The 255,626-nt window shown below is 43.4% G+C and overlaps 2 protein-coding genes across 9 annotated transcripts; both read left to right on the top strand.

The window, feature by feature from the left end:
* Positions 1-31,687: 31,687 nt before the first annotated feature.
* On the top strand, positions 31,688-134,161 carry LOC147443326 (uncharacterized). 4 transcript variants are annotated; one of them, XM_086529216.1, is made up of 19 exons: positions 31,688-31,806; positions 31,882-32,038; positions 75,917-75,988; positions 102,784-102,880; positions 103,519-103,627; positions 103,717-103,755; positions 103,858-103,941; positions 104,194-104,255; positions 104,374-104,476; positions 104,560-104,712; positions 129,715-129,783; positions 129,871-129,927; positions 130,049-130,330; positions 130,593-130,745; positions 130,827-130,922; positions 132,865-132,975; positions 133,058-133,137; positions 133,230-133,445; positions 133,756-134,161. In XM_086529216.1, the coding sequence occupies exons 2-19, from the start codon at positions 32,035-32,037 to the stop codon at positions 133,805-133,807; spliced, it is 1,839 nt and encodes a 612-aa protein (XP_086385342.1). In that variant the 5' UTR covers positions 31,688-31,806; positions 31,882-32,034; the 3' UTR covers positions 133,808-134,161. The 4 variants fall into 4 exon arrangements, with proteins under 4 accessions (XP_086385342.1, XP_086385344.1, XP_086385341.1 ...); XM_086529218.1 differs by having other exon boundaries at positions 31,694-31,806; positions 31,890-32,038; positions 130,169-130,330; XM_086529215.1 differs by having other exon boundaries at positions 31,694-31,806; positions 31,890-32,038.
* Positions 134,162-167,390: 33,229 nt separating this feature from the next.
* LOC147443325 (uncharacterized) lies at positions 167,391-203,417 on the top strand. 5 transcript variants are annotated; one of them, XR_015190254.1, is made up of 9 exons: positions 167,391-167,942; positions 168,225-168,305; positions 168,987-169,088; positions 169,169-169,243; positions 169,358-169,419; positions 170,529-170,691; positions 170,859-170,992; positions 202,693-202,808; positions 202,966-203,081. XR_015190254.1 is itself a non-coding variant. In XM_086529213.1 (9 exons), exons 1-8 carry the CDS (start codon positions 167,460-167,462, stop codon positions 202,789-202,791), a joined length of 1,131 nt encoding a protein of 376 aa, XP_086385339.1. In that variant the 5' UTR covers positions 167,391-167,459; the 3' UTR covers positions 202,792-202,808; positions 202,966-203,417. The 5 variants fall into 5 exon arrangements, 4 of the variants coding, with proteins under 4 accessions (XP_086385339.1, XP_086385338.1, XP_086385340.1 ...); XM_086529213.1 differs by having other exon boundaries at positions 202,761-202,808; positions 202,966-203,417; XM_086529212.1 differs by having other exon boundaries at positions 202,700-202,808; positions 202,966-203,417.
* Positions 203,418-255,626: the final 52,209 nt, after the last annotated feature.

Genomic DNA, 255,626 nt, shown 5'->3' with positions numbered 1-255,626 from the left:
GGGATAAAACCAGAAGATATGGACGAAGATGAATGGAGCGAAATGGATGAATTGGCACTTTCTACCATTATGTTGACTTTGGCAGAAAGCGTGTACTTCAATGTAGCAGACGAGACGTCGGCTTATCAAGCATGGATAAAGCTGAGTGATCTTTATGAGAAGCAGAGTGCAGCTTCACAGGTATACTGGCTTAAGAAGCTTGTTGACTTGAAGATGAAAGAAGGGACCCCTATGTCCAATCATCTGAATGAATTCAACACCATCTACAGTCAGTTGTCAGCTCAAGGTGTCAAGTTTGATGAACCTGTTAGAGCTATGTTCCTGTTGATCACATTGCCGAAAAGTTGGGACACTTTTCGCACAGCTTTGAGTAATTCTGCACCTCCAGATGGTTTGAACATAGCAGGTGTAGAAGGAAGTTTGCTTACTGAAGAAACCAATAGAAAGACAATGGACAAAGGCAAAGGAACAGCCTTAGTTGTCAGGGGAAGGACCAAAGAAAAGTACAAAGGTGGAAAGAGGAATCAGTCTCGTAGCAAGTCCCACAGTGCTAAAGGCAAGAGTGACATAGAATGCTACCATTGTGGCAAGAAAGGTCACATGAAAAGAGACTGCAGAGAATGGAAAGCAGAAAAAGGCAAAGAGAAAGCTGAAGACCATGGTGAGAAGAACAAGTCCTCAGTGAAGATTCAAGAAATAAATGTGACAAACACTGTTGCAGAGGATGACAGTCTAGTGTCAGGGGACATCTACTTCTTGAAGAATACAATGGACTCAGCTCTTCTTACAACATCTGATGGAAATGCACTGAGTGACTGGATTATAGACTCAGGGGCATCACTTCATGTGTCTCCAAACAAGGAGTGGTTTACCTCTTATGTGACCACCAAAGATCATGTTCGGCTAGGCAATGGGCAGACATGTGAGATCTTAGGTGTTGGAGATGTTCAATTGAAGTTTCAGAATGGCTCTTCTTTCACACTGAAGAATGTGAGACATGTTCCCGCAATTACAAAGAGCTTGATCAGCACAGGTTTACTTGATGATGCTGGCTACGTCACCACTTTTGGACAGAACATGTGGAAGATATCCAAGGGTTCTATGACAGTAGCACATGGAGTAAAGTCTGGAGGACTTTACATGATTTATGTATCAAATGTCTCTAAAAATGTAATCAATGTAACCGAGCAGCCGAACGTTTCTTTGTGGCATAGCCGGTTAGGACATATGTCCAAGAAGGGAATGGAAATCTTGTCTCGTTCTGGTTATTTGCCTGGCTTTTCATTTAGTGATTTTGAATTCTGTGAACATTGTCTGTATGGTAAGCAAACACAGCAGCCACATAAGCATAGAAGCAGTAGAAGAGATAGATAATTGGCACTTGTTCATAGTGATTTGTGTGGACCTATGCCTAACCTATCTCTAGGGGGAGCTTCTTACTTTATGACATTTATAGATGATTACTCGAGGAAAGTATGGGTTTACTTTCTCAAGCACAAGGATGAAGCGTTTAGTGTTTTCAAAACGTTTGTGACACTTGTGGAGAATCAGAGTGGCAAGAAGCTTAAATGCTTACGCACTGACAATGGTGGAGAGTATGTTTCAAAGGCCTTTCAGGACTTTTGTGAGTCAAAAGGTATAAAACGTGAACTTACTGCTCCTTACAATCCTCCTCAAAATGGTGTTGCTGAGAGGATGAATAGGACCATACAAGAGAAGGTCAGAAGTATGTTGTCTAATGCACAACTGCCAAATGGGTTTTGGGCGGAAGCTGTATCAACAGCTGTTCATCTTATAAATAGATCTCCTAGCAAGGTTTTGCAGAAGGATTCAGTGCCAGAGATGGTATGGTCAAGCAAAATGCCCTCATACAAGCATCTCAAAGTCTTTGGCTGTGAGGCATATACTCATGTTCCAAAGGAATTTAGGAACAAACTTGAGCCAAAGAGTAGAAAGTGCATCTTTCCAGGTTATGGTAATTCTAGTGAGATGGGGTACATACTTTGCGATCCCGAATCCAGAAAGGTTGTTCGCAGCAATGATGTTCACTTTAATGAATCCAAATATCATTCTAAACCAGAGAGGGTTGAGGAGATTAGAAGAGTTGTCTTCCAAGAAGATGGACCTGCACGTGCAAGACAAAATGTCAGGGCTCAAGAGGAGCAAGGACAGGATAGATTGGAACCACAGGTTGTGGCTGAGCCTGAGCCACCTATTGTGCGTAGATCTGGACGTGTCACGCGACCTCCTGATAGGTTTGTTCCATCTATGAATTATGTCATGTTGACTGATTGCAATGAGCCTTCATGTTACAAGGAAGCAGTGCAAATGAAGGACTCCGAGAATTGGCAATTGGCCATGCAGTCAGAGATGACAGCTCTGCATAAAAACCAGACATGGAAGCTAGTTAAATTACCACAAGGCAAAAAGGCTCTACCTTGTAAATGGGTTTACAGGTATAAGATCACCGCTCATGAAATTCAACCAAAGTACAAAGCAAGGCTTGTTGCCAAGGGCTTTAAGCAAGAACAAGGCATTGACTTTGATGAAGTCTTCTCTCCAGTGGTCAAGATGACTACATTGAGATGCTTTCTTGCATTGGTTGCCATATTAGATTTGGTGTTGCACCAAATGGATGTCAAGACAACGTTCTTGCATGGTGATTTAGATGTGGAAATTTACATGCAGCAGCCAGAAGGGTTTGTTGAGAAAGGCAAGGAAGATTGGGTATGCCAGTTGTTAAAGAGTCTTTATGGCTTAAAACAATCACTGAGGGCATGGTACCATAAATTCCACAAGTTTATGCTTTCTCAAGGCTACAAACGTAGTGAGTTTGATCACTGTCTATATACAAAGAAGGCTAAGGATGGTAGTTGGCTGATCCTTATTTTGTATGTGGATGACATGTTGATTGTTGGCAAGCACTTGGAAGAAATTTCAGCTTTGAAGTCAAAGATGGAAAAATCGTTTGACATGAAAGACATGGGTGAGGGAAGTCATATACTTGGTATGCGCATTGAGAGAGACAGATCAAAGAAGTTGATTTGGTTATCTCAAACAGAGTATATTGACAAGGTTTTGCAACGTTTCAATATGGAGAAGGGAAAGGCATTGAGTGTTCCATTGCCACCATATGTGAAACTTAGCAAACAAGATTGTCCTGTGTCTGAGGAAGAACAGGCTGAAATGGATAAGATTCCATATGCGTCTGCAGTGGGTAGTTTAATGTATGCAATGATTGCTACTCGCCCAGACATTGCATTTGCAGTGGGAGTAGTAAGTCGATACATGTCAAACCCAGGCAAGAAACATTGGGAGGCAGTGAAAGGAATATTGAGATACCTGAAAGCTACAAAGAGTATGCGTATATGCTATGGGAGTCAGGAGATAAGTGTAAAGGGTTTTACATACTCAGATTATGCAGGTGACTTAGACAACCGAAGGTCTACGTCAGGGTATGTCTTTACATTGGCTGGTGGAGCAGTATCATGGCGTTCTAGATTACAAGATTGTGTTACTCAGTCTACTACAGAGGCTGAATATGTTGCAGCATCAGAGGCATGCAAAGAATCAATTTGGCTTAATCGACTAGTAACAGATTTGGGAATCAAAGAAGAGATGCCTGTGTTATATTGTGATAGTCAAAGTGCTATACAATTAGCTCGCAATCCAGTTTATCACTCAAAGACAAAGCATGTGGATGTGAAGTATCATTTCATCAGGGAAATGCTCGAGGATAAGCAAATTCAGCTTGTCAAAGTTCACACCACAGAAAATCCTGCTGATCTACTTACAAAAGGACTTCCCTCAGAGAGCTTTGCGCATTTTCGCAAGCAGTTAGGTGTAGGGTAGTACATCACTTCTCTACATCTCTTGTATATTAGCTTGTATAGTAGCTTCTCTCACACTTAAAGTACCACATTGGACTTTAAGTGGGAGGTTGTTGGGGTATAAAGCCCAATGTGGTCGCCCAGGTAAGTGGGCGGGCCGCCACGTATGTACACATATTCTTTTGTAAAAACCTAATAAGAACTCACTATGCTCTACACATTACAGTAGAGCGAGTTCACCATATCGTCGTGCTCTTCTTCTCACACTCTCTCTCGCATCGCACTTCCGCTCGTACTCCTTCATGTGTAACAAAGAAGTCACTTATACACTTTGGGTAACGTCTTGGTTTTGCTAGGAAAAAAGGCTCGGGTCCGTTCTTTGGGTGGGTTGGGAATGAAACAAATGAAAATGTGTGTGTGTGTGTGTGTGTGTGTGTATGTGTGTGTGTGTGTTTGTGTGGCCCTCCCCCATCCCTAAGGGTAGGTCCACAAGGTGGGGGAGGCCCACCAAGTGGACCTACCCCCAACCAATAATTTTAATAAGTAGCTCAAGGTCAATCCTTATTCCAGAAAATTGACTTGACTGTATAAATTTGAGTATGTACTGTTTGATTCTTTCCATGGGAAATCCAATAGCACAGAACATTTGTGTTAACCTTGTCAAATCTAGGTAAGCGATGTCTGTATGTGATGCATTATAAAGAATAGGCATAACTTGGGAGACACATACTTTTGCAGCAGTATTCTTGGGACAATTACTACAGGCATGATTAAATGATATGTTTTGACATGGGATTTTATCCTTCTTCCAATATGTTTGCGTAATGTAGTCTCCAATAAATGGTCTCACCATTTTGATTTGAGTATTCAAGTAAGTGGTTTCAAAATGGTTATAAGTGGGCTTGATACTTATGATATCAAGTGGGTATATTGTAAATGGGTCCATTCTGGACAGTGGTTTGTTATGAGAAAGACATTGACAGATAAACTTGTTATTGACAAAGAGTAGATCATCCATATATCTCCACGAATATAGGAAATCTTTCATCATTTTGGTTTCACCTAGTCTAGACAACTTCTTTATGAACTCAAGTTCAAACCATGCTAAGTAGAGATTACACCATAATGGAGAACAGGAGTACCCCATTGGTATGCCTTTGTTTTGTATGAATATGTTTTGTCCTAATTTTGTAAAACAGTTATCTAGTATGAACTCGTTAAGCGAGAATAAAAATTCAAAGGTCATGTTTACCTTCTTAGTTTGTTTGGTAAGGATAAAGGTTTTTCTATGTTTCGTCAATCCTTTGTATCCCATAGTTTCCATCAAATGAAACAATTTACTTAGTATTTCCAATAATCCATTACATCCATTGTGGGGTATTGCTTCATAGCAGGCTTTTATATCAAAGGTAAAAGCTAAGTATATAAATGGAGGTAAGTTTATCAGAAATTGATATTGATTACAAATAATCCAATAGCTGCTCGTTTGTATTTGGGAAAAGGTTAGTAATTTTTTGTGAAGTGTTTCTGTGTATTCAAACAGTCCCTTACTAATGGCTTTCAGACTTTCTGTGATAACATGCGTAACTCCTGAGAATACGCAGTTGTGGGCATTGGTGATCCATCGGAATTCTTGTTTGTGTATTTTATAATTTCCCATCAAATATGGAAGTGATACACTATGTGGTACTTGAAGCCCCATGGATTGTGAGAACCTCAAGACTCTATCGGTAATGTCATCCTCTGCTATGGTCATATGAGAAAATTCTACAGAGTTTAATCGATCCAAGGCCGCCAGTCTTGCTAGTTTTTTGCAGATAAAAACTGGTGTTTGTGCACTTTTGTCGAGACCACAGATAAAAATAAAGTTGTGTAAGTACGAGATTTCATCCATAAGATTTGTGATTTTGAACCAAGGGACCTGGTTAGGCCTATGATGGGGAAACAGTTCAGAGAAACGCCTCCTTACTTGGTCATGTATGTACTTATGATGCGTTGTATTACAATTGCACCCTATCATAAGGCATATTTTATCCCATCCATTTTGTAATTCTTTTGCTATTTTGAAGGGATCCACTGGGACTTCTGGGATATGATTAAGGCCTTTGGACAAGAGGTCTCTAAGCCTATGGTGTCTTATGATAGCTATATCGGTCGTAAGTACATGGTACCCGTATTTTTTGCTATTATAGAGAAAATCCTTAAACCGTTTATGAGACATACATCCACAGTCATTATTGAGGTCAAAGGGTTCTGCAAAAGTATCCCATGGTTTATATAGATTTTTCCCAAGATTCCTAGTATATTTCCACCCAAAACATATCCTATGATGTGACAAATCCTTTTTTATATCAAAATGATTCAGCAATTCTTGAAAAAACTCCTTAGGTTGGATGAAATCCATAAACTGGTTGGAGAACAATAAATGTATGAATCTACCATGTGATTTATGTTGTTTATGCATACTAATCATTTTGTTATTCTTATGTGTGAGAAATCGAACCTGATCCTCACTGGTGTTGAATTCGAGTGTCTTCTGGGCATCAGTGATGTCTTCCATTCCGCGGAATTGTCGAGGCCTCTTAGAAGTAGTAGAGGAACCACTTCCTAGAGTAAGCAAAGGTTTCTTTAGTAGCTCCTTCCCTTTGATGGGTTTCAAAAGTGACTCGATTGTGGTTGCCAGGGGTGTATTGTGTAGCTTGGGAAGTAAGGGAGAGTTGGGTGAATAGTGGATAAGACCTCTAGTTGCTCCCAGCATGTGTTCGTGGAATGAGTAATATATGATGAGGGCTTGTCTGATTTCTGTAGGAAAAGATGACAACCATGCAATGAATGCATAAATCGGCGCTGCTCTCGAAGAAAACGCAAGAACTTGTGTAGGTTCTGAAAGACAAACCAAATTAGGTGATCTACCCAAAGAATAGACGCATTACAATTGGAGTTGGGATCTTGTCTCTTGCACTGGCATTTCAAGAAAGGTCGATAAGTATTCCAGCAGTTTCTAAGAAACTTCTTAGAATCCTTTTGCCTGTCCACAAATGATAAACCTTTGGTTCGGGTAATTAGTGCTGAGTTAGAACACTTCTTTGGATCTACCTCTGAAAGCTTGATTTGATTGAGTTCAAATAAATAATCTGCAGAAAGCAGATGCTTTGATTGCAGTGCTGCCGTCTTGCAATAGTCCACAATATCTGAGCCTAAACTGCATAACACTGCTAATGAAGCAATACTGAAGGGAGCACAATGGTTAATTAACTCAAAATCCCAGAGTTTGTTCTCCAATCCGATTGCATCTAACTCGACTTGTCGAGAGGGTAACAAGGGTACTACCGAAGAAAATAATGTGGAGATGGTTTTGTCTTTGGGTGTGAATGAAGGTTCTGCTAAGGCCACTAAAGCTACCTTTTCTTCTGGATCAAGAAGATCAAAATCTAAGAGGGGGTTGTCTATGTGAGAGGAGGTTTTTATTTGGAGAGGGATTGCAGAGACATTGTTGATAAAATAAAGTTTATTAACAATAGTAGGTAAAGAGTTAAAATAGAACCCCAGGTCTGTTGAATCCTGAAAGTCAATAAAGGGTAAGGAGATGATGAAGTTATCAAAAGCTAATTCGAGACTGTCAGGGTTATTTCTAGCTGTAGACAATAGTGCAATCCAATCATTGACTAAAGCAATCCTAAGTGCTGATAAAGAACGGTCAATTAGAGCCTATTTTTCAATATCTAGCTATTTCTTGTGGAAATCGGGTCCCTTGAAGCAAGATAAGACACATTGGGTACCTAAGGGAGGTATGGGTATGCCTTTTTCCGTAGCATAGCCAAGTTTTGTAAGTGTAGCAATCCATCCTTCCTGCAGTCAATTTCATTGATGAGAATGTGTTTAAAAATGCTTCTATCTGCTATATGATGGCTACCCGACCAAAGGTAGTCCATGAAATAATGTGTGTGTTTATGTTAGTATTCCTGTCTTGACGAATCATATAGCTGACAGAATTGATAGTACAATTGAAGTACAAATTGATATCCCAAAAATGTCTAGCTAACAGTGTTGACAGTACAATTGAAGTACAAATTGATATTCCAAAATTGTATTTATTTCATAAAAACTACACTTCTGCATACTGCAGTTAGGAGGATCGGAAGTCTCTCCCTGGTTGAGTGAAGGTGGAAGCCTATACCTATCATCATCCAAACAATTGTATACATCAGTACATATCAATTAGAATGGGTAGACAGGTATCCAAACGGTCCCCACCGCTTGTTATCGTTGTCACACCGCCCCTAAGAGTAAACCCCTCTCTCTCCATATGTCTGTGTAACAAAGAAGTCACTTATACACTTTGGGTAACGTCTTGGTTTTCCTAGGAAAAAAGGCTCGGGTCCGTTCTTTGGGTGGGTTGGGAATGAAATTTTGTAGCTCCATGCGAGCTTTTTGCATTTTTTCTCTAATAAGGGCTATTTTCGTGGGATCCCGACTCACGCTCATCCTAGTAGTCTTTTTTAATGGGGTGTTCACCTGAGAAGTACATAAAACAGTTCATGAATGAGCTAAAAACCCACAAATTGTACGTTTCTATCCTTATGTTATACAGGAGACTCATTCGAGAGCAGTCATGTGTTTTCTTGCTATGTAAAGATGTTACCTTGTTCTATTGGCCATGCATTGCTGGTTAAGTAAGAAAACCCAGCTATTTATCCTCTGTGTTTCTCGTCTCCATACGACTCTTACTAAGTCATTAAGAGATTGAATACGTTGAGTTTATCTTCGGAGCAAGTTTTTTTGAAAAAATTCCTCATGTAGTTACTCCACCTATATATGGTTTGTTTGATTATTTATACCTACTTAGGTGTTCTGTTTCCAAAACAGCCCGTGTGTTGTGTGTGTGTGATACTTTGCATGCGCTGAAAAAATCCGGCAGCATTTCCCCTTAAAAATGAACATATTTTCAAAAATACCTTATCTCTTGCGAGACCCTCAACAGGAGGTTTCTTTTAAAATACAAACCAAAAAACCTTGTTATGGTATTCTCCTTGTGTAAATTCAATCAACCTTTCCTATGTACGGCCCTCAACGGGAAGGTATTCAGACCTGCTATTGTCCAACCAGCCTTCTTAATAAGTAACAATCATGAAGAATGTATAATGTATGTGTGCTACTGTATATGTGTGTGTGTGTGTGTTTTGAAAAAAACCAACAGTATTACACTTCTGTAATGCAACATACTAACGCATTCTTCAAATGTTAGAATCCTAGTATCATTCCAGCAAACCAGACCACCCTGAGTCAATCCCAAGCCTTACTAGTGTACAGTCATAATCTGTGAGTGCGGAAGTATGTGGGAGTCGAGCGTTCATTGCCTGATTATTTAGACACCTGATATAACAATAGTCACCACATCAAGCTAGGATAGATCCCTTCCAGCCCTTGGTATGCACTTCATAATACAACAACCAATCAGTATGCTAGAACGAATCCTTATTGTAACCCATGTGTTATCCATGTAGAATTTGTAGTGTCTGATTTAGAGAGTATGACCTGTTTTTTCCTAAAAAAATGACAGCCTGGCAGCAAAACTATATTGCATGTGATACCCTTCACGGGAGGGTTTTTTTAAAACCAAACTTCATAACTGTTAGAAAAAACCTTCAAGATGTGACTGTCATACAAACTCCTCAAGCTGTAGGGACTATCCTACACTTGCCATATTAGTTTGCCAGATTGGTTTTCGTATGCATTAATGCCCCTTCTTGAATATCAGTATGACCATCGCAAGACATTGAAGATAAACCACAGTACATAGTTAATGCCAAAACAATGGAGAAAGTAATAACATGGGTGTATGCTTCTGATTCCATAGTACTAAGACTTCATTATGAGAATAGGCTACGATAGCATGAATAGAACAAACATTGAGTGTTTCTGATGCTCATGCGACCAAAAAAACCACAGATAAAGAAGTTGCTCTCAGCAGGCGCTGTCTACCTGAGAGGAGTTCGAGGTCCCAGCCATTGTTGCTGCGTTTTGTGTTGGTGCGTTTTGTGAAGATGGAGTGTACTACTGTTTAAGTGGGTCGAGGCCAACACAGATCTGATGCCCAATATAGCAGGTGTGTGCTTCTGAAGCGTCGATAGCAAGGCCCAAAATGCGGGGATGGGGGTGCTTACGCTTCTTGCTGCAGGTTATTCAGTTTGGGTTTTTTTGTGCCCTAGTGCGATTTCATAATCTCTCCTATGCGCTATTGTGTGTATTTTTTCTGGCTAAGAAAGCTATTGCGCAGAACCTTTGTGACCCAGAGCTACGCTTTCTATGCATGTGTTGTTTGAGATAACTATTGCGCAGAATATTTGAGAACTAGAGCTTCTGTGAAAACGTTTTCTGTTGCATGTATTACCAGTTGAAGTGATACGCACGGTCTTAAATAGTATCCGTGTTTGCTGATTCGTTTACCACTGCCATATGGCATGCCTTAATTTCTATCCATGGTGGGTATGTGGGTCACATTAGCTAATGCCCATATGCCCTGAGTTAAACAAGTGTTAGGGGCTCACAACCCTAACAGGTATTAAGTGCAAGAAACATGCAGTATAAAGGAAAACGACTACAGGAGATTGCACATTACACCATGAAAACAGAAAACTGTGTGAACAGAAGAGACCATGGCTAAGCAAGAGAATGTATTGCGCTACCCTGTATTCATCATCAACATCCATTACATTCTCAAAAACAGCAGTACGACTGCAGGAAGACTGCAAACTGCAAATTTCCTATTGGTTACATCTGAAAACTGCTACACACCATATGATCTTTTGGGTATTCAAAACTACCTAGGCATTAGGCACTTGTGTAAACATTCCCTTAAGGTTTTTATGCTAAGACCTTAGTTAAAAGTCCAAAAAGATAAGTGCCCTGACACATCAGGCCCTAACACCTGGCACACTTAGTGGGCAATGTTTCTCAAACATTTTGAGAACCCATCCCTTGATCAAAAATTTCAACATCAACATGATCTTTAACTTTAGCCTGCTTTAAACTTTCCCCTTCAGTTGCAGCTTCCTTACCATCTTCACCAAATCCTGCATCCACTTTAGCTTCAGTTGTTTCCTTTGTAACCTCAGTAGTCTCCTTATTGAGTATATCTTCAACAATACTCTGGATCTTCACATTTTTGTTGTCCACCTGCAACACCTGCTTCTTCATCTGCAACTGCAATTGGAACTGTGATTTCATCTTCAGTAGACTGCATCTGAACTTCAGTTTCATTTTTATCCAACATTACATAATCACTCTGAGTATGCAATAGTTCAGGATGATGATGTTTCTGTTGCTCCAATTGCTTCTTCAATTCCTCATATTGTTGTTTTAGTTCAGCATACTGCTTTTGCAATAAAAGATTCTCCTCCTTTGCTTCTTCCTTTACATCAATACTTACTTCCATCTCAATTGTAACCTCATCCATTTTTTGTTCTTCAATGTTCTTACCCAACACTTCCTCAATAGTGATTAAGAATGCCTCCCCAACATGCAAATGTTGTGCCTCACTCTCATGTCCTATGATTGTGACTGTATCTTTAATTAACTGCTCTTGAACTTCTTAATCTTCATTATCCATCAGTATCAGTTCACATTCAGCACCCTCTGGTTTAAGTTGGTCATGAACCTGTTGTTTCCCCTTATACTTCAACTGTATAAAATGATCTTTCAGTTCAGTGAACTTCGTCTGCAAAGACAGATTTTCTTCCTTAGCGTCTTCTTCAGCAAAGGCCTGGTATGGCTTACTAAACACATTAGCAAGTTCAGGTTCAAGTTCAAGTTCAGGGTCAGGTTCAGGTTTCTCTTCAAAAGGATTGAAGAAAGATTCAAGGTAGGATGAAAACTTTGCAACCATTAGACACTGCCTCTTGAGCATATCCAATATCTCTGCATGTAGATGAAACAGTGGGAGACGTGATTTAAATTTCGTATACCAAAATAACTGATTATCCTGAAAATTTTGATTCAAAAGATATTAAAAGTGATCTGCTCTTCATCAAACTAATCTACTTCTTCATCAAACTGATCTGATTCAAGGCTTAAAAATAACAGGTTGAAATCTTCTTCACACATAAAAAACACCACCAAGATGGCTTGCTCACATCCCCTCTCAAAAACATAAAGAAATCCACTTGTAGATGCAAATCTCTCCAATCAGTGATATCTCCCTAAAATTTAAAACTTTTCACTTGTGCTCCTTGGAAAACTTCTCTTATGTCATCAAACATGAAGACATAAAAGCAATGAGATATAAGAATATCAACATCATCTCCTCCATCACCAACTTCACATAGAAATGTAGAACCATCTTTAGGAAAACCCACTTCACCATCATCAAGAACTTGCAAATTACTTGCATCATCACCCAAAACCACCTCCTCAACATCATAAACACCATTGGCAACAGGAATTTGGTATAAATCATCAAGAAACTGAACTTCACTGAATTAAGATGGACTTCTAATATCCATGACTGAATTTGTAAAAGCACCATCATCATAAAGATCATTGATGACAACATCATCATTCAAAACACCTTTCATAACATCAAGGTTTGAAGAAGACTCCATATTGTTGATTTCAATAAGTTGAAGATTCAAATTCTCAATTTGATTATTCTTGTCCAAAATAACTTTCTTAAGAGCATCATGAACTTCATAATAGTAAAATATATGCAAGTCAAATTCAACTCGAACCTGAGAAATCTCCACCATCAATGATGCCTTCTCTTCTTGAAGTTGACTAATTTTGGAAACCGCTTCATTTGCCACAACCATATTTGAATACCTCCTATTATCCAACTCCAAAGAAAGCTTATGGATTATCTCAACTTGAGAAGTAACAAGACTTTATAGTTCAACAAATTGAGGTACATAACTTCTTTGAAAATCAATAATCTCAGGATCAGGGACATGTATTATAGAACTCTGTAAGTTAGGGATCTTCGGTATTAAAACTTGTGATTCAGGGACCTGAAATTCAAAATCGTTGTCTTCACAACCTGAATAAATCAAATCCAATCCTGGAAATTGGCTTGTAGTCTTCAAGGGTCCAAAAAACACTTCTCCATCAACACAAACACCCTCTTGACTGTCATTTGCGGGATAATCCTCAGCAAGATGCATCAAAGACTGATTCATAACATCATCCTCATCATCAACACACATTATGTATTTATCTATCTTCACCTCTTCCACTTCATTACATCCGAATTTCATCCTCTTCAGGATTGATGTCCAAGGTTGGTATATGGGTTTGTATGGGATATTGGTGGCTTCTCTTGCTTACCTCCACTTGTATTCCCTTCTTTTCAATCACCAACTCTTCTTTTGGGTAACTCTTGTTCTCTTCTTGCAAAGATACAAGTCTCTTTGATGTGAGGTTTGGGGATAGCTGGCAGTCCTCTTGGCTCCTTTCGCTCATGAGTTGCTCCTGGCTTCCTCATTCTTCCTTCATCATCTTTTGGACTTCATCTCCCTTGCATTGAACAACATCTCCTTCTTGAATCAACTTCTTCTGTTTAGTGATCTAATTATCTACAACTTTGATCCCATATTCAAGAACATCAAAATCAGGTTGAAAAACTTCAGGTGTTGAAAAATCAAATTCAAGCTTTGAAACTTCAAATTTTGAAACTGCATGTGCCTGAAAAACTGTTGGTAACTGAAAACTGACAACTTGAAGTTGTTTTATGTTAGAACCACTAATAGGTTGATAAAGAGAAAATTGGACATCATCATCACTAAGGTAATCATCAAATTCCTCTTCATACTTCTCTAAAAGACCTTCAACCGCTTCTTGTAACCTTGATATCCAAATTACGTTTGAACATGACTTTCTCTTCTTACCAACTTGATTATTATGCCAGTTGTGTGCATCATCAAGAAAATCATAAAACCACTCTAGATCCTCTTGAGCATCACAATGTCCTGATGACATGATGCATCCTGAAAACTTTGCATAATTTGATACAACTCCCTGCACAACTTTGGCATGCAATACTTGACACAAACATTCTCTTTCTGACAAGGCTTACACATGTAAGGACATCGCTTTGCACAGTGCCCATCTTTTTGACAAATAGCACACTTTTTCTTCTTCTTCTTTGCCGCTATAAAGCAAAGATCAAAGAAATATAGAGCAATAATAATTGCATACTGAAATAACCTTCAAAAGGCTGCATAAAATTGTGTACTTGTTAACCATCGGCATCCACTTCTAGTAGTCATGGGCCGGGCTTGTAGGGCCAATAGGAAAAGGGTAAGAGTGATCGCCGATGAGAGGTGCACTCTAACTGGAACATTCAAGGGTTAGTTGGCTAAGCATGGGCGCCCAAGTGTGAATGGGCGAGCTCATATAAAAGTCACATAAACCTAGAAATCACTCATTCTCTCATTTGTGCAATGAAAAGTACTCTTGCTCCATCTCCATATTCTTCTTCATCTCCTTGTGTGTGTGTGTGTGTGTGTGTGTGTGTGTGTGTGTGTGTGTGTGTGTGTGTGTGTGTGTGCATGAGAGAGAGAGAGTGTTTGTGATCGAGCATTGCGGCGACGGTGGCGAGGCGGTTGAGCGCGGCACAGCGGTAGCTCCTTCTTCTTCGCGGCAAGGAATCCTCCACGAAGGCGAGCGTAGGGTGGTGAGTGACACACTCTTGCTCTCTTGAGCTTGCTAGATTAGTCTGGTTGTGTGCTTACAGCCATTTGTGGCTCACACACAGTGTACGGCAAGTCCCTTGCTTTGACACGTGAAAGAGATGCGCACATTTTTGGCACCATTGCCAGGGAAATGCACTGCACTAAGCTCGAATAGCACTCTATGCTGCTTTGTGGTGCAATATGAAATGTAGGAAAGGTAGAGAAAGAAGGTGTGTGGTTTATTGAAAAGGATTTGTGAACTTTGTTTTTGCTGCAGTGTATTGTTTTCTGTTAATAAGGTGTTAGATTTTTTTGTTGTAAGGTACTGTTTTCTGTTGATAAGGTGTTAGCTCTAAGGTATTAGATCTATAATGTTAGATCTGTAAGGTACAGTAAGTAGATTTGTTAGTTAATTAGTTGTTGTAGTATTGTGTTAGTGTGTAACAGTAGCTCTATTAGTTGCAAGCAGGTAGGTTAGGTGTGCATATGCTCGCCCGCGCGGCGCGGCTGCAGGGACCTTATCCAAAAATAAATAAAAAAATTTAAAAGGACGGATCGAGATCCGGAACAATTTTTGAAGCCCAAGCCCAAGACCAACCGTTGTCCCATAAAGCACACAAAAATCCCCTGAGCGATACTCTTGTTTTGAGCTATCACACACTCTAATCCAAAAATCGATCATAAAAAGACATTTAAAAAATCAAAAACGAGTGAAAACGGGGTGCAAAACGCCCAAAAAATCAAGCGGTTAACCTTCGAGGATATTCACTGACGCTTGTAGGGTGCCAAAAGCACATGCATCTGCGCTCTGGTCGTGTGCTAGAGGCCGAGCAACTAGCGAGCATTTTGATTTACGCAAATTCTCAATACCCACCTACCTTAGGTTCCGGGCCCTCAACGGGAACCCAAGGTAGTACCACTCAGGACCCGCATATTGCATCTAGTGACTCTTTCTCTGATTGTGACATCATAGAGGGTTACCCAATGCCTAATCCTAATAGCTCAAGCCAAGACATGCATGCCATGGGCCCACGGTCCGGGCCAAGCGTGCTTAGCCGCTTAAAGGAAACCTTTAGTAGAGCCACTCGCTCCGAACATGGAGCTAACGATGTAAATGAGGGGGGTGGGGAAGTAAATTTTCCATTCATGACCAACGTAGATCCCATGCTCTTGGAGAGTGTGCACATGAATACTCCATTCACTACACCCCTTGACTCTTGAGAGCTATTCCCCTTCGAGGTTATATATCCTGATGGTAGAAGCCTTGTCGAAGTGCAAGAGGTTGAGCGATATATCATTGCAGCTAGGGAAAAGGAAATCCAGAGCGTACACAAGGTGGAACAACGAAGAGACTTAAAAGCAAAAGCCCCTATGTCAATATCCTTGCTAGGAGAGCAATCGAGTGCTCCTGGATTAGCAACCATTAAGAGTCAACCCATAGAAACCCACATTTCATCTAGTTCAAAGGACACCCATACCACCTCAATCCTAGATGGAGCATTCCTAAATGAGAATTGGGAGTATGAACTACAAACAAAAACTCTAACGACCTATACACAGGTCACACCTATCACGTGGTTTGGTTAGATGTCCTACAATCCACAACGGGTGCCACTACTGTAGAGGATCAACAACAAAGAGTTTATGAGGTCATCCATAGGGTTATTGAGCTAGAGAGACAGAACAAGGGGATCCACATGCCTTCAACGGGTCTCATGAGATTCTTGGATACAGGGAAGGCTAAACAACCAACCTTATTAAAAATGGAGACTCCCTCGGTAAGTTCGATGGATCCTCCATATGTTGTTTCGCGAGGGGTCTTAGTGCAATCTGAGACCACAAATGATAGCTTTACCTTTCCAATTCTAGCTCATCTTTCCCTTGATGACACCACGGCTACCATGCCTACCCCAATGATGGGCATGCCAAGAAACATGCCATGGACCTCATTTGTTAGTAAAGCACCACTACATGGTAGCTCAATGCCTGCAACAGTACCTACAAGTGTGTACCAATCGTATACACCTATGGGTCCTCGTACTCATGTAGTTTCTACCCTCCCATTGTTTCAACAACCTATGCTCCACAACCACGACACCCAAGCTCTTATTTCAATGGGAACGGACGGGCTAGCATTAGCAAGTCACATTCGACGTCTGCTATGCCTAGGGCCACACATATGAACTTTGGGCCACCACATGGAACAACACCGTACCAAACGTGGAGCCCAAGGGCTTCCTATGCGCCAAGCCCAATGCCAATACCTACTCCATATGTAGTCTCTAGAGCACCTTCACCCACGGTGCCTACTCACTTAGGTGACTTGGCAACATTTGCTCAAGCTATCGGTCGATCTATTGTTGAGAATATGTGTAACACGCCTTATAGAGAGCCTAGAAGTAAAGCAGTACAAATAGCCAAGCTCACACAAAAAATTAGTGGAGACAGGGATGTGAGAAAGCATATCAAAGTGTCTGAACAAATATGTGATTCTCTAGGAGAACACAATGACTTGCATAAGAGTAATGCTTTAAGCTTAACCTTAAGTGGGAAGGCTGGGGATTGGTATAAAACCCTAAGGGTGGAAGAAAAAACGATTTACCCTACTCTTAGGAGACTATTCTTGAAAGAATACATACGAGAGGGAGTGCTTTGGGGTGTAGCCTCTCAGCTCCAGAAAGCCCAACAAGAGGAAGGAGAGTCGATGAGAGAATTTATTAGTCGCTTGAGGCATCTGAATTCTTGTTGTAATCCAAATGAGTGCTTCAATAATAATCAATTGCTTGATAAATTCATTAGGGGATTACGACATGAGGATATCTACAATGGCCTAGTCATTAGAGATATCACCACTTGGGAAGCAGTCACCATCGATGCGATCCAATTGGAGGATAATTTAATGATTCAAGGGGAAAGAGTGTCTGTTGAGCCTAAATCTACTAGCTCGCAAGCATCGGGGACATCAGCTAATGACCCTAAAGTGTATGGCTAAGGAGACAAAGATATCTGAGATGACTTTAGCAGATCTCACCAAGGCCCTACTTTTGGAGTAAAATTCAATGGGAATTGCAATGCTTGTGGGACGTATGGTCATCAAGCTAAGGATTGCATAGTATTTAAGTGAGTGATGGCCAATAGACCAACCTTAGCATGGACAGACACACGTTGAGTGCCTGCATTGATGCCGGCCCCACCTCTTGAACAAATGTCACAACATAGGGTCCCTAGGGCCCTAAATGTTGTTCAAACAACACCCTTACCACCTCTAGTGCTAGGACTGCAACCACCACATCCGAGAATCACGTTTGTGAATCAAATGGGTTGTGAGTCATGTATGGCTTGTTTGGAAGGCTGTGAGGAAGATATAGACCCTAATATTGCCTATGGGATTGATGTGCTTAAAGAAAGTCCACAATACTACATGGAGGACTATTGGGGACAAGTCAAACATGTCTATCAAGTAGTTGCTCTTGCTACAAGAGGCCAAAATATCAATTACACTGCCAAGGGACCACCTCTTCAATGCTATGAGTGTGGAGGCCCACATCGTGTGGCCGAGTGTCCTACTAGGCTACAAAAGAACACCACACTAATGCAAACCAATCAAGAAAGCACGTCTACAATGCCGATACTCATGTGTAATCGATGTGGCACAAATCATTTGATTGCCCAATGTCCAAATAATCCAAATGTGTCAAAGATCACGCCATCAAACTTGATTGAGGTTACCGAGGAGCCATCACAAAGTACATATGTGGTACCAATAAGCGTACTCACACGATTGATGCTCCAAAAACAAAATTATATTCTTGAGGAAAGAGACATGGCATCAATTGCCCAATCTCAAAAGAAGAATAAAACACGAAGGAAGAGATTGCAAAAAGCAGCGAAGTCAAACCCCAGTTCAAAGACCAACATAGGGACTGTTGACGACCACTTATATATGAACAACACTGAAGAGGATTCTGATTCAGGTGAAACCATGGAGACCAAAACGACCACTAAGAAAGAAACCAACAAGGAAGATCGTCATGAGCCACAATTGCCAGGATCCAAGAAAAAGATAGGAACTTATCCAAATCCTACGAAGGAGATCAAGCGAGTCAAGCAATTAAAGAGTTTGGTAGAAGAGACCCAAAGGGATCTGGAGCCAGCACCTAGGTAGATCCAGATTACAGACACAATGTTCCCTACGCAACAACAACCTCACCAAGTCCATAGACACTTAGCCATACCTAGTGTCATCCAAGAAGAAAGTGACTTAAAGTCATGGAAAAGTGGGCGTACTCACTTCTTGTTGGAAAGAATGTTTACAGAGGGACTACCTGACCCTATCGAAGAAATGGCGATCCCATCTTCCCCACGTCAAGGGACTGAAGCCCAAAAGACGTCGTTAAACATTGCCAAATTGATGGATTTCATGGCTTCAGAAGTCAGAACCACCATCATGTCCAAACTATATGGAGACCCCGAGCTATTCTTAGTTCTTTGAGCTTTCCTCAATGGAGAATTGAAGGTCGGGCTACCACAATTTGCACAGATGGATGGAACTAGGGAGATGCCAATAGAGGAGGAACACTTAGATCCACAACCCAACCTAGATGAGAACCTTGTTGTAGAAAGACCTGTTAACAAGTTGGGACAATACTTTGAGGTGATGAATGCAATGCAACCATACCAATCACTACCAAGGGATTAATTGTGAAGGGAATCCTTGATGGTGGCGCTGGGGTTAGCATTGTTACTAAAAATTGTTAGGAAACTATGGGAAGACCTCACCTTGGGACCACAATCATAGTAGTAAAGATGGCCAATGGGTCGATTGTTAAACCTATTGGGATGCTAGAAGATCTCAAGATCAAGATCTTTGGACATAAAATTAGAAATACCTTCATTGTTATGGATTTCTCCAAGCACACTATGGTATCTGAAATGATCTTAGGAGGTCCTTTCATGAGGAAAGCAAAAATGGTGCATGACTAGTCTAAAAACCATGTCTACTTGCATTTCCAAGATTCTGTCATTCAAGTGGATCTTATAACTAGTCGAGCACATCCTTTAGGAAACATGTTTATAATTGATCATAGATCTGACACCACAGTTCACTCGGCCCCATTGCAGTATTGTTACACATGTAAAGTGGACACTGATGTTGGGGAAGATTCTTCTTATATGGATGTACTACCTGGGATAACTTAGTCGGACAATGTGGATTGGGTCCACTTAGCAGCAACCATAGACACTTGGGGAAACAGGGGGACTACCTGGTTAACACCTGAGGGGGATGAAATGCCACCACTCGTACCCTTAAATATGCTAGAAGCATTGCATATAGCTTCTGATGACCTACAAGATGAAGGTTTGACTGGCATTGGAACCAGTAGCGTCTCACAAGACTATTGCCCACACGATTTGGGGTTAGAATCATCAATTGAAATTGACTTTGAGGACAAAGAATCTGAGTTGAATCTTAGTGCAAATGTGGGGGAAAACCATTCAGAGCCCAGTGGTACCCTAGATGACAATCTATCCAAGGGAGCATAAGACACAAGTAGCACTTCATCTAGTGACTCTTCACTAGAGATCGCCCGTAATAAAAAATTAGACAAGAAGAGTAAGAGATATAAGAGGCGACAATATCGAGCAAATGTGCATGCTAGAATAAATGAAAAGAAATCTACCGCAGAATGGCTTAATTATATAGGGGCATGTGATGCTCATCGGAAGTTGGTAGATAATTGGGGTGAATACCTTCCAAGCGTTATGTGGTGTAGTCCACAACCCATTGACATCGCACAGCTAGAGGCTACAGAGAAGCCAAAGTTGAGCCGTACCATAAGGAGACGACAAAATCGAGAGTTAGCTCAACAACAAAAGGAGTCGGAAGTGAAATCACAGTCCACAGAACAATAGGACCCCACAGACTTACACCATGCACTTGAACATTTTAAAGCCTACACCACATAGGAACGTAAGGTTGTGTATACAAAGGCTCAAAGAAAACCTATCGATGGAAGCAATGGAGTTTATGAAGGTCCAGTGATAGTTAAAGAAATAGAGTTAGCAGACCCAGGAGCAGAGTCCAAACCTGTTTTCATTGCCCAAGATCTGACAGAGACTGAGGAGTGTGTACTAAAAGAACTTCTTTAGGGATATATTTGCTTGGACATATCATGATATGAAAGGTGTTCCACCTTCCGTGGTGCAACACACAATCCCCATGAATAGCATGGCTAAACGAGTTCAGCAACGACCCTACCCAATGAATCCTAAATATGCAAAGATCGTTCAAGAAGAGATTGAAAATCTTGTGAAATGCGGATTCACATACCCTATTGAGCACTCAGAATGGGTTTCTTTGATAGTGATTGTGCCAAAAAAAAATGGTAAACTCAGAGTGTGCATGGATCTCAAGAAGGTCAATGTCGCCACTAGGAGGGACCATTACCCCTTGCCATATTCAGAACATGTGCTTGAAAGAGTTGCAAGGAAGGAAGCTGATAGCTTTTTAGATGGGTACTCTGGCTACAATCAAATCACAATTGTGCTAGAGGACCAAGCTAAAACAACCTTTATAATCGAATTTGAAGTGTTCGCATTTCGTGTTATGGCTTTTGGCTTAACCAATGCCCCTGCTACCTTTCAAAGATTAATAAACACTGCTTTTAGAGAATATTTGAGGGAGTTTTGCAAAGCTTTCTTATATGACCTCTGTGTTTATTCTTCTTGGAAAGAACATTTATCATGCTTACAAAAAGTGTTTGAGAAGTGCAGATTATATTGCATCTCCTTAAACCCTTTCAAATGCCAATTTTGGGTTAAACATGGAGTCATTTTAGGGCATATAGTGTCCAAAAATGAGATTTCCATAGATGAGAGCAAAATTAAAGCCATTGCTGAATTGCCACCACCTGCAAACTATAAAGGAGTTCAAAGGTTCATCAGCCATGTTGGTTATTACCAACGGTTTTTTTTAAACTTTGTCGAGAGAGCACGTCCATTGTACAAACTTCTCATTGAGTTTCATTGGACAGCGGAGTGTGACCATGCTTATGAGTCATTGAAAAAGACCTTGACTAGCGCTCCTATTCTACGAGTGCTCGATTGGAATGTAATTTTCCATGTGCATATTGATGCATCAAACTTTGCTATTGGGTGTGTTCTAGCTCAACCAAGAGAACATAAACTGGACTACCCATTAGCTTTGCAAGTCGTCAATTGAATGATGCTGAGAGAAACTACACCACTACAGAGCTAGAAGGTTTAGCTATGATTTATGCAGTAAAGAAATTCCACTACTACCTTCTTGCCAACAAGTTTGTTTTCTATGTGGATCATCAAGCCTGGTTGTATCTAGTGAATAAACCTTGTTCCACGGAAAGAATTACACGATGGTTGTTGATTCTTCTTGAGTTTGATTTTACCGTTGTGATGAGACCTGGTAAAAGACATGTCATGGCGGATCATTTGTCTCGCATACCCAATGGTGAAGCTCCTACTGGAGTTGATGATGAATTCTCCGTGATACTTCTCTATTCCTAGTTGAGACCATACCTGAATGGAGTGAGAAGATTGTGAACTTTTTAGTTAACGGTTTTCCACCCAAAGAGCTTCACAAGGACATAGCTTGAAAACTGTTAAAAGAATGTGAACCTTATTCTCTCATTGCAGGACCTCTCTACAAGCTAGGGAAGGATGGTATTCTTAGATGTTGTGCCCGTGAGGATGAGTATTTATACATACTGCAAGAAGCCCACATGGGTATAGCCGGAGGACATTTCTCATCGGGGGAACTAACAGCTAGAAAGGTGTTGCAATCAGGCTATTGGTGGCCTACCTTATTCAAGGATGCATCACTTTTTACAAAAGGATGTGATGAATGCAAATGTTACAAGATTACACAATGAAAGGATGAGATGCCCTTACATCCTGTCAAAGTGACTCAACCATTTGAAAAATGGGGTGTAGGCCCAATTAGTTCGGCAGCTCGTAGCACTCAATCTCGATATATTATCGTTGCCACTGACTATGTAACAAAGTGGGCGGAAGCCAGGGCGACACGTAAGGCTGATGCAAGGTCAACTTACAAGTTTCTCTTTGAGAATATTATTACAAGATTTGGTTGTCCTTTGAGATTGTGAGTGACAATGGTACTCATTTTATAAATGCAGTGATAAAGGAACTCACTACCAATTTCATGATAGCTCACCATAAGTCCACACCTTATTATCCACAAGCAAATGGCCAAGCTGAGAGTACCGAGAAGACCTTAATTTCTATCTTGACCAAAACGGTGGAAGCTCATCGCACAGATTGGGATTTGAAGCTGACTTCAGCTCTATGGACTTATCGCACTTCTTACAAAGTCTCTATTAATTGTACACCATTCAAAATGGTATATGGCCAAGAAGCAGTTATGCCATGGGAGTTTGTAATTCCTAGTCGGCGTGGAGCTTCACAAGAAGGTTGGGATGGTAACCCTTTAGTTGAGCGCTTATATATCCTTGAGAGATTAGATGAAGAAAGACAATTGGCTATGCAAAATGCACTTGTGGAGAAAGATAGAAGGAAGAAATGGTTTGACCGTCATCTAAAGAATAAAGATACCAATGTTGGTGATAAAGTCCTTATGTATGGAGTGTGTAACGAAATTAAATATGCAGAAAAAGGACCATATAGAGTATGTAAAATCACCCCACAAAGAACCATTCGTGTGGAGACTCTTGATGGAGTTGAAACCATCGAATTCCTCAATGGTAAAAAATTTAAAAGATCTTATGATCCTTTAAGCCAAGAAGAGTTACGTGCCATCCATCAAAAAAAGGCAGCCAAGGCACAAACAGAATTGAAGAAGATACAAGCTCAAGCTGAGCCTAAGGAGCGATAACAACACATAAGACACCAACGAGAGACCAACTTTGGAGTTACACATGTATTCCACGTTGAAACAGAGGATGATTGGTTGGACTCTGACACACCTCTACGATACCCTATTGAACTAAATAGCGCATATGGGAAAGTGCTATATAATGCCTTGTTAGACACGGGTGCTAAATATAATCTGTTGTCATATGGAGTGTGGTATCAGTTGGGAAAGCCACCTCTATCTGAGAGTATTATCCAAGTCAAGGGTGTCAACAAGAAAAAAACTACGGTTTTTGGAATTTGGCTCACTTCTGTCAATTATGACAATGGGGTTGTAGCTCAAGACTTTTTGGTCATTCCCGTAGGAACTATGGAGGGTAATATAAACCTAGGATGCACGTGGATGATAGCCACCAAATGCACTATTGATTGGGGGACTGGGGATGTCACAACGCAGAAACCAAATCTTAGTCCTGCCACTCAAGCCATAGTCCCTGAGATATTGCCTCTTAAGGAAATAAAACCCAAAACATTGCATGTCCAAGAGATTGAACCATATGTCTCCATAGCCCAACTCTCCAGAGCTTCAACTGTTGTAGTTGAAATAAAGCTTGAGACACACAAGACCCATCCTAATATAACAAAGAAAATATACAAGTGGGTCCCTAAAGCTTCTTTAGCGACCATAGCTAGTGCTAAAAGATAGGAGCCTGGTAAGAGACGTCCCACTCACCCCAAGAGATGTAAAGAAATGTTGCGTTGGATTCCTAAAAAACTATTGGAAGCCCAAGGCTACTATGAAGGAAATGATCAAATCTGGGTGCCAAAACGTAAATTGTGCTCTTACTTGTCACCTGGCCCATGTGAGCCCAATCCCGTAGCTCCAAAACAAATTGAAGATCGCAGAAAGGAAAAAATCACGGAATGCTACACACCCGCTCCAGAGCTAGTTTGGGTATCGAAGAAAGAACGATTTGTTCCACCTAGCTCAGAAGCAGGAAAGTCAAATGAAGCTTCTTGCTCTTCATGTAGTTCCTATACGAAAATAAAAGCTTCGACACAACCTCCACCTACCATTATACGAAAATAAAAGCTTCGACACAACCTCCACCTACCATTATACATATCCATACAAACAAGGAAGAATTTGCACCTGCCGTTGTAAGTTCACCACTTACAACAACGTTGCAAATAAAATCATGGGAGAGTACCTTACCACCCTTGCCACTAGATGAAACGCATAGGGCGATTGAAAACTATTGGTTAAAGCCTTCACCCATAAGAACTTGGAACAATTGGTTTCAAAAGGTGATGACATCATTCCAAAAGGTATGATCTACCCAAGGAAGGGGGGAGTGTTTGCTGGCATCCATCATTCACTTGCTTCCCTCTCAACCTTCCTCCCTGACCTCTCAATCTCCCAATCTTAGGGAATGTATATATAAAGCCTTATACTCACAAAAACAAGATAAAAGTAAAAGAGTAAGAGCCACCAAACAATAATTTGGAAACTTACAAGTTCTATACATAACACAAAATCATAAAAACACATGATGCACAAGGACACGATCTTTTGACACAACCCTTGTAATATTTACACTCTAACCATCATCTATCTGTGTGTACAGACATGTCTAGTACGCTAGAGTCATCCACTCTTGCCTTGGGTGAGAGGTACCCTCGTTACTTTTCACAAGTGTTTCACATGGTCTTTTCGGTGCTTGCCTGTGAATGGGACTTCGTAGGTATGCTAGCATGTGAGAGAAATTTTGATGAGTTAGAACGGCTGCTATGTCTCTTGACCACGACTGATCCATACTTAGTAGAGAGCGTTTCTCCCATTATACAAGCCTACCCTTTTGACCAAGATGACTATAGACGTCTAGTGACCTTCTTAGTAAACATTGGTGCCTCTAATGATGAAGACAATTTACATGATTACATGGATGGCACATATGGTCTCACGGATGATGACTTTGTTTTTCTTGATGACGAAGATAGGGGTTTAGCCTTAGGGTTCCCCCCCAATCTCTATAATATCCTATTCCCTTGACTCTCTAGGGGGAGTGCAAATAATTAGGCTAGGGTTCCTTATGTTGTTTAATTGTTGGTACCTCTTCCCACTGATGTGCCTCTGGAAGGTGGATGTTTGGTGGTGACTATTGTGTTATTTGTGACTACATAAGGATGCCTTCGAAGGAAAATGACAATGGATGTTTACATGTTACAACAGTTTTTCTCCATTATATCAGGTGTACTACTTCCTTTTATCTATGCTTTTCACAGTTACATGTTTGCATCTTGTCATTTGAGTTTCTAACAATGCATAAAATTTATGAAGTTGTGACATTGCCAATTTAGATGCTATAATTTTTTCAAACTTCTAGTACCTTGTTCTTCTCTTTGAGTTTGGTCTATTAGTTGGCTTTAACTAGGTATCAGGACCTTAGGCTAAACTAGGCCACTTAATTGCTGACTTTAATTCTTAAATACTCTATTAATTATAGTAACTTTAGTAATGTTTTAAGCTATGAAGATATAGTTCTCTCTAAGCTTATTCCACCTAAGTGTGACTTGTGTTGTGGAAGTCCATGTGTTAAGCTGGTATTTGAGACCTCGAGTCCCCCAGCTACTTGTAGCAACTATGACAAAAAAAAAAAAGCAAATAGCACAAACTTCCTTGTATTTATGTTGATCACACTTAAGTGGTATAAGTGACAAGATCACTAGTCTTTAGACCCCGACGAGCATTCCTAGGGTTAACTACTCTTTATTTGATATTTTTTAATTAACGTTGGTCAATGTAGTACTTACTTTAGCCCTAGCTCTTGTGTACTACTCTTAGAGTCAACTTAATAGACCTTAACTCAATTGCATTTTATTCAGGTACTACGCTTGTTCTCGTTGGCAATGTTACAATTCATGAATTTTTTTGCATTTCCTAAAATATCATGTATGCATCTCACTTATTGCACGCCTGTACATGCTGTCTTTGAGCTTTCACAATGTTGTTTTTCTTCTACTACAGGTACTCCTAGCGTGGATCCCGATGCTACACTGCTACATTCCGAGGGTGGAATCTACATCAGGAAGGGGGGTATGTTAACCACCGGCGTCCACTTCTAGTAGTCATGGGCCGGGCTTGTCGGGCCAATAGGAAAAGGGTAAGAGTGATCTCCAATGAGAGGTGCACTCTAACTGGAACATTTAAGGGTTAGTTGGCTAAGCATGGGCGCCCAAGTGTGAATGGGCGAGCTCATATAAAAGTCACCTAAACCTAAAAATCACTCATTCTCTCATTTGTGCAATTGAAGAGTGCTCTTGCTCCATCTCCATCTTCTTCTTCATCTCCTTGTGTGTGTGTGTGTGTGTGTGTGTGTGTGTGTGAGAGAGAGAGAGTGATCGAGCATTGCGACGTTGGCACGACGGCAGCGAGGCGGTTGAGCGCGGCACGGCGGTAGCTCCTTCTTCTTCGCAGCGAGGAATCCTCCACGAAGGTGAGCGTAGGGTGGTGAGTGACACACCCTTGCTCTCTTGAGCTTGCTAGATTAGTTTGGTTGTGTGCTTGCAGCCATTTGTGGCTCGCACATAGTGTATGGCAAGTCCCTTGCTTTGACATGTGAGAGAGACGCGCATAGTACTGCATAAACTGCATACTTTCAAGAAACAAAAACTGCCTGCAACAACAAACTGCAATTGCCTGAACTAAACTGCAATTGACTGCACAAAAACTGCACAAAGATTGCACAGAAGCTGTCAAGAACCTGCAAACGCCTGCAACTTGTCAGCAATTGTAATTTTGATTTTCCCTGTAAGATTCGAGAAGAACTCCTCCAAGAACTTTGATGTATTATTCCTCAGACTCTTCCTGCGGGGTTACCCAATTCAAGAATTCTTGCAGGTGGTCTATGTGAACCAACATATTAGCACACTGCTGCATTCCTGAGTGCCGTATGGTTCAGGCTGAATTTGAACCAATTGCAGGATTGCCAAAGTGTTATTGGGGGAAGAGAAAGGGACGGCGGCGGCTAAAGCACAAGAGAGAAACTTCGCAGCATAATCGACTCACCATTTGCTTTGAGATTACTGGAATTTTCTCCCATGTCCATTAGGACACGCACAACAGGATCGCCAAAGTGTTAGGGGCTCACAACCCTAACATGTATTAAGTGCAAGAAACATACAGTATAAAGGAAAACGACTACAAGAGACTGCACATTACACCATGAAAACTGCAAACTGTGTGAACACAAGAGACCATGGCTAAGCAAGAGAAAGTATTGCACTATCGTGTATTCATCATCAGTGTCCATTACATTCTCAAAAACAACAGTACGAGTGCAAACTACAAACTACCTGCTGGTTACATCCAAAAACTGCTACATGCCATATGACCTTTCAGGTATTCAAAACTACCTAGGCATTAGGCACTTTGTGTAAACATGCCCTTAAGGTTTTAAAGCTAAGACCTTAGTTAAAAGTCCAAAAAGATAAGTGCCCTGACACATCAGGCCCTAACAATAAGCTGCCTAAAATTATGGTGAAGAGTCACCGAGAAACCGTGTGAAGTCCTAGGCAAAGAAGTCTCACCTACGATGAATGTTGAAGCTTGTCAATCCACGAGGAACTGCTACAAAGGGATACGTCTGCACCAGAAGGGGGAGGTGGGAAGGGATGGAGGTGGGGGGGGGGGGGGGGGGGGGGGGGGGGGGGGGGGGGGGGGGGGGGGGGGGGGGGGGGGGGGGGGGGGGGGGGGGGGGGGGGGGGGGGGGGGGGGGGGGGGGGGGGGGGGGGAGGGAAGAGGGGATGGGGGGGGGTTGTGGAGGTGGGTGGAGGCCTTGTCCTGCTGAAGAGGGTCAAAATGGTTCCTTGTGGGAACCCATTGCTGCTGACCTGGAGCATGGCGACCACCCAAAGGGCCAAGCTGACGTGGTGGGCCTTGTCGACGCCGACCGAACCTCCTGCTAGACCTCCTCTACCTAGGCCCTAGGCTCGGAGGGAGAGTCTACCCGAGTACGCTATGACTCATTCTACTGATGATGGCTAGCCTTAGGAGGCTGGGGTTGAGTCTGAGGTGAAGGTCAAGGCCTCCTCCATGGACAGGCCTTCGCAAGATGGCCCATCTATCAAAAAATGAAGCACTGATTCGGGAGTGCCGAATACTCCATGCTCTGGCGGAGCCAACCACCACTCACCCGAGGTAGTAGAATGACCTTCATGTGGGTGTCCCGAACCAAAACACGTACTGTGGGTATGCCACCTGCCTTGGGAGGTGTCTCCAGGTAGGTCCCAATCTCTGAGCCAATCCTAGACAGGAGCGGAAGGTACTCCCTCCTCAGTCCGAGGAAGCAGACTGAGATGGGAAGGTCTCCCTCCTCTACAAGAACATCAGTAGTTGGGTCAAAACCATTGCGCCACTGTAAAAAATAAGCTCGAACTGCTCGGATGGCCAGGGGGCTCATCGCAATGACCTTGGACGCCATCTTGGGGATCTCAAACTCTATCTAGTAGTAGCCACGTTCGAGAAGCTGAGCGTTGAGGATCTTGCCCACCTATGCTAAAAGGCGGCCTGGAGGAGATCACGCACCTCCCAGTTGCTAGGTCGGGTGCCGACGATCTTGCAGATGACAGAAGTTGCATGGAGGTGCTCCACCTCTGCTGCGAGGGGCAAGAGAGAAAATCGGATGGTGGGTTCTCTAGAGTCGGGCAAGGGGGCTTCTTGAGAATCCCTTTGGGATGGAGCATGAGCCTCCATCTGTGTCTGCTACTGCGAAGAAGTTGGGGGTAGGCGTTCTCCCACTGGCGTGGACGACCTCCAAGGCAGCTTAGTGAAACACCAACTGACGAAGAGGATGTAGGGCAGGAGGGTGCAAGATGGCAATGGGGATGAGGGATGAGAGTAGGAAGTGTGTGCAAGGGTGGGATGGGAGGGGGCAGCGTGCGGGAGGGTGAGACGGGAGGGGGCTGCGTGCGCAAGGGTGCGAGTGGCAAGTAGGTCACGAGGAGGGAGGAGCGGGTTGGAGCAGGAGAGCAAGACACGAGGGGGGGGGGGGGTGTGCTGGCGATGGCAGGTGACCGGTACCCAATCATGATTTTTTTTTTACTGCATCCAATTTAGAAAAACTTGCCTAGGATCCATGTCCTAGTAAAATATTCAAAATCTAGCATAAACATGACAAAAAGAACTATGTTTGACTAGCAAAGGTCGGCCATGCCAAACATCTTTGCACCTTTATCCATTTTAGCAACATGCCTTGCCTTTGCATTCAAAACTTACTTTGGAAACCTTTTAGAGGCTTTCTTATGGCCCTTGCTCGGTCATCTGCTACATAGAGAGTCTCTTGGCATGTAGAAGAGCGGTATGGGTCTCATGTTGCCAACACAAGAGCTTTCAGTGCTTGTATTACATCTATTACATGTTACTTCGTCTATTGATTTAGCCTAGCATAAATGCCCCTCTATAGTAGTAACATTGGACAAGCCCATTGCCATTTACAGAGCAAGACATGCACAACCACAAGGACCTCATCAATGGATGAGATCCATCATTGCTCTCCATCTTCTAAATATTGCACGGGGAGTCAGCACCAGGACTCAATGGTCTCACCTCTCGAGGAAATCCTTCATGTGGATGCTACGTTGAGGAAACTATTCCTGTGACTTCCTATCGCACCCTACATCTTATGGATTTAGCTAGAATTGTGCATTATTTAAAGAGATTTCTCTCTCTCTCTCTCTCTCTCTCTCTCCATTCTTCTCTCGCTCTCGTCATCTCTTCTTCGTCTCCTCTCTCTCTCGCTCATCCTCTCTCCTCCTCTCTCTCTCCTCACTCTCTCTCTCTCTCTCTCTCTCTCTCTCTCTCTCCTCTCTCTCTCGCTCAATCGACGCATCTCGACTAACAAGATGGATATTCGAGGCTTAAAGAATCCCCCCCCCCCACCCCCACCCCCCCCCCCCCCCCCCCCCCCCCCTACCCCACCCACCCCAACCCCCACCACCATTGTAATAGTCTGTGAGGCGGCCACGTGTCATACGTCACATCAATGGCTTTGCATGGCCTCAATATTGAGGCACTCCCTTCATTTCATCATAGCCTACATCATCCTCTCATTGAGCTTAGCTGCATAGATCTAGATTGGCTCGTTTGGATAAACATTGTGAGGTGAGGTACACAGTGAATATGGATCAAGCCCTCATAGCCACTTGACACAAGAATGGCACACTATTGAAGATGTTATCTACAAATATGGGTGTATGGGTTTATCATACACTTCACATACATGGACACACTTCTAACATGGTATCAGAGGTGCTATTAGCCAAATGCATACCTTGTCTGATTTGAGATTGTAGAAAGGTAGATCCATGAGAAGATCGCCTATGCTAGTGTCATCAAGAGGTGGAGTTAAAAGGAGCACTATATACATTGCTACGCCATCTATTATGAGCCTCAAGGGAGGTACCATTGCGATCATGTGCTTCAAGGATTAGAGGTGTCTTAAGCTCTTTTTAGGCAACATAGAGAGTCTCTTGGTAGGTAGAGGAGCAATGTGGGTCTCATGTTGCCAACACAAGAGCTTTTAGTGCCTGTATTACACATGTTACATGATTTATTGATTTAGCATATTGTAAATGCCCCTCTAATAGTAGTAACATTGGACAGGCCCATTGCCACTTACAGAGCAAGACATCCACAACCACAAGGACCTCATCAATGGATGAGAGCCATCATTGCTCTCCATCATCTGAATAATGCATGGCGACTCAATGGTCTCTCCTATGGAGGCAATCCTTCATATAGATGCTACGTTGAGGAGACTATTCCTAGACTTATTACTTGTCGCACCCTACATCTTAAGGATTTAGATTGGGTTCACAACAGGCGACAGAAGGCAAAGCAGGCACACCTCGAACCAATAAACTTGTACCATGTCACCTGCCCTGTTCACATCGTGTGGAGGAAGTGTTCAAAAAGGTTGTCAGCTCGCGGAAGACATTGCAAGTATTTCTTCCAACCCCCACCCCTCGCCCCAAAACACTTCCACCCTCCACGTCTGTTGAGGAGGCTTCGCTGGCAATTTTTTTTCTTTTTTTATTATTTTAATAACCTGCAAACCTTTAAAAGAAGACCTTTTTAGTGTTGATTATGCCGACCTCCAGTGTTCACAACGGGTGGCGGATGAAAATAGTCAAACTCGGTACTTCCACTCCTATGTGAACTGATGGGCGGTGGAAGAGTGCATTCAAAGCTCTTCCGACTTGGGGTGTGATTGCCGCCGCATTAGTGTGAACCCAGCCTTAGTTAGAATCGTGCATTACTTAAAGAGACTTCAATCCCTCTCTCTCTCTCTCTCTCAATAGACGCATCTCCCCCCCATATTGATAGTCTGTGAAACGGCCACGTGTCATTACTGACTTCCCGAACCTCTCGAGTCTCCACTGCTCAGGTGCGTTGCGTCCGTGTGTGTGTGTGTGTGTGAGAGAGAGAGAGGCAGAAGGTTGAATTATCTTTTTTTCTGGAGGGCTACAGGTCTGGCCATATGGTGCATCTCAGACCACAATTCGTATTCACAAACGAAGAAAAATTTCAATAGCTATCTTCCATTGTAAATCAGAGTGCGTTTTGCCCAGCTGCAGTGTTTCGACATGTACTTTGTTTGAGGTCTTCATTATCTATGGGTGCGCTCTTTCACACTACTCTTTTGGTTCTCTAAACATGTAGTCACAAAGGGCAATTAGCTTGACTCTTGTTAGCCTTTATGGCATGTTGGATTCAAGTTGAAGCGTTCTTACCGAGAAGATGTTAGTCCAAAACTCAATGTCCACCTCTTAGCATCTCTGACCCTTACTATTACTGATTGTAAGGCCCCCATATGAACAGATGCAAGAGTTTGGAGGATATTGGTGAATGTTTGATGGGGTCTCGTTGGGTTTGGTTAATCCACGGCTTATCTAGACTAGACTTAGTGCCGTGTAGGATTTGGGTAGTTTTGCTATGTAGAGCAAGACCCAAACTTAACTCATGGGACATTTTTAGGGCTCTAGATGAGTTCGGATTGTAAATAGGACCTTATGTTAGCTCTAAGAGTAGGCCAAACAAAATATCATTCAAGAGCTTGAGTCGTAGGGAGAATCGTGATGACTCGCATAAGATGAAGCATGTGCTTCTTCCATAATCTTCTATCTAAGTGGTATCGCCACATAGTTAGCTTGATGGTGATATGCATAGCCATTACGAATAGAATAGGGAGGGGCCGTCTTTGTTATATAACTTGACCCAAGTGGCAAAGAAATTAAGATGAAGACAATACATCTCTGGAAGAGATTCTAGTCATTGATGATAACTAAGGTGACATTCACTTTGGGGCATTTGGAGAGAGCTTTTGCTGCCACATTCTTGCTACTAGATGCAAGTAAGATCTGGAAGTGAAACATATAGAGGAAGTTTACCCATCCCATCTACTTCTTAGACAATTGCTTTTGGGTAAGGAAGACCTTGATCTTTGATGATTAGTCTTGATGACAAAATTAGCCCCAAGGAGGTAATATTTCCAAATAGAGAATACACATACCACATCAGTAAGCTCCTTATAGAAGTGTGCAATTTTGCATCTTTGAGGTGTCGATTTTGAAGCATCGCAGTGAACTCCAAAAGATTACTGTAGTTTGGGAACTATCAAAATAGGTCCATGACTCAAAAGGTACTTGGGTGTGTTAAAAGGCTTCCTTTTCATACTTACGATTAAACTGAGACTCAAGAGACAAGAACACTTGTTGAATTGATTTGATTGAATGAATAAAAACTGAGTACAATAGGCTCCTTATATATAGGAGACGAAGAATCACATTGAAAAGACACGTCTCATGGTGGAGAGACATGACTGTAGACGTAAAGAGACATCCTTTGGACAAAGAGCTGCAACCATTGGTTGAAGGGGTGTGACCAATCGTTGAAGGTTGTGGCTTTGGTGAAGAGGCATGTCTCTAGAGCAGCGTAGGGGTCCTCCTTGGCATGTCACTTCTTGTATCTGCAAGTAGGACTAGGTGTAATAATGTAACATAGTCACAATCGTGACATTCCCTCCCATTTATAATGAGAGTCTCGGGTAAAGAAATGACTTTTGGTGTTGATAGAATTCTGGGCAAGGATTGAATCTCTGAAAATCTTCACTCTTTGAGTTATTTGGAGCCTTTGCCTTGAACTTTTGCTTCTTACGAAGATTTTTTTTTTTGATTGCTAAATCCCATGTCATTGCATCATTCAAAGACTTTTTAGAGGAATGTGTTAGCACCACTAATCCTCACACACAAGATGCTTTTGCTGAACTAATGCACCAGTGACATTAAACTATATGTTGGAATCTTGATCGCATATTTCCATCTCATCAACACTAGAAGTGTTCTTTGATGACATAATAGTCTTTTCAAAAACTAAAAAGGATCATCCAAAGCACTTTGACACAGACTTCAGTGAGTTACAATGTTTGTAATGATAATAATAATAAAATGCTCCTTATTGGACCCTTCTTGTAACGTATATAATCAATTGACACAAGACTTCAACCATTGATAAGTTCTACTCGCTATCATGATGACATCTCCTTTAGATACCCAAAGATTGGAACCTCATAAGACCAAAACTTGGTGGCTCAAACAAATTCCCAATTGTAGACTTACCCTTGTTCATTCTCGCATGAGATGTAGACGTGGAACATCTTGGTGGTGCCCTTCCTGCTGGCTCAAGTGCAATGAGCAAATGGTGCTTACAATTGAGCAGAAAGGAAAGTCTAGTAAGGATGAAGTTCTTAAGTAGATTAAGATCATATTAGTAATTGTGGAGAGGAGGTATGCCAATAAACTAGTGGTTTCCACGTGAAGGGGTCGATTGAAACAAAAATATAACTATAAGGGTCAGACCTATCAAGGGGAATACAACAAAGCTTAACCAAGTTGATTGCAACAAGAGATTGATCTTCAAAATCCTTCATGTGATGTAAGACTTTTGACTCAAAATCTTCCAAATAAGTGCGAAACATTTGGTGAAGAGGAAATCTTCTCAAGGCATTCTTCGGAAGGGGTAACTTTAAAGCTACTAATATTGGAGAGGATTTTGGATTGAGATTGTAATCATCTAACAATAATGAATCCCAAAACTCTTCAGAATCATCTTCAGAAATTGTCACTTCAAGACTAGCAATGGCATATCATCGTTCAACAAAGAGTCAAAGAAAGCATAATCGTCTTTATAGTGGTATCGTACGGTCTTGTACATTTTATACATGTACGACGATGTGCGGTACTAAATGAACTAAAAAAAGTTATGATGTACGATGACGTTACATACGTTCAAAATAAAAAAAACAAATAATTTTTAAGTCTAAGGCCTATGCCCTTAGGTTTAAACTTTATACTAAGAAACTTGACATTTGTACAAATTACAATTTACAATACTACAATGTAAAGAGTCAAGACTCGAGACTCGAGAATGAGCATTACAAAAACCAAAATGATAAGTAGGGAGTCAAGATGATACAAAAAAGTGGGGGACAAAGGAGTTACAAAGTACTCGAAAAGTGGCACACCATAATGGAGAGACTAAATAGTAAAGACTAAAGTATTAGGTCTAAGAGCTTCTAGTCACTAGTGCTCTCATCATCTTCTCTTCCGAGCTACGCTCATCAACATCATCCTCTTCCTCACAAGAGTCGAAGGATGACGGCTCATAATCTCCATCACTAATGAGATTGCCTTCATCATCATACTCTGGCTCTCTAGGCTCTCTTTGCTCCATAGTGATGGCTGCCACACGAGCCGCTTCCGGAGCCTCGCCGCACGTAGATCCTAGGAGCCTCCATGGGTGTTGTTCATGTAAGGTGCAACAGAAGTGAATGTTGAACTTTGCTCAAGATTAGTGCTCCGAACTGTGCTCAAGGGTTCCTTACGGAAGGGAGAGCCTTCCGTTCCTTTAGTGAGAGAGTGCAAATGATCACAAATAAAGTGGGTAAACACTGTGCATGAAGGTGCTGAGACTGAGAGATAGAGAGAGAAGAATACGACACCAGAATGTTGTCAAACCCTCCTGCGAAGGCCCCACTCTCTATGGCAAGAGCGGTCTACTACTGATTGCACAAATCTCTACAATGCAATGGACTTGCCGGCGATGTCGATGACGACGACGAGACGGCTTGAAAACTGAAAACGCTACGGGCTGAAATCTACAAATCTCATATTTGCTGAATTTTGACTCTATGTCGATGATGACGGCGATGACGGCGATGTGACGACGACGCTTTGAAAACACAGATGCTGAAATCTGCGAATAGCGGGCTGAATCTGAAAACATTGGCTGATCTGACCGTGCGGCGAGGATCTGCTGCAGGAAGGTGAGATCTGCGAGGTTTGGGGGCTGTTCTGCGGTATCTATAGGCTGAAAATTGAAAACGCTGAAGCTAGGGCTGAATTTGTCGCGGAGAATCTGTAAAACCCTAGGCTGATCTATTGTCCTGCTGCAAAACGCTAGGTTCTGCTGTCGCTAGGCTGATCTGCAATGTTGAAAAACGCTGGGGCTGATCTGCATTGGATGAAAAACGCTGGCTGGTCCTTGTGGCTGAAAACTCTAGGTTGCCTGCCGGGGAGTCGCCGGGGAGTCTTGTTGAGAAGGTGCTCTGTTGGACGCTTGGTCCCAACTCCCTCTTTTGCTAGATACTGCTAGCGCTAGCTTTTCTTATATACATCCTGAGTCAAATTGCTCTACCTAGTTTCCCAACAAAGTCACTTATTAATAATAAATGCTACCTGCGGGGCCTCTACTGCAACTCTCTGTAATCGTCCCCCACCCTGAAGCTCGAAGAACAGGGTTGGGATAGTCTCTGAGCAAGCCCTGACTGAAATGAGAACCTCCAGTCGTGTGAAGGCTCCCATCCACCGGGGTGCTACTGGCTCGAGAGGCGTGAGCCAATCAGCTGGAACTGACTCTGAGATGTCCTGACACATGCTCTGAACCCCTCTCATGCCCTGTAGTTGGACAACCTGCACCTCCTCTGACAAACCTGTGAACTCTAGCCAGTCACCTAGAGAGCGCTCTGGACCTGCTGCCATGGGACCCCAAGAAACATGAGGCCTACTCCCAAGCAAGTGGCCTCGCTGAGTGCTAACCAAGGGGTTCCAGACGAGGGGCTGCCGTAGGCGCTCCTCTGTGCACGTCGGCTGTCTCTGCTCTAGGCCACGCCGTAATAGCTCCCAAGAGCGAAGCAAACTCACAGCGAATCGGTCCTCCAGTCTCCTGCTCAAACCAACTCGGTGCAACTCTGTAAAGATCCATCTGGTCGAAGGTTGCCAAGGGCCTCCTGACTGAGGCACCCTGGCACGAAGCCTCTGCAACAAGAACTCCTTCCAGGGCTCCTCGCCTGGAAGAAGTTCTCTGACGACGAACTTCCCAAGAAGGGCTCTGCTCTGCTATGCTGGATCAATGATCCCAAGCCCTCCCTGAGAACAAGGAAGTGTGATGACCGACCAAGCCACCTTGGCTCGGGCAATCTGAGTGTCGCGACCTGACCAAAGGAAGTTCCTGATCAGCCTCTCTACCTGGCTGATGCAAGCACTCGAGAAGATCCAGCAAGAAGTGATGTACCACATAGTCGCCAACAACACCTGGTTGGCAACTACTACTCTACCAGCTAGCGAAAGTCGTGCTGAGCTCCAATGTAACAGCTTTCTCCTGATGGACAGGAGAAGAGGAGCAATCTGCTGCTCGGGGGACAAATCCAAACCAACCTGACAACCCAAGTACCGAACTGCAGTCCATGAAGGAATCCACCTGAAACCCTCTCCTGGCATCCAATCTGGCACAGGAGCACTACCAACCGAGAAAGCCATTGTCTTTCTCCAGTTGATCAGTGCGCCCGATGCACAGCAGAAGGTCTCCAAAGCTTGTCCACATCTGTGTAAATTGGCCTCCTGGCCCTCTAAGTACAAGGCTGAGTCGTCGGCAAACTCAGCGTCCGGAAGCTCATCTCCCCGTATAGGGAGTGCTAAGCCCCTCAAACCAACCTGCTGTGACACCAAAAATCTGCTCATCGCCTCCGCATAGAACAGAAAGAGAAAGGGGGCAAGAGGACAACCCTGTCTGACCGATCGTGTGAGCATGAAGCGCTCACCTCTACCCCCTGCCAAAAGCACTTGACTGTGAGCCTGTCTGTACAAAGCTGACACCCCACTGATCCAAGCCTCTGAGAAGCCCATCCTGCATAGCGTGCCCTCTAGAAAGTCCCAGTCAACTCTGTCGTATGCCTCCTCAAAATCGAGAAGAAGAATCACAAGGTCCTCCCCACGGAGCCGTGCAAGGGCAGAAGCCTCCCAAAAAGTGAAGATGTTGTCAAGGATACTGCGTTCCTTGACAAAACCTGTCTGAGTCCCATGTATAAGGCTCTCCAAAAGTGGCTGAATCCTCAAACTCAGAGCCTTGGCAAGAATTTTGTAGGCTGAGTTGAGAATGGTGATGGGGCGCCACTGTCGAATCTCATCCAAGGAGCCACCCTCCTTTGGAATGAGGTAAATCAGGCCCTCACTCATGCTATCCGGCATCACTCCTGTGTGTAGAATGTACTGAAAGGCACTACAAAGATCTGGGCCAAGCAAGTCCCAGTACTCCAAGAAGAAGCTGGGAGTCAGCCCATCCTCACCTGGACAGCTACCGCGAGGGAGGGCCCTAAGAGCCTTGTGCAGCTCCTCAAGCTGAAGAGGTAACTCAAGCCTCTGCCGCATCTCCTCAGTCACAAGACAAGGCATCTGTGCCCAAACCTGCTCCTTGCATGCATCCTGTCTCTCTGACTCGGGCTCAGCCGACAGTAGCTCACGGTAAAAGTCAGTAGCAACTGCACGCATATCCTCTGGCTCACAAACAACTGACCCATCGGGTCTCCCCAACTGATTGACCTTGGCATGCGAGTGCCGAGGTCCCACTGTCTCAAAAAAAACACCGGTCACTCTGTCACCCACCTGAGTCCACTGAGATGCCTGTCGGTGAAAGGCAAACTCATGGCGCCTCTCCTCTGTGCAAGCAAGCTCCTGTCGAGCCTGCTGTAACTGCTCCTCCAACCATGGACTGTCTGGATGCTGCTCCTGCATCCTCTGTAGTGAAGCAATGCCTCGTCTGAGACGCTGCTCCTCCTCTCTCGCTGCAGCCCGTCGAGCCAGAGACTCCTGGAGAAAGAAGTGGCTAAGCTGAGCTAGGCCTGAGGCCACTCTGTTTGCAGGTGGAGCCTGGCTGTCCATGCCCTCTGTCCATAGAGCCTCGACCCTCTCTCTGAGTGCTGAGTCCAACAAGACCCGCTCTGGGATGCGAAGCATCGTGCTCCCACTCCTCTGCCTGTCTGCCACTGTGAGGATCACTGGTGCATGGTCCGAGAAGGATGTCCCTGCCAGAATGCCCACTGATCCCCCCAAGTCACTGAAGTGGTCACTAGTGTAGAAGCGATCTATGCGCGATAGATTCACTCCTCCCACTCTGCGGTCCGATCTAGAGAAGGTAAGACTCTCTGGAGGCCTCACAAAGCCAGAATGCTGCCATGTATCCGAGACCCTCAACGTCATACAAAACCTCTCCCAAGCTGCTAACTTGACTCCATGCACAGTAGCATGGCTGCCTCCGATCCTGTCAGAAGGGTCCTCCAACATGTTGAAGTCCCCTCCTACACACCACTGGTCAACCTGAGGCAAAGACTCAACAATCTGTGACCAAAACTCTGCACGAGCACTCGCCACATTGGGCGCATAGATGTTCAGGAAACCCACAAGGCTACCCTGAACCTGCATAGTAATCCACTGAACCCTGCCTAGTACAATAATCCCTCTGCCCACAATGGCCTGCTGTAATGAGTCCGCAATAGTCATACATACCCCACCCTGGATGCCTCCAGGTCCAAAAGCAGCTGACCAAAATGTATCATAGCGTCCACGCAAAATCTGACCACATCGCCGAATGCGGCTCTCAGACAAATGGTGCTCCTGAAGCATAAGGAGATCAATCTCTCCTCCCACAAGGCAACGCTGAAGCTCCTGACGCAATCGGCCCCGCTGTCGCTGAAACTGGGGCCCTCCTAGTCCCTGCACGTTCCACGAGACGATCCTCATGGGGAGCGAGAGAGAACAGATGCTGCCGCAGCAGCAAGACGAGCTATCTTCGAAGCCAGCTTGGATGGGGAGTAATCCGCATCCGAGCGTCCTCTAGATAGGCGAGACTGCAGTGAGTGCCTGGTCCAAGCCCAAGCAGAGCGAGCCGTGCGTAAAGCAACCTCCTCCGTCTAGGAGTCCTCATGAATGAATACATAGCAAGGCAAACACTACGTATCAGCAAAAAAGTACACCACAATGTGTCTACATCCTGCTGAGTCTGGGGGTGTCACCGCAAACTTGGCCAGTGGCCACAAAGTCTGCAGCAAATCTGCAACGTCAAGTTCTCCCATGTGGTGAGAGAACTCAAGAACCTGTGTATGTAACCATCCCACCACTGAGTCGAGGGACCACTCTGTCTCAGTCCTGCCACAGAGGGGGAAGGAGAAACCAACTGCCGAGTCCAAGGCCTCTGTCCCCCTAGCGGCGAGGAACAAAGCGTGGACTCTGAAGCAGGCTGCCTCGTGGTCTGCTGCGGAATCGCCAAGAAAACGAGTAAACCCGTAATCGAAGAAATCCCAGCGGCGTCGGAGGTCAATGCTCGTCAAACCACGAGGGATAGCTGCAAGAGAAGATGTCTGAATCTGCAGAGGGGGCCGCATGAAGGGCTGACCCTCTCTCGCTAGGCGACTTGTGGCAAAGGCGCTGCCAAGAGATCTCCTAGCCGCCGGCGAGGGTCCAGTCTCCTGAGCCGACTGTGGTACTGAAGCAGGAGGAGGGGAGCAGGGGCTGGGGGGGGCGGGGGAGAGGAGAAGCGGGGTGGGGCGGCAGACATGGGGGGGGGGAGGTGGGGAGTGAGCAGTAGCAGAGGGTGGGGGAGGGCATGAGGAGGAGGAGGGGAGATCGGAAGGCGGAGCGGATGGCGAGGGTGAAGCGGAGGTGGAGGCTGGCGTAGGAGGCTCCTCCTGCTCAAGAGGACCAAAGCGGTTCCCCGTGGGAACCCACTGCTGCCCAGTAGGCACCTGGGGGCCACTCTGAGTGCCAGGCTGTCGCTGTGGCCCCTGGCGTCGACGGCCACGGGCCTGCTGCCACCCCTCCTCCGCTGGAGCCCCAGGCTCGGAGGGTGGCGCTGAATCTGTGCTCTGTGTCGCTGGCTGTGGTTGCGGCCCAGCCTTGGCAGGCTGGGGCTGAGGCTGGGGTGCGGGTCGTGGTCTCCTCCGTGGACAGGCCTTTGCTAGGTGGCCCATCTGTCTGCAAATGAAGCACTGGTTCGGGAGACCCGAGTACTCCACACTCTGTCTAAACCAACCCCCACTCACCCGAGGCAGAAGGATGACCTTCGGGAGCGTGTGGGTATCTCTGACCAAAACTCGAACTGAAGGGATGCCAGCCGCCTTGGCAGCTACTGATGCTGCCGTACGAGGTGTCTCCAGGACAGTTCCGATGGCGGAGCCAATCTTGGAGAGAAGTGGAAGGTACTCCCTTCGTAAACCCGGAAAGCAGACTGAGATGGGGATGTCCGCCTCCTCTACTAGCACATCCGAAGACGGGTCAAAACCATGTCGCCACTGTCGAAAGTCGGCGCGAGATGCTCGGATGGCCAATGGACTCATAGCTATGACCTTGGAGGCCATCTCGGAAGTCTCGAACTCAATTTGGTAGTACCCCCGTCCGAGAATCTGGACATCCAAGATCTTGCCCACCTCTGCGAGGAGGCGGGCCTGGAGAAGGTCTCGCAGCTCTCCTCTGCTGGGACGAGTGCCGAGAACCTTGCAGATGACAGAAGTCACCTGCAAGCGTTCTACCTCTGCGGCAAGACTCGCTTGCTCTGTCGGCAAAAGAGCAAGTCGAATGGTGGGCTCAGCGGGGTCGGGCGAGGGGGCTTCAGGCGAGTCCCTCTGTGGCGGAGCTGGAGCCTCCATCTGTGTCTACTGCTGAGTCGAAGAAGCGGGCGGTGAAGAAAATCTGCAAGCGAGAACGCCAAGCACTTGTCCGAAGAAGAAGTGCTACAGAGCCAGGTGTAGAAGACCTTCGGAAGCGAGGAGGATAGGGGGGGGATGCGGGGACGGTTAAAGCTGTAAGCGAAAGATAATGGCTGCGCGGCGGGGGGGGGGGCACGGGGGAGGAAAAAAGGCCAAGGAATGGGGGATAGCGGGCGGAATTAGGGGCAGCTAGGGGGGCGAGGGCAGCGGGCAGCACAGGGGAAAGGTGGCGGGCAGGGCTAGGCTAGGGAGGCAGCGCGAGGGCAATGGGGCAGCGCGAAGGTGCGGGGGCTAGAGGCAGCACGGGAGCAGGAGGCAGCGCGAGGGTGAGAGGGAGGGGGGGTGAGGGGCAGAGATGGCGCAACAGCAGGGGGAGGGGGGGGGGGGGGGGGGTGCAGCAGCAGCGAGCCTACTCGAGATATCTTTCATTCATTCGGATCTTAGACCATGATTTATCGGCAATGTAGCTAGCAATCGCATCCAGATCCAATCGGGACCTCATCGATGTCCGATTGACTAACCCCTATTGCAACCATGTCTATTCGAGATCAATCAGACCAAAGTGCTGCAGTCATTTCGTCTATCAGTCCTTGCACTTAAAAGAAGTCAAGAACAAATCAGTATCATAATCAGGAATTCCATTTCATAAAGTCATACAGCAGAATATTGTCAGCTTTCAGTATCCCTGAAGCTCAAAGAGACATCAGTGACTCTAGTATCTAAATCAAGGCATTTGTTGACAAAGGAGCGGAGTGACTCCCCTCTTGTGCATCCCACTGCACCAGATCTCCGGCCAAGCTGAATTCTGGGTTCCGTTTGGAGTAGACTATGCTAAACCAAAAGCATCGAGGTAAAGTTTCACAGAGAAGATCCTTCTCAAACACGGTTTGCAAGCGAAAGAAAACCCCAAGACCCTCAAGAACCTCAAGACCTCAAGAACCTCAAGACCTCAAGAACCTCAAGAACCAAGACCCCCAAGAACCCAAGTTCCTCGTGAACTTAAGAACCCAAGACCACAAGAACCCACAAGAACCCACGACTTCAGAATGATCATCACTCGAAGCGGCATGGATACTTCGTTTGGAGGTGATGAGCATGAGAGAGGCGAAGAAGAATTTTCCCCACCAGGAGGTTTTTCTGACCCTTCCCCATCTACGACAAGGATTGCACTAACTCCTATGGAGGCTTTCAACAAGAGGATGATGGACAAGAAGTTAGAAGACAAAGCAAGAGATGCCGAACGAAAAGCAGAATTAGAGCGTGACCACGAAGAAAAGATGGCAGCCATCGAGCGCCAGTACCAAGAAAGAATGGCAGCCATAGCGCGTGAGAGCGAGCAAGCACGCTTGGAAGCCAAAGCAAGAGAAGCAGAATTTGATCGTGAGAACAAAGCCCTCAAAGAACAAAGCGACCGACACAACAAAGAGTTCTGGCGACTCTTTTCTCAAGTTCATGCACATATGCAAGAGACTTGGGGAAAGGAGACTCTCACTCTCTTCTTCTCCAAAGCATGACACATAGGATTTGCATGATTGTGAGAAGCATGATGATTTGAATGACAAGCATGATGGTTTGGATGACAAAGATAAGCATGATGATTTGACTGATATTGCTAAGCATGATGATTTGGATGCCAATGACAAGCATGATGATTTGCATGATCAAGATGTGATTTCTCACGAGCATGATGATTTGCATGATCAAGATGTGATTTCTCACAAGCATGATGAGTTGCATGAAAAAGATGTGATTGTTCACAAGGATGATGTGTTAGTGGATGCTTTTTCTAGCGAAGCTAACCTCGTTGTAGATTCAGTCAATCACGAAGAACTGATCTTGGCTTTCGAGTCGAGGTCCAAAGAACCCCCACAGGACGATTCGATCATTCAAGATGAATCGATCTTGGCTCTCGCGCTTAGGTCCAAAGAACCCTCACAGGAAGTATTATGTGTTCGCATGATTGATACGCACGTATTGTTCGAATGTTTCATTCGTGATCGTTGCCTGTATTTTAGTCAGCATCGTTATGTGATCCCTTTTCCTAGGCATGACATATTGTATGTTGAGCACGTTTCTCTCATGGATGAGCACGAATATATACGGATTGTTCATGAAAAGCTGAAAAGTTTGTATGTAAGGGAGTCACATTCCATGTCTCTTCCTTGGCATGACAGTTTCCGAAAGAGCACATGATTGTATGAGCACCAAGCATGGGCATTTCCATTGTGATTTGCCACAGTTGATTGATTTCGATCAAACAGAAAAGATTCGACCTCATTGTTTGCACGTGTTTGATGAACGGTTTGTCACTCCGTCTCTTTGTTCATCCACAGTCTTTAGAGAAGACAAGATTTTTTTCCTTCACTTTACATGGAATAGGTATGTTCATGGGAGATGGTTTCAGGAATTTTCAGCCATGGAGATTCTTGAAGACGAAAGAAGCAGGTCTCTAGACGAAGTTGAAGCATCGAAGGAGCCACAGAAGACTTTGTGTCGCTTTCGGCGCAGCCCAAAGAAGCAAGCGTTGCAGACCTTTATGAAGTTCAAGTACCCCATGACCCACACATCAGAGTGGGCCGGCGAAGAGTCCCTTCCAAGATTACGGATGCTGTTGGCGATCTCCCTCGACGCCATACAGTTCGGTACCAATACCTCACTTTGAAAAGGAGGGGATGTCACGTGACACATCCCAACCCTATGTGTCCGTGGACAAGCTGTCGAGTGTATCATTAATCCTAGGAATCGGAAATCTGTTCTTGATGGTGATTTTGTTGAGAGCTCTATAATCGATGCACATTCTCCAAGATCCATCTTTCTTCAAAACCAGCAACACTGGAGAGCAATACGGTGAAGTACTAGGCCGGACAAGACCCTTTTCCAAGAGATCTTTCACTTGGTGCATAATCTCTTCATTCAGTGCTCGGCTCACACGATAAGGTGGCTGGTTCGGTGGCGTGCTTCCAGGTATCAAATCAATGGTATGATCTTCAGGACCTCTAAAAAGCAATCGGCATGAGTGTGGAGAAAAATCTTGGCGTTCTTTTGTTCAGGTCAAAACATATTCAACCTTTATCCATCGTTCAGTTCTCTCCCAAAAGAATGAGTAAAGAAACTGAAGTTCATCAAGTACAATCTCTGAGCCCTTCATTTGTCAAAGTCGCTTTCTCAGCACAGCAGTCAACCACGGCGTAGTTCTTGTGGTACCAAGGGATTCCGAGTAGAACGTCACTCGCGTGCCTTGAACACCCCTGTCATTGCAAACGAAGTTTACCAATGCTGGCTGTAATGGCAACATCCCGTATTCGGGTGCCAGTCGAACTACCTCTGCTTGTGGCCTCAGCCTGTCGGGCGTAATTCCAAATCGAGCCGCCAATTCCAAGTGAAAAGAAGTTTGGCCTTGGCTCCTTCAAAAGAGCTTCCTGATCCTTCACTTTGCCCCAAAAACGGCAAAGCTTGTACTTTCATTCATTTGATTCGGTTCAGGTTCCACGCCATGTGGTACCAGTTCTGCTTTTTATCTGCCTTTTCTGCCACGTATCTCAGCTGCTTTAGAACTTTTTGGCCTTTCTTCATCTTGTTCATTCGGTGCCTTGTTAGGGCATTTCGCGGAGATATGTCCATGTTCCCCGCATCCAAAGCACTTCCCCTCCCTGATGAAGCGAGCTCTCTCCTCAGGAGTAAGCTTGGGTTGTGCATCCTTTTTTTCCTGGGTTGCTCTTTCTCTTTCTACTTTCATTCGCTGAAGTCTGTTCGGCTCGTTGTGTCATGACCTCATCGGTGGGGTAGGTCAGACTGCCAGAGTGAATGGCAAAGCCCCGTTTCGCATGACTGATCAACTCCTGAATAGAAGCCGACTTACGTTCCAAGTAGTGATCTCGGATCTCTGTAGGTAGACCCAAGGTAAACCGCTCAATCTGTTCTCTGCACAAGATCTTCTTGAATAAAGAGGCGGGTAGAAAAGAGCTCCAGAATCTCTCGCAATAAGTATCCACTGTATCCCTCATGGTCATCCGAAGATGGTTCCAAGCAGCTCGTATATCGCGTTCATACTCTTGCGTCAGCCAAGAAGAAATAAAAAGCTTCTTAAATTTCAGCCATTTAACTGGCGCGGTCTTGTTTAAAAGAAGCGTGGACCACCAAGTTCGAGCATTCCCCGTAAAGTAAGAGGTAGCTCTCCGAATCTTGGAGTGCAAAGAGTAGCGTCCTCCCGCGAAAGCAATGTCAAACTGGTGTATAAAAGACAAAGCCTTTGAAGCATCTGAGTATCCTGAAAAAGTATCAAATTTGATCGAGTGTCCACCTTCCTTAAAACTCTCGGACTTTCTTGCTTTTATCTTCCAGAAAGTCATACTGGTTGGCTTTATAAAAATTCTTCTTGTTCGCATAAAAGTTTCCGTCATCGGAGTCTGAACTGTCTGTAGACGAGTCCTCAGTAGAACTATCAGTCACTGGGCGAGACTTAGACTTCTTTGCCTTTTTCTTGCCCTTTCCGAAGCGTTGTTTCTTGCTTCGCTTTTTGCCTTTTCTTTCTTCTTCTCTCGAATCTGAAGAGCTAGAAGAACTGTCAAAAGAAGAAGAAGAAGAAGAAGAACTGGGTACTCCTTCAAATCGAACACGCTTCTTCTGTTTCTTTGCTTTGTCAAATGTCGACTGACGACCCAAATAACCCGGGAAGTCAGTGCCTTTCTTCTGCTTTTTGCCGTGCTTTCTGGCTTTCTTTTGCGCGTCAAAAAGCTGAGCAATCCGTGCATCAACCACCTCTTCTAATTCCTTCTCTGAATATTTCTTGTGAGCAGAAAGTTTCTTGAGAGCGGGTTTCGGGGGTGGTGTTGTGGTTTTCTGCCACTGCTCGTGCACTTCCTGAAAAGAAGTCTTACTCATATATTTTGCCAATTTTGGGTCCTTCACATTAGAAACTAGTAGGAAAAACTCTTGCATGCATTGATCTCTCTGCGCTTCACGCTCTAATCGTCTTTCTTCGCGCTCGCGTTCCAATTCTGCTTTCTTGCTTTGTGCTCGCTGCTTTTCTTTCTTCGGCCGCCAATCGTGCTTGCTCGTGCTCACGCTCTATGGCTGCCATTCTTTCTTTGTGTTCACGTTCAAATTCTACCTTTCTTTCTTCACGCTCGCGTGCCAAGGCAGCGCATTGCGCTTCTTGTTGTAACTTCATATCCATCATCGACCAAAGCCTCCATAGGATTTGGTGCAATCCTTGGCGTAGATGGGGAAGGGGGAGGGTCGGAAAAACCTCCCGGTGGGGAAAATTCTTCTTCGCCACTTCCATGCTCACCACCTCCATGCGAAGTATCCATTCCGCTTCAGGTGATGACCATACACTGAAGTCTTGGGTTCTTAAGTTCATGAGGAACTTGGATTCTTGTGGTTCTTGGGTTCTTGAGTTCTTGAGTTCTTGAGGTTCTTCTTTCGTTTGCAATCTATGTTAGAGAAGGATCTTCTCTTACCCGAGCTCTTCTCTTTCCCGCGGACGCACCCCTTGGCGGCCTTGCGCTCACAGCAAGGTTGCTTTTTCCGACCTCAGTCGATTGGCCGGCCGCTAAGTGCACGGTTTGCTCTCAATGAGTGAAAAGAGAAACAAGGGAAGGTTAGACAAGCCCTTCTTTCTCGGGTTTCCTATCACTCTTCAAAAACACGATTAGGAATCGACACGCCCAGTGGACTTGGGTAACGTGCGACCGCAATAAGCAAAAAAATTCTTGTGCTTCTTTCCTTGAGTGATACAGGACACTGCCAAAGCTTTGATACTAATGTAAGGTGCAGCGGACATGAATGTTGAACTTTGCTCAAGATGAGTGCTCCGAATTGTGCTCAAGGGTTCCTTTGCCTTGCAAATGATCACAAATAAAGTGGGTAAACACTGTGCATGAAGGTACTGAGACTAAGAGATAGAGAGAGAAGAATATGACACCAGAATGTTGTCAAACCCTGTAACAGACTTGGACACTCCAAGTCAAGAATCAATCACGACAGCACCAAATAACTGTTGGGTTAAAGGCCCAAATGCCCCCTTTATGTATAGTTTTAAAGGTTATTAACCTTTGGCCAAATTCACATTGAACTTGGCCACTAACTTTACATTGGTCCCATACTTATAATAAAGGGAAGTGAGGAGCCCAAATCAACTTACTCATTCTTCCCCTTTCAAAAATCGTGCGCTATCTCTCTCCCTCTCTCTTCGTTCTCTAGCGCTACCCCTTTGTAGGCCTTTGCCTCCTCTGCAAGTCACAACTCCTGCACTTCTTCGCTTGCTCTATCACTTGCGCACATCGCCGCGTGCTCATCAATTGGTATCAGAGCCAAATTAGGGTTTGCTCCCAAACCTGCAAACGCTGATTTTCAGCCAAGGACGTCAACTTTCACGCAAGATTTTGCAATTTCATCGTCAAAGGACTTGTCCCCGGACACTAGAGAGCTCCCGGCAAGTCAAATTGACCTAAAACAGGTTGAAATTAGGTCAAAATCAGCAAATTACAGGTTATGACAGCAAAATACAGGTTTTGCAAATTATGTATTAAGGTGTGGGAACATCTTTGCTAGGTCTCCGCGAAAACATTGAAATTGCCGAAAAACAGGTCCCAAAACAGATGTTTTTAGCAAATTTTAGATTTATGCAGGTTTTTGCAAGTGTATTCTTAACGCGACTACATTGGGGAAAGTGCAAATTGATGCAATCTACGCACATTTGACAAGTTTTGGCTATGTATGACCATTTGTGGCTCATTTTTGTGCAATTTGATGCTACAAATTGGGGCTTTTGCTCATACATGCTTCTAAAGGCTGTGCATTAGCCTCATGTATGTTCTGTGAGGTTAAAAACAACTAAAATTGTTGTTTTTGAGCATAAATTCACTCGTTGAAATTTCCTGCGCATAAATTTCAGAAATTGTTTTTTGTGTCTAAATCGACCTATTTTGCCCGAAATTGCTCCTGTGACCATTTGGAGCTGGAGTGCACACCTCTGTGAGGCTATACTTCGATTTTTGTGCATTTTGCCCAAAAATTCAGCGTTTTAGCCCTCTTATTCGTGCAACTATGGCCTCATCTTCTTCGGATGTGAAGAATCTCTTCGAGATTAGGAGGTTCGATGGAACAGGTTTTGACCTTTGGAAAGATAGGATCTAGGGAATCCTATTTCTTAAGGATTGTGAAGGGGCACTTGAACAGGTAAAGCCACAGAATATGACGGATGAAGCATGGGTTAGCCTGAACAGGAAGGCTGTTACATACATTAAAATGGCCATGATCGATGAGACGATCATTGATGTGATAGGTCTCACAAGTGCTTTTGATGTGTGGGAGAAGTTAAAGGAAATGTATCAGGATACAACGCCAGTCAACCAAGTGCATTTGATGCGAAAACTTGTTGGCATGCAACTAGATGAGTTCAAGAGTGCTGCAGAGCACTTGTCGTTCTTCGCAGGTACTTTGTCACAGTTACAGGATTCAGGCTTGCCTCCTTTCGATGATAAGCTGAAAGCTATCTTCTTGCTTATGACCTTACCTGAGTCACGGGAAACATTGGTGGTTTCATTGTCGAATAACCCCAATTTAACCTTTGATGGTGTTAGGGGTTCTATCTTGAATGAGGAAATCAAGAGGAAAGCAAGTGGAGAGTGTCACAAACGGGAGCGCATAACAATATAAAATATACTCAGATAAATAGAATTTATCTCTTATTATTGAAGCCAAATGATATAGAGAGAAATAGATAGAGAGAGAGTGAGAGTGAGAAGATCGACACAGTACTGGGGACCAGAAGATGGGCTGGTTCCCACCCCCCCCCTTAAAGAGAATTCTTTATTAGGGAGAATCTTTTTACAAGCACAAGAACCGGAGAAAACCCCTCCGTTCTAAATCTCTGACTCGATGGTTGTTCCTTCCCGTAAGGGAAATCCGAGAGACAAGCTCTCAATCCTTTTTCCGTCTGTACTCGGAGTTGAGACTCCGCAGACAATTTCCGAATTCCGTTTCCGGAATTCCCAAGCGTAGGCCGAAGCCTTCTCGCTTCTCCTTCGCGATGAAGTACCTGCAAACACACACGCAAACACACGACAACAATTCGTATGGCGAATCCACAATAGGTACCTCTCGCTCTTGCGCGAAAAAAACGACTTCCGTGCTTCGTAGTGTCGCGATCTCTCGCGTCTTCTGGCGGCAGAGTCTTCTCTTGCTGGCGCTGGCAACCTCGCTTCAGTGAGGGCATGTGGTGCTTTTATAGCTCCTTCACCACGACACGAATAGCTGCTCGCGGAGAGATCGCGGTCGTTTTTTTTTTTTTTTTTGGTTCTACCCGAAATAGGGAGAGAGAATTCCCTAGCTGGTTTTGTTGCTTTATCTTCTAAGTGGTTCCCCACTTATTAAGTGGACGGCCGGCATATTTTTTAAAATTGGTATGAACCTGCCCAAAAACTCAATAAAACCTTATAAGTTAAAATCAATGCTTTCACAACACTTCCCAGGCGTCCCTGGATGCAACCACATGCACGAATGCAATGCAAACATAGATTCCTCGCGGGAAAGCGTTTGCTCTTCCAGGAAAACTCGTTAAAATATTCCGCTTTTTAAGAAAAGCTTCTCAGAACCCATCTTTATTCTTGTGCTTGCGTCTTTACGCGTATTCCTCTTTTTGGTTCGGATTTCCTCTCGACTATAGATATCCCCTTTTCGATGCACCCGTCATCCACCTTGTGACGCATCAGGAATACCCATCACCTAGTCCTTTCCTACCGAACTTACGGTACAATCTCCTTCACGATGCTCTATGTCACCCATCCTACGACGCATCAGAGATGTCCGTTCCCGGATGGTCGGATACTTCTTCCCGATGCTCCCTGTCACCCATCCGATGTGACGCATCAGAAGTACCCGTTCCTGGTGGCCTTACAGATATTCTCGTTCACAGTGCTATCGTCATTACTTTGAATGACGCACTAGGAATACTCTGTACTCGGATGTCTCCAGTGAGAAAAACCCTCTCACTTAAAATTCCAATAATTCATTTAGAATTATTTTTCCTTGTTGTTCCATGCGAGAAAACCTTCTCACTTATAAATCCAATAATTCATTTAGAATTATTTTTCTGTCAGATAAAGCCAATTTAGCAACATCCCTCTCACTTATAAACAGTTGTCCTCAAGTGTAGAGGTCCAACTGAGCTGCCGGGGAGAAACCGGAAAGATTCCAAATCTTGCTCAATGGTGAGTTGAGCTAGTCCTTTCTCAAAAGAGAACTTTAGAATTAAACTAAAAAAAAAAAATCAAAAATCCAATAATTCAATACTTAGCTTACCGGTTCATGTCCTTCCTCTAGTACCTCGAGGATATCCTTCACCAATCATCAAACTTACGAGCCGTGAAAGAACTCGTCATTCGCGTCTTTCCAACAGATCGAACGTTTCTTCATTCGAGTGTCTGTTAACTCAATTCCACCTTCTCAATCCAAGAAGAATAATCCTCTTAGAAATCAATCTAGGTATCTGTCCTTGCGCATAATCGTGCGTTGTTAGTCTAGAGGGTATTAAACGTCTTGTGTCCTCCCACATAGGGAATACTCAAGTCATAGAGCATTAAGCTCGATGTCTTTCTTCCACAATTTGCGATCACCTTAAAGAAGGTTCTTGTTCCAGGGCGTCGCTCAACGTAGGCGGACGGTTCCAGGCCGAAGATTCCTTGTGCACGACAGCACTTCCTTCCAATCGTTTCCTCCTTGCGAGCATCAATGACGCCTTGCAAAATCTCAGGCAGATAGGATTCTAGCCATATCATTTTGTGAACATAAGTTCAAACTCGGCCCACTTAAGGGCGAACACGCTTGAGATCTCAATGATGTTCTCCCATATGTGGTTAAGGTAATTCTTACCATGTTTAAAACGGTTGGCGAATTTGACTCTTACGAACATAATAGTTCGAATTTATTCAAGCAGCATGTAAATGCTACTTGACCTGCTCATGGAGAAACATATACCGCAACCAAAAGTTGCTACTGTAATGGTAAAAGCACATAGCGTACTCAATAATCAACGACCATCAGAAAACCTCTTCTCAGTAGAGAATCCTTCTACCGAACACATCTTAAATAGAGATTCTCGTGTCGGAATATCCTTGCGCATAAAAAGGCGCTTAAGAGAGTATAACAAACTCTCGTCCAATTCCTTGGCATAGGTCTGCATCTTCGTGTGTTATCCATGTACCCAAAGGTGTACATAATTCTTAAGCTGTGTTAGAGTTTTGGTGAACCTGGGAAATTACCTTCCCTTCGTAAGATCCTTAGAGCGAAGACGCTCAACTTGACGATCCCTTGGCTCGATCTTAGAGCAAAACCCGCTCATTAAATAACTAGGATTTCAATCCTTGGATTCCTCAAGCACAGGCCGTACTCGTCGCTTGTTCCTTCTCTCATAAAGAGAGTGTTCATTCACTTGTGCGAAAAGCACTACCATGTCCTCCCTGACCGAGTAGGGGTGTGGGCTTAAAGAGTATTTAAGCTTAATGAAATCTTTTCTTTGCTTGGAATCTCGGAATGGTTCCTTCCTTTCTGCCGTCCTACTCAGGGCATGGCATCCCTGCAACTCTTTTCCGACTCTATTTCCAGAGTCCTGTTCCTGCAGAACAACTCCGCTTTCTCGGACACGAAGTCCTTTCCTTGGGAATTTCAACTTCCGGATCACATCTCGAGAGTCTACCTCTCTTCAATCCATGGATCTGCTTCCCAAACTTGGGTACGAAACCCTTAGGCTGATCTAGCTCTAGTTCCTCAGAGCGCTTTCTCCTGCAAAGGCTCATGCCTTCCTCTGCTCCTACTCCCTCACGAAGAGGAGGTACACCTGCAATCAAATACTCAGAGATCATAACATGAAAATCGTTACCTTCAAAGTCTCAACGCTCGAAACGCAACTCGGTTCTCGAAAAAGCAATTCCCCGGAAGATATCTCTACATAGAAAATCCTCTCTTCCAATCCTACACACAAAAGAGGTGTGTTCTCGGGTTCCTTCTCGTAAATCAGCCCCGTCTACGACGTCTATGGGCTGAAAACAGAGAAAAACAGCAGCTTGTCGCGATGAAAACACGCTCCGTAGGCACTTCTTCGCGAGGAAACTCGCGCACTAGGTCTTGACGACATCTGGTACACTTGGGGCAGCCATGGGCATCACCGGCAACGTCTTCTTTACGGCTGAAGTCTGCAGCATCATCTCCTCCTTGCAAAGATTGGTCTTCCCTTACCAGGTAGGGAGTGTTGGTTTGTAAGGTACTTAAGCTTGATAAAAGTTGTTCTTTGCTTGAAAGCTCAGAATGATTCCTTCATAATTTCCTATCCACACTAGCAGGCAATTTGTTGGAGAACTACCGGATACCAGATCAATCATGGGCCTTCCGGATGGTTGATCAAACCAATTCATCTCAGAAAACAATGTTTCAAATTGATCCTACTCTCATAAATACGCAAGAGTGATTGTCCTGGTCAGACACATGCATATCTCGTGCATAAAAGCAATACGCATTTTATGAGGTCCTGAAAGATTTAACTTTGATCCAAGACCTACCCTCTCACTTAAAGTTTGAGGGTCAAAAACTCGGGAGTTAGATTGAATTCCCTTACTCCAAACTTTCTCTGGATAGCAATGTATCCTTCGAGGAGAGGTAACAAAAATTCATTGTTTCTCTGTTCAATGGTTCTCGTCCCACTGTGGGGATTAGATTCTATGTACACTGAGGTGTACACTTTTAGCTTGTATTGCTGACTCCACCATCTGCTGCAAAGTATCTTGCAGATGCGTTTACAAAATTCGGACAAAAGTCCTTCGTTAAATTTCTTCATCTTTCCTTCCTCAAAGAGGATCAAGATTGGAGCTACCTTGGCAAGAGTGAACAACTACTTGCTTTGACTCACTCGTGTTCCTATTGGGCAAACCCATCCCAATCTTCTTGGATGCCTTCCTAAAAGTGTAGAGGAAAAAAAATAAAAATAAAAAAATTTGTCGAAAAATTCAACCTTGAATTGAATCCAAGTCTTGTTGTAAGTTCCTTGCAGTGCTTTGGTATGCCACCAAGTACTTGCAATCCCCTTGAGGTGTTTGGTCACATGCCTCATCTTCAACGCTTCTCAGAAATTGCCGTTTGCAAAGGCAACTTCAAACTCTCGAATGACAGCGGTAGCTTTCGGGGCATATTCTCTTCCGTCAAAAGTATCAAACTTGATCGGAGGGTTCTGAGGTCTAAGGACCTTCTTCATATCCTTCTCGAGATGACGGGATTTCTAGACTATGGTTCTGGATTGATGCTCATGGATATCTTCTGAATTCTGAAGGATCTCGAGGATTCCGCTCCTTGGATTCTCTAGGTTCTTGAGCATCATGCTCTTGTTGCCTTCTCAGAGAATCCCAAGTCTTGTGTCGACTTCTTGCAGAGAGAAAAAAATTCCAACTCTACGAGCTTTTTCCTGCAAGACTTAGGTTTCCGCCTGCTTACTTCTCTCTTGGCTTGTCATGGCTTCTTCTCGTATCTTCCCAGAGTCGTCCTCCTTTACAGAGAAAGAGAGGAGACCATGCTCTGATACCACTGTCACAAACGGGAGCGCATAACAATATAAAATATACTCAGATAAATAGAATTTATCTCTTATTATTGAAGCCAAATGATATATATATATATATATAGAGAGAGAGAGAGAGAGAGAGAGAGAGAGAGAGAGAGAGAGAAGATCGACACAGTACTGGGGACCAGAAGATGGGCTGGTCCCCCCCCCCTTAAAGAGAATTCTTTATTAGGGAGAATCTTTTTACAAGCACAAGAACCGGAGAAAACCACTCCGTTCTAAATCTCTGACTCGATGGTCATTCCTTCCCGTAAGGGAAATCCGAGAGACAAGCTCTCAATCCTTTTTCTGTCTGTACTCGGAGTTGAGACTCCGCAGACAATTTCGGAATTCCGTTTCCGGAATTCCCAAGCATAGGCCGAAGCCTTCTCACTTCTCCTTCGCGATGAAGTACCTGCAAACACACACGCAAACACGCGACAACAATTCGTATGGCGAATCCACAATAGGTACCTGTCGCTCTTGCGCGAGAAAAACGACTTCCGTGCTTCGTAGTGTCGCGATCTCTCGCGTCTTCTGGCGGCAGAGTCTTCTCTTGCTGGCGCTGGCAACCTTCCTTCAGTGAGGGCATGTGGTGCTTTTATAGCTCCTTCACCACGACACGAATAGCTGCTCGCGGAGAGATCGCGGCCGTTTTTTTTTTTTTTTTTTTGTTCTACCCGAAATAGGGAGAGAGAATTCGCTGGTTGGTTTTGTTGCTTTATCTTCTAAGTGGCTGCCCACTTATTAAGTGGACGGCCGGCATATTTTTTAAAATTGGTATGAACCTGCCCAAAAACTCAATAAAGCCTTATAAGTTAAAATCAATGCTTTCACAGCACTTCCCAGGCGTCCCTGGATGCAACCACATGCACGAATGCAATGCAAACATAGATTCCTCGCGGGAAAGCGTTTGCTCTTCCCGGAAAACTCGTTAAAATATTCTGCTTTTTAAGAAAAGCTTCTCAGAACCCATCTTTATTCTTGTGCTTGCGTCTTTACGCGTATTCCTCTTTTTGGTTCGGATTTCCTCTCGACTATAGATATCCCCTTATCGATGCACCCGTCACCCACCTTGTGACGCATCAGGAATACCCATCACCTAGTCCTTTCCTACCGAACTTACGGTACAATCTCCTTCACGATGCTCTATGTCACCCATCCTATGACGCATCAGAGATGTCCGTTCCCGGATGGTCGGATACTTCTTCCCGATGCTCCCTGTCACCCATCCGATGTGACGCATCAGAAGTACCCGTTCCTGGTGGCCTTACAGATATTCTCGTTCACAGTGCTATCGTCATTACTTTGAATGACGCACTAGGAATACTCTGTACTCGGATGTCTCCAGCGAGAAAAACCCTCTCACTTAAAATTCCAATAATTCATTTAGAATTATTTTTCCTTGTTGTTCCATGCGAGAAAACCCTCTCACTTATAAATCCAATAATTCATTTAGAATTATTTTTCTGTCAGATAAAGCCAATTTAGCAACAAAGAGGGAGGCAGCTCTGCCAACATGGTTAGAGGCAGGACAAAGAAGAAGAATGTCTATGCACAAAGGAGTAAGAGTAAGAGTAAGGAAAGGGGAAATGCCAGCAAAGGCAAGGGTGATGTAACTTGCTATCAGTGTGGCAGAAAAGGTCACAAGAAACCCGATTGCAGGTACTACAAAGCCGAGTTAGAACGGAAAAAGAATGGCGGAGACAAAAAGAAAGAGAAGAAGGAAGTCAAGACAGATGCACAGAATAGCTCAAAGGACAAAGAGAAGGCCAATGTGGCTTCTAGTGTTGTGATTGAGGAGCTGTCAGATGTAGAGGACATCTTGTGTGCCACTTTGTCAGATAATGATGCTTATGACTTTGATGCCTCTCTTAATGTTCATTCACAGGACATGCAGATCACCAAGAGTGATCTTATTGATGCTTTGTTGACCGTCAATGACACATTATCCCAGACTTGGATAGCTGATTTCGGTGCTTCATTTTATGTGACTCCTATCAAGGAGTGTTTCTCTACTTTTGATGCAGGCAAGCGTGGCCATGTATACCTTGGAAACAATCATGCATGTTCCATTGAGGGTATTGGCACAGTGCATCTCTCCGTAGATGGCACAAATGAGCTTGTCTTGCATGATGTTAGATATGTGCAGGGAATCAAGAAGAGTCTGCTTTCTGTTGGTTAGATAGTTATGCATGGTTACAGCGTCTTGTTTGAGAGAGGATCATGGAAAATGACTAAAGGCTCAAGGCTGATTGTAAAGGGCACAAAGAAAGGGACACTTTACTGCATGCATGGAAAGGCCGTGTTGGGCAAGTTTATTGCATTGGTTGAAATTAACTCTCACATGGAGTTGTGGCACAAGAGGCTTGGCCATATGAGCCAAAAGGGCCTCTCTAAACTTTGTACTTTGAACAAGCTTGATGCTAAAGGCACAAAGCTTGACTTTTGTAATGAATGTCAATATGGCAAGAAAGTAAAGCGTTCTTATTACTTTGGTGTCTCTTGTAAATCTTGTGTGCTTGATCTTGTACATTCTGATGTATGTAGCATGCCTACTAAGTCTATGGGAGGTGCATGCTAGATCATTCTAGGAAAATTTGGGTTTATTTGCTTAAATCTAAGGATAAAGCCTTTGCTGCGTTTAGGAAATTTCATGCATTTGTGACCTCCCAAATAGGTAGAAAGCTAAATTGCTTGCGTACGAACAATGGGGGGAGTTCACCAGTGCTGAATTTAACAAATTTTGTGAAAATTTGGGCATTAAGAGAGAGCTTATTGTGCCATACAGCCCCTCTTCTAATGGTGTGGCTGAAAGATTCAATAGGACTCTTTGTGAGAGGGTGAGATGCATGCTATCCACCTCTAATCTCTCTTATGGATTTTGGGGAGAAGCTTTGAAAACTGCAGTCCATATATGCAATTGATCCCCTCACATGTCTTTGAAAGGTGACATCCCTGAAGAGGTTTGGTCTGGCAAGCCTGCTTCATATGATCACTTACGCATTTTTGGTTGCGAGGCTTTTGTGCATGTTAGACCTGAGTTGAGGAGGAAACTAGATGCCAAATCCATTAAAGGCCTTTTTATGGGATATGGTGAAGAAGGCGAAATGGGTTACAGGATTTGGTTACCTCAGCTCAAAAGGGTTATACGCAATCGGGATATCGTTTTTAATGAGGCAAGGGTGCTTCAAAACAATTGTGCCTCAAAGCATGACCATGAAAGGGTCAAATTTCTTCATGACCAGCCACCTGTTAGGCCTATTTTTGACCCTCAGGATGCACCACATATGGCTGAAAATATAGATGATCCAGTGGTGTTTGAGCAAGATGATGTTGGGCGGCAAATTGAGGCTCCTGAAGGACATTTGCAACGACGAAACAATGCTGAAAATGGTGTTGTGTTGGGTTAAAGGTCCAAATGGCCCCTTTTGTGTATAGTTTAAAGGTTATTAACCTTTGGCCAAGTTCACATTGAACTTGTCACTAACTTTAAAATTGGTCCTATACTTTTAATAAAGGGAAGGTGAGTCATTTTACTCACTTAATTCTTCCCCTTTCAAAATCTAGCGCTATCTGTCTTCGTTCTGCTAGCGCTCAACTCTCTGCTTGCACTCGCCCCTCCCCAAGGTACACACCCTCCACTTCTTCGCGTGCTCTATCACTTGCACACACTTCTCCGCGCTCATCAACTGGTATCAGAGCCTAATTAGGGTTTGCTCCCAAACCTGCAAACGCTGATTTTCAGCCAAGGAGGTCAACTTTCACACGAGATTTTGCAATTTCGTTGCCAAAGGACTCATCCCCGGACAGTAGAGAGCTGTCGGCAAGTCAAATTGACCTAAAACAGGCTGAAATTAGGTCAAAATCAGCAAATTACAGGTTATGACAGCAAAATACAAGTTTTGCAAATCATGTATTAAGGTGTGGGAACATCTTGGCTAGGTCCCTGCTACCCGAAAATACCGAAATCGCCGAAAAACAGGCCCCAAAACAAAAGTATTTAGCAAATTTCAAATTTACGCAGGTTTTTGCAAGTGTTTTTATGATGTGACTACATTGATGAAAGTGCAAATTGATGCAATCTACGCACATTTGACAAGTTTTGGCTATGTATGTCCATTTGTGGCTCAATTTTGTGCAATTTGATGTTACAAATTGGGGCTTTTGCTCATACATGCTTCTAAAGGCTATGTATTAGCCTTATGTATGTTCTGTGAGGTTAAAACCAACTAAAATTGTGGTTTTTGAGCACAAATTCGCTCGTTGAAATTTCCTGCGCATAGATTTCAGAAATTGTTTTTTGTGCCTAAATCGACCTACTTTGCCCCAAATTGCTCCTGTGACCATTTGGAGCTGTAGTGCACACCTCTGTGAGGCTATACTCCGGTTTCTGTGCATTTTGCCCAAAAATTCAGCGTATTAGCCCTCTTATTCATGCAACTATGGCCTCATCTTCTTCGGATGTGAAGAATCTTGAAGATCTCTTCGAGATTCGGAGGTTCGATGGATCAAGTTTCGATCTTTGGAAAGACCGGATCCAAAGAACCCTATTTCTTAAGGATTGTGAAGGGGCACTTGAACAGATAAAGTCACAGAATATGACGGATGAAGCATGGGTTAGCCTGAAAAGGAAGGCTGTTACATACATTAAAATGGCCATAACCGATGAGACAGTCATTGATGTGAAAGGTCTCACAAGTGCTTTTGATGTGTGGGAGAAGTTAAAGACAATGTATGAGAATACAACGGCTGTCAACCAAGTGCATTTGATGCGAAAACTTGTTGGCATGCAACTAGATGAGTCCAAGAGCGCTGCAGAGCACTTGTCGTTGTTCGCAGGTACTTTGTCGCAATTACAGGATTCAGGCTTGCCTCCTTTCGATGGCTGAAAGCTATCTTCTTGCTTATGACCTTACCTGAGTCATGGAAACATTGGTGGTTTCATTGTCCAATAACCCCAATTTAACCTTTGATGGTGTTAGGGGTTCTATCTTGAATGAGGAAATTAGGAGGAAAGCAAGTGGAGAAGGAGGCAGCTCTACCAACATGGTTAGAGGCAGGACAGAGAAGAAGAATGCTTATGCACAAAGGAGTAAGAGTAAGAGTAAGGAAAGGGGAAATGCCAGCAAAGGCAAGGGTGATGTGACTTGCTATCAGTGTGGCAAGAAAGGTCATAAGAAACCCGATTGCAGGTACTACAAAACCGAGTTAGAACGGAAAAAGAATGGCGGAGACAAAAAGAAAGAGAAGAAGGAAGTCAAGACAGATGCACAGAATAGCTCAAAGGACAAAGAGAAGGCCAATGTGGCTTTTAGTGTTGTGATTGAGGAGCTGTCAGATGTAGAGGACATCTTGTGTGCCACTTTGTCAGATGATGATGCTTATGACTTTGATGCCTCTCTTAATGTTCATTCACAGGACATGCAGATCACCAAGAGTGATCTTATTGATGCTTTGTTGACTGTCAATGATGAATTATCCCAGACTTGGATTGTTGATTCCGGTGCTTCAATTCATGTGACTCCTATCAAGGAGTGTTTCTCTACTTTTGATGCAGGCAAGCATGGCCCTATATACCTTGGAAACAATCATGCATGTTCCATTGAGGGTATTGGCACAGTGCATCTCTCCATAGATGGCACAAATGAGCTTGTCTTGCATGATGTTAGATATGTGCCGGGAATCAAGAAGAGTCTGCTTTCTGTTGGTCAGATGGATATGCATGGTTACAGCATCTTGTTTGAGAGAGAATCATGGAAAATGACTAAAGGCTCAAGGCTGATTGTAAAGGGCACAAAGAAAGGGACACTTTACTGCATGCATAGAAAGGCCGTGTTGGACAAGTTTATTGCATTGGTTGAAGTTAACTCTCACATGGAGTTGTGGCACAAGAGGCTTGACCATATGAGCCAAAAGGGCCTTTCTAAGCTTTGTACTTTGAACAAGCTTGATGCTAAAGGCACAAAGCTTTACTTTTGTAATGAATGTCAATATGGCAAGCAATTAAAGCGTTTTTATTACTCTGGTGTCTGTCATAAATCTTGTGTGCTTGATCTTGTACATTCTGATATATGTAGCATGCCTACTAAGTCTATGGGAGGTGGATGCTATTTTGTCTCCTTTGTTGATGATCATTCTAGGAAAATTTGGGTTTATTTGCTTAAATCTAAGGATGAAGCCTTTGTTGCGTTTAAGAGATTTCATGCATTTGTGACACCCAAATAGGTGGAAAGCTAAAATGCTTGCGTACGGACAAATAGGGGGAGTTCACAAGTACTCAATTTAACAAATTTTGTGAAAATTTGGGCATTAAGAGGGAGCTTACTGTGCCATACAGCCCCTCTTCTAATGGTGTGGCTGAAAGATTCAATAGGACACTTTGTGAGAGGGTGAGATGCATGCTGTCCACAGCTAATCTCTCTCATGGATTTTGGGGAGAAGCTTTAAAAACAACAGTGCATATATGCAATCGATCCCCTCACATGTCTTTGACAGGTGACATCCTTGAAGAGATTTGGTCTGGCAAGCCTGCTTCATATGATCACTTACGCATTTTTGGTTGCGAGGCTTTTGTGCATGTTAGACCTAAGTTGAGGAGTAAACTAGATGCCAAGTCCATTAAAGGCCTTTTCATGGGATATGGTGAAGAATGCGAAATGGGTTACAGGATTTGGTTACCTCAACTCAAAAGGCTTCTTCAAAACAATTGTGCCTCAAAGCATGACCATAAAAGGGTCAAATTTCAGCATGACCAGCCACCTGTTAGGCCTATTTTTGACCCTCAGGATGCACCACATATGGCTGAAAATGTAGATGATCCAGTGGTGTTTGAGCCAGATGATGTTGGGCAGCAAATTGAGACTCCTGAAGGGCATTTGCAGCCACGAAACAATGCTGAAAATGGTGCTGAAAATGATGTACAGCAGCCCATTGTTGATGATTTTATCATGCCACCTGATGTAAACCCATTGCCGGATAATGTGGATCATTGGGTGAGACGGTCTACTCGTCAAAGACGGCCTGTGAGCAGATATGATCCCTCTTTGCATTACATTATGTTGACAGATGAGGGAGAGCCTCTTACGTATAAAGAGGCAAAGACATGTGAGCACAGCGACAAGTGGGAGCTTGCTATGCAGGAACAGATTAAAGCTTTGCATGCTAATCATACTTGGGATTTGGTGGAATTGCCCAAAGGAAGGAAGGCTATTTCTAACAAATGGGTGTATAAAATCAAGACAGTTGATGCAAAACCCAAGCATAAGGCAAGGCTAGTTTTTGTTAGGTGCAGCGGAATGATTGTTTGCGCTTTGCTCAAGATGAGTGCTCCGAACTATGCTCAAGGTTCCTTTTGTTCTTATGGAAGGTAGAGCCTTCCATTCTTAATGAGAGATGCTATGAACACAAACAAAGTGAATGGACACTGTGCGTGCAAGTGTATGAGACTGAGAGATAGAGAGAGAAGAGAGATACGACACCAGAGACGTAAAACCCTCCTCCGAAGGCCCCACTCTCGTCGGCGAGAGTGGCTACTTATTGATTGCACAAAGTGGTACAATGCGGATGCAATGGACTGATGCAACTTGGGACTATGCCGATGAGGACGACGGTGATGACGACGACGACTTTAGGGCTGAAATCTGTGGTCTTCTATCTGCTGAATTTTGGGACTGTTTCGGTGGCTGAAAATGACTATTTTGGCTACGTTTTCGAGGGCTGAAAATGGGGGTCTTCTGCAATGCTTCAAGGGCTGAATCTGCTACTATGGGGAATGCTGAAAACGCTGCTGCAATTCTTGAGTGCGTAGCTCTCTTTGAACTTCACGCTCGGTCTCCAAAGCCAATCTTTGAGCCGCCTCGTCCGCCTTTCTTTGTTGTTTTCGATCTTTGCGTGCGTCGCGCTCGCATTCTAAAGCAAGGCGATTGTCTTCTTGTTGTGCGGCAAGTCTTGCGTTTCTTTCGTCGCGCTCACGGTCCTGAGCAAGGGGATTTGCTTCTTGTCTATCCATCATGGCCATCATCTGCTTGACCATTGCCTCGATAGGGTTTGGTACACTTGGTGGCGTAGATGGCGAAGGGGGATGGTTGAAAAAATCTCCTGGTGGGAAAAGTCTTCGTCGCCTCCCTCATGCTCATCACTTGTATGCGAAGTATCCATTCCGCTTCGGGTGACGACCATGCACTATGATTTTTGGTTCTTAAGTCCACGAGGAACTTGGGTTCTTGAGGGTCTTGGGTTCTTGAGGATCTTGAGGTTCTTGAGGTTTTCTTTTGCTTGCAAATCGCGTTTGAGAAGGATCTTCTCTTCACCCGAGTTCTACTCTTTTCCGCGGGCGCACCCCTTGGCGGCCTTGCGTTCACACCAAGGTTGCTTTTTCCCACCTCACGTCGATTGGCCGGCCGCTAAGTGCACGGTCCGCTCTCAATGAGTGAAAAGAGACACAAGGGGAGGTTGGACAAGCCCTTCTTTCTTGGGATTCGTGTCACTCTTCAACAAAACACGATTAGGAATCGACACGCCCAAGCGAACTTGGGTTCGTGCGACCTCAACAAGCAAAAAAATTCTTGTGGTTCTTTCCTTGAGTGATACAGAACGCTGCCAAAGCTCTGATACCAATGTTAGGTGCAGCGGAATGATTGTTTGCGCTTTGCTCAAGATGAGTGCTCCGAACTGTGCTCAAGGTTCCTTTGTTCTTATGGAAGGTAGAGCCTTCCGTTCTTAATGAGAGATGCTATGAACACAAACAAAGTGAATGGACACTGTGCGTGCAAGTGTATGAGACTGAGAGATAGAGAGAGAAGAGAGATACGACACCAAAGACGTTGTAAAACCCTCCTCCGAAGGCCCCACTCTCGTCGGCGAGAGTGGTCTACTTATTGATTGCACAAAGTGGTACAATGCGGATGCAATGGACCGATGCAACTTGGGACTATGCCGATGACGACGACCTTAGGGCTGAAATCTGTGGTCTTCTATCTGCTGAATTTTGGGACTGTTTCGGTGGCTGAAAATGACTGTTTTGGCTGCGTTTTCGAGGGCTGAAAATGGGGGTCTTCTGCAATGCTTCAAGGGCTGAATCTGCTAATGTGGGGAATGCTGAAAATGCTGCTGCAGGTGCTCCATTTATGGCTGAAAATGAAAACGCTGCTGTATTTGAAAAACGCTAGGCTGTCTGGGAAGTTCCGGCGATGGCAAACTGGAAAACGCTAGGGGATCTGGTAATTCTGAGGGCGATCTGCAAAGCTGAAAACGCCCAATCTTGAGGGAGGTGCTGAAGGTTGATGGTGGACGGTGATGAAGACCAAAAACGCTAGGGGTGCTTAGGGGTTCCTGCTGAGAAGGTGCCTGTTGAGCGGGAAGCTCCTGCTGCCTCTTCTACGAGAAAGTGCTAACTTGGGTTCGCTTATATATTAACTTAGCAAAATTGCCCTACCTACTTTTATTGGAAAGTCACTTAAAAATAATAAGTGAAAAATGTCAAAAATAGGGAAAATAGGCTAAATACATTGGAAAATTCCCCTGACTAAATTTGATGGATTCTGAAGGGAATACTGATGATCATGCTGTGTGCAACCAGAGGATATGCATCTACACTAAGTGACTGGGCATGCACGGTCTACGAATAGACTCACAAAAGTGCCAGATCACTGCTAATCTAGACTTGACTCGACTGACTGAACCCTGATCATGCTGTAGCTTGTCCACGGACACATAGGGTTGGATGTGTCACGTGACATAGTTGCAAAGGGATATGTTCAAACCAAGGGCATAGACTTTCAGGAAGTGTTGTCTCCTGTTGTGAAGATGACCACTTTACGTGTATTGTTTGCCATAGTGGCTGCTCTTGATTTGGAAATGGACCAAATGGATGTACATACCGCTTTCTTGCATGGTGATGTGGAAGAAGAGCTTTACATGAAGGAACCCGAGGGTTTTGTTATTCCTGGCAAGGAACATTTGGTATGTATGCTCAATAGAAGCTTGTATGGGCTGAAACAATTATGTAGACAATGGTACAAGAAGTTTGATCGCTTCATGCTTAAACATGGTTACAAAAGAAGCCATGCAAACCATTGTTTGTATATCAAACGTGATGAGGATGGCAGCCCTATCATTCTTGTGCTCTATGTGGATGATATGTTGATAGCTGCAAAGAAAAGAAGCATTGTTGATGCTCTTAAAGGGCAGCTGAAATCTGCATTTTCAATGAAAGACCTTGGGGAAGCTGAACATATACTTGGAGTGCGTGTTAGAAGGCAAAGAGACCAGCGCCTATTGTATTTGTCGCAAGAAAAGTACATTGAAAAGGTGCTGGACAGATTTAACATGGCTGAAGCAAAGCCTCTTGGCATGCCATTACAGCCATATGTCAAGATCTCCATGGATGATTGTCCCAAGTCAAAGGAAGAAGCCAATGACATGCAAAGTGTGCCTTACCCTTCAGCTTGTGGTTCACTTATGTATGCTATGGTTGCTACTAGGCCTGACATAGCCCATGTAGTGGGAGGTGTGAGCCGGTTTATGGCTAATCCAGGCAGGTTGCGTTGGGATGCAGTGAAGTCCATTATGAGGTACTTGAAAGGGACTAAAAACAAATGCCTCTGCTATGGTAAAGGACCATTGGAGTTGAAGGGATTTTGTGACTCTGACATGGCTGGTGATGTGGATACACGGAAATCCACAAGTGGCTATGTGTTTACTCTTGCAGGAGGTGTTGTTTCATGGTGTTCTAGATTGCAAAAGATTGTTGCATTGTCTACGACAGAGGCTGAATATATTTCAGCCACTGAGGCTTTCAAAGAAGCCATTTGGTTGTCACGCCTATGCAGTGAGTTTGGTTTACCTACCAAGGCACCTATGCTTGGTTGTGATAGCCAGAGTGCCATATGTCTGGCAAAGAATGCCATGTTTCATCCACGCACAAAGCATACTGATGTGCGGTACCACTTCATTCGAGAAGTGCTTGAGGATGGCCTTATTACATTGGTTAAGGTCCATACATCACAAAATCCAGCAGATGCTCTCACTAAGTGCTTATCCAAAGCACAACATTAGCTATGGATACAGATGGTGGGAGTCACATAGCTTAAAGGCACCATTTATGCCTTTAATTGGGTTAAAGTCCCAAATGGCCCCTTTTGTGTATAGTTTAAAGGTTATTAACCTTTTGTGTATAGTTTAAAGGTTATTAACCTTTGGCCAAGTTCACATTGAACTACTTGGCCACTAACTTTAAAATTGGTCTTATACTTTTAATAATGAGAAGGTGAGTTATTTTACTCACTTAATTCTTCCTCTTCCAAAATCTAGCGTTATCTCTCTCTCTCCCTCTTCGTTCTGCTAGCGCTTACCTTTCTACTTGCACTCGGCCCTCTCCAAGGTACACACCCTGCACTTCTTCGCGTGCTCTATCACTTGCACACACCGCTTCGCGCTCATCATGCTGAAAATGATGTACTGCAGCCCATTGTTGATGATTTTATCATGCCACCTGATGTAAACCCATTGCCGGATAATGTGGATCATTGGGTGAGGCGGCCTACTCGTCAAAGACGGCATGTGAGCAGATATGATCCCTCTTTGCATTTCATTATGTTGACTGATGAGGGAGAGCCTCTTACATATAAAGAGGCAAAGACATGTGAGCACAACGACAAGTGGGAGCTTGCTATGCAGGAAGAGATTAAAGCTTTGCATGCTAATCATACTTGGAATTTGGTGGAATTGCCGAAAGGAAGGAAGGCTATTTCTAACAAATGGGTGTATAAAATCAAGACAGTTGATGCAAAACCCAAGTATAAGGCAAGGCTAGTTGCAAAGGGATATGTTCAAACCAAGGGCATAGACTTTCAGGAAGTGTTCTCTCCTGTTGTGAAGATGACCACTTTGCTTGTATTGTTTGCCATAGTGGCTGCTCTTGATTTGGAAATGGACCAAATGGATGTACATACGGCTTTCTTGCATGGTGATGTGGAAGAAGAGCTTTACATGAAGCAACCCGAGGGTTTTGTAATCCTTGGCAAGGAACATTTGGAATGTATGCTCAATAGAAGCTTGTATGGGTTGAAACAATCATGTAGACAATGGTACAAGAAGTTTGATCGCTTCATGCTTAAACATGGTCACAAAAGAAGCCATGCAGACCATTGTTTGTATACCAAACGTGATGAGGATGGCAGCCCTATCATTCTTGTGCTCTATGTAGATGATATGTTGTTAGCTGCAAAGAAAAGAAGCATTGTTGATGCTCTTAAAGGGCAGCTGAAGTCTGCATTTTCAATGAAAGACCTTGGGGTAGCTGAACATATACTTGGAGTGCGTGTTACAAGGCAAAGAGACAAGCACCTATTGTATTTGTCGCAAGAAAAGTACATTGAAAAGGTGCTAGACAGATTTAACATGGCTGAAGCAAAGCCTCTTGCTGTGCCATTACAGCCATGTGTCAAAATCTCCAAGGATGATTGTCCTAAGTCAAAGGAAGAAGCCAATGACATGCAAAGTGTGCCTTACGCTTCAGCTTGTGGTTCATTTATGTATGCTATGGTTGCTACTAGGCCTGACATAGCCCATGCAGTGGGAGTTGTGAGCCGGTTTATGGCTAATCCAGGCAGGCTGCATTGGGATGCAGTGAAGTCCATTATGAGGTACTTGAAAGGGACTAAAAACAAATGCCTCTGCTATGGTAAAGGACCATTGGAGTTGAAGGGATTTTGTGACTCTGACATGGCTGGTGATATGAATAAACGGAAATCCACAAGTGGCTATGTGTTTACTCCTGCAGGAGGTGTTGTTTCATGGTGTTCTAGATTGCAAAAGATCGTTGCATTGTCGACTACAGAAGCTGAATATTTCAGCCACTGAGGCTTTCAAAGAAGCCATTTGGTTGGCACGCCTATGCAGTAAGTTTGGTTTGCCTACCAAGTCACCTATGCTTGGTTGTGATAGCCAGAGTGCCATATGTCTGGCAAAGAATGCCATGTTTCATGCACGCACAAAGCATATCGATGTGCGGTATCACTTCATTTGAGAAGTGCTTGAGGATGCCCTCATTACATTGGTTAAGGTCCATACATCACAAAATCCAGCAGATGCTCTCACTAAGTGCTTATTCAAAGCACAACATCATCTATGCATACAGATGGTGGGAGTCACGTAGCTTAAAGGCGCCATTTATGTCTTTAAGTGGGAGGTTGTTGGGTTAAAGGCCCAAATGCCCCCTTTATGTATAGTTTTAAAGGTTATTAACCTTTGGCCAAGTTCACATTGAACTTGGCCACTAACTTTAAATTGGTCCCATACTTATAATAAAGGGAAGTGAGGAGCCCAAATCAACTTACTCATTCTTCTCCTTCCAGAAATCGTGTGCTACCTCTCTCCCTCTCTCTTCGTTCTCCAGCGCTACTCCTCTGCAGGCTTGTGCCTCCTCTGCAAGTCACAACTCCTGCACTTCTTCGCGTGCTCTATCACTTGCTTACACCGCCGCGTGCTCATCAATAACCACTTCAAAAACATTTAACAGATGACAATAGATTTGCACTGGCTTGGCGGAGTTCCATGCCTAGAGATATTGGCCCCAAAGACTGGCGCCCCTTTCGGTATTTCTTTATGTATTAAATCAATGTCAAAGTACAAGAGAGCGGTTAGGGTTTCACTCTCAGACTCTGCGTCCAAATGCTCTGCAGAGTGAGGCTTGATCCCTAAAACCACTTATTTAAAGATTACAAGGGATGCCCAAAAGCAGAGCCCCAAAAGCTTTCAAAACAAAAGCAAAAAAATTCTCTCTCTCTCTCTCAGAGAGTAAAAATAAAGCAAGTCAATTTTTCTCTCTCTCTCTCTCCTTCCCCATGCATGGAGAAAAGCATCAATTGCGTCGCTAGGAGGCTGATTTTCAGCGCCGTAAAATCCGCCGCAATTTTCGGAAATCCGTACTGCTTGCCACGTGGCATTTCAGCCGCCAAAATTAGGGTTTTCACCACTTTTAGGGTTTAAGCCAGCAGTTAGGGGTAGGGTTTTTGGCAGAAATTAGGGTTTCTGCTCTCGATAGCCACGTCATCACTTTGTGACATACCCCCCTCTTGAAAGCATTGTAATCGCCCTTGATTACTTCTGCAAAACCGACAGAAGCCATAAACCGTCTTTGCAGACACTGACTGTTAGTACCTATGTACTAGGAACACACATCTAGGACATGTACCAAATCGACAGTCACATCACAAGACATCACAGGACATCACATGACATTCAACATTTATTCGGATCTTAGACCATGATTTATCGGCAATGTAGCTAGCAATCGCATCTAGATCCAATCGGGACCTCATCGATGTCCGATTGATTAACCCCTATTGGAACCGTGTCTATTCGAGATCAATTAGACCAAAATGCTGCAGTCATTTCGTCTATCAGTTCCTGCACTTAAGAGAAGTAAAAAACAATCAGTATCATAATCAGGAATTCCATTTAATAAAGTCATACATCAGAATACTGTCAACTTTCAGTATCCCTAAAGCTCAAAGAGACATCAGTGACTCTAGTATCTAAATCAAGGCATCTGTTGACAAAGGAGCGGAGTGACTCCCCTCTTGTGCATCCCACTGTACCAGATCTTCGGCCAAGCTGAATTCTTGGTTCCGTTTGGAGTAGACTATGCTAAAGCAAAAGCATCGAGGTAAAGTTTCACAATCTGAGTATCTGCTAGGTCCTCCTCCTCCATCCACTTTGCATCCAATGAAGGATAGTTCTTGAACTTAACCAAGAACCGCCTTCTGACTTTACCTTTATTCTTCGTATCCTTATGTGCCAAAATCTGTTCAGGAACAAGGATATCCTCGTTTTCTTCCACTTTGGGTTGCTCATCAGGCTCCCCATCATCAGGCACATCACCCTTAAAAGGTTTCAAGGGACTCACATGAGATGCATTGTGAATCCTCCAAGTATCTGGCAGTTTCAATCGGAAGGAGACATCATTTATCTTTTCAGTGATGTGGAAAGGTCCGTAGTATCGCATACTAAGCTTTGGAAAAAGCCTCTCCTTTCCCTTTTTCTTTCTTAGGCGTGCCTTCTCAAAACGTAAGAGCACCCAATCATCCTCCTTCTGTAACAAACTTGGACACTCCAAGTCAAGAATCAATCACCACAGCACCAAATAACCACTTCAAAACAATTCACAAATCACAATAGATTTGCACTGGCCCGGCGGAGTTCCGTGCCTAGAAATATTGGCCCCAAAGACTGGCGCCCCTTTCGGTATTTCTTTATGTATTAAATCAATGTCAAAGTACAAGAGAGCGGTTAGGGTTCCACTCTCAGACCCTGCGTCCAGATGCTGTGCAGAGTGAGCCCTAAACCACATATTTAAAGATTACAAGGGATGCCCAAAAGCATAGCCCCAAAACCTTTCAAAAACAAAAGCAAAACTTTCCTCTCTCTCTCTCTCTCTCTCAGAGAGTAAAATAAAGCAATCCATTTCTCTCTCTCTCCTGGCCCATGCGTAGAGAAAAGCAGCCAGCATGCGTCGCTCAAAGTGCTTTTTTTCAGCCCGCAAAATCAGGAAAAATCCGTACTGTTGCCACGTGGCATTTGCCGCCTGTTTTAGGGTTTCCAGCCACATTAGGGTTTCAGCCAGCAGTTAGGGTTAGGGTTGCCAAAAATTACGGTTTCTACAAATTAGGTTTTTGGCAGAAATTAGGGTTTGTAGAAATTAGGGTTTCTTGCAGAAATTAGGGTTTCTGCTCTCGGTAGCCACGTCATCACTTTGTGACACCTTCAATTTCAAGTCGCGACGATGGTGATCCAATGCCTTTTTCTGTCGTTCTTGAGACTTCTGCAAAGTCTCGCGAACCTTGCAAAAGCCGTATCGAAGTCTCGCGTATATTCATCTGCTTCAAAGATCTTATCTTTCGTGCTTAGGAAGGGTGGAACCTTTGCAGCACCTTCAACAATCTCAAATGGCGCCTTCCCCGTTGAAGAGTGTGTTGTGTTATTGTAGGCAAATTCCACCAAAGGTAGGTACTTTTGGCATTGAGTCGTCTGATCTGAGATATAAGTCTTCAATAAATCTAGAACCACTGAATTTGCAATCTCAGATTGCCCATCAGTCTGCGGGGGTGGAACGATGACGAGAATAGCAACCGCGTGCCAATGTTCTCCCAAATTGCCTTCCAAAACAAACTCGTAAATTTGGGGTCTCTGTCGGAGACAATCGTCTCAGGCATGCCATGTAATCTGAAGATCTGGGCCACAAACAGTCTCGCTAAGTGACCCGGCTTGACTGTTTTCTTCACTGGAATGAAATGAGCCTGTTTGCTAAATCTGTCAGTAACAGTCCAGATACCATCGTGACCGCTCTGTGTTCTCGAGAGATCAAAAATGAAATCCATTCCAATACTTTCCCAGGGACGGGTGGGTATGGGTAAAGGCTGTAACAATCCTTGTGCCTTATGCCTGTCAAACCTGATCTTCTGGCATACTAAGCAACTGCGCACAAACTCTTCCACATCCTTTTTGAGTCTCGGCCAAAAGAAGTATCTCTCTACCCCTTTCATGGTGGTAGCAATGCCGCGGTGACTCGTAAAAGGTGGACAATTGTATTCAGTCATAACCTTTTCCCTCAATGGCTGTGTGACGCACAACATGGTTTTTCTCATCAAGTAGCCTTCCCGAATGGAGTATCCTGCTACTGTCTCCCCATCCCGTATCCGTGTGAAAATATCTGCAAAATCTGTATCTGTGGCATACTGGTCGACCATATCCTCGAAGCTCCTATGATGTATCGCGGAAATAGCCAGAACCAACGGTTTTCGAAACAACTGCCACCACATTCTTCTGTCCCTGCACATGGACAATTTGGAAGTGAAACTGTGACAAGATGTTCGCCCACCGCATTTGCTTTTCCGATAGTTGCTTCTGTGACAAAAAGTAGCGCAAACTCTGATTGTCTGTAAAGATAGTAAAATCAGCTCCGAGTAGGTAATGCCGCCACTGAGTAAGAGCATGGATAACCGCCAAAAGCTCTTTCTCATAAATCTGTGTTGTCATCTCCGGCCTCGAGAATAATCGGCTCTCGTAAGCAATGACATGGCCTTCTTGCATGAAGATCGCACCCAGACTACGACCACAAGCATCACAATATACTTCAAATGACTTCTGCAAGTCCGGCAAAGTCAAAACTGGTCCCGTAGTCAATTTCTCTTTCAATGTGTGGAAGGCAGTGACCTCTGTGGATCCCCACGAGAAAGGGACTCCTTTCTGTGTCAAGATATGCAAAGGGGAAGCAACTTGTGCAAACTTTTGAATGAACCGCCAACACTGTCCCAAGAAGCTTCTAACTTCATGGACATTCTTCAAATCGGGCCAATCTCATATAGTCTCTATCTTTGCCGGATCCATTTGCACTCCTGCTGTTGAGACAATGTGTCCCAAAAAGTGTATCTCTGGTAGGAAAAATTCACTTTTCTTTGCATTAATCACTAACTTGTGATCTCGTAATGCCTGAAACACCTAAAGCAGATGATCTCTGTGTTCTGCCTCATTCTTGGAGAAAACAATGATTTCGTCAAAGAAAGTGCCAACAAATAGCCTGTACTCTCGAAAAATCATGTCCATCATCCGGTTAAATGTCGCAGGAGCATTGGTTAAGCCAAAAGGCATCACCAAATGTCACGTGACACATCCAACCCTATGTGTCCGTGGACAAGCTACAGCATGATCAGGGTTCAGTCAGTCAAGTCAAGTCTAGAATAGGAAGTGATTTGGCACTTTTGTGAGTCTATTCGAAGACCGTGCATGCCCAGTCACTTAGTGTAGATGCATATCCTCTGGTTGCACACAGCATGATCATAAGAATTCCCATCAGAATCCATCAGGGGAATTTTCTAGTGCATTTAGCCTATTTTACCTATTTTTGACATATTTCACTTACTATTTTTAAGTGACTTTTGTTGGAAAGTAGGTAGGGCAAATTGAGTAAGTTTGTATATAAGCAAACCTAGACTAGCACTAAATGGCAGAAGAGGTAATAGGAGCCAAGCTCAACAGGCAACTTCTCAAGCAAGACCTTGGCGGTTCTCCCCTCCAAGCAAGACTCAGCATCTAGCGTTTTCTTCATCAAGCACCATCGCCAAGCAAGTCCCAGTCCTTGGCGTTTTTGCATCAGGATATCATCGCCACACACCCCCAGACCTAGCTTTTCCAATTTGCAGCCCTAGCGTTTTCTGCAAATTCTCAAGCCTAGCGTTTTCAACAAATAAGATCGCCATTTTCAGCAAACAAAAGCAGGTAATTCATCCCTAAAGAAGTGCAGTTTTCATCCCTAAGACTTGCAGATTTTCAGCGACAAAGATCATCAGAAAGCAGCCCCAAAATCACCATTGTGGACTTGCCGCAGATATCAGCCCATAGCGTTTTTGGACAGCAGATAAAAGATTGCAGATTTCAGCCCTTAGGTCGGTGTGGTCATCCCCATCGTCGTCGTCGACATAGCCTAGACTTGCATCAGTCCCCTGCATTCAGTTTGTACCAGTTTGTGCAATCATAAGTAGACCACTCTCGCCGAGGAGAGTGGGGCCTTCGGAGGAGGGTTTTACAACGTCTCTAGTGTCGTATCCTCTTCTCTCTCTATCTCTCAATCTCATACACTTACACGCACAGTGTCCATTCACTTTGTTTGTGATCATTGCACTCTCTCATTAAGAACCAGCGCTTTGTACCCAGCAGACCAGCGTTTGAAGCATTGGAAACTCAGCGTTTTTCATAGCCTTGACATCAGCGTTTTCATAGCCAGCATGTCAGTAGTTTCACAGCCAGCATACCAACGTTTTTACATGCAGTAGAGACAGCATCTTTGCAGCAGTAAATTCAGCGTGTAGACTCAGCACATTCAGCGTTTTACATAGCGGAGTTCAGCAGAAGAAGAACAGTCCCCCGAAGATAGTATTTTCAGCCATCGTCGTGGCCGTTCTCGTCGTCCCCATCGTCTAGAGTCTTAGATCCACATTGCATCGTAGCTTCGCAACTTGCATCAGCATCTTGTACCGGATTTGTGCAATCAATAGCATAGTCTCTCTCGCCATCGAGAGAGGGGCCCTTGGAGGAGGGTTTTTGGTGACGTATTCTTCTCTCTCTATCTCTCAGTCTCATGCACCTTTATTCACAATGTTCATCACTTTGTTTGTCCATTGCACTCTCTCACTAAAAGAACGGAAGGCTCCTTCTTCCGTAAGTAAAGGGAACTTTGAGCACAGTTCAGAGCACTTATCTTGAGCGAAAGTTCAACTTTCACTTCCGCTGCACCTTACATTCCATAAGGTCGTAGCCGATTGCAGCATGATCCACAAATTCTTGAATAGTTGAAACAAGCCTCGACAAGCAATGTTCCTGTGGCAGTGATGGTAGTCCCAAGACCTGGCTATACACTGGACCTCCAAGGTTTTTAGCTGAAAAAGAGACACCTACTGAGAGATGTCGAGAAATTTTAAGTTATAATCTGCTAGGGTTTTCATGGCAAGCATTTCAGGACACCCGACTCTGCTAGAAGTTGCACTCCGAAGGAAGATGTCAGAAACCATATAACTTTGGGCAAAAATTTTCTTGAAAGCTTGCGAAGTCCTTGGAGTGTGCATCAACATCTGCATGACACTGCTTTTGAGAAAAACAGTGACTGGAAACAAATCTTGGATCCTTCTCTTGCAAGTGATTTTTTTGGCTTATGCTCTGTAAGACATGAGCGGTGAAGACGGGAGCGCGCCTGATGCGCGATGAAGTAACGGTGGGAGTGGCTAATAAGTCCGGGGTCTCTGGTTTGCTTTGTCTGCTCTTTTGTAGGACAGGTATGCTTTCAAAAAAGCACACGCCTGATGCTCTGATTCCACTGTCACAAGACGGGCACCATGTGCCAATAGAAAAAGAACAGACTGAAAAGACTTTTAGCACTTCAATAACAGTTGAACTGAAAGAGAGAGACGACATGCGACAGGGAGTGGTGGAATTCCACCCCAGAGAGTATTGGCCTCAAACCTTGGCGCCCCTTTCAATATTTCTTTATATTGCATCATCAAAGTACAAGCCGATACTCCATCCTCTGCACCTTCGTCCAGAAGCATGCCAGAGAATGAGCCCATGGCCTCATATTTAAAGGCCCTAGGCCCAAAAGCAGGTTACATGAAAAACCTCAAACTCAAAAGCATTTGGTACAAAAGCATCTTGTCCAAAAGCTGCCAGTGCAAATTACAGAAATCCGTACAATGCCACGACAACACGTGCTAGCACAAATCACGGAATTCTGTACAGTCTGCCACGTCAGCAGTCAGTGTGAAACATAGAATTCCATACAGTCTACCACGTCGGCAAGCCAGCGCGAAATTTGAAGTTCCATACAGTTTGCCACGTCATCTTCTTCCATTGCTTCTGCTTCTTGGGATTTAGGCGCCTCGGCTAGTGATCTGCACAGTGGCTCCGTTCTTCAGTGGCTTGACACGTCAGCAGTTTGTGACATATGGACCATGCCGCGGTCGGCTACAAATTGATGAAAGGCAAGCTAGAGTTTACAACCAATCTTCATTCAGGTGAGTGGTCCTTAGAGCGTAACACTTAGTTCGGAATCTACTTAAATAATGAAAACATTACCGTCGGAGTGCTTCTGTGACCCATGGGGATTCTTGCTGCCTTGGCAGCCATTGATGCGGCACCTAAAGCCAATCAGCATATCTGTAGCACCTTGGCTGCCATGTCTAGACTCTCAAACTCTAGCTGATAATATCCGCGGCTCAGAATTTGCACACCAATGATCTTGCCCACCTCCAGAAGGAGGTGAGCCTGCTCAAAGTCTCAAACTTCCCCTCTGCTGGAGTGTATGCCGGCAATCTTGCAAATGACTGAGGTCGCCTAGAGATCAGTTGCCAAACTCTCTTCTTCCTCCGGCGAAAGCAAAGTTGAATGGCGGACTCAGTGGGGTGGGTTGAGGGGGCTTCGTCGGAGTCCCTCTGCCATGGCGAGGCTGAATCCTTCATTCGTGTTGTGACTCGTATGTTTGTGTGTAAGGATGCATGTGTGCCTAACAGCGTGTGAATGCAAGCAATAAAGATAGTGGTGAGTGTGTGAGACAGGAATGAGGACGGCAGAGGGCGGTGCTGGCAGTGCGAGCGGCAAAGAACGGCCAAGATGGCTCTGTGTCATCGTGGAGCAATTTATGGAAGTCTGAGCGCAGCGGGGGCGTGTGCAATTGCAGGCTGGAGGATCACGGAGGGTGTGGCAGCACATCACTTCCTGAGGAAGTGCTTCAGTTTAAAAGGAAAAAAGGAATTTGGTCCCAATATGCCAGATCTGCTTCATTATACCCTCTCCATATGTATGAATTGATCACAGGCTCTTTTGAGGAACTATGTGTGGCTTTGAATTACCCTTAAACCTGTTTTCTTTGAAAGCTAGTTGATCATCATCTAGTTGATCATGGACCACTGAGCTGATCCTTGCAGGGTACTTTTTTATCATTATCCAGCTTCATCTCATGAACAACCATGGTATCCTTCTGCACAGCCTTCTAATAAGATAAAGACTTGGTTACAGTATCCTCAAAAAGGTGAGAGCACGTACACCAGGCTGATAAAACATTGGCAGTTTGTACAGGATAAAGGAATTGCATCCCATTGTGTTTGTTTAAAAGCAGTGTATGCAGTTAAGGCTCTTGGTTTTCTAGCAAATTAACCTTGACTCTCTCTACTACTTTTCGTAACAGAATTAGGTAAGCCATTGAAGTGTATACAATAGTGCATGACCACGTTCTTAAAGGTTTTGTTGGTTGAAGGTGTTTATATTGGAGGTAGAGTCCTTAAGCTAATGTTAATGAGTGTGCACTGTTTTATTTTCTTGGTAAGGCAGGTATGCGAGTTATGGATCATGGCACCATGGATAATGCCGCTCTAATCAGTCGCATAGTGCAGCTTGAGCGTGGTGTGTTCTTCTATCTTCAATCAGGGCTCTATTTACTATCTCATGAATATAGCTTTTTGAAATGAGAGAGAAGGTCTGCAGTTTCTGTAGCTTAGATAACAGCACTGCAAATAAGAAGGTAATTGACGAGGAAGACTTTTTTACGGTTTAAAATAAGCAGATTGATTGCAAGCTCAAAATGTTGCACGATGACATTTGTATCATGAAGGTTTACTTAGATTTTTGTGAAAAGAAACTTTCCAAAGTAAGGATTTTCTGTTAGCAATTGTGCACAGTCTCAACAAATGAGGCTGAGAACCCTAATTCCATTTACACACTGCCTTATATACTTATGGTAAACATATGCAATGTCCGGGCGTCCAAGGCCTTTAGGGCTCCACAACTTACTGAATCTGCAACCTAGGTACACTAACTGACCTATTCTTTATAGCTTGGAACTCCCATTGAGCCCGTAACACATTACAAATATTACAATGGCTTGAAATAAATAGGGAATTTACTATACATGGCCATTTTGGAAAATTGTGAAAAATGTGTAACTCCAATCTTTACTGCTTTTCTGTAATCATCTTCAATGTGCATTTGTAAGGCTTGGGCCTTTAGCAGCTTTTGTTAACTGACGTCGGCTTAGTTAACAGTTGATTCTACCAGATTTGCAGAAACAATTTGAGGTTTACTTTGATGCGTGTAGAAGGACATGTCATATCTTATGAGAGTAAAATGTTCTCTCAACTAGAGCAGGTTGCACAGATCTATGAGAAAGAGTTGTTAGCAAGTTATACATGCCCTTACTCAGTGGCGACATTTCCTACTTGGGGCAGATTGTTACGGGCTTGGATACTCCAAGTAAGAAATCAATAGCAACACACGAATAGAACCTACGAAATCACTGAACTTTACGAGAGAGAGAGAGAGAGAGAGAGAGAGAGAGAGAGAGAGAGAGAGAGAGAGAGAGAGAAATGAAATGAAATGTTATATTAACGTCTTCAAAAAGCCAAAGTGACCTATGAGACCAGAAAGTTACAATGTGGTGGATCTGATACAAAGTCAGAGTAACAAGATGACAAAATGACAGAATGACAAAATAAAATACTATGGAATCCTAAACTGCTAGGTGTGAACTAAGCAGCTAAGCAGCTAGCTGGGATAGCTAGATCACAAGAGATTTAGCATCGATCGCTGGCGGATCTCATCAATCTCCTCCATGGTCAGGAGTCTGACCGGGCGTCGTGCATGTCGAGCCAAAGTGATCCGAATCCTCTGATGCAGCCTCCGTCGATGCTGTGTAGTCCTCCGCAGTCGTGGGCGTTTGATTCTCCCCAGCTCAATCGCTCGGTCGATCAGTGTGCCTCTGGCGTGAGGCAATGCGCTCTGCTGTGGTAGTAACTCCTTTGGGTGTCCAGTGGCAGCTCTAAAGAAGTCTATGATCTGTCTCTGAGACTGGCTAGCCTCTCCTCTCATCAGGCTCTCTCTGTGTCTGCGCAACTCGAGCAAAAACAAACCCAAGCATCTCTGATCCTCGCACCGCATGACTCTAGAGAATGGTCCAAAGCCGTCTCTGAACAAGCAATGGAAGCGGCCTCGTATCTCGTAGTAGAAGGGGCAGTGGCATGTGTAGTGCAACTCTATCTCAGGCTCGATGTCACATAGGGGGCATGTCCTGGCCTCTGCTGGTACTCCATTGTACCTCCCAGTCTCGATCCGTAGTTGGTGTGAAGATGTGCGTATCTGGCCAATAGCACATACCCCATGGGACAAGTGGGTGTCCATGTATCTGGGCCTCGTAAGCTCCATAAGCTGGAGGAGATGCTCTCTGTAGAAAGCCATCTTCGTGCCCAGCTTCTGTGTTGGTTGTATCCGTGTCCTCTTGGTGTCTAGCTGAGTCAAGTTCTGGCGGATGAGCCTGTTGATCTCGGATTGTGTAAGAGTCAGAGAGGGCGCATCTAGTGAGTACTGGAATGGAGGCAATCTATCTATGCTGAACCCATGCGCCTGAAACCATGATGTCATCTCCCCATACCATCATGCTGGTTATCTCCCTGCATGGATAACTGTTGAGAGGACTCAAGTGCAAGGCGGGCATATTTGTCTCTGGAAGTTACCACATGCGGTGTATGAAGGAGACAGACCTGGTGAGCGCCTCAACCACTAGTGGGGGGGGAGAGAGAGAGAGAGAGAGAGAGAGACACGGCACGGCGGAGGTCCGTGCCCAGAAGCACTGGCCCAATAGACCGGCGCCCTTTTTGGTATTTCTTTATTATTTAACAAGTCGCAACAATACAACTCCTGAGGGTCCTCTACTCTCAGACTCTGCGTCCAGTTGCTCTTTGGACTTAGGCCCTAGGGGCTCTTTAATTAACAGTACAAGGGTTTCCCAATAGCAGAGCCCCAAAAGCAATTTTCTCAAAAGCACTAAACCCAAAAAGCATCTACTCCCAAAAGATAGCGTTGAAATCAGCTAGCGTAAGTTGCGAAAATCTGTAGAGCCTGCCACGTGGCACCAACAATGCAAAACGCGGAAAATCCGTATTGTCTTGCCACGTCATCGTCCATACGGACTGCCATGTCAACGCATTTTACGGAAATCCTCTTCAGAGTTCAAGCTTTTGATCTTTAGGGTTTTAGGCCCCTCGGCTGTTGCCGTTACAGTCTACAGAAGTGATAGCCAAAGCTGACACAATAGGGACATACTCCCCTCTAAGCTCTACATAGAGGATGTGGGTTTTGCCCCTATGCTGCATGGTGATCTTTTTGTTGAAGGCATCCAGCACTCCATCTTTTTCCCAACAACGCATTACCCTTCCAGTGGCATGATGTAAAATTCCTCTGTGTCCACATACGATCGGATATGCAGACGCAGCTTTTCAATGATCGGAGTAACATACTCTGAGTGGCCAAGACATGCCAGACCTGCCTCTGCTGTGTATCCCATCTCTTCAGCTTTGATGCCCAATTTGACAGCCAACTCTTATGAGATAAAGTTTGCCACAACACCTGGATCAAAGAAAATAAGTGTTGTCTGATCCCTAACTTTACCCCAGGCTCTGCATAACTTCCTGGCATTCGAGTTCGGCCTATCACCCACCAGGTCTGGTACTAAACGTGTCGTGGGTTTGGGCTTCTTCCTTTCTTGTCCTCTTTCTCCTCTAAGTCAGCTGGTCTCTTTTCCTATGGACAATCTGTAGCAAAATGACCAGTCTCCTCACAAATAAAACATTTGTTCTCAACCATTGAAGCCTTCTTCTCTTCGAACGACTTGCACACAAAAGGCTTTCTTTTCTGTTTTTTTGTCTGCTCAGCAGACGTCTCGGCTAAGTCTTTAGCTTTCTTTGCCTTTTCTGACCCCTCGGACGCTTCAGGAATCGCTTTCTCAAAGGGCTTCTTTGCTGAATTTTTGTTGGGCTGGCCCCTTTTCACGTTGCCATGGAACCCACTGTCTTCTCCCTTCAATAAGGCGTGACCAGTGTTGGCAACTTCCATAAGCTGAGTAAGGGTCGCCACTCTGTTCTGTGTACAATAGTTTCTAAGCCCTTTAGGCAGCCCACAACAATACTTCTCAATATGCTCTGTCAATGGCACAAACCTGTAGGAAGTTACTTAGAGCAACGCTTTATGGAACTTCCGATTGTACTCCTCTAAGCTTTTGCAAGAAGCCGCATTGAGTTGATGCCAATCCGTCATGACATCGGCTCATTTGACAGCCATGCAGATGCAAACATTTTCTTGAAGAAACTCATGTGGCGGGTGCCTGTCCTTGCATCAACAGTGTCCTCCACCATGAACATGCATTTTCTTTCAAGAAGGTGGCAGCTTTCCTAATCTTGGAGGCCCTTGTAAAATTTTCCCCTGCATAAGCCGTATAAAACTGTTGGAGGAAAGTAAGAGCCTTCGTCTTATCCTCAAATCCACTGAAGGTATCAAACTTCACAGTTTCAACACCTTCCTTGTATGGTTTTAGCTTTTCCAACACTCCTAATTATCATAGGGAATTGAGTGCAACATGGGCACGTTTGGAACTCCCATTGAGCCCGTAACACATTACAAATATTACAACGGCTTAAAATAAATCGGGAAATTACAATACATGGCGATTTTGGGAAAATGTAAAAAACGTGTAACTCCAATCTTTACTGCTTCTCCGTATTCATCTTCAATGTGCATTCATAAGGCTTGGGTCTTTAGCAGCTTCTATTAACTGACGTCGGCTCAGTTAACATTCCCCCTTTCGATTTTAGTGCCCGTCCTCTGGCATTGTTGAGAAGTGTCCGTGGAGGCTGGTGCCATGGATGCTTAGAGTCAGTCTTCTCGAGTCTCCTACAAGAAAACACTAGAAGCTTCCAGAAGTTTCTAGAGTCTTCTAGAAGAATGGTGTGGAAGATTCTAGAAGATGGCTTGCATCATCACTTATATCATTTCGTACATCATCGCTTATGTCATCGCCTACATCATTGTCTATGTCATTGTTTGCATCACCACTAGAAGGCTCTAGAAGAATCTAGAAGGATCCAAAAGATTCTAGAAGATTCTAACCTCCTCAAGAACAACCTAGAAAGTTTCTCAAGTAACCTCCTTAAGCACTAGTCTAAATAGGGGTCTTGGTCTACAAGCCCTTCAATCTTGCCAACACCAGTTGTGAAACTCATGTGAGGTACATCCTCTCCTAGTTCTTGTCTTATTATCAAGTCTTGTTTTTCTAATTAGTCTTCTTAACACAAGTTGTGAGGCTCGTGTGAGGTAAGCCCTCTTCTAGCTCTTGTCTTGTGTTCGAGTCTTGTCCTTGCAATCAGAGGCCTTATCTTGTACTCAGTCTTGTATCAAGTTTCCTTAATCAAGTATCAAGTCTTGTATCAAGTTTTCTTTATCAAGTATCAAGTCTTGTAATCAATTAGATTAAGTCTATAATCAAGTCTCAAGTTCTTGTGAACTATTATGAGCGCGTCTCAAGCTAGAAGAGAACGAGAGAAGAGGTGCTCACAATAGCCTCACAACTTGTGTTAAGAAGACTAATTAGAAAAACAAGACTTGATAACTAGACAAGAACTAGGAGAGGACGTACCTTGCATGAGTTTCACAACTGGTGTTGGCAAGACTGAAGGGTTTGTAGCCCAAGACCCCTATTTATAGTAGTGCTTGAGGAGGTTACTTGAGGAGGTTAGAATCTTCTAGAATTTTTGGATCCTTCTAGATTCTTCTAGTGCCTTCTAGTGATGATGCAGATGATGACATAGGTGATGATGCAGGCGATGACAGAAGCAATGATGTACACAATGACATAAGTGATGATGCAAGCCATCCTCTAGAACCTTCTAGCACTTTCCTCAATCTTCTAGAATCTTCCACACTATTCTTCTAGAAGACTCTAGAAACTTCTGGAAGCTTCTAGTGATTTCTTGTAGGAGACTCGAGAAGATTGACTCTCAAGCATCCATGACAGCTGGACGGTTGTTGATTGATTGCCGATGGGCTGATTGTCTTCATTTATCGTTGAATTTATTGACGAGGCTCATTCCACTATAGCATCTTCGTTGGTCCCGAATTTGTCTCTGATGTGAGTGATGATGTCGCATTTGTTAGGGTCTAATACCTAAATGACTATCACAAACTGTTGTCAAGTCACTAAAGAAATGTGTCACAAATTGCTGACGTGTCAAAGCCCTGAAAAATGGAGCCACTGTGTAGATCACCGGCCGAGGGGCCTAAACCTTACGAAGAACAAGCAACAGCAGAAGAAGAAGTCCTACCAACTTATGTGACCCCGTCCGATGGGGCCCCATTTACATAAAGGAATTAAAAAGCAGGACCCACGCGCACACACCAAGAATTATGCAAAAGCTAATGACGTGGTAGCTGTACGGACGCTCCAGATTTTTCTCTGACATGATGATGTGGCACTGTACAAATTTCCTCGTTTTGCGCTGACTGCTGACATGGCAGTTGTACGGAATTTCTTTGATTTACGTTGGCAACTTTTTGGCATTGCTTTTGGACCAAAAGCTTTTGAGTTTGAAGGCTTTTCATGTAAACTGCTTTTCAAATTTCCGCGTTTTGCGCTGACTGCTGACATGGTAGTTGTACGGAATTCCATGATTTACGCTGGTAGCTTTTTGGCATTGCTTTTGGACCAAAAGCTTTTGAGGTCGAAGGCTTTTCATGTAAACTGCTTTTCATAGGCCAAGGGCCTTTAAATATGTGCTAAGGGCGCATTCTTTGGCATGCTTCCTGGAGAAGGTCCAGAATTTGGAGTTACAATATAAAGAAATACCGAAAGGGGCGCCAAGGTTTGGGACCAATACTCTTTGGGGTGGAATTCCGCCACTCCGCATCGCGTGTCGTCTCTCTCTTTCAGTTCAGGTGTTATTGAAGTGCTAAAAGTCTGTTCAATCTGTTCTTTTCTATTGGCACGTGGTGCTCGTCTTGGTATCAGAGCATCAGACGTGTGCTTTTCTAAAAGCATACTGGTCCTACCAACGAGCAGACAAAGAAAACTAGAAACTAATGGAATTTTGTTTGAAGTATCTTCGGGTCCTGTCCCCGGACTTATTAGCCACTCCCACCCTTCATACATCGCGCATCCGGCGCACTCCCATCTTCACCGCTCATGTCTTACGGGGCATAAGCCAAAAAGATCACTTGCAAGAGAAGGATCCAAGATTTGTTTCGAGTCACTGTTTTTCTCAAAAGCAGTGCCATGCAGATGTTGGTGTCTATAGCTACCAAGCCGCACACTTCCAAGGACTTGGCAAGCTTTCAAGAAAATTTTTGCCCGAAGTTATATGGTTTCTGACATCTTCCTTCGGAGTGCAACTTCTAGCAGAATGGGGTATCTTGAAATGCTTGCCATGGAAACCCTAGCAGATTATAACTTGAAATTTCTTGACATCTCTCAGTAGATGTCTCTTCACGAGCAGATAACCTTGGAGGTCCAGTGCGATTGCTATCTTGGGACTACCATCGCCGCCAAAGAAAACACTGTCTGTCCAAGAGTTGATGGACCATGTTGTGCTCAGTTACGACCTTATAGAATGAACCTAATTCTAATTTTTGGTGCAGGTTTCAGGATGGAAAGTCAGTTGACTTTTCGAGCTCGACTAATGTCGAGATTGCTTTTTAAGTTTGAAATCAGTTTGAGAACTTGTTTGGTGATCTTGTTGGAGTTTGTTTGAAATGGATGGTATCTGTTTTGAACCTGTTTTGGTGCCGATTTGAAATGTTTGACTCTGGTTTTAATAGTGGTTTCATTGATTGGTGATTTTACTCCCGGATGGAGAAGTGAGAAATATTGTTTTGGTATTGTTTGAACCTCGGAACGACGCAGGCCGATGCCTAGGGAGCTTGAAAACCTCGGAACGACTCAGGCCAATGTCTGGGGAGCGTTCCGTTGTATGCTAGAAAACCTCCGAACAACGCAGGTCGATGCCTGGGGAGCGTTTGGTTGTATGCTTGTGAAATAATTGTTGTTGTGACTCTCGGCCCGGACGTGGATGGTTATGCGGGAGGAGTATTAAGAAGTCTGAGCAGTGGTTACTCTCAGCGCAGGCTGCAGTCTGGGGAGCGTTTGGTTGTAAAAGACCTCTATATCTCTCGGCCCGGACCTTTTTAGGTTATGCGGGAGGAGTGCTCATCGGCGGCTTTATGTTTCTATGTCTTGTAACATGTATATGTGAGCATTTGTGTTGCATTGTTATGTGCCAACCAGTGAATATTCCTAATTGGATGAGATTGCGTGGGTATGTAATTTTAGTGCATCAAGACACCCGTAAAAGACAAGTGCGGTCTAGGTGTGATGGCTTATTTTACTACGCCAGAATATCAAGAGTTCTGATCTGGACGAAAGGAGAAGCCAACTCCTTAACAAAAAAAATAGCAAACTGATTGTCCCTTGGAATGTCCCTGAAAAGTTTTTGAGCTAACTTGAGTTGTTTTGCAAATATGTTGTAATCGCGGACGATTACTCTCTTTCAAGAAGGGGGGATGTCACAAACTGCTGATGTGTCAAAGCCCTATAGAATGGAGCCACTGTGCAGATCACTGGCCGAGGGGCCTAAACCCTAAGAAGAACAAGCAACAGCAGAAAGTCCTACCAACTTATGGGACCCCGTCCGATGGGGCTCCAGTGACATAAAGGAATTAAAAAGCAGGACCCACGCACACACACCAAGAATTACGCAAAAGCTAATGACGTGGTAGTTGTACGGACGCTTTGAATTTTTCTCTAACATGATGACGTGGCACTGTATGGATTTTCGCGTTTTGTGTTGACTGTTGACGTGGCAGTTGTACAGAATGCGTGATTTACGCTAGCAGCTTTTTGGCATTGCTTTTGGACCAAAAGATTTTGAGTTTGAAGCCTTTTCATGTAAATTGTTATTTATAGGCAAAGGGCCTTTAAATATGTGCTAAGGGCTCATTCTCTGGCATGCTTGCTAGAGAAGGTGCAGAATCTGGAGTACCGGCTTATATTGTGGTGATGCAATATAAAGAAATATTAAAAGGGGCGCCAAGGTTTGGGGCCAATACTCTCGGGGTGGAATTCTGTCACTTCGTGTCGCGTGTTGTCTCTCTCTTTCAATTTAGTTGTTATTGAAGTGCTAAAAGTCTGCTCAATCTGTTCTTTTCTATTGGCACATGGTGCCCGTCTTGTGACAAAATGTCACAAACTGCTGACATGTCAAGTCACTAAAGAACGGAGCCAACCTTCAGATCCTGGCCGAGGGGCCTAAACCCTAAGTGAAGAAGTAGAAGCAGCATAAGAAGTTTTACCAACTTGCAAAGTCTTACTGAGAGGCCTATTTTTAAATAGAAGTTCCCGCCAATTTATGGGACTCCGTCCGATGGGGCCCAAGTGACCCAAAGACATTAAAATAAAGCAAGCCCACACACACACACTCAATTGCGTGGCGAGTTGATGACATGGTAGCAATACGGAGTCCCGGATTTTTCGTTGACAGAGCTGTACGGATTTTCGGATTCTACGTTGGCATGCTAACATGGTAGATCTATACGGATTTCCACGTTTTATGCTGACTGCTGATGTGGCAGAGCAGTACGGATTTCTGCTTTTGTGTTGGCAGCTTTTGGGCATCTGCCTTTGGACTAGATGCATTTGAGTTTATAGCTTTTCATAGGCCAAGTGAAACCGGCCCGTGGGGCGGTAGGTAAAAGCTTGGGGAGGTAGGCGTTGGCTTTCACCCGAAATTCTTTACTTTAGACACACACGCAGAGCACTTTGCAAAGGTAACCTGCAACAGGGATTAACACTTAAGTACACACACGGCTCAGAAGCTATAGTGCTCCGAGCAGACGCCGACAACCTGTAGGCCCCAAAATTGGCGCCCCTTTCGGTATTTCTTTATTCTTTGGGAGGGTAAATTACAAAGAAGAGTCCTGGGAATCCTTTACCTGTATCCCGCTAGACACTACCTGATTTGGCCAAATTTCGGCAACATAACAGCCCCAAAACTTGCGTGAAATCAATTCCCCTGCTGGATCTCACTTGCATTGCGTAAACCCTCTGATTCCTGCCCAAAAACAGTAAATTCAGCTCGCTGTATTTACTGGTTTTTGCCCTATTTTCAGCCCCAAACAATCTACTAGCTATCCTCTGCCAGTGGGGCACGATTCCCAAGGGTTCTGGCGTCCGTATGGCTGAAAAACAGTCAATTTTCTGCGCATACACAGCGCTGAATTTGCACTTGTACGGTGAGGTTATGACCCTCACTGGTGCCTGCTTTGGAGTAGCAGCTAGCTACCCCTGTTCCTGCTCAAGGAGGCTCTTCCCTCATCACAAAAGCATGAACCCACACAGCTGTACATCAGTCAAATGAAGAGCCCTCTTGTGGGGCATCACATAACTGCACGTAGGGGGGAGAGAGAGCAATGTGTAGCGTGCAGGGCACACTTCTAGCACCACACTGTACATGAGAGGGAAAGAAAGCACTCCATAGCTCTTAACCTGTGACAAAAACCAAAATGAGGCTCCTGTCAGCTTAAAATTCAGCGCCAACTCTTCTGTATGAGGCAAGTGCACAAAAATGTGCCACTTGGCGCATTCACAAGCTTTTGCCCGTTTCGGGGTTGCCGCCTAAAAATCTCCCGACTGGTCGCCCAGTTGACTTCACGACAGAGTTGTGAAGTGTTCTCCTAGTCATACCGGAGGTAATGACGCGAACACATTTCGCGGCCCAAAATAGCAGTTCCCTAAATTTTAGAAAATAATTCCGTTGGGGTCCCAGTGGTCATTTGACCATCTATCCTCATTGAGACCGCATCCAAAAGTGTAATGTGGCCCAACTTTTGGATACTTTCTATTGGTAGTTCCACCTTGACTTTATGCCTTTATTGAGTTCACTTCCTAGTATCCACCAACTTGCTAAGTGCGACAGGGGGACCTACATGATCTTGCTCTAAGTCTAGACATCCTCTTACTATACGAATTCCACTGCCGACCACTACCCATCTGCGGGTGAAACTACCGTTCACTTTGGCCATACAATGTCCAACCGTTTGCTACTTCAAAAAGAGGGTCTCAAAAATAAAACAAAACCCATTGGAAAGAAACCAACAACTAAAGTTAGCAGTTGCCACGTCCACGTGACATCAAGGGCCTTTAAATATGAGCCAAGGGCTCATTCTCTGGCATGCTCTACGTGAGGTGCGGAGGATGGAGTATCAGCGATGTATTGAGTTCAAGCAATACAAAGAAATATCAAAAGGGGCGCCAAGGTTTGGGACGAGTGCTCTCTGGGGTGGAACTCCGCCACACCCGTCTCATGTGTCATGCATCTCTTTCAATTTAGTTGTTATTGAAGTGCTAAAAGTCTGCTCAGTGTGTTCTTTTCCGTTGGTACGTGGCCCCCGTCTCGTGACAGTGGTATCAAAGCTTTAGGCGTGTGCTTTTTTGAAAGCATATCGGTCCCACCAAAGAGTAGACAAAGCAAGGTGGTGCTTTCAAAGTGTGCTGGAATTTTATTTGAAGTATCTTTGCATCCTGACCCCGGACTTATTAGCCACTCCCACCCTTACTTTGTCGCGCATCGGGCGCGCTCCCGTCTTCATCGCTCTATCTTACAGGGCATAAGCCATAAAGATCGCTTGCAAGAGAAGGATCCAAGGTTTGTTTTGAGCTGTGCTATTTTTGAGAGGCAGTGCCATGCAGGTGGATGTCTATAGCTACCAAGCCGCACGCTCCACGGACTTGGCAAGCTTTCAAAAAATTTTGCCCGGATCCTCATCTAGTTGCCGCATCCTCGTCTAGTTGCCCAGTCATATACCCTTGATCTTGTGGAGCTTTCAAATCAAAAAATTTGGCCGCATCCTCGTCTAGTTGCCCAGTCATATATCCTTGACCTTGTGGAGCATTCAAATCAACAAGAGGTACAGACAGCGGTGGCCGTGAACTCTCGCCAACCTCGAACACTAGAGGAATAGCATGTTTGTCCTGTGAAGAGGAACTCTCTTCCCTTGCGTCGTTTGTCCTATCAGCCATGTGTAATTCTAAGTTCCTGTGCTCTGTGTCTTCGCCGCAAACCAACCAAGGCTCACTCTTTAAGGAAAAAGTGATTTTGTCCCGGCAACGGAACCATGAAATCGGTCCGTAGGGTGGTAGACTTTAGCTTTCACCCGATTCTTTACTTGACAAACTTTACTTGAACTTCAGGAACTTCACAAATAAACCTGTGATTGGAATTAACACTTCAAACAAACCACGGCTTGGCAGCTAGAGTGCTACCAAGCAGAAAACAACACCCTGTAGGCCCCAAAGACTGGCGCTCCTCTTGGTATTTCTTTTTTCTTATAAAACTTGGGAGAAAACTTGTAAGTTCCTACGAGATTTCCCGCTTTTACCAGGCTGAAAATGGCCTACTCTAGCCCAATTTTGGCAGCATAACCGCAATAGGAGGCTTCACAGACAACATCCCCATGCCAAAGGTGACTTTCCGAGCGCATATGGACACTTTCCCAAACCTGGCGAGAATCTGCAGCACGTTGAATTCTCTGTTTTCTGTCCTGAAAATGCACCCGATCATCTGTACAGTGATCCCAGCGCCTCCTTGAAGCTCCTGGGGGTATAAAGGATCAATTAGGGCCAAAACCCTAAACTTGCAAAAATACACAGCAGGCTGTAATGCACTGTTTCGGGCTCCGTTTTGCGTGCCGGTCGCATCCGTAGCAACTCCTCGTACTCCCGTACTTGTCGGGCTACTTGCCCTTTGAATCGGACGAGATTTCTCACGTGAAATCTCTTCGAATTCACCTGTACCTGCGGGGGATTAGCAATTAGCTAATCCATTACCTGGACGAGAGGCTCTTGCCTCGGCATACGCGCATGAACCGACACAACTGTACATACAGATGAAAAAAACCCTCGAGCGGGGCATCACGTTTTTGTATTCAAAGGGCGAGAGAGATGCACAAGAGCGGAATTATCGTGCTACATAGAGCAAGGGAGAAGGCAAGCTTTCCATCAAAGTTGTGATCACCTACACCCACCACTCACACACACAGAGTAGTCACTTATGAGCCAAAATTCAAACCCCCCTCTCAAAATGGACGCCCCTCTTCTTGCAGACTTGGCAAGTGCATCTAGAGCCTCCATGTGTCCAATTTGCCTCTTTTGAGTTAATTTCCTAGTACCCACCAACTTATAAGTGTGGCGAGGGGCCTTAATTTGAACTGAGCCTAGACACCCTTTTACTGCTCGGATTCCAGTGCCGACTAGCCCGACCATCTCGTGGCGACCTGCCTTTCCCAACTGCGGCTGAAACTCTCGATGGTCGACCGTTTCACACTGGCCACAGAATGTCCGGCCATTTGTGACTTCAAAAAGAGGGTCCCAAAAATCAAATAAAATCAAGGGAAAGAAACCAACAACTAAGGTTAGTGGTTGCCACAGCCTCGTGATATACCCCCCTCTTGAAATCGCAAATGTCCTCGATTGCATGCCATAGATGATTTAGTGTGATTAGCACCCTTTTATCGTCACATGTATCCGCATGAAAGGTCATGAAACATAGATACAAATGACTTAATGAGACCTTCATATTTTTGTCATTTCATCTACGATAGAAGTGAGCATAATTACTTTAGCGTTTGTAGAGCAGTGTCCACTTCTATTGCTTTGAATCCGTATGTACATTTGATGTGCTAGCTCCATCATTACCCCTCCTTTGAGCACGTTGAGTTGGGGCATATGTAGGCTGTAACCCAAAGGCCTCGAGGTAAAGCTGCAATACATTTGGTGACTTCAAAAGTTCACACTCTTCCGTCCACTTTGTATCCATAGGTGGATAGTTCTTGAACTTTCACCAAATATAGTCTTGCAACTTTTCTTTCTTTTGGCGTGTGCTCCAGAAGACTCGACTAAATCTTAAGCTTTCTCTTCTCTTTCAGACTCCTCGGAAGCTTCAGGAGCCGCTTTTACAAAGGACCTCTTTGTTGGTCTTTTTCTTTTGCTGACCCCCTTTCACATTGCTCGAAAACCCACTGTTCTCTCCCTTCAACAAGGCAAGACCAGTGTTGGCAACTTCCATAAGCTAAGTAAGGGTAGCCACTCTGTTCTTTGTATAGTAATCTCGAAGCCCTTTAGGCAGCCCACAACAATACTTCTCAATCTACTCTGTCAGTGGCACGAAGCTGTAGAGATTACTGAGAGCAACGCTTTACAAAACCTCCGATTGTACTCTTGTAGGCTCTTGCAAGTAGCCGCAATGAGTTGGTGCCAATCCGTCATGACATCGGCTTCAAATTCATTTGACAGCCATGCAGATGCAAACATTTGCTTGAAGTATACCGCCTGTCCTTGCATCAACAGTGTCGTGCACCATGTAAGCGCATTGCCTTTCAAGAAAGTGGCAGCTTTCCTGACCTTAGAGGCCTCTGTAAAATTCCCCCTGCATAAGCTGTATCAAACTGCTAGAGCCTTTGCCTTATCCTCAAAGCCGTTGAAAGTATCAAACTTTACAGTTGTACCACCTTCTTTGTATACTTTTGGCTTTTCCAGTGCTCCCAAATCATCATAGGGAATTGTCTGCAACATGGGCACTGTACTATAGAACATCGGCACCCCTTGACCATTGACATTTTGCGTCATTAGTGCCATATGTGGCTGCTGGACGGAAAAACCAGTCATGCCAAAATTGCCCTGTGGCAACCCAAACTAGCCCTGGTTGCATTGAAACCCTTGCTGGCATGCCAATGTTACCATTCATGGGGTTTGGCATCATGCCTTGCATACCCCCAAACACTATTCCTGGCATATATTGCTGGTTTCCAGGTGCATAACCAGCCATGCTCTGAAATAGTGATCCACCCCCGAAATACCCACGATGTACTGTGGGTGGTGGAAAAACCTGTTGCATAGCCTAGAAACTGGTTCCCTGTCCATTTAATGTAACATGCGGACTATGAAAGGTGGTTGGCTGAACTGGTAAAGCGTGTCAAATAGGCGTCCTAACCACCTGTTCATGGACAGAAAGAACTTGTCTTGGAGTCCCACGTGACTCCGCAACATGTGAGTGCTCCCCACCCTGCTGGGACGCACAAGGACTTGGGCTTGAGCCATGCTTTATTTACATCTAAGGGGTCCAAGAGCATCAAAAATTCTCTCTCAAAGACTTTGGGGTGGCTTGCATCATTCCGCCAAAACACGTCACAACGTCTTTTTTTTTCCGAGAAAAAGATCCTTCTATTAGTTAATAAAACTACCCATAGGGCTACAACCACCTCTTCGAGAGAGGGCTACAACAACCATGATGGGGAGACTCTCCCAATGAAAAAAAAACACCATATGTACAATGAGGCTAATCAAGAAAATGGGAGGAGGGAAAATCCACACAGGTGGACGGTAGTGCCATCTAAGTACACCCTGGACCATGGTGAAAAAAGGCCCAGGACGCCAGAGTCGAAGGAAAGCCTCTCTGCGCTCCGGCATGCGGTCGGAGCTGCCCTAGAGTCTCTCGAGCTGTCCTTTGAGAGTGTGGATCATCTCTAGCCAAAGATCGCGAACAGTCTTTGCTGGTGGTACAAGGCGAGCCTCAAAGATGCAGAAGCAGCGGGCCCGCCAGATGAACGAGAGTGTCAGGCCATTGATGAGCTCCGAGTACTCCTCTCTCTCACTGCACCACTCCTGTGGAGTAAGCTCTGTGGTAGGCAGGAGTGTAGGCCGCCCCCCCTGCATCACTATCATCCTGAAGTGTCGGGCCTGTAAGAGTGGACCAAGCCGCTACCCCCCAGGTGTACTGCCAAGTCGTGGAGAGAGCAAGCATCAGCCGAAGAACACGAAGCCACACCTGCTGTGCCAAAGGACAGTCCCAAAGACAATGACGCTGACTCTCCACAAGGTGGTCACAAGCTGTACATGCAGCCGAGAGACCACTATGGACAAGCCAGCTCCCAACTGCTGTGGCTGTGTGTGACCAGCCATTGAAACAAAGTGACTCGCCTTGGCTGTCTGGAGTCCCACAACCTCTCCCAAAAAGCTGCCAAGAACTCAGTTGTGAGACCCTCCTCCTGCCAATGAGGTGCTGCAGCAGGGCGAGCCTCTCTTTCTGCTACCAGTATGTGACGTCCCAGTCAAACAGTGTACTGAAAGAAAGGGACACCTGGGTGGTCTGCAGAAGAGAAAGGGTCCCTCCAAAGCCACTCTCCAGGGTCCTGCTGTACTCGTGCCAGTGGACAGCACTCCCAAGCCCACAGCCTCCAATGTCAAGTCTCAAGAGCTGTTGGGTCAGGATCGATGACACAAGTCCTCCCACAGATGCCCACCACTTAGAACAGCACTCTGCCACCTACGGGGCCGCTACTGCAACTCGTTGTAAAGGTCCCCCACCCTGTAAGTCGAAAAACAGGGAGGGAACAGTCTCTGAGCAAGCCCGAACTGAGATGAGAACCTCCAATCGCGTGAAGGCTCCCATCCATCTGGGCACTGCTGGCTCGGGAGGTGTGAGCCACTCAGCTGGTATTGCCTCTGAGATGGCTTGGCACATGCTTTGCACCCCTCTCATGCCCTGTAGCTGAAAGCCATGCAGCTCCTCTGACAAGCCTGAAAACTGTAACCAATCACCTAAAGAGCGTGCTGGACCCGCTGCCATGGGACCTCAGGAAACATGAGGCAGACTACCAACCAAGTGGCCTCTCAGAGTGCTAACCATGGGGTTCCAAACAAGGGGTTGTCGTAGGCGCTCCTCCGTGCAAGTAGGCTCCCACTGCTCCAGGCCTCGCCGCAAATGCTCCCAAGATCGAAGCAAACTCACAGCGAAGTGGTCCTCTAGTTTCTTGCTCAAACCAACTTTGCGCATCTCTGTGAAGATCCATCTGGTCGAAGGTCGCCAGGGGCCTTCTGCCTGAGGCACCCTAGCACAAAGCCGTTGTAGCAAGAACTCCTTCCAGGGCTCCTCACCTGGAAGAAGTCCTCTGACGATGAACTTCCCAAGAAGGGCTCTGCTCTGTTGTGCTGGGTCTATGATCCCAAGCCCTCCCTATGAACAAGGAAGAGTGATGACCTGCCAAGCCACATTGGCCCGGGCTATCTGAGTGTCACGCCATGACCAAAGGAAGTTCCCGATCAGCCGCTCTACCTGGCTGATACAAGAACTCGAGAAGATCCAACAAGAAGTGATGTACCACATCGTCGTCAACAACACCTGGTTGGCCACTACAACTCTGCCAGCCAAAGAAAGACGTGCGGAGCTCCAATGTAACAGCTTCCTCCTAATAGATAGGACAATCTGCCGCTCGGGAGACGAGTCCAGACCAACCTAACAGCCCAAGTACCGAACTGTAGTCCCTGGGGGAATCCACCTGAAACCCTCGCCTGGCATCCAATCGGGCACAAGAGCACTACCAACCGAGAAAGCCACTATCTTTCTCCAGTTGATCAGTGCGCCAGATGCACAACAGAAAGTCTCTAGAGCCTGCTCACACCTGTGAAGGTTGGCCTCTTGGCCATCCAACTACAAGGCTGAGTCGTCAGCAAACTCAGTGTCCAGTAGCTCATCTCCCCGAATAGGGAGTACTAAGCCCTGTAAACCAACCTGCTGCTACGCCAAAAACCTGCTCATCACCTCAGCATAGAACAGAAAGAGGAAGGGGGCAAGAGGGCAGCCCTGTCTGACACGTGTGAGCATGAAACGATCACCTCTACCTCCTGAGAAAATTACCTGACTGACACCCCTCTGATCCAAGCATCTGAGAATCCCATCCTGCATAGAGTGCCCTCCAGAAAGTCCCAGTCAACTTTGTCGTAGGCCTTCTCAAAATCGAGAAGAAGAATCACCAGATCGTCACCACGGAGCCATGCTAGGGCAAAAGCCTCCCAAAAAGTAAAGATGTTGTCAAGGATACTGCGCTCCTTGACAAAACCTGTCTGAGTCCCATGTATAAGGCTCTCTAGAAGTGGCTGGATTCTCAAACTCAGAGCCTTGGCCACGATTTTGTAGGCTGAGTTGAGAATGGTGATGGGGCAGCACTGTCGAATCTCATCCAAGGAGCCACCCTCCTTGGGAATGAGGTAGATCTGACCCTCACTCATGCTGTCAGGCATCTCTCCTGTGTGCAAGATGTACTGGAAAGCACTACAGAGATCTGGGCCAAGCAAGTCCTAGTACTCCAAGAAAAAACTGGGAGTCTAGCCATGCTCACTTGGACAGCTAGTGCACTAAGAGCCGTGTGCAACTTCTCAAGCTGAAGTGGCAGCTCGAGCCTCTGATGCATCTCCTCAGTCACAAGGCAAGGCATCTGTGCCCACACCTGCTCCCTGCATGCATCCTGACGCTCTGACTAAGGCTCTGCAGACAATAACTCACGGTAAAAGTCAATAGCAATTGCACGCATGTCCTCTGGCTTTGAAGCAACTGACCCGTCAGGCCTCCTCAATTGATTGACCTTGGCATGCGTTGCCGAGGTCCCACTATCTCGAAGAAAGCACCAGTCACTCTGTCACCCACCTGCGTCCACTGAGATGCTTGTCGATGGAAAGCAAACTCATGGCGCCACTCCTCTGTGCTAGCAAGCTCCTGGCGAGCCTGCTGTAACTGCTCCTCCAACCAAGGACTGTCTGGATGCTACTCCTGCATCCTCTGCAAGGAAGCAACGGCCGGTTTGAGACGCTGCTCCTCCTCTCCCTGCAGCCAGGCGAGCCAAAGACTCCTGGAGAAAGAAACGACTAAGCTAAGCTAGTCCTGAGGCCACTCTGTCAGCAGGAGAATCTTGCGTGTCCAAGCTCTCTGTCCAAAGAGCCTCCACTCGCTCTCTGAGTGCAGAGTCCAGCAAGACCCTCTCAAGGATGCGAAGCAACGTGCTCCCCCTCCTCTGCCTATCTGCCACTATGAGGATCACTGGTGCATGGTCCGAGAAGGAAGTCCCTGCCAGAATGCCAACTGTCCCTATCACAGGACGGGAGCCACGTGCCAATAGAAAAGAACAGTCTGAACAACTTTAAGCACTTCAAATAAAAACTGAACTGAGAGAGAGAGAGAGAGGCAACACGCGACACGGAGTGGCGGAATTCCACCCCAGAGAGTATTGGCCCCAAACCTTGGCGCCCCTTTCGGTATTTCTTTATATTGCATCATCAAAGTACAAGCCGGTACTCGAGACTCTGCACCTTCTCCAGGAAGCATGCCAGAGAATGAGCCTAACCTCTTAATTAAAGGCCCTAGGCCCCAAAAGCAGTTTACAGTAAAAAGCCTTCAAACTCAAAAGCATCTGGTCCAAAAGCTGCCATCGTAAATCACGGAAATCCGTACTGCTTGCCACGTCATCAGCCAGTGCAAAACGCGGAAATCTCCTTGCTGTCCTTAGGGTTAGGGTTAGGGTTAGGGTTAGGGTTTTTGTAGTTTTAGGGTTTTTGGCATCAGAATTAGGGTATGCAGGTTTTAGGGTTAGGGTTTCCAAAATTAGGGTTTCAGCAGTTAGGCTTTCTGGCAAAAATTAGGGTTAGGGTTTCTGCTCTCGAGTAACTACGTCATCACTTTGTGACACTTCTTTTGTTACTTGTTCTTCTTAGGGTTTAGGCCCCTCGACCGGTAGCTCTATTCTTCAGAAGGTCGACACGTCAGCAGTTTGTTACATCTCCCCTTCTTGAAAGAGAGTAATCTTCCTCGATTACAGCATATCTGCAAAACAACTCAAGTTAGCTCAAAAATTTCCGAGAGACAATCAGTTTTCTCTTTTTAATAAGGAGTTAGCTTCTCCTTTCTGCTCTTTTGATTAAGGAGTTAGCTTTTCCTTTCGGCTGTTTTGATCAAGGAGTTAGCTTCTCCTTTCTACTCTTTTGATCAAGGAGTTAGCTTCTCCTTTCGGCTGTTTTGATCAAGGAGTTAGCTTCTTCTTTCTGCTCTTTTGATCAAGGAGTTAGCTTCTCCTTTCATCCAGATTGGAATACTTGATATTTCAGCGTAGTAAAATTAGCCATCACACCCTGACTGTACTAATCTTCCACGGGTGTCTTGATGCACTAAAATTACATACCCAGGCAATCTCATCCAATTAGGAATATTCAGTAATTGGCACATCACAATGCAACACAAATGCTTACATATGCATGTTACAAGACATAACAAACAGCGCCGGTCTGCGGTATGAAGCTACTCAACGACTACCTCATCACTCCCCCCGCAAATAACCTAAAAAGGTCCGGGCTATGAGCTCAAAGGATTGTACAACCAAACGCTCAGAGGACTGTACAACCAAACGCTCCCCAGACCGTAGTCTGCGTCGCTCAGAGGTTCAAGCATACAACCAAACGCTCCCCAGGCATCGACCTGCGTCGTTCAGAGGTTTTCTAGCATACATGAAACGCTCCCCAGGCATCGGCCTGCGTCGTTTCGAGGTTTTCAAACATACAACGAAACGCTCCCCGCTCCCCAGGCATCGGTCTGCGTCGTTCCGAGGTTCAAACAATACCAAAACAGTATTTCTCACTTCTCCACCCTGGAGTAAAATCACCAATCATTGAAACCAGTATCAAACCAGAGTCAAACAATTCAAATCGGCACCAAAACAGGTTCAAAACGGATGCTATCCATTTCAAACAAATTCCAAACAAGATCAAGCAGAACTCAAACTTAAAAAGCAATCTCGACATCAGTCGAGCTCGAAAAGTCGACTGACTTTCCATCTTGAAACCTGCACCAAAACTTAGGGTTAGGTTCCTTCCATGAGGTCGTAGCCGAGCACAGCATGGTCCATCAGCTCTTCGATAGACAGTGTTTCTTTGGCGGCGATGGTAGTCCCAAGAGATAGCAATCACACCGAACCTCCAAGGTCATCTGCTCGTGACATCTACTGAGAGATGAGAAATTTCAAGTTATAATCTGCTAGGGTTTCCATGGCAAGCATTTTAGGATTCCCCACTCTGCCAGAAGTTGCACTATGAAGGAAGAAGTCAAAAACCATATAACTTCAGGTAAATTTTTTCTTGAAAGCTTGCCAAGTCCTTGGAAGTGTGCGGCTTGGTAGCTATAGACATCAACATCTACATGGCACTGTCTTTGAGAAAAACAGCAGCTCGAAACAAATCTTGGATCCTTCTCTTGCAAGTGATCTTAATGGCTTATGCCCTATAAGACATGAGCGGTAAAGACGGGAGCGTGCCCGATGCACGATGAAGTAAGGGTGGGAGTGGCTAATAATTCCGGGTTGGAGGGCCAAGATACCTCAAATAAAATTCCAAAAGCTCTGTCTGCTCTTTTGTAGGACCGGTATGCTTTTAGAAAAGCACACGTCTGATGCTCTGATACCGCTGTCACAAGACGGGAGTCACGTGCCAATAGAAAAGAACAGATTGAACAACTTTAAGCACTTCAAATAACAACTGAACTGAGAGAGAGAGAGAGAGAGAGAGAGAGAGAGAGAGAGAGAGAGAGAGAGAGAGAGAGAGAAAGAGACAACACGCGACACAGAGTGGCGAAATTCCACCCCAGAGAGTATTGGCCCCAAACCTTGGCGCCCCTTTCGGTATTTCTTTATATTACATCATCAAAGTACAAGCCTGTACTCGAGACTCTGCACCTTCTCCAGGAAGCATGCCAGAGAATGAGCCCTAACCTCATATTTAAAGGCCCTAGGCCCCAAAAGCAGTTTACGGTAAAAAGCCTTCAAACTCAAAAGCATATGGTCCAAAAGCTGTCAGCGTAAATCACGGAACTCCGTACAGCTTGCCACATCATCAGCCAGGGCAAAACGCGGAAATCTCCCTGCTACCCTTAGGGTTAGGGTTAGGGTTTTTGCAATTTTAGGGTTTCTAGGAGCAGAATTAGGGTTTGTAGGTTTTAGGGTTAGAGTTTCCAGAATTAGGGTTTCAGCAGTTAGGGTTTCTGGCAGAAATTGTTGTTAGGGTTTCTGCTCTCGGGCAACCACGTCATCACTTTGTGACACTTCTTCTGTTACTTGTTCTTCTTAGGGTTTAGGCCCCTCGGCCGGTAGCTCCGTTCTTCAGTAGGTCGACACGTCAGTAGTTTGTTACAGTCCCACCCAAGTCACAGAAATGGTCACTAGTGTAGAAGCAATCTATCCGTAATAGATTCACTCCTCCCACTCTGCGGTCCGAGCGAGAGAAGGCCAGGCTGTCTGGGGGCCTCACAAAACTAGAGTGCTGCCACGTATCCGAAACCCTCAGAGTCATACAAAACCTCTCCCAAGCTGCCAGCTCCACTCCATGCACAGTAGCGTGGCTACCACTGATCCTGTCAGAAGGGTCCTCCAACATGTTGAAGTCACCCCCTATGCACCACTGCTCTGCCTGCGGCAGAGACAACAATCTATGACCAAAACTCTACTGGTGCACTCGCCACATTGGGCGCATATATGTTCAGGAAGCCCACAAGGAAACCCTGAACCTGCATAGTGATCCACTGAGCCTTGCTTGGCACAATAATCCCTCTGTCCACAATGGCCTACTGCAAGGAATCCGCAATAGTCATACATACCCCACCCTGGATGCCTCCAGGTCCAAAAGCAGCTGATCAAAAAGTATCATATCGTCCACGCAAGAGCTGACCACATCGTCTAATGCGGCTCTCACACAGATAATGCTCTTGTAGCATAAGGAGATCAATCTTTTCCTCTCCACAAGGCAACGCTGAAGCTCCTGACGCAGTCGGCCCCTGTGACGCTGGAACTGGGGCCCACCTAATCCCTGCTCGTTTCATGAGACGATCCTCATGGGGAGCGAGAGAGAACAGATGCTGCCGCAACAACTAAACGTGCTATCTTCGAGGCTGGCTTGGATGGGGAGTAATCCACATCCGAGCGTCATCTAGATAGGCGTGACTGCAAAGAGTGCCTTGCCCAAGCCCAAGTAGACCGAGCCGTGCGCAGAGCTACCTCTGTCCAGGAATCCCCATGAATGTGTACATAGCATGGCGGGCACTGCGTCTCAGTAAAGAAGTGAACCACAATGTGTCTACATCCTGCTGCATCTGGAGGTGTCACAGTAAACTTGGCCAATGGCCAAAGAGTCTAAAGCATGTCTGTAACTCCTGGGTCTCCCATGTAATGAGACAACTCTAGGGCCTATGTCTGAAGCCACTCCAAAACTGAGTGGAGAGTCCACTCAGTCTGGTCCTTGCCGCAAAGGGGAAAGGAGAAGCCAACCGCTGAGTCCAAGGCCTCTGTCCCCCTAGGTGCAAGAAACAGAACATGAACCCTGAAGTAAACTGCCTCAAGGTCTGGTGAGGAGTCGCCGAGAAAGCGCGTAAAGTTGTGGCAAAGAAGTCCCATTGACGGCTAATGTCAAAGCTCGTCAGACCACGAGAGACTGCTGCAAAGGGAGACGTATGTATTTGAAGAGGGGGTCGCAAGAAAGGTTGTCCCTCCCTTGCCAAGCAACTCGTGGCAAAGGCGCTGCTAAGAGATCTCCTAGCAGCCGAGGATGGCCCTGCCCCCTTGGTCGATTGTGGGACTGGAGCGGAAGGGGGGGTGAGGGAACAGGGGGGATTGGCAAGGGTATGGGGACGAGGGGAGGCTGAAGAGGAGGGGGGGAACTTGGGGGGGTGGGCTGTCGAGGGGGAAGCTGAGGTGGAGGTTAGGGTAGGATCCTCGTCCTTCTAAAGAGGACCGAATCGGTTCCCCGTGGGAACCTACTGCTGCTGGGCAGGCGCCTGAGGACCACTCTGAGTGCCAGGCTGTCGTTGTGGCCCCTGCTGTCGCCCGACCACAAACCTGCTGCCAACCCTCCTCCGCTGGAGCCTCAAGCTCGGAGGGTTGCTCTGCCTGTGTGCTGTGTGTCTCTACCTGCTGCTGCTGGCCAGCCCTTGAAGGCTGGGGCTGGGCCTGTGGTGTAGGTCAGGGCCTCCTCCGTGGATAGGCCTTCGCAAGATGGCCCATCTGTCGACAAATGAAGCACTGATTCGGGAGGCTCGAATATTGCACGCTCTGTTTAAACCAACCCCCACTCACCCGAGGGAGAAGGATGACCTTCGGGAGAGTGTGGGTGTCCCTGACCAGAACGCGAACTGAGGGAAAGCCGGCCGCCTTGGCAGCTACTAAGGCTGCCGTGCGAGGTGTCTCCAGGACAGTCCCAATCACTGAGCCTATCCTGGACAAAAGTGGTAGGTACTCCCCCCGCAAACCAGGAAAGCAGACAGAGATGGGAAGGTCTGCCTCCTCTACCAAAACATCTGAAGCAGGGTCAAAACCATGTCTCCACTATCGAAAGTGGGCTCGAACTACTCGGATGGTCAGAGGGCTCATGGCGATGACCTTGGACGCCATCTCGGAGGTCTCAAACTCGATATGATAGTAGCCTCTTCCAAGGAACTGAACGTCCAAGATCTTGCCCACCTCTGCAAGAAGGCGGGCCTGGAGAAGGTCACGCAGTTCTCCTCTGCTAGGTCTGGTGTCGAGAATCTTGCAGATGACGGAGGTCGCCTGGAGGCGCTCCACCTTTGCTGCGAGGCTTGCTTGCTCTATCGGTGAAAGATCAAGTCGGATGGTGGGCTCTGCAGTGTCGGGCGAGGGGGCTTTTGAGGAGTCCCTCTGGGGCGGAGCATGAGCCTTCATTTGTGTCTGCTGCCGTGAAGAAGGGCGAAGTGGCGATGACGAGATGTGGCCCTCGATTGGACGAGCACGCCGAAAACCGAAATTGTTGACGGCTTCAGCTGAGCAAGACCCAGGGGGAGGGGGGGGATGGGCTGAGGCTGAGGCGAGCGGGCGGGCGGAGGCGTCACGGGCTGAGGCTAAGGCGAGCAGACGGACGGGCTGGGGCTGAGGCGAGCGGGCGGGCGGCTGAGGCTGCTGCTGCGTGCTGGGTCCGAGTACAGGCAGCAGGCAGGCAGCTGGGCAGCGCGCGCTGGAGCGAGGGGGGGGGAGCAATGGCGCGAGAGATGGGGTGCTGTGCGTGCGTGGGGGGGGGGGGGGGGGGGGGGTCCACAACGTCTTATTTTCATTGAGTTCATTCAAGTAGATTGAGTAAACAAAAAGACTGGATTTCATTAATTTTGAAACAGGATAAGCCGATACAAGTGGGACAGACTCGCCCTTTGTTTTTACATCAAGAATAATACCTTTGCCCTTCTCGTTCTTCAACGTGGCCTTCCAAGCCCAATAGTCGAGCATGACGTCATTCTTGTGATACCAAGGGATTCCCAAAAGGACGTCACACCCCTCCAGAGGCACGATGTAGAAGTCCGCGTGCCCTATGTGCCCCTGACAATGCAGCCAAAGTTTTCCTATGACAGGTGTAATGGTAATATCCCACCCCGGTGCCACTAGGACTGTCTGCATGGGTGGTCCCATTTCCTTTGGTGTGATTCCAAGTCGAGCCACCAGTTCAATTGAGATGAAGTTGGCCTTGGCTCCTCCGTCGAAGAAGATAAGGACTTTCTGATTGCATACTTTGCCCCACGCTCTGCAGAGCTCCGTACTCTTGTCTATCTGCTCCGGGTTAGTCGCCGCAAAGTCAAGAAACAGTCGTACCTTTGTCTTTCCTTTCGTTGCGCGCTCCTCTCCCACTTTGGAACTCTCAGGTTTGTCCTGTGCTTGATCGTTTGATGCTTTGTTAGGACACTTTGCAGGAACGTGCCCCTGCTCTCCACAACCGTGCACTTGCCTTCTTTGTAGTACTCGGCACATTGCTCAGCCGACAGATTGGCTTCTTCTTCTGTTGTTTCCCCTTCTTCCTTTTACTGTTGAATGGATTTTTGCCCCTTTGAGTGGATAATGGCCTGTCCGATGGGTACATAATTGTGCAAGCATTCATATCAAAGCCCTGCTTGGCATGACCCATAAGTCTCTTGATAGAGTTCGACTTCTTCTGCATACAATATCGCCATATTTCCTTGGGTAAACCACAGCAAAACCACTTGTTTGGTTGAAGGTAATTTTCTTAAAGGAAGAGGCTGGTAGAAAAGTATCCCAAAACCTCTAGGTATCTTCCTTGGTCATCCTCAGCTGATTCCAAGCTGTGATAACATCCTCTTTATGTTCTTCTATGAGCCATGCAGAAGTGAAGACGCGCTTGAATTTTGACCAGTTTGTAGGCACTTCCTTGCGCAAAAGCAGGGTCGACCACCAAGTCTGGGCTTTCCCTTTCATATAAGATGATGCTCTTCGTACTTTAGAATGTTCAGAAAAATGGCCTCAGGAAAAGACAATGTCAAACTGTTGTATAAAAGCAAGAGCTTTGTGGCTGTCTGTATAGCCCGAAAATGTGTCAAACTTGAGTGCTTGCCCACCCTCTTTAAAATCCTTTGTCTTCCCACCTTTCTTCTCGAGATGGTCAAACTGGTTCAGACGGTACTTGTGTCTTCGATTCTTTCCAAACATTGATTCATCCAAATCAAAACTTTCTGAGGACGAGGTATCCTCGTCAGAATAGTCAGAATGTTTTCCATGCTTCCAAGATCTCTTATGGAATCTGCTCTTTTTGGTTTGTTTGTTGTTCTTGCTCTTTTGAGTCTTTCTCCGCTTTTGGTGCTTCCCGTCCTCCTTTCTAGAGTTGGAGGAAGAGGAATTCTCTAAGCTATCAGAAGGTAAAGATGAACTAGGGTCATCCACAAAGCGTAGATGCTTCTTGGATTTGCTGGCTGCCTTGAAAGTAGATTTCCGACCCAAATAGCTTGGATAGTCCTCTGCACGACTCTTCTTTTGAGAATGGCTCGAAGCCTTCATTACTTTATTGACCTGTTACTCTACAGCAGTGTCAAATTCATCCTGCAAGTACAGTTTTTGCTTGTCTGCACTTGGTCCCGCTTTACTTTTACAAGGGTTTAGGCCCCTCAGCCGAGTTTTGTAAGTTGGTAGGGTTAGGTTTTTAGGCCTAACCCTCTTTATGCCAGAACCTGCAAGTTGGTAAATAACTTCTTCTACAAAGGGTCTAGGCCCCTTGGCCGGGTTCTGCCCGTTAGGCCATGCCACATCATCAATTAGTGACAGATGATACTTTCTGTTTTTGTAATACTATCACAATAAATATCATCGTCAATGATTCAATTGTCCCTTATTCTTTTGGTTCCATTTCTTGCTCTTTTCTCTTCTCTTTTCTATTTTAGCTAGGGGTGCAGTTAGGACGATGCTTTCTAATTGACATTAATATTTACCTTTGGTGATTCCAAAGGCCTGTTTCTGAATGCAACTTTTTGTGGTTGACTAACCAACTCAGGTGTGCTGTTGACTAAAAGAAAAACTCTTTTCTGGAATTTAAAAGCTCTTTTCACAAACAAAATTATTGTTAGATATTTAGAATGTATTAGGCCCTTACTCATCAAAGTTATCGTGTGTGTTTGTAACAAAATGCCTCGGTACCCTTTATTTCGTTTCTTCTTCTGCATAATTTGGTCTTTTTTTCTTTAATGCAGAGCGGGATGAGCTTCGCCGCAATACAGAACAGGCTTTTACGTTGCAGGGTGGTATTTTCAGTGGTCTGGATCTTGTTACTCGCATACATGGCCGAAGGTGGTTTTATCGTTCCAAACTACTCTGTTTGCATGGTCTCTATGACATAAAGGCCTGAGAACAAGGAGAGTATTACAGGCTCTGACCTGTTTGGTGGCATGAGAGTGGCTTTTACTGTCAATTGCTTTTAGTTCATGGGAAGCTTGAACTTTGTGTGTGTAAATCTGGAATCTGGTAGAAAAAGTCTCTTTGAGACGTATCTAATAGTATGGCTTGAGGGCTAGGTCATAGTGCATGCAGGGATAAAAAGAATGGTTTATTATCAAGCATGGTGAGGGGCTACTATTGAACAAAGAAACATTTCCAACTCATATTTGAGAGGAGACAAGCAGGACAATAGAACTTTTTGCTGTTGACTGTGTTGTAGATCAATTATATAAGAAAAATTTTGATTGCTGCCTCTCATCAATTCGTCGTTGCCAAGTGACAACATCCTGCATGGCTTGTTTGCAATGCAATGTCATAATTCGCGAAAATATTCGCGTTTGTGGCGCTGAGGCTGCATCATAGGACCTGATAGGATGGTTCAAGGCTCAAGACACTTGCCCCTGTTGTCCATAAAGCATGGGACTTTAATATCTATCTAAATATTCATTAAGTCTGTCAAAATTTTCGAAATGGATATTTTGTTACGTCAGGTCAAATGAATTGGGGCAAGAACTAGAGGCTTGTGAAAGGAAACTGCAGGCATGCCAGAAGGAGAATGTCAAGTTGCAAGAAGAATTGTCGGAGGTTTATTCTATTAAGGTAATTTCATCCGATTCCTGGTCAATGTTGGTACTTATTTTGTGACCATGCAAAAAGTAACGTACCATTCTAATGTTATTCATCTTTAGAGCAAGTTTGCAGAGCAATTGAAAAGAGAGGTTGAAAAGGTAAGATATTCTAGTTCTTGTTTTTTATTTCAGAGGCCTGACAATTTCCTGGTTTTGAATTGTTTGAACTTCTGCCAAGGGTGAATTATGTCCATTTGACAGAGTTCTGGTCTAGAGAAAGAGGTGCAGTATTTCCAAAACAAAGCTGCGGCTACTCTTTCAGATAGAGATCGCTCAATACTAGAGGTCAGCTAACAATCTGGTCATAAGGATGATTTAAGTTAGTAGAATAATCCAGTTAACACTAGTAAAGGTGACATAAACATGTGTATAACAATGTAAACTTTCAACTCATGGGGCAGATTCGTTTTAGAAACACATGCTGCAAACTGCATCAAGTGTAGTCTTCATTTATGCACATGAATTTCAAAACACAACATTTTTCTGTTCCGGTGATTTTAAATAGCTCTCTCCTTCCTGAATCACCTAGTAGTGCAGGTTGAAAGATTGAAAAAAAAAAGAGATGGGCTGATAGAAAAAGTAACAGACTTACAAGACAGGTAAACGGTTTGTTCAATTTGCACCTGCTTTCGACAGATTCTTTTTTAGCCCATAAAGGAGGTGTCTTATAACTTTGTGTCATAACATGTTTTAAATTATGCCCACTGCCATCGCTAGATTGGACCATGTGACTTCAGAGTATGCTGAAGAAAAAGGTCTATGTGAGGTTCTTTATGGTAAGCTGGAGAGACTTAAGGAGGAAAATGATCTTCATAAAAAGGTACAAATGTTGTAAAGCTTTTCTATCATAATTTGTTATTAAATTCTACTCATCCTGGAGTGGACCTATATCGTGTCTTGTAGGTTACTGGAAAGTTCTGGAAAGTTCAAGAACAAGCAACAAAAATCTTTGGTGTGGAAGAGATTCAGGACAGGGCTGCCCTTCTACTGCAAGGGTCAGAAGACATGTGGCATTATGGAGAACCAGACTTAAATTCCCTGAATGAAGCCAAACAGGTCATAAAAAGTGATGTAGTACATTAACGGTCTACTTTTGTACTTTCATTCTCGCCAGTTGACAAAAATGCTGCGGTATAATGTTGAACCCTGAACTCTCACTGCTGCTGCTCCTGCTCCGCTACCTCCTCTGCCCCTGCACCCTTTCCCCACTCGCCATTGCTCGCAGGCCCCCCCCCCCCTCCCTCGCTACTTGCTCAGGCCACAGTGGGCTTGCAGTAAGTAGAGCTCTACCATCCTCTTTCCTTTGCAGTAGCAAACACATATGGAGGCCTCTGCTTCACCTCAGAGGGACTCAGACGAATCCCCCTCGCCCGACATCGTAGAGCCTACCATCTGCCTCCCAGAAGGTGAAAATGGTAGGCTCTACGATGTCGGGAGGCAACTGCTCTTGCTCATCTCCGAGGAGAGGATCTCATGGTGCTCCTTGATTTTGAGGAGTATGACAAAGTGGACTAGGGCTTCTTGGAGAGCACTATGCATCAGATGGGCTTTTCAGTTACTCGGATTAGAGGGGTATCAGCTCTTTCTAGGTGTGTGCATAGCCAGGTGCTGCTGGCAGGGGGGAGGGGCGAACGTTTCATTCTCACACGGTCAGTATGACAGGGAAGCCCTTTTGCCCCCTTCTTGTTCCTATTCTATGTCGAGGCAATGATTAGATTCCTTACTTCACAGAGGTTGGCTTGCATGGATTGCAGGTACCTATTTGGGGAGATGAGCTTTGGATGCGGAGTTTGCCGATGACTCGAGCATGTTTCTGGCCAGGAGGCCAATTTGCATAACTGTGAGCAGTCTCTTGAGGTGTTTGGTGCATTGGGCGCATTGATTAAATGGTGAAAGACAGTGGAATTCTGGATTGGTCGCGCTCCCACGCCCAATTGGTCACTTGGAGAGGACTTTGGGTGGATCCCGCCCGGGACACCATTTCAATACTTGGGTTGTCAGGTAGATTTGGATCTGTCACCACAGCAGCAGATTGCTCCTTTCCTCTTGTCCATCATGAGGAAGCTGCTACGTTGAAGCTCGACACGGTTTTCACTTGTAAGCAGGACTGTAGTGACCAACCAGGTGCTTCTGGCTCCTATATGGTACATCACGTCTTGCGGGATTTTCTAGAGTTCTTGCATCAGCCTGTCACAAACTGGTGACGTGGCTGGTCCCCGGACAAACTCACACACCCTGCTGACGTGGCTGGCCCCAGATATTGCGTTGACAGGCTGACGTGGCACTGTATGGACAGCCGGAAATTACGCTGACATGCTGACGTGGCAATGTACGGATGTTCGTGAATTCCACTAATAGCTGTACGGATTTTTCTTAAATTGCGCTGGCTGTTTTTAGTAGCTTTTGGAAGACCCATTGCTTTTGGGGAACTTTGCTTTTAATTTTAAAAGATTTTGGGGCTCTGCTTTTGGGCATCCCTTGTAGCGATAAATAGGTGGGTTGAGCCTCATTACTCAGAGCATCTAGACGCAGAGTCTGAGAGTGAGCGCCTGCCGACTCTCTTGTACTTTAAACACAGATTAATATAAAAAGAAATACCACAAGGGGGCGCCAGTCTTTGGGGCCAATACCTTTGGGCACAGAACTACGCCGGGCCGTGTCGTCTTTGTGAACTGTTTTGAAGTGAATCTCTGTTGTGTCGAGGTAGAATCTTGACTTGGGGTGTCCAAGTTTGTTATAGTGGCATCAAAGCAGAGAAAGATTCTTCTTCTACGGAGGATCCGATCCTTTTTGCAGCACACACAGCTTTTGTGAAAGAATCATCGTGCCCCGACCCCGGACTCATTAGCCATTTCCACCCTTCATACATCGCGCATCGGGCGCACTCCTGTCTTCATCGCTTTGTCTTACAAGGCATAAAGCCATAAAGAATCCCAGATTACACATGGGTTCTCGTGAAGAATCTTACAGAGATGACACCTCTCAGTGGGAAGGCAAAGAAAAGTTGAAAATCCAGTGCGGGAACTAAAGAAAAGAATGAAGATTTGGGCGGAAAAAAAATTCGACAGACAAATTTGCCAGAACGGAGTACAAGCAGGGACCCGAGATTGGCGAGATACCTGAAGAATTACCCGATTGATAAGATTTACTCGAGATGGCATGTAGCCATTGCTTCTCCCTCAGGTAGGGAAGGAAGCCGAAAGGACAGACGAGTGCAGAAAAGCGGAACCTGTACACGTAGAAACAGATGGACCAGAACTCAAAGGACAACCAGAAGATAAACTTGAGAGTTACAGAGCAGCAGCCGAGTGCGGAAGAAAAGTAAAGATGAAAGGAGAACTGGTACCACATTGAGTGGGGCCCGAACCGAATCAAATGAACGAAAGTACAAAACTTTGCCACCCTTGGGGCAAATTGAAAGATCGGGAAGCCCTCATTTTCTTTGATGGAGGAGCCAAGGCCAACTTCTTGAATTGGCGGCTCGATTTGGAATTACGCCTGACATGCTAAGGCCACAGGCGGAGGCAGTTCTAGCAGTACCCGGATGGGATGTTGCCACTACCCAGATCATTGGCAAACTTTGTTTGCAATGTCAGGGGTATTTAGGGCACGAGGACTTCTACGTAATGCCCTTAGGAAGGTTGTGACGTTGTCCTCAAAATCCTTGGTACCACAAGAACAACGTCGTGGTTGACTATCAAACTGAGAAAGCGACTTCGACAAATGAAGGGCAAAGAGATTGTACTTGATGAAATTCAGTTTCTTTACTTGATTTTTCTTGAGAGAACTGAATGATGATTGAAGGTCAAATATGTTTGACCTCGAAACGAAACAACAAGATTTTTCTGCAATAGAGACTGACTGGCGGCCACCTTACAGCGTTAGCGAAGGCCAAGATAAAGAAACAATGAACCAGAGCAGATTTCCACATTACGAGGATCGATGATATACTCGACAGACTTCAGAATTCTACTTACCGAATTGATATGAAGAAGTGATTATCATCGGATCTACATTGCTCCTAGAGACGTCTACAAGACAGCTTTCAAGACGACTTTTTGGATTTTCAGAGAATACCGATCATTTGTGGGTTTTCCAGACACTGAGGAAGCATAAATTGCTAATACATGTGAAAAATAGTGAGTTTTTCTTGCCTGAGATACATTTCTTGGGACACATCGTCTCAACAGAAAGAGTACAGATAGATCTAGACAAAAATGACACTATCCGCGATTGGCCTGACTTGAAGAATGTTCATGAAGTTAGAAGCTTCTTGGGCTTGTGTCCTTACTACCGGTGGTTCATTCGAAAGCTTGCAGAGGTAGCTTTCCCTTTGCACATTTTGACACAGAAAGGAGTCCCTTTCTTGTGAGGATCCATAGAGGTGACTGCCTTTCAAACACTTAAACAAAAACTGTTTATTGGACCAGTGTTGACTTTCCTGGACTTGCAAAAGTCATTTGAAGTATATTGTGATGTGTGTGGTCGTAGTCTGGGAGCGGTCATAATGCAAGAAGGCCATGTGATTGCCTATGAAAACCGATTGTTTTCAAGGCTAGAATTGACAGCACAGATTTATGAGAAAGAGCTTTTGGCAGTGATCCATGCTTTTGCTCAGTGGCGACATTACCTACTCGGAGTCAATTCACGGTCTTCAGTGATCATCAGAGTTTACGCTACTTCTTGTCACAGAAGTAGCTTTCGGAAAAGCAGATGCGGTGGACTAACATCTTGTCACAGTTTCACTTCCAGATTGTCCATGTTTAGGGACAGAAAAACTTGGTGACAGATGCTTTGTCTCGGAAGCCGTTAGTCTTGGCTATTTCCGCTATTCATCATAGAAGCTTGGAGGACATGGTCGATTAGTACGCCGCAGATCCGGATTTTTCCGATGTAGCGGGATATTCCATTCGGGATGGCTACGTGATGAAGAAAACAATGTTGTGCGTCACACAGCCATTGAGGGAAAAGGTTTTGATTGAGTGCCATTGTCCACCTTTTACGGGTCACCACGGCATCGACACAACCTTCAAGGTGTGGAGCGTTACTACTTTTGGCCGAGACTCAAGAAAGAAGTGGACGAATTTGTTCGCAGTCCTTTAGTATGTCTGAAGGTCAAGGTTGACAGGCATTAGGCACACGGATTACTACAGCCTTTACCCATTCCCACACGTCCCTAGGAAAGTATTGCAATGGATTTCATCTTTGATCTCCCAAAGACACAGAGTGGGCATGATGACCTTTGGACGGTCATCAACAGATTCAGTAAGCAGGCTCTCTACTCTGCAGTAAAGAAGACAGTTAAGCCCAATCCTTTGGCAAAACTGTTTGAATATATGGCATGTTTGAGTCCATTGTTTCGGACAAAGATCCCCGATCTACTAGTTGTTTTGGACGGCAATTTGGGAGAACATTGGCACGTGGTTGCAGTTCTCGTCTCCACCCGCAGACAGATTGGCAATTTGGAAATAGCCAATTCAATGGTTTTGAATTTGTTGAAGTCTTCTTCTTTGGATCAAAAGACTAAATGGGTCCATTGTTTCGAACAAAGATCCCCAATCTACTAGTTGTTTTGGACGGCAATTTGGGAGAACATTGGCACGTGGTTGCAGTTCTCGTCCTTGTTCCACCCGCAGACAGATTGGCAATTTGGAAATAGCCAATTCAATGGTTTTGAATTTGTTAAAGTCTTCTTCTTTGGATCAAAAGACTAAATGGGAAAAGTATTTGCCCTTGGTGGAGTTTGTCTACAACGACACACGGGAAAGACGCCATTTGAAGTGTTCAAGGGTGCTAAGAAGCTTATTTGATTTCTAAGCACCTAAGACAAGATTCGTTTGAAGAAGATTTTTGAAACAAAGTTTAGAAGGCATGGAAGGCCATCTAGCCGTTCAAAGGCGAAGAGGTCGTCCTCTTTTGACAATGACCTGATCTACAAGAAAACCAAGGAGTTCAAGGAAGGGAGTCAGGCCAGGACACCCATCGAGCCCTTGAGTTGAACAACAGTTTGACGTCGCCTTCTCTAGAGCGTGGTTCTCCGAACATTCCAGGGAGCGAACGGCAGCATCTTACTTGAAAAGACGATGAATATGCAAGAGATGTCATCATGCCTTGGGATCACTTGAAAATGACTGAGAAAGATATACATTGGATGACTACTGCCAAAATTTTGGGATACTTATCGAAGATTCTTTTGAAAGACCAGATTGAGCGGTTTTGCTATGATTTGCTAAAGAGATTCAAGACTATGTGCTTTAAACCAGAAGTCTGACTCCATGGGACATGACTAAGCAACGATTTGAAATGCATGCCGGCTCATTGACTTATGCGACGGGCAAGATAGTATCAAAAAGTCAAGAGTCTTCCAGTGAAGAGAATGAATCAAGGGACCCAGATGATAGCTCATCACAAGATTCTGGCGAATCAGAGGGTTCCGACGAACTAAGGAAACCAGATGCAAGTTTATCAAAAGATTCCAAAGAAAGAGAAATGAGATAATAGTGTGTCTTAGGGTTTCGATGATTGACTCTGACGTGCCAATGGACAGGGAAGCGAAAGACGCTACCCGCAAGTCCCAAGGCACAAGGAAAGAAAGGAAAAAGGAAATCAACCGGTAGATCATAACATTCCCCAGACCCACGATAAGATTTTTGAAGCCGATTAGTACACGAGGGACTTGGACACTGCTTTTGCCAAGGCCCGAAAGGCTTTAGAGAAACCTCAAGAAAGAGATCAGAAGGCAGCAGATTGACATCGTTGCGATTTGAAATTAAAGGAGGACGATTGGGTGCTATTACGTTTTGAGAAGGCACGCCTAAGAAAACGAAAAGGAAAGGAGCGGCTTTTTCCAAAGCTTGGCATGAGGTATTATGGCCCTTCCAGATAAAGGATAAGATAAATGATGTCTCCTTTAGAGTGAAGTTGCCCGATACTCGGAAGATTCACAATGCTTTTCATGTGAGTCTATTGAAGCCTTTTATAGGCGACGTGCTTGATGACGGGGAGTGAGATGAGCAACCTGAAGAAAGCGAGGAGAGTTGTGTCGCGGTAGAATCTTGACTTGGGATGTCCAAGTTTGTTACACAGCCAACTGGAGAGGTTGATCAGGAACTTTCTGCGGTCAAGGCGAGACACAGTCCGCTCGGGCCAAAGTTTCTGTCACGTGCACATCTAACCCTATGTGCATGTGGACAAGCTACTTCATGACAAGGGTTCAGTTAGCTTACGAAGTGTTCTGGCACCTTTGTGACTCTGTTCGTAGATCGTGCATGTCCAAACACTAGTAGTTGCATATCCTATGGTTGCACACAGCATGATCATCAGCATTACAGCCAGTAGCCATCATGAGCATTTACAGTGCACAGAACCCATTTTCCCTATTTTAGCCATTTTTCACTTATTATTAATAACTGACTTTGTTGGGAAACTGGGTTAGGGCAATTTGGCTAAGGAAATATATGAGAAAGCTAGCCTAGCACTTTCTGGCAAAAGAGGCAGCAAAGACCCAGTGTTTGACAGTGCACCTTCTTAGCAAGACTCGGCAAGAAATCCTACCGTTTTTCAGCCATCAAGACAGCCTAGCGCTTTCAGCAACTGCAGATCAGCCCCAGCGTTTTGCAAACTGTGGGACAACTTGGCGTTAGCAGATTCATAGCAGCAACCCTAGCGTTTTTGCAACAGAGCACTGGACAGCCTTGCGTTTTTTGCAATTGCAGACCAACCTCAACATTTTGCAAATTCCCGGCGACAAAACCCTCATTTGCATCAGCGTTTTCAGTTTTCAGCACTTAGACTTCGAACCGCAGCCCCCAAACCTTGCTCTCACCTTCCCGTAGCAGATCCTCGCCGCACGGTCAGATCGGCCAATGTTTGCAGTTTCAGCCCGCTATTGCAGATTTCAGCATATGCGTTTTCAGCGCATCGTCGTCGCGTCGCTGTCATCGCCGACATAGAGTCAGAATTCAGCAGATAGAAGATTTGCAAATTTCGGCCCCTAGCGTTTTTAGATTTCAGCCCTTCTCGTCACCGTCCTCATCGTCGTCGACATCGTCGGCAAGTCCATTGAATGTAGACCATTGTACGAGATTTGTGCAATCAATAGCATAGACCTCTCTCGCCATAGAGAGTGGGGCCCTTGGAGGAGGGTTTGACAACATTCTGGTGTCGTATTCTTCTCTCTCTATCTCTCAGTCTCAGCACCTTCATTCACAGTGTTTTTCCACTTTGTTTGTGATCATTTGCACTCTCTCACTAGAGGAACGGAAGGCTCTCCCTTCCGTAAGTAAAAGGAACCCTTGAGCACAGTTCGGAGCACTCATCTTGAGCAAAGTTCAACATTCACTTCCGCTGCACCTTACATTGGTATCAGAGCTTTGGCAGTGTTCTGTATCACTCAAGGAAAGAACCACAAGAATTTTTTTTGCTTGTTGCGGTCGCACGTTACCCAAGACCACTTGGGCGTGTCGATCCCTAATCGTGTTTTGAAGAGTGACAGGAAACCCAAGAAAGAAGGGCTTGTCTAGCCTCCCCTTGTTCCTCTTTTCACTCATTGAGAGCAGACTGTGCGCTTAGCGGCCGGCCAATGGACGTGAGGTGGGAAAAAGCAAGCTTGGTGTGAGTGCAAGGCCGCCAAGGGGTGCGCCCGCAAGGAAGAGTAGAGCTAGGGTAAGAGAAGATCCTTCTCTAACACAGATTGCAAGCTAAAGAAAGACTTCAAGAACCTCAAGAACGCAAGGACCCAAGAACCCAAGAACCTTAAGACCCCAAGTTCCTCGTGAACTTAAGAACCCAAGATCTCAGTGCATAATCATCACCCAAAGCGGAATGGATACTTCGCATGGAGGTGATGAGCATGGAAGTGGCGAAGAAGAATTTTCCCCACTAGGAGGTTTTTCCGACCCTCCCCCTTCCCCATCTACGCCAAGTGTTGCACCAAATCCTATGGAGGCTTTGGTCAAGACGATGATGGACATGATGTTACAACAAGAAGCGCAACGTGCCACCTTGGAGCGTGAGCATGAAGAAAGAGAGGCAGAATTGGATCGCGAGTGCAAAGAAAGAAAGGCAGAATTGGAACGTGAGTGCGAAGAAAGACGGTTAGCCTTGGAGCGTGAGCGTAAGCAAGCGCGCTTGGCGGCCGAAAACAGAAGGGTAGCCTTGGAGCGTGAGCCTGAGCAAGCGTGCTTGGCGGCCGAAGATAGACGAGCGGCCTTGGAGTTAGTGCGTGAGGCTCAAAGAGACCAACGCATGCAAGAGCTGGTCCTACAGGTACTCACCTCGAAACCCGAGCCGGTCAAAGAGATTGGTGGTTCATCAAGTGGCGCAAGCTGAGATTCGGACTCCAACAACCCCATCACAGAGAAGTTGACATTCAGTAAGTATGACGGTAAGATGGATGCTAATGCTATTCATTCTTGGTTGCATCAATTTAATGTGTATTTTGCAACAACTAAGAAGACATGGAATAGCAAAATTTTGACGGCAGCCATGTATCTTGCCGGTGATGCCATTAACTGGTATCAAGCGTAGCAAGAGGAGCAATTGGCCATGCACCTAGAGGAGCTCTAACTGGTTCCCAAGTAGCAAACCTTTCAGATGGACCCTTCCATTTAATTAAGTACTCGTCATAAGCCTTTTGGCACGAATGACGAGTACGATGATCTAAAACTGCCTCTGGTTCTCGAGGAATATACTCAATTTGCATATCTTGCCATACATTTTCCTCAATAGGCACAACAACGTCGGCTTCGCCCAATTTTACTTTAAGGCGGCTGATATGAAACACTGGATGTACACTAACATCCGAAGGAAGAGCCAGTTTGTAGCAACTTGGCCAATTTTCTTTGTGATCAAGAACGGACCACAATATCTAGCTGAAAGCTTATAATGCTTTCCTGTTCGCATAGTCTTGGAATCCTTGGGTATCTTCAGATAGACCCATTGTCCCACATCTAGAGTCCTTGGAGTTCTCTTTTGATTAGCATAGTAGTGACCCGGTCACGAGCCCTTCTTATACTATCCTTAGCCAATTCGAGCATTTCTTGCATGTCATACAGGAAATCACGAACTTGGCGTTCCTTGAATTTCTCTAAGCCAATAGCAATTGGGGATTTAGGCTCAAATCCATACATCAGCATGAACGAGCTAAATCCAGTAGCAGAATGCTTGCTACTATTGTAGGCAAACTCTACTGTGGAAGATATCTTTCCCAATCAGACTGCGTGTGTGAGACATAGGCTCTTAACATGTCCTCTAATGTCTGATTCATCCTCTCAGTTTGTCCATCGGACTCGGGATAGTCAGAAGACGACATACTCAACTTCATCTGAAGGTGAGCAAACACATCTCGCCAAAATCAGCCAGTGAACTTAGTATCTCGATCATTCACGATATCGTCTGGCAAACCATACAGCTTATAAAGCTGATCGACAAATAAAACCGCCAACTCATGGCTTTTTACTGTCGACTTCGTTGGTATAAACTTCGCCATTTTTGTGAGTCTATCGACCACAACCCAAATAGCGTCATTGCCCCGACTAGTATTTGGCAAACCGACGATAAAGTCCATGGAAATACTCTACCACTTGGCATCTGGGATTTCCAATGGATGTAGCAGGCCAGCTTTCCTAAGGCGCTTTGCCTTATTGACCTGACACTGAGCGCATCTCTTCACATAGCTCTCTATGTAAGAGCGCATTCTTGGCCAATAGAAATATCGCTTGACCAAAGCCAAAGTTCTTTGGATGTGTGGGTGCCCAGCGCTAGGAACATCGTGGCATTCGCACAAAATCCTTTGTTGAACCTCATCGGTTTCCGGCACGCTGACTTTTCCATTTCTAAACAATAGTCCACCTTTAATGGAATATTATCGTTGTCTCGTCTCTCTGGCACAACTCACTTGGGTCTCCGGATCACCCAAGCGTGTACGCGAATCATGCCCCGCTTCGACCTCGTTCCATATCTTGCCAAAATGGCCATCAGAACGACATAGCCCTCGGAGAGAGATAGAAATCCGTTGAGATTTCAGCCATAGACAAGGCATTGACCTCAGGAATCCTGCTGAGCGCATCGGCAACTCGATTGCTGGATCCTTTTCTATAACGGATCTCAAAGTCAAACTCTTGCATAAGCTCAACCCATTTAGCCTTTCGGCCTCTGAGATCACCCTGATCACATATATAGCAGAACTGATGATCTGTCCATGCAACAAACGTAGAGCCATACAAGTAGTGCCGCCATTTCCTCAGGGCGTGGACTACGGCGTTAAAGCTCCTTCTCATACGTTGGATAACGCATGTCAGCGTCAGAAAGTTTCTTACTTTCGAACGCAACAGGATGTCCATCATGGTATAATGCCGCACCAATAGCATAATCACTAGCATCCGTTTCAACCACAAACGGTTTTCTAGGGTCCACAATGTGCAATATTGACGCAATAGTCACCAAGCTTTAGTGTCCGAAAGCTCTCGTCGAGACGCTCATTCCAGACAACAGGGGGATCACCTTTACGATGAGGACCCGAAGTCTTTGGCCCTTTCACCCCTCCTTTTAAAAGTTGCGTAAGCGGAGTAGCAACTTTAGAGTAATCTTTGATGAACTTGCGAAAGAATCCAGTAAAGCCTAAAAAGGACTTTACTTGGCGTACATTCTTCAGAATGGGCCAATTTCGCACTTTATCCAACTCTTCAAGGTCAACGCGAATCATAGTTACCCGGAATTGGAACGGGAAACGGGAACGGGAGGGTCCGGAACGGGACAAGAACGGGGAGGAGGAGGGGGGGACGGAACGGAAACGGGGCCGGAACGGTCCACCTAAAGTAAGACTTGAATTACCTCCATTCAGCTCAGTCCCAAATAAACTCCTAAACAACCCCAAAACTGCTCCCTACTCTGCCCTCAAAGTGCACCAAATATGTTCCCCGAACAGCCCCAAATCTGTCCCCAAAAGCCCACTTTTTTTCCCCCAAATGCTTGCTTTTGCCCGTTCTGTCCCACGTTTCGTCGTTCCGCCCCATGTTTCGTCGTTCCGCCTCATGTTCCACCTCGTTCCGGAACAGCGTTCCATTCCCATCTCCGTTTCGAGAACGGGACTCGTCCGGAACGCCGTTTCGGAACGTTTGGGCTGTGTTTCCCCCGTTCCTTGTTACACTGACGCAAATTCCATCGCGAGTAATGATGTGACCCAAGTACAGAAGCTCTTTCCTAAAGAATTTACACTTAGAAGCCTTAGCGTAAAGCTTCTCAGTTCTCAGTACTTCGAGAACAATGCGTATATGTGCTAGGTGCTCAGACAAACTTCGGCTGTAGATCAAGATATCATCAAGAAATACAACAACGAAGTTGCCTAAAAATGGTCTCAGCAGATCATTCATCATCTGCTGAAGCGTAGCTGGAGCATTGGTCAAACCAAAAGGCAAGACCAAAAATCGTAGTGACCATAACGCGTATGGAAGCTTGTCTTAGGAATATCTTCCAGTTTGATCCGTATCTGGTGATAGCCTGATCGCAGGTCTATCTTTGTAAAATACAATGTGCCATGGAGCCGATCTATCAGATCGTCCATGCGCGGGAGCGGATACTTGTTCTTGACAGTGAGCTTGTTCAACCCCTTATAATCCACGCAGAAGCGCATAGTGTTATCCTTCTTTCGAGAAAGTAACACTGGCGCTCCCCACGTGGATTTACTTGGCCGAACAAAACCCTTGTCGAGATAATCTTTCAGTTGTCGCTGAATCTCGTCCTCCTCGGTTTTACTAAACCGATAGGGTTGCTTTGAGAAGGGCGGACTACCAGCCACCAACTCAATGCCATGATCAACCCCTCTTGAAGGCAGCAAGCCTGGAGGTAGATCATTAGGAAAAACATCCTCGAAATCAGTCATGATTTCTCAGAATCCCCAAGTTCGACAGAAGAACATGAAACGTTTTTACGAAATTCAGTGACAGAAGTACCAAGCACTAATGAATCAACCCAAGCAGATGGTACACTTTGATAAAAATCAACATCAAAAGACTTTGTATCTTTATACATTTCCAAAGCAGTAACGACTGGTATTGCAAAACCATTATTTACAGACTTCTGATTACAAAGCGACACAGATACATGAGGCATGTCCTGCCTAAAATAACATCTGCTCTGTCTAGGCGCATGATGTGGAAATCCAGGTTCTCTTTGTAATTAGCTAGCTCGAGCGACAAGTCTGGAACCATCCGATTCCATTCATCCGTATCCTCGCCACGAGTCATCTTCACGCGATACTCATGGTCACTTTCCCGCGTCCGCAGGCTCAGTTTCTACACCAATTTTGCATCCACAAAATTGTGTGAGCTTCCATTATCAGGAGTACGGTCACGTTGTGACCATTAATCTTCCCGGGGAAACGGAGAAGATCGTGCTTATCAAACACTTTGGTGCTAAAAGTACAGTTAGTGCATAAATTGTGCGCTAAATGATGGATTTCAACTTGAACAATATCAGAGTTACCTGAGATCTCGTGAATCTAAACCGAAGGACGGCCTTGCGGTTTCTTTGTCTTCTTCTTGGGGCAATCCTTGATTTGGTGACCCGTCTGGACACATCCGAAGCAAGCCCCCTTCTTCATTGCATCAGCAACTGAAGCATTTTCTGGCTTTCTTCTTCTCCTGAGAAGATCTCGGCGGTGATTTGGACTTATGCTGGAATCGTGGTCGCTTCCTCGAAGTACCCTCACCGGATTGATGGTCTGAAGTTCTTTTCTTCTTATAATTCGCTCCATTTATCAAATGGCACGTCCTGGCCTTTGCCACTGCATCTTCGACATCAGTCGGGGCTTTGTCCTTGATTAAGGCCCAACGGTAATCCTCATGCAATCCCAGCAGGTACATGTGCACAGCATGCGTAGAATCCACATTGCAGAAGGTGAGCGCCTCTTTGAAAGCTGTCATATACTTATCAAAAGACTGAGTTTTCATCGAAAGACTCTGCAGTTTGGCATAGGCTTTCAAAGAATCCATTCTGGCGAAATCCCTCTTGAATTTCACACAAAAATCAGCCCACGTCGTAGGCTTCTCTATCATGTCCTGCCACTAGGTAAGCGCCTTACTTACTAGGTAATGGAGAGGAATTGTCTGAATCCTTCGTTCATCATGCTCCCCGTGGAGATCAAGATACGTGGTGCACTGGTGCAGCCAGTTATTTACCACCAATTTCGTACACTCCTTCTCTTCTCCTGAGAAATTTGTAGTTTTGTACGGAATCGTGGCAGTCGGACCACCCTGTGAACGCCCAAAAGCAGCAATCTGCATCCGCAATTGCTGGAGATGGGTTTCGTCCTCGAAAATTCGTGCAGTCGTCAATTGAGCCGTATTTTCTAGAGCAGTAAGCCTGGAACTAAGTCCTTGCACGACCCCTTCGAGAGAGGCTAAGCGAATGTTCATCTGAAAGTTCGCGTTTTCCAAAGCTGTAACACGCTAGTCGAAGCTCTGGAATGTACTTGTAATCCATGTGTAGAGAGCATGTGTGATGGAATTTGAACATTACCTAGAGCGTTGTCACGTTGCACATCCGAGCTGAAGGAATCTATGGCGACGTGCGTGAAAAACTGAAGGTTTCACGCGAAACTGGGACCTTTTTTGCACTTTTCAATCGCGAAAAGTTGTACTATGAGTAGCTGTACGTGTAGGCGTGAGCGTCTGAAGGCGAGCAGGTGATGGCGGGAGCGTGGGAGTGCGAGTTGACGGAGAGAGGAAGCTCGAGTGAGAGGCAGGAGACTTGAGAAATAAGCTCTCTGTAGATTTTGAAGTCTCTGTAAGTGATATTTTAATAACTTACAGGTTTCAAACTTTGGCCTTTAAAAAAATGGTCCTGGCCACATTAGAAACATTTAAAGAGAAGCTTTTCACAAAAAAATCAACGCAAGGAAAGAAGGCAACGTAAAGGAAACTTCCAGGAGCCGTATGACGCGTGGAGGGAGATACGGCAGCCGAGGCGTGTGCTGCTAGTTCGTGCCGTGCACACGATTGGCTTCCACACTGGAGGCTTCTGCTTTCCACGCCATGGTGTTCTCTCTCTAGCGCTAAAGTTCCTTCCCTCTTTCCATGCGCCCTGACCAGCCTTGAGAGAGGTACCTCTCTCTCTCTCTCTCTCTCTCTCTCTCTCTCTCTCTCTGCGCTTCACACAGAGGAAGAGTATAGAGAAAGATTAGAGAAAATACGTACTGCATGCTGACATTTCCTGCAAATTAGCCTAATTCTCCGATTTTCGTCGAAAATCAGCAAACTAGTGAAAAAAAACCTCTGATTTTGTCAAAAAACAGAAAAATTCAGCAGTCATACCTATTAAATCTCTGAATTTTATCAAGAATCAGCAAAAACAACATCAATTTTTCGCTTGTATACATGCGTGTGAGAAGAAAAAGAAATTAATCACTGAAAATTACACGAAATTGAGGTTTTCCAACCTGAACCAATCCGTAGGTGTGCACACTGGCCTTCGTGCAGCCAAGTCGGCTCTGATACCATGAAACGAAACGAGGGGAGTGGATCTCTCGGCTACACGGACCGCCTACAGACACACGTCGGACAAACCAACTGACCATAGCCACCATCCGGCAGCTCCCCGTGCTGGGCGGTCAAGGACGTAGGCGTGCACCTATAAGACCAAGCGTCCCATACCACTCGGCCTCACCTCCTCAAGGTGACCTCGCGCACTCCTAGCCTCGCGGGCTAACCACCGGCACTCTGCCAGTGGGGGATCTATAACTGCAAATGAGGCCTTGGCCTCCCTTTTATAACAATGGCCGGCCACATTGGCCGTGTTCACACTACGTCCGCCCGGACATTGGACGCCCATCCCGACGGCGTCCGGGCTAGATCCCCTCTCCTATGAGCAGAACATAACAGATATGCTTTTAGGCATTCGATGGTTTCATGAGCAGAAACCCTCTCGTTGATTGGGCAGCCAATACTTTCACTTTCAATGCCATTGTCATTCGTGGGGAGGAAGTTGTTCATTCTTCATCTCTCATTTTTAATGGGCAGGTGAAAATTGAAACGAATCAAGAGAAGGAGACTCTCAGTCTTGTCTTCTCCAACGCACGACACATATGTTTTGCATGATAAAGATGTGATTATTCACAATGATGATGATTTGCAGGATAAAGATGTGATTGTTCACAAGGATGATGGTTTTGTCACGTGACACATCCCAACCCTATGTGTCCGTGGACAAGCTACACCACAGCAGGGTTCAGTCAGTCCAGTCAGTCTAGATTTAGCAGTGATGTGGAACTTTTGTGAGTCTATTCCTAGACTGTGCATGCCCAGTCACTTAGCATAGATGCATATCCTCCGGTTGCACACAGCATGATCATCGGAATTCCCATCAGAATCCATTAGCATCAGTTAGGGAAATTTTCCAATGCATTTAGCCTATATTTCCTATTTTTTGGTATTTTCACTTATTATTTTTAAGTGAATTTCCAACAAAAGTAGGTAGGGCAATTTTGCTAAGTTAATATATAAGCAAACCCAAGCTAGCAGTAATTGGCAGAAGAGGCTGCATGAGCTTCCCACTCAACAGGCAACTTCTCAGCAATCTTTTTTTTTTTTTTAAGAGACGAATCACGTCCGTGTATCAGTCTAAGCCGCCACTTCCTACCCCTCCTTCTTCTCTATCCCGTAAGACTATTCTTTGAGTACCGCATTGGGGCGAGACCCAATATCTTCTTTGCCGCCCCACCCTTGGTTTGGAGAGATCCCCCGTTCGTCCATCGATCAATCGACTCTTTCCAGGGTGGCTGGGTTCGAATAGCCACGGATTATTGGTCCGCGCACCCGCTTCGTGAGGTTCGGCAAATACTAGTTTTCTGGAAGCTTCCCGTTCATATCTTTCATCAAAGGGTACTACACGGTAATGAGTTTCTGAAAACTCCCCGGCTAACCCAAGCAAGCATCGGATCTGTGTTTTGAATACACGCGCTTACCCTTATTTAGCCACCAACCTAACTTGGAAGTACCAGGAATATCAGTAAGAAAATTTATTTCCTGATACTCCTAGTATGTCTCATAATCATTTCTCTTTCCGGACAGGTGCTAGCAGTACCCCTCAGCAGTAGACCCTCGCCATCCACTCCTTCCCTTTGGCGTTTCCTCCCAGCAAGCCATTGCCTACAAGTCCTCTTGCCTGGCGTTTTCCAACCTCAGCAGATACATCCCAGCCAGTGTTTTTCAGCCTTCACAAAAACTCAAGCATCACTTGCAGATTCAGCATTTTTTCAGCCTTGTTAAAAATGCTAGCTCAGCAGTAGCAAAAACGCAGAATTCAGCAATTGGATTCTCACAGTTTTCAGCCTAGACACAGAAGCACATCACCCCCCAAGATGGTTGCAGATGTTCCCCCATTTTCAGCCATAAAAACGCAGCCAAAACAGTCATTTTCAGCCACCGAAACAGTCCCGAAATTCAGCGATTAGAAGATCTTAGATTTCAGCCATCAAGTCGTCGTCGTCACCACCGTTGTCGTCATTAGCATAGTCCCATTGCATCACTTTGTTCGTGACCACAGCACTCTACAAGACGGAAAGCTCTCTCTTTCCCTAAAGAACTAAAAGGAACCTTGAGCAATAAAGATCACTAATCTTTAGAAAATACAACATTCATTCCGCTGCACCTAACATTGGTATCAAAGCTTTGGAAGTGTTCTGCATTACTCAAGGAAAGAACCACAAGAACCACAATAATTTTTTTGCTTGTTGCGATCGCACGAACCCAAGTTTACTTGGGCGTGGCGATTCCTAATCGTGTTTTGTTGAAGAGTGACAGGAATTCCAAGAAAGAAGGGCTTGTCCAGCCTCCCCTTGTGTCTCTTTTCACTCATTGAGAGCGGACGGTGCACTTAGCGGCCGGCCAATCGAGGTGAGGTGGGAAAAAGCAACCTTGGTGTGAGCGCAAGGCCGCCAAGGGGTGCGCCCGCAGAAAGGAGTAGAACTCAGATGAAGAGAAGATCCTTCTCCAACGCAATTTGCAAGCGAAAGAACACCTCAAGAACCTCAAGACCCCCAAGAACCCAAGTTCCTCGTGAACTTAAGAACCCACGATTGCAGAATGGTCATCACTCGAAGCGGAATGGATACTTCGCTTGGAGGTGATGAGCATGAGAGAGGCGAAGAAGAATTTTCCCCACCAGGAGGTTTTTCCGACCCTTCCCCATCTACGACAAAGATTGCACTAACTCCTATGGAGGAGTTGGACCAAGAAAGAGAAGCAGAAAGAAAAGCCTACGAAGAAGATATGGCAACCATCGAGGGTAAGTACCAAGACAGAATGGCCGCCATAGCGCATGAGAGCAAAGAACTACAAGAACAGAGCGACCGACAAAACAAAGAGTTCTTGCGACTTTTTTCTCAAGTACAGGTGTACTTTGCACAGAATCACGGAAAGGAGATTGTCTCAGTCTCTTCTTCTCCAAAGCATGATACACAGGATTTGCATGATTGTGTGAAGCACGATGATGATTTGATTGACAATGACTTGCATGATGATTTGAAGGACAATGATAACCATGATGATTTGGATGCCAATGATTTGCATAATGATTTGGATGACAAAGACAAGCATGATGAATTGCATGAAGATGATGTGACTGTTCACAAGGATGATGTGTTAGTTGATGCTTTTTCTAGCGAAGCTAACCTCGTTGTAGATTCGATCAATCACGAAGATCCGATCTTGGCTTTCGAGTCGAAGTCCAAAGAACCCCCACAGGACGATTCGATCATTCACGACGAACCAATCTTGGCTCTCAAGCCTTGGTCCAAAGAGCCATCACAGGAAGTATTATGTGTTCGTATGATTGATACACACGCATTGTTTGAGTGTTTCATTCGTGACGGTTTCCTGTATTTTAGTCAGCATCGTTATGTGATCCCTTTTCCTAGGCATGACATATTGTATGTTAAGCACGTTTCTCTCATAGATGAGCACGAATGTATGCGGATTGTTCATGAAAAGCTGAAAAGTTTGTATGTAAGGAAGTCGCATTCCATGTCTCTTCCTTGGCATGACACAGTTTCCGAAAGAGCACATGAAGCATGGGCATTTCCATTGTGATTTTCCACAGTTGATTGATTTCGATCAAACAGAAAAGATTCGACCTCATTGTTTGCATGTGTTTGATGAACGGGTTGTCACTCCGTCTATTTGTTCATCTACATTGCATGCACAGTCTTTAGAGAAGACAAGATTTTTTTCCTTCACTTTACATGGAATGGGTATGTTCATGGTTTTGTGTTGGAGATGGTTTCAGGAATTTTCAGCCATGGAGATTCTTGAAGACGAAAGAAGCAGATCTCTAGACGAAGTTGACGCAAGAAAGGAGATTCAAACGACTTTGTGTCGCTTTCGGCGCGGCCCAAAGAAGCAAGCGCTGCAGATCTTTATGAAGTTCAAGTATCGCTCGACCCACACAGCAGAGTGGGCCGGCGAAGAGTCCCTTCCAGGATTCCGGATGCTGTTGGCGATCTCCCTCCACGCCATACAGTTCGGTACCAGTACCTCACTTTGAAAAGGAGGGGATGTCACGTGACACATCCCAACCCTATGTGTCCGTGGACAAGCTACACCACAACAGGGTTCAGTCAGTCCAGTCAGTCTAGATTTAGCAGTGATCTGGTACTTTTGTGAGTCTATTCGTAGACCGTGCATGCCCAGTCACTTAGCATAGATGCATATCCTCCGGTTGCACACAGCATGATCATCGGAATTTCCATCAGAATCCATTAGCATCAGTTAGGGGAATTTTCCAATGCATTTAGCCTATATTTTCTATTTATTGGTATTTTCACTTATTATTTTTAAGTGACTTTCCAACAAAAGTAGGCAGGGCAATTTTGCTAAGTTAATATATAAGCAAACCCAAGTTAGCAGTAATTGGCAGAAGAGGCAGCAGGAGCTTTCCGCTCAACAGGCAACTTCTCAGCAGTACCCCCCCTCAGCAGTAGACCCTCGCCATCCACTCCTTCCCTTTGGCGTTTCCTCCCAGCAAGCCATCGCCTACAAGTCCTCTTGCCTGGCGTTTTCCAACCTCAGCAGATACATCCCAGCCAGCGTTTTTCAGCCTTGACAAAAACTCAAGCATCACTTGCAGATTCAGCGTTTTTTCAGCCTTGTCAAAAACGCCAGCTCAGCAGTAGCAAAAACGCAGAATTCAGCGGTTGGATTCTCACAGTTTTCAGCCTCGACATAGAAGCAGATCACCCCCCAAGATGGTTGCAGATGTTCCCCCATTTTCAGCCATAAAAACGCAGCCAAAACAGTCATTTTCAGCCACCGAAACAGTCCCGAAATTCAGCGATTAGAAGATCTTAGATTTCAGCCATCAAGTCGTCGTCGTCACCACCCTCGTTGTCATCGGCATAGTCCCATTGCATACGCATTGTACACCTTTGTGCAATCAAAGTAGACCATTCTCGCCGACGAGAGTGGGGCCTTCGGGGGAGGGTTCTACAACCTCTCGGTGTCGTATCTCTTCTCTCTCCTTCTCTCAGTCTCATTCACTTGCACGCACAAGATCCACTCACTTTGTTCGTGACCACAGCACTCTACAAGACGGAAAGCTCTCTCTTTCCCTAAAGAACTAAAAGGAACCTTGAGCAATAAAGATCACTAATCTTGAGAAAATACAACATTCATTCCGCTGCACCTAACAGGTTTAGTTGATGCTTTTTCTAGTGAAGCTAACCTCATTGCAGATTCAATTAAATCATGAAGAACCGATCTTGGCTTTGAAGTCAAGATCTAAGGAACCTCCACAGGAAGTATTGTGTATACGCATGATTAGTCAGCATGCATTGTTCGAGTGTTTCATTCGTGACGGTTTCTTATATTTTCGTCACCGTTCCCTTTTCACAGGCACGCCGTATTGTACGATGCACATGATTCACTCATGAATGAGCACGGATGTATGCGGATTACTCATGAAAAGATGAAATGTTTGCATTCAAGGAATTCACATTCCATGTCTCTTCCTTGGTATGACACAGTATCCGAAAGAGCACAAGAAGGATTGAGCATCAAGCATTGTCATTTCCATTGTGATTTGCCACAGTTGATAGATTTATATCAGAAAGACAAGTTTCGATTCCAATTTTTGCGTGTGTTTGATGAACGGTTTGGTACTCCATCTCTTTGTTCATCTACATTGCATGCACGGTCTTTAATGAAGACTAGAATTTTTCGAGTCACTTTACATGGAATGGATATGTTCATGTTTTTGTGTTGAAAGTGGTTTCAAAAATTTTCCTCCTCGGAGATTCTTGAAGAAGGTAGATCCACGACTATAGCCGAAGTTGGAGCTTTGACGCAGCCACAGATGACTTTGTGTCGCTTTCGGCGCAGCCCAAAGAAGGAAGCGTTGCAGACCTTGAAGTTCAAGTATCGCACGACCCACACATCAGAGTGGGTCGGCGAAGAGTCTTTCCCAGGATTCATCCAGATGCTGTTGGTGATCTTCCTCGACGCCATACAGTTCGGTACCAGTACCTCACTTTAACAAGGAGGGGATGTCACGTGCACATCTAACTCTATGTGCATGTGGACAATCTACTTCATGACAAGGGTTCAGTTAGCTTAGGAAGTGTTCTGGCACCTTTGTGAATCTGTTTGCAGACCATGCATGTCCAGACACTTGAGTAGTTGCATATCCTCTGGTTGCACACAGCATGATCATCAGCATTACAGTCAGTGGCCATCATGAGCATTTTACAAGGCACAGAACCCATTTTCTCTATTTTAGCCATTTTTCACTTATTATTAATAAGTGACTTTGTTGGGAAACTGGGTAGGGCAATTTGGCTAAGGAAATATATAAGAAAGCTAGCGCTAGCTTGCACAGGATGCAGCAGAGACCCAGTGTCTGACAGTGCACCTTCTCAGCAAGAACCGACAGGAACTCCTAGCGTTTTTCAGCCATCAAAACAGCCTAGCGCTTTCAGCAACTGCAGATCAGCCCCAGCGTTTTGCAAACTGTAGGACAACCTGGCACTAGCAGATTCACAGCAGCAAGCTAGCGTTTTTGGAGCAGAGCACAGGACAACCTTGTGTTTTTTGCGATTGCAGACCAACCTCAGCGTTTTGCCAATTCTCGGCGACAGAACCCTCATTTGCATCAGCGTTTTCAGTTTTCAGCACTTAGACTCCGAACTGCAGCCCCCAACCTCGCTCTCACCTTCCCGCAGCAGATCCTCGCCGCACGGTCAGATCAGCCAGTGTTTGCAGTTTCAGCCTGCTATTCGCAAATTTCAGCATATGCGTTTTCAGTGCATCGTCATCGCGTCGCCGTCATCGCCGACATAGAGTCAGAATTCAGCAGATAGAAGATTTGCAGATTTCAGCTCCTAGCGTTTTCAGATTTCAGCCCTTCTAGTCGCGGTCCTCATCGTTGTCGACATCGTCGGCAAGTCCATTGCATTTAGACCATTGTACGAGATTTGTGCAATCAATAGCATAGACCTCTCTCGCCATAGAGAGTGGGGCCCTTGGAGGAGGGTTTGACAACATTATGGTGTCGTATTCTTCTCTCTCTATCTCTCAGTCTCAGCACCTTCATTCACAGTGTTTTTCCACTTTGTTTGTGATCATTTGCACTCTCTCACTAAAGGAACGGAAGGCTCTCCCTTTCATAAGTAAAAGGAACCCTTGAGCACAGTTCGGAGCACTCATCTTGAGCAAAGTAACATTCAATTCCGTTGCACCTTACAGTTTCCTGCCAAGTTGTGTTAGAAATAGGGCTGCAGGGAAACGCACACAGCTTGGAGAAGACGAAGGAAGCTCAAGGCACACAACAAAGAGTGTATTACTTAGTGTGCAATGGAAAGATAAGTTAGCCCTAGAGCGATGGGCATATATACAATGCGCGGGAGAAAAAACATCCTAGTGAGGAAAAAATGCCACGGCGGTCCTAAGTGTGTTCACACACATCAGTACCACATGTATATGGCAACAAATCCCCCCTAGGAGTGATGCGGTGAACGAGTGTCACGTGACACATTCAACCCTATGTGTCCGTGGACAAGCTACACCATAACAAGGTTCTCGTCAGTCCAGTCAGTTTAGATTAGAAGTGATCTGGCGCTTTTGTGAGTCTATTCGTAGACCGTGCATGCCCAGTCACTCAGTAGATGCATATCCTCTGGTTGCACACCGCATAAGCAGAAGCATTTCCATCAGATTCCATCAGAGTCAGTTTGGGGATTTTTCAAGTTACTTTATCCTATTTTTCCCTATTTTTAACATTTTTCACTTATTTTTGTTGGGAACTAAGTAGGGCAAATTGGGTAAATTAATATATAAGCAAACCCAAGTTAACACAATTGGGCAGATGAGCAAGGAGCACAGCAGGCTTTTCCAAGCAACAAGTACTCCCTCCCTCTCTCAATAAGACCTCCCCAAGCCATCCCTTGGTGAGCCATCCCCATCCAAGCATAGCACCATACCTCTTCCCCCCTTGGCGTTTCCACAAGCAGCCATCGCCATCAAGCTTTGCTCCTTGGCGTTTTTCCCCGCGACCAACAGCCACAACACCTTGCGTTTTTGGATCGCCAGCCCAACTGCAAATCTTCAGCGTTTTATGTTAGCGTTTTCAGCATTGGAACGCAGCCATGACAGCGTTTTGCAGCAGGTACAGTAGCAGGTAACATCAGCGTTTGCAGCAAGTACAGTAGCAGGTAACATCAGCCATAAAAACGCAGTTAGATAGTGCAAGAACCTCAGCCAAAGTTGTCCAGATTCTTAGCCATTACCCCTTTTGTGGACAGCAGATAGAAGAGCATCGAATTCAGCCCTAAGGTCATCATCATCGTCATCGGCATAGTCCCCGTTTGCATCAGTCCATGCATCATCATTGTACACCTTTGTGCAATCAAAAGTAGACCACTCTTGCCGACGAGAGTGGGGCCTTCGGAGGAGGGTTTTACAACCTCTCGGGTGTCGTATCTCTTTTCTCTCCTTCTCTCAGTCTCATACACTTGCACGCACAATATCCACTCACTTTGTTCGTGATCATAGCACTCTCCATAAAGACGAAAGGCTCTCTCCTTCCCTAAGAACTAAAAGGAACCTTGAGTAAATATAGATCACTAATCTTGAGAAAATACAACATTCATTCCGCTACACCTTACAATGAGAGCTGGCACATAGAGTATAGGGAAGTGCCATGCCCTGAGGACATGATAAGTCCACAAAGGGGAGTAAGCTCAAAGCTTTGCGGAAAGCTTCAAACTTCTCGCGAGACAATGCCTTTGTGAAAAGATCTGCAAGGTTGTCCTGTGTTGGCACATAAGCCAAGCTAATCTCTCTTGCTGAGAGCCTCTCCCTGACATAGTGGTAATGCATCTCAATGTGCTTTGTACGAGCATGAAAACCTGGGTTTCTCGCAACTGCCAATGCGCTCTGACTATCAGTGTAGATAGTGTTGGCAGTGTCCTGTCCAACACCCAAATCAGCCATAAGGCGATGATATGCATGAACTGCCGAGCATGAAACAAAAACCACTCGCGTGTCATAACAACCAGCCCAATCTGAGTCTGAAAAAGCATGTAAATTTGGCGGCAATGATCTCCCCTTGGGATAAAACAACCCAAGATGTAAAGTGCCACTCAAGTAGCGAAAGATCCGCTCAACAGCCTGCCAATGCTTAGACCCTAGGCTATGCATAAATCTGCTGACCTGTGAAACTGCAAACTAAATATCCGGCCTCGTGTTGCATACATAAATAAGGCATCAAACAGCAGTTTGGTAAAGAGTGACATCAGCAGAATCACCAGCATCATGAAGACTCAATTCCAAACCTGTTTCCATGGGAGTGGCAATAGGTTTGCAATCCTCAAGTCCAAACTTACATAGCAATGTCTCTATGTAACTTTTCTGACATAAGGCAATACCACCATCACACTTCTTAAACTGTATGCCCAAGTAATGATGCAACAATCCCAAATCTTTCATCTTGAAAGTAGCATTCAAATTAGCCTTAAATTTAGCAATATGTGCCTCATTCGGACCAATGATCAGCAAATCATCTACATATAGAACAACAATGAGAAGTACATCGCCCTCACACTTTACATACAATGTGCTTTCTGTTAAACTGTTACGAAAGCCTCGTTTAACAAAATGAGTGTCAGCTTTCTCACACCAAGCACGAGGAGATTGCTTCAACCCATACAAAGCTTTCTTACATTTGCACACTTTATATTCCTGCCCTTTAATGACAAAACCGCGAGGCTGCGTTACATGAACTTCCTCAAATATGTCACCATTCAAGAAAGCTGTAAGGAAGAGCCCAGCCCACGTGTTTAAAGGCCCTTGGCCTCTCTTAAAGAAGTACATGGAAAGCACCAACTCTAATAGCATGTGGCCTCCAAAAGCTAGCACAAACAGCAGCTGGCGCTTTTCACAGAATTCCATATTGCCACGTCATCATGCTATCAATGCAAATCACAGACTGTCGTACAGTGCCACGTGGCATGTCAACACAAAACTTGGAAGGTCCGTACAACTATTGCCACGTCATCAATTTGTTGTGTCATGATTTCTATGTGTGTGTGTGTCTGTGTGTGGGTCTTGCTTTATTTAAAAGTCTCTAGTCGCTTTGGACGGGGTCCCATAAGTTGGTAAAAACTCTCTCTTTAATAACTTGCCCCACTCAGCAAGGATCTGTAAGTTGGTGGGAACTTCGTCTTCTTTTGCTTCTTCTAGGGTTTAGGCCCCTCGGCCGAGATCTGTAGGTTGGCTCAGGTCTTCGGTGGCTTGACAAGTCGGCATTTTGTGACACCCAGATGGCATTGCCGCCCACCGATGTGGTTGTTTCCTCCTCCCCTCTCTTGATTTAGCCATCATTGTACATATCTAGTTTTTCATTGGGAGAGTCTCTCCAACCTTCGATGTAGCCCTCTCTAGCAGGGGCAGTTTGTAGCCCATTGGGCAGGTGTTTCAACTAATGAAAGGATCTTTTTTTTTGCAAAAAAAAAAAAACAAGCTGTGGTATCTATCAAAGTATGCAATGATTTACTGTGCTGTTTGTCTCCAGGTTCAAATCGATGAAGAATTGGCAATCTGTCGTACATCTTTGGCAAATCTTCAGATAGGATTTGAGAAAGTACTGCTTTTATTAAGTTCTGAATGACTCTTTAACCTCGTCAACTACTGTATTTATGCTGATAAGCGCAACGTTATTGTGACATAGGAATTTTCTGCTAGAAAGCAAGCGGAGGTCGATCTTTTTTGCTGCAAAAAAAACCTGGTATGTTTTTTAACTTTATCCTCTTTGACTTAATAGGGAAATGGGCAGAATTCTGGTTTGGCGATGCTTCTGCTGAAGATACACCATACTTATTCCATTGACTCATTCTTAGTACTGACAGTTTTATTTGACAGAGCTTATTGGCAAGGAGCTCCAGAAGCTTAAGTTATTCAGAGGAAGCTTGAAAGAAGAGATCTGTTCTTTCTTTTTTGAAGAAAAGGACTGGATTCTTTCTTTGCAGGAATTCTTGCACGTAGTTACAAGCGCCGAGCAGAGGGAGACTCAAAAGCATGCTAGCTTCACTTGTCTGAACAGAATTAACCCCAGTATGTTGCAAATGGATCAAGAAGAAACCAGTGCACCTGATACCAGATCATCAGTCAGCAGTAGAGCATCATCTGAGGTATGTACTCGTATGTCTCTGCTGGGTGCTTGGTTCTTTGGGGAGTGGCGAATCCGGACGCTGGGGAATGGCAGTAGTCACCAGAACTCAAATGAGGGGGGAAGACTTGGTGGTCTAGTCCATTGTGCTACACATCAATCTCAAAGCTCATTCTGGCCTTTGAAGTCATTCATCATAACCTTTTTTGTTTCTTTTGCTATAGTTTCTCGTAGAATGGAATGGCGAGACATGATTTGCTCAATTGACTGGAATATTTTTACAGGGCACTTTTGTTCGCAACATTTTGGGAAGTGAAGGTCAATTTCCAGAGTTAGACAGACAAGAAAGAGTGACGGCGGCATTTAGTAATAAGGAGTCTGCTGAAAGTTTTGGAACTACAGAGCCTGTCCAAGAAGAATTGAAGAAGCCTTGCCTGGTATACTTCTCATATAGAGGAACTGCAGAGCACGTTTGCCTTCTTGTTTGTGACATCATTAAAGCATAGCCCGTTTTGCAGATGGGAAAATCTGAGAGCAAGGAATTTGTTGTGAAAGAGCCTTTACTTCCTTCGACTGATGACAGCAAGGCCTTGGCCCAAGCTTTACAAGAGAAGGTGGGCTCAGGGTCTTGTGCAATAATCTTGAAGTAATTGTAATGAATCATGTCTTTCTGTAATTCTTAAAAAGTACTCTGTACCTACTTGACACAATTTAGTATGTAAGGTGTAAGCATGGAAAGCTTTTACAAGTAAATACGAGCACGGCAGTTTTCTGTTGAAGGGGTGCAATATTTTAAAATGTCCTCACCCCAAGCATCATCTTCCCTTTTACATGGCCCTGCCCCCTTCCTCTTCTCTTTATGAGCTGGCTAGCTTTCATCTCAGATCTGGGTACCCAGGATTCCTTCTCAATCAATTGGTGTTGGGTGGCCCTATTCCCTTCCCGGATTTTCCAAGGTTTGGAATTTGAGTTACCTCTGGAGTCTGATTAAGTTCCTCGTAAGAGTCTTTACTTCTTTCTTGGAAAGATTGGCTCTCAATCAGGCATCTCGCGTCTCAAGTATAATTTGGCTTCTTGCATCTCTCTTGGAGCCTCTGCAACTTGTTGCCAAAATAGTGAAATACTACGAGCAGGAGCCTTATCAGGCTCTGGAGAAATAGGTGGTATAGCTGTTGAAGAGCCAACTAAGGAGATGTTTAAATTTTTAAGGAAGAGAGAATCCCCTTCTTCCAAGCCAATAATCCCATCTCTTCAGAGGATCAAACCCTTGAGTTTTTAAAAAACATTTTGGCAATCTATTCTGACCGAAGGAGAAATTCTCCTTAGAAGCCATAGATGCTCGTATTGAAGTCCTTTCCAGCCGACAAAGGGTAATCTCCTCCTAGGAATCTTTTAGTGCCAAATCTCCTCTTATCCATCTCGGATATCTATCAAGCTATTGAGAGCATGAACCACACAAGACACTGGGGCTAGGTGGTCTCCCTGCTAAGTTTTTTGCTACTTTCAAGGATCTCCTTGCACCTACCTCCTTGCAGTATGGAAGGAGTCTCTTGGCCACCAAGCACTCCCTTGTTCAATCAATACAGGGGTTATTAAGCTACTTCATAAGAGGGGAGAAAAGGATGATCTTTCGAACTGGAGACCTCTCACCATCCTCAATATGGCCTATAAGAATTTTGCTAAAGCAATTGCTAACCGGATCATATGTTACTGATGAAATGGATCGCCAAGGAGTAGAAAGGTTTCATGGAGGGAAGAAAGTTAATTAGGAAGTCTTTACATTGTGGAAAGGGTGATTATGCTAGTGAATCTAGTCAAAAATTTGCCTTTGTCAATATTGACTTTGATAAAGCATATGACAGATTAGAATGGTCATTTATAATCAAATGCTTGGAAGCCATGGGCTTTGGAGAAAGAATGGTTATTTTCATCAAAACATTATTTGGGAATGCTAGAGCACGAGTAGCTCTGAATGGGAATTTTCTAACTTTACTGACCTAATTTTGAAGTGGACGGCACACCTTTTTGGCCAAGACTATCATAGGCAATGCAATGCTTTTGTTGGTGAACTCTATTCAGCACAAACTTCAGGTTGCAGGGCAGGTGTAGCATCTCCATGGTTAGTTTGGCTCATGCAGTCATTTAAACTTGCTGCACTTGAGCTTTCAAAATTGTCATTTTTGAATTTTGGAGCAAATTCTTTTTACCTATCTAGATTCTTCACACTTGAAGTTGGGTGGAGTTTCCAGAAGCAATTTTTGCCATAAAATGCATCGATTTTCTTGATTATTAATAGCGAACAGCATGCCTTTGATCTCTGCTTGTTACTCAGCTTGTGTTTAAAGGATTGGTATACCTGTTGTTAGCCTGCAGAATTGTAGTTTTGTAGATTCTTAGGTCATTCAGATAAAATGCTTTTTGCTTCATGATCACCAAAATAATATGCGCTTGAAGAGTATGTTCCCCTGCTCTTCTGCTGTTTAGACTTATTGGAGTTTTTTTGAGGTACATGATGGTGTAAAAATCTGGGACTCAAAAGTGGGGGTATATTGGCAGGTAGCTGCACTTCTCCTCCTTTCTCAGCAAGAAGAGAGGCATATTCTGGAGTCGAACACCACATTTGCATTGGAATCACAAATTTCCTCTCTCCAGCAGCAGCTTGTACAGGTGGCTGGATTGTTATTTTTGCAGAAGGGTTTATCTGATGAGCTATCTGTCCATTGAGCCCATCTTATCCTGAACTTTTTAGGTGACAAGTGAGAAGTTGGATGCTCTTGTGAAACTTGCTTGGGCACAAGAGAAATGTCTGAAGCTACAAGAGCAAGAGAAGTAATGTTTTTATGTGCCCAAGTGATTTATCTGCAAGCTAGGTGGCATGTTGTTTGTCATATTGTGAACCTTTGGCCCTGTTCTTATATTAGGACCTTCAAGAAGTTGATACAGCAAGATCGGATACCAAAAAGTGGCCCCTTCCATTTTGTTGCGGAATCTACCGTCTCCACTAGCGGCAATGAAAACGTCACCTTTACAAGCTCAAAAACTGCACTAATGCAAAGCTACTTGAAGCATTTATGGTCTAAGGGCCACATATTGTCCCTGCGGAGAAGCAAAGAAGATGGTGCAGCAAATGATGCTAGGTAAGATTCAAGTTCCTTCCTTGTACAATATTTTGTTCTTATCCAAAGGCAGCATGTGAGACTGAGCCAGTCCTTAGCAAAGAAATGTTACCTAAGAGCAAAACTCTGTGTATCGAAGCAAAACTTAATATAGCAGTTGCCTTAATTGTGAAGGGGTTTTTGCATCTGTAGTCAGATGCCCTAATGTGAAGGGGTTTTTGCATCTGTAGTCAGATGCCCTAATGTGAAGGGGTTTCTGTATTTGTTATCAGATGGCTAGGCTATAAAGCATCGTACAATATGGCTGACAATAATTCCCTGGCTCCTGCAGATTGCAGCCCAAGCAAATTCATAACCAGAAAGATCCTTCAAGTCTCCATTGAAGCTGGATGGGTGATTCATAATTGCAAAGTTAGGATCAGCTCAATTGGACCCCTACTAACCATTTCTGGAGCTGGGTTGTACCATGGCACGAATGAATCCCTCTTAATTAACTCTCAGTGAAGAGGCCAATATGGTGTCCTGGTCTCGAAATTAAAGGACATGATGCAGGTTTTGGAACTTGAAAATTGTTGACGTCATAGCGAGGGTTGTATCAATTGTATCATCATTATACCTGTACAGCTGAAGCAAATAATTGTGGCTTCGAACATCTTCTGATCAAATTGATGTAAAACAAGGATAGAAACTCAAGAATAAAGCTCTATGTCAGAAAAAATAGAACCTTTATTTTGAAATGTGGTCAGAAACTGTCTCGCTCCCCCTCTCTTCTCTCTATGAGAAGTGCTGCAGAGGAGAATTGACAAGAGGATATGCAGCATTAGGAGGACTAGAGAGGATGTGTTCACAGGAGCCGCACACTAAGCTGTGCTATTTGACACTTTGGTCACTTCTACCATGCTTTATGGAGTGCAGATGCAGAAGCCTAGCCTGGATCATCATAGTTGATCAGGGCGCACGATGGAGATTCATGGAGAGACCACTTGTATCCATGATCTCCAGGCTGATTCGGGCAAAAGAATGTGTGCCACATGAGATTATCAGAGTTGACATGAGTGCACCACCGATTGTAGTGGAGGCTCTTGCTAGATCAATGTCTTTCATTCATAGCACATGGGAGCTACCATGCAACAGATATGCACAACTAGCGCTTGACCCCCCATCACGACAGCTGGCCATTGAGGATGATACTTCAGCTGGCCAGTGAGGGTGACAATGTTGGTTTGCGCAGATATCATCTTGGTTGAGCTACATGTAGTATGGATAGGCTGTCCCCTTTTCAGTATTCCCTGGATGCATCATCCCTCACCCTCTCACATTTAGAGATTAGCAAGATTATCAGACATGATCTCATTCAGCTGGATACTAGGAGGACTTGGCTGTCTCCATCACATGAGTTGGGGACAAAGATGGCTTTGTATCGAGGCCATCTTCTCCGCACGACAGATGATGGGTGTATCTCACGCCCCGAGTATATGGACACTCACCTAGCTCATGGCATTAGATGTGTTATTGGTCAACTATGCACCTCATCTCACTAGTTGGAGATAGAGCCTGCCGATACAAAGATATACCAGGAGAGATTATGCCAGGTTTTCCAAAGACAAAGGAGCATTATATCTGCCAATGCAGAGCATACTATGAGATCCCAGGCGTTCTCATTGCTTATTTAAAGAGGGTTTTGGTTCCTTATCCCGCATCATGGATTACTATGATCAGAGGTGCCTAGGTCATTTCTTGATGGAGATCCAGACTCAGAGAGACTCCGCTTAGGAGCAGAGGACCTACATATAGAGGATCCATATAGAGACAGATCACTAGTTTTTACAAGGGGTACTCGGGACTACCCTCATTGGGGCATCCTTCTTGATTGAGCCACCTGTTATTTTTTTCTTTACGTTCCCCGACATCGTACTAGAGTCACAAATAGATGTAACCTTTTGGTCTCATAGGTCATTTTGGCCTTTTGAAGATGTTAATATAACATTTCTTTTCATTTCATTTCTCCTCCTCTCTCTCTCGCTCATACATCCCAACAGGTCAAGAGTAGAGCCTATTCACGCTCGCTGGAGGGTGGGTTGAGGTGGCAGGCGCATATTATTACCTTGGGATTACCTTCACAACTGCCACAAAGGCCATTTCTCCATGGCAAGACAAACCAAAAGCACCATTTTCTCAGCCAACAAACCTCCTCTCCCTAAAACCTCCAAGGAGGAGCGCAGCCATATATAGCTCACGAGAGGGTTATGTTGCATGAGCGATACTAGAGCGCCGGTACCACCAAGAGCACTTCCAAAAGCCCCGCCCAAAGGGGTGGTTTTTTGACACCTTAGTTACTCCTGCCATTGTGTATGCAACATCAGTTTGGGCACTTGAACGTGTAGCTTCATGGTGGATATACATTGAGAGACCATAGCTCATGATGATCTCCCGCATCATCTGCAACAAACCCTCTAACCCACATGACACTATCAAAGCAGAGTTGCCCCACCGGTCATGGTAGTTGAGGCTCTCTTGCACATAGTATTTCCATCCAGAAATTGAGGGATCTATTGGAGGACAAATTTGGCATACAAAGCTCTTGAGGCATCGAGGGAGTTGGCAAAGCCAAAGGCAAAGCTCTTGAGGCATCGAGAGAGTTGGCCCCACCGGTCATGGTAGTTGAGGCTCTCTTGCACATGGTATTTCCATCCAGATATTGAGGGATCTATTGCAAGACAAATTTTCATACAGAGCTCTTGAGGCATCAAGAGAGTTGGCAAAGGTAGGTGAGAGTAGATCATGGTATGCATAGGTGACACAGATTGTATATCAGAGTATGCATAGATGACACAGTGGTTCATGTAACGGACTTGGACACTCCAAGTCAAGAATCTACCGCGACACGACTGGAATTTACTTCAAAACAGTTCACAATTTGATTCGACACTGGCCCGGTTGAGTTCCATGCCAAGAGATATTGGCCCTAAAGACTGGCGTCCCTTTCGGTATTTCTTTTTATATTAAATCTGTTGCCAAAGTATAAGGGAGTGGTTGGGTCTCACTCTCAGACTCTGCCTCCATATGCTCTGAGAAGTGGGAGCCCAAGCCACACTTATGAAGGTTTACAAGGGATGCCAAATGCAGAGCCCCAAAAGCTGCCCATTAAAAAGCATTCAAAAATAAAGGCAATTCCCCTCAAGTCTTGTAACTAAAGCAACTCCAAAATAAAGCAAGTTTTTGTGTAGAAATTTCCTTCAGCCATAGCGTAGAATAAAGCAGCCCACTTTGCGTAGAGAAAAGCTGCGACAAATCCGTACGTCGTTGCCACATCATCAGTCTCGCAAAACGTGCCGTAAATTTTGGAAATGTCCGTACAGTAGTGCCACGTCAGCATTCAGTGGAAAATCCGGGACTGTCCATGCCAAGAAATGATGTGTGTGTGTGTGTACTGGCTACCACGTCACAGGTTTGTGACATAACCCCCCTCTTGAAAGCATGGTATTCGCCCTCGATTACGCCTGCAAAACAGGTAGAGGTCATAAACTGTCTTAGCAGACACTAACTGTTAGTATCGAAGCACTAGGAACACACATCTAGTACATGTACCAATCAACAATCACATCACACGACATCACATGACAAATCACATTCACAAATTTAGTCGGATCTTAGACCGTGATTTATCGACAACGTATTTAGCAATCGCATCTAGATCCACTCGGGACCTCACAGATGCCCGAATGACTAATCCTTATTGCAACCATGTCTATCGAGATCTTTCAGACCAAAATGCTACAGTCATTTCGTCTATCAGTTTCTGCACTTAAACAAGTCAAGAACTAGTCAATATCATATTATCGGGAATTCCAATTCATAGTCATTATAGCAGAATACTGTCAGCTCATAGTATCCCTAAAACTCAAAGAGACATTAGTGACTTTAATATCAAAAATCGAGGCAATTTGTTGACAAAGGAGCGGAGCAACTCCCCTCTTCTGCATATCCGATGCACCAGATTCTACCCTAGCTGAGTTCGGGGTTCCATTTAGAATAGACTATGCTAATCCAAATGCTTCAAGGTAAAGATTCACAATCTGAGTGTATTTGCTAGGTCCTCCTCCTCCATCACTTCGCATCCAATGCGGGATAGTTCTTGAATTTAACCAAGAACCTTCTTATCGCTTTACCCTTTATCTTTCTGTCTTTATGTGTCAATATTTGTTTGGGAACAAGGATCTCCTCGTTTTCTTCCACTTCGGGTTGCTCATCAGGCTCCCCATCTTCGGGCACATCGCCTTTAAAAGGCTTCAAGAGACTCGCATGAAAAGCATTGTGAATTCTCCAAGATCGGGCAGCTTTAGTCCAAAGGAGACATCATTTATCTTTTAGAAAATCTGGAAAGGTCGGTGGTATCGCATACTAAGCTTTGGAAAAAGCCTCTCCTTTCCCTTTTTCTTTCTCAGGCATGCCTTCTCAAAACGTAAAAGCACCCAATCATTCTCCTTCAATTTCAAATCGCCACGATGGCGATCTGCTGCCTTTTTTAGTCTTTCTTGAGATTTCTGCAAAGCCTTGCGAACCTTGGCAAAAGCCGTGTCCAAGTCACGCGTGTACTTGTCGGCTCCAAAAATCTTATCTTTCGTGCTTAGGACGGGTGGAACCTTCGTAGCACCTTCAATAATCTCAAATGGTGCCTTTCCAATCGAAGAGTGTATCGTGTTATTGTAGGCGAATTCCACCAAAGGTAAATACTTTTTCCATTGCGTCTTCTAATCCGAGATATAAGACTTCAATAAATCTAGTACCATTGAATTGGCAATCTCTGATTGCCCATCAGTCTGCGGGTGGAACGATGACGAGAACTGCAACTGCGTGCCAATGTTCTCCCAAATAGCCTTCCAAAACAAACTCGTGAATCTGGGTACCTGTCAGAGACAATCATCTCAGGCATGCCATGTAATCTGAAGATCTGGGCCACAAACAGTTTCGCTAAGTGATCCGGCTTGACTTCTTTTTTCACTGGAATGAAATGAGCCTGCTTACTAAATTTGTTAATAACAATCCAGATACCATCGTGATCACTATGTGTTCTCGGGAGATCAAAAATGAAATTCATTGCAATGCTAGGCAAAGTTCTATACTCTCATCAATCGTGCTTAGATCAGTACCCATGCAATCTAGAACCACTCTTGCTTTTATCTTGCCTTTTCGTCCAAGTTCCTCAACTGCTTTCAAACCCTCGAGCCTTTCTTCATCTTTGTCGTTCTGTTCTTTCGGTGCCTTTTTAGGGCACTTCGCGGAGATGTGCTCAGTTTCTCCGCATCCAAAGCACTTCCCCTCTTTGATGTAGAGAGCTCTCTCTCGAAGAGTGAGCTTGGGTCGTGCATCCTTTTCTTTCTTTTCTGGGTTGCTCATCTTCTTTCTACTTTCATTGTTCAAAGTTTGTTCAGTCCGTTGCGTCATGATTTCATATGTGGGGTAGGTCAAACTACCTTAATGAATGGCAAAACCCCGTTTCGCATGACTTATCAGTTCCAGAATGGAATCTAACTTTAGCTTTAAGCAGTGATCCCGAATCTCAGTAGGAAGACCCAAGGTAAACCGCTCAATCTGTTCTTTGAACGAGATCTTCTTAAATGAAGAGGCTGGTAGAAAAGAGCTCCAGAATCTCTCGCAATATGCGTCCAATGAATCTTTCTTGGTCATCCGAAGATGGTTCCAAGCAGTTCGTATGTCGCGTTCATACTCTCGAGTTAGCCAAGAAGAAATAAAAAGCCTTTTAAATTTCATCCATTTAACTGGCGCTTTCTTGTTCAATATAAGCGTGGACCACCAAGTTCGAGTGAGTAACGCCCTCCAGAGAAAGCTATGTCAAACTGTTGTATGAAGGCCAAAGCCTTCGAAGCATCTCAAAATCCAGAAAACGTGTCAAATTTAATTGATTGTCCACCTTCTTTAAACTCTCGGACTTTCTTGCTTTTATGTTCCAAAAAGTCATATTGGTTGCCTTTATAAAAATTCTTCTTTCTTGCATAAAATCTACTGTCATCGGAGTCCGAACTATCCGAAGACGAGTCCTTTGTAGAACTGTCAACAACCGGGCGAGATTTAGACTTCTTTGCCTTTTTCTTGCCCTTTCCGAAGCTTTGCTTTTTGCTTCACTTTTTCCCTTTTCTATCTTCTTTGCTTGAGTCAGAGGAGCTAAAAGAACTGTCAAAAGAAGAAGAAGAAGAAGAACTGTGTACTCCTTCAAATTGCACATGCTTCTTCTGCTTTCTTGCCGAGGCAAATGTAGACTGGCGACCCAAATATCTCAGGAAGTCAGTGCCTTTCTTCTGCTTTTTGTCGTGCTTTTCGGCTTTGTTTTGCGTGTCAAAAAGCTGGCTAATCCGTGCATCCACCACCTCTTCTAATTCTTGCTCTGTAAACATCCTTGGAGTAGGAGGTTTCTTGAGTGTCAGTTTGACAGGTGGCTCCATGGTTTGCCGCCACTGTGAGTGCACCTCATTGAAGGAGGTCTGGGTGAAAAATTTTGTAAGTTTAGGGTCCTTCGCAAAATTCATCATCAGCTTTGTTGCATCATCGACCAATCTCCGATGTTCCATCTCTTCAAGTTGCGCCTGAGTAGGCCAAGGCGGTCCGTACTCCTCGCGTGAATCTTCTTCGTGATCTCTTCCCGCATCTCCGGATGCAAAGGAAGTCGATTGTCCTTTGCTTGAATCTATAAGTGCCGCGTAAAAAGGATTGGATTTCCCGGTAGAAGAGAAATCGGTCGTGCTCTGATACCATTGTAACGAACTTGGACACTCCCAAGTCAAGAAACTACCACGACACGATAGGAATTCACTTCAAAATAGTTCACAGTTGGCCCCAAAGAGATATTGGCCCCAAAGACTGGCGCCCCTTTCGGTATTTCTTTTTGTATTAAATATGTTGCCAAAGTACAAGGGAGTGGTTGGGTCTCACTCTCAGACTCTGCGTCCAACTGCTCTGAGAAGTGGGAGCCAAGCCACGCTTATAAAGGTTTACAAGGGATGCCAAAAGCAGAGCCCCAAAAGCTGCCCATTGAAAAGCATTCAAAAATAAAGGCAATTCCTCGGTACATAAAGCAACTCCAAAATAAAGCAAGTTTTTGCGTAGGAATTTCCTTCAGCCATAGCGTAGAATAAAGCAGCCCACTTTGCGTAGAGAAAAGCTACAACAAATCTATATGTTGCTGCCACTTTATTAGTCCCGCAAAACGCGTCATAAATTTCAAAAATGTCCGTACGGCAGTGCCACATCAGCATTCAGTGGAAAATCCGGGAATGTCCATGCCAAGGGAGGGTGTGTGTGTATGTGTACTGGCTGCCACATCACAGGTTTGTGATAGTTCATCACACATGATCTAGATATATAATAGCTTTCATCTTTTTTGCACAACACAAACTCATCATTTATACACCTCTCATGTAGTAAGAGGAACTAGGTCCTTAAATAGGATCTTCAGCTCTGGCTGCTATACACCTAAGAGACATGGATTACACCTAGATAGCTCTCCCTTCAAAGATGAAGTATTATAGAGAGCACTTTGAGACTATTATAGAGGATGGCTTCATCCGGTCACCACGATACATGGATGCATTGAAGCCACACTAGAGTGATGACTGTATAGCTCAGGTTCTCCTCTCACAAACTAGACATAGAGGTTGGGTAGCACAGATTCATAAAGACTAGAGGACATGTAGGGTATGTGGACATGTGATGGAGAATAAAGAGCACTATGTATGTAGATGTCCAGCATATGAGAACATTCGGAGCTCCTTTTCATGGTACAACCCACACTTAGTGCTATTCAAGTTGAGTATACCAAAGGTGGGTCGCTTCTTACTAGATATTCGGAGACATTGGGAGACTCGTCTGGTCACGACGGCTACACACCAGTGGAGGGTGACAATCATAGCTCATAGACTTCTTTCACATAGTTGTCCAAGTTCCACACACTCAGTCGCCCTCCATAGCTCATAGACTTCTTTCACACAGTTGTCCAAGTTCCACACATTGACACCCAAAGATGGGTCACAAGTTCCACACATTGACACCCACACTTAGTGCTATTCAAGTTGAGTATACCAAAGGTGGGTCACTTCTTACTAGATATTCGGAGACATTGGGAGACTCATCTAGTCACGACGGCTACACACCAGTGGAGGGTGACAATCATAGCTCATAGACTTCTTTCACATAGTTGTCCAAGTTCCACACACTGAGTCGCCCTCCATAGCTCATAGACTTCTTTCACACAGTTGTCCAAGTTCCACACATTGACACCCAAAGATGGGTCACACTACGACAGTCGAAGATCGTAGACACCCAAAGCACCAAGATACCTGGCCAACGGGGCCATCCAAGGGGTTCAACTATGACATGAGCAAACGAAATAGAGGGGCGGGCGGCTTTCTAAATCTTGCTTCTCGGTGCACAAAAAATGCAAGAAACAGTTGGTGCTTTCCTAACTTTGAGGTTAAGATGCAAACGATAATAGAACAATAATTTGATGATCCGAAGGTAATGCAAAACACAGGATTAAATGTTGCAACAGGAGGATCACAGGATTGTGCCTTTGAAACACACAAATTTTGAACATGAAGTAGTGCATGGCGAATGGGGCAAAAAGATGATTGAATGACTTGGAGAATAACTATATAAGCATATTTTTGGGTGATGACCTCACCCCGTATCAAGTGGCACATACGAGGGAATGTATGTTGAGGATTGTGGCAGCATGGAAGAAAGGGAATTGGGGTGGCCTTTTATCAAGGGGAGAAGGTGATTGAAACCCCTAATGATATTATCAAGGATAGGGACATCATCTTCTAAACAAAGACATCAACCACCTTGCCTAGAGTTTGGGGCAAGAGATTGAGTCTACTTGTAGGAAGGAATAGAGTTGGCTCTTGGTGGCAAGGGCGTCCAACGTTTTCTAGTAGTTTACACAGATATTGCACCTTGCTACTCATGTAGCTAAGTTTGCAAGGGTTATATGGGTTTTGATACGTCTTGAGAAATAGAGTTGGCTCTTGGTAGCAAGGGCACCAACGTTTTGCAATACTTTACACAGATAATGCACCTTGCTACTCATGTAGCTAAGTTTTCAAGGGTTATATGGGTTTTGATGCGTCTTGAGGACCTCAAAGCTCTAACATTGCAAAATGTTATCATACACCTCATTTTGCTCCACCAAAGTATTAATTATATACATTGTCAGGGGAGCAAGACTTCTTTTCTCAATCACAAAGACAGTCAAGTTAATTCTTGATCTACAACCTCAAATGAACAAGGCATGTACGCATGCTCAAAAGAGGATGTAATTTTTCATGCCAACTTTAATGCCAAGATGTAACGAGGTTTTAGGAAATGAAAGGCTCGCAAGAGATGCTACAAAAGTAGGACTCGATATATTGAGGACTTCAAGGGAAGTAACAATTTATGGGAGGTATTTATCAAAGCTCGATTTATGGGAGGTATTTATCAAAGCTCGATGCAACACATGCTTTGGCCATATTTAATGGAGGTGATGGATGGTTGGCATCTTGTGCCTCACACTCCATCCAATGAGACATGAGAAACAAGGGAGCAAGGTGGATTTAATTCTTGACTATTTGCTCCCTCTTGATGTGGATTGGCAAATATTTATGGGACCTAACAATAGATTTTATAGACTCTGTACATTTTGATAGCAAGAGGACCCTTCTTCATTCCCAACCAATAGGGAGGTTGCATCGTCATACTATAGCCCAAAACTATTGGTGTGATGAGTGTTGAGAGGAGAGCTCAACTTTAGGAAGAGGTGGCCACAATATCTATCACTCATAGATGGGCATATATTCTTTTCAAATGCATCATTAGGCAAAAGAATAGAATTTTCTTAGCTTCTTTTCTTAGGAAAGAGTTGTATCATGTATTTTATGAGCTAGGACTCTAAAGAGGTTTGGAGACTACTTGAGGGTGGGTAGAGCTCCACACTGCAGTTATGTTGTTGATCTTTACACAAAGTTAGGGTAGCCTCCTATGCTAAGCACCACTAGAATGCTGCCCACAATCCTCTATATTCTTCACGGAAAGCATGGTGCATGATTTTCAAGAGCATCTTATACATTGTAAGCACCCCTTTAGGTAGATCCCTCTCCTATTATATCCAAATGATAATGTGTCAGTAGTAGTTGATCTCTAGAAGTTTGCGTAGACATCTTGATGCATTACACTTATACACACATGATAGTGGTTTCTCAATTAACATAAGGAATGCGTAGACATCTTGATGCATTACACTTATACACACATGATAGTGGTTTCTCAATTAACATAAGGAAAACAAGGAAATGATCTCCAATATTAATTCAAACAGGATGAGAAGGCTGACACCTCTATAATATTCACATCATTGCAAAGGTGATGGGACAGCTCTCAAATCATTTGGATTTCAAAGTCTCATGAAAACTCAAGAAAAGATTGTGCAAATATCGCAAAAACTCACTTGGACCGAATCCCAACTATTAGTGATTTAAATCCAATGGGACCTACATCAAAGGAGTCTTCAGAGAGTGTACACACAAGCTATAGAAAAATATTGTATGAGGATTAAGACCCAGAAAGGGTGATTTTTGGGGTTCCACCCAGCATGTATATGAGATGCAATAGTTGGTTATCCCACATCATTCTAGTCACAATGATCAAAATTTGACCTCAAAATGGTCATTAGGTGAAGAAGACATTGAGAGTTTTCAATCATGGCAACTACGATTGATTGTGAATGCATTTGCATCTTCTCAACCCCAACGCTAGATGTTTTAAATGCCTAAATGTGGTTTGTAAGTTGTATATTGATGCATGCCTACTTAACCTATCGATACAATGGTGAACACAACTGGTGTCAAGAGAAACTACCATAGGAAGGGCAAAGAGGTCACTAGGAAGAAGTACACATTCATTGAAGTAAAGATAGCCAAAACCAATTATGTGGAGACACTTGAAGTATATACAACAATAATGCTAGTGTAGACATTCAAGATTATTAGGACCCAAAATTCATTATCCTAAGCTATAACTTCTCATTAGCACATCATTGTAAAGAAGATAACAACCAAGGTCAGGCTTCATGTACTTACTTCCAAGTGGAATTGATCTCAAAAGAAGCTATCAACTAATGATGACAGTCAATGAAGAAGGAGTGCAGAATTGGAAGACAAGGATGGGTCCACACTCAATGTTCACATCACAATAAATCTCATCGAATTCAAGTTGGACAACAATGGCCATGATCCCACTCAGAAATTGTTAGAATTGGACAAAAAGAGCAACGTTCTTGCTAGAGAAGGGGGTAGAAAGCACCTTCAGAGACCTACATAGGAGCTAGGGGCAAAGAACTTTCTACCAAGAATATCTCCCTCATCTTATGGATGATAGGTCTATTGTTTTTCTAGATTATATGCATGCACATGGCTAGAGATAAAGACTGGTAGATGTAATGGAGTGTCACTTGAGAGCGTATATACCATATACGGGAGTGTCGTCTGCGCAATGTATATATCATATATGGTAGTTATCAGAGGTGGAGAAGCACTTGTCATTTTCTTGGTTACTATGAGATCAAGGGATGCTTCCACTACCTCTTTCAATGAGGGGTTTGACCCTTTGTCTAAACTTATGGATTACTTGGATCAAAAATGTCTTAGCTTGTATTTGATAGATATTGTAAGCTTAGAGAGAAACTTTGGAAAGGTAGAATACTAGCACATGCAGCACCATCCTCAAGGAAGATGAAAGAGTTTGTTGTTTGTTGTACAGATTGGCAACACGGGGTTCTATCTCATGACATTTAAGCAATTTGTGAAGTTTGACTTTTGCGTCTTTGTCCTTCTTCTTCACCCCATTAATCTTATTTTCCTAGACATTAATTGTGCTTGTGCATGCGTTGCTTACATTGTGTATTTGACCATGCTTTACTTTCCTTGCTATGGAGTCCATGGTCACTTTCCCAAGCATGGGTGCGTCTGTTGAGCAACAGACGCATTGCCAAAGACCATGGATTTTCACGCTTTCTGTGCTTGTTAAGAGAGGTGTAAACATTAGGATTTTTAGGAAAGTGCAAGTACATGTGCATTATGTATTGCATTATTCTATTCTCATAGGCACCCCAGGCATCCCATGCCACATGGAAGTAATGTTTTCTATGCCAAACATTGAGCACCAAAACCTACGATTGATGTGGGCATGGCCTAAGGGTTCGGCCAAAGCTATGTGAATCAAGTTTGCTCATGTCAACAACTTAATTTCACCTTAACGATTGGACATTGTCATGCTGCCAAAATTTCTCCAAAAATTTGGCACACAATTATGTATTCTATGGAAGTTATCACTTATTTTAGTGTAATCTATAGTAATTAAAGTTAATCAATCTTATGATAAGTACATGTGATCGAGTAATCGTGTTTGTGCACTAAAGTACTCATGTGTGTTTACTCTTGTATTGAGTGCAACTCATTGCGTTGCAATTGTTTGGATGATTTGCAATTGATTGGTTTGCTTGTGCATTTTGATTTTGGTGATTGCATAATATAATTTAGTGTGTATAATTCCAAATCATGTATTTTTTTGCACTTTGAGCCACTAGTTGTGTTGCAATTGTGTCTTAGAGCAAGATAATTTTGATTGATTTTATCAAAGGGCTCTTCAAGCTGTATCTAAAAGGTGGCCAAAACAATTGGAATTAGGGCTGCAGGGAAAGACACACAACTTGGGGAAGATGAAGAACCTCAATGCACACAATAGAGAGTGTATTTCTTAGTGCACAATAGAAAGATGAGTTAGCCCTAGAATGATGGGCATATTTACAATGCACGAGAAAAACACCTCCTATTGAGGGAAAAAATGCCATGGCGGTCACACACATCACTATCACATATATGGTAACAAATCCCCCTAGGAGAGATGCGACGAACGAGAGCTGGCACATAGTGTATAGGGAAGTTCCATGCCTTGAGGACATGATCAATCCACAAAGGGAAGCAACCCCAAAGCTTTGCGAAAAGCTTTGAACTTCTCATGAGGCAATGCCTTTGTGTACAGATTTGCAAGGTTGTCACGTGTCAACACATAAGCGAAGCTGGTCTCTCCTGTTGAGAGTCTCTCTCTCACATAGTGATAGTGCACCTCAATGTGCTTTGTGCAAGCATGAAAAACTGGGTTCCCCGCAACTGCCAATGTGCTTTGACTATCAGTGTAGATGATGTTGGCAATGCCTTGTCCAACACCTAAATCAACCACAAGGTGTCTGAGCCATACACACTCAACCATAGCTGTGAAGATTTCCATGTACTCAGCTTCACAACTGGAAGTGGCCACAGTAGGTTGCTTCTTGCTCAACCATGATATGCATGAAATGTCAAGCATGAAACAAAAACCACTTGTGGATGCTCGTGTGTCATAATAACCAATCCAATCTGAGTCCAAAAAAGAATGTAAATTTGGCAGCAATGATCCCCCCTTGGGATAAACCAGTCCAAGATATAAAGTGCCATTCAAGTAACAAAAGACCCTCTTGACATCGTGCCAATGCTTAGACCTTGGGCTATACATAAATTTGCTAACTTGTGAGACTACAAACTGAATATCTGGCCTCGTATTGCATACATAAGCCATCCAACAAAATTTTGATAAAGAGTGACATCGGCAAGATCACTAGTATCATGAAGACTTAATTTTAAACTTTTTTCCATTGAAGTAGCAATAGGTTTGCACTCCTCAAGGACAAACTTACATAGTAATGTCTCTATGTACCACTAATATCATGAAGACTTAATTTTAAACTCTTTTCCATTGAAGTAGCAATAGGTTTGCACTTCTTAAGAACAAACTTACATAGTAATGTATCTACATAGCTTGTTTGACACAAGGCAATACCACCATCACAATGCTTATATTGTATGTCCACATAATGATGCAAAAGCCCCAAGTCTTTCACCTTGAAAGTAGCATTCAAATCAACCTTGAATTCAACAGTGTGTGTCTCATTCGGACCAGTAATCAACAAATCATCTACATATAGAATGACGATGAGAAATACATCACCCTCACACTTGACATACAAAGTGCTTTCTATTGGATTGTTATGAAAGCCTTGTTTAACAAAATGAGTGTCAGCTTTTTCATTACAAGAATAAGAAGACTGCTTCAACCCATACAAAGCTTCTTACATTTTCATACTTTATTTTCTTGTCCTTTCTTGACAAAACCACGAGGCTGCATTACATAAACTTCCTCAAATATATCACCGTTCAAGAAAGCAGTAACAATGTCTGATTTTCCATAAAAATGAGATGCCAATACACATAGAAAATAAACAGTAGTCATAGGATAAGTGGGAGCAAAGGTCTCTTCATAATCAATGTCTTTTTTATGTGCATACCCTTTTGCAACAAGTCTAGCCTTGTAGCGGTCAATCTCACCATTCGGCTTACGTTTCAGCTTGTAAACCCACTTTGTACCAATGGCCTTTTGCCAGGAGGCAAATCACATAAATTGCATGGAAGCCATCCAAATTTCTAAATTTTGTGCTTCATTAAAGAAAGAGGTTCCTCCTCATCACATAAACTAGAAGCAATCAAAGCATAATAATTTGACGCATAAGATGCATGTCGAGAACATGAACGAGTATAACTAGACATAGATGTATCCAATTTACTGTCACACAAAGTATGCGTCAGTCATTTTGGCATACATCTAGCCTCCTCATTCTCAGTCCTTTCCACATCAAGTACATCATGTATATATGCATCAATACTAGGCTAATCCATAACATTTTAGATCCCCATATGTTGTATATTTGCCTCATTGGAATTTACATTCAAGTTTTCACTAAAAGAGGCAAAAAAGTGTTATAACTGTCCTCTGAGCTTTACATTATTGTCTCTGGTACATGATAACAAAGGTTGAACATAATCTTCCACAAACAACACATCTCGTGAAACCAAGATATGTTTTGTTTACAGATTGTACAACATGTAACCTTTGCTTTCAGTACGATAACAAACAAAATTGCATTTAACAGCCTTATCATCTTATATTTTTGCATTGCCTTTGTGACACCAAAGCATAAGCTAAACAACCAAAAACCTGCATGTGATCAATAGATGGCTTTTTATCATGCCATGCTTCATAAGGAGCCATAGATTGCAAGGCTTTGGTAGGACATTTGTTAAGTGCATAAGTAGCATACATGATAGCCTCAAGCCAAAATGAATGTAGCAAAGCTTGACTCTTGACCATACATCGTGCCATCTCCATAAGTGATCTATTTTTTCCTTTCGGCAACGCCATTTTTTTGAGGTGTATATGGCATTGTGCATTGGTGTTTTATCCCACAACTAGCCAGAAATGCATTAAACTCATGAGACATATACTCCCCCCCCTCAATCTGAACGGAGGGTACCCATAGTACATTAAGAGACATTTTCAGCCATAGCCAAAAATTGCTTGAATCACATTAACACTTCGGACTTAGCTTTAAGCGGATACACCCATGCATGCCTAGAATAATCATCAATGAAATTCACAAAGTATAAGTAATTGCCTAAGGATGGAGTTTTCATAGGCCCACAAACATCACTATGCACAAGTTGCAACATGCATGTAGCCCTTAATGAACCATCCTTTGGAAACTTTGAATGCTACATTTTACCCAAAATATAGCCTTCACAAAGATTCTTAGAAGGTGCTTCAAGAGACGGTAAAGAAGCAACCATATCATATTTTGGCAAATGCAGCAAGCTGACAAAATTCAAATGCCCAAAACGTTTTATTCGAAATAACCTTTTAATCCACAACTGTATTTGCAAAAAAATTCCCACACTTGTCATACAAAGTGAGCTTATACAGCCTACGGCAGAAAATGCTAGATGCAACTATTTCATCACCAAAACTGAGATCATGAATTGTACATCTGTCATCCACAAATTTGACAACAAGGCCAAGTCTTGCAAGTGCAGATACATACAAAAGATTCTTTTTTATTACTGTACATAAATTGCATTATGGAACAACTGCCATTTGCAACAACTAGCACAATCTTTCCAACTCCCTTAATCGGATAAGAGGCATTGTTGGCACAAGTGACTATATTCCCATGAGGGATAGACTCAAGAGAGGTAAAGAAGTCACAATGTGAAGTAATGTGCTTTGTATTACCACTGTCAAAGTACCACACATATGAATCTGCAGCAAGTGAGCATCAAACTTGACAGCATCGTTTTCCTTGGGTCATAAGTCTCCAAATACTATCAATAGTCTAGTAAGAATCTGGCAATACATCAAAAATAGTATGCACAAGTGAGCTGTCAAAAATGACTTCACCTATAGAAATGAGTTGCTCATTAATATCCTTGATACCAACAAGAAAAGTGTCCATGTCATCTTCCTCTTTCATAATCTTCGACTCTAGCAATGCAATTTTAGCCTCATTGTGACTTGTATAATGATCAACCAGAGTATCCCAAGCTTATTTTGTTGCTTTTGTTGAGCAAGTGTGAGAAGTAATAGTGTGCTTCACAAATAATGCAATTAATGCATGAGCATGTGCACCTCCAACATCCCAACGAGCCTGCTCAGTCGTGTTGGAATTAGGGTTGCAAAGAAACACACATAGCTTGGAGAAGACAAGGAAGCTCAAGGCACACAATAGAGAGTGTGTTACTTAGTGTGCAATGGAAAGATAGATAGCCCTAGAGTGATTGGGTGTATATACAATGCTCGGGGGGAAAAACCTCCTAAAGAGGGAAAAAATGCCCCAGCGGTCCTAGTGTGTTCACACACATCACTACAACATGTATATGGTAACAAATCCCCCCTGGAGTGATGCGGCGAACGAGAGCTAGCACATGAGTAAAGGGAAGTGCCATGCCCTGAGGACATGATCAGTCCACAAAGGAGAGTAAGCCCAAAGCTTTGCGGAAAGCTTCAAGCTTCTCACGAGACAATGCCTTTGTGAAAAGATATGCAAGGTTGTCCTGTGTTGGCACATAAGCCAAGCTGATCTCTCCTGCTGAGAGCCTCTCCCTGACATAGTGGTAATGCACCTCAATGTGCTTTGTGCGAGCATGAAAAATTGGGTTCCTTGCAACTGCCAATGTGCTCTGACTGTCAGTGTAGATAGTGTTGGCAGTGTCCTGTCCAACACCCAAATCAGCCATAAGGCGTCTGAGCCATACACACTCAACCGTAGCCGTGAAGATTGCCCTGTACTCAGCCTCACAACTTGAAGCGACCACAGTAGGTTGCTTCTTGCTCAACCATGATATACATGAACTGCCAAGCATGAAACAAAAACCACTTGTGGACACTCGTGTGTCAAAACAACCAGCCCAATCTGAGTCTGAAAAAGCATGTAAGTCTGGCGGGAATGATCCCCCCTTGGGGTAAAACAAGCCAAGATGTAAAGTGCCACTAAGGTAGAGAAAAATCCTCTTGACAACATGCCAATGCTTAGACCCTGGGCTATGCATAAATCTGCTAATCTGTGAGACTGCAAACTGAATATCTGGCCTCGTGTTGCATACATAAATGAGGCAGCCAACAGCAGTTTGATAAAGAGTGACATCAGCAGGATCGCCAGCATCATGTAGACTCAACTTCAAACTTGTTTCCATGGGAGTGGCAATAGGTTTGCAATCCTCAAGTCCAAACTTACATAGCAATGTCTCTGTGTAACTTTTTCTGACACAAGGCAATACCACCATCAGACTGCTTAAACTGTATACCCAAGTAATGATGCAACAACCCCAAATCTTTCATCTTGAAAGTAGCATTCAAATCAGCCTTAAATTCAGCAATATGTCTCTCATTTGGTCCAATGATCAGCAAATCATCGACATAAAGAACCACAATGAGAAGTACATCACCCTCACGCTTTACATACAATGTGCTTTTTGTTGAACTGTTATGAAAGCCTCGTTTGACCAAACGAGTGTCAGCTTTCTCATACCAAGCACGAGGAGATTGCTTCAACCCATACAAAGCCTTCTTACATTTGCACACTTTGTCCTCTTGTCCTTTTATGACAAAACCGCGAGGCTGCGTTACATAAACTTCCTCAAATATGTCACCATTCAAGAAAGCAGTAACAATGTCTAATTGATGTACATCCCAACCAAAATGAGCTGCCAATGCACATAGAAAACGCGCAGTCATCATGCGACAAGTCGGAGCAAAGGTCTCTTCATAATCTATGCCTTTTTGTTGTGCATAACCCTTTGCAACAAGTCGAGCCTTATGGCGATCGATCGCACCATCCGGCTTGCGTTTCAACTTGTAAACCCACTTTGTACGAATGGCCTTTTTGCCAGGAGGCAAATCACATAAAGTCCATGTGTCATAACAATCTGATGCATAAGATGCATGGCGAGAGCCTGGACGAGTGCGAGTAGACAAAGGTGCATCCAATTTACTGTCACGCAAAGTGTGCACCATCCATTTTGGCATACCTCTAGCCTGCTCATTTTCAGCCCTTTCCTCATCAAGTACATCATGTACATCTGCATCAGTAATAGGCTGATCTGTAACATTTTCAGAAACCCCCATAGGCTGTACATTTGCCTCATTGGAACTTACATTCGTATTTCCACCACTGAAAAGAGGCAACAAAGTGTCATAAACGTCCTGTGAGCTTACATTACTGTCTCTAGTACATGACAGCAAGGGCTAAACAGAATCTTCCACAAACACTACATCCCGTGAAACCAGAATTCGTTTTGTTTGCGGATGATACAACCTGTAGCCTTTGCTTTCAGCACTATAACCAACAAAAATACATTTGACAGCCTTACCATCCAATTTTCTACGCTGTGTTTGTGGCACCAAAGCATATGCCAAACAGCCAAAAACACGCATGTGCTCAAAAGAAGACTTTCTATCATGCCATGATTCATATGGAGTAATAGACTGCAAAGCTTTCGTAGGACACCTCTTTAGTACATAAGTGGCACACATGATGGCCTCAAGCCAAAAAGAATGCAGCAAAGCTTGACTTTTGACCATACATCGTGTCATTTCCGTAAGTGACCTGTTTTTCCTCTCAGCAACACCATTTTACTAAGGTGTATAAGGCAATGTACATTGGTGTTCTATCCCACGACTAGCCAAAAATGCATTGAATTCATGAGACGTATACCCCCCCCCCTCGATCGGAACGGAGGCTGCCCATAGTACATTTCGAGACATTTTCAGCCATAGCCAGAAATTGTTTGAAGCACATAAAAACTTCGGACTTCGCTTTAAGCGAAAATATCCATGCATGCCTGGAGTAATCATCAATGAAAGTCACAAAGTAAAGGTAATTGCCCAAGGACGGAGTTTGCATGGGCCCACAAACATCACTATGCACAAGTTGCAACCTGCATGTGGCCCGAACTGAACCATCCTTTGGAAACTTAGAACGCTACATCTTACCCAAAATACAGCCTTCACAAACATGTTTGACAAGTGCTTCAAGAGGCAACAAAGAAGCAACCATATTAGATTTCTGCAAACGCAACAAACTGACAAAATTCAGATGACCAAAATGTGCATGCCAAATTTTTGCATCTAAAATAGCCCTTGAATCTGCAACTGCATTTGCAAAATTTTGTCCACACTTGTCATACAAAGTGAGCTTATACAGCCCACGGCACAAAAGGCCAGATGCAACAATTTCATCACCAAAACTGAGATCATGAACTGTACATCTGTCATCCACAAATTTGACTACAAGTCCAAGTCTAGGAAGTGCGGATACAGACAAGAGATTCTTCTTGATCCCAGGTACATAAAGTGCATCAACAAGTGTGAAGGAACTGCCATTTGCAGCAGTAAGCACAATCTTTCCAACTCCCTGAACCGGATAAGAGGCATTGTTGGCACAAGTGACTGAATTCCCATGAGGGACAGACTTGAGAGAGGTGAACAATTCACACTGTGAGGTAATGTGCTTTGTAGCACCACTGTCGAAATACCATACATGTGAATCTGCAGCAATTGACAATCATGCATCATGGACAACAGGATTGTAAGTGCACTCTGCGTTAAAAGCCCATTCTACATCAACATCAGCAACACAGTCTCCTTTCATAGAAGACTCAACAATGGCTGCATTTGTAGTGGAACCAACCTTTGCAGTGGAACCACCCTCTTTCTTCTTAGCCTCTTTGGCCTTCAACTTAGGACACTGCTTGATCAAGTGATCATTAGCTTTACAATAATGGCAACGCATCTTCTTTTTGCCCTTATCACTAGAATTTCCAAACGAAGTGCTGCCAGCAGAAGCATTAGGAACATAATTTTTACCACTCGCAGCAGAACCATAGGAAGTGGTTGCATTGTTGTTACCACCCTTTCTTTGAGAAGTAATAAAAGTCTGTTCAACTGCACGCTGTCTAGTCCTATTTTTTCTGGAAAGTGACTCTTGCAACAGCAATCTGCATAATGCATCAAACTTGACAACTTGAGGATTTCCTTGGATCATCGGTCTCCAAGTACTAGCAAAAGTCTGGTAGGAATCTGGTAAGGCATCAAGAACAATCTGCACAAGGGAACTGTCTGAAATGACTTCACTTGCAGAAATAAGTTGCTCATTGATATCCTTGACACCAGCAAGGAAAGTGTCCATATCATCTTCCTCATGCATAATCTTTGACTCTAGCTCTTTACGTAGCAAAGCAATTTTAGCCTCATTGCGACTTGCATAAAGACCGGCCAATATATCCCAAGCCTGTTTTGCAGATTTTGTTGAACGAATATGAGGAACAATGGTGCGCTTCATAGAAACGCAATCAATGCATGAGCCCGCGCATCCTTTACATCCCAACGAGATTGTTCCGCCTAGGCAAAACAACTCTAATAGTAGTAATCCTTGCAGCAAGACCTGCAACATCCTCAACATCGCCTGCATCCTCAGAACCAGGACGTACATCAATGCCCTGCACAATATTCCAAACGCCCTTTGACACAAGAACATGTTGCATCATGTAAGTCCACATAGGGTAATTGTCCCCATCCAACCTGTCCTCAGCAACAAACATCTTGAAGACATCTGTGTTGTTGTCAGCCATGGTAAATGTTGCACCTGATGTGAAAACTACCCAAAAATAGGAGAAATGGAGCATGAACAACACATGCTATATAGCAAAAACCATAGAAGACTGTAAGGCACTATTATGCAGAAATTGACACTAACAGAAATTCTGCACAAAATGACGAAATTGCTTGTGCAGACTTGCCTGTAGTGGAAACGAAGGCCAAAATGAGCTCGAATCAGAAATTTGAGCAGATGTGTGTTGGAGCAGCTGGCAACTAAGCCCTGGAGGACGTAACCTGCTATGATATCAATTGTTGGAATTAGGGTTGCAGAGAAACACACACAGCTTGGAGAAGACAAGGAAGCTCAAGGCACACAATAGAGAGTGTGTTACTTAGTGTGCAATGGAAAGATAGATAGCCCTAGAGTGATGGGCGTATATACAATGCTCGGGGGAAAAAACCTCCTAAAGAGGGAAAAAATGCCCCGGCGGTCCTAGTGTGTTCACACACATCATTGCCACATGTATATGGTAACAAATTGTAGGCAAAACAACTCTAGCAACAACCGACCTGCCAGAACCTACAACATCCTCAACAAAGCTTGTATCCATGAAAGGTGGACGTACATCAATGCCCTGTACAACATTCCAGACACAAGAACATGTACCATCATGTAAGCCCACATTGGGTATTTGTCCCCATCTAGTTTATCCTCAGCAGAACGAACATCTTGAAAACATATGTGTTGTTGCCAGCCATGGCAAGTGATTGCTCATGATGTGAAGACTACCCGAAAAGAGGAAAACGAAGCAGGTTTAACACATGCTATATGGAACAACCCCAAGAGGAGTGCAAGGGATCTGTTCTGCAAAAAATTGCACTGACAAAAATTCTGCACAAAAGGACAAAATTGCATGCATCATACCGCATGTAGTGGAAACCAAGATCAAAACGAACCCGAATCAAAATTTTGAGCAAACCAAGCTCTTGGAGCTTACTTGAAGTATTTGTCCACTTGTTGATGTTCAAAGATATACACAATAGACGAGGGAAAAACCTTCTAGTGAGGGAAAAAATGTCTCGACGGTCCTAAGTGTGTTCACACACATCACCACCACTTATATGGTAACAACAATCAACTAATTATTTGTATTTTTGAGATTTTTTGGACAATGGCTAATTTTAAATATTTTAAAAAGTATTTAAATATCTAAAAATGCAATAAAGGATTGAAGAGAAACTAGGGATGCATGCACATAGCGAGCTCCATGCATATCTCACAAGTTTGAATGCTTCATGGGCTTTACACGTTGTCGTGCCGCATTGTGGGCACAATTTTAAAATCACATAAGTACAAGCTTTTGTTTACTTTCTCGGGTTTGGTTCAATTTGGTGGTGGTTGTGTTTGCTAGACATGGACAAGGATGATGAATTAGATGGATTATGAAGGAATTAATGATAAGCACCCGATATTGGAGAAACATGTTGAACTTAGCACTACTTTGCTTGATATGTACGCCAAATGTGGTGCACTTCAAAAAGAAAATATTGCTTGAGGAATTTACTTTCCGAAATGTCATCACTTGGAATACCATGATTGTGGGATATGCTAATCAATGGGGTGATTGGCAATGCTTTGTTTTCATATGCAATCTGAATGTGAAGTGTGGCAAAGCTTTGGACGATATTTATGCCTAATGTGGTGCACTTCTAATAGCACAAAAGTGCTTGAGGGGCTTGATGACCGAGATGTTGTTTCTTGGAGTATGTTGGTGGCTAGATATGAGCAACGATGTTGTGCTTGGCAATGCCTTGGAATATATGCATGCAAAATTTACATTGATATTCAAGCTCACATTGAGTTTCATGTGAGGTGGGGCTAAGGAGTTCACTTCCTTGAAAGAGAAAGAAAAAGGCACTTTGGATGTTGCATAGGGAAGCAGTCGAAGCAAATGCTTTGGAAAGGGATAAATTTTTGAGTTTTGTTGATGTGCAGCAACAAATAAGTGGGGTAGAAGGTTTTTGTTTTGAAAAGGAAAAAAAGGAGAGCCACGTATGGTTTTCAAGGGGGAGAGAAAAAAGAAGTTTTTTCGTTCTTATGCTTAAAAAAGAAGGGGAGTTTTAGAGGGGGGGGGGGGAGTGAGTAGGTTGGAGGTTTGCGAAGAAAGAAGAAGGAAGGGGAGAGTCTCTCTCGAAGCTCTCGCTCTCGTCCAAGGAGGGTTCTCTCTCTCAACTTTGAGAAAGCGAAAAACGGGGGAGAAGGAAGGGGACTCTTGGGTGGCGATCGAGCTTGAAGGCAATCTCTCTCAGCAAAGGTCTCCGTCTCTCTCCTTCTTGACCTCGATAAAGAACGAGGTTAAAGCACAACGAGTATGCTTGGAGGGTGCTCTCTCTCTCTCTCTCTCTCTCTCTCTCTCTCTCTCTCTCTCTCTCTCTCTCTCTCTCTCTCTCTCTCTCTCTCTCTCTCTCTCTCTCTCTCTCTCAAGAATCTTAAGGAGCAAGGGAAGTCAACGAGGTGGAGAAAACTACGGAAGCTAGGGGAAAGAGCACGGAGCGGGAAGAGGAAGATCGCGCCCTCTCCCGCACTCTCCTTTGTAAGCAACATGTCTTCTCTTGCTTTTACTCTTGATTATGAAGAAGGAAGCAAAAACTAGTGCCATGTTTACTCTTGATTATGAAGAAGGAAGCAAAAACTAGTGCCATGTTTGCATTTAATTTTGTTACTCAATTTCAGATTCCATTAGCAATATCAATTATGGTTCCAAAGTGTCAGTTGTGCATAATTTCTTGATTTGTGCATCTTCTCTTTTTTTTTTTCCCACAGCACAGGCCTCATGCCTTCCCAACTCACCTCTTGTAACCATATCCCCTGATAATGCCAGCGCATCCACTAAACCTTATACGCACACTCACTTACTCACCCATCCACCCATACTTTTAACTCACCTCAGATTCTATGACACTCTTTGTCCATCTTCCTCTCTCACACACTTGTTCTTGTCCCCTCTCTTTGTCCCATTTTCCCTCCCATTGTACCCACTTTTGCACTTGCATTTTTTACTCTCACTCTCTCCTCTCTCTCTCTCTCTCTCTCTCTCTCTCTCTCTCTCTCTCTCTCTCTCTCTCTCCCCCTGTGGAAAAATATCATTAGTACAAAAATATACAGATCTGTTATATCTCACTAAGGATAGAATAACACTTATTCTACAATGTTGACCTTTAAAGATCCCCACATTTCTGACATACCAAAGAAACCAATTAAACGAAGACAAGCAAAAGAGCATAGCATCATCTGTAGTAGAGAACAATCCAAATTTCAGAATGTATTTGGCGCACTTAATACCCCATGAAGCATTCCACCAATGTTTAACCAAGCCCACTAGTTTGGAACTTCTTTACATTGCCAAAACAATTGTCTCATTGTCTCCGATTGGCCACAGCAAACGCATTTTTTGGTACCATATCCTTTATGATTTACCATATATGATGTAGGCAATGAATTAGTAAGGACTTTCCTCCACATATGTCCTTTGAATTTGAATGGTGTTTGAGATGTTCACAGCTTAGAGAAGACATGACTTAATTTGATGCGTAATGAGCAGACCATTGTTTGTTACATCTGTAGATAGATTATGATCTTGAAGCAAATGCATGTAAAACTTAGATGTTGAGGAATTCCACCAGTTGGATGGTGTGTTTGGGAGCGTCCAATCTCGGTACATGTCCAATTGATTAGTAGTTGGTGGTATCTGTAGATTTTTGACACATGCACAAAGAGTATACCAAGCATTCTTGAAGCCAAACCCCAACCGGAATTGACATCTTGCAATCAAAAAAGGTTTGAAGGGGAAGATTTGAGAATCTAGAACCTGATTAATTGATTGACACCCTTCCTATGCATTTAAAGGTCCTTCTTACCAATAATGATGGTAGGTGCTCTTTGAAAGATAAAGCTCCAAAATACATTCTCTACACCTAGAGAGTGCTCAGTGTATCTAGCCCTTCCCTTCCATATCAACTAAGTAGATACACATTTCCAACAGGAGAACGACGTCTGAGAGACTGATACCCAATTTTAAGAGAGGCAACGGAGAAGACCGTATCCCATGCTGACAGATTCTAGAACCCATGGAAGTAGACCACTAAGGAGTCTATCAGCAACCAGAAGCATGTAGCCCAATCCGTGTCTTTAAGCAAATCATGTTTGCGCAAGGTGCATCTTATGGAATCAGCATGAATATCTAACAACTCCAGTACTCTTGACCATAGGGCTTACATATACTATCCCAAGCAATAGGAGAAGCAGCAGTAGTGTGTGTTCCCCAAATAAATCTAGCTATCACCGGTTGTAGTAAAGGAAGGTAGTATGATAGATAAGGGAGCAGAATAGATTGAGCAATTTGGATCCAAACATGCAAATGCCACTCATCATAGTGCCATTTAGCCACCTTGGCTAAAACTCTATGCATTATCCAAGTGGTCAAACTTGTCATAGCTACATTCACACCAACTGGATATCCCAAGTGTTTGAATGCATGACCTTTAGGCAGCCTCTTCACATTCTAGACCAACCCATCAAAATCCCAAGTAGATACATCTATCAATGTGGATTTAGCCAAATTAATCTGCAAGCCTACTACAAGTGCATAAGTAGATGAGAAGGTTATACATCTTGTAATGTTGACATTTGTTAGCCTTCAAAATTAGGATGGTGTCATCAACAAATCCCTGCCCAATAAGTTGTTTAGATCCCACATGCAATCCCTGGAGCTTTTCGGCTACTACAAGTAAACTCAAATATGTGAAAAGTGGGTGGATGACCACTGCAAAGAGTAGAGAGCTAAGAGGACACACATGTGTAACGAATCTATTGACTAGTATAGGCTCAAAGAGCCTGCCATTGATGAGAAGCCGAGACCATGCTCCCCCCGCTCCCCAAAAACCCATTTTGGCCAGTATGCATCGCACAAAATCCCATAGCACTGTATCAAAGGCTTTGACAAAGTCAATCTGGAATAATATCTTATCTTGGCCTGATCTCAAAGCATGTTCAATACCCAATTTGACTTGTGATACATGGATCCGCCAACAATAAATCTAGATTATTCTTGTGTACATGCTTTTAGAGAAAAGGTGAGAGCCTAAGTGCCAGAGCTTTAGCAAAAAACTTGTACAATATCCCCATCATTGGGATAGGTCTCCATTCAGTCATTTTCTTTGGAAAAAGTACTTTTGCCGGCAACTTGATGACACCCTGTTTGAGACATGGATATAAACATTGAGATGTCTAGGGTGCATTAATGATAGATACTACCATTGCCTTGAGAGAAGGTCATTCTAGCAATAACTCCTTTGATAGACCACAAAGTCCTAAAGTTTTGTCCTTAGGCAATTTGTTGAGAGCAAAGTGGAGTTCCTCCTTGGTAAAATTTTGTTCTAGTGGCTTGGCATTAGAGACCTCGATACATGGATCAATCATGGCCAACAAAGTGTCAAAAGCATTATGCTTGGATGAAGACATCACTTATTTAGGCCCAAGAATACCAGCATAGTACTGTTACATATAAATCAGTATGTCCGCATGTGTGGACAATACGGTCCCATCTTTAGTATGCAATTCTCCCAAAGATTCACGAGAGTTTTTAGATTTCATCTTCTTGAAGAATCCTTTAGATACATCATTAGTGTCTTTAAGTGCATGCTGCTTGCATAAAAACCTTGCTTTCTTTGCCTCCTCCGTTTCCACATTTTTAATTACATCTATAGCCTTTTTGTGATCATGAACATCCTTGGATGCCAATGTTGTGAGATTTACCTTAAGAGCAACTTGCTTGATAATAGCCATTGCCTCATCTATCTTACATATCTCCTCAAGAGCCACGTTTTCTAGCTCATTGAATCCATTCTTACATTCTAGATGTGAAGTGTATCTGGGCTAGCAAGGGATTACCATATGTAGTTGTCACATTACATATTAAGACCTCTTCTTTAAATAATGGATGCTTGAGCAGAGAATTATTAACCATAAGAGACCATCAACAAAGGCATGTTTGAGGTTGTGAACGGGGATCATTATTTGATAGTTGCATATATCACATGGAAGTGGTAAAAAAGGAGCATAGAGACATCAACTTCCATATGATCTCTTGAAGGTAACCATGAGTCCTGCATATAATACATCCGATCCAATCTTGACCAAGAGGAGACATGAGTATCCAAGTGAAAAGTAAAACCAGGATTTTGCAAGAAGATCCTAGCCAAGCATGTTGCAACTGAAGAGCGTAGAGGCCAAGCTATCCCACGTGTTCCACCTCCTCTCGATTCATTGATGAGCTAGTGCATGGAGAGTCCTCCTTTTTCACAACTACATTAAAGTCTCCAGCAAGAATGTATGCATTCAATTGCAAAGCACTCAGTCAATCCCACATTTGCATACGCTGTCTCATAACATTAGGAGCATAGGCATTCACAATATGTAAAGGACCTAATTGTGTATCCACCAGAAAGATAGAGCATCGACCTGATGCATGGTCTAGGAGCCATTGTGGCCTATATGTTTCTTTAATACGTGTCGAGACACCTCAATACCTATCAATACCACGTGAATAAAACATCTGATATCCTTTGTAATGCATCATCATACCTGCCTGTTTGTGCAGTTTATGCTCCTGGATACAAATGACATCCGCATTTGTTGCTAGCATCCATCATGTAAAGAGAGTTTATTTATAGGGTAGTTAGAGCCCCTTACATTGTAGGTGCAAACCTTCATGGATTAAACATGTAGGGTATAAGGGGGAGTGGAAAGAACAACTTATGTGTCCTCTTCCAATCCATTCATTGTGACTTCTAGATTAGTCTTTGAGGGATCAATTGTCGTGAATGGTATATAGTTTCTGATTGCAGAGTCAATGGCAGCCAATGTTTCTAGGAAAGGGATGCCATGTAGTACATCATACATGGTGGATGAGACGTAGATTGTCTGAGCATTCCTAGATTTGAAGGTTTGTTTAGCGAGTTGAAACCCATCAGCGTCAACCAGTCGTTTCCCTTTGTCAGCAGGTTTGGGGGGTTTCGAAAAGATGATGCTCAATTTCCAGCATGTGGCATTATTTTGGGCACAAATTTGGTTGGTGGTTTGCCTCCTAGGGGGTGAGCATAAGGGGCGGTTTTTTGACCAGAGAGGGTGTGAGGGTGCTGTGATCCCCAACATATGTGCCAATTTTACCCAAAAAATCTGCTCCCTGGGGACCATATGCTTACTTCCTAGGTACAAGGGAATGAGATTAGCATTGGTTACCATTCAGGTGGGACAATTCTTTGAGAAGTGCCCATCTTGCCCATAGTGATAACAACTACCTGCAAGTTGTTATCACTATTGGTTACCATCCAGGTGGGACAATTCTTTGAGAAGTGTCCATCTTGCCCATACTGATAATAACTACCTGCAAGTTGTTCCCATTTGAGATAAATGACAATTTAGCCAACGTTTTCAACCTCAATGTCAAGAGTATCCGACATGGGCTGATAAGTCGATCGTAAAATGCAAACTCTATTACAATTAGGAAACTACATTGTCAGTGCAAAAATAACCTTTCAAAGAGAACCTGCAAGCTCCCCTATACATGGTCAGAGGAAAGCAAGCAATTCAACAAAATCCACCCATATTGGGCACTTAGACATCAGCTCATCCTTGATAAGATTAACAAGTTGCCATGGAATAATGTGAACCACTTCTCCATAGAGAATGATTGTGGATTTTGTCATCAAGGCTTTTTGATCCTCAGGCTTGTGTAGTAGCACCTCGTACCATCCTGAGCCATTGTAGAAGATTTTATCAACTGCCTCGCATTGGAATCCCATGTACATGAGCCAGCTCTCTTGTAAAGTACAATACTACGACACGTTCCCTAAAAAATTGCACCTGATTCCAAACAGTGGTTATAAAAAAATTTGCTTTATGCTTGCCCTTGACCTCGGGGTTAGAAGTTAGAGATTCCTTCAAGACTTCGGCAAGTTCCTTGGGGTCCGTAGGTTGTGAGGAGGCCATGGCAAGCGACGTAGAGGCAGTGTGAGAACAAGGGGGCCAAGGCGATGAACGCGAGAGAACGATTGGAGCCCCAAAACCTAGGTGGTAGCATCACCACTCAGAGAAGGCATCAACATCTCATTTCTCTCCTTTGAGGACTCTCTCTCTCTCTCTCTCTCTCTCTCTCTCTCTCTCTCTCTCTCTCTCTCTCTCTCTCTCTCTCTCTCTCTCTCTCTCTCTCTCTCTCTCTCTCTCTCTCTCTCTCTCTCTCTCTCTCTCTCTCTCTCTCTCTCTCTCTCTCTCTCGGGGAGGGCTACAAGGGAGGATACAAATCATGGCATGAGACCGAGAGGCCTACTTTGCATGCATCGCACCAGAGCTAAGGGGAGCTTCATCTACATTGCTCTCTGCTACTTCGCCCCATCGAGGTCAAAGTTTGGGAGAAGATGCAGAGGAACAAGATGTGGTGGAGCAGGAGGAGGAGATGGGTGACACCCTCTCACCCACCATATACATGCCAGGCAAAAGGGGGATCATGGAGTACTATTGCCTTTGATAACTCTTTCCCATGTGAGGTTTCAATAGGTAGACACAAAGCAATGTGGGACAACTGGCTTTGAGGAGTTCACAACGTTGGGCCTCCTTGATGAGGCTGGAGTCAAGAGGATCTTGACAAACGCAACAACACCCCATCCACACCTCATGGATACTCAAATTGGGTTCGTAGCACCGTCTTTTCATTTATAAGAGGATGGCTTTGTGGCCAGATTAAGGATGTCTCATTATAGACGGCACGATGGCAAGTGTAGAGAGCTATATGGATGACTCTTTGTACAATTTTACACTAGCTAAAATCATTGACAGAGAGGATTGCAAACAAATGAGGATCCTCACCCACTAATAAAAATCAGATTTTGATGAGACTTATTAACACACCAGCCAAACTACGTCACTATCAACACTCAAAACCACCAACAGCTAGACCGGGTTACTATGGATGCCCAAAATTGTAGGCATTACTATGGATGCTCAAAAATACAAGGGTGCGGATACAATCTTCTTGGACAAGGATGCCATAAGAGCATATGAAATTGTGGCTCTACATGGCATTATAGTGAGCTGAGGGAAAAAAAAATTAGAGAACATCATTGTGCTCGATGCATTTTAGTCAATCTAGTAGCATGGGATGTCCATGACACGATAACAAACTTTGGACTTGACAATTTCTTGCATATTATTTTGAATTGTATAGAATATAAGAAAAGCTACCAAGTAATGATGCCTATCAAAGAGGATGGCCACAAAAAGATTGTAGACAATTACAAAGAGATAGTGGGGATTTGATTATAGGAGATCTCACAAGAGTAGGCCTCAATATGGAGAATATTGTTCTTGACCTAGTGATAAAGCTTACAAAGGTGGATAAGAGAGAAACGTTTTGTTGCACAAAAGACAAGAGTGCAACTTTTGCGACCTAATTCGGAGGGAGATAGAGTTGGTCTTCTAGAATTGTTCCAAGACAAGGCTCGCAGTCTCCATAGATCTCATGGAGGGAATGTTGAGAATGCTTCGCATTGTCTGGCTTCTATAGTGGCTCATTCCCCAATCAAGACTCATGCAACGCTATTGGCTATGTAAAAAGGCCTAGGAGCTAGAATTGTACCACCTACTCATGAGCCGCAATTTAGTCGCTAACTGCAAAGCGCCAACTATGGAGCCCCACCCACCAACCCCATTAAGTGGACACAAAGATGGCATGACTATGCATAGAGACTATATCAGGTACTTGGATAGCCACCACTTATAGTGCTTTTGTACCTGCGTTTGGCTGCATTTGAAGGAATGAGGTAAGGAGTGTAAGAGACACACATGAGCAGGGAGACAAGATAAAATGACGCAAGAGCAATAACTCAATAATGGCTGAATGCTCATAAAACTAGATAAACATGATAATTAGGAGTAAGGGGCACATAAATACTAACATGGTGCGTAGAGACCCAAAAAAATAGGGAATGGACCAAAAATATAGTTCGTAGGGACCAGAAAAATAGGCCCACAACCTAAAAGTGGCCTAAATGCATACACAAGGCTGATGTGGCCATATAATCATGCTATGCAACCTATGATGCCACCATTTGGTGATGAGACATCTCCAACACCTCCTCTTCAACAATAGGTGGGTGGTCCAAGTCCATATTGCTAAAGAAGATAATCCAACTGAGGTCGAGGTAGAGGCTTCGTGAGAGTATTTGCAAGATTGTCAATGTTGGGACAATACTCCAAGCTAATACAACCATCCTCGATGTAATCCCGAACAAAGTGGTAACGAACATCAATGTGGTTAGTTCGTTCACAAACAATAGGATTATGTGCTAGAGCAATAGCACTCTGAGAATATAAATATAAAGTGGCAAAAGATGCAATGGCAAGATGATCCATCAAATCAAAGAGTTGGCCCTGATGAAATTTCTCCTCTTATTATCCAAGTGATAAAGTCTCCAAAGTATGATTGTCCACTGTAGAGGACATGTTAGTTATCATAGTCTCTCTCCAATCAGAGTGAGACATAGACTTCTATATAGAATTTGTTCCATCTATCGTGACAACAAAGCATAATGTACCTAATATGAACTAGGAATCACTTGTCAAGAGAAACTCGCTCATTAAATATAAAATCCAACAAGAGTCTAGAATCTCAAAGTAGAGTGCGAGCCCATTTAGGCAGATCCTTGGGTTTCACATGTCTAGGATAAGGGAGTAGAAATACCACCAATATCAAACTTGCACATTGGGTGTGGGAATAGCCAACATAGAAGTGGATAAGGGTCTTTTAATTTTGTAAAGTTTTTTGTTGAGAGCAAAGTTGCCATAGCAAGGATCGTGTTTGTTTAGTATTCGGTGATGCTTTAGTAGGTGGATAAAGTTGACCAATTGTCCATTTTACTTTTGACTTGCATTGTATTTGAGATGTGGATCTTTTATATAGCACTTCCTCGTAGTTATTTACCAATAGCATAGCTTCCATGCCCTAATAGGTTACAACCCTCCTCCAATTGACATTTGTGTGTCGGGTTGCATGATACTATATTGCTTCATCCATCACATTGTATTAGCCAACATTGGCATTGTTTTGTTGCAAACCGTTGTCTTGGCCGTTATCGGACATGGCTTACTGTTCTCACCCTTGTCCATTTCACGTCGTGTTCACCAGAAAGATGTCAGTTGTCGCTCAAAAGGAGACTGGGTAGGTGCCTGGCGTTTGGTTTTAAGCTAGATTAAGTAAGAGTGTGAGACAATAATTAGAGTAATCTTTAACTAATTGCAGATACTTAGAGAGAGATAAAGAATGTTGGAGTAGATCTAGGAGCCAACACTATACATTAATTCAAATCCATTTGAGATGCCCATAGGAGAGAGGAGCTTCTTTATGAACACCTTGAGAAAGTAAACTATAACATCCCACATGGGATTATAAAACTGCCACGTGGCACTCTTCGATGCCGCACCCTCGCGATCCAAACATTTTTGGCTCCCAATCGAGGTCCGAAGCAATCAACCAATCCACCTCTTGCCCCGTCATTTGTCATACATACAAATGAAGTCTAAATTCTGTCGACTTTGGTCACCAATATCATAACACCATCGGAGCAAAAATATATAGAATCTTTTCCTTGCTTTCTATCCATGCACACAAAGTCACATGAAAACGACATGTGGTCCATGCAAGACATTAACATAGGCAAAGAATCCTTCATAACAAGACTAATGTCAGCAAGAGTCTTTAAACGAGGTTAAAGAAGTTTACATGTAAGCTCATCCCTAAATTGGAGGGGTAATAGTAGTGGCACCAAAATGATGCTCAATTATCCTTGACTTAAGATAAATAAAGATGGCAATTCTTATGGTATTATATCATCTAGGTCTTGTATCATTTTATATAGCTAATAGAAAAGTATGACTTAAAAAAAAAAGAAAGAAATCACGGATGGCCAATGGCACAATACAACAGTATCTGTATGTCTCCAAAAGGTATGCTATTGTAAAGACCCCCCCCCCCCCCCCCCCCCCCCCCCCCCCCCCCCCCCCCCCCCACCCCACCACACACACACCTACCCACCCACCCACCCCCTTGTGTTGGTGACTCGCACATGTTTTTTTCAAAAAAACTAAACATACCTTCTTTGTATCATGTTGAATTGCAATGAAACAAAAACTTATCAGAAGAAGAACTAATAACATATACTCAACAAGAATTCTCTTCAATGTATGACTGCGTTTTTCATTTTTAGACCTCTATAATAGGATAGACTATGCACTTGACTATGGGCAAGGCACGACTCTCATTTCTTATAAAGTTTGGGGAGAAACCGTGCCAATTTTGCACCAATTTTTTGTGACACTCAAGTAGTTCGTGCACCATCCTTTTGTATCACACTCAAGGAGTTTGTGCAGTAAACAATTTTCTTATATTTTGCAAATATCTTGTTGTATGAAAAAATGAACATTGTCAAGGGGAGTTGACCTAGTGGTAAAGGTGAGGGGCTTTAAGCGCACCCAGTATGGCTCAACCCCTGAGACATGTGAGTGTGGGTGAGTGGGTGCAATCCTCTAAAACTAGTTGAAGCGAAGCTTCGAACGGCTAAAAGAAAACGAAAAAAATGAACGTTTCCTTTGCCTTCGTGTGTAGCTCATAGGTGGGTCTTTTGGAAACGTGTTCATGGATGAGGAGACTGAAATATCTTTAACATATGAGTATTTGATTGTCCTAAAAAGATTTGTGTACCACTAAAATGTACAGGCCTAGACTTTTACCCAATGTCCACCCGAATGCCCACGAAGCATATATATTGAATGAAAAATTGAGAACTGAATCATGTATCAAAAACATTTGAAAATCTGATCAGGCCTAGGGCTGGGATGTAGAAGAGCTTCATGGCAAAATGGCGACGATGGCGCTAAAGGCTTGCTTTAGAGGACGTTCTCGTTTGCGGCATCCGCTCCTTTCCCATTCTTACTTCTGCAGAGGTTGCAGCCATGGCCTTGTCTCCTCAGCAATGGCTTCAGCTCCTTCGCTTGACTTTTGCAGGTCAGAAGCAGGGTTGAGCTCGTACGTGCGCTCGACTAGTGCAAGGCTACATCTTCCAGACTCAAAGCTGAGATTCCCATCAGCTCAATATTTTTTTAGCACTCTAAACGGTTCTGATGAAGATGGAGATCTTTCTGCAAACGACGATGAGGGTGAGGCTGGTACGGAGAATGAAGCTGGTGATGAACTAGAGCTGATTTCGGAGGCACACACTCCGCTACCAAATTTTGTGAATTCTGTTGAGGAGGCTGCATACATTGGCTACAAGGTTGTTGGTCAAGTCAAGCCTGGCGATTTCGGAGCATATAAGGCTCCCAACGCGTTTGCGGTTATACAGGTGTGCTGAGTTACTGGTAGCAAATGGCTCGTTTATCATGCTTTGCACCTTCTGCTGTTACGTTTGTTTGTAGTTGCACCAGCTTAAATATCTCATGGAATGATGGAAGGCAATCCAACTCTTCTCTGTGACAATTATAAGTTTGGGCCCTTTAATCTCTGCTCTCTGGATTGACATTCCTAAATGCATCCACATGATCTTTTCCAAGTTTTATTCCCACCTCTACCTTCTTCCTTGATATGTTTCTTGGTAATCTTATCTTCTTTAGGTGGGTTTTGGCAGGTGGGCTCTCATCAATTCAAAATCTCACCTGGGGACTGTATTTACACTGAGAAACTGAAGTTTGCCGATGTCAATGACAAGGTAATACTTACCTAGTATATTTACCTACTGATGCTCTTTTATTACAGGATTTCTAGAATCTAGTTGTTTCTTTTTATCTCAAGTGTTAATGGCACCTGTAGGAATTTAGAGAATTATCAAAATGCCAAGTGAAAGCTGATTTACTTATTGGCTTTTAATAAAAACTGAGGCTCAGATCAGTGTAATCGTTGCATTGGTGAAGAATGCACATAGATCACGACAATGCTCATGATTTCAGTGGAGAAGAATTCTTGGTGGTGAATGTTTTGCAAGTGAGAGCCAAGTAACTGTGTGTAGAAGATGGCAATTAAGACAAATTGTTCTTGGTATATTTTTCAAATTTACACCATAAGATGTACAAGGGGTTTGCCAAAGAATACATTATTTCCAGGAGTTCCAAAAATTGTGAAAGTTTCAATAAGAGTATGTGCCTACGTTTTTAGAAAAAGAAACATAGATGAGAATCAAATGTGGATTCTGTGTAACGAAAATGAAAAAGGGAGGCAGTGTGCCAATGAGGAAATGAAAAAACCCTCTCGTGGATATGACTTTAATATGTCAATGGAATGTGAGTCTGACATGAATTCAGGGAATGGTAGATTTAAGAGATGCATTACATGAATAATATGTTCCTTCTGAACATATGATTCATTTGAACATATTATTCACAAATATTTGCAGCTAAGTTTGGAGAAGGTCTTGTTGTTGGGGTCAAAGTCACAAACCATAATAGGTAGACCGCTGGTCCCGAAGGCCTTCGTTCATGCAGCAGTTGAAGAGCAGGTAGACCCCTTAAATGTTATCACGCATTGCATTTCTACATCTTTCTCTGTTTTTTAATAATGGGTGTATCAAGTCTTCAGGTTCTAGATGCCAAAGTCATTATTTTCAAAAAGAAAAGAAGGAAAAATTATCGCAGGTGTAACGGGCATCGTCAGGTTGGCTCTCAATACTCGGTTTGCATGTGCTCTACCCCTTGAAGAAGTGTAGATGGGCCTGTAGGCAACTGGCTTCCACTGCACTTTGAGCCTCTGGCAATTTCAATGTTGCAGGAGCTTACTCGGTTGCGGATTCTTGACATCTGGGGACTTGGAGAGGCTCGGTCTGCTCTTGCGTAAGTTTTGGAACCTGTTCTTTGCATTGTTTTAGGTATTTCATTGTAGATTCTTGCAAGGACCTCCTTATGTAGATAAAGTCATGGGGATGAGCAGGTTATCAAGTCTAATATTGGGTTCTACCTGAAGCAGCTTTATTTGGTCTCTCTTTGTCCTTGGGGGTGGACAGTTTGCATTGGGTTGGGCATGCCTTATCAAATATTACCTGTTCTAATCAGTCAATGATAACACAATTCTTTCATCATGTGCCACATCATCTTTCTAAATGACTTTCTTTAATTAGTGGGAAGGATCATTACCATTACTTTATAATTGGCTTCTCTTAACCCTGCCAGGTCCCTCCCATACAATGTACACGGCTTTTTCTGCAATAAAAAACTGTCAATTACCCTGGCATCAAACTTCAAAGCAGTGTATTCCAAAGCTGTTTTGCTCCTTTTGTACTTACTTCGTTTTGCACCTTGATGGCGGATGGCAAATATGAATCATTGTCCATTTAGGCTCGCAAGGGCTATCCGTGTTTGGTTGCCCATGTGATAAAGGTGTCCTTTGTGAAACAGGTAATTTTACCATAAGTTCTAGTTTTGGTCCTAGTTTCATATCCATTGCCTTGGAGCTTGTCATTTGGTAGTTGTGATAGTAAGCTGGCCTTCTGAGCTATGTGACAAATCAAGGATCTCTTTACATGCCAGAAACCTATTTTTCTCTCTCAAATGGCCAAGGTGGCTGATTATATGGCTTTTCTTTAGTATTTCTTGCATGCCCAATGGCGGGGCAAAAAAGAAACAACACTGCGACGCTGCATAGCGATAAATTCTTGGCAATGAGGATAGCAAGGCCGAACTGAGTGCCATCCGGGTTCTTAAAAGGGCTGTCTGCTGGTGGCATATTGTTGTCAATACACCCTAAGGTATCTTATCTGAGCCAAGTGACCTGAACAATATGTTTTGTTCTGCATTTTGTCATGGGAATCTGCTAACTTGCATTTCTTTTTTTACCTGTTAAAGGACACTTTGTCTGTTACACATCTATGAATGTAAAGTCTTACAAATCATGATTTTGGCATCCTCTAATTGGCAAATAATTGTTGGGAACTCTTGTTAAGCAGAGCCCATCAAAGTCCAAATTCATTGTCACCTGCGCAAAGTTCAAGAAGCTACTCTACACTTTCTTCAAGGTGTTCATTACCTCTCAATGGAGCACTTTCAGGCAGGGCTCACTTCTATTCGACTGTTGCGCAGGACATCTCCATCACTGACAACTGTGTCAATGTAAGATTCATGGAAAGCTTAATTCCAATTTTTTTTCATGTTCCTTCTGAGTATGCATTATTCTTGGCTAGAGAAAAATGACCGTAAGAAGGCTTAACACTTTGGTTGGCACCAAATTGAACTAGCAAGACTTATGGTTTTGTGCTGGCATCTCTTCTCTGCTGCAGAGGCTTCATGAGATAATTAAAGAGGAAAAAGCCACTGCAGATGAGAAGATGCTACGTGTGAGCGTTGAGGGAGGTGGCTGCTCTGGGTTTCAGTATGTGTTTAGCTTGGAGAACATGCCCAACGACACCGACAGGTTAGCAGATTCAAGTGAGGTTTTGTAATTGAACAGTACTTTACTAGGCATATTTAATACTTGAAAGTTCATCCAACCACACCACCAGGCTAGCAGATTTAAGTGAGGTTTTGGAACTGTAGAGTACATCACTTGGCTTTTACAGATCTTGAAAGTCGATAATAATTCTATCTTGAAAGTTCAGTTCTAGTTTTTATCGATAATAATTCTATCTTGAAAGTTCAGTTCTAGTTTTTATTGATAATAATTCTATTGTTAAAATCAATTTATCTTTTTTCCAAGTAGCGTAATGGAATTTTTGGACAAGTGAGGTGGGCGCATGTTCCATGTCTGCTGGTTGTTTGAGAGGACGTAGTTGAGAAGAGGGGGGAGTGAGTGTGCACAAGGCACTGCTAGAGGCCTTTCATAGGAAGGAACTGTTAGAGTTTTGGCATCTCAAGTGAACTGCCCAATGTGATCCCATTATTTAGTTTGGCTTTTAGCTTTATGTAGCGCGATGATTCCGCTCTCGCACATCTCTCTCCCCCTTTGAATATAGAAATGTGATGCCCTGCTCGAGGGCTACTCATCTGTATGTACAGTTGTGTGTTCATGCGCGATTGCCGAGGCAAGAGCCTCTTGCATTGGTACTGGATTAGCTAGTTGCTAATCCCCCGCACGTACATGTGAATTCAGAGAGATTTCACGCGAGAAATCTCGTCCGATTCAAAGGGCAAGTGGCTCGACAGGTGCGGGAGCTCAAGGGCTTCCTACGGATGCGACTGGCACACGTAATGGAGCCCGAAACAGTGAATTACAGTCTGCTGTGCATTTTTGCAGGTTTAGGGTTTTGGCCCTAATCGATCCCTAATACCCCCAATCCGGGGAAGCAAGGGGCTCATTGTACATGCGATCTGGTGCTTTTTTGGGGCAGAAAACAGAGAATTCAGCGCGTTGCAGATGCTCGCCAGGTTTGGGAAAGTGCCCGTATGTGCCGGGAAAGTCATCCGATGCGTGGGGATTTTGTCTGTGAAGTTTCCTAGTACGGTTATGCTACGGAAACCGGGCCAGAACAGGTCTTTTTGAGCCAGGATTATGCGGGACAGCTCGTAGGAAATCACAGGTTTTATTCCCTCTTTGAAAAGAATAAAGAAATACCAAAAGGGGTGCCAGTCTTTGGGGCCAACAGGTTGTCGGCGTCTGCTTGGAGTGCTCTAGCTTCCGAGCCGTGTTCATTGAAGTGTTAATTCTAGTCAGGTTTTATTTGCAAAGTTTCTCTGGGTCCTAAAGTCTAAAAGTGAAAGACAAAGTCTACCGCCCTATGGGTCGGGTTCAGCTGAAATGTATTGTGGTGATGGACTGAACAGGCTTAAAATCAAATCACAATAGGACTGGAAACAAATGAAAAGATAACACGTGCGCAACACACGAAAGGGACTGAGTTACCCTCTTAAAAGCAGTGGCCCCTAAATTGGTGTCGTCGGTGATTAAGAAGCAAAATTGTGTACTATTGCGTTGTGAGCCTACTCACTAAATCTGGATATAACTGGTACGCATTCTACAACTCCTAAAAAGCGAGCTTTAATGGTTGCCATGGCAGCAACATCTGTATTGGTTGGCATGCCAACGCCATTCCGTAATTTGCGGATTGCTACATCATTTTTGTGCACATCATCACTTCCGTTGCATCATCATCGAGCATTACCACATCATCAAGTGTGACATATACCCCTTTGTGGGGAAACAAAGGACAAATGCGCTCGATTACACTTGTCAAAACATACATAACATAGGAGATCGTGAGGCAGTGACACTATGCTGACATGTGAAAGCGTGAAGTAGAAGGTACAGGTAGGTGCGTGTCGCGATGTAGTGCAGGATTGGGGCAAGAAGCAGGAGGCACAGAGCAGCAGAGAGCTAGCGCTAGAGATCGAAGCAGGGAGAGTGCTCACGTTTTTGGGAAAAACTCAATAAGCGAGTTTTGGGTTTTCCCACTTTTATTATAAGTGACTTCAAAAAAAAGTGTCCAGGTTTAATATGAACCTGGACAAAGTATAAAAACGTACCAAAAGGGGTTATTTAGGCCTTTAACCCAACAACCTTCCACTTAAAGGCATAAATGACGCCTTCAAGTTAACCAACTCCCGGCAATTGTATGCAATGCTCATGCTGAGCCTTAACAAGACTCTTGGTGAGAACATCTGCAGGGTTATCCTGTGTATGGATCTTAGTCAAGGTGACTAGACCATCCTCCAATACCTGTCGTATGAAGTGGTACCGCATATCTATGTGTTTGGTACGCGCATGAAACATGGCATTTCTGGCTAAATAGACAACACTCTGGCTATCACAACCCAACACGGGTGTATGACCAGGCATGCCAAGTTCTTTTGCTATTTTGCCTAACCAAATGGCCTCCTTTGAAGCCTCCGTGGCTCAAAATTTATTCAGCCTCAGTAGTACTCAATGCCACAATTTTCTATAACCTAGAACACCAAGAGACTACACCACCAACAATGGCAAATACATATCCACTGGTAGATTTCTTGGTATCCATGTCACCTGTGCTTTCAAGGCCACCTCATCCTTTGGGCAATCTGCTTTGCTAAGCTTAGTGTATGGAGGTAAAGGTACTCCAAGAGGCTTAGCATCAACCATATTAACCCTGTCAAGTACTTTTGCAATGTACTTTTCTTGAAATAAAAACATCAATTTCAGCTTTCTATCTCTTTTAATACGCATGCCCAAAATGTGCTCTGCATCACCCAAATCCTTCATAGCAAAAGCTGAGTTTAACTTACGTTTCAGAGAATCAAGACTAGTCTTATGTTTCTTGGCAAGCAGCATGTCATCAACATAGAGAACAAGTATGATGGGACTACCATCTTCATCCCTTTTCGTATACAAACAATCATTTGCAGGGCTGCGTTTAAAGCCTTGAGACATCATAAAAGTGTCAAAACTTCTTATATCACTGTCGTGATGATTGTCTCAAACCATACAGAGCCCTTTTCAGCTTGCGGTAATGCATCATGAGTCTCTTTTTCAACATCAATGGGTGGCACGGAAGGCTGAAATCTAACCGCTTTTTTGTTAGCATCAAGTTTTGTAGCATTCTTAAGCAATTTTGCCTCATTGAACACTACATCTTTGCTGCGCATTACCTTTCTCAACTGTGGTAACCACACTCTATAGCCTATTTCACCTTCTTTCCCATAACCTAAGAAGACTCCTTTAATGGACTTCATATCAAGCTTTGTTCTTAAGTCATTGCATACATGAACAAAAGCTTCGCAGCCAAATACTCTCAAGTGATCTTAAGAGGCAGGTTTGCCAGACCAAACCTCCTCTGGAATGTCATTTTTCAGCGTACTATTTGTTGGGTTAAAGGCCTAAATAACGATTTTTGTACATTTTTATACTTTTGAATTTGGACACATTTTTTAAAGGTCACTTATAATAAAAGTGGGAAAACCCAAAAACTCACTTATTGAGTTTTTCCCAAAAACGTGAGCTCTCTCTCTCTCTCTTCGTTCTGCTAGCGCTTCCCTTCTGTAGCACAGTGCCTTTGCTTCAAGCCTCAAGGCCTGCACATCTTCGCGTGCTCTATCACTTGCACACACCGCCGCGCGCTCATCATTTGGTATCAGAGCCCAATTAGGGTTTGCTCCCAAACCTGCAAACATTGATTTTCAGCCAAGGAGGTCAACTTTCACGCGAGATTTTGCAATTTCATCGCCAAAGGACTCGTCCCCGGACACTAGAGAGCTCCCGGCAAGTCAAATTGACCTCAAACAGGTTGAAATTAGGTCAAAACTAGTAAATTACAGGTTATGACAGCAAAATACAGGTTTTGCAAATGATGTATTAAGGTGTGGGAACACTTCTGCTAAGTCCCCGCTACTCGAAAACACTGAAATTGCATGAAAAACAGGTCCTAAAACAGGCGTTTTCAACAAATTTCAGATTTACGCAGGTTTTTGCAAGTGTTTTTATGATGCGACTACATTGGGGGAAGTGTAAATTGAAGCAATCTACGCACGTTTGACAAAGTTTGGCTATGTATGACCATTTGTTGCTCAGTTTGATACAATTTGATGCTACAAATTGGGGCTTTTGCTCTTACATGCTTCTAAAGGCTGTGCATTAGCCTTATGTATGTTCTGTGAGGCTAAAAACAACTAAAATTGTTGTTTTGAGCACAAATTCGCTCGCTTAAATTTCCTGCGCATAAATTTCAGAAATTGATTTTTGTGTCCAAATCGACCTATTTTGCCCGAAATTGCTCCTGTGACCATTTGGAATTGTAGTGCACCCCTCTGTGAAGCTATACTCCGGTTTTTGTGCATTTTGTCCAAAAATTCAGCGTATTAGCCCTCTTATTCGTGCAACTATGGCCTCATCTTCTTTGGATGTGAAGAATCTCTTCGAAATTAGGAGGTTCGATGGAACAAGTTTCGACCTTTGGAAAGACAGGATCTAGGGAATCCTATTTCTTAAGGATTGCGAAGGGGCACTTGAACAGGTAAAGCCACTGAATATGACGGATGAAGCATGGGTTAGTATGAACAGGAAGGCTGCTACATACATTAAAATGGCCATGACCGATGAGACAGTCATTGATGTGAAAGGTCTCACAAGTGCTTTTGATGTGTGGGAGAAGTTAAAGGGAATGTATGAGAATACAACGCCTGTCAACCAAGTGCATTTGATGCGAAAACTTGTTGGCATGCAACTAGATGAGTCCAAGAGCGTTGCAGAGCACTTGTCGTTGTTCGCATGTACTTAGTCGTAGTTACAGGATTCAGGCTTGCCTCCTTTTGATGATAAGCTGAAAGCTATCTTCTTGCTTATGACCTTACTTGAGTCATGGGAATCACTGGTGGTGCAGTCTCTTGGTGTTCTAGGTTACAAAAAATTGTGGCATTGAGTACTACTGAGGCTGAATATATTTCAGCCACAGAGGCTTCAAAAGAGGCCATTTGGTTGGGCAGACTTGCAAAAGAACTTGGCATGCCTGCTCATACATTCGTGTTGGGTTGTGATAGCCAGAGTGCTGTCTATTTAGCCAAAAATGCCATGTTTCATGTGCGTACCAAACACATAGATGTACAGTACCACTTTATACGACAGGTATTGGAGGATGGTCTAGTTAGCTTGACTAAGATCCATACACAGGATAACCCTGCAGATGTTCTCACCAAGAGTCTTGCTAAGGCTCAACATGAGCATTGCATACAACTTGTGGGAGTTGGTTAACTTAAAGGCGTCATTTATGCCTTTAAGTGGAAGGTTGTAGGGTTAAAGGTCTAAATAATCCCTTTTTGTACATTTTTATACTTTGTCCAGGTTCAATAATATTGAACCTGGACACATTTTTTAAAGGTCACTTATAATAAAAGTGGGAAAACCCAAAACTCACTTATTGAGTTTTTCCCAAAAACGTGAGCTCTCTCTCTCTCTCTCTTCGTTCTGCTAGCGCTTCTCTTCTGCAGCACAGTGCCTCCGCTTCAAGCCTCAAGGCCTGCACATCTTCGCGTGCTCTATCACTTGCACACACCGCCGCTCGCTCATCACTATTAGGAGAGCGATTGCAAATATGAACTGCAGTTTTCAATGCCTTCCCTCAAAACTCCTGGGAAAGATTAGCGATGGACAACATGCAATGCACTTTCGCATAAAGTACGATTATACCTCTCAGCCACACCATTAGAAGATGGATTATAAGGGGTTGTCAACTCCCTTTTAATCCCATTTTCATCACAAAAACGTTGAAATTCAGCAAATACATACTCCTCCATTATCAGATCTGAGACATTTAAGCTTAGTACTCTTTTGCGTACTGACAAAAGCATGAAACTTCTTAAAAGCATTAAAAGTCTCACTGTTACTTTCCAACAAATGCACCCATCCTTTCCTAGTACAATCATCAATGAATGTAACAAAATATAATGCACCACCAGAAGACTTATTAGACATAGTACATACATCGGAGTGAATAAGATCAAGAGAATTAGCTTTGTGAGAGACACCAGAGTAATAAGAAGATTTCTTTTGCTTTCCATAAAGACAATCGTTACAAACATCCAAGTTTTTGCCTTTTACATCAACCCTCTTTAGAGAGGAAAGCCCATCAATACCCTTTTGGTTCATATGGCCAAGTCTCTTATGCCCCAATTCCGTGTGTGAAGCAACTTCAGCAACAACAAGAAACTTGCCAGGCAAAGCTTTGTATCGAAGATAGTACAAATTACCTCTTTTAGACCCTTTTGCAACAAGCATAGAGCCCTTAAGCAATTTCCATGAACCCCCAACAAAAATGGTCGTATAACCATGTGCATCTAACTGGCCACAGATAGTAAACTTTTCTTAATGCGTGGTACAAACCTGACATCATTCAGCACAAGCTCTTGACCATTGTTAAGAGCCGAACGCATAGTACCCATCCCCTCAATATTGCAAGCAAAATTATCACCAAGGTACACCTTGCCATAATTGCCTACAACATATGTAGCAAAACACTCCAAAGATGGAGTCACATGGAATGAAGCACCAGAATCCACTATCCAAGACTGGGATAGGCCATCATTAGTACTAAGCAATGCATCAATGACATCTTTCTTCGAGATAAGCATGTCTTCTACATTAGCTATCACCAAATCTGAGGGGCATGAAGCCGCCTCAACGTTTGACAACTCCTTAATGACCACACTAGAGGATACATTTGCATTCTCAACATCCCTGGAGGAATCACGTGCTGATTTTTTCCCTTTCTTCTCATCTTTCTTATCTTGCGTTTCCTTCTTTCTTTCCTGCTCTTCTTGAAATACTTGCAATCGGGTTTCTTGTGACCCTTTCTGCCACATTGATAACAAGTGACATCCTTATCCTTTGTCTTGCTTTTACTTCTATTTTGAATCTTGTTGCGCGCATCACGCTTTTGATTTCTACCTCTTGCATTGTAGGCAGAACTACCACCTTCCCCACTAGACTTGCGTCTAATCTTTTCATTAAGAATGGACCCTCTCACTCTGTCATACGTGAGGGTGGGACTGTTGCTCAAGGAGACAACCAAGGTTTCCCAAGTATCTGGCAATGTCATAAGCAAGAAAATAGCTTTCAACTTATTATCGAATTGCTGAAGCCCATTGTCCTGCAATTGACTCAACACATCTGTAAAAGCACTCAAATTCTCAGAAGCTGACTTCGAGTCATCAAGCTGTATATTCACCAACTTTCGCATCAAATGCACCTGGTTCACAGGCACGGTGTTCTCATAATTGGCCTTTAGCTTTTGCCATATTGCATAAGTAGAGTCCAAACGCTTGATGTCCGTCAAAATGTCATCATTGATGGCCATTTTGATGTAGGCCATAGCCTTCTTATTTAACCTGGCCCACTCTTCGTCAGACAAACCTGGTGGCTTATTCTGTTCCAATGCATCTGCACAATCCTTCAAGAAAAGGATACCTTGCATGCGTTCTTGCCAAAGATCGAAGCCTTGACCATCGAACCGTTTGATTTCCGTCAAACTTTTAGTGTCAGATGTGGAAGAGGAAGAAGCCATCTTAATTCAACCACAAGTGTGCATACAAGAGAGATGCAATAGGTTGAAAATTTCAGCAAATAGTAGTAACCACAAGACTTTGCATACAAAGAGCCACAGTTTCTTTACATAAAACAGTCCAAATCTGAAATTTCAGTTGAAATGTGCAATTTCAAGCACGTGTACTCAGCTTTTCACTCAATTTGTGGCGACAAACATCAATACATCTGATCCCACAACTTTGGTACACTTGCGTATTGCTGTTTTGACCTGTAATAAGCTATAAATCACCTGTTTTGGGCTGTTTTGTCAGTCTTGGTGACCTTTTCGACCCCGGAAGCAAGGGGCTTCGCGATGGAAGCGAAATTGAACGCGGGAGAGCAGATTTAACTCGTCGTCCAGCAGACTGCACAGAACTGTTTTGAAACCCTAAGACTCTGATACCAATTGAAAGCGCGAAGCAGAAGGTACCGGTAGGTGCGCGTCACTATGTAGTGTAGGATTGGGACAAGAAGCAGAGCAATAGAGAGCTAGCGCTAGAGATTGAAGCAGGGAGAGAGAGAGAGCTCATGTTTTTGGGGAAAATTCAATAAGTGAGTTTTGGGTTTTTCCACTTTTATTATAAGTGACTTAAAAATAATGTGTCCAGGTTCATATTAAACTTGGACAAAGTATAAAAATGTACAAAAAGGGGTTATTTAGGTCTTTAACCCAACAACATGCTCATTGCCATCCTATCTCCTTGTCTAGTATTTCAAATTAGATCGAGAATTACTACTAGCCATTCCATCTTGGTCAACCTTTTGCGTTAGTACTGACATATCAATCATTGTGTCTTGAAACGTGAAGTTTCTAAATGGCTTTCAGAGGTTTGGTCCATGTTTGAAACATCACCTCTTCAATACGCTAAATAGAATGAGGTACCTAACGTCCCATCGCGTGTTAGGTGCAATCAGAAGAGTTTAAGGATTTAGCTCGGATCTAGTACTCTGCACAAACACAAGGCTACTTTGCTTCACTTGAAGAGAGAATTGAACTGAAGACAATGAATGAGAGAGACACAAGAGAGAGAGAGAGTAGACACGCCATGTCGGGTCCCAACCACCCTCAAGAGCAAGTACTTGCTTTATTGCCAGAGCAAGTACTTGCTTTATTTCTTGCACAAAAATGCTGATACAATGATGCTAAATGATGAGATGTTAGCTAATGGGCACTTGATGCAGATGCTTGGTAGTACTAAGATATTTAAGAGTTATTGCAGGTAATTGGTGCTACGGGTTCTTGGTACTTGGTACTGCGGGGTATTGAAGGTACTTGGGTGCTAAGGACACGGAGGTCTTGATGATCCCTATGCTAAGCTAGGTAGGAGCCAAACCAAAATGCAAGGGGTGCTAGATGCTGGGGTACTGTGTCGATGACGACGACGACGACGACGACAATGAGGGGTACTTGTATTGCGGTGCTGTTGATGTCACGTGACACATCCAACCCTGTGTGTCCGTGGACAAGCTACAACATGACCAGGGTTCAGTTCAGTCAAGTCAGTCTAGAATAGGAAGTGATCTGGCACTTTTGTGAGTCTGTTCGAAGGCCGTGCATGTCCAGACACTTAGAATAGATACATGTCCTCTGGTTGCACACAACATGATCATCAGATTCTAGTCAAGAACCATCAATAGCATTTTTACAATGCATAGACCTATTTTCCTTATTTTTGACATTTTTCACTTATTTATTAAGTGACTTTTATTGAAAACTAGGTAGGGCAATTTTGCTAAGTTTGTATATATAGAAACCTAGCGTAAGCACTTTCTGGTAGAAGAGGTAGCAGGAACCCAGTGTTCATTAGACAACTTCTCAGCCAGACTCCCCCCCACGACAACTGTAACTAAGTCAGACTTTGTAAATAATTAATTTATTTACGAGAAAAGAATTATCTAATTAGTTGTGTGCACATTAGAATAGATTTAGCAGTTCTGAGGCCTCAGGTGCGTCCAAGTTTGGGCCAGTGCACCTTAGGAACTAAGTCAGACTTTGTAAATAATTAATTTATTTACGAGAAAAGAATTATCTAATTAGTTGTGTGCACATTAGAATAGATTTAGCAGTTTTGGGGCCTTAGGTGCGCCCAAGTTTGGGCCAGTGCACCTCAGGGAGACCCTAGCATAAAAATACCCTGAAGCCCTAGTGATTGGGAAATCGGGACTTCAATAAAGGGGTAGATAGTAGCCTCAGATTTTAGGCTCAGGAAAAATACGTGCGTCAGTACAAGCACATGAATGAGATGGGGTCCTTAGAACAGTGACCCTAAGGCTAATAAAGCTAATAAAGCCTTACGGTAAGTTTCGTGAAATTAAATTTAACGGTCCGTGCTCGGGCGGGCGGCCGGACAAGTGTGAACAGCTAAAGGCGGTGCAGTGCCAGTGCGGCATTGCGCCGGCAGACCTTTGGTGTTCTCTTAAAAGAATCATTGGTAGCATTTGTTAGTTAGTTGCACATTTTTAATTAATGAGCTAGAAGTTTTTAAAGTCAAAAGTTGAATGGTTTTTAAGTTTTTAAAGTAAGTGTGCCAAGTGGCACACTTACCAATGCAAGCTAACTCACTCACTCTCACCCTCTCTCTCTTCCTAGCGTCCCCTCTCCTTGATGGCTATTTAGGAGCCCCCCCTCCCTCATTTTCAGAGCTGGCAGTGCACCTACCCCCCCTAATGTGAGCGTGCTCTACGTGGTGGAGCCCTCCATTGAAGCTTGAGAGCAGTTCCTTGCGACATATGTGGTAGCCTTGTGCTCCCATTGTCAAGAACAAGGGATCTCACAGTCATAGACACCTTCTGGTGAAGTTTCATCGCGAGAAGCTGCCGTAGACGCTCTCTTAGCAGAGTGCGGCTGCTGTAATTCTCTGTTTTCAGCCTCTAATCACCTCGATTAGGACTGTTTTCAGCAGATCAACCATAGAAATTCTCTTCTCGCTCCTTATCCTAAGCCTACATCAAGTTTGGTGCGATTCCATCGCGAAGAAGACCTTTGTTTCGGCGTAGGGGTGTGCACAGGTAAGAATTTCAGATTATGTGCAGAAAATTACAGCAAGCATGTGCGTGTGCATTTTGCTTGTTTCTCTTTTTATTTTGATGCATGAATGAATGAGCATGAAGGCAACACATAACGGAAGATGGACTCTCCTCTGTGAGAGCTTCCGAGGAGCTGTTTTGGAAGATAGACTCTCTTTTCGAGAGCTTCCAACCAGTCTCGCAGAAGAGGGGAAACCCCCTAAGCAGAAAGAAAGTGGAAACACTTTCTCAGTCAGTAGTTAGAACAGAACAGAAGAAAGAATAGAGGACGGGCGTATGCCCCGTTCGTGTGCTTGTAAAGATTCTCCCTTAGTAATAAAGATATTCTCTTTATGGGGGGGAACCAGCCCATCTTCTGGTCCCCAATGACATGTCAAGTTTTCTCTCTCCATCTAATTCTCTTGAGTATTTGAAGTGCAATTAAACGTTAGTTTACGCTTCCGTATTTTCTTTGTGACAGTGGTATGAGAGCAAGGTCCTCTCTCTCTTCGTGAAGGGATACGACTCTTGGCAGACTGCAGAAATGGGAGGACGCGAGATAGAGTTCTCTCTCCTTCAACAGCAGGTGGAAGAGTTGCAGAAAGCTCTCTCCCATCCAGAAGTCCAATAGATTCTCCATTCTCTTGAAAAAGGGAAGGAGAAAATGCCGATGGGGTCGGGAGAAATCCCGCAGAACCCAAAGGCGCCACAACCAACAAAAGATCCTTTGATTGGAACTTCCCGCATGCACGAGAGGCAGAAGAAACCTCCAGAAGGTCATGTGCGGTTTAATCCAAAAGTTCAAGAGCAGGATCCCCCTGATTCCCCTCAGTTCTCTTTCATGAAGGATCTGCATGATAGAGTTGCTCCGGAAGACATGTTTCTCGACGATCCGTCGTAGCAAGAAGTGCATTCAAGGGAAAGGATTCCTGTCCACAAGGAGTCTAAGCATAGAAAGAAGGAGCACCATAAGAAGAAACACCATAGGCAGAAAACATTCAAGTCGGGAGATAAAGATGTGAAATTCGACACCTACAATGGACGGCGTGATAATGACAAAGCTTTGGCTTTCATCCGCCAATTTGAAGTTGCATTGCAGAAGGGAATTTTAAGGAAAGATCCAAGCTTCGCCATGTCAGTTTGTACCTGAAAGGCACCGCCAGCAATTGGTGGTTAACCCTTATCCTGGAAGATCGCAAACCCCAAGATTGGACCGCTTTCAAGGAGGAGTTCTACGCACAGTTCCTCCCTCCAGACTATGAGGAAGAGGTAAAGAAAGAGTGGGATCAACTTTCACAGTCGGAGAATGAAACTGTTCCACGCTATGTGGATAGGTTTTGGGACGTTCTCTTGAAAGTCACTCCATTCAAGCAGATTGACGATTCGGAAAAGATGCGCAAGTTTGAAGCAGGACTGCATGAAGCCTTGCAAAAGGCTATGAAGCTTTACCCTCGAGGTAACTTGCAGATACTTATGGAATCAGCCCGCATAGTTGATGGAATACATGACAAGGGTACTCCCAGGAAGATGGAGCAAAGCACTTACCATGCCAAGCAGAAGGCTCTCCATGAGCAGCCTACCTCTACTTCTTTTTCTCAAAAGAAGAAAAGAACCACCTCCGAAGCAGAAGCAAAGCCAAATCAGCCCAAGAAAGGGAGATATCTCTGTCCTGCTGAGTTGCGAACCTACATTAGTGAAGGAAGATGCTTCAAGTGCGGACAAGTTGGTCATATGAAGGGTGACTGTCCTACCAAACCTCCACAACCACCCTCTTCCAATGCAGTCCCAGATGTACAGGGAAATACAACCAAGGATGGAAAAGAAAGAGCTCTTCTCAAAGCATGGGGTAGTATCAACAACCAGCGGGCTCTTATTTTGTTTGACCCCGGTAGTACAGACAACTTCATCTCTACCAAGCTAGCTGACGACCTGAACTTGCAACCCAATCGTTTTGGAGTCTCTATTTAAGCGCAATCTGCTTTTAAAGGGCAGAACTCAAACTCTACTCCAATCATAGGGAAGTTGAATCTAAAGGTCGACGACTACAAGGATCAAGAGTCTTTCTTATTAGCTTCACTTGAAGGACGCGATGTTATCTTGGGAATGCCTTGGCACTACAAGATGCATCCCATTCCTGACTATGTTCAGAAAACCTTATCTTTTGCTCATAAAGGAAAGGAATATCTTGTACTTGCAGATGCAGGTGATTGGCATATTCCTATCGCCAATCACATTGCCATCAAGAAAGAAATGAAAAAGTGTGTTTCAACGTACTTGATTTTTGCAAGAGAGAGAGATGTGTCTGTTTCACAACTTTCTTCCTCTTTAGAGCAAAAAAGACTTAAGATATTAGAAAGTTATAAAGATTGCTTTGCAGATGAACTTCCAAATGAACTCCCACCTTCGCGACCTGAGGATCATACAATTGATTTGATCCCAGGAAGTTCTCCTCCAAATCAGCCCCCTTATCGAGTTAGTCTAATGCAGCAAGAGGAAATTCTCAAGCAGGTTAACGAACTTTTGGAGAAGGGCTTAATAAGGCCTAGTACTTCTCCATATTGTTCACCTGTCTTGCTAATACAGAAAAAGGATGGCACATTCCGCATGTGCATAGACTATAGATCTCTAAACAAGATCACAATCAAGAATCGATTTCCAATCCCTCGGATTGACGACATTCTTGACAAGTTACAAGGAGCAAGTGTCTTTAGTCGTATAGACTTGAAGAGCGGTTATCATCAAATCCGCATAGCTCCTCAGGATGTGCATAAGACTTCATTTAGAACAACCTTCGGATTGTATGAATTCTTATTGATGCCTTTTGGACTCACTAATGCACCAGCTACATTCAACAGAATGATGGATAGAATCTTCCACTCCTATAGAAGTTTTACAAGCGCTTTCTTTGATGACGTCTTAATCTTCTTAGAGTCAAAAGACGAACACTATAAGCATCTCGCCTTAGTGTTCGAAGAATTACGCAAACACAAATTATTTGTGAATGCTAAGAAAGTGAATTCTTTTTAAAAGAAATCCACTATTTGGGCCATATAGTGTCTCACAATCAGGTGAGGATGGACCCTGATAAGATTCAAGCAGTGGTAGAATGGCCTACGCCAACTACAGTACATGATGTACGAAGTTTCCTCGGCCTCTGTTCCTATTATCGGCGTTTCATTCGAGCTTTTGCTGCGATAGCAGGTCCCCTCCATGACCTGACAAAGAAGAGGATTCCATTCCATTGGGTGTCTGGACAAAAACAAGCTTTCGAAAAGCTTAAGTATCTACTCAGTCACGGACCTGTTCTCACCGTCCGTGATCTTCGCAAACCTTTCGAGGTATACTGCGATGCATCTGGAGATTGTGTAGGAGCAGTTTTGAACCAAGAGGGTCACGCGATAGCCTATGAAAGTCGGCGCCTTAAAGATGCAGAGTTGCATGTCTCCATATACGAGAAAGAGCTAATGGCAGTAATTCATGCTCTTTCCATTTGGAAACACTATCTATTAGGAGCTGAGTTTATTATCAAGACAGATCATCAAAGTCTTCGCTACTTCCTCACACAAAGAAAGTTATCCGAAAAGCAGATGCGATGGGCCAACTTTCTTTCAATGTTCCATTTTCAGATTTTACATACTTCTGGAACGAAGAATGCAGCTGCAGATGCTCTCTCCAGGTGTCCAAAGATCAATGCACTAACAACAGTTTATCATGAGGAACTAGAATCTCTCAGCGAGATGTATCCTCAAGATCCAGACTTCGCCACAATTTGGGCAGATCTTCAAGCTGGTCACTCAAGGCCACCTTATTCCATCAGGGATAATACACTCTATCGTCAACAAGCAATATGCATAGCTCAGCCCTTACGACAAAAGGTGATGGATGAAGCACATAATTCTCCTTATGCCGGGCATCGGGGAATTGCTTCCACCACTAGTACCCTCGAAAGGTATTTCTTTTGGCCAACACTCCGTGCTTACTTTGAAAAACATGTACGTGAGTGTTTAGTCTGCCCAAAAGTAAAATATGACAGACATAAAGTTTATGGCAAGCTTCAGCCGCTCCCTGTGCCTAACACGCCATGGGAAAGTATTGCCATGGATTTTATTACGGATCTTCCTCGATCCAAGAATGAAAATGATGCAATTTGGACTATAGTAGACAGATTCAGTAAGCAAGCCCATTTTCTTCCAGTAAAGAAGACGATCAAAGCTGATCACATGGCTAGAATATTTCTAGCTCAGATTTTTAAACACCATGGATTGCCAAAGACTATTGTTAGCGATAGAGATCCCCACATGACTAGTCTATTTTGGCAGGCATTGTTCGAAAACTTGGGAATTAAGTTTGATTTTTCATCAGCTTATCATCCACAAACAGATGGTCAAAGCGAAATCGTTAATGCCACTGTTTTAGATCCCCTCAAGTGCTATGTTTCAGAACGACAATCCGAATGGGAACAATACTTACCAATAGTTGAGTTTGCGTATAATAATACCATACATTCCTCAACTGGTAAAGCTCCCTTTGAAATTATTTATGGGAAGCCACTCTTACTTCCTATTATGGTTACCAAAGAAAACATCTTCGCCGCAGATGAATTTGTGCGTAATATTGATATTGCCCATCAACAAGTAAAGCAAGCGATTCTTCGTACTCAAGAGCAACAGAAGAGAAAAGCAGACAAGCACAAAAGGAATCTCAATCTTGAAAAAAGACAATATGTCTTGCTTCGGTTTGAGAAAGCTAGATTGAAAAAGCGGGTCGGCAAAGGAAAAGTTGTCAAACTTTCCCATAGATTTTACGGCCCTTTCGAAATTACAGATAAAGTCAATGATGTGACTTTCAGATTGGATTTGCCTACTACCTGGCGAATCCATAATGCTTTTCATGTCAGTCTCCTCCGACCATATGTTGGACCTCCTCCAGTGGCGCCCGTACAAGAAGATCCTCCAGAAGTCGAAGAGACTGAGGAAATCCTTCAACCTGAACAGATAATACACCACTTGGAGAGACAACTCAAGTCGGGGAGTCTACATCGAAAGTATTTAGTCAAGTTCAAGAATTACACTCCTTTAGATGCAAAGTGGATGATTGAGTCCGATCTTAAGGACTACCTCGACATCTTGCACAGTTATGTTAACGCTCTACAGTTGAGGTCAATTGTTTAGAACCAAGAGGGATGTAACTAAGTCAGACTTTGTAAAGAATTAATTTATTTACGAGAAAGAATTATCTAATTAGTCGTGTGCACATTAGAATAGATTTAGCAGTTCTGGGGCCTCAGGTGCGCCTAAGTTTGGGCCAGTGCATCTCAAGGAGACCCTAGCAGAAAAATACCTTGAAGCCTAGCGATTGGGAAATCGGGACTTCAATAAAGGGGTAGATAGTAGCCTCAGATTTTAGGCTCAGGAAAAATACGCGCGTCAGTACAAGCACATGAATGAGATGGGGTCCTTAGAATAGTGACCCTAAGGCTAATAAAGTTAATAAAGCCTTAGGGTAAGTTTCGTGAAATTAAATTTAACGGTCCGTGTCCGTGCGGGCGGCCGGACAAGTGTGAACAGGTAAAAGCGATGCAGTGCCAGTGCGGCATTGCACTGACAGACCTTTGGTGTTCTCTTAAAAGAATCATTGGTAGCATTTGTTAGTTAGTTGCACATTTTTAATTAATGAGCTAGAAGTTTTTAAAGTCAAAAGTTGAATGGTTTTTAAGTTTTTAAAGTAAGTGTGCCAAGTGGCACACTTACCAATGCAAACTAACTCTCTCACTCTCACTCTCACCCTCTCTCTCTTCCTAGCGTCCCCTCTCCCTGATGGCTATTTAGGAGCCCCCCCTCCCCCATTTTCAGGGCTGGCAGTACACCTACCTCCCCTAATGTGAGCGTGCTCTACGCGGTGGAGCCCTCCATTGAAGCTTGAGAGCAGCCCCTTGCGACATATGTGGTAGCCTTGTGCTCCCATTGTCAAGAACAAGGGATCTCACAGTCATAGACACCTTCTGGTGAAGTTTCATCGCGAGAAGCTTCTGTAAACGCTCTCTTAACAGAGTGCGGCTGTTGTAATTCTCTGTTTTCAGCCTCTAATCACCTCGATTAGGACTGTTTTCAGCAGATCAACCATAGAAATTCTCTTCTCTCTCCTTATCCTAAGCCTACATCAAGTTTGGTGCGATTCCATCGCGAAGAAGACCTCTGTTTCGGCGTAGGGATGTGCACAGGTAAGAATTTCAGGAAAATTACAGCAAGCATGTGCGTGTGCATTTTGCTTGTTTCTCTTTTGTGTTCGATGCATGAATGAATGAGCATGAAGGCAACACATAACGGAAGATGGACTCTCCTCTGTGAGAGCTTTCGAGGAGCTGTTTTGGAAGATAGACTCTCTTTTCGAGAGCTTCCAACCAGTCTCGCAGAAGAGGGAAAACCCCCTAAGCAGAAAGAAAGTGGAAACACTTTCTCAGTCAGTAGTCAGAAGAGAACAGAAGAAAGAATAGAGGACGGGCGTATGCCCCGTTCGTGTGCTTGTAAAGATTCTCCCTTAGTAATAAAGATATTCTCTTTATGGAGGGGGACCAGCCCATCTTCTGGTCCCCAATGAAGTGTCAAGTTTTCTCTCTCCATCTAATTCTCTTGAGTATTTGAAGTGCAATTAAACGTCAGTTTACGCTTCCGTATTTTCTTTGTGACAACTCCTCTAGCGTTTTCACTCACTAGAAGGCCTAGCATTTTTGCATGAGATCAGCCAGCGTTTTTGCACTTGCAGATTCCCGGCGAAGGTAGACAGCAGATCAGTTTTAGCGTTAGCAGATTTCCGAGAAGACAACAGATTCCCAACGTTAGCAGATTTCCACCGCAGGAAGCAGAATTCAGCCTAGGATTTTTGGTTTGCAGATCATCCTCAGCGTTTTGCAATTCCATCTCGACAAATTCAGCCCTAGGACCAGCGTTTTCAGTTTTCAGCACATAGACTCCGCAGAACAAGTCGCGAACCTCGCAGATCTCATCTTCCCGTAGCAGATCCTCGCTGCACGGTCAGATCCCGTGAAGTGTACAGTTCCAGCCCGGAAAATGCAGATTTCAGCATCTGTGTTTTCAGCGTGTCGTTGTCGCATCGCCATTATTGACATCATCACTGACATAGAGTCAAAATTCAATAGATAAAGATTTATAGATTTTAGCTCTTAGCATTCTCAAATTCAGCCCGTCTCGTCGTCGTCCTCTTCATCGTCGGCAAGTCCAAAGCAGTGTAGAGATTTGTGCAATCATAAGTAGACCGCTCTCGCCATATAGTGGGGCCTTTGAAGGAGGGTTTGGCAACATTCTGGTGTCGTATTCTTCTCTCTCTATCTCTCAGTCTCAGCACCTTCATTCACAGTGTTTGCCACTTTGTTTGTGTCCATTGCACACTCTCACTAAAGGAACGGAAGGCTCTCCCTTCCGTAAGTAAAAGGAACCTTGAGCACAGTTCGGAGCACTCATCTTGAGAGCAAAGTTCAACATTCACTTCCGTTGCACCTTACATTGATATCAGAGTTTTGACAGTTTTCTGTATCACTCCAGGAAAGAACCACAAAAATTTGTTTTGCTTGTTGCAGTTGCACGTAACCCAATTCCTCTTGGGCCTGTCGATTCCTAATCGTGTTTTTGAAGAGTGATAGGAATTCCAAGAAAGAAGGGCTTGTCCAACCTCCCTTTGTTTCTCTTTTCACTCATTGAGAGCGGACTGTGCACTTAGCGGCCGGCCAATCGACGTGAGGTGGGGAAAAAGCAACCTTGGTGTAAGCGCAAGGCCGCCAAGGGGTGCGCCCGTGGAAAAAGAGCAGAACTCGGGTGAAGAGAAGATCCTTCTCTAACATAGATTGCAAGCGAAAGAAGAACCGCAAGAACCTCAAGACCCTCCAGAACCGCAAGAACCTCAAGACTCTCAAGACCCTCAAGAACCCCAAGAACCCAAGTTCCTCGTGAACTTAAGAACCCAAGACCACAAGAACCTACAAGAACCCACAAGAACCCAAGACTTCAGTGGATGGTCATCACTCGAAGTGGAATGGTTACTTTGCTTGGAGGTGGTGAGCATGAGGGTGGTGAAGAAGAATTTTCCCACCAGGAGGTTTTTCTTACCCTCCCTCTGCCCTATCTACGCCAAGGATTGTACTAACTCCTATGGAGGCTTTCGACAAGATGATGATGGAGAGGGATTTAGAACGCAAAGCAAGAAAAGCAGAAAGGATGGCAGCCATAGATCGTGATTCGTAGAAAGAAGGGCAGCCATAGATCGTGAATACGAAGAAAGAATGGCAGCCATAGAGCGTGAGCACGAGCAAGCACACTTGGAAGCCAAAGCACAAGAAGCAAAGTTAGATCACGAGAACAAAGAAAGAGAAGCAAAATTTGATCGCGAGAACAAAGAAAGACAAGTAGCATTTAATCGCAAGAGCAAAGCAAGACGAGCAATGAACGACCGACACATGAAAGAGATGTTAAGACTCTTTTCTCAAGTGCAGGCACAGATGCAAGAGCTTTGGGAAAAGGAGACTCTCTTAGTCTCTTCTTCTCCAAAGCAAGACACAAGATTTGCATGATATGATTTGCATGATAAGGATAAGCATGATGATTTGCATGATCAAGATGTGATTTTTCACAAGCATGATGATTTGCAGGAAAAAGATGTGATTGTTCACAAGCATGATGTTTTAGTTGATGCTTTTTCTAGTGAAGCTAACCTCATGGCAGATTTGATCAATCACGAAGAACCGATCTTGGCTCTCGGGTCGAGGTCCAAAGAACCCCCATAGGACGATTCAATCATTCAGGAATAACCGATCTTGTCTCTCGAGCTTAGGTCGAGAGAACCCTCACAGGAAGTATTATGTGTTCGAGTGATTAGTCAGCACGCATTGTACGAGTGTTTCATTCGTGATCGTTGCTTGTATTTTAGTCAGCGTCTTTTTATGCGATCCCTTTTCCTAGGCATGACATATTGTACGTTGAGCACGATTCACTCATGAATGAGCACGGATATATGCGGATTTCTCATGAAAAGCTGAAAAGTATGCATTCAAGGAAGTCACATTCCATGTCTCTTCCTTGGCACGACACAGTCGTAGAAAGAGCATAAGAAGGATTGAGCATCAAGCATCGGCATTTCCGTTGTGAATTGCCACAGTTGATTGATTTAGATAAGAAAGACAAGATTCGATCTCATTGTTTGTGTGTGTGTGGTGAACGGTTTGGCACTCTGTCTATTTGTTCATCTACATTGCATGCACAGTCTTTAGAGAAGACGAGATTTTTTCCAGTCACTTTACATGGAATGGGTATGTTCATGTTTTTGTGTTGGAAGTGATTTCATGAATTTTCAGCCTCGGAGATTCTTGAAGAAGGTAGACGCATGACTATAGACGAAGTCGAAGCATTGAAGATGACTTTGTGTCGATTTTGGTGTGGCCCAAAGAAGCAAGCGTTGCAGACCTGTATGAAGTTCAAGTATCGCACGATTCACACATCAGAGTGGGCCGGCGAAGAGTCCTTTCCAGGATTCCAGACCCTGTTGGCGATCTACATGATGCCATATAGTTCGGTACCAGTACCTCACTTTGAAAAGGAGAGGATGTCACGCGACACATCCAACGTTATGTGTCCGTGGACAAGCTACAACATGACTAGGGTTCAGTTCAGTCAAGTCAGTCTAGAATAGGAAGTGATCTGGCACCTTTGTGAGTTTGTTCGAAGGCCGTGCATGTCTTGACACTTAGAATAGATGCATATCCTGTGGCTGCACACAACATGACCATCAAATTTCAGTCAAAAACCATCAGTAGCATTTTTATAGTATATAGACCTATTTTTCCTATTTTTGACATTTTTCACTTATTTATTAAGTGACTTTTGTTGGAAACTAGGTAGGGCAATTTTGCTAAGTTTGTATATATAGAAACCTAGCGCTAGTACTTTTTGGCAGAAGAGGCAGCAGGAACCCGGTGTTCATCAGGCAACTTCTCAGCAAGCCTCCCCCGCGACAACTCTAGCGTTTTCACTCACCAGAAGGCCTAGCGTTTTTGCATCTGATCAGCCAGCGTTTTTGCACTTGCAGATTCTCGACGAAGGTAAACAACAGATCAGCCCTAGCTTTAGCAGATTCCCCAGAAGACAACAGTGTCCTATCGTTAGCAGATTTCCACCACAAGAAGCAGAATTCAGCCTAGCGTTTTTTGTTTGTAGATCATCCTCAGTGTTTTGCAATTCCATCGCGACAGATTCATCCCTAGGACCAGCGTTTTCAGTTTTCAGCACATAGACTCCGTAGAACAAGTCCTGAACCTCGCAAATCTCACCTTCTCGTAGCAGATCCTCGCCGCACGGTCAAATCCCGCGAAGTTTACAACTTCAGCCCGGAGAACGCAGATTTCAGCATTTGTATTTTCAGCGCGTCGTCGTCACATCGTCATCGAAATCGTCACCGACATAGAGTCAGAATTCAGTAGATAAAGATTTGCAGATTTCAGCCCGTCCGTCATCGTCCTCATCGTCGTCGACAAGTCCAAAGCATTGTAGAGATTTGTGCAATCATAAGTAGACCACTCTCGCTGTAACCGGCCTGTTCAATCCAAAAAGGGCGGTAGACTTTACTTTAAACCTTGATTTAGCTTTCACCCATTATTAGTCGTCTATTTTACCTGTACTTTCAAGACACAACAAAGGGGAGAGGGATACAGGCTGCTAGATTGCACCTGTATGAGTAGACGGACACCAGATTGGCCCCTAACTTAGGCGCCCCTTTCGGTATTTCTTTATTGTTCAAAAGAGGGAATAAACGCTGTGGTTCCCTACAAGCTGCCCTGCACAAACTCGGCTGAATTTCCACTGTTCCAGCCCGATTTCGGCAGCATAACTGTACTAGAACCCTTCACGGTCAGTATTCCCACGCATTGAATGACTTTCCCGACGCATACGGGCACTTTGCCAAACCTGGCAAGAATCTACAGCACGCTGAATTCTCTGTTTTCAGCCCTGAAAATGTGCCAGATCGCCTGTACAGCGGTCCCCTTGCGTCCCCGAACCTCCTGGGGGTATTAGGGTCCGTTTAGGGCCAAAACCCTAAACCTGCAAAAATACACAGCAGGCTGTAATTCACTGTTTCGGGCTCTGTTTCGCGTGCCGGTCGCATCCCTAGCAAGTCCTCGAGCTCCCGCACCTATAGGGCTACTTGCCCTTTGAATCGGACGAGATTTTTGGCGTGAAACCTCTCCGAATTCACCTGTACCTGCGGGGGGATTAGCCGCTAGCTAATCCAATACCTGTGCAAGAGGCTCTTGCCTCGGCAATCGCGCATGAACCCACACAACTGTACATTGGTCAAATGAAGAGCCCACTTGAGGGGCATAACATACTGCCAAAGGGGAGAGAGAGGGTAGTGCGTAGCGTGCAGGGCATCACTCCTGGCACCGCATTGTGCATAAGAGGGAAAGCAAGCACTCCATAGCTCTTAACCTGTGACAAAATCTGAAAATGAGGCTCTTCCCTCTTCAAATTCAGCGCCACTTCTTGTTGCATAAGGCAAGTGCACCAGAATGTGCCACTTGGCACATTTACAAGCATTTTCCCGTTTCGGGGTTGCCGCCTAAAAATATCCCAACCGGTTGCCCAGTTGACTTCACGGCAGAGTAAGAAAATGTTCCCTTTGTCATTCCGGAGGTAATGACGCCAACACATTTTCAGGTCCCAAAATAGCAGTTCCCTAAATTTTAGGAGATGCTGCCATTATATCTTTCTAGGTCATCCGACCCTCTTTGTACACTGCGGCCACATCCAGAACTGAAATGTAGCCTCTGTAGCAAAGGATTCCACTTTGGCTAGTCAATGACCCCACTTGGCTAACCATAGTCCTTGTCCAACCTTAGTGCTCTCTTGCCCTCAGGCCTGGACTCCCTCTGGACAGTTCCACACTAGCTATGCAATGCAGGGTAGTTAGATTTCCCGAGGGGTGTTTCCAAAAAGTGAAAGTAAATAGATAATAAGAAAGAAATCAACAAAAAGGATAGATAGTAGTCACACACTGGTGACATACCCCCCTCTTGAAATCTCAAACGTCCTCGTTTGCATCTATGTCGTACATGCCTACTGTCAACACTGATGTATTCAACACCTGTCGACACATATACGACACATACATGCTCATTGTCAACCCTGGTGTATTCAACACCTTGTCGACTCATGTATTGCCTGCGTGTGAACCCTGTCCCAATGACATAGTGGTAGCTTCACACTCTGCCATTGCTTTGAGTCACTAACTTTCCAATGACAAAATGGTAGCTGCACATTTTGCCACTGTCTTATAGTACACGTTGGATCCCGTAACACTTTCGAGCATACCCAAACCGACAGTTTAAGAATGCAGTTACACACGTACTCTTCAATAGAAGCAATCACTGTATCCTTGACAAACTGACAAGAAATACTCACTTCTATAGCACTAACCAAACTTTTGGACATTCCATAAGAGCAATTGCCAAACTGACAATCTGTACAGCTCTAACATTCATGTAACAGGTATTTGATTTGAGCTCACTTTAAATACCATGTACATCATTTGTTTCAGAAGCCATTGTCACACTGACAATCCATGTAGCTTTGAAACTCAAGGGGTCAAGGTAGGTTGCAAATCGAAGGCTTCCAGGTAAAGTGATAACACAGTTGGTGACTCTGCAAGTTCACCTTCTTCCATCCACTTAGCATCCATTGGTGGATAGTTTCTGAACTTTACCAAGTAACGCCTAGCAACCTTGCCTTTCACTTTCCTTTCTTTGTGTGCCAAAATCTGTTCAGGGACCAAGATCTCGTCAAGTTCCTCGACTTCCGGCTGATCTTCAGCTGGCATATCTTCTGGCACATCACCCACATAGAGTCTGAGAAGACTCACATGAAACGCATTGTGAATCTTCCAACTGTCAGGCAATTTCAGCCTATATGCAACATCACTGATTATGTCGCATACTTGAAAAGGCCCATAGTAACGCATGCTGAGCTTTGGAAACAGTCTTTCCTTGCCCTTCATCTTCTTTAACCTTGCCTTTTCAAAGCGTAAAAGCACCCAATCACCAAGTGAATATACCACTTGACGACGGTGACGATCAGCTGCTTTCTTTTGCTTTGCCTGGGTCCTTTCTAAGGCCACTTTGACCTTCTTGTACATTTCATCCATGTCCTGAACATACTTATCTGCTTCAAATATCTTGTCCTTTGTATGCAGTATGGGAGGAACTTTCTTGCCACCTTCAACTATCTCAAAGGGTGCCTTGCCAGTTGATGAATGCACTGTATTATTGTATGCATACTCCACCAATGGCAAATACTGCTTCCACTTTCCTTTATGCTCTGACACATAACACTTCAGCAGATCTAGGACAGTAGAATTTGCCTCTTCTAACTGCCCATCTGTTTGAGGATGAAATGACGAGGAGAATTTGAGCGTGGTGCCCATATTCTCAAACAAACCTCTCTAGAACAAACTTGTCATGCGTGGATCACGGTCGCTAACAATCGACTGTGGCATGCCATGATACTTGAAAATATTACTCATAAACAAGCGTGCCATCTGATCTGGCTTTATCTTCTTCCTGACAGGAATAAAGTGAGCCTGTTTGCTGAATCTGCAAATAATGGTCCAAATACCATCGTTTCCTGTTTGCGTTCTCGGAAGATCAAAGATAAAATCCATAGCAATACTCTCCCATGGTTTATCTGGAATAGGTAGTGGTTGCAATAACCTTGGTGCCTTTTGCCTGTCAAACTTGACCTTTTGGCATATTAGGCATTCTCGCACAAAGGCATCCACATCCCTTCTCAATGTAGGCCAATAGAAGAATGTCTCTACCGCTTTAACTGTAGCATCGATACCACGATGCCCTACATACGGTGGGACATGACTCTCTTCCATAACTTTGCGTCGCAATGGCTTTGTGACACACAATCTGCCATGCATCATCATGAACCCGTCTTTAAGAAGATAGTGTTCATGACGTTGTCCATCCATTAGTTGCTCGAAGACCCTTGCAAAATCTTCATCATTTGTATACTGTTCTCTCATATCATCAAGTTCATGATGATAAGGAATCGACACAGTCGAAATTTGTGGCTTCCTCGACAAGGCATCAGCCACAACGTTCTTCTTGCCTTCCACATGCACAATCTGAAAATGGAACATGGACAAAATATTTGCCCATCGCATATGCTTTTCAGATAACTTTGTTTGTGTCAAGAAGTATCGCAAGGTCTGATGATCCGTTTGGACAACGAAATCTGCACCTAGCAGGTAGTGTTTCCAACTTAAGAGCGCATGAATCACAGCCAGTAACTCTTTCTCATAGACCTGCATGGTCATCTTTGGCCCTTGCAAAATTCTGCTCTCATAGGCTACTACCCTGCCATCTTGCATTAGCACAGCACCAATGCTACTACCGCAGGCGTCGCACTGGACCACAAATGACTTCCTAAGATCTGGCAACACAATGACTGGATCTGAAGTCATCTTTTCCTTTAAGAGATTAAAAGCTGAAATCTCTTTCTGTGTCCATCTGAAGGTGACTGCCTTCTTTTGAAGAGCATGTAAAGGTGAAGCAATCTCAGCGAAATTTCGGATAAACCTTTTGTAATAGGAGCATAGTCCCAAAAAGCTTCGGACATCATGCACCGTCTTCAAATTTGGCCATGACTTGATTGCTTCAACTTTTGCAGGATCCATTCTGACACCATCCTTTGAGACAATGTGTCCCAGAAAGTGAATCTCTTCCAGAAAAAACTCACTTTTCTTTGCATTGATGAGCAACCTATGACTGCGTAGCTCTTTGAACACAATGGCCAAGTGATGCCTATGCTCCTCTTCATTCTTTGAATAGACTATCATGTCATCAAAGAACGTACCAACAAACTGCTCGTGTGGACGGAAAATTCTGTCCATCATCCTATTGAACGTAGCAGGAGCATTTGTGAGACCAAAGGGCATCACTAAAAATTCGTAAAGGCCAAACGTTGTTCTAAAAGCAGTCTTGTGCACATCCTCTGATCTAATGCGGATCTGATGGTACCCACTCTTTAGATCTATCTTGCTAAACATAGCTGCTGCTCCTAATTTGTCCATAATATCATCAATTCTAGGTATAGGGAACCTATTCTTGATGGTATTCTTGTTCAGTGCACGGTAGTCGATGCACATACGCCATGAGCCATCCTTTTTCTGCACCAACAACACTGGAGAACAGAATGGAGATGAACTGGGCTGAATCAGCCCCTTTTCTAACAACTCCTGTACTTGGCCCATTATCTCTTTCTGCTGAGCCGCACTAACCCTGTACGGAGGCTTATTTGGTGGGCTATTGCCTGGCACCAAATCTATCGCATGGTCCTCGGGTCTCTCTGGCGGTAATTGAGACGGTAATGAATCGGAAAAACAGTCACTATACTGTTGTAAAAACATTGACCTTTCTTTATCTAGCACAGATAAATTTGATTCATCACAATCTGACACTTCACGTGCAAAAACCAAGTACGCAGAAAGATGCTTTTTCATTACAGAAGTAATAGCAGAAGCTGATACAGTAGGAATAGACTCCCCTTTAAGCTTTACATCCAGAATGTGAGTCTTTCCCCTGCTCTGTACAGTGATCTTTTTGTTGTAGGCATCCATGATTCCCTGTACACGAAACAACCAAGGAATACCTAACAACACATCCATCCGTCCAGTGGCATGATGTAAAATTCTTCAGCATCTACATAGGACTGGATATGTAGACGCAACTTTCCAATGATGGGTGTCACAGCCTCTGTATGGCCAGGACATGCCAAACCTGCCTCTGCTGTATACCCCATCTCTTCAGGTCTAATTCCCAACTTTGAAGCCAATTGTGGGGAAATAAAGTTGGCTTTGGCACCTGGATCAAAGAAGATAAGCACTGTTTGATCCCTAACCTTTCCCCATGCTCTGCAAAGCTCACTTACATCTGAATTTGGCTTGTCGCCCACCATATCTGGCACTAGACCAGCCATGGGCTTCTTTCCTTTCTTGTCTTCCTTGTCATCAGAATCAGCTGGCCTTTTCTTTGTAGGACAGTTGTAAGCAATGTGGCCATGCTGCTCACATATAAAGCATTTGTTCTCTGTCCTCAGGACCTTCTTTTGCTCTTCTGACTTGCGAGGAAAACGTCTTTTCCATTTCTTTGCTGGTCCTTTTTCTGATTCAGCCGTAGCTTTGTCTTTCCCTGCGTTGGCCGACTCCTGAGTCCCTTTAGGAGCCTCATTGGGAACGTGCTTCTTGGCTGAATTTTTCTTACCTGATCCTGCCTTGACGCCAGTGTTAAATTCACAATCTTCTCCCTTGAGCAAACCATTGCCAGTGTTTGCTACCTCGATGAGCTGCGTCAAAGTAGTGACTTTTGTCTTCGTACAGTACTTTCTCAATCCTTTGGGTAGGCCACAACAGTATTTTTCAATCTGTTCTGTCAATGGCACAAACCTATAGGAAGTTACTGGAAGTAGAGCTTTCCAAAACTTCCGATTGTAATCATCCAGATTTCTGCAAGTGGCAGCATTAAGCTGGTGCCATTCTGTCATGACATCTGCTTCGAAATCATCAGATAACCATGCTGCTGCAAAAATCTGCTTGAAGTAAATCCATGTGGACGGAGCTTGCCCTTGAAGCAATAAAGTTGTCCACCATTGTCCCTCATTCCCTGTCAAGAAAGTGGCTGCCTTGCGGACCTTTGAAGCCTCTGTAAAGTTTCCCCCTGCATAGGCCTTGTCAAACTGCTGGAGGAATGAAAGAGCCTTCTTCCTGTCATCAAACCCTGTGAAGGTCGTGAATGACACACCTTTGCCACCTTCTTTGTATGGAGTTGGCCTCTCCAGCGGCGTTAAATTGTCATATGGAAGTGACTGAAACATAGGAACACTATTAGGGTTCATCTGTGTTCCTTGGCCGCTATTAACTTGACTTGGAAATGCCATATTTGGCTGCTGATTTGTAATTCCAGCCATACCAAAATTTGCTTGTGGCATCCCAAATTGTCCCTGAGTGCTTTGAAACCCTGGTAGCATACCTGTGACACCATACATGGGGTTAGGCATCATCGTTTGAGCACCGCCAAACACTGTTCCTGGCGTATAAAACTGATTTCCAGGTGCATGACCAGCCATGCTCTGGAATACGGATCCACCTCCAAAATAGCCAGGGTGTACTGAAGGTGGTGGGAAGACCTGTTGCATAGCCTGTAGGTTGCTTCCCTGCCCATTAGAACCAGCTATAGGCTGCTGAAAGGTGGCGGGCTGAACTGGTACAGCTTGAAAGACTGGCATCTCAGCCACCTGTTCTTGCACCTTAGGCATAGGTTGTGGAGACTGCATGTTCTCCGTCAAGTGTACAGGTGTTTCCATTGACTGTGCGGTATGAATCACCTGTGCTCGAGCCTTAACAGGCTTTTGAATATGATCCAGTGACCCAACTTGCTGAGACGGAACAGGAGGTTGTAGAAAGGCTAAAAACCTTGGGTTCTGCATTACTTGTGTGAACATAGCCACAGCAGTAGCCAACTGGGTCCTGAATATATCATCATCAGTCTGTGGTGGTCTTGAGGACTCACCCACTTCATGTGTCTGTTGACCCTGTGAAGAGGAAACCTCTTCAGTCACATCATCTGGTCTGTCAGCCATAATTGCAATTCCCTGTGTCTGGTCTATGATCCCCTGTGTCTTCAAGTCCAAAACTAACCAAGGCTCACTTCTATGGGAAAAAGTGATTTAATCCCGTCGATGGAACCATGTAACCGGCCTGTTCAATCCAAAAAGGGCGGTAGACTTTACTTTAAACCTTGATTTAGCTTTCACCCATTATTAGTCGTCTATTTTACCTGTGCTTTCAAGACACAACAAAGGGGAGAGGGATACAGGCTGCTAGATTGCACCTGTATGAGTAGACGGACACCAGATTGGCCCCTAACTTAGGCGCCCCTTTCGGTATTTCTTTATTGTTCAAAAGAGGGAATAAACGCTGTGGTTCCCTACAAGCTGCCCTGCACAAACTCGGCTGAATTTCCACTGTTCCAGCCCGATTTCGGCAACATAACTGTACTAGAACCCTTCACGGTCAGTATTCCCACGCATTGAATGACTTTCCCGACGCATACGGGCACTTTGCCAAACCTGGCGAGAATCTGCAGCACGCTGAATTCTCTGTTTTCAGCCCTGAAAATGCGCCAGATCGCCTGTACAGCGGTCCCCTTGCGTCCCCGAACCTCCTGGGGGTATTAGGGTCCGTTTAGGGCCAAAACCCTAAACCTGCAAAAATACACAGCAGGCTGTAATTCACTGTTTCGGGCTCCGTTTCGTGTGCCGGTCGCATCCCTAGCAAGTCCTCGAGCTCCCGCACCTGTAGGGCTACTTGCCCTTTGAATCGGACGAGATTTCTAGCGTGAAACCTCTCCGAATTCACCTGTACCTGCGGGGGGATTAGCCGCTAGCTAATCCAGTACCTGTGCAAGAGGCTCTTGCCTCGGCAATCGTGCATGAACCCACACAACTGTACATTGGTCAAATGAAGAGCCCACTTGAGGGGCATAACATACTGCCAAAGGGGAGAGAGAGGGTAGTGCGTAGCGTGCAGGGCATCACTCCTGGCACCGCACTGTGCATAAGAGGGAAAGCAAGCACTCCATAGCTCTTAACCTGTGACAAAATCTGAAAATGAGGCTCTTCCCTCTTCAAATTCAGCGCCACTTCTTGTTGCATAAGGCAAGTGCACCAGAATGTGCCACTTGGCACATTTACAAGCATTTTCCCGTTTCGGGGTTGCCGCCTAAAAATATCCCAACCGGTTGCCCAGTTGACTTCACGGCAGAGTAAGAAAATGTTCCCTTTGTCATTCCAGAGGTAATGACGCCAACACATTTTCAGGTCCCAAAATAGCAGTTCCCTAAATTTTAGGAGATGCTGCCATTATATCTTTCTAGGTCATCCGACCCTCTTTGTACACTGCGGCCACATCCAGAACTGAAATGTAGCCTCTGTAGCAAAGGATTCCACTTTGGCTAGTCAATGACCCCACTTGGCTAACCCTAGTCCTTGTCCAACCTTAGTGCTCTCTTGCCCTCAGGCCTGGACTCCCTTTGGACAGTTCCACACTAGCTATGCAATGCAGGGTAGTTAGATTTCCCGAGGGGTGTTTCCAAAAAGTGAAAGTAAATAGATAATAAGAAAGAAATCAACAAAAAGGATAGATAGTAGTCACACACTGGTGACACTCGCCATAGAGAGTGGGGCCTTCGGAGGAGGGTCTAATATTCACGAGAAACTTGATTGGAAGACCATTCGACCTTACTATGACTTGATTGCTTCGTGCGGTGACGTGCGGTCATACACAACAGACACAATGCTTATACACATGCAATTACAAATTAAAGTTCTGTATTACAAGAGTAGAAGCTAAGAGACAAGACTTGAGCATAACATTGAGCAAAGTGTAGTTTTTCATTATTTTTGGCTAACAAGGCTCGCCAAGGCGCTACAAAAAAGATACCACTCTAGATTAGAGAAGTCTAGAGTGCTAATGCCCAAAAGAGTATATTAAAGTCTAATGTAGTGCAATAGAAAAGACAAATGGTGGCCATATACGATTAAAAGACTACAAAGGGGGCAATACAAAAAGGTATGGAAGTCTTCAAGCCTCAAGAGCAACTAGCTTGAGTAGCCTCCCAATTAGTAGTAGTCGGTTGTATCTCTCTATACTGTCCTAGCTGATCCTTGACGGTGCGTTGCCTATCATTGTCTAGGACTATCTTGTTCAAGATCGCTGTAAATTGATTCATGACTTCTTTATTTGTCTCTTGCCTTGCACCTTGGAACTTTGGATCCACCATGTATGTTACCCCGCGTAAAGGAGAGGCATATGAATTCCATCTCTTTTTGCAAAGGGTGTGGATCTCTGGGTATTGCTCTATATCAGGCTCAAGCTGCGCAAGCTCTTCGATCATGCAGTCCATGGCCTCTTAAACCTTGCCTATGCCATCCACAACGTGGAGCAAATGAATCACTGAGTTTAACCCGTGCGTCTAGACCATGGAGCTCCTAAATCCTCTGCCTTCTCCTCGCACTCAATCCCTGCAACAGTCCTTGCATAGGGAGGTGGTGAACTTATCACTAATGAAAACCTGTTGGACCGCATTTTGACATTCATACAATCTACGCACGAGGGGAAAGTTGAGCTTGAAGCGGGTCAACTTTCGAGGTACTCACACTGAATGAAAATGTGATTGTTGATGAAGGTCATAATCTTCACTACATCTGCAATGACTGGCGCCATTTATTCTAGCTTGTCGATGTCTTTCAAAAGGTTGTTCAAGCAATGCGCCATGCAGAAACATACGAAAAGTGACCCTCTACAATAGCTCCTGCTGCCTCGTTTGCTACCTTCCCATTTGTGACAAAAGCCATCACATGTTGTCTGATCGTCTCTATGATTGTCGTCCACTCTGCGGGGAGGACATCGGCCGTTTTACCATTGTTGGTGGTATCATGAGAGTGCACAAAGTACATCTCTCCCTTGAGTATGTGACGAGGCCATGAACGGATCTTATTATCGCTCCACCCGTCGGCAATGAGAGCAACCCCATGCTTTATCCAAAGCTGTTGTATCCTGAGCGTTGCTTGCTCCACAACTGCCTTCTCTCAATCAAGCAAAGTGGTGCGGAGAGCTTCAGAAGATGGCGGCACATAACCTGTGCCATACTCTCCTATCCGCTCCACCATAGCTTTCCAATACTATGACCTACTTTGATCACACATGCAAGAGGTTAGTATCATAGTTTAGAGTCTAGAGATCCTAGTGGCGGAAATGCAGAGAATTGAGGAAATTGTAATCGGTGGCATCCACCTCTTCTTCTTTGGGTCCCAAAAGGCCTCTGGGCAGATGTAATGCCTTTGGGCGTGTAATTTGATTACCTAATACGAAAGGCTACCAAGCCTCCCTTTTTTGAGAGAGAGAGAGAGAGAGAGAGAGAGAGAGAGAGAGAGAGAGAGAGAGAGAGAGAGAGAGAGAGAGAGAGAGAGAGAGAGAGAGAGAGAGAGAGATTGATTTTGACATGGTAGTTGTTAGGATTTTTGAGAAGGATGGCGTGAAAATTGTTGTTGACGAAGTATCAATGGGGTTTTTGAAGGGTGCAACCATTGATTATGCGGAAGAACTGATTCGAGCTTCATTCATGGTATGTTAAATGTTAGGGCTTCTATGTGAGAGGCCATGTTAAGCATTGTATGTCATGTATTCTTCATCAGATTGTCATAAATGATCTAATATAAGAGAGTTGGCAAGAAATTCTGGTCTGATGCTAGAATAAGGCATTTGTGTGAATGTTTCAACAGGTTACAAATAATCCGAACGCATCAGGTGGTTGTGGATGTGGGAGCTCTTTTGTAGCAAAATAATGGAGTCCTGGAAATGTTAGTTCAAGCAGTGTGCAGACTCTTTCTTCATGGAGGTATATTTGTTTGCATGGAGAAGGAATGTTAAAATGTTGATCCAAGAAGGGGTTTTCTGTACTGGTTTTGTGAGCCATCTCTACCCCCAGCATGGAGTTATTAAGAGAGCCCTGCATTTGATTGAATTATGGTATAATTATATTCTCCCTAGCGCTGTAGTGCCCAAGCTTTGAAATGGTTGCTCGTTGATATTTGCAGAAAAATCTGTTCAACAAGAAAAAAACTGGCCCCCTTTGGAGGGTAAAGTCACCCGATTCTTACGTTTGTCAAGAAAATATTTGTGCTTATCTTTAGATGTACACCAATATTCTCAATGTAAGAGTAACTTCCATACAGGGTAAGTGCTACACATAAATATATATAGATGTGGATGGTCGGAACGAGGATAGGATGTTATTGGGTTTGATTACACGTCGCATGCCGGATCAAGTGGTCAGGTGGAGTGACATGTGCATTGGGTAGTAGATTGTAAGGGCTTTTACATGAAAATGTGACAGCCAGCAATGAGGTTTTGTGGAGGAATTACCCTGTTGTCTCATGTTCTTGGGAACAGACACTTTTATTTTGGGCAGGGTTATGACCTCTTTATCGAACTTGAGCTCTAATTACCTCAACAGTGAGTAATGACTACCATTCCTAGGTGACCTCACAATGTCTGCTTTTCTCTATAAGTAGAGATGGTGTCAATTGGTGCCCTATTTTTACTGCTACTAATATATTGTGGTATTCAAGAGATGTCTAGTCGTCTGTAAGATATTATGTACCATGTAAAGCGTCTAGTGAGAGTATGCATGCTACATTTACGGATATTTGGTGACCTACACATCTCAATCCGAAAGTATCTTTAAGTATTCCTTGCGTTTTCTTGGTTGGTGAAAAGCGCATGATAAAATCTACAGCTGAAGATCGTCTTGTCAAGGTTTCATGAGAGGTGCCGTAGGTGCGCATCAGTTCATTGTTATCAGATAATGAGGCAATGATGGGGATAAAAGATGTGGATTGTTTTCTGTCTGTACTCACATATTTTTGTAGTAGTGGGCTTTAGGAAGGAATGCTAGATGATCTTGAATTACCGCTGAAGTATCTGTGTGGAATTGTACAAGTCATTTGCAACTTAGTTCTATACTTAGAACGGTGGGTTGAAAAGTAGAAACATCCATATCAACTAAGCTTTAAACACAGAACTAAGGGTAAAACCTGTTTGCAAAATCTACCTAAATCCCCTTACAAGATATGGCAAATACTGTTAAATCTGCCAAATCTACTTAAAATACAGGTTGCAGAAATTCCAGGTCTCGACATGGCAATGATCCATTGGCTACAAAAATTCCAGGTACTGACATGGTGACGATCCAGTGGTTGTAGGGTGGGTAAGTAGGTTCTTGATGTATGTCGAGCTGGCATGCAATCGTTGAAGGATAGCAATAATCGTTTTGGTTGCTTAGGTGGCACAGGTCAGTCGGTGGCGCACATGAAAACTCTGATGAAGAATGCCTCTTGATTGTATGGTTGTGATCTCGTGCCCCGTGACTTGATTGTGGTGTTTTTAAAATATCTTCTAGTAGTAGGGGGTACCCCCTACCAGCTGGAGAAAATTTAAAAAGACGCTCATTAGTGATAAGGATGGGAAAAAGAAAATGTCAGTGGAAGGGTGCATGCGGCAAATTGGAGTTGTTTCTGGAAAGTAGCTTGCATGGAATTTTGTGGCAACTCCAATCGATGAGGCAGCGTTTCTACAAACGAGAGCAGCAAGGCAAGGCTTGTGAGTGCATGCACCAATTTGTTGAGTTCCACAGCAACAATGTGCTCAGCCACACAGGATTGCTTTGTTGAAAGAGTAAGGTGTTTCCTGTGAGAGAGAGCATGCTCTTGCAATGCTGCTGGAACCTTGAGTGGTAGGGGGAAGCATTGGAGGTGCAGGCTCGTGTGGGGTAGGGGAAATATGAGGTACATGCTACCAAGGAAGAGTCATAGAGGAGCGTTGTGGTCTGTAGGGAAGGCTCATGATAGGATGTAGATAGAAGGGCCATAAAAAGGGAAAAGGGAGGGAGGGGAATCTTTAGACTAACCTATGATTTTATTTTAGGATCTACCAGTAGTAGGGATCCCTAATTTCAGAAAAATAAGAATCCTTTCAAAACATTTCAAATGCATAGTAAGGTTCCCCAATTTCAGAAAAATAAGAATCTTTCAAAACATTTCAAATGCATAAGTGAAGGGTAAGTATAGGAAGTGAAATGTTCCATGAAAATGAGTAGTAGCAAATGAAAAGCCCATAGTCTGAAGACATTTCATTTCCATATAACAGAAGTGGCCAAGTGCAATTCTTCTCCTCTTTAGAATTTCCTTGCGCTATGTAAGGTCATGAAATCATGTCGATAGGACTTTGCTATGTAGCTTTAGTTTAATCCCACCATTTGCACTATGTAGGTAGAGTTTCGTTGCGCTATGTAAGGTTGTGAAATCATATCAGGATTTGGTTATGTAGGTTTAGTGTGATCCCACCATGGTAGGTGGGATTACAGTAAACTTAGGTTTTTTTTTTTGAATTTTTGGATTCTTTGAGTTTTTGACCTTCTAACTTTTTTGAACCTACAGTTTTAAAATTGTTAAAGATTAGAATCTGGATAGATGCTTGTAAGACTTTTAAAGGTAAAAGTTAAAAATCTGGAAGTGAATGCTCAATCCGCGAGATAGGGATGGAGGCCAGCAAGAACAAAAGGGTGGTGGCACAATATGTAGGAATAGGATAACTAATTAATACATTAGGAATACCATTAGTATTATCATCACACTTCGATATTCCATTAGCGTTTGAAATTTGACGGCCTTTCTACAAAGTAGAGATAATGTTCTTGAAATTAAATACCCTTTAGAGTAAGATGACTACTTACAGAATCATTTCCTTCAGATTGAAGAATCTCATGCAAGAGAGTTTTATTGATTGAATCTTGACATTGCAAGCATCATGAACTTCATTTCCTTCTATGAGGAAAAGGAGGTGTAAAGATTCTCTTTTTACAGTGCTAGGTGTAAACATACTCTTGGGCATTAAAAATTTTGTATCGCAATAGACTCTTTTTCAATGAGGACTATTCATGATTATATCGATGCACCCTAAAGTTTAACCTAGGTCTGCTTGATGCCAGAAATTAACAAATAAAGTGTTACGCCACCTATGCCCCTGTTACTTGATTAGCATCAGCACTATTTAACATAGGGTCTTAATGACCCCCAAGCGGTGGGATCTATGGTTGGAAAGTGGGCACACGAATCTCGAGGCGAAGGGAGGGTATACAAAAGGTCAACACTTAGACGAGGGTCGGAGATTTGAACCCACGACCTCGTGGTTGGGAGGCTAATGAGCTAACCCCTGGTGTGTGGTTTGTTGAAACCACTATGAGCGCCCTTGATTATAAAGTGAGTTTACATCCCCCCGCCCCGGTTTACTTTTGCTGCCCTTGTTTACTTTTCAATGAACGATGTATGTGACCTCTTTGTTTTCGTGCACATACTTTCCGGCCATAGATCCCACCCCTTGGGGGTCATTAAGACCCCGTGGTAGATAGTGTCGAGGCTTCATTAGTAGCATAAGGGTAGAAGACAATTATATTAAATTGATATGTTAGATTGGGTTTTGTATTGTAGATGATGTAAAGAGAATTTTGTTCTCTGCAATGTCCCTATCATTTTCACAAACAATTTTATGAGAACTTATGGGACTATGCCCTAAGGTAGCCCTAGGGTGCACATGGATCAAACAATACGGATAGGCACGCACACACACAATACACATTTTGTTATCATCCTCATATGTCAAATTACCTATGGAACCAAAAGAAACATATCATGCGTTATGTGAGAATGACCTAACATTCAAGAATTGTGGAAATTTGCATCACAATTATGAGCCCATCATGGTTGGGAGAGGAATGCCTGCAGGGAGAGAAAATGGATGAAAAGGTAGGGAAAGCAAGTTATACTGAGATCAAAAGCTCAACACTCAAGTAGGGTTGTGATATTCCAAGACTTATGAACTTCTTGGGAGGAAAGTGCATAGTCAATGAGACTCCTCGTGAGTGCCCCAACTCGTTACCTAACATTATGAAAATGAGTGCTAAGCTGGATGGAGATACTACTGTACATTGCACTGAAGGGGATGGGATTGAGCATATAAGAGTGAGTGCGGTTGTTGCATATAGAGAAGACGATGGTTTCACGATTGGTGTTCATATTTGTGGAGAAATGTATGATTTGTGAACCTCCGGATTTCCCACAAGTTGTGATATATTGCCATTGGAGAGAAGCCTCATTCATTTTGGAGTAAATTGAGGCATCATGGAGGAGGTATAGCCCATTCATCTTACAAACCACTTCTTCATGTCTTGCATCCATCTTGAACTTAATATTTTACTTTGTGCAATTCTAGGAAGTCGGCGTGAAGGGTTTTGCTTCATCTTAAGCATATACTCCACGACTCTCTCCATAACCATAACATCAATGTGAAGTGATCTGGACTGAGAGAGAGAGAGAGAGAGAGAGAGAGAGAGAGAGAGAGAGAGATTATAACCTATAGACTTTTATCTGTAACGGGGAAAATTCAACTCAAATTTGTGTAATTGAAAAGCCATTTTCCTTCTCATTTTTTACGTTTCTTTTCAAATCATTTTCTAGGCTTTTATATAGTAGCACAAGAAGTGTGTGTTGTGTGTGCGCGCGCATGCACATGCGCATGCGTGTGACCGTGTGCACATACATATGTACACTATGGCTCACTTGAGTTATCAGTTGAGGCTACTAGACCCGCTGTGATTGGAGGTTATACCACCCGTCTCCCATTTTGAAGGCATTTTTTTGTCATATGAAGGGTATAAATTTTTTGACTTTGTCATTACAAGGGCTTTCAAAAAAATTACATGTAACATTTATTGGTCTAGTAACTTGTGTGTAGCGGAAAATAACATAGACATAGTGAGCATTTCATTAGAATAGATTCCTAATGAGCATAACAAGAGTGCTTGGATGGAGAGAACAACAAAAGCATAACACCTAGTTAGATAGGTATGAACAATACTTCAAAAAGAGAGAGAAATTAAGCTATTGACAACACTTGAGGACCGGATTTACATGGAGCCGGTCCCCCCTCCAAAAGGCTTTGTATTATAGGTTTCCCCCATCAAGGGAGACATTTTACAATAGAATACTTTGTGTTCCTTCAATGAAGATGGAAGCTTCAAGCACCAAGCTCACACTTGAAAACACAACATTAATTCCCTCACGGTCTCAGACTCAAAACCTCACACACCTTCGAAGATGGTGAGAGCTAGCGGGGTATGAGAGTAGATAGAGAGGAAGAAGGAGTATCCATACGAGAAAGAAGTATGTCTCCTCACATAATCACTCTTAATAGCTTAGCATAGCTTAGTAATTAGCATGGTAGAGGAGATAAACATGCATTGGAGCTTGGCTCTTGGTTGGATTTGCATCACAAAGCCAAGAGTTGTTGGTGTAGGCCTCCCTTCTCACAAGCTTGGAGTAGATGATGAGCTTTCCATTAAAGCTTGAGAAGGATATAGTCTTCTTTACTTCACACACAAGCTTGTCTGAGTGTGTGTGTGATAATGCCTTGCAAAAATCAACCCCCCCCCCCCCCCCCCCCTCTCTCTCTCTTAGTCGACTCCTCTTGCTTTTTACTCATGCTGGCGTCCTATTGGCCCTTGCAAAGCTTAGCTAATGACAATTAAGAAACATAAGTGATAGCCTTGTGACATGTGTCCCCCTTTCCCCTTTTGTGAGATATTTAGGTATTTAAATAATGCAAATTAAACTATCATTGGACCCTTTAGTCTTCTGGCCAATAGGAATGAGGCAAGCCATTCGGCTGCTGAATACTCATTGGACCCCTTGGGAGACTGTCCAATAGTCTTCTAGAGAGCTTAATTTCTATTGGTTCTTTTATCAAGTGTTTTTAAATGAATTAAACTAAATTTACTCTAGCTTAATTCTCATTGGTTCACCTCTATGGCCATCCAAAAGGATATGAATGCACCTTGGGGGCAACTGGGCTAGGGAGCTGACATATGTCCACTATCCCTTTTGTGTAAAGGGAGCTTGCAAGAGTGTGTGTGTGTTTCTCTCTCATCCCCTACTAAAAGGGGTCGCCCCCTCAAGGATAGGGATGTGGGAAGACTTTTGAGTCTTCCCACAAGCATCCAATACTCCTTAAGTTTTGACCATTGGACATTACCTTTGAATTTTTGAACCTTAGCATTTTGGAAGTCTTAATGGGTTGAACCTTAGGGTCTTTGAAGCCCATTGATGCACATTGCTCTTTTCAGATGGCCCCCCCTTTGGATCCCTATTTTCCCTCCTTTGGATCCCTACTGTGACCGGTCTGTCAGCCTAACCAATATCCTACCTTTTTCTTCCATGGTACTTTCCCATATCAAATGATCAGTTTAACATGAGAAAATGATTTAGGAGAATTAGATATTAGTTATTATGAAACTACCTCTCTCTTGAAATCATAGTCGTCCCTTATTAGTCCTTTTTCTAGTGGGTAGGGGATCCCTATTTTACCCTACGACATCGTTCCAAAATGGATGACTAATCCATTTGGCGCTTGAGAGCCTAAGCTGCCGCAAGCATGTCTGCAAATTAGTCCTATCAATCTTCCATAGTAGAATGACAAGCTCTACTTGGTGTTTGGAAGACGTTGTCTCTGCAAACTTGATCCTAAGCATGCATACTTCTTAACATTTGTGCACAATAAAGAAAAAGAGTCTTATAAGACAAAAACGTTGTTCATTTAAACATTTTAACATTTGCTTACTCTAGGGAAGCATTGTAAGCATTGGCAAGGTTTAGGTTATGTTTTAATCGTATGCCTTGCATCCCTCTAGCATCTTCAAAAGGATAGTTCTTAAACTTAATTGATATTCGAATAATCTTACCGCCTCTGAATACCTTGTCTTCATGTCGGAGAATGGACTCGGGCTGCAACACCTCTTCTTGGTCCTCGATCTCCAGTGGGTCTTCAATAGTTGGTTCTTGAGGTGGCTCTCCTTTGTAAGGCTTTAGTAGGCTCAAGCCTCACATGGAAAGCATTGTGTATGAGCCAATGACTGGGCAACTTGAGTTGATAGCACATCTCATTGATTGGTCTAAGAATCTGGAAGGGACCATAGTACCCTTTTGCTAATTTACCATAGTACTTTTGGTGTCTCGTAGGATTCTTGCCCATTGTGTGCCTTAATTGAGCCTTGGGAAATTTAAGTAAGACCCAATCATTTTGTTTAAAGGCTTGAGCTCTTCTGTGGTTATGAGCAGCAGCCTTCTGCCTTTGCCGCATGTGAGATAGAGATAGCATCCTTAATCTTTTGGAAAGATTCTTGTAGGTCTCGGGTATACTCATCTGCAACGAAGATCTTCCCGTGTACCTGAAGTAGCAGGGGACTTTTAAATCTTCCCTCAATTACCTCAAAAGGTGCTTTTCCGATGGAGATATGTATAGTGTTATTATAGGCATACTCCACTAACGATGAGTACTTCCCCCATTGCGACCTTTGATCTACTTCCTTTACGTAAGCTTTTAGTAGATCAAGAATTGTTAAATGAGCTATTTCACTTTGGCCATCCATTTGAGGATGATAGGCCGAAGAGAAGATTAGCCTTGTCCCTAAATTCTCAAAGTGACCCTTCCAAAAATTACTAGTCATTCTAGGATCTCTATCCGACACTATATGGACATTGGCAAGCCATGGTACTTGAAGATTTGTGATATGAAGAGGGTTGCCATTTGATGGGCTTTGATAGTCTTTTTGACAGGTTTAAAATGAGCTTGTTTGCTGAACCACTCTACTATCGTCCATATTCCCGTACTCCCATGGATAGACTTAGGTAATCCAAAGATAAAATCCATATATATGCTCTCCCATGGTGAATTAGGGATTGGCAAAGGTTGAAGAAATCTAGGTTGCTTCCCTCTATCAAACTTCGTCTTTTGGCATACCACACATTTAGAAACATACCCTTGTATGTTCACTTTCATGACAGGCCAATAGAAATATGTTTCTATCCCTTTTTGGTAGATTGAATCCCTTTATGCCCCGCATAAGGAGGAGCATGAGATCTATACATTATTTTCTCACGTAGTGAGTTAGTAACGCATAGTCTATTGCCATAGAGAAGATAACCATCTTGTAAGGTAAATGATTCCTCTTTCTTCCCTAATGCAAGGGCTGGAACTACATCACTAAAATCGGGATCAATAGCGTACTCATCTATCATAGAAGATAGATCATTGTGGATTGCTATGGAAACCGCATTCACTCTCGGCCGTCTTGAGAGTGCATCGGCTACTTGATTATGCTTGCCAGCAATGTGAGCAATAGGAAAATGAAATTGCAAAAGAAAATTTTCCCACCTCATTTGTTTTTCGGAGTGCTTGGTCTGCGTCATGAAGTAACTTAAGGCTTTGGTGACCCGTCCACAGAATGAAAGGAGTCCCCAAGAAATAGTGCTTCCAGGAGTCTAAGGCATGTAGAACTCCGAGGAATTCCTTTTCATATATTCCTAGAGCTTGCTGAACAGGGTCGAGCCTTTGACTTTGATAGGCTATGGCGTGCCCTTCTTGGAGCAAAATAGCTCTAAGGCAATCACCACAAGCGTCACATTGGACCTCAAATGACTTTGAGAGATCCGACAGTGTAAGCACATGTTGAGCGATAAGCTTTTCTTTAAGCTTTTCAAAAGCATTGTTCTCCTTGGCAGACCATGTATACCTAATGTTTTTCTTTGTTAGGTCATGTAATGGTCCCGTGATTTGTGAGAACTTTTCTATGAAGTGTCTATAGTATGCGCACATACCTATAAAGCTTCTTAGTTCATGTAGATTCCTTGGATTAGGCCATCCTTTTATTACCTCTAACTTTGATGGATCCATTTGGATGCCATCTTGAGAGATAATATGACCTAAATATTGAATCTCTTGTAAGAAAAACTCACTTTTCTTTCGATTAATATAAGTTTATTCTCTCGTAAGACTTGAAATATTACCTGGAGATGTTGCTTGTGTTCGTCTAGAGAATTAGAGTAGATGATTATATAATCAAATAGCACTCTAGTAAAGATTCTATGAGGCATGAATAGCTTCTCCATCAAGCGGTTAAATGTGGCTGGTGCATTGGTCAAGCCAAAAGGCATGACAATGTATTCGTAAAGACCAAATGTAGTGCGTAATGCGGTCTTTACAATGTCCTGATCAACTATCCTTATTTGATGGTAGCCACTTTTTACGTCAATCCTACTGAAGTAGGTTGACCCTTGCAGCTTATCAAATAGGTCTTCTATCCGTGGAACGGGAAACCTATTCTTGATAGTGATCCTATTTAGTGCTCTATAGTCGACGCACATACGATATGTGCCGTCTTTCTTTTGCACTAATAACATGGGTGAACAAAATGGAGATGAGCTAGGCCTAACCATACCCTTCTCAACTAACTCGTGCACTTGCCACATAATCTCCTCTTGTTGAGCTTGGGAAACTCTATAAGGAGGTTTATTAGGCGGTGAACTTCATGGAAGAAGTTCAATTGCATGGTCATCATTTCCTCGTTTAGGAGGTAGTTCACAAGGAATTTCGTAAATAAAAACATCTTGAAATCCCTTGAGAAAATTAGATGACTTTAATTCCTTGTGATTGTTTATATTTTCTTTTGCTAAAGCATTAGGTTCATTTTGAGAATCTTTAACAAAAATCATGTACATGGAAATAGAGCTCTTTATTGACTTATTAAAAGCTTGCATATGTACAATGGGTATGGTGCTACCCAACTCCTTGGCATCTATGCATATATCTTTTTCCCTGTACCTAAAGTAGATTTTCCTTTCAGGGAATTTAACATTGGCAACCATGCGATCAAACCATTGTGCCCCTAGGATTACATCCTCGTGCTTGAGAGGAGAGATAAATAAGTCCTCTTTGTCCACATAGCTTTGGACATGGAGCCTGAATTTCCCAATTAAGGGAGTGACTGAGGCTTCTTGCCCCTTTAAAGCATCGCGGCGGTTAGGACATCTCCCATCTCATAGTCTTGGATGCCTAGCTTGGTGGCCAACTCTGTGGATATGAAATTGTGAGTAGAACTAGGGTCAAAGAGAATAAAAGCATCATGTTCTCTTACCTTTTTCCAAGCATGGCATAGAGGAGATCCTTTGTGGTGAGCATCCTCTTGTTGGATTTTGACCAAGGTAGCTCTAGGAGGCTCATTTCGTGTATTCTTGTGGAGACAAGCACGATAGGCATTCCCTTGCTCCCCGCACTTGAAACAACGGTTATCTTTACGATAACGCTCAAGCTCTTCAGGAGAGAGCTTATTTTTGCCTTTATAAACTCCCTTCTCCTTAGCTTTGTTGTTGTTGGCATTGCCTTTAGGAGACTTTTGGACAGCGTCCTTTCCCTTAGGCTTGTTGTTACGGTCCTTGTTCTGGTGAGTGGCCTTTGGGACTTGACATACTCCGCCATATCTTCAGTTAAACCTGCACAAAATTGTTGTTTTTGCTCTCCAAAATCCATCCTTTTGAAGACAGTGTCTTTGAGATGTAAGTCCCAAAACTTGTCTACATATTTGTGAATAGATTCATAGAGAGAGAGCTTCAAGCTTCGCCATTCGGTGAGTACTTTGTCTTTGGCATCGATAGCCAAAAACTGCTTCATGATGGAAGCTGTTAAAGCTTTCCATGTTCGTGGAGCTTCACCATTTGCTCGTAGGCTAGACCACCATTGCCTGACAGACTTTTGAAAATGCACAGCTACATGGTGTAGCTTAGAGGACTCCGTGAGGCCCTCATCTCCAAACACCGTATCGAATTGTTGGATAAAGGCCAAGACTTTGTCCGTAGCACCAAAGGTGCCATCATAGGTAAGAAAAGAGATGTTCTTTCCTTCCTCTTTGAACTTTTTGAGCTTGGACGACCTCTTCCACGTGGCATAGGATTTCCTATGGCCTCTTTTTTTTGGTGGTTCAAAAGTTGCACCACATTTTCTTCAGAAGAGGAAGAATTTGAGGACGATGGAGAAGAGGGTGACCTCTTTCTCGCCTTTTTCTTCCCTTGTTCCTCCTTGTCCGCACCATCACTTTCTTCATAAGAGGAAGAGGATGAAGAAGATGGAGAAGAGGGTGATCTCTTTCTCGCCTTTTTCTTCTCTTGTTTTCTGTCATCCCTCTTTGAATTATGGTGTGGAGAAATGTGTGATGGTCTTCTCCGTTTAGGGGGTGTTGGAGAGCGTTTTGCCCGCCTTCTTCGTGGAGCCATCTCTGCCGAGGTGGTAGGAGACTCACTTCTTTCTCGTTCCTTTGGTGGGGGCTCTACCATTGAAACTTGAATTCTCCTTTGGGAAGGAGACGCGTCATCAAATAGTAGATTTTTGAGCCCGTCGTAGGGATCCTCTTCTTCTTCCCTTATCGGAGAGAGGCCTCTTTTGGAAGTCTCACAAAGAGGTACTGTCTCTTCTTGGTGGGGAGTTTGGAGAATCCCATGAGCATGTAGCTGCCGTTGCACTTCACTTTGGAGGGATGGATTGCCCATGGCTTGTTGAAGCCTAGGAACAAGGTAATTAACAAGCATAGGGGCATCATTAGTAGCTTGTTCATTAGCAAAATCAAAGCTATCAACATTAATTTCACTCTCTTTACTATTGTCAGCCATTCTAACAACTTTTAGGTGTTAAGTTTTTAAGTGTACTTTGGCACTTCAAGCCCTAGTTGCTACTCCTCTTAACCCCTTTAGAAAAGCACTCAAGCTCTTGTACCCGTGGTTCGAATATCGATAATTGCAAGGAATAGAAGAGAGGGTCTTTCACCACCAAAACACTGCCGACTCCTGTCAAGCTTCTAAAAGCTCAATAGTGGTGCCGTAGGAGGCAAGCCCCGTAGGACTTCACTATTAAGGCCATAGCTCTCGGCGGTGATGCCCCGTGATTTCCACGAAGCAGGCGCAATACAAGGCTAAAAAAACCCTATTCTACTTACTCAATTGCAATTAATAATACCAACCATTTATAGTTAGCTTGAGGAACTCTCTTCTTGAGCAAGAAAAGAGAAACCTTGTGCTTTGATACCAATGTAACATTTAATGGTCTAGTAACTTGTGTGTAGCAGAAAATAACATAGACATAGTGAGAATTTCATTAGAATAGATTCCTAATGAGCATAACAAGAGTGCTTGGAAGGAGAGAGCAACAAAAGCAGAACACCTAGTTGGATAGGCATGAACAATACTTCAAAAAGAGAGATAAATTAAGCTATTGACAACTGTTGAGGACCGGATTTACATGAAGCCGGTCCCCCCTCCAAAAGGCTTTGTATTATAGGTTTCCCCCATCAAGGGAGACATTTTACAATACAAAACTTTGTGTTCCTTCAATAACTTGCTGGTGCAATGAAGATGGAAGCTTCAAGAACCAAGCTCACACTTGAAAACAAAACATTAATTCCCTCACGGTCTTAGACCCAAGACCTCACACACCTTCGAAGATGGTGAGAGCTAGCGGGTATGAGAGTAGATTGAAAGGAAGGAGTATCCTTATGAGAAAGAAGTATGTCTCCTCCCATAAACACTCTTAATAGCTTAGCATAGCTTAGTAATTAGTATGGTAGAGGAGATGAGCATGCATTGGAGCTTGGCTCTGGTTGGATTTGCATCACAAAGCCAAGAGTTGTTGGTGTAGGCCTCCCTTCTCACAAGCTTCGAGTAGATGATGAGCTTTCCATTAAAGCTTGAGAAGGAGATAGTCTTCTTTACTTCACACATGAGCTTGTGTGAGTGTGAGTGTGACAAGGCCTTGCAAAAATCAGCCCCCCCCCTCTCTCTTGGTCGACCCCTCTTGCTTTTTACTCATGCTTGCATCCTATTGGCCCCGACAAAGCTTAGCCAATGACAATTAAGAAGCATAAGTGATAGCCTTGTGACATGTGTCCCCCTTTTCCCTTCTGTGAGAGCTTTAGGTATTTAAATAAAACTGTCATTGGACCCTTTAGTCTTCTGGCCAATAGGAATGAGGCAAGCCATTCGGCTGCTGAATACTCATTGGACCCCTTGGGAGACTGTCCAATAGTCTTCTAGAGAGCTTAATTTCTATTGGTTCTTTTATCAAGTGTTTTTAAATGAATTAAACTAAATTTACTCTAGCTTAATTCTCATTGGTCCACCTCTATGGCCATCCAATAGGATTTGAATGCACCTTGGGGCCAACTGGGCTAGGGAGCTGACACGTGTCCACTATTCCCTTTGTGTAAAGGGAGCTTGCAAGAGTGTGTGTGTGTTTCTCTCTCATCCCCTACTAAAAGGGCTCGCCCCCTCAAGGATAGGGATGTGGGAAGACTTTTGAGTCTTCCCACAAGCATCCAATATTTCCTAAGTTTTGACCATTGGACATTACCTTTGAATTTTGGAACCTTGCCATTTTTGAACCTTAGCATTTGGGAAGTCTCAATGGGTTGAACCTTAGGGTCTTTGAAGCCCATTGATGCACATTGCTCTTTTGCAGATGCCCCCCCCTTTGGATCCCTATTTTTCCTCCTTTGGATCCTTACTGTGACTGGTCTGCTAGCCTAACCAATATTCTAGCTTTTTCTCCCATGGTACTTCCCCATATTAAATGATCAGTTTAACATGAGAAAATCATTTAGGAGAATTATATATTAGTTATTATGACATTATAGTTCTTTAAGTAAGGGGAATAGAATAGAGTATCTCCCAATGGAAGGGGACTCACCAAACACACTACCTTCTTATGTTCTTCACCATACATGTTGCTGAAATTTTGACCTTATAATTTTTGTGTTATTTTGTCATTGAAGGGAAAAATGAAAATATGCCCTTCCACAGGGAAGGGGTCACCACTGCCTATCTTTTGAGAGAATAGGGAGAACTGAACAGTAACTATGGTGATCAAGTAAGACCGAGATCATAATTACGGAATTTTGAATGGCTCTATTACACAATGCTAGAATAATTAGTGTCACTTTGCCTTTTAGATATTGTTGGGTATTTTTTGCAAGCCTAACATGCTCCACACAAGCATTGTAGACCACATTGAGGTAGGATATATCTAGCACTAACTCTCTTTAAGAACGTCACATGAAAGCAACCAGCTAATCTATACATGATACATCCAGGACCACATACTGAAATGCATGAGAGAGAGAGAGAGAGAGAGAGAGAGAGAGAGAGAGAGAGAGAGAGAGAGAGCATCCAACTATCTATACCTTCTATGAGTGAATGAGAGAGAGACATTAGACTTGTCTCTTAGTATGATTTAGATTGAGTTTATGCAAAACAAGATTAAATCTCAAGATGTTTTTTGAAAAACAGTGTGCACGAGAGAGAGAGAGAGAGAGAGAGAGAGAGAGAGAGAGAGAGAGAGAGAGGAGCATTTGAATCGAGAAAAGAGAGTTAGACACAAAAAATAACGACCGACCAAGCTTTCTTCACCTCTTTACGATTTGTGTAGTCCCAAGTGTAGTCCCAACTGTTGAAGGGTTTGTTATGGGATTTAAGTGGCTTTGGGAAGGAGTATCTAGTATGAGTAGCAAGCGGCATTAACCATATTATTCTGGTGGAGAATGAGATGAAAGGAAAATGAGGGAAAAATTTTTGGGAAGAGGGGGGGGGGGGGGTTAATGTGGAATCTTCAAAGATTCTAACAAAACAAATGGAGCCAATTATCTTTGAGAGATCTTTGACCAAATAATAGTAACACTTACTTTAGCAATTTAGCAAGCCAAAAATGCACCCCTTTTTGTGTAGCGTATGCATATTACAAATATCCTTTACAAATTTGGGCTTTTATCTTTAAATTGATGAAAGACACCAAGGCCCTTGTGTCTTTCTTGTTAAAAAAAAAAGAACTCACTATGTTACTAATATAATTCACTCACAATGGTGAGTGAAGTATATTAGTAACACCAAAAAATTGAAACTTCTAGTCGTGTTTGTGCCAAGCCATGACGTCTTCCAGCAACCATAGATATATTGGCTAACACAAGAGCCAACCCATGACTTTGAAGAGGACATCACAGAAAAACTTGGATGAGCAAAGGGCAAACCTTGACCAGAACAGGAACCTATATACCTAGCCATGTCGGTTAGTCAAAGCAGCCTCAATTGTCTTATTCCACTTTTAAGAAAATGTCTGTTCGGGGACCAACGCCATGCTTTCCATTCGAAACTAGACTCATCTACAGGTAGCCGATATTTGTCCAGCCGTTCTATAACTCTATTGGCAAGCAGTCTTCCTGTCCCACTGAGGTGAAACTGGGAGGTCAGTTGGTCTGCTCCTTTTTAGCTACTGCTGGTGCTGTCCCAAAATTGACCTAGTCGTCTTTTTTTTTCCCACCTCCTCCAAAATGGGTTCAATAGGACGCTTCCCACCTTAGAAAGCCAAGGGGACCAGTGGATCAAAGAGTTGTGAAAGTACCTTGTTGCCTCTCCCCATTCCAAGGCATGTGTTGCTCTGTTACATTTTCGAACTAGCTTGTCCATTAGGCCCCCAAGTTTCAGGTTTGACCACCGAGGGGCAATCATGCATCTCAAGCCCTTTCCACTGGTCTCTTTGCAAGCCTAGTTTGGAGTTGTCCATCATGGCCTTTGTCACAATGGCCCATGCCTGGTCTTGCTTCGTGATTGCAACCACAAACTTGGCACACTGTGCCTTCGCATGAGTACTAGGGTTACTGATTCCAAGATCGCTTCTCAATCGGTCTCGCTACAGAATCCCATCCTGCCCGTTGCCAAGGCGTTGAGTCTTTAGTGTTGTTCCATAAGAATCTTTTGACTGGTTTCAAGAACTCTTTCTAGTTGCATTTGGCTACCTTTAGGAGCGGACTATTGAATGCTATGAAAGGGAGCAAAAATGAATTGATCACGCTAACTATGGCGGGAAAGGGAGAAGGACTCCTTTGCAAATACCCATGGGAATCTTTGTTTGTGTGTACCCCCCACCCACCCACCCCCCCCCCCCCCCCCTCCCTTTGCCGGAATACCTTTTCTTAAAGAGAAACTCAAGTATGAGATACATCAACCATAATAAATACATACCTGATGCAACAAGACCCATCATACGACCTCAGGATGTCACAATAATCGACTTTTTACGGCCCCTAAAGGAATTGCTATTGACAACAGAAGATGATCTCAATCAAAATAGGTAGTAGGTATGTGATGCAGGGAATCATTGCATACATACACTATGATAGATTTGTGCTATAGTACTATTGTGACCTGACATTGTTGTAAAGCAACACGAAACTTAAAATTATAGAGCTTCTCGAGTCTTCGCACTACGAGATGGGATATGATAAGTTTGTTACACTATTTCTTTCATGGAGCCTCGAGGAATCTAGGTATGTGCCCTACAATACTAAACTGGGTTTTTTAATCTCATGCGATTCCCCTTTGGTTTTTTGACTTGTTAAAATACATTTTGAAAGGACGAAAACTTGACTTTAAGACCTATCCCTAATGGCACCACACCTTTTTTTTCGAGTTTTCTTTGCTTTTGCCTTTAAAAATGAAAAGGACAGCCGCTAATTCAAAGAATGGAATCATGCACTTAGTGACAGCTCTATATCTGTGTACTGCTTCGTTTGTGAACAAGCCCCTTTTGGAAAATTTTCCTCCAATTGGCAGTGTTTGAGGTTGATTGTATATTCTTTTCCGAGTCAATAAAACATCTCTCCACTCACAAGTGTATGGCAAAGAAAAAAAGAAAGACATCTCAACTATATCTAATGCACCTAGAAAGACATCTCAACCATCTCTATTGCACCTTGGAGGCCCGTGCCACTTGGCATAAGGAGAGGGATTGCAGGGGGGAGTAGAAACCGAGGCAAAGAAAGAAAGAGAGGGAGGTGCTGGGGTGGGGAGTTGGAAGTGGTTTTTTTTTTGAGTCGGCCTTCGGAGAAAAACACAAAAGGTGGCTAGAAGCTAAAGCCAACCTAGCTGAGCAGCAACTCAAGGACGCCAGGAGGGCGAGGTTGATATCTAGAGAGACCTTCCTTCAGCTAGAGGCAACTAATCAAGCACATTTTTTTAGGGCCTTAAAATCCAAGAAAAATCGGGGCTTCGTCCACTTGCTCACATATGAGAATGGGAATGCTTCTCAAGACCAAGATGAAATCGCTAGGATGATGCTTGATCATCTAAGCCAAATCATTGGCTAACTAGACACCCGCTCTCAAGAAGTGGATGAAGCCATAGTGACCTTGCTCGAGAGTGTCGATAGGAAAATTCTCCAATATGAAGCCAATCGTCTTGAGATGGCCTTCTCGAAAGATGAGTGCTCGCTGGCATTGCAAACTATGGGCAAGGAGAAGTCCCCAGGATGGGTGGTCTGACCACTGAATTCTTCAGAGAGTTCTGGGATGACTCAAGGTCTCAATCACGTATATGGCTAAGCAAGATTTTGTCAAGGGGTCACTGCATCCTAGTGTGAAAAGAGGACTTATCAAGATTATCCCGAAACAGGTTTGTTGCTCGCATCTTAAGCACTGACGTCCCATAATTATGATGTTTGTGGTATACAAAATCATTGCCAAGGCAGTCGCTCTTAGAATTGCCCCCCTCCTGGACAGAGTCATCTCCCTCATCAGCACGGGGTTATCGAAGGAAGGTCAATATATGACAACATCTTGGCAACAGTGGTTGGTATGGAGTACACAACTCTACCTTCACGAAGCAGGAGTGCATCTTGCTTCATCTAGACCTGGACAAGGCGTACGATAGGATTATGTGGTCCTTTATTGAAGATGTCATGAAATCATTGGGCTTTGGGTCTTGCCTTTGTCGTCTTATACACATCTGGGTGTAGGTAGTCAATCTAAGCTCTTGATCAATGATCAAATTGTGGGCTCCTTTAAAGCGTGAAAATCTATCAAGCAAGGATGCCCCCTGGCCCCTCTTCTCTTTGCCATTGGGTCGCATCCTCTAATAATGATGCTCAAAGCTGTTGCAACGCAACAAAAATTTCATGGTTTAACTTTTCCCGACAACGACTAGCTCCTAGCCAAGATGTTTGAAGATGACTCCCTCCTCTTTTTGAAAGCCCTGCCCTCAGGTGCTCAGGAAGGCGTTAGAGATTGTGTAGACATTTGCTGTGGCTTCGGGGTCGAGTGTAGTATTGAGAAGTCTAGACTAATCTTCCTTACAAAAAACGACTCATTTGACCCATCGACCTGGTCTGGGGAGATAGTGTCTAAAGGAAGGGTATTTCATCATTTGCGGGTGGATGTAACACACAAGCAAAGGTTCTAGTGGGCCCTCAAAAAGATCCAGAGAAAAACAAGAAGGTGGGAGTATGTGTTGCTTCCCTTCTCGAGTCAGGTCGAAGTGATCAACACATTTTTGCTTCCTTATATTGCCTTCACAAGCCCGCTCCTAATATATAGCCAAATGCAAATGGAAGGAGTTTTTGAAACCTGTCAAAGGATGAACAGCACCAAAGTCTCATCGCCATGGCAATGGGAAAAGTGGGAAGTTATCGCTCATCCGGTACTCCAAGGTGGCCTCATAATTTGATGTCCATGTTGAGGCCCTGTGTGCCAAGTTTGTGGTTGCAATAGCAAAACAAGACTAGTCTTGGGCTATCATGGCCAAGGATATGATGGACAAGGTACTCCAAGGTGGCCTCATAATTCTCAACCCTGCTGTCCATGCTGAGGCTCTATGTGCCAAGTTTGTGGTTGCAATAGCAAAACAAGACGAGTCTTGGGCTATCATGACCAAGGATATAATGGACAAGGCAAAACTTTGCTCTAAAGGTGGTCAATGAAAAGGGATAGAGGTGCAAGACAAATTATTAGCCCTAAGGTGGTCTAGCTTGAGGCTAGGTGGTATCACGGGAGAGTTGGTGTGAAAGTGCAATAGAGCAACATGGGTACTGGAATGGGGTGAACTAACTAGATACTTCCAGAACTCCATTTCTCAATGTTGCTAAATTGGCTTTATCTTACAGAAAAATAATTCTAAATGAATTATTGGATTTATAAGTGAGAGGGTTTTCTCGCTTGGAACACCAAGGAAAAATAATCCTAAATGAATTATTGGAAGTTTAAGTGAGAGGGTTTTTCTCACTGGAGACATCCGAGTACGGAGTGTTCCTAGTGCGTCATTCAAAGTAATGACGGGAGCACTGAGAACGGGAATATCTGTAAGGCCACCAGGAACGGGTACTTCTGATGCGTCACATTGGATGGGTGACAGGGAGCATTGGGAAGAAGTATCCGACAATCCGGGAACGGACATCTGTGATGCGTCATAGGATGGGTGACATAGAGCATCGTGAAGGAGATTGTACCGTAAGTTCGGTAGGAAAAGACTAGGTGATGGGTATTCCTAATGCGTCACAAGGTGGGTGACGGGTGCATCGGAAAGGCAATATCCATAGTCAGGAGGAAATTCCGAATTGTGTTAGAATTGTGCACAAGGAAAAGCAAGCACTTGAATGAAGATGGGTTCAGAGGAAACTTTGAGGAAAAAACAGATGCTTTTTGAGAAAGCGGAATTGCTTTTCGAGAAAGTGGATATTTTTTCGCGAGGAAGTCCAGGAAATCTATGTCTGCATTGCAACTGTGCATGTGATTGCATCCAACGACGCCTGGGAAGTGCTGTGAAAGCATTGTTTTTAACTTATAAGGTTTTATTAAGTTTTTGGGCAGATTCATACCATTTTTAAAAATACGCTGGTCGCCCATTTAATAAGTGGACAGCCATCTGATAAATAAGGCAACAGATCAGCCAACGTTTTCTCTCTCTCTTTTTTTGGCAGAACAGTGATTTTTTTAAAATAAAATAAAATGGCCGCGATCTCTATGCGAGCAGCTATTCGTTCCCGTGGCCAGGAGCTATAAAAGCATCATATGCCCTCACTCAAAGGGAGGATCAGTTTTTGCAAGAAGGAGATGCTGCTGCAGAGTTCACCCACAAAGAAGACGTTTGCCGGTGATGCTCATGACTGTCCCAAGTGTACCCGATGTCGTCAAAACCCAATGCGCAAGTTCCCTAGCGAAGAAGTGCCTACGAAGCGTGTTTCCATTGCGACAAGCTGCTGTTTTTCTCTGTTTTCAGCCCATAAACGTCGTAGACGGCGCTGATTTACGAGAAGGAACCACACAACACACCTTTGTGTGTAGGATTGGAAGAGAGGATTTTCTATGTAAAGATCTCTTCTGAGGAATTGCTTTTTGAGACCCGAGTTGCGTTTCGAGCGTCGAGACTTTGAAGGTAACGATTTTCATGTTATGATCTTTGAGTATTTGATTGCATGTGTACTTCCTCTTTGTGAGGGAGTAGGAGCAGAGGAAGGCATGAGCCTCTGTAGGAGAAAAGCGCTCTGAGGAACTAGAGCCAGATCAGCCCAAGGGTTTCGTACCCGAGTTTGGGAAGTAGATCCATGAATCGGAGAGAGGTAGTCTCTCAAGTTGTGATCCGGCGGTTGGGATTCCCAAGTAAGGACTTCGTGTCCGGGAAAGCAGAGTTGTTCTGCGGGAAGAGGACTCTGGAAACAGAGTTGGAAAAGAGAGTTGCAGGGATGTCATGCCGTTGAGTCTGGAAAGTGAGATCCAGAGGCGAGAACCTTGATTCTCGAGGATTTGGAATAAGGAATGGAAGTTCCTTAGAATAGGGTTTTGCCCTAGGAATAGGAAGCCGAGGCTTCCAGGAACCATCAAGTCTTATTCTAGAACGAATGTGGTAATACGCTCGGTTAAGTTCTTGTATAGACTTCTCCTCAATAATAAAGATACTATTACGGGAGGGGGGGGACCAACCCATCTTCTTGTCCCCAGTACGGTGTCGATCTTCTCACTCTCTATCTCTCTCTCTATCTATTTCTCTCTATATCCTTTGGCTTCAGCGATAAGTGATAAATTCTATTTATCCGAATGTATTTTATATTGTTATGCGCTCCCGTTTGTGACAGTGGTATTAGAGCATGGTCTCCTCTCTTTCTCTGTAAAAGAGGACGACTCTGGGAAGATACGGGAAGTTGGGATTCCCAAGTAAGGACTTCGTGTCCGAGAAAGCAAAGTTGTTCTGCAAGAAGAGGACTCTGGAAAAAGAGAGTTGCAGGGATGTCATGCCCTGAGTCTGGAAGGTGAGATCCAGAGGCGAGAACCTTGGTTCTCAAGGATTTGGAATAAGGAACGGAAGTTCCTTGGAATAGGGTTTTGCCCTAGGAATCGGAAGCCGTGGCTTCTGGGAACCATCAAGTCTTTTTCTAGAATGAACGTGGTAATACGTTAAAGTGCTTGTATAGACTTCTCCTCAGTAATAAAGATACTATTACAGGGGGGGGGGGGGGGGGGGGACCCGCCCATCTTCTGGTCCCAGTATTGTGTCGATCTTCTCACTCTCTATCTCTCTCTCTCTCTCTCTCTATTTCTCTCTATATCCTTTGGCTTAAGTAAAAAGTGATAAATTCTATTTATTTGAATGTATTTTATATTGTTATGCGCTCCCGTTTGTGACACTCAATGGTCCCCTTGGCTATCTAAAGCTGGTGGTGTAATTTTGAACCCTTACTGGAGGGAAATTGCAAGGAATATGAACAATAAAGGACTCCAATGATTGATCCACTTCTAGGATGGAAATAGCAAGTGTTAGATATCCTTTGACTAGTTCGCTAACTAGTTTCAACTCAATGGCATTGAGAATTTGTTGACAGAGCAGCAGAAGACCTGGATAATATCTTGATGCCGATTTGGGAATCTACTTTTGAATGGAAATCTTGGAAATGGCTCATGAGCAATCGATTCTTTAAACCTCATACCAAGGGCATCTTCCAAGAGCTAATGCATGAGGCCGATTGGTTTGCCCCTCTAAACAAACAATGCAAGAAAAATTGGTCGGAAGCTCGATGGGTTGAGGTCACGAAGAACATTTGGAAACCGCAATGGCCTCATTTTATGAAGATATTTTTGTGGAAGATACTGTGGGGGTTTTGCCAATAGGTGTAAAGATTCATCCCCGTGGTATCGGGCCCGATAGATGTTCAGGGTGCAGACTGGCTAGCGAAGACCTCGATGGGTTGAGGTCATGAAGAACTTTTGGAAACCATAGTGGCCTCATTTTATGAAGATATTTTTGTGGAAGATACTGTGGTGGTTTTGCCAATAGGTGTAAAGATTCAGTCTCGTGATATCGGGCCCAATAGATGTTCAGGGTGAAGACTGGCTAGTGAAGACCTAGCCCACCTATTCATGGAATGCCCGGCAATAAGATGCCTGGCAGGGAAGGTGTGCAAATGGATACAACATGGAAGACATAGTTTTTCAAGAAGGATTTGTGCATTGGTGGGAAACAATTTCGAAGTCCTGCACTTTTATACTGTACTGAAACTGTCCGATATTGTTTCTTTAGTGATATTTGGAAGACCAAGAGTTGCGGAGTTTTTGACAACGACCTCTCGGTGGCTAGCTTCTTAGAGGTTGTACAAAAAAGTAAGGAGTTAATATATGTTATTGGTAAAATGCAAAACTCGGATGATTGGCTTAATCCTTCCCTCGCCATTTGCTCAAGCCTTGCTGAGTAAAGGTCTGGACCTTCGGTAGTAATACGGTAATCATCTACCCTCAAGGCTCAGTATGAGCTTGAGGCTAATTTGTAAATTTTTTGATGGCATTTTAATACAATCACTCACAATTGTGAGTTTTGAAAACAAAGGAAATTGTTTTTTTCCTAACAAAACTCACAATTGTGACTGAAATACATTATCTTCTCCAAATAGGAAATTGAAAAATTTAAGCAAGTCTTGGTAACTTTATACTCTTTCCAAAGTTCAGTCAGAGCATTTAATTTCTTCTCGCTTTACTTAGATATAAAATGTTCAAGATGTTCCCTGACGAGTGGAATTGGGTAACTCTTACCACAAGGTCTATTAAAATTTGAGGGATGCGGAGTTGGGGTTTCTTTTGTTTATTAGTTTCCATTGGAATGTATGTGGCCATGGCTCGAATTGATCATGGTACTAATATAATGGTTGGTTCTTATTAAAATAATCTCTCCAAACAAAAAAAAATTGTTCAAGTGTTCGAGAGTCTGGTCAAAGTGATCAATTCATTTATGCTTCCTTATATTGTCTTCACCAGTCCGCTCCTCAAAATAGCCAAATGTAGTTGGAAGAAGTTTTTAAAACCAGTTAAAAGATTCTTATGGAGGAACAACAATAAAGCCTCTGCATTGTGGCAATGGAAAAAGTGGGAAGGTATTGCTCGATCTTTGGTCCAAGGTGGCCTTGGAATTCTCAACCGTGTTGTTCATGTGGAGACCCTGTGTGCTAACTTTGTGGTATCAATCGCAAATCAAGACCAATCTTGGGCTATCATGACCAAGGTTTGTAGAAGGCATGGACCATGTTCTCATGCCCATCTGTGAATCTACTTTTGAGTGGAAAGCTTGGAAATGGCCCATGAGTAGCCGATTCTCTAAACCCCATACCAAGGGCATTTACCAAATGTTAATTCATGGGGCTGATTGGTTCGCCCCTTTAAAAAGCAGTGAAAGAAACAATGGTCAGAGGCTCGATGGGTAGAGGTCACAAAGAACATAAGATGTTCAGGGTGCAGATTGGCTAGCGAAGACCTTGGCCACCTTTTCATGGAATGCTCGGCTATTAGAGGCCTTGCAAATGGATACAAAGGATGTGGAAGATAGGGTTTTTCAAGAGGGATTTGTGCCTTGGTGGCAAACAGTTTTGAAGTTTTGCATTGCTAATTTGTACTCAAATGGTCAAATACTGTTTCTTTAGTAATATCTAGAAGGCCAGGAACTGTCGTGTCTTCGATAGCGACCTGTCTGTGGCTACCTTCCCAGATATTGTACAAGAAACCAAGGAGATAATATATGTGGTAAGTAAAAGGTATAGCTCGGAGGATTGTCTTAGGGAAACCCTCGCATCCTATCATGCCCTGTGCCGTAGTTAGCTCGGAGGATTGTCTTAGGGAAACCCTCGCCATCCTATCATGCCCTGTGCCGTAGTTAGCTACTAGGTACTTGTAACTAAGCCCGTCCCTCAAGGCTCGGCCTGAGCTTGAGGATGATTTGTATATCTATTGGTGACTTTATAATACAATCACTCACAATTTTGAGTTTTACAAAAAAGAAAATTAAGATAAGAGACTCTTTTTGAGAGGATTACATATTTTGACATGCTTAAGTGATCTTCACCTTGTTAGAAAAGCAACAATGAAGAGATAATGTCAAGCGAGGCGTGGGAGGAATTGGCTCATGTTATGTGAGGCGAGCTAGGGAGACATGTCAAGGTAGCTAACGACCATGCATATAAGATGACAGAATGGCTCGCATGAGGGGAGAAAGGAGAGGAAGCTACTTTTTTTGATGTGGCTTCATAGAGCATTAGGCAAGCACCCATGGTGCTCTTTGTGAGCGCAAGATCATGAGCTCGATTCAAGGTGGTACTTGCATGGTAAATTTTAAAGGCAAGTGACCCTAGTAGAGAATCTACAAAGAGTTCCTATAATGAGAGGGGATAACAGGCGAATATTGTGGTGAAGATCCGTCATCGAGGTGCCAAACCTTCCCATTGATATAAAATTTTGGGAAAGATCAGCATGATATCTTTATCCGTTGAGCAATAGCCCTTCCACTTGCAATTGCCAGTGGATTACTAAGGCTGACTTTTGTCCCTGCTCGATTGGTAGGTCTCCCAATCAAGCTCCCTTCCGCCCCTTTGCAGTTGGAGGTTGATTTCCATCCAATCTGAGGAAACCTTTGAACTCTTCCATTACTCTTATACGTTCCATAGAAACTATCTACTTGGGAGTGTCTCTTGGTCCGTAGTTCTTGAGACAAGGTTAGAATTCTAGTTCTTCTAATATTTGATGGCTCATTGCCCCAGTCCCCTACATAAAGTCTTGGCAAAACGTATAAAATATTATAATGAAAGGCATCATTTCCCTACATAAAGCCTTGGCAAAACGTATAAACTATTAAAATGAAAGGGAATTCCAGGCCTATAAACTTTAAAGATGTGAAATAAAGAGACCGATCGAAAAACAACAAGGTGAAAATTCACTATAACGCTATTGAGAAGAATTTTATAACGAGAGGCTTCTCTACGTGAGAGAAAAATAGAAAGTGATAGTAATATTTTAAAACATGGGTATCACAATAAAATATTATGTTTTTGGGAAAAGATGTAACAATGAATTGTTTAGAATACATTATATCTCAAAAGCATAACAATAACGATTGAAAGACACCCGGAAGCATTGTAAGAAATTGAAACAACGTGAAAATTCACTATGGCCTACATAAAGCTATTGAAAAGAGTTTGATATATATATATTTTTTTGGTGAGAGGAAAGAATAGAAAGTGACACTAGTATTGGAAAACATTTGGTATCACAATAAAATATTATGTTTAAAATATTACCTTTTTTTAGTCTGACAACAATCAACTATTTAGTTTATAATATATTATAAAAACATAGAAAATAATGTTTGACACAATACTCAATGCCCCTCTTTAAAAAGAAGTACACAAATGTCAACACTCTCTCACAAGTGCTCAAAAGAAATAATTTAAATAAAGTTTATTATCATTAATTTGCCATGTGGCATTAATCGACAAACATTTTTCAATGATCCAGATTTGCACCAAAAAATCCACCCTTTACTAAGGACTACTTATGTAGTCCAAAAAGAAGCCAAAGTGAAAGAGGATGAGAAAGATTGTGTTTAATACAATACTCAATGTCTCTCTCTAAAGAGTGAGGCACACAAATGTCGATGCCCTTTTACAAGAGCCTAAAGAGATAATAATTAATTTTTTATATTATCATTAGCTTTCCATGTGGCGCTAATCCGCAAGCTTTATCCAATGGTCCAAAGATGCACCCAAAATTTAAACCCCCTCCCCTCCCCTCTTTGTTTTTTTTGCAAAACTCACAATTTGTGAGTGAATTGTATTAACAAGAGCAACAAAATTACAAAACAACCTCAAGCTTAGGCCGAGCCTTGAGGTGATGAAGATTGCAAATTGAGTGTCTATAACCTAAGCCGACGAAACATGCAGTATGTGTGTCAACCTATCCCTGTCAGCAACCTTCGTGCCATATGCATCCTCATTAAGAACCACCTGACTATGCATAACCATGTCAGCATCGTCTGGCAAAGACATATCTGTTGAGAATGATTGCAAAACCAAAAAATCAGCACCACTGCAATCACACACAGCTGTTTGAAGGACACTGTTGCCCTCAAACGTATCAGACGTATCATAGAACAATGCATCGGTCTCTGGCTCAACTAATGTCACCTCAACTAATGACTGATAAAGCTATGCATCCCCAGAAATACCACTGTTTGCGTGAACGTCACGATAAGACAAATGCACAACTTGCTCTCCATGCAGCACATCTACAAAGAAACACGCCTAGTCTCTCGCTCCAAACATGGCTGCAAATACACAAAGACTACACCATCTCGTGTGTCAAAAATATGCAACGGGTATACCAGACCACTCCTAGTATTGGGATTCAGGCCAACTGGTCGGACATCCCACTTACTACTAACCCATCTACTAACTTAACCACATATACACTTATTCTTTAATACAAAGAGAATAAGGAGATGCAACAAGATAACGTTGCTGTGCGCTCCACCCAATAGTAGGTATCTCTCTCTCTCTCTCTCTCTCTCTCTCTCTCTCTCTCTCTCTCTCTCTCTCTCTCTCTCTCAGCTCTCGCATTTGCACTCGTACACGCTTCTCGCGGCACCTTCAACTGGTATTAGAGCTATGGCTAGGCGGCAACAACAATCTCTCGGTGGCGACGGAGTTCGGTGCTTGGCAGCGTCGAATTGGAGGCGGTTCGACACAGATTCGGCAAGTAGATCTCAGAGATCAAGGTAATAGGGGCTTACACTTCACCAGGAAAAAAGGGGAGAGAGAGATCAAGCTTTCTGTGAGCTAGGGACACTGAGAAGCAGGTCGCTCAGCTTGACAACTGTTCAGTATTTTGGCCATAACTTGAGCTAGGAAGCTCCGATTTCAAAACCTTTTTTTATCAAAACGTATGTCTCTTCAAGATCTACAGCTTTATAGAAGAAATTGTTTTCTGATTCGGAGTGCAGGTGGGTCGAAAATCCAAAACACAGAGACTATGTTTTTCAAGACATTTTGGTGCACAACTGCTTGGAGAGTGAGAGGAGATTGAAAGAAAGCGAACCGTGTGAGAACACACTGGCTACGTGCCGATGAGTAAGCCCGACGTTATCCGGCATTGACCCCAGTTCGGTCTTCTAGCATCGTCTACGGCTATTCGGCTAGCGACTCCCGTCCGGCGGTGGGAGACGACACCGACATCACCGATTTGCTGCTCTGCATTGGCATCGGTTTTCGACACCGATTCGACTCGAGCTCTACGACTCGACACCGACTTCGAGCATAGGCGGCCATAGCATTGGGACTTCCGCCTGGCAACGGAAGACGGCTCTGATGGCCATCCCCGGCTTTACGACTTCGACGGTCATCTCCAGTTTCGGCTTCGACGGCACATACCGACAGAAACGGCTCTGACGGACCATTCCAGAGTGGATTTCTCCCTTGAGTGCACACAACTCTTGACAGGTTTTTCGATCGACGTGTTTATCGATCGATGAGGTAGTAGTTGCCAGTTCTTCAACGGTTTTGCTTACAGGTTGCGAGTAGCTTGTGTGGAACGCTAGAGAGCAATTTTTTGTACAGTTTGGTGCAGTTTCATGCTATGTATGCATATCTGAATACAGCATGAGTTGAGATAGCTCGCATGTAGCAGATTTGTAGGTTAACTGTGTTTTTGAACATGTACACGTCCATAGAGCCACTCGGTCAGGAGTGAGCCAGTTTGCCAGACTTTTGGCAGCGTATGTAGACCATTTGTGGATCTATTTATTGAGACACTTTGTGTCTAGTTTTCATGTGATCTGGTGATATTTTTTGAGTTTTTACTCAGTTTCCAGGGGAAACTCTGTCGGATTTTTCCCAGATTCTTGCCATGGTTCGCATGTATTCACAGTTTGCTCTCTGATGGTTTAGTGGTCGAGTTGACTCCCACTCTGGCAGTTATCTGCAGTGTTTTGGCACAGTACATAGCAGGTTTTACAGGTTTTTGCAGATATTTTATAGACAGTTTCTCTTGTGGGATGCGTTTTGAGCTAGCTTGTTCTCTACTTACGTATATGGTTATGCGCTTTACGCTCAGTTGAGCAATTTGTCACAGTTTATGCTTGCAGAGTTTGCAAATTGTGGAGTTGATTTTAGGCATATATTAGCGTCAGATTTGATGCGATTGATCATGCTTTTGAGCATTGTGTAGTGGTCGAGTTACCTCCCACTTTGTTGCCAGTTTGGCATGGTTTATGGTTGAGATTGTACTGGCGGTTTTGCTCAGTTTACAAGGAAGATTTTGTCAGATTTTCCCAGATTTCTCACCATACTTTGGCTCTTAGCCATTCATTTATAGTATGCTCGTAGTGGTTACAGGTTTCCTTTGATTTTGCCTCATGTTCTCACATCGACGCATATTCCGAGCGTGAGACTACAACATGCAGGTTACCAATTTTCACTATTGAGCTACTGGTTGGTTTATGATTGATTAGCATAGTGGTCGAGTAATTTCTCACTCTGTTGCCATTTTAACTTTCACTTATGACAGTAGACATGTGTGACATTGAGAGACAGCGGTCTCGTTCTTGCCGATACATGCGTTGCAGTCACATAGGGCACATTAGACGCCGTTGTTTCAGACGTATGAGACAACATCAAAAATGTATGCGAGATGCAGATACAGCTTTGACAGATGTTAGAGAGACAGTTCCAGTGGCAGTCTATGACAATGACGGTGATGTCACGCTTGCCTCCAGTGTACCTCTTGCAGATTTGTCTATGGTTAGCACACTTTCTCCACAGTGGTTACTAGATAGCGATGCAGTTTTCCACGTCACACCATGTCATGAGTGGTTTATCACATTTTCTAGTGGGAAACTTGCATGTGTGTACTTGGCCGATGGTTCGACATTTGACATAGAGGGTGCAAGAGATGTTTGTTTGTCTTTGCCCAGTGGTGCGTCATACACGCTACGACATGTGCGCTACGTTCCTCAGTTGAGATAAAGCTTGATCTCAGTCAGATAGTTGGTAGCTTTTGGTTGTCAGGTACTGCTTAGAGAGCAATCTTTCCAGATGCATTGCGGTTCATTAGTGATTGCCAGAAGAGCCAGCACCTGCCTGGTATATCCTATGCATGTATCTGAGGTTCGAGACGACGTAGTCTCGGTTTTGTTGCTAGAATGCTTTAAGCAAGAGACGAGACGTGTATTTTTTGCCAGTGATCTCCATCATGCTCAGGAGACACAGCATTTAGCTGTGCAGGACGTGCTAGTAGACACTGGAGAGACAGATATAGAGCGACAGTGCTCTAGTGAGACACAACATGTGTTGTCAGACTTTTGCAGGCAGAGGTAGAGCAGGTATGCTCCCTAGAGACACAGACAGAGCTGACATATATGGAGTTTTTTGACATGCTCATGTTAGAGGATGATGAGTTGGCACCAGGATGCACAGTTTTGTTTATGGGTAAGAGGGATGTAGCTTCTCCAGTGTCGGTGTTGACACATCCATACACGATGGGTAGTCCTGAGGATGCAGTGATTGCAGATAGTGCAGAGGAGGTGAGTACAGCTAGTCTTGCGCATATTTCGTCAGCGTTCAGGCGTCTCATGTTCAACTTGTTACTGTCGAGGCTCGACCTAGCAGCTGCAGTGGGAGCATTTGCAACAGAGATTGTCAGCCGTACGGTGGTTGACACTAGCATGATGCTTTGTGGAGCTTTGCAGACCATACAAAGTTGTCTGCGGGATTTACATGCAGGCTCTAGCGTGGGTACACATTCTCACCTATCACCAAAGCCGATACGACTGCGTGTAGATCGATAGAGTGAGCCAGTGGGTGTAGCTTGAGAGAGTCTCTCACCTAGTTTCTTGTACATATTAGTAGTTGAGCTAGTAGGCCTCACTTATTGGCGCATCGTCTTTAAGTCTTTTGCTCGCTCGGACGTCCAGCGTTTGGCCACCTGCCCACGTGTGTACATACCCTTATTCTTCATTACATATGAGAATAAGAAGCTCCTCATCTTAAGTCTTGTGATGCTGCTCTACCCACAGTGGCTTGTGCTCTTTCCTCTTCCCCGCACGCACCGCACTACACATGCATGGACGCATCTGCGTACACGTGCACTCATAAGTCTTGTGAGGAGCTCCTTATTCTCATATGTAATGAAGAATAAGGGTATGTACACACGTGGGCGGGCGGTGAGACACTGGATGTCCGGGCGGGCAAAAGACGGAGCGCTTTTATCCCAACACTTAGCACCTTTGGCTATCACCAGTGATCCCCTATGAATCTGAAATGACCTCTCTCCAAGCAGTACACAATGTCCACTACTCTGCAACTGAGGTACTGAAATGAAACTCTGACTGGGTCCTGGTACATAACGTACATCTTGTAGCGTAAGCAATACACCCCTAGGTAAAGACATGCATACATCTCCAACACCCTCTATGTCATATGCTGAACCATCAACAAGCTGCACACAACCAAGTCTCCGACTAGAGAAAGAGAAAAACAAACCACGACGTGGCGTCACATGAAAAACTACATGCTCGTCTAGTAGAAAATTTGTAGACAATGTGCTATCCCAAGGCACAAAGTAGTCTAAAGGCAAGCTAGACTCAAAAGTGATATGCCCGTCACATGTATACTCTCTAGCATCTGTCCTCATAGTAGCACCATGCATCTGCCTCTTCTGCTGCCTCATATGCCTGAAGCAACAACGCCTAATATGCCCATCGTGGCCGCAATGCCAACATGTCAGTCGCGATCATGAGTGAAAACCACCTCTAACCTGAAGTGTCTTCATATCCATGCCAAAAATATGGCAAACAATACTCGAGATCACAAAACTCTCCAACCCGAGATCAAACCACTGTCTCAAGCAAAGAAGGTGAGCAAATGGTCAAGCTCACTAGCCTCTGCAATAGCCTCTCCTCACTCTTGTGAGAGTGGGTAGAAGAACACCAAACCGTGTCCAAATTGACAAAACTTGTCAAAAGTGAGAGTAAACACTCGATCACTGTCAAAGTGGGAATATATCAACCACTATACAAGATGGCATAACACTGCAAACTTTTATGGCTAGAAGACGGGGAAAAATGAACAAAGTTTCCCTTGCAAAATGAGTCAAAACTCAACGCAAATCGAAGCCAAAAAACTACAGATAACTGCAAGAGTGGGATTCAACTCGATCACTAAACCATTAGAGAGCAAATTGCAAATACGCATAAACCATGGCGAGAAATCTTGGGAAAATCCCAGCAAAGTTTTCCCTGGAAACTAAGCAAAAAATCAAAAATCTCATCAAATACACATGACAATAGATACTGTCTTGGTAGCAAAATCCACAAATGGTCTACATGCAATGCCAAAAGCCTGGCAAACTGGCTCACTCCTGATCGAGTAGCTCTATGGATGTGTGCCTATCCAAAAAACACTGCAAACCTGTAAACCTATTACCTGCAAGCTATGGCTAGCTCAAACTATATCCGCATAATGCATACATAGCATGAAACTGCGCAAAACCGTGCTAAAAAAAGCTCTCTGAAATGTCCCACACAATCAAACAATGCGCATGGAAACGCATTTGGATGTGTAATAACGATCCGAAAATCACATCCCAAAGTATCACTTGCATACGCAAAAACAAGGTGAATTCTCTCTCAAATAGCACCACAGTGTGCATACATAGCCAAAGATGCAAGCCACATCACTCTCTACACTGTAGGAGTCAAACAGTAAAACCTCGATATGTCGAGATTGTTGATAGGATGCTGCAAAAAATTTAGCTCTCAGAATTTCAAAATTCTGATATGACCAGCATGGCCAAAACGTGCGAAAACCTCAAGGTAGACTCCTGGATCACATGTATCCGAGTCCGGGTGTGAGAAAACCTCCGTTTCGGCCCAAAAACGCATCATAAACTTGCTGCTATTATACCTGCTATAATTCAGCACAAAATGTCAAAAAATGGACATCACCATCATGTCCAAAATGTGCCAAAATCCCAACCTAGACTCTTGGATCATATCCATCCGACTCTGTGTGGCGGAGATATGCAAAAAACACTGTTTCGGGAGCCAAAAATAGCAAAAACGAGCTACAACACGTCTTGTTTCTGCTCTTTCTTTGCAAAATTCAGCAATGGCTTGCTACACAAGCTCTACACAAACTGAATATACATGTCTAAGCTAAGATTTGACACTATCGAGCCGTATCCAATGCCGCCGAGCTCAAACCGCCATAGTTGAGCTCTGTCGCTTCCGTCTCCAGGGAAGCCGTCACACACACGTTGCCAAAGCTCTGATACCAATTGTGAGTGCACGAATGCGATGCGTGTATAGAGAGTGAGAAGAAAAGAGAGAGAGAGAGAGAGAGAGAGAGAGAGAGAGAGAGAGAGAGAGAGAGAGAGAGAGAGAGAGAAAACACATGATGTGGGTGGATCTCCCAAATCTCACTGTATGAGCTGAGTGTGAGAATGAGTGAGAGCTCCTTATTCTTTCTATGTATAAAGAATAAGGAGATAAATATAGGTGGCTGGACACTGGCCGACAGACACGGGTAAAGCACGGTGAGGCACACCGTCTTTACCTATCACGTCGATTGAGCACCCCACATCACCTTCCATAGAAATATCTTCATAAAATGCGGCCACTTTGGCTTTCAGACGCTCTTCATGACTTCCTCCCACCATTCTTTTGGCCATTGTCTCTTCCATAATTTGTTGAGGGGGACTAGAACAATTATTCTCGTGCATCAATGCACGATATATGCTTTTAAAACGGGGTTTCCAGAAAAGACTACTTACGGGCCATCTCCTCGAGGCATTCCACTCAATCTCTCTTTTATCACGCTGTTGAATAACAATATCTCATAGCCATTTAGTTGGTACTAGGTTTCTAGAAAGTTGATGGGTTTCCAGCTCTTACTGTTACCATCCCAGAAGTGAACAAGCCGGTTCAAACCCTTATTATTTAATTTCCTGGTAGTTTCAATCCAAAAGGGTCTTTGTGGTGGTCCTAAAACTTTAGACAACCAAAGGGGCCAATGCAAAATAGAGTTCTTAAAGTACTTGGTTTCTTCCCCCCACTCCAATACCCCAGCTGCCACTAGTTCCCTTGAGTGCCACCCAACCTTAGGCTAGACCAATCCGGGGCTGAAAGTTTTTCATGAAGCTCTACCCCTTTTCACTTACCACTTTTTGAACCAAGTTTAGTTGCATATAACATATCTTTGGTCATGATAGACCAAGCTTGGTCTTCTTTAGCCAATGAGACCATAAATTTGGCGCACATGGTCACATTGTGGGTAGTTGGGTTAAGAATTTCGAGACCTCCTTGGTCCAATGGTCGAGTGACTAACTCCCATTTGGCCCACTGCCATGGCCTTGAGGTTTTTGTGTTGTTTTTCCATAAAAATCTTTTTATTGGTTTTAAGAACTCTTTCCGGTGACACTTAGCCACCTTGAGAAGTGGGATGGTGAAGGCAATATAAGGGAGACTAAATGCATTTATCATTTAATCCCTTTCGAGAATGGGAGAAGAGCATACTCCCACCTTCTCATTTTTGTTGTGACTTTTTCAAGAACCCAATGAAATCTCTATTTGTGAGTGACATCCACCCCCAAGGGGGCTATACGAAATCCAACCCTTTACTAAGGAACAAGAAAACAAAAGGAAATATCAATTGTTCACATGAAAAGGGAGGTCCGATCATGTACAAAATAATCAAAATTTTAAAGGCCTATCCAACTCTTTTCTTTTTAAGGCCATGGACATTTTGGGAGCTTGAATAAAGCTAGGTGACCAATGCCACATGGCAAGTTAACAATGGAGACCCTTTTTGGTTTGAAGAAGGCCATAGGGGGTTGGTGAAGAAATGGTGCAATTTTTGAGCCATTGATGTAGAGGTTGCTGATGGTGGACACATGTCCCCTTGGCTTGAAAATAAAAGTATTGTAAACATTATATCTTCCTTTTAAATTTTAAAAGGATCTTTCCATCATTGTAATTTGATACCTTTATTTAAATCTCCTTTGACTTCTTCTTTTGTTTTATCTTTGTTTATTTGGATTGCTTTAAAAATCCTTAAAGAAAAAAGCATTGGAAGTGCATTCATAAAATTTTGATGCATGATGTGAAATATTGCAATATCTTGCTTTGTAAAAGAATCTTTTTATTTAAGACCTCCAAAAAGGACATTTTATGAAAAAAATATATTTCTTATTCTTATTAAACCTACCTTTTGTTAGGAAGTTAATTTATTATTATCTATCGTTATTAGCTCTACTTTTTACTTTGTAATGGGATCTCTTTTTTTTGTTTTTATTTTATTTTTTATCTAAAAATGCCAATGTGATCTTTTCACCTTGTTGTTTAAATGGGCCCATCGTAATTAATGCAATTCCAGCTTAATTGAGGACTTTTCAAAAAAAAAAAAGTGCACCCATCGTAATAGACCTTACTATTTATTGACCATTTCACCTCTATGTAGATGTGTGCGCATTTGTGTGTGGGAGACTGGGGATGAAGGGAAAGTGCATTTTTCATGTCCATAATCCGTCGTCGAAGGTAATGGTGGAGACCAGATCGATCGGCAGGTCGGTTTGGAACCGCTAGTTTGTACTTATATGTCATAAAAATTAATATCTATCCAACCCAAATGATTTTCTCATATTAAACTGATCACTTAATGTGGGAGAATACACGGGAACAAGGGTTAAGATATAGACATGTGCTTATAGATCTATCTCAACACGGGGCCAATGGTTAAGGGCCCCAAATGAGAGATGGTCTATCAAAGAGTAAGGCTAACCAATGGAGCATAAGACCTTAGGGTTAGCTTCATTGAAGACCTCCAATAATGTGTGTAAAAGTCCTTTGACCTTAGGCAAGCTAGGACTGAGCTTGAGGTGGGAACCCGGCCCAAGCTCGAGATGCTTGTCCTGCTTGAGGTGCTTGTCGTGCTTGAGGTGTTTGTCATGCTTGAGGTGCTTGATTAAGATGCTTGAGGTGCTTGACTGGCTCCATGCTTGAGGTGCTTGACTTGCTGCATGATTAAGGTACTTGAGGTGCCTTGAGAAGCTTGCCTGAGATGCTTGTGGGAACACCCCCTAGTTCAAGTGCTTTGTCATGCTTGGTGAGTAAGGTGCTTGATCACCTAAAGTCAAAAGCATTCCTACAAGAGGGGGGGCGAGCCCTTTTCCTAGGGGCTAGAGAGAGAACACCCACTCACACACACACACACACACACACACACACACACACACACACACACACACACACACACACACACACACACACACACACACAAGGGAAGCCCAACTTGAAGAGGCAGCAAGGACACATGTCAGGCCTCTACCCATGTTACCTTCATGTGTTGCTTGAAGCCTATTGGCTAGGCTTCAAAGGGGTCCAATGATAAATTACATGAATTATCTAATTGTTTTAGCATTTATCAAGTCCTCTCTCTCAAAGGGGAAAGGGGGACACTTGTCCCAAGGCTACCCATGTTGCTTGTAATGGCTCCTGCTTGTGATTGGCTAGGCCTCGAGGGGTCCAATGAGCTTCAAGCATGAGCTACAAGGGGGGGTCGACCCAAGCTAGCTAGGGGCTTGCTTGAGGGGTATACTCACCCACACACACTCACAAGCACTCTCATGGTGTGCTATGCAAAGTGCAAGAGCTCCCTCTCCAAGCAAGTAGAGGTTGAGAGCCTACACCAACACTCTCGGCTATGGAGTGCAAATCCAACCAAGAGCCATGCTTCAATGCTTGAGCTTGTCATCTCCTTCTTCTTCATTACTATGCTATTATGTATGCTAGCAACAAGAGTATGATAAGTGAGGAACTACTTCTTTCTCCTATGAAATGTTTCTTCTTCCTCTTCCCTACCCTCATTCCCTGCTAGCTCTCTCCAACTTCGAAGGTGTTTGAGGTCTTGGGACTGAGGCTTGGGATAGTTAATGCTTTCTACAAGTGCATGTTATGCTTATTGCAAGAAGGCTAATGGTTTATTGCAAGTAGATTAATCACTTAATGCAAGTAGATTAATTGTATTGCAAGGTAGATTAATTATTGCTTTAAGCACAAGTTGATGCATAAAAGTATACATCTTCATGCACTCAAATGATTTAGGGAACACAAAGATTAATGATGTTCACAAGTTCTTGATTGTTTTCAAGCTAAGATTGATTGTAGAAATTATGCAAAAGCTTGGTGTGTGAACCTTTCATCTTCATATTACCAAGGAGGTCTCAAGGAACACAAAGATTGTATTGTACCAAGTCTCTCTTAATGGGAGAAATCATAATACAAATGCCTATTGGAGGGGGGACCAGCTCCACATAAATCCGGTCCTCAACTGTTGTCATGTTCTCTAAATTCTCTCTTGCAAAAGTATTGTTCATGCCAAGTTAACTAATTGCTATGACTATGTTGCTATCTTCGATTATGTCTACCCGCTATGCTCACAAAGTTATTTCTCAAAAGTATTCTCATTAATTTCCGCTATTCTCAAGTTGAATAGGCTAATTCCATTACATTATATGTGTATATGGACAATACCATTTTATATTAGAACAATACAATTGCACAACTGATTAAGACCTACTTTCGATTAATCTTCCCCCTCTCCCCTTACCTTCAACCGGCCATCATGACTTCTCACCTTGTTTTTTTCTTTTTTCCTTTGTAAAGTTGGTATTAACTAAGGATTTTTTTTCCACCGATACTCATAAAGGGTGTGAATATATTATATTGACTCAATAAAGAATGTATAATGAACCTCACACACTACATGTGCCTTGAGGTGATTGTTAAATATGGAGTTTGATTTCCCCCTTGTAACTTTTAGTTTTAAAAACACACAGTTGTAAGGCCCCCATTATGAGGAGAAGCCATCGTGTGTGAGAAAAAATCACTCGTCAAAAAACCAAAAATTAACTCGTCGGAATATCTCTTTTTATCAGAATATTATGGCCGTACGTCAATCAGAAAGTGGTCTGAAAATGGCCGGTGGCCAGTGGATGGAAGTCAATGGCCGGTGGCTAGTGGCCAAATTCAAGACGGCGGACTTGTCTTCTCAAGGGCGGCCACACATGGGCGCATTGGAGAGTCCAACTTGCACTTGTCTACATAAGAGCGGCTACACACGGTTGCCTCTCATAAGAGAGGGAAGCTCTTTTGGCCTATAAAAGGAGGCCTTTTCTACACACATATTGCATTGTGAAGTTGATGCAACAAGGTGGGTGTAAGGTGGTGAAAGTGAAGCAAGGCGGGAGCTCTATAAAGTGTATAATGCCTTTGTAACCTACTTCTTGTTTGAAGTACTAAAGCCATTGAGTGACTATTTTTGTGTGGATGTAGCCCACATTGGGTGAACCATGTATATCATGCTCTCTCTCTCTCTCTCTCTCTCTCTCTCTCTCTCTCTACTCTATAATCTCTCGTGTGTGAAAATTTGTCTCTCTCCATTAAGTAAGCTACTCTTCTATCTATTTATCTACGTCTCATTCCTAAAAACTTGTATCCGAGCAAGGTTTGCTCGTAGCTAAAGTATCTTAAGGAAATGATTCCTTGAATTAAGTGGGAGTAATGGTGGAGAAAGGAAAGCTTAAGATTGAGAAGTTCAATGTTAAAAACTACCAACATTGGAAGATGTAGACTATCTCTACTAGAAGGACCTTTATTTGCCACTAGGCGATCTTGCAAAGAAGCCCACAACAATGGCAGATTAAGCATGGATTATCCTTGACTGAAAGGCATTAGGAACAATCCGGCTAAGCTTGGCGTCAATGGTAGCCTTCAACATTTTGGAGATGAAGAACATTGAGGACTTGAGGAAGTCACTTGACGGCCTCTATGAGAAACCATCGCATCCAATAAGGTATTTCTCATGAAGCGTTTGTTCAGTTTAAAGATGACAGAGAATGGTTCGGTTGTAGAACACCTAAATGAATTTAACACCAACATAAGTTAACTTCGATCGATGAAAGTCAATTTTGATGACGAAGTGCGAGCTCTCCTTATACTATCGTCTCTACCGGATAGGTGGGACAACCTTGTGATGGCTGTAAGTAACTCTATCTCTGGCACAAATACTTTGAAGTTTGATGATGTTGTGGGTGTTCTCCTAAGCGAGAATATTCAAAGGAGAAGCACATGTGACTCATCAAGTGATGCAATGCCAGTGAAACAAGAGGAACGTTTAAGGAGAGGTTCAAAAACCAAAAGGGGTGTGATCGCTCAAGGTGGAGCAAGTTACGCACAAAGTTAGTTCTTGAATGTTGGAACTGCGGCAAGAAGGGCCACGTCAAGAAGGATTGTTGGTCTAGGAAGAAGAAGGAGTCGGAGTCTTAAGACAAACAGTAAACATTGGAGGCCAATGTGCTAGCTAAAGTAGAGCAAGATGCTCTAATTCTCTCATTAGACAATGTGTCTAATTTCTGGATAGTAGATTCTGGGGCTTCATTCCATGCAACACTGCACCAACAGTATTTCCAAGATTACACCAAAGGTAATTTTGGGTATGTATACTTGGGAGATGATGAAGCTTGTGAAAGTGTCAGCAAAGATACAATTTGAGTCAAAACTGTTAATGAAAATGAATGGAAGCTTAAAGATGTTAGGCATGTTCCTTCTCTTCGCAAAAATTTGATCTCTACAAGACAATTGGACGATGAAGGTCACAACATTGCATTTGAAAACAAACAGTGGAAGATCTCAAAGGGATCTTTGGTGGTTGCCAAAGGAAAAAAAGTTGGTACACTTTACTTGTGTACTATCTCATCATCAATCTTCAACTTGTGCAATAGCTATAGAAGTCGATAGTGCGATGTGGCACTACCGGCTTGGGCATATGAGTGCCAAAGGAATAAAAATCCTTCAATCGAAGAATCTTCTACCAGGTTTGAAAGAAGTGGACTTAGAGTTCTGTGAAGATTGTGTTTATGGCAAACAAAAGAGGGTAAATTTCAAAAATGGGAAATGAAAATAAAAATAAAAAACTTGAAATGGTTCATTCTGATGTTTGGGATCTTGCAAGTACACCATCCCTTGGTGGCTCATTGTACTTTGTAACATTCATAGACGATGCAACTAGGAAAACATGGGTTTATGCAATGAAGAATAAATTTGATGTGTTTTCATATTTCAAGGTGGAAAGCCTTTGTGGAGAATGAAGTAGGTACCAAGGTTAAATGCCTCAGATCCGACAATATAGGTGAATATTGCAGCCAAGCTTTTGAAAGCTTTTGTGCTAGCAATGGCATTCGGAGGCAAAGGAAAACCCCAAGGACACCTCAACAAAATGGAATTTTGGAAAGAATGAATAGGATAATCATGGATCAAGCACGAAGCATGCGGCTACATGCAGGCCTATCACTTGAGATTTGGGCAAAAGCAGTAAGTACGTCTGTGTACTTAATCAACCATCACCCTCAACGACATTGGATGGGGGAGTTCCAAAGAGGCATAGACATGTAAACCAATGAATTATGCATTTCTTAATGTGTTTGGGTGCGAGGCTTTCATGCACATAGATAGAAACTTAAGGTCAAAGCTAGATGCAAAGTCCAAAAAGTGTTTCTTCATTGGCTATGGAGAAGCTGAGTTTGGGTATTGCCTATGGAATCTTGAAGATGGTAAAATCTTTAAAGGTAGGGATGTAATTTTCAATGAACAAAATATCTACAAAGATTATTTGTAAAGAAAACAAACAAAAGATACAAGTGATGAGTACATGGAGCTTGAAGACGGTGAAGACTCAAGGAGTGTAAACTGTGACAATGTGCAACAACGTCAACCAAATGAGGAGTCTCAACCTATGCCCTGAAGATCTACAAGACCAAGTAGACCTCCAAAAAGGTTTGTTCCTTCCTTCAACCATATGTTGGTCTCAGATTTTGGAGAGCCATAATCATATGAAGAAGCTACGCAACACAAATCCAAAGAAGAATGGATGAAGAGCATGCAAGTGGAGATGGACGCATTACATCACAACCAAACATGGAAGTTGGTTGAGTTGCCTAAAGGTAAGCGGGCATTGCAGAATGAATGGTGTATAAGCTGAAGGAAGAAGAAGGTGGGAAGAAAAGGTACAAGTCCAGGCTTGTGGTAAAAGGGTTTTCTCAAAAGATAGGTATTGACTTTAATGAGATATTTTCTGCTGTTGTAAATATGAACTCAATTAGGCTTGTCTTAAGCATTATGGCTACTCATGACTTAAATCTTGAGCAAATGGAGGTAAAATATGGCATTCCCTCATGGTGACTTAGAGGAGGAAATTTACATGCCTCAACCAAAGGGGTATGAAGTAAAAGGTAAGGAGAAAATGATTTACACATTCAAGAAGAGCTTTTATGGTCTAAATCAAGCATCAAGACAATGGTACTTGAAGTTCAATCAATGGATACTGGATCATGGATTCAGAAGTTGCAACTCAGATCATTGCGTCTACACAAAGAATTTGGGAGATGGGAAGGTCATCATCCTAATGTTGTATGTTGATGACATGCTGATTGCAAGTCATAACATGAAGGATATCAAAGACCTAAAAGAGAAGTTTTCTAAATCTTTTTCAATGAAAGATTTAGATGTTGCAAAATGGATACTTGGTATGAAGATATCAAGGGACATGACAAAAAAGACAGTAAAGCTAGAAAGGTTTGCAATGCAAGATGCAAAATTGGTTTCTACACCTTTGGCTAGTCACTTTAAACTAACCAAGGATACGTGTCCAAAGACACAAGAGGAGGTAGCCTATATGTCTAAAGTTCCATATACTGCAATGGTAGGTTCTCTAATGTATGCTATGGTTTAGACAAGGCAAGACATTGCACATGCAGTGGGAGTTGTTAGCAGATTCATGGACAATTGAAGTAAAGAGCACTGGCAAGATGCTGTGAAGTGGATACATAGGTATCTAAAAGAGACAACAACAAATGCTTTGTATTTTGGAGGCACCAATATTTTCTTGCAAGGGTATGCTGATGCATATATGGCAGGTGACAAAGATACTCGAAGGAGCATTACTGGCTATGTTTTCATAGTTGGAGGCACTATAATAAGCTGGCCTTCAAAGCTACAGAAAGTGGTCTCACTTTCTACAATGAAAGCATATTATGTAGCAATGACAGAGGCCAACAAAGAGATTCTATGGGTTCACAGATTCTTAGAGGAGCTTGGATACAAGCAAGACAATTGTGTCTTATATAGTGATAGCCAAAGTGCCATCCATCTTGCAAAGAATTCGGCCTTTCATTCAAGGACAAAGCACATTGCGGTGAGATATCACTTCATATGCACTCTTTTGGAAGAGGGACAACTAAAGCTAGGAAAGGTGTACACAAGTGAAAATCCCGCAGACATGTTTACAAAGGTTGTCAACAAGGAGAAGTTAAGTGCTCATCTTCAATCGGCATTCAAGGATAAGAAGGTAGGATGGAAAGCAATCATAGGTTTGATGTGGAGGTCAGTCTCCAAGTGGGAGATTGTTAACTATGGAGCTTGATTTACCCCTTGTAACTTTTAGTCGATGGATCCTAAGATAGAGTGCAAGAGAAGGAATGGAGAGAAGGGGAAGGGGATGGAGAACATACACAGGTGTTTAATGGAGCTTAGTGGGAGAAGACCTTCTCACTCTCCTTATTAACACTTATAACCAAAAGAATGCAAGAGAGCGGATGCCCGCGGCCATAATCGGCCATGGGGCCTGAAACCCAACAATCTCCCACTTGAAGGCCAAGATGGCCCAAGTGGCTAAAGAATGTAGGGGCTACTATGTACAAACGTACAAACATGAAGCATGATTGTAGCTTCACTCTACACCCATCATCTCTATGCAATGTGCCAACCGTTCTGAGGCTAAGATCTTTGTTAGAGCATCCGCTGGGTTTTCATCCATGTGAACTTTGACTAACTCAATGTGTTTGCTAGCCAAAATATCCCGTACCACATGATACTTGACCTCTTTGTGTTTTGACTGGGAAAACCCATCACATTTCTTAGACTATACGCCCAAGTGATGATGCAAAAACCACAAGTTTTTATCTTGAAAGTAGCATTCAATTCAGCCTTGAATTCAACAATGTGCATCACATTCAAACTAGTAATTATCAATTCATCTACATATAAAACAACTATGAGATATACATCATCCTCATGTTTGACATACAACGTGCTTTTGGTCAAACTTTTACAAAAGCCTTGTTTAACCAAATGAGTGTCATTTTTCTTGTAACAAGAACAAGGAGACTGCATCAACCCATACAAATTATTTTCACACTTTTGTTTCTTATCCTTTCTTGACAAGATCACGAGGCTACATTACATGTACTTCCTCAAATACATCACGAAAGTAGTAACAATGTCTAATTGAGATCCATTTTATCCAAAATGATTTGCCAATACACATAGAAAATGAACAATACTCATACGACAAGTGGGAGAAAAAGTCTCTTCATAGTCAATGCCTTTCTATCGTGTATAACCTTTTGCAATAATTCTAGCTTGCAGCGATCAAATCCCACCATACAGCTTATGTTTCAGCTTGTAAACCCACTTTGTACCAATGGCATCTTTTCTAAGAGGAAAATCACATAAAGTCCATATTTCATTCTCTATAAGTGCATCATATTTTCATTGCATTGTAGCCATCCAATTTTTTGAATATTGTGCTTTAGCAAAAGAAAGATGTTCCTCTTCATCACATAGAAACTAGAGACATCCAAAGTATAACAATATGATGCATGGTGAGATCATGAACGAGTACGACTTGACATGGGTGCATTCAATATACTATCACACAAAGTATACACCAACCATTTTGGCATATCCCTAGCCTCTTAGATTTGATCAGCATCAAGTATATAATGTATGTTTGCATGAGTAATAGGATGATCTGTAGCATTTTTTGAAGCTCCATAGTCTATACATTCGTCTCATTGGAACTTACATTCAAGTTTCCACCATTAAAAAGAGACAACAACTTTTCATAAATGTCCTTTGAGCTTACATTACTATCTTTGGTACATGATAACAAAGGTTGAAGAGAATCTTCTACAAATACAAAATCTCGTGAACCCAAGATACATTTTGTTTGCAGATGGTATAACCTATAACCTTTGCTTTCAAGGTTGTAACCAATAAAAATGCATTTGATAGCCTTACCATCCAAATTTTGTGTGTGATGCATTTGTGGTGCTAAAGCATAAGCTGAACAACCAAAAATGCACCTGTGATCAATAGATGGCCTCTTATCATTCCATGTTTCATAAGGAGTCATAGATTGCAAGGCTTTTGTAGGACACATGTTAAGTACATAAATAGCACACATGATAGCCTCAAGCCAAAACAAATGTGGTAAAGCTTGACTCTTGACCATACCTCGTGCCATCTCTGTAAGTGCCCTGTTTTATATTTTAGCAATAGTGTATGAGATTGTACATTGGTGTTTTATCCCACGACTACCAAAAATGCATTAATTCATGAGACATATATTCCCCACCTTGATTTGAATAGAGGGTGCCCATCATACAATTAGAGACATTTTCAACAATAACCAAAAATTACTTGAAACACATGAATATTTTGGACTTAGCTTTAAGCGGATACACCCATGCATGCTAGGATTAATCATCAATGAAATTCATGAAGTACATGTAATTACCCAAGGATGGGGTTTACATAGGCCCACAAACATTACTATGCATAATTGCAACCTACATGTAGCCCTTACCGAACCATCCTTTAGAAAGTTTGAACATTGTATTTTACCCAAAATAAAACCTTCAAAAACATGCTTAGAAGATGCTTGAAGAGGTGGCAAAGAAGCAACCATACCACAATTGTGCAAATGTAGCAAAATGGCAAAATTTAGATATGCCCAAAATGTGCATGGAAAGTTTGGCTTTTGAATCCACAATTGCATTTGCAAATTTTTTCCCACAGATGCAACACTTTCATCACCAAAATTGAGATCATGAACTGTACATCTATCATCCATAAATTTGATGACAAGAACAAGCCTTGCAAGTGCAGATACAAACAAAAGATTCTTTTTTATCCCTGGAATAGAAAGTGCATCAAAAAGTGTGAAAGAACTATCATTTGTAGTAGTCAGCACAATCTTTCCAACTCCCTTGATTGGATAAGAGGCATTGCTAGAACAAGTGACCATATTTCCATGAGGGACAGCCTCAAGAGAGGCAAACAAATCATGATGCAAAGTGATGTGCTTTGTAGCACCAGTATCAAAGTACCAAACATGTGACTATGTAGCAGCTGACATACTTACAACATGGACAAAAGGGTCATAAGTACACTCTGCACTAAATGCCCACTCTGCATCTACATCAACATCACAATCTCCATTTATAGAAGAATCTACAATAGCTACACTGGTAGTAGACCTTGCCTCTTTCTTCTTGGATTCTTTTGCCTTCAATTTAAAACCTTGCTCTATCAAGTGATCGTTAGCCTTGCAATAATGGCAAAAAATCTTCTTATTCCCTTCTTCACCCGAATTCCTAGATGATTTGTGATTTGTTACAAGTAAAAGCACTAGACACATGTGATCTGCTACTCACAAAAAAACTACAAGAAGTGGCTGCATTGTTATTACCACCTCCTCTTTGAGTAGCAAACAAAAGACAACTCTTCAATTGCACACTATTTAGTCGTGTTCTTTCTTGAAAAAGTGAGTCTTGTAGCAGCAATGTGCATAATGCATCATATTTGATATCTTGAGGGTTTCCTTTGGGTCATACGTCTCCAAGGCGACTAGCAAAAGTTTGGTAAGAGTCTGGCAACCCAACAAGAAACAGTCTGCACAAGTAAACTATCAGAAATATCTTCCTTTGCAAAAATGACTTAGTCATTTATATCCTTGATACTAGCAAGAAAAGTGTCTATATTATCTTCCTCTTACATGATCTTTGACTCTAGCTCTTTACACAAAAATGCAATTCTAGCCTCATTATGACTTGCTTAAAGACCAACCAAAGTATCTCAAGCCTATTTTGATGAGTAAATGTGAGAAGTAATAGTGCACTTCATAGATAATGCAATCAATGCATGAGCCTACAGATCTCTAACATCCCAACAACATTGCTCAACCATAGGCAAAACAACTACTCTAGCAGCAACATACCTGCTAGAACGTGCAACATATTCAACACAACATGTTTCCATAGAAGGCATATGTACATCAATGCCTTGCACAACATGATACCTTTGAGACAAGAATACGCATCATCATGCAAACCCACATTGGTTCGTTATCCCCATCCAAAATTTTCTCAACAATAAACATCTTGAAAACATATGTGTTGTTGTCAACCATGGTGAGTGGCTGCACTCAATGTGAAAACTGCTCTCAAAGGGAAAAAACAAAGTAGCATTAACATGTGCTATGTAGCACAACCGGAAGCGGATTGTAAGAGACCTATTCTACAAAAATATGTAACGACAAAAATTCTACCCAAAAGGAAGAAATTGACTACACAGTACTACAAAGTAATGGAAACAAAGATCGAAATGAGCCCGAATAAAAATTCTGAGCACACCGAGATCTAAGAGAAATCCCAACGTATTACTTGACCTATTGACACTCACCAAAGCTCACCCAATTTAGAGAAGGTGAGTAGGGGGGTGTTGGTACTATAGCGAGGACTATGAGTACATGCCCTATGAGGACAAAACCTACTCTGATACCAATTGTTGGAATTAGGGTTGCAAGGATGCATACACAACTGGGAGAAGATGAAGACATTTGATATAAAAGTTCCAATTTCACTAACCCCTGAAGTCATAAAGCAAGTTTCTATGTGCAATTTTTGGCAGGATGGTTGTATAGAAAGAGTTTCGAGGGAATATTTCATTTATTTATAAAACTATAGGAACAAAACTTCTACTTGTTGGGACAAGATCATAAAATAGTAACAAGTCGACATTTTGCAAAAGATCAGACTTTAAAAGGCTCAAATGGTTGGAGGTGTATTGGCCATCAATAAAAACAAATGTTGATAGATATGTAGAGGGTTATGAACAATGCCATTAGGTATCTCCACTATCATTTGCCACATTGCCACATTAGGTATCCAAATGGAGGCAACGTTTGGTAGAATATCTATCAAAGAGTAGAGTTTTTTTCTTATAAGATGAGAAAACATAGACAAAGATCTATTGAGATCATTATACTCTTATTGTAGTGCTGTTTAATCCTCTTTTCAAAATTTATAGTTCAGAGCATAAAAAATATGATCAGATATTTAGTTTGGAATATTTTGAAATTCAATGCTTAAAAAGTATGATGCACTCTAGTTGGGTTTTCCACTCTAGATAACATGGTGTGGAGCTCCTCTTTTTTTAAAGAAGCTTGGTGAACAAGTTTATTAATTTTTGAGTTCAATAACGAGGTAAGAAGACACAATAAATGTGTTTATTGGGCCTACAAAAAAATGATTATGATTTGTGTGACCTACAAAAAAATCTTTACAAGAACAAGAAGGAAACACATAGGTTGTCACATTGTAGGGAGTCCTTTCCTCCTTGAGCCATATGTGCACACAACAAACTCAACAAAATCCCTTTTCTAAAATGACATGTGTTTGCAGAACCTCATCCATCTTACTTTTCATAGATGGTCTTTCTATAGAAAACATTTTTTATTTCCCTAAACTCAAGTCTAGATTTTGTTAGTGTGCCCTTTTAGAAGATGCTTTTGTACTCTTTTCCTCTAACCCGCCATAAAGAGACACTCCTATACTCAAAATATTTTGGATGTCATTGAAGGTAAGGGATGTCCCTTTTTGCTACCGCCCATTTTATGGGTGATGGAGACAACAATCCATAAATGAAAATTTGTTGGACCAAGTGTACTCAAAACAATCATCATACAACCATATTATTTGCAATCGTATTTTTAATTCATCACTTGAGATTTTGATTCTTCTATAGCAAGATGGTGCTAATGCTTCTCCTTTGCTTGGTCATAGAATCTAATACTTACTTTTAGATTCAACAAAATTTGTTGCACTTTGTCATAGAATCTAATACTTACTTTTAGATTCAACAAAATTTAACAATGAAAGGAGGGAGTTTTCCTTAAGAGAAAGATAGCAAGGAGATTATAGGCTGTGCCGAGCTTATTTCTTTATAGAAGTACACATAAAAACACTATAGTCATGCACATAATTCAAAATGATTATTTTAGTCTCTTAATTCATAACAACCGTTCTCATGAGCAACCCTAGCGACACTAGGGATACTAATTTAAGTAGCAATATCATTTTTAAGATCTATGATCTTACTTTGAGAATATGAATGTTTTCCCACAGAGCATCCCCATGATATAACTTATATCTCTTGGGGACTTTAGTAACTTGTTTGATTGAGATAACCAATTTGTATGCAACAGTAAGTGCATTGTTAGTAGGTAGTCCAGATATCAAGTGAACAACACTCTTTGCATACGGAGATTGTTGGGTACTTGGAAAAATACTACTATCCCTTGAAGTAATGAACCTTTTTCCAAATTGGACATCCAAGATGTACTCCTATCCAACTTGTCTTGTAGTGCTTGAAATCTCAAAGAGAAGGCCTTGGCCCCTAGCATCTACAAATTGATGCATATTCAAAGTATCTTCTTTAAAATTAAAATAGGATGATAGGAAGGAAGTTGAGAGAATGGTGATCCCATGGATACAAGTCATTTGGATTTCAAAACCCTTCTCGCCCTCTATTATAGCTAGAATCTTGTTGTCAACCATGTCCACCTATTGAAAGTAAGATCACATCGAAAATACACAATGGGAGGAACATGGAAGCACTAGTGAAAGTGAGATAACAAGGTCTATACAAAGTAAGAGAAAAACGAAAGCACCATATATAGGACTGTGTGGGTACTTATTATAAGTAAATGCTAGCTATCATCTTTTGAATGAATGATAGCCCTGTCTTGAAAGGTTTCTCAATTCATTTTTAGGAGAGTGTGTTTGTTTGGCTACTACTGAAGTCCATGGTTGTAAGTGTACACAATAATTTAAGCTTTTATTGAATGATGTATTACGAGATTGATTGTTTAGGATCATTGTTTAACTTTATATTTTTCCAAAGAAATTAGATTGGGTACCGCTTATTTTAATTACCTACACCACTATTATTCACATGGGTACCACCCCCTTCTCTCTCTCTCTCTCTCTCTCTCTCTCTCACACACACACACACACACACACACACACACACACACACACACACACACACACACACACACACACACACACACACACACACACACACACACACACACACACGAGCATACAATCTCTTTCAAAACTATGAAAGAGCACTCACAAGTCTAAATGAAAACAACGAGGAAGATTAGATATGGTTCCATTCTCTGATAGAAAATCTTCACCCCATCATTTGACAACCTACAAGAAAGATGCCAAGCATAAATATCGGCATCATCATCAAGCAAGGGTTGAGCTGTAGATGCTACCACTTCTCCTTGATACTGCTGATAAGATTTTGTGCAAGATACCAGAAATATTTCTCAAAAGTATAACTGCTCTTGGTTGAGATCTGTTTATCTTTTTAAGCAACAAAAGATCATTTGCAATTTACGAATGACATGACATTGAATGATTAATCTATAGTGAGGCACAACAAACTTCCATGCTTGGAACTAATGTAGGATTGTACAACTAGTTTCCTTGAGCTCCCTTATTAGCTTCACAAGTTCAACTAGCCTCTGAGTTTGTTGCACTTGTTTGACCATCTCGTTTTCCAACGTCAATATCCTCCCCTTCTCTAGTTTCTTTTTTAAACATCAAAGCACCCTCTACATTGCTCTACCTTCTAGTCCGCTAAAGTTTTGGTGTCCTCAAAAACTTGTTGATTTGGGACCCACATGGTAAGTGGTATCTCTAACTATCTTTGTATTATTTCTAACCTTAATTAATAACTAAGATGTTGCATTATGATTAGGTTTTTGCCATGCTATGATATAATGATGGCTCACTTCTTGTGTAGCAAGAGTGATCATTTTGACTAGCCAATGGTGGAAACAAGACGATCAAAATCAATTCTTATTGATGATATTGCAATCCCACTGCAAGCAATGACTGGATCTAGTTTTTCAAAATAGAATCTTCACCATGACATATCATACTTGATGAATTTATTGTATGGAGATTGACAATGTTTTGAGGTGTTTCTTAAGCTTAAATATGCTTTTTTGGACTATTTAATGACTATTGCCTACTTAATGATAGATCCATTTTGGGACTTTGAATGATTTGTTTTGACATGTTATTTAATACAAGTGTTTTGACATGTTATTTAATACAAGATGACTTTTTTTACACATGCACCGAATGATGCTACAACTTTTGTTTTGTTTGTCATCAATAGGTAGCCACCATAGTCCATATGTACCCGGGATCTACCATAGTGCAAGAATACATTGTTTCTCTTCAAGATCAAAAGTACTATTTGACATTAAGACACTCAATTCATTGTATTCTTTAGTTATTTGCATATAGTTATTAGCAAGCTCCTTTACATTTTTTACATGTAGGCACTACAGCTCTTCGTAGAGCCATGAAGAGCTTAGGAGTTTTCTAATCTATAAAGATAGTATGCATCTTTAACATGTGAACAATATATTCTATTTTTTATATTAGTAAAAAGTTGCCTAGATCAAGGTTTTCAAAGTAGAATCCTCAATGAAATACTCATACTTGTGGAATATCTTCTATGGATTCTATGTTTGGAGGCATTTCTTAAGCCTAAATATGCTTATACTTTGGATGATTTAAGGACTATTACAGTACCCATTTTTAGAATATTGATGATTTTTTGACATGTTATTTAATATGAGATGACTTGTTTTATTCCTACACTGAATGACTATAACTTTGGATTTGTTTGGCATCAATAAATAGCCACCATAGTCCATGTGTGTACCCGGGTCTAGTATAGTGCATGCTTTTGCTTATTTGTGTCAAAAGTACATACTTGGTAGTAAGAGACTTAATTCATTGCATTCTAAAATTATGTGCATAATTATAAGCAAACTCCTCCAATGTGTACATGAAGGTACTATGGCACTTCATAGAGCCAAAGCTTTTTCTAATATACAAACAGAGCATGTGTATATATTTAAATTTAAAGAAAATATGGATAATTTGTAGGCACCTAGAGGGAGGAAGCATTTTGAATGCAAATCCAAGCTAGGTCAAGAAAAGAGAGATATGGGCATTTCTTTAGAGCTCAAACTACAAATTCTTTTGTTTTCCTTCAAGTTTTTCCAAAACTTTTTGCATTTGCTCCCATGAGATTAGCTCCAATATTGAGATCTGGGGAAACATGAGAGAGATGAGCCCTAGGTGTGAGTGTAAATATGTATATAGTATTTATTTTTGGCTATTTTTAACTAAATAGTGTAAACATGATGCAATCCACCAAAAGCATGATCACATACCAGTTTTAGGATAGTTTGTGATTTTTTGGTGCGTGTTTTCTATTTTTCTCCTGGATTTTGTTATTTTTCTTTAGTTTAAAATTAATAAATTAAAATTTAATATTGGCTGTGAGTGCTTGATGGAGAATCAAACTTCAAATGACGAATCACAAAGTCAAGAAGAATAGGGGATGGTTTGTGATTGTTTGGTGTGTGTTTTCTATTTTTCTCTTGGATTTTGTTATTCTCCTTTAGTTTTTAAATTAATAAACCAAAATTTAATATTGGCTATGAGTACTTGATGGAGAATTTAACCTCAAATAATGAATCACAAAGTCAAGAGTTGGGAAATGTCTATCAAGACATCAAGCTCAACACATGGTATGCTTGGATGACTTCTTGGCTACATTATCACTCGCATGAGGATCATCACCAATGGTACTACAATTGGACAATGAGGTCTACCTACCAAGAGTGATGGCTACATATCTTTCTAGATAACTCACTTTCACCTACACATTGACCATTGTACATAGTTCTTATTGTGCTGTACCGCTTGTGTTTGGTAGAACTTATCATAATTTTGAGTAATGAAGAAGAATAAGTAGCTTTGTGCCTCCACCTCCATTGTGTGCTCTCTTGGTTGCGTGTTTATGTGTATGTTAGAGCTCACTTTCTCTCTCCTACTTTATCTCTTGACACAGTATCAGAGCTTGGTTCTGGCTACACTCAAATTTACGAATTTTTAATTTTTGAGAGACATTGATAACAATCTCCGATTTTGGCAACTTTTGTGGGATATCATGCATCTCAAAATTTTGTACTACCTTTAGACTACTTAGGACTGAAATTTTGCAGTCAGATATTAAATTTTTGACATGATTTGGCCTTCACCTCTAGAGTTATAGCTCATTTGCAGGCAAGAACACAAAGGTTCATGTTTTTTCAAATCTCCCATTTTGGTATAGCAAGAAGCTCGGTTGGTGTTTCAATTTTCACAACTATTGTATAGCAGTGTAGTGTGTTGTATTGGGTGCATGTATGCATATTTTGGTCATAGTTTGTGATAGATCTAGAATAGTTTTGGTTTGTTGTCCAACATCTCGCATTGACAACACCATTTATTCCATCATTTTGATGTTCTGCAAACATATCTAAAAATGATGGAATAAATGGTGTTGTCAATGCGAGAAGCTGGACAAGAACAAATTCCATGCTAAGACGTCCAAAATGACCAATTTTCTAATGGTTAAAGGTTATTGAGAAAACATTGAAGGTGAACATGAAGATGCACCAATGTTAGGTGGAGAATACTGCCCCTCAAAAGTGAAGGCATTCAAGGATTGGAATCAAGGAGCACGTAAGGGTAGTACTAGTTATCTATTACTGTGGATAATACCATGATTGGGCATATACATGATGCCAATTCTCCTAAATAGGCATGGAATAATTTGATCACACTAGATATGAACAATAATAAGGCAAGGAAGCCAAGACTTGAAGATTGAGCTCAACACTGTGAAGAAGATGGTATTTTCAATGGTTAATTATATCTTTAAGATAAAGGACGTATGTGAATCCCTTGCATTGATTGGTATTATGGTTGATGATTATTATTGGTGGAAGCATGGTTGCATAGTTTAGGGCCTATGTACAAGTATTTCAAGTACGCTATTTATACTTAGGAAACATTTCATGTTTTATAGATCTTGTTCATTGCTAATTGTGGAAGATAAGAACATTAGTGTAGATTTATTTTCCCAAAATACAGGCAATTTTGAAAAGTTCTTCTACAACAACAAACAAAGGACGAGGTAGAGAACATGGTGTAGGTCCAGGAGGTGGCCGTTGTTGTGGAAATCAGAATCAAGAAAATTAGTGTATGTTTGAAAATCAAAGGTAGAGTAGA

The sequence above is a fragment of the Adiantum capillus-veneris genome, chromosome 14 (assembly GCF_014529385.1).
Source record: "Adiantum capillus-veneris isolate H3 chromosome 14, ASM1452938v2, whole genome shotgun sequence".
NCBI classification, from domain to species: Eukaryota; Viridiplantae; Streptophyta; class Polypodiopsida; order Polypodiales; family Pteridaceae; genus Adiantum; species Adiantum capillus-veneris.
This window is presented reverse-complemented; position numbering and strand designations above follow the sequence as displayed.

Bases quoted from the DNA above. Each gene is read 5' to 3' on its own strand.
- LOC147443326 (XM_086529216.1), top strand. The intron at 102,881-103,518 runs GTGGTTTTATCG...TTGTTACGTCAG, and splicing joins ACTCGCATACATGGCCGAAG to GTCAAATGAATTGGGGCAAG. The intron at 104,256-104,373 runs GTAAACGGTTTG...TGCCATCGCTAG, and splicing joins GTAACAGACTTACAAGACAG to ATTGGACCATGTGACTTCAG.
- LOC147443325 (XM_086529211.1), top strand. From the start codon at position 167,460: ATGGCGACGATGGCGCTAAAGGCTTGCTTTAGAGGACGTTCTCGTTTG. The intron at 167,943-168,224 runs GTGTGCTGAGTT...GGGTTTTGGCAG, and splicing joins ACGCGTTTGCGGTTATACAG to GTGGGCTCTCATCAATTCAA. The intron at 171,007-202,692 runs GTGAGGTTTTGT...TTGACATGGTAG, and splicing joins CGACAGGTTAGCAGATTCAA to TTGTTAGGATTTTTGAGAAG.